This window comes from Apus apus, chromosome 15 (assembly GCF_020740795.1).
Source record: "Apus apus isolate bApuApu2 chromosome 15, bApuApu2.pri.cur, whole genome shotgun sequence".
Taxonomy (NCBI): Eukaryota; Metazoa; Chordata; class Aves; order Apodiformes; family Apodidae; genus Apus; species Apus apus.
The window spans coordinates 14323176-14594553 of record NC_067296.1 but is presented as its reverse complement, the minus strand read 5'-3'; the positions used below and the strand labels follow the sequence as shown (position 1 = coordinate 14594553).

General features: G+C 53.9%; 17 protein-coding genes and 1 long non-coding RNA gene across 35 annotated transcripts in view; 8 read left to right on the top strand and 10 right to left on the bottom strand.

Moving 5' to 3' along the window:
• Positions 1 to 4262, bottom strand: part of SDCBP2 (syndecan binding protein 2) — a 5810-nt gene extending 1548 nt beyond the window's left edge. Inside the window, exons 1-5 of one of the 6 annotated variants that reach the window (XM_051632899.1) lie at positions 2293 to 3195; positions 992 to 1071; positions 781 to 856; positions 460 to 563; positions 114 to 275 (exon numbers count right to left, since the gene is read on the bottom strand). In XM_051632899.1, the coding sequence (XP_051488859.1) occupies positions 114 to 275; positions 460 to 563; positions 781 to 856; positions 992 to 1045 (396 nt within the window). In that variant the 5' untranslated portion in view covers positions 1046 to 1071; positions 2293 to 3195. Of the gene's footprint in view, positions 1 to 113; positions 276 to 459; positions 564 to 780; positions 857 to 991 lie in introns of all 6 variants that reach the window. The other 5 variants (XM_051632897.1, XM_051632901.1, XM_051632898.1 and 2 more) reach the window with 5 other exon arrangements.
• Positions 4263 to 4531: 269 nt separating this feature from the next.
• On the bottom strand, positions 4532 to 12290 carry FKBP1A (FKBP prolyl isomerase 1A). Of its 2 annotated transcripts, none has more exons than XM_051632904.1 (5): positions 12163 to 12290; positions 12007 to 12054; positions 6221 to 6333; positions 5290 to 5442; positions 4532 to 4749 (listed from the first exon to the last, which is right to left on the bottom strand). In XM_051632904.1, exons 1-4 carry the CDS (start codon positions 12197 to 12199, stop codon positions 5314 to 5316), a joined length of 327 nt encoding a protein of 108 aa, XP_051488864.1. In that variant the 5' UTR covers positions 12200 to 12290; the 3' UTR covers positions 4532 to 4749; positions 5290 to 5313. The 2 variants fall into 2 exon arrangements, with proteins under 2 accessions (XP_051488864.1, XP_051488863.1); XM_051632903.1 differs by having other exon boundaries at positions 4532 to 4752; positions 12163 to 12270.
• A 13582-nt stretch (positions 12291 to 25872) lies between these two features.
• NSFL1C (NSFL1 cofactor) lies at positions 25873 to 32366 on the bottom strand. Its single transcript, XM_051632749.1, has 9 exons — positions 32243 to 32366; positions 31388 to 31485; positions 30418 to 30492; positions 29547 to 29712; positions 29137 to 29229; positions 28424 to 28533; positions 27854 to 27991; positions 27281 to 27445; positions 25873 to 26247 (listed from the first exon to the last, which is right to left on the bottom strand). The coding sequence occupies exons 1-9, from the start codon at positions 32342 to 32344 to the stop codon at positions 26085 to 26087; spliced, it is 1110 nt and encodes a 369-aa protein (XP_051488709.1). The 5' UTR covers positions 32345 to 32366; the 3' UTR covers positions 25873 to 26084.
• Positions 32367 to 32810: 444 nt separating this feature from the next.
• LOC127390783 (tyrosine-protein phosphatase non-receptor type substrate 1-like) lies at positions 32811 to 35220 on the bottom strand. The gene is made up of 5 exons (XM_051632746.1): positions 34828 to 35220; positions 34125 to 34478; positions 33587 to 33901; positions 33120 to 33470; positions 32811 to 33033 (listed from the first exon to the last, which is right to left on the bottom strand). The coding sequence occupies exons 1-5, from the start codon at positions 34904 to 34906 to the stop codon at positions 32930 to 32932; spliced, it is 1203 nt and encodes a 400-aa protein (XP_051488706.1). The 5' UTR covers positions 34907 to 35220; the 3' UTR covers positions 32811 to 32929.
• Positions 35221 to 51129: 15909 nt separating this feature from the next.
• Positions 51130 to 62096, top strand: LOC127390782 (tyrosine-protein phosphatase non-receptor type substrate 1-like). The gene is made up of 8 exons (XM_051632745.1): positions 51130 to 51394; positions 57401 to 57754; positions 57978 to 58292; positions 58409 to 58759; positions 58929 to 59030; positions 59447 to 59468; positions 59852 to 59891; positions 60583 to 62096. Exons 1-8 carry the CDS (start codon positions 51325 to 51327, stop codon positions 60835 to 60837), a joined length of 1509 nt encoding a protein of 502 aa, XP_051488705.1. The 5' UTR covers positions 51130 to 51324; the 3' UTR covers positions 60838 to 62096.
• A 925-nt stretch (positions 62097 to 63021) lies between these two features.
• PDYN (prodynorphin) lies at positions 63022 to 66583 on the bottom strand. Of its 2 annotated transcripts, none has more exons than XM_051632776.1 (3): positions 66470 to 66583; positions 63926 to 64064; positions 63022 to 63633 (listed from the first exon to the last, which is right to left on the bottom strand). In XM_051632776.1, exons 2-3 carry the CDS (start codon positions 64043 to 64045, stop codon positions 63067 to 63069), a joined length of 687 nt encoding a protein of 228 aa, XP_051488736.1. In that variant the 5' UTR covers positions 64046 to 64064; positions 66470 to 66583; the 3' UTR covers positions 63022 to 63066. The 2 variants fall into 2 exon arrangements, with proteins under 2 accessions (XP_051488736.1, XP_051488737.1); XM_051632777.1 differs by having other exon boundaries at positions 66441 to 66525.
• A 2453-nt stretch (positions 66584 to 69036) lies between these two features.
• STK35 (serine/threonine kinase 35) lies at positions 69037 to 88150 on the top strand. Its single transcript, XM_051633418.1, is given in 5 exon segments — positions 69037 to 69224; positions 70759 to 71021; positions 71024 to 71527; positions 77147 to 77894; positions 83694 to 88150. Coding segments are annotated over 4 exon segments (1668 nt in total). The 3' UTR covers positions 77860 to 77894; positions 83694 to 88150.
• An 8513-nt stretch (positions 88151 to 96663) lies between these two features.
• On the top strand, positions 96664 to 97899 carry FNDC11 (fibronectin type III domain containing 11; the record flags this gene model as incomplete). The annotated part of the gene is made up of 1 exon (XM_051633417.1): positions 96664 to 97899. A coding segment is annotated over one exon (933 nt), but the record flags the coding sequence as incomplete, so codon positions are not given.
• Positions 97900 to 98573: 674 nt separating this feature from the next.
• HELZ2 (helicase with zinc finger 2) lies at positions 98574 to 126661 on the bottom strand. 3 transcript variants are annotated; one of them, XM_051632727.1, is made up of 20 exons: positions 126608 to 126661; positions 119185 to 120317; positions 118898 to 119081; positions 117940 to 118047; positions 116781 to 117304; positions 115807 to 116439; positions 113559 to 114342; positions 113050 to 113125; positions 108206 to 111716; positions 107314 to 107399; positions 106833 to 106967; positions 106259 to 106423; positions 105886 to 106027; positions 105317 to 105433; positions 104896 to 105088; positions 104295 to 104429; positions 103848 to 104066; positions 103198 to 103354; positions 102599 to 102766; positions 98574 to 101947 (listed from the first exon to the last, which is right to left on the bottom strand). In XM_051632727.1, exons 2-20 carry the CDS (start codon positions 120177 to 120179, stop codon positions 101823 to 101825), a joined length of 8457 nt encoding a protein of 2818 aa, XP_051488687.1. In that variant the 5' UTR covers positions 120180 to 120317; positions 126608 to 126661; the 3' UTR covers positions 98574 to 101822. The 3 variants fall into 3 exon arrangements, with proteins under 3 accessions (XP_051488687.1, XP_051488690.1, XP_051488689.1); XM_051632730.1 differs by lacking the exon at positions 126608 to 126661 and adding an exon at positions 125789 to 125843; XM_051632729.1 differs by lacking the exon at positions 126608 to 126661 and adding an exon at positions 125409 to 125498.
• A 3674-nt stretch (positions 126662 to 130335) lies between these two features.
• On the bottom strand, positions 130336 to 143827 carry GMEB2 (glucocorticoid modulatory element binding protein 2). 3 transcript variants are annotated; one of them, XM_051632742.1, is made up of 10 exons: positions 143637 to 143827; positions 141725 to 141898; positions 139381 to 139478; positions 138545 to 138672; positions 137134 to 137237; positions 135261 to 135418; positions 133721 to 133792; positions 133064 to 133201; positions 132405 to 132527; positions 130336 to 132255 (listed from the first exon to the last, which is right to left on the bottom strand). In XM_051632742.1, exons 2-10 carry the CDS (start codon positions 141853 to 141855, stop codon positions 131621 to 131623), a joined length of 1587 nt encoding a protein of 528 aa, XP_051488702.1. In that variant the 5' UTR covers positions 141856 to 141898; positions 143637 to 143827; the 3' UTR covers positions 130336 to 131620. The 3 variants fall into 3 exon arrangements, with proteins under 3 accessions (XP_051488702.1, XP_051488701.1, XP_051488703.1); XM_051632741.1 differs by lacking the exon at positions 143637 to 143827 and having other exon boundaries at positions 141725 to 142054; XM_051632743.1 differs by lacking the exons at positions 141725 to 141898; positions 143637 to 143827 and having other exon boundaries at positions 138545 to 138667; positions 139381 to 139466.
• Positions 143828 to 149900: 6073 nt separating this feature from the next.
• On the bottom strand, positions 149901 to 161729 carry STMN3 (stathmin 3). Its single transcript, XM_051632775.1, has 5 exons — positions 161505 to 161729; positions 154075 to 154170; positions 153452 to 153627; positions 152619 to 152810; positions 149901 to 152127 (listed from the first exon to the last, which is right to left on the bottom strand). Exons 1-5 carry the CDS (start codon positions 161521 to 161523, stop codon positions 152068 to 152070), a joined length of 543 nt encoding a protein of 180 aa, XP_051488735.1. The 5' UTR covers positions 161524 to 161729; the 3' UTR covers positions 149901 to 152067.
• A 1703-nt stretch (positions 161730 to 163432) lies between these two features.
• Positions 163433 to 164119, bottom strand: LOC127390794 (uncharacterized). Its single transcript, XR_007890951.1, has 2 exons — positions 163934 to 164119; positions 163433 to 163758 (listed from the first exon to the last, which is right to left on the bottom strand). It is a non-coding gene; the product is annotated as an uncharacterized LOC127390794 (long non-coding RNA).
• An 807-nt stretch (positions 164120 to 164926) lies between these two features.
• On the top strand, positions 164927 to 208152 carry RTEL1 (regulator of telomere elongation helicase 1). 2 transcript variants are annotated; one of them, XM_051632731.1, is made up of 35 exons: positions 164927 to 165038; positions 165666 to 165864; positions 166234 to 166327; positions 166808 to 166889; positions 167428 to 167488; positions 167724 to 167799; positions 168493 to 168577; positions 169838 to 169903; positions 171700 to 171853; positions 172407 to 172445; positions 172674 to 172752; positions 173409 to 173506; positions 174463 to 174518; positions 177095 to 177169; positions 177555 to 177636; positions 180914 to 181046; positions 181201 to 181314; positions 182896 to 182936; positions 184047 to 184132; positions 184872 to 184949; positions 185685 to 185762; positions 186455 to 186598; positions 187292 to 187407; positions 188175 to 188298; positions 189366 to 189516; positions 191190 to 191344; positions 193630 to 193725; positions 195253 to 195463; positions 196607 to 196744; positions 197274 to 197390; positions 199169 to 199411; positions 200968 to 201138; positions 201777 to 201956; positions 202393 to 202496; positions 207271 to 208152. In XM_051632731.1, the coding sequence occupies exons 1-35, from the start codon at positions 164937 to 164939 to the stop codon at positions 207343 to 207345; spliced, it is 3903 nt and encodes a 1300-aa protein (XP_051488691.1). In that variant the 5' UTR covers positions 164927 to 164936; the 3' UTR covers positions 207346 to 208152. The 2 variants fall into 2 exon arrangements, with proteins under 2 accessions (XP_051488691.1, XP_051488692.1); XM_051632732.1 differs by lacking the exon at positions 202393 to 202496.
• A 5280-nt stretch (positions 208153 to 213432) lies between these two features.
• TNFRSF6B (TNF receptor superfamily member 6b) lies at positions 213433 to 220628 on the top strand. 5 transcript variants are annotated; one of them, XM_051632754.1, is made up of 5 exons: positions 213433 to 213497; positions 214918 to 214976; positions 215527 to 215911; positions 217977 to 218174; positions 219587 to 220628. In XM_051632754.1, the coding sequence occupies exons 2-5, from the start codon at positions 214953 to 214955 to the stop codon at positions 219862 to 219864; spliced, it is 885 nt and encodes a 294-aa protein (XP_051488714.1). In that variant the 5' UTR covers positions 213433 to 213497; positions 214918 to 214952; the 3' UTR covers positions 219865 to 220628. The 5 variants fall into 5 exon arrangements, with proteins under 5 accessions (XP_051488714.1, XP_051488715.1, XP_051488713.1 ...); XM_051632755.1 differs by having other exon boundaries at positions 213454 to 213493; XM_051632753.1 differs by lacking the exon at positions 213433 to 213497 and adding an exon at positions 213719 to 213785.
• Positions 220629 to 231888: 11260 nt separating this feature from the next.
• ARFRP1 (ADP ribosylation factor related protein 1) lies at positions 231889 to 243625 on the bottom strand. The gene is made up of 8 exons (XM_051632771.1): positions 243554 to 243625; positions 242457 to 242556; positions 242002 to 242089; positions 241424 to 241506; positions 240862 to 240943; positions 240327 to 240397; positions 234307 to 234407; positions 231889 to 232782 (listed from the first exon to the last, which is right to left on the bottom strand). The coding sequence occupies exons 2-8, from the start codon at positions 242547 to 242549 to the stop codon at positions 232695 to 232697; spliced, it is 606 nt and encodes a 201-aa protein (XP_051488731.1). The 5' UTR covers positions 242550 to 242556; positions 243554 to 243625; the 3' UTR covers positions 231889 to 232694.
• A 186-nt stretch (positions 243626 to 243811) lies between these two features.
• ZGPAT (zinc finger CCCH-type and G-patch domain containing) lies at positions 243812 to 251346 on the top strand. Its single transcript, XM_051632744.1, has 7 exons — positions 243812 to 243846; positions 244075 to 244866; positions 245531 to 245664; positions 246366 to 246524; positions 247472 to 247603; positions 248385 to 248802; positions 249244 to 251346. The coding sequence occupies exons 2-7, from the start codon at positions 244244 to 244246 to the stop codon at positions 249380 to 249382; spliced, it is 1605 nt and encodes a 534-aa protein (XP_051488704.1). The 5' UTR covers positions 243812 to 243846; positions 244075 to 244243; the 3' UTR covers positions 249383 to 251346.
• A 4504-nt stretch (positions 251347 to 255850) lies between these two features.
• On the top strand, positions 255851 to 257998 carry LIME1 (Lck interacting transmembrane adaptor 1). The gene is made up of 5 exons (XM_051632751.1): positions 255851 to 255966; positions 256481 to 256532; positions 256631 to 256718; positions 256874 to 257283; positions 257612 to 257998. The coding sequence occupies exons 1-5, from the start codon at positions 255851 to 255853 to the stop codon at positions 257996 to 257998; spliced, it is 1053 nt and encodes a 350-aa protein (XP_051488711.1).
• Positions 257999 to 261986: 3988 nt separating this feature from the next.
• SLC2A4RG (SLC2A4 regulator) lies at positions 261987 to 266482 on the top strand. Of its 2 annotated transcripts, none has more exons than XM_051632748.1 (8): positions 261987 to 262034; positions 262785 to 262915; positions 263181 to 263290; positions 263367 to 263611; positions 263937 to 264037; positions 264150 to 264408; positions 264526 to 264596; positions 265307 to 266482. In XM_051632748.1, the coding sequence occupies exons 1-8, from the start codon at positions 262029 to 262031 to the stop codon at positions 265416 to 265418; spliced, it is 1035 nt and encodes a 344-aa protein (XP_051488708.1). In that variant the 5' UTR covers positions 261987 to 262028; the 3' UTR covers positions 265419 to 266482. The 2 variants fall into 2 exon arrangements, with proteins under 2 accessions (XP_051488708.1, XP_051488707.1); XM_051632747.1 differs by lacking the exon at positions 261987 to 262034 and adding an exon at positions 262373 to 262501.
• The last annotated feature ends 4896 nt before the right edge of the window (positions 266483 to 271378 follow it).

Genomic DNA, 271378 nt, shown 5'->3' with positions numbered 1-271378 from the left:
CACAGTGACCCCCGCTGTGCCACACCACACCACACCACACCACACCATGCCACGCCACACCACACCACACCACACCATGCCACTCAAGGCTCCACGCCAGCCCAGCCCCTCACCTGGTCGACGTTCTTGAGCTGCAGCCCCGTCTTGCCCCGCTCGTCCTTGCAGAGGTGGATCTCCCGCACGCCCGGCTTGATCTCTGCCCGCCGCAGCCCCGCGTTGCTCCCAGTCAGAGGGGCCACCAGCTGTCCCGGGGAGGGCCCGGCAGGGGTCAGGGCCTGTGGTGGAACTGGGGAGTCAGAGGGTCTGACAGGGACATGGAGCCCTGTGCACATCAGCCCTCAGGGGGATGCTGCCCCCCATGCCAGGCGGGATGTAGCCCTGCAGGGACCCCCCCCGAGTGGTGCTGTGGTCTGGGGACACCACACAGGGCAGGTGAGAGCCACCAGCTCAGACACCTACTGTGCTGCCTTCCGCGAGCAGGTTCTTCTGGATCTCTTCACTGGAGAGAGTGAGCCCCATATAGTTCTCCAGCTCGGCCAAGTTGGGGTACAGCACGGGGGGCTCTGGGGGACACACCAAGACCAGCCTCAGCTTATGGGGCCTCCAACCCACAGGAGTCCCCCAGGACCACGGGCAAGGAACATGACAGGGGATGGGCCAGGGGAGGGAAACCCCAAATCCCATCCCCTACCCATGCACCGAGCTGTGGGCAGTCTCAGCTGAGCATGCCCCCCCGCCAGCAGCCCCTCCAGAGGCAGAGCCAGTGACACCCCCCATTACCAGTGCCACGGGCAAGCTTTGGCTTCTCACTGGCCACCGTCGTGGCGGGTGTCCTCACCCCAGCAGCTGCCTGTGCCTGCCAAGAGATGGGGTGTGCTCAAGGCTGTGTCCCCCAGGCCCAGGGACCCTCCAAGGGCAAGACCCCACAGGGACCCATCGTGGTCTGCTCAACTCCCCCCCCTCCCCATAAAGCTGCCGCACTGACACTGACCTGCAAGATCTGGTGGCCCTTCATGTCCTCCAAGGAGGGGTAGAGCGTTGCCATTGCTGCTGCTGCTGCTGTGGCCGTGCCTGGGGACGGGGACAGGGAGGTTAAGAGATAGGACACCTCTCCCAGAACATCCTGCCTGATCCGCGTGCCTGTCTCTGTGTGCTGGAGATGGATTGTCACCTGAGGTCTCTGGGATGACTCAGGGCTGTGTCACCTGGGCCACTATCTCTGCCACTTCACAGCAGCTGGGACATGGACAGCTGCGTGCTGGGCACATGCACCCCAGGGATTGCTTGGCTGGTGGCAGGTCCCACTCCCCACATCCAACTGCCCAGCAGGGCCCTTCCAGAATCACCCAGACACAGAAGCAGGATGTCCCATGGGAACAGCCCCTCTGACTGCTCCGTGCAGTCCCCTGAGCCCCCATCCATCCCCTCTGCCATTCTGTGAGCCCCACACTGTGCCACAGCAAGGCTGTGCCCCCGAGCCCTGCCCCATGGCATTGCCTTACCCAAAATGCAGTATCCAAACCTCAGGGTGTAGGGGTCAAATCCAGACCCAGCTCCAAGCCCCACAGGAACTGGGCAGGATCCCACAGGCAGCCCGGACACAGCAGCATACCCCTGCCAGCAGCAGTCCTGGATGGGTGAGACCCCCAGAGCCCAGCCCTGGCACCCCCAGACTCACCTGCCAACAGCTCCCAGCTCTCTGTGCCACCCTCTGCCTGGCCCCTGGCTTTTATAGCCATGCCCAGCCCAGGGAGGGGCCAGGCAGACTCAGCTGACAGCCACCCCCACCAGGCAGGGCACAGGTGAGGAAGAGGAAGCGGAAGCCAAAGATGCACTGGATCGTGTGGGGCTGGGGGTGGGAACAGGGACAGGGACTGGGATAGCTTTCTCCAGGTCCAAGCATCCTGGGGGAGAAGGATGTGGCTGTGTCCCTCACTAGCCACCATGGTGGCCAACCCTCCCCCTGTATCACCACTCCTGCTGCCACCAGCACTTGGCTCGGTGCCCCAGTCTGGGGACCAGGGGCAGTGGGGTGTCCCCTGTGAGCAGCCCTGCATGGGGGGCCAGCCCCCCCCATTGACACCTGGCTGCCCAGGGGGCAGACACCTGTCTCGTGTGGGGCTGACGTGTCCCTGAACCCTGTCACCGCTGTCCCCGGGACGCACGCCGGGCGTGACAGCCCCGTGGGAGTCCCGCGCCACCGGCACAAAACCTGAGCGAGCCTGAGTCAGGGCACGGGACAGGCACGAGCATCACAGTCTCACCCTGGGATCCCAGGCTTCCAGCACCCACCAGGGACATCCCGCTCCTGATGCCAAGGGCCACCGTGTCCCCCGGAGCAGGGTCCTGTGGGCAACCAGGCAGGCCAGAGGCGCTGGCACCAGCCCAGCCCCGCCTCAGAGCAGCAGCCGGGCACGTCCCGCTCCCTTCGCCTCCGCTGCTCATGCCAGGCTGGGAGGAAGCATTTTATTTAGTGTTCTATTTATTTATGTTATTTTTAGCCCAGTGGTGCCCGGCTGCCTCAGCCAGCCCAGGATGGAGCAGCTCAACCGCCAATAAACACAGCCGGGAGGAGCAGGGAGATGTCCTACAGCAGCCAGAGGATGGTTCCCAGGGGTCTGTGCCTGCCCTGAGTCCCTCATCCCCCCTGAACTGGAGCTGGAAGGATCCACAGTCCAAAAGCACTAGTGGGTGCCATGGGAGCCACCATGGAGGGCTGCAAGCCAAGGGCAGGGAGGCAACTGGGCTCACCCCAGCCCTGGCTTAGCTCCAGCCAGGAGCCACAGCTCTGCATGGTACTGGTTAATAATTAAAGCAAAAAGCTTTGCAGGAAGAGAAACCCAAGCTTGCCTCCAGTTTCCATCTAGAAGAGGTTGCAGCAGAGAGCAGAGTGTGATGCTGCTGCCCCAGAAGCTCCTTTTTCTGTTTAATTGAGTAGCAATTAAGGGTAGTGCTAACCTCTGCACAGCCTGGCCCCGATCCTGTGCAACCACTGCTGTTCCCCAGTGCAGCCTGGGAGGCAGAGCCACTCCTGCCCCACAGCTGCTCTTCCCCAGCCTCTCCTGGCCCCTGTCAAACACAAACTTTGCTCCCAACAAACTACTCAGGAGTTGGGACTCACCGCGTTATCGACCGTGGCAAACCCAGCAAAGGCTGTTGGGTGGAGGGGCTGGTGCCCAGATCACTAAGAGGGTCCATGGTGGTCTGGCTTGCAAATAGTGGCTGCTGGACATGCTGTGTCACAGGTTGCCATGGCCTGCCTCCAAAGAGGACTGAAATCAATACACAGAGAAGTATCAATGTCCCTCTGGAGCTGGAGGGACCCTGGGAGCAGCATCCATCTGCTCTGTGTGCTCCCAGCCCAGGCCAAGTCACAGCCTGAGAGGCTGCAAAGGCAACTCTTAATAGTTATGGTAAGACAGTTAATTCTGTAAATTCCAGCAGGGCACCATCACCTTCCCACAGCACCCAGTGAGCCCCAGGCGTCCGTCTGTGCTCCCAGGACCAAGCACCCAAGCCTCGAGCACCAAAGCAAGCCAGCACAGCCAGAGGCCACTCCTTCCTGCTGCTCCAGCACCCCATGATCCCTGTGAGCCCAGCACAGCTTCCCAGCACCCACAGCACCCCGTGATCCCAGCACAGCACCCCGTGACCCCAGCGACAGACAGGCGAGGGAAAAACCTCCAAGACACAGGGTTGAGAAAAGCCAGCATAAAGCACTTTTATTGCAATAATAAAACTTGATACCTTTATGCGGTGGAGGAGGAAGTGAAGGGCAGTTTCTCTTACCAAATCACTAGCAGGGGGAGGGGGCAGAGGACAGCAGCGGGGAAGCAATGCAGCCTGTGAGACCAGCCAAGCAGTGATGACCAGCATCAGGTGTCAGGAGAGAGCGGTCAGGTGTGCCCAGACCAGGCAAGACACGGGCCTGATGGTTCCTTTCCAGAGAGGGGGAGAGAGGGGACAGGGGCACTTCCTTTGAGCTGACCCCAACAGCCTCACCACCTCCCCTGTAGGCAGCACCTTCCATTGTCTGCTGTTTTCCTTTAAAGAAGCTACTGAACGTTCAGGGTGTGGTGGAACTCTGATGGAAAGCCATCTCCATAAATCCAAGAACGCTGTGGCAGGGAGGGAGGGAAGGTCCACCGTGAGCTAGCAGGGTGAAGCAGGGGCAGAGCAGCCCCTCTTCCCAGGAGCAAACCCACGGTGCTGGCAGTGATGCTGAGCCCTTCCCGGGGGACAGGGCAAGGCTGCCCTGCTCCCTCACCACCCCAGTTCCAGGCAGGGTTCCTACACACAATCCTAGCACTACTTTGCTCTCCGCATCCATCCAGCCTCGACAGCCTCACTCTGCTATGGCTTTTACAGCAGCAGCAATTTCTGGTTTGAAAAAACACCATTAGAGATCTGCACCAAAATGAGTAACTACCAGGTTTCCTTTTGTTCAAACGACCCCTAGCTAAGGTCAGCCCATCCACGAGCTACCGGTAAAACGTAATCTACACCTGGAACAAAAAATAAGATCAAGAACTTGACCCAAAAAGAGTTGAGGTTTATGGCGTATAGTTTAAAAAGACATAAAAACACGATACAAGGAGGAAGAGTCAGACGCAAAGCTTAGTGACCAAAGGCATTCAATCAAGGTGTAAGGTTATACAATGAGTGTAGTGGACTATCGGGAAAAGCTCCGTACAAAGTCATGTGCACTCTTCTTGAAGCTGAGATTCTGGGTTCCTCCATGTGCCAAACCTGCTGGGAGAGAGGAGAGGCAAAGTGACAAAGCTGCCCACCCACTGCCTGCCCAGGGGCCCCGCAGAGAAGGGAGTGTGCTCACCAGTGCTGCTCACCACACACCACCTGAGCGCTCAAAGGTGAAGTTAAGCCCCAGTTATGGAGGGGGAGCACAGCCCCATCCTGCCTGCACTGCTGGACCCCCAAGCACAGCCTCATCCTTCCTGCACTGCCAGACCCACACACAGGCAGCAAGAGGCATGAGGGGAAGTGAGCAGCCGTGTCTCACAACACAGCAACACCAGGAACCCAAGGCACATTCAGCTGGCACTACAACAGCTCTACGGCATGAACCCGCTCTGCCAGGCTAGGAACTACTCATCCCACCACAGTGACCCCCAGATCACCACCCTCCTGAGAGCAACTGCTACCCACAGGAAGAAACCTGCCCCCTCCTCCTCATAACCCCCCACTGCTACCACCACATCCCACCTCCCTACACTAGTCCCAGCCTTCAGTCTCCCCCAGGACTCCCCACCAGCAGCTGCCCCTTCTTACCCAAGGACAGGGTGCTGGGGTAGGTCATTCCAATTTCATGAGCTCCACGTCAAAAATTAGAGTGGCATTTGGTGGGATGATCCCTGGGTGGCCAGTAGAGCCATAGGCATAATCTGGAGAGATGGTCATCTTTGCCCGCTGACCAACGCTCATCTGGGGGCAGGAAAAGAACAGAGGGATGTCAGGAAGGGGCACAAACACCAGGTGAACGACAGCAAGAGGGTAAAAGGGTTGTCAGGCCTTGGCACAGGCTGCCCAGGGAAGTGGTGGAGTCCCCATTCCTGGAGGGATTTAAAAGTTATGTGGATGTGATGCTTGGGGACGTGGTTCAGTGGCGGCCTTGGCAGTGCTGAGTTTATGGTTGGATTTCATTTTAAAGGTCTTTTCCAACCAAAACAATTCTATGACTCTATGAAACAGGGCTTGTGATGTCCATCCTTGTTTCCAGGACAGCCAGGAGTGCCAGGCCATTCCCCCCAGCCACCAGCAGGCTGGTGCCACGTCCCCAGCAGCACAGAGAGCTGGTGGCAGGCAGGCAGGCAGGAGCTGAGCCCGTGCCCACCAGCCCTCCCTCTGCGTGGGCTCCACAGCCCAGGAGCCGTCTCTGCTGGGAGCAGGAGGCCCAAGAGCTCCCACCGCCTGCGTTCAGAGCTGACTCAGTGCAGAAATGTCACCACTGAGTCACCGACGTGCTGTAGGTGTTCCTAGGACCCGGCCCTGCTCCATTCCTGCCATCTGGCAGGTGGCAATGCAGAAGGTGATACTCACACCCACACCTCCCAGCGCCGAGGGGGCGGAGGGGTGGAAAACACAGGGGAATTAGAAGAAATAAATAATAAAGCAGAGAAAGAGCTGCACGCAGTGATTTCTGCCCACGCTGCAGCTCCCTGGGCGCTGCAGAGCCCTGCCAGGGAGATGGAGAACCAGGCACCTGAGCAACTCCTTCCTCCCAGCCACGGATCACCTCCTGCTTGCCCATGACGAACTTGAACGGCTTGTTCCTGTCGCGGGAGGAATCAAACTTCTTCCCATCCTCCAGCATACCTGGGGAGAGAGACAGGGAGATGATGGTGACACAGGGACAGAGCCACTCATGTTGGTGTGAACCAGGCTGTGACCTGGCAGCCCAGGCAGGTGACAGTCACCCCTGGGAGGGCTCACATGGCCCTGAGTCAAAGATGTTTTTCAGCTCAGCCTCTTTTCCCATGGGGAAACACCTGCACAGGGAGGGGAAAACCCCCACCAGCACCCCTGGAGGCATCATCCAGCCCAGCAGGAGCAGCCCTGGGGCAGGGCAGGACTGCTCTTGGCTGCTTTGACCCACAGAGCACTCCTCTGGGCTGGAACTGAGGAGAGATGAGGGGAGCAGATGGAGGAGGGATGAAACACCCCCTTTCCTCACCTCACAGCATCACTACCAGCCGTTCTGCAGGCAGCAGGATCAAACCTGTTGCTTCCCAACCCACCAGAAAACACATCTGGTCATGGGTAAGCTTCCATACTTCCATGGGTAAGTGTCCCATCTCAGCTGCTGCCAGTCTCCAGCCTTCCCCGTGCCCAGCTGCATCCTGCTGGTCTTCAGCCAAATCATTCCTGTCCCCCGGAATGACAACAGGGCAGAGGGTAGCACCAAGCACCGGACACATGTACCCAGGGCAGCCCTCGCTCCCCTGGCACACGCTGCATGGTGAGGGCTGAGCAAGGCTGATATCCCCAGGGCTAAATATAACTCCCCAACATGAACTAAAGAGGAATTTCCTCCCCTCCCTTGCTCCCTGCCTGACCTTCTTGGGGAATCTCAGAGCTGGAGCTGCCTTATAGGAGCAGCAACTCCACCGGCTGGTGGAGTTGCTGCTCCTATGAGGGAGCTCCAGCTCCACATTAACACAGCCAGTGCCCTGGAGAGTAAGAGCAATACTAAGTTCTCCTCCAAACAATTCTCAGTTCTTCACTTCCCAAAACTGCCCAAAAACCTGTTTTCCTGGTTGGAAACTTGCTCTGTGGTCTTGAAAAATTAACCTGATCCAGCAACACATGGGGCACAGTGGTTTCCCTTCACCCACAGGGGCAAGAGAAAATCCATCTGTGCAAAAGACGGGACAAGGGTAGCCAGAGTGATGGGAGATGCTGAAAGGGAAGAAGGGAATGGGAGAAAATGCATCATCTTTGAAGGGATAATGAGCAGCAAAGCCTCTGGGCTGCAGGAATATGCTGATGGCAGGGGCCAGCAGCCCACCTTTCTCTCAAGGAGTTGAATTAAGCTTTTAATTTCACAGAAAGCAAAAATCCCCTTTCCAGGGCTTTTCGAGCATCAGCTCAGCCAGTCACGCCGCAGCCCTGGACTTTGGAACAGTAAATCAGGACTTGTCTCATTTCCTCCTTCCAGGATAAATCTGTCCCTGAACCTGCTTCCAGCCCCGTCTGGCACCGCTCCCTGCTGCCGTCCCCTGGCCCTCCTCCCGCCTGGCAGGGACGCTGGCAGCAGGGGCACGGGACAGGCCACGCTGGCTGGCACCGGCAGCGCCGCTTGGCTGTGACACGGGCTGACCCGAGCTCAGCTCCGAGCCCGCGGGCATCGCACTGAGCTGGGGTGGCTGCAGAAGGGCAGAGGGGACATTTCGTGCCTGCCGCCCTCCTCCCTGGGCACCCGCAGAGGAAAAACCCCCAGGGCCACACAGCACAACCCCCCCTGCTTGTCATGGCAAACAGGGACCTGCCGGGCCCTGCAGCAGAGCAGCCCGGGCAGGGGGATGGAAAGGCACCCTCATGCTGCTGACCTCCTGCAGCAGCAGCTGGCACTGCCTGACCCCACCGAGCTCACCTGGCCAAATCCAGCCTTGGGAAGCATTTTGGAGCTGGCAGCACCCTGGCTGCAGGAAAGAGGGATTAACGGCCCGAGCTGGTTGCAGCAGCCGTGGGGGATGGATTGCTCAGGCTGCCCCCAGCCCAGGAAGGTGCAGGTTGCACATGGGAGCCCATCCCTGCCACATTCCACCCCCATGCCAGTGGGGAAAACAAAGGGGCGCTGATGCTTTGGAGACAACATCCTCATCTCTGGCACTTCTTCTGCCCACAAGGCTCTTGGGAGATTTCTCCAGCCCTGGACAAGTACGAGCAACCATTTCCTCATCCCTACCACCCCTGAGGAAGGAGATAATGAGATCTTAAAGCTATTACAGAGGCAAAGCATCCTCTGGCAGAAGCAGTTTCCCCACCAGAGCCCCGGGAACAGCAGCCAGCCCCCGGCACATCCCAGCTTGCCCTGGGCAGAACTCCTCGCTCCTTGCCAGACGGAGGGCAGAGCCCACAGAGGTAGGTTATGGAGACCCACCCACACCAGCTTCATCCCTTGTGAAAGATTTTACATCCCCTGGGGGTCTTGGCTTGAGTTACATGGACACCAAGGGGTCTCAGAGGAACAGGAGGGAGGAGAGGCATGGATCCATACAGCCTGAGCTGCAGCAGTCTCAGGATGGAGCGAGGGGCTCTGGAGAGCAGCCCCAGCTCGGGTGGAGCTGGCAGCCTGGCCCTGCCAGGTCTCTGCCACACTTGGCAGGCAGCAGCCGGGAGACGCCGGCTGCAACGTGCGACTTGGCTCCAGGCCCCCTGGGCGGGCAGAGGCGGCGCAGAGCGGTGCTGGAGCACGCAGAGGCAGCCCTGGAGAGAAACCTGCAGGTTCGGGTTTTGCCAGTGGGATGGGGAGCCCCACCCGTGCCCCCTCCATCCCTGATCCTTGGCCCAGGGGCTCCTGCACAGAGCCAGCTTCCCAAGGAGAGGCTGGAACAGTAGGGCTGGCACCTGTGCTCCAGCCAGAGGAAGGGGCAGGATGGGAAACCCTTTCCAAAAAGTCTGGGATACCAAGGTAGTGACCAGGGCATGCTCTGACCTCCTGGATCAGGACAGGGCTGCCCAGCTGAGGTGAAATCCTGCCTCCACCAGACACTTTCTACCCTGGGGCCAGAGCTGCCTGGATCAATGCTTCCTGTCACCCATCCCACCTGCAGCGGGACACAGGAGCCGGGCAGCCAGTGGGAAGAGCCAGGGCTGCATCCAGCCTGCACAGGGATGCACGGCTGCTGGAGAGGGACAGCAGACCCCCCTGTGCTACCCTACCAATTTTCTTGAGCATCCCTCCCAGTATTTCCATCCCTCTGCTCTGAGCCCACCAAGCTTTGCTGCTCTGGAAAGACCATGTTGGACTGGCTCCCATCCTGGTGCTCCCCAGCACAGCCACAGGCCTTCTTTTCCCCTCCAAAAGCACAGTGGGGTGGCTGTGGTCTCCCCATGCACTTGGACAGCAGCTTCCCCCTTCTACCAGCTCTTTTCACTCCCAGACAGCTCCTAGGGACCAGAATACCCAGCACTGGGGGAGCCCCACCCATGCCAGTGCAGCATCCCACTCTGTCCCACCTCCCACCCCTGCAGCCAGACCCAGGGGGGGCTGAGAGCTGCTGGCCCCCAACCCCCTCCCCATCAACTCCCTCCTACGCAGCCCCCATGCCAGTTGCTGTGAGCAGTCCTGAACACATCAGGGAACTTTCATCCTTGATTTAACTTCCTTAGCAACCCTCTACAGCAGATTTCACATCAAAGGCTGTTCGGGAGCCCCCGCCGACAGCAGGCACGACTTCCCCCAAAGAGTGGGGACCTGGGACTGAGGGAAGGGGACAGGGTCCAATTCCCAAAGCCCTCCCCACACACCTTCACCTCCACAACCCCAGTGCATGCAAATGATGTCTCCTGAGCTGTCTGTCCATCCCTCACCCCTGGGATGAAAGGGCTGCTCTCAGCCGGGCCTGGCCCCACAGAGCAGGGGCTTGGGTCCTGGCAGATGCAGGATAGCCGGCTCCCCATGCTCCCCCATCCTTGGATCACCAGCTTGTTTGTGAGGTTTTTTTTTCCCAAACCAAGTCACTGCACACCCATGAGCCAGCAGAGCAGGAGCTGCATCGCCACGGGCCCATCTCGGAGCACCAAGGGGCTGGATCTCCCCAGCGAGGGAGCAAAGGGCAGGTGGGGACGGAGCCCTGGAGCACGGCACACGGCAGGCTGAGCGAGCAGGGCCAGGGAATCAAAGGTTCCTAACGTTTTCCCAGAGCCAGGCCCCGCGCTGGCCTCTCGCCGGGCAGGCTGCCGGGCGCTGCCTTCAGCAACGAGAAGGGCGTCAGGGCCTGAAGGTGTTTGATTTCTGCTGCCTGCTGAGGCAGGGGGGTGCGGGGTAGAAGCTGCCTGCAGAGGCAATTGGGGGGTAGGGACAAAAGACAAAAGGATACAATAATAACAGGAAAAAAAACAACAAAGCAACCACCACACAACAAAACAACAAACAAACACAAAAATAATAAAGGAAATTAAGAGAACCGCCCCCACGCACAGTGGATTGCTGCTGGGGAGGGTCTGTCAGGAGCAAGTCACCAGGCAGCCCTTTGCCTGAAGCGTGGGGACAGGAGCCTGTGACCCACCAGCAGCTCTGCCAGGGCAGGGATCGGAGCTGGGAATAGCGGCAGAGCAGTGGGAGCCAGGAGGGCTGGCAGGCAGCAGGGCTTGGCCCATCGGGAGCCACTTGACCGCCTGCCAACCTCCCTTTGTTCTTCCACCGGTGGAGGAAACAGGGTGGCCGGGGGAGACCGAGCTGCTTCCTCTCCCTCCTGATGGGAGGAACTGGAAGGATGGGAGACAAGAGGAGAAGCAGATGGGCTGGATGCCCGAGAAGCTCTCCTGCCTGCCTGGGCCCTGATCTGCAGAAATGGGCACCCCCAGTCCCCCACTGTGGGCAAGAGGAGGGTGGAGAGTGCTGGGGTGGGAAATGGAACCATTTTTTAGCAGAAACAGCCACAAATGGGTCGATCTCTTATACCCCAGAGCACAGCAGCCAACTCGATGAGCTGGTCCGGTTTAAAGGGCAGCCAAGCGGGGAAGGAAACCCCCAGGGTAACGCCCAAAGCACTTTTTGGGGGCGCCAAGGTTGGTTTCTTTCCCCCTCGAGCTTGCTGGAGGACTCCGTGCAGAGTATGATCCTCCCTGGCTCTCAGGGCAGCCCCTCATCACAGCCCAAAGACCACCTGGTGTTACCCACACCGGGATCTCCCCACGGGACCCCTTAAAACACCACGGGGTGGGCACCCCCGGTGTCACCCGAAGGTCTGGGGCTGCGGGGATGGTGCCATGGAAGGGGCTGCACCCCTGTAAGGGGGGACCCTGCTCCAAAGCAGCAAACCCAAAAGCTCCCGAAGGGGGAAATCACTGGTGTCCCACGGGAGCCCCCAGCGTGGGGAGACGGGGTCTTGACCCACAGGCCTTTCCTGCCCCGGGACCCCCCGGAGACCTGCCTGGCGCTGCAAGGGGTGCCGGGGGGCACCCCCTTTGTCCATTTCCCGGTGCACCCCAAAAGAGAGGGCTGGATGTGAGTGGGAACGTCCCTCCCCCCCTAGATGGAGCAGCGGGACACACGGCTCCCACGGGGACCACCAGGGCCTCCCCACGGCCCCCGGGCAGAGCCAGGACCCCCCTCCTTACCCGGGCACAGCCAGACCCCCTCCCGCTGCGCCGCCTCCCACACGAGAAAGCCCCCTGCAGCCCCGCCGGGGCGGGCCGGGACCCCTCCCGCGGGCGGGACCCCGCGGGCTGCGGGGCGGGCGCGGAGCAGCCCCCGCCGGCGCCGCGCGGTGCCCGGGCCGCAGCGACCCCGGGGCGGCGGGGCAGCCCCGCCGCACTCACCCGTGTAATGCACCACGCAGGTCTGGCCGCGCTTGGGGAACGTCCGCCCTGTGGGGAAGACACGCACCGTCAGCGCACCGGGACCCGCACCGGGACGGGACCGGCTCAGCCGGCAGGCAGCACGGAGGTGAGGAGGGCGCGCGGGCAGCGGCTTACCGTCGCCGGGGGCGATGGTCTCCACATGCACGCCCATGCCGGTGCCGATGCCGGTGCCGCTCACGCACCCGCCGCGCCCGCAGCCCGAGGGAGGAGGAGCCACGTGTGCGCAGCCTCGGCCGCCGCCATCGCGCCCGCCCGCCCGGCCCGCCCCGCCCGGCCCGCCCCGCCGCCATCTTCCCGCGCCCCCCGCCCCGCCGCCATCTTGGCTCCGCGCTCTGCTGCGGGAGCGCGGCGGGCGGGCCCTGCCCCGCGCCCCCGGGCCTGGCCTCCCCGCACCGCCCCCGGGCCTGGCCTCCCCGCACCGCACCCGGGCCGGCCCCAGCGCTCGGGGCCGAGCGGGTTTGCGCCGTTTCTCCGCCATTTCTAGGCCCGGGGAGCGCAGGGTTCGGCGGCAGCGAGCCCGCCCGGGATGGGAGCCTGTGGAGGCCGCGGCCCGGGGAGCCCTGAGGGGCCAGAGCACGGCGGGCACACACCCCGGCTCCGGACAAGGTTGTTTTAATTGCTTCTACAGTTCCCAAGGCTTGGCTCTGTCGAAATTGAGAGCGTGGGGCCCGTGCAGTGACAGTCGCCAGAGAAGATGCTGTTCTACAGTAGTAGCGATAGGACGAGCAGGAATGGTTTCAACCTGAGAGGGGAGATTTAGATTAGATATTGGGGAGAAATTCTTTGCTGTGAGGGTGGTGAGACCCTGGCCCAGGCTGCCCAGGGAAGCTGTGGCTGCCCCATCCCTGGCAGTGTTGAAGGGCAGGTTGGATGGGGCTTGGAGCAGCCTGGGCTGCTGGGAGGTGTCCCTGCCCTTGCAGGGGGGCCAGAACTAGATGAGCTTTAACGTCCTTTCCCACCCAGACCAGCCTGTGGTTCTATGATGTATAGATCTATATTAACACTGCTCCTCGCGCTGCTGATGGAGGTCAGAGCACTGGCCCCGTGTTACTGGGACAGGCTCAACAAAAGAAACGGGTTTGAACAATCCCACATTCAAAAGGACTTTATTCTGGGAACAACAGCAACTACTTTCTTTTTTGGTATATATATATAAAAAAGAAGTTTAAATCGCTCCAGGCGCAGGATTTTTTGCCTCAAAGTGTCCTATTTCCTTACTTCAAGGAGATAGATGAACTTGAGTGTCCACAGGGGAACAGAGGAGTTCCAAGGACAGCCAAGAGACTTAATAAAAAGCCAGTATTCTCAGCAAGTGCATTAAAATGGGTCACAAGAGGAGGAGACACTTAAAATAACAGATAATGGGATGAAGCAAGTTTTAATTGCTTCTATTCCTTGATTGCATCTTTTAAATACTGAAATACCAAGGGGATATTTTTTTCTTGCTTGATGCCGTAGTGTTATTTTTTATGTTAAAGCCTCAACACATAGATAGTGCCACTGGTCCCTGACTTCCCAGGAACACACCCATCAGCAGGGCAGATGTGTGAGGCCCAAAGTTGAGATGAAAAAATAACTGGAGGAAAAGGGGCACACTCTCATCCCTACTGTTAAAACGCTGTCTTGGTGAGGAGCTGGGCCTGCAATAAACAAGGATCTGCAAGGGGCAAACACTGCTCAGTGTCTGCCCACGCTAGAGCCCCTGCCACGCTGGCATGCTTGCACAAGTCAGGCACCGTGCCTCTTGCCCCAGGTAGGGTGTTTTGGTATTTTAACTCCCTGACATAACCTGCTCATCTTAGCAGCAAGCAGGGCCACCGCAACAACCAGTCTTTCCACAGGGGTGAGGAGCTCAGCCAGGTTTGACCACCCCTCAGTGCTCAGGGTCCAGCTGGTTGAGACCCAGGAAAGGTTCGAGAAAGCACAAAGGCTTGAAAACAAGTGAATTTTGCCCAAACTGCTCCCCGCCCTCGATCATCTGCTGGTAGAACTTGCAAAATATAAAATACCAAGAGGGCAAATAGTGACTATTCAGATTTAATACTGTGAAAAATAAACGAGACATCATTTGCTACACAGAAGCACCACGCCTGGGAACTTGACAACTGGTGGGCACCATGCAGCTCCCTGAAGCTCCTGATTGCCCCTTCACAGCCCAGGCTGCAGGTTGGGAGCTCTGGATCAAGCCCAGTCCTCTGTCCCGAGGAGCACGTGCTTTTGAAGACAACCCAAGCCTTCTTCAGGACTTGAAACTCTGGGGGATCAGAGCGTTTCCTCACTGCTCAAAGGCACTTGCTTGTTCAGGTATCCACAGGCAGCACGGCTGACAGCAGGGGTAGCAGAGGGCAGTGCCTCCCAGCACCTGACCATGGGCTCACTCAGGTGATCCCCAGCAACATCCTTCACACTCTGGAAATTAAAGCAACAACAACAACAACAAAGGAAAAGAAAAAAAATGGGGGGAGAGGGCAGAAGGAGCTCCTTTGTGCATCTGAGAAATTGTTCTGAGTTGGAGCTGCCAGTGCCCCAGCACACCCAACCTCCCCCATCGATCACAGAAGTGGCACCACAAAACTTCAGGTTTCACATTAATTCTGCACACAACTGGGAAGTAATTTGCTGAGATCCTGCCCATGTGCACCAGACCAGAGAGCTGCAAGGTCAACCCACGGTCAGAGACAGAGCTAGCCCTAAAAATAACCAGCCTCACTCTCTGCCTGTGCAGCAGGCTGAGCACAGCTCAGCGTTACCAGCCACAGGATGGCTCATTTCTCCTCTCCTCCTCCCTCTGCTCCCTCAGTGTTGCCCAGAGGGATGTGGGGGCACCAGGCAGCTCTCACAGGATGCTGCAGGAGACCTAGCCACAGGCTACGATGTAAAAGCAACTCAGCTCTTCTTGACATTCATTTGACACTTCTGCCATAACCTCCCAACCTGGATAAAACCAGGACAAGCTGCCAGAACCACCCAACTGCCAGACCCCAGGCAGTGCAGCCCATTCCCACAGCCTTTTGCACTAAGGAGCTCCCAGTTTCCCAGAAGTGACTCACCTAGCAAGGCCCAGACAGACAGAGCTGGCTTCCACCACCCTGCTGCCAGGTGTCATTGCTTCTGCACGTGCTTTAAAACACTGCTGGCTTGAACTTCACCCTTGTTCAAAGAAATTCTAAACCCTTTCCTGTGAAAGGGCAGCCTAAGCACAAAGACAGGCACTATCTCGGCAGTATTTTTCCTAAAAACTGGTAAAGAAAGTTTCCTCTCAAAAAACAATCCCTGTGTTCTTCATGGACACTTTCCCACAAGGTTAAGTGACACCTCCACACCCCAATGTGGCTCCAGGGCTGGCAGGGGCCCTTCCTCCCTGGCACTGCAGTCTCTCCCAGAAGGAGAGTGTGGATCTGCCTTGCCCAGATCTGTCAGGACCTGCCAACAACCTGGGGAGGCCAAGCCCTGGAGAAAGCAGCTCTGGTGAGGTGGCAGGGCAGGACCCCTTCCCCACGCTGTACCTGCCAGCTGGGCGAGGGAGGGGGTCAGGATGCAAAACAGGCCTTTGGGACATGGGAACAGGAAACAACAGGAAGCGACGACTTTCCCTGACAGCAGCACATCCTGACAGCCCAGCAAATCCGTGTCCTTCCCCATGAAGTCACCCGCTTCAGCCCTGGCTTTATTCTTGGCTCTACCTGCTGCCTGTTCAAAGCAACACGAGCACTCATCAAATCCGGTGTGAAGGCAGCAGCTTCCAGAACATCCCCAAAACCCTTTGGGAAATGCACCCCTAGGGAGGATTGTAGCTCAAGGACAGGGAGCTGGAGTGGACATGGGCAGTGCCTCCCCTGGACAACATTTCTGTGTCCAGTGTGGACAGCCTGCCTAGCAGGTATGAACTTCACCCTTGTTCAAAAAAATTCTCAGCCCTTCCCTGTGAAAGGGCAGCCTCAGCACAAAGACACGTGCAGTCTCAGCAGCATTTCTCCTAAAAAAACTTTTTCCGGCTGCTTCAGGGGGCTGGAACTTACCCCCTTGCCTCCATCTCCATTCTCATCTCCTTCCTCTTCTCTTCATCATTGGGCTGGAACCAGAAGATGATGATGGGAATGAGCAGGAGGCCTGGTGGGACTAGGGCCATAAGAAGCTGCAGGGTGAGGACAACAGAGGGGTTGTCCGTGCAGTCTCCAGCATGGTAACCTGCAGAAATGAAGAGAAGGTTTTCCTCGTCCCAGCCCCACTGCAGAAAGGCAAACAGGCACCACTGTTGGTCTCCTCTAGACTCTGGTACTGGAACCCCAGTTTAGGGGAATTCCCACTCCTTTCTGCTCCTTTTGCTCCCACTAATTTTGATACCTCCATGACTCATTCCAGCACCTCCTATCAACACTCTAGGCAACAGCAGTGGAAGATGGCTGTGCTGGGCTGACAGAATAGGGAGACAGTGTTTGGAGCTCACTGTAAGCTCAGTGTTAATATCCCCATGGCAAGGCCACCTCCAAACTTATTGAAGAAGACGTAAAAAGAGTAGAAGACAGCCTCTAGGCTGAGGAAGCTGGGGTTCCTCAGCATGAAGTCGTCCACCATATCCAGCAGCACAGATCTGGGGACAGATGGTCCCACAGGCACATCAGTGACACCTGTGCCATCTGAGCTCAGCTGCAGCTGCTTCCCCAGCAGCAGAGAGAGGCAGAAACCCCTTGCAGAACCCCATGCTGGAGACCCTGTTGTGCCTGTCCTCTGCCTTAGGCAAACGGGGCAGAGTGTCTTCCAGAGAGGGTGTGGCAGCTGCTTTGGGAAGCAGCAGCAGAACAGCACCTTGTGCAGTGATCAGCGCCTGCTGCCGAACCCAAACCGGGCTGAACCCTGCTGCTGGGGGACCATGGAGCCCCCCATGTCACTTCCCAGTCCCACCCCCACAGGTTCCTCTGCAGCCCAAAAGCTGCAGAATTGAGCAAAGCCAGCAATGGAGAAGTTCTCATCACCATATAGAGGCAGCCCAGCCGAATCCCCAGCATTGCAATGCACCCTGCAGGTGCTGTGTGTGCCACCCTGCATTCCTCACTGCTCCCCAGATGAAGCTCTCCCAGACTCTGCTCCAGGAGAGGCTGGAGCTGGGACTCCCCAGATGACCATGTCCCTGTTCCTTGCTGTAAAGGATGATGTGTAAGAGAGTCAGGCAACATGTTCCTTACAGTCATGCAAGGAGGCAGCTGTAGGTGAACAGGTACCACAGGAATTTCAGGGAGGCAGGGGTGACATCCCAGAGGGTGGTCCACTTCCTGCAGTAGCAGAGCACCCTGCACAGAGCCTGTCATCCTGGGGAGGAAGCTCAGATGCAACCCTCAGATAAGGTGGTCACACTTCTCATTGCACAGGCCGAACTACTGCCTCTTCCAAACCGCAGCCCAGCTACTGCAAGATCAAGATCTGTGAGAGGAAGCAGCTTCGCTCAAGGGAGGGTCCATCGTCAGCTGGATGACCACGAACATTGAGAGAAAAGTACTCAGTTGCCCAGCATCTCTTATTCTCCTAACTACTTCAAGTCCTTGCCCTGCAGCAGAACCTTGGGGGCATCTGTAACCCTCTGTGTGCAAGATCTGCCTGTGGTTAGACCTTGGTGAAGAGCTTCTGGCACAGAGGACTACCAAACTCTACATTCCACCACACATGCCTCTCAGAACAAAATTCCATGACCCAGAAACCTGAGACCCCAGGGAAAGAGCAAGTGTACGAGGTTGCAGTACATGTCTCCTCTCCCATTGCAATGACACATGGAGCCCAGTGCAAGTTCTGTTATCTTTAGTGCCCTTGTGATAAGGTTTTGTAGTTTTCTGTAGGCCCCAACCACATTAAACTCCCAGGGAGGTGTCCCAGCTGCCTCCTTGCACTCGCGCTCCAGGAATTTGAGCCCAGCAAAGACTCCAGCCTGGACACTCACCATGGGATCAGCTTGCCATATTTTCTCCTCAGTTTTTTGCTGATCAGGAAACCAATAGTGGTTCAAGTTCTTTAATATTAAGAAGTACAAATTGCATCAGGCTTAAAGAGACTGTAATGGAGTCAGTCCCAGGAAAGAAAGACAGCACAGGCCAGAGCCCAAGGGATTCCGAGAGGTCAACAGGGAAAGCACAAGGAGTTTCAGCACATGGGGAGAGGGCTGATGCCAAAGCCTGTGTTTTGTTTGGATGTTGTTAACTTTAGTAAACACTGCACCAAGCCTCAAGTATCTGGTGAGTTCCCAGGGGCAACCTAAAGCACTGACTTCCTCCCAGCCCCAGACTGACTTGCTGTCTTGCACCGGCCACCTCTGCCCACAGGAGACCTGGATGCGCTGCAGAGCATGGGGGGACCCCACAGCTGGGCTGGGCTTCCCTGACCACAGCACAGCTCCAAGTGCAGCAGGGGGGGTGCTGTCCTGCACCCCAAAAATGCACTGGTCCCACTTTGCTTTCTGCCTTGTGCAGCACACAGCAAGACTCAGGCCCCTTGTACTTCAGATTGCAGACCAGCCTCGTCCCACAGGGATGGCTGAAGCATTAAGCTCTCACCACCACTGAGGAGCACTTACTCACACAACATCTTGTTTCCCCAGCAGTTCTGTTTCTAAAATTACAAAGGCATTTCTCTGCTGCAGGGTTCTGTGGCAGCTTTTGTTCCCTTTATGCTCCCAGCAGGTAGGAAGGACAGCGCTCTGCACGTCTCTCTGCCCGTTGCACTTGAAAGTCAGCAACAGCAGCAGAGCGCGGAGCCTGGCTTGAACAACGTGTTCTCCAGCCTGAGTCATCAGCGCCTGGAACACCCCCACAGCCCGGCTGCTGGGCCTGCAGGCTGTGGGATGTGGAGATGCAGCTCCACGTGTGGGAGAGCAGCACCCTTGGACACTCATCTTACCTCCCTGCTGACCACTCTCCTCGGTGGGAGAGCTCCCTCTCGGGCAGCTCAGTGTCTTCATCACCACCTGGAAGCACGACCGATGCCACGGCCCTGTCCTTCAGCGGCGTGTGGTGGGGATGCAGCAGCTTCCACACCCAGGGTGAGGAAGAAGTTGCCTCAGATGTCAAAGAATGCACCACAGGCACAGATCAGAGCTAGATGGAGAGTTGACAAGGGAAGATACAACATCTGTGGGGAGCTGGTGGAGGGGAAAGGAGCAGCCCTGAGGGAGGAGCAGGGCCAGATCCTGCCCATGGATGCAGGAAAGCTGCCAGGGGTCAGTGCAGCAGGCACTCAGGGCAGTAGCTCTCAGGCAAGTGGAGAAATCTGGTGCTGGCTCCAGCACTTCCTCCCCATCCCAGAGCTGCTGCCACACTGAGATCTTAGGCATGCAGAGAAGTCCATAGCTTGAGCTCCAGACCACCCTGGGACTCTTCATTCCACACCAGCAACCACCAGCAATGGGCAGACAGAACCCAGAGCAGACAACCAGAGCGGCTGGAGCAGCCAGGGAGAGGGCAGCAGGAACAGGCAGGTTCTTGCCCCAGGTCATTCCCTGACTGAGCCCCTCTCTCCCAAGGCAGTTCAGGAGACCATGAGCCCAGCTCTGGCTGCTTATTGGAGACTGTGGGAACCCCCTGCCCGTGTGCTCTGCCTCCTCCTTAATGGGTGCAAGGTGTTGGCACTGCCTGAGCCCAGGACATCACTGAGAGTAGGAGGTGTGGGATACATTTTCCTTTCTCTATTAAGCAAAATCTGCCATTATCAAACTCTTTCAGTCTGGGAGCTCTGGAGAGATCTCCCATGGCAATGCAGACCCCAGAAACGCGCCCGCAGTGCCCAGCAGTCGCAGTATCACAAACCAAAAATCACTCCTCCATGCAGAGCAGCAGGAGCCCAGCTGCTCAGTGCTGCCTGTGTGGGAGCAAATGAGCTCCCCAGGCAGTGGTGCTGACAGCACAAACCTGTCACTGTTTGGAGCACTTGGCAGAGCAAAAGCAGAGGGAGAAGTGGGTGTCAGAGGACAGAAGACACAGAGGGAAGGGCTGGCCAGGGAAGGGAGCAGCACACTGCTGCTCTGCCCCCTTCAGCTGCTTGGCATGGCCCATCTCATCAGCTCTCCACAAATGGGCTCCTCCAGCTAGATCCAACTCAGCCTCCAAGACTGAGCTGATAGGCAGCAGCCAGTACTGAAGAACCAAACCCTCTCCGTGTTCTCCTGCCAGTTACCAAGACCCCCTGGGAGCATTAAGTCGGTGTCAGTGTCCTGTAGCACCACCCATACCCAAGGGGAACACAAGCACCCATCCTGCAAGGTTCATCTCAATGCTGCTGGAAAAATGCGTCATCTTCAGCTCAGCCTTGTCCAGTGGGGGTTAATAAAAAAAAAAAAAAAAGCTGAATTTCACAGGCTGAGTCAGAACTTGGTTAATAAGCCCCAGCACAACTGAGTCAGCGGCATCTCTCTTCACTGCTGTTTCACTGACATCCCAGATAACAAATATCACTCGTGCTGGACCACAGCCAGTGCAGTGGGAGCCAAGTCCCTGTCTCCCACCAGCATATCGAAGCATACGTCTCTATAAGAAAGCTAAATACATCTCTCCCCACCCAAGGAGAAAGGGGAAGCTCGAAAGGAAATATAAAAATCTGATTATTTTTTTTTTTCCCCAGGCCATTTTGTACCCACTCACCACACACAATTACATTTGGACAGAGACAAGGTACCTTGGGAAATTGTACTCAGCACTTAATCCTCTGGCTCTGTGGCACTTATTTACTCCCCAGGTGCAAATAGCTGCATTTTCTGCTCACAGAGTAGAAAGCCAACAGATGACCAGCAGTTACCTCCCAGGGTAGCTGTGTAGCTCTCCCTCCCTGGCTATTTCAGTGCACAATGATCTTCAACACAGGAAAGCTTAATTCCTGCCCTGCTCAGATCCTCCCAAAGCCTTTTGTGGTTGTGCTCAGTGCCTCACAGAAGATGGCATCTGGACAGGATGGCAAGGTGAGGAGCTCTCAGCCCACCTGTTTGTGCCAGCAGGGTTCAGCTTTGTGCTGGAAAGGCAGATTTTGGAGAAAAGCACCGATCTCACTGTTCATCACTGCCATACACTGGGCTACTTGCTGCAAGCAATGAGCCTTCTAATAATGCTGTGTGCCAAGGCCTGAAATCTAACTAGACCAGCTCACAATGTCTCCTCCATCACTGCACTGATCTTTTGCTGTCAGCTGCTTAGAAATAGGTTTTGAAAGAACAGGGAAAGGACTCAGCAACCCTGCAGCTACACTCATTTTTCTGTTGCACAAATACTCAGCAAAAGCTCAGAGAAGCCAGAAACAAGGTCAGGTTGGAGCTTACTCACTGCAAAGGGAAGGTCCTTTCCCCAGAACCCCCTTCTCCACAGCAGGAGCAGGAGTTCTCACCTCTCAAGGCAGCCCAGCCCAGGAATGCAGGATGCAAGCAGCTCCAAACCAAGCCATGCTGGCTGAACAGCTTTTGGTACTATGACCTAGACACGGGCTGTGCAGGCAAGGGGGGACAAAAAAGAAATTCAATCTAAAGCCAGCAAATTATTTGGCACAGAAACAAGTGGCAGCATTTGGGTACATTCCTCTAGCAAATCCTCCAAGGGTTCACCCGTCCTTGACTGCTGGAGACACAGCCAGTGGCTCTTGTGTTCCCCTCAACACAGCTGCCTTCTCTTGGTGGGAGTCCTGACTCAAAACAGCCTCCAGGGTGGACGAGACAGGAGAGGAAGGGCTGTGGCTACTGAAGGCCTCAATAAAGAGTTAATTTAATGAGGAGTCATGATATGTACCTGAATACATAAGGACATCTGGCATCTATTCAGGAACTTGCAGCGCTGGGACAGGCAGACTCAGGGCAGACAAGACAGAAAACAGCAAATAAGCATTTAGGAATGTAGTAAATAAGTCAGAAAATGGCAAATGAGTAAATCGAGAGGTGCTTGACATAGGAGCTATTTAACTGCCAAAGATGTGGGCCTGCTGCACAATTAGGATTGTGCTGCTCTCTGTACAAGTGTGCAACTGGGAAACGAGGGACTCGTCTGGAAAAACTGCTGCCGACAGGTAACTCGGCAGGATTTCCCTCGCGCTCCTGCCGAGCTCGCAGGATCCGGGCAGCCCCTCAGCGGGCCGGCAGCCGCGACGAGCAGCTCCCTCGGTTCAGCCCGAGCGTTTCCTTCCTCGTCCCCTCGGTGTGGCCGCAGCCCGCAGTGACATCCAGGAGCAGCCTGCAGGGACACACGCCCCGCCAGCCCAGAGCCACTGGCCGCCGTGCCCTGGTGCCGCACGTCTGGGACTTGCAGGAGCCTTGCACAGCTGCAGGCTCAGCAGACATCAATATTTTTAGGCTTTTTTTCCTTCCTCAAGTCAAGTGAAGCTGCCTAAACCAACCAAGAAGCTGGCAGGGAGATGGCAACTCGTTAACAAGGGCTGTGGGTGGGGAGACCCAGCTCTGCACGACCCATCAAGGGGGGTGTGCAATGGGCACTTTCTTTTCCCTTGAGATAGGCAGATCACTGACTGCAGCAAACATGGACCAGTAAACATCCCGTGGCAGAATCGCCACAACTGAGGGGAGGCAAAGTTCCCAGGAAATGGTGCAAGATGCTATCAGGGAACACAGGAGCTAAATCTTAGCAACAAGGATGTGTGAAAAGGAAGGAGAGGAAACAACGAACTGTGTGTGAAGGAAAAAAATTCCAAGGAAGTCCTACAATGATCCAGCTGAGGAAGGAAAGACTGTTAAAATGCAGCACTTGGAAAAAAAAAACCAGCACTTGGATACAGTGAAAGCCATGACCCCTAGATTGGACAGCATAGTCATAAACGTGAGCTGTATCTTACCATGCAGAAATTGGGAAGAAGGGAGTTTTCCCGAGAGAGGGGGAGCACTGCCTTAGCACCAGGGTGTGGAAGACCAGGAAGACAGGCAAGAGTCCCTTGTGGAGGGAATGATCAGGGGAAAAGGGAACATTTGAAAGTGAAACACTTATCTGGGCAAAGGAGAAAAAGACACTTTTTGTGAGCATAAAGTTTTAGAAAAGCATGACTCTGTTAGAACAAAGAAATTGAATGAAAAGGAAAGAGATTTTACTAGAGAGAAAGTCAAACAAACTCACAAACCATCACAAACTCCAGGAGTGTCAGAAATGAGCATTTACCTCCCTGCAGGGGCACGTCATACACCCCAGAGCTGCACCACTGACTAGGAAGGTGATTGTCTTTACAAAATCAGGGTCTCTCCTTCCACCACCTCCTTTTTTTCCTGCTCCATTTTTTTTTATCTTTTCCCTGTTGATTAGCCTGGCTGTCATTTTTATAGCTTGTTTTCTAGTGAAACGTTCCCCCAGCTTCCAGAAGGGGAAGATCGCATATACGTTGCTCCCAGGTTGTTTTTTGTCGACTTTGGAAGGAGACACGTCTACCTTGGGTACTGACATGGCTTCTGTGCTCTGCTCAGGCACGGCGCAGGGAGCCCAGCGGCAGGGCAGAGCTGACCTGCTGCCCCGGGGATGGGCACTGCCCGTTACTCACAAAAACAAAAGACAAGAAGAGGATGAGAGGAAGGAGGAGCCGGCAGCGGCGGCCGGAGGGACTCACAGACACGCAGAAGCGCCAGGTACCGAGTTTCTCAGCTGCAGCATTCGGGGTGGATCCGAGCGGCCTCTCTGCAGCACCGCCACCCTCCGGCTCCGGGGGAAACCGCTCTTCCTGGCGGAGAAGGGACCCTGAGCCCAGGACCCCGCTGAATCGAGCACCCTTCTGCCCCACTGGCGAAGAGAGCGGAGGCGAAACCTGGATGTGAAACTTCCCATGCGTGGGCACAATCTGTGCGACAAAATCCTTGGGGCTGGTCACTAGAGGAGTTGCTGTGGAGCTGCCAACCCTCATCTGATTTGGGGGAACGAGCTGATCCAGCCAAAGACCATGGGCACCAGCCAGTCACCACCTCCGTCCTCTGATGCCAACAGCCAACCAAGGCAGAAGCAGAAGACAAATAATTTGCACTCTTTCTGCTAGATTAACTTTTCTTTAGGCTCTAGGGGTTCATCCTGGCCAGCACTCTGGGAGATGTTTTCCCAGATCCCCAAAATGGCACCTGTGGAGAAGATCAGGATGTAAGAACTCCTCCAGTGAACAATTAGAAACAAGTGACTTCCCACAAGCCAGTTGTGACTGTATTTAGCTCTGAGGGAAATTCCCTTTCTGAATTCCCTCTGCACTGGTTCACACAGGTGACTAAGGGGTCATCATATCCAACACCAAGTGATGCAGCAGGTGAACCCCAAGTTCACCTGTCAAAAAGGATTGTTAAAAATGCTGCTGAGATCTTTAATCTCATTCAGCTGAGGACAGCTCAGCACTGGGAAACCTGCTCAGAGTGCAACCCAGGTGGTGAGGGCAGGCACCACAGGCACATCACCAAAGCATCAGATGGGAGCCGCTGCTAGAAAGGGTCAAACGCTGCTTTCCTGTTTTGAGGGCTTTTAATGGCAATTTTCACAATAATTTACAAATTGGCTGTTATGCACATTATATATCCACTTAGAAATTAAAAATGGTGAATTACTTCAGCTGCTCTCAGTTGAGATACTGTAAAAACGCCCTTGCTGAGGTCTGGGATCTCCTCCCGCAAGTTGGTGGTGACAGAGGCAGCCAGACGAGTTCCTTGTGCTGAACCTGTCCAACCTGCTGGCCCTCCCCTGCCTGCACATCCCTAGTTTTCCTCTGCTGGCACCAAGGTGAGGACCTGGAAGCTCCAGAGCACTGAAAGGGGTGAATTTACGGCGCAGCAGCCACAGGGCTCCAGCGTGAGCAAGGCAGGAAGCAGAGGGCACGCTCCAGTCCCTGGCACCACAGTGATCCCACCAGGGATATCCAGCAGGAATACTGCTGGTGCAGCTCCCAGTTAGCCCACATCTGGCCCAGGGTGCAGCACAGCTCCAAGTCCTGCTCCAAAGTCCAGGCTGGTGGAAAGCCCCATGGCACAACAAAGCCAGCAACTCATACACTTGATGCTACACCAGCACTACTAATCCCTCATGTCCAGGCATAAGGAATCCACCCACAGGATTCTGTTCAAAGGGAAGAAAGATGTGAAGCCCTGAGCCCAAAACACAAACAGCAGAACAGACCAGAGCTGGAGAATTCCAGGTGTTCAGCTCTGTTAGTCCTTAGCAGAGGAGAGGAACTAAAGCAAAGGATACTACAGCCTCAAGGTTTTCCACCTGGGCTGTTTCCATCTTCTCAAGAATTCACCTCTTAAAACTTGCTTTCCAGCAACATAAACTCTGCTTGCCTTTTACTTTCAGCCTTCTTGCAAAAAAAAAAAACAACTCAGCTGCAGGGTTGCTCAGGGAAAGGCAACACAGCAAATTCAAGCTGCAGTCAGGCAGGACTGCTGGAGGAAGAGCAGGCAGAGCAGGGATGCTGCACTGACAGCCCCAAGAGTTCTGCTGGGGGAAGGAAAGCCAGGACTTTCTCCCCAGAAAAGCCCAGGAAGAGGGTTAAATCCTGCACGTGGACACACAGGTTGGAGTTTCCCCTGCACTGAACAACAGCTTTTTTTACAGCAAGGTTTTTACAGCAGTGTAACTGTTATCCTCACAATCACATCACCCATTCTTCTATATTTATATTTAATGTGTGAAAATCAAGGGAGTACTTTGCAGTGGTCCCTGGAGGAGAAGGAAGAGTATAAAGATTGTGAGGAGCACTCTGTTGGCGCAGATGGAATCTGCTCCCTGGGAGCTCCCTTCCCCTGACCCTCCTCTCCTCTGAAGAGCACAGTAACACAACCCACAGTGGCAGCTGAACTCCTGTGGGAGAACTGGTGGCACAACGGGCTGCAGCTCCTTTCAAAACTGATTTGTTTCATTTATTTATTTTAAAGTCCACTGATCATCACAAAAAAAAAAAACAAAGAAAACCAGCCCCCCCCCAAAAAAAAAAAAAACAAAACAACAAACCCAGGGGAAATGCAACTAAGGAGAAAAAAAAGTCCAACCAAGACCTAAGACCCCAGAGCTACGAGTGGATGTGAGCCTGTGCTGCCCGGCATGTGGCCAGAGCTGGGTCCTTCATGTCAACCGCTGCACGATGACTGCATTGAGCAGGTTGGCTTCTTTCAGGGTCTGGTTCTCATCAGTCAGCTCTTTATTGGGGAAGGTGGTCATCAGGACAAAGCTGGTGGCAGCCATCACTGGCCGGGCATCTACTATGAAGAGTCGGATGTCGCGGATCCTGTCCCAGGGGATCAAACACACAAGGGTGAGCCTGTTACTGAGCGGCCTGTCAAAGCCTGTGGCTACAGCCCAAACTGACCCTTTCCAGAGCACACACCCCTGCAGTTGCTGCACTTGCTTTTCAGATAAGAGAGGCCACAGGCAGACAGTTCTGGTGTAACCCACTCCTCCCTTAGGCCCCTGTTTAGTGAAACAGCACAAGCTGCTTCACAGGCTCAACACTTTCAGCCAGATGTTCTTTCACGCTGCCCAGCTGGAGCATCTCTGCTGGCAGGTGGCTACTTGGAATGGAAGGTCCTGAACCCCTCAAGATGACAGTAACAAATTGCTTGACACGGCTCTGAGTGACTGAGCTCACCACACACAGATAACCCAGATGATCCCAAATCGCCAGAGCAGCTACAAAAGCAACTGAATTTGTTTCTTGCACCCAATCATCAAAGGTTTTCCTAACTTTTAGCATCATGTTTGATTTTCTTATGGAGAAAATGTTTTATATTCTTATGGAGCAAATGTTTATACTCTTATGGAGCATAAACTAATGGCCATGCTGAGATCAAGCAGGTGAGAAGGACTTCAGGAGGGAAGTCTAATGAAGCAGCAGGTCATATAAGTCAGCTTTGCTCATCCAGGGGAGCTGAACTGCTCTAAGCGTATCTCCTTGGTGCTCCAGCCAGCCCAGGAGAAAAGTCTGAACTGAGTGTCAGAATCCCTGACCCAAGTTTCTAATTATCTGACAGTTTCTAAAGCCCTCAGAAGAGATTTGTTCTGCTGGTAACACCAAAGCTCCCAGGTGCAGCATCACTGGCTATAACCCATCACTATTTGGAAAGCAAATCCTGTCCTTCTGAAAGTTAATGGCTGCCCTCAAACTCCGTAATAATTGCATTCCTCTTCACCCATACAGGAGGATCCCCAGAGCTCCCTTCAGCAGCCCAGCCAGGACTTTAACACCTGCTCTGCCTGTGCATAGTCTGCAGCATCAGTCAGGCCTCCCAGCCAGTGACCTGTGTTTCCTGCAGCCCCTGTACCTGTGGTTGTGGTTGAACTTCTGGACCAGCCTTCCCCCGTCGGCCAGCCGGATCTGGATGTTGGTGACAGGCTCCGACTCATCGATAGCGATGGCAGAACTGGCCTTGGCTTCGTTCTCTGCCTGCTGGGCTGGAGAGCTGGTGCCCATCACCTGGGGGGCAGTGCTGAGAGCAGGGAGACACGAGGGGAGCAGTCACAAACCAAAGGAGTGGCCTGGCCACAGGGCGCAGGCATTGAGCGTGTCACCTGCTGAGCCCCATTGCCGGGGCTTCTCCTCAAGGAACGCTCCAGGGAGCATTTAGGAGTCAGCAGGGACTTCTCCAGAACTTCACCTCTACCATCTCCCTTTGGAGTACCACACCCCCAGGAACAGGGGCGACGTAGCTTGGAAACACTGCTTCTCTGGGACATACCAGAGTGGTTCCAAACTAGGGACCCACCTCCTGAGGAACACCCCCCATCCTTCAGTGCCTTTTCTTCAGAAAGATCAATCCAAAGGTTCAACCCAGCAGAACTCCCAAGTGTCTCTCTCACATCACACACACAGCAAACCAGCACTGCTGTCTTCTCACCTGCCCAGCTTCTGTCCTTCTCCAGTAAAAGCTTTGAAGACACTTTTAGGTTTCACATACTCCTCGTCCCGGTGATCCTCCATATCCAGGTTCACCTGCCCGCCCCGCGCCAACCTGCGCAGCTCTGCTGGGACCTCCCTGCAAAGACAGGCTCCTAAGGCAGCTGAAGAAGCAAGTCAGGAAAAAGACACAGAAAAAGTGCCAGCCCCAAACCTCTGGAATATCAGGAATCACAGTAAGCCTTTGCCTAATTAACAGGGCAGACACAGGCCTCCCTGCTGCCTGGCCCACATTAAAGGCTGCTTTTCCCTGCACTGACATGATGCATCTCAAATTCTTGGCCCAAATATAAATGTTTGTTCAGTTCAAACTCTCAAGGCCCCACACAAACCAAAGCCACTTCCCATGTATCTGAAGTAAATGTTGGACTCTGCCCTCCCATAGTTTACACACTAAGCATTTAGCTCAGAAAAAGCTCAGGTGAAATGTGCCATTGATTCAGCATCCTGGATTCCACACATGCTTGTGGTTCAGAAACCAGCTCTTCTTTTCTCCCCTCTTGCTACATACCCCCTGCGGATATCCTCAAGGAACTGGGCATTGGATGGGTCCTGGTAGCTCCTCAGTTCTCCACTGTCCAGACTGAATCCACTCTTCCAGAGCTTCAGCACAACATGCACCTGCAGATGCCCCAGACAACAATCTCTGAAGCATCTCAGTAAGAACAGTAACAGGACACACAGTGAGAAGTTCCTGACTGGCAGAGAAGATTTCAAGGTGCAGGAAATATTCCAGCCAGGTTCCTCTGGGCTGAAGGAAAAACCCAAAACACTGCCTTCCTAAAAGGTGTCATCACAGACCCCTTTCTGATAAATATAATTGAAGAGCCAAGCATGTACCAGGCCAGGAGCCTAAACCCAGCTCCCCCCACGGCCCAGATGTGAGTTTGCTCACAAACCAAACACAAGAGAATCTCGATTGATGCTGTGAGCTCCACATCTCCCCCGTGGGTACAGAAGAGTTCACCACCCAACGTTCTCTGCCCACTATTTTTCACAATCTGCACTTCTAAGGAACACTCTGATTATTAATTAGAATTTCTGCTTAGCCAAGACACAAATATTTACTATTTCCTGATCAGAAACCCCACGAGAAGCAGGACTGGCCATTCTTTTATCCTCCTGAATTCCTATCCAGCTTTACAAGTCTCTGGGCTCACCAGCTGTGTAGCTACAGCAGAGAAATCCCTGGGGTGCCACCGGGGGCACAGAACAGATACTCACATCCTGGGCTGAGTTCTGTCTCCTCTCTCCAGCCACATAAGCAGACTCCTCCTCCGGAGTAGCCCCGAGGCGATACCCTCCCCCTGCGAAGGGCTGCAAAAGAGGCCAAGAGCTTGGAGAGGGACACAAACCCAGGACAGTTTCTTCCCTCTCCCCAGCACCGTTATGGACAAGCAAGGGGGGACTCTGTGGCAGCAGCAACACTACTGTCCTGCAGGACAGCAACCAGCTTGAACAAGTTAATAAAGAAAGCAGAAAAAAGCAGCTTTTCCTGCCACTGTGACACATGGACTGGAGCTGCACCAAGAGGTGAGTCCAGACTCAACTGGCCTGGTCATTCCAGGACATCACAGCATCAAAGAGCTATCAGGGTGGGAGAACAGAAGGAAGAAGAATTCCTCACTCCTCACTTTAGGCTTGCTCGTCTCGCCTCCGCTCTTGGCCGTCCGGTCCACGGCCACCGCGCCGTGCTCCTTGGCTCCTTTGAACAGATCCTCCACCAGCTCGTTGGGACTCTTCTTCCTTGGAGGACCAACAATCTGCTGCCCACTCCTCTCCGAGCCACCAGCATAGAACCTGGCAGAGAGCACAGGGCACCTGGGTCAGACTAAGGAGAGCACACGACAAAGCCTGGGTCAGACTGGGGAGGGGACATGGGACCCGGGTCAGACTGGGCTGCTGCCTCTCCAGGAGACGTGGGTGACAGGACCCAGTGGTTTCATCTCAGGATTCAGTTAATTTTTGTACAGCCTGGATCTACAGATATTAGCGACTACCAGTGAGTCTCCTGCTGCAGCCACTGAGAAGCTCCTGAACTGCAGAGATTTTGGTTTTATGTCAGTTACTGTAAAACTGCCCACTGATCAATAGCAATGAAGTGATTAACAACTCTCTCAGAGCAGAGAGAAGCAGTCCAGCCTGACCAGGCTGTTTCAGATGGTCCTACCAGCTGTGTTACCAACCTCAACAAGACCAGCAAGTTCACTGACCTGTCAGATGGAAGATGGGTCTAACTGGGGTTCTGAGGGAGGCCACACATTCATGCCCCACCAAAGCTCACACACACAGGGCAGATCTGACCTGGGAGCAGTGGATGCAGGGACAGGGAAGTGCAGTTAAGCACTTCTGGAAGACTGGGTTTATTGGCTTCCAGCTGGCTTGTGACACACACAGAGCAAGCCCACATCCACTTCAATCTGCTTTTTAAAACGCCCTGTGCCCACGTGGAAGCCACCCCAAAAGGGCAGGGATACACACACAGGTTGTAGGTCTGGAACTTACCGCTGTCCCTCCTCCTCTTCATCATCCTCCTCCTGTGCATGAACGAGGTCTCTGAAGGATGTTACTCTGTGGTCACTGGAGGAGGCAAGAGGGCAGCAGGTCATCCTCCTGATACCTCCCAGCCACACCAGGAACAGCCCCTGAGCACAGCTGGGCTGGCCCTGTTGGGCTCCAAGGCCCTGATTCATTCCTCTCTGAGCTGAGAGGTCAGCAGCACCTGCAGAACAGGGAGCAGGAGCCCTGGAGGGGCTCGGGCAGCAGCTGCAGCCACTACTGAGTCCTCCACCATCTCCCTGCTCCTGGGCTGGCTTTTGTTGCCTCTTTCAAAAAGCTGCCACTTCCCAACCTGCACAAGCCCAGGTTTCTCCTCCAGGACAGTGCAGCCCTCATGTCCTCCCCCTCTGGTTTCTTGCTGAGGCTGCAGCTGTGACCCAAACCAAAACGGATCTTCTGCAACATGGACTTTTTTCAGCACAGCCTGAACTGGGAGCATTTTCCCTTCAAAACAGTCAGAAACTCCTTCTCTTTAAAACTGAACAGTATTTCCCTACTGCACAGGGCCTGGGTAAGGTGAAATTAACTTATTTTTGTAAAATGCTCCACTTGATCAGATATCACACAAAGTTAGAAAATACTTTCTAGTGGACAAACAACCCACTCAAAGAAACGTGTCACCAGCTGATGGTCCTTCCAACCTCAAGGGACAAATCGAGTTTCTCCTGAGCAATGAGGCAAGTTGTCCTAACTGATCTCTGGATTAGTTGGGCAACATCTGTGCTTGTGATGTGTAAACACTGAGGTTTTCACCATTTCTAGGGAGCCACACGAGGCGAGGCAGAGCTATTTCTCCTGAAAATTAACACACATCAGTGCTTCAGCTGGAGCTTGTGTTCCCACATCAACAGTTCTCACTGACAGGTTTACAAGCTGCTGGTGACCAGACAGGCCTGAGCTGCAGCTCCCTCCTCACCTGGCTGCAGTGCCTCTGGAGACAGAGCTGGGTGTTGGCTGGGGCAGAGTCAGGATGTCCTCGTCACCCCCGTCCTCGTAGAAGCTGGCAAGTGCAATCTGGAAAGGAAAGCCCATCAGGATGAGACCAAACATTCCCACACAATGGAAAACCACACCCAAACAACACTGAAGCGTCTGTCACGTTGGACTTCTAGAGCACATCGACACGAAAAAAAATTCCACAGAATTTCCCCCTTTGGAGGCCCTGGCAAAGGGGAGGCTTTGCCAGCTCCCACCGTGCTGGCAGGACACCGGCCAGGACACTGAACCCAGAACGACCTCCCCAGAACAACCCCCCCCACCGGAGGCCCTTGTCCTGCGAGATTTCCGCAGGGGTTGTGTTAAAATGACTCTTCTGAAACAGCTGCTTTTGCCACACCCCGAAGGAGCCTCCGAGGTAACGAGACACGGGCAGGCCGCGGGGGGGGCGGGAGAGGGCCGCGGGCTGGCCGATCATGCCGGGGGTGCTGGGACTGCTGCTGACAGCAGCAGCACCCGCGCCCTCGCGAGCGTTCAAGGCAAACCTGCCTACCCCGGCCCGGTGCGGACCCGCCCGCTCCTCGCCCCGTGCTAGAAATCAGCCCGACGAGACAGTCGGGACGGGCTCCGGCCCCGCCAGCCCCGGCGCCGCCGCCCCGCGCAGCCCGGCGAACGGCCCGAGGACTCGGGAGCGGCCGCCGGGCGAGGCCGGAGCTGCAGCGGCCCGAGCTGCCGGCCCCGCGCTGCTCCAGCCCCGGCACCGCGGCGGCCGCCGGGCCCCCCCGCCACCCCCCGGCGGCGAGAAGGGCGGAGGAGCGCGGGGCGCCGGGGCTACCTGGAGGTCCCAGCCGGCCGACTCCAGGAAGAATCGCGCCCGCTCCTCCTCGACGCCCGTCACGGCCACGAACTCCCTCAGCGCCTCCTCCCTGTCCGCCATCTTGCCGCGGTGCAGCGCCCAAACCCCGCCGGGCGCCCGCGGCACCGCGCCCCGCCCGGGGTGCAGCGCCACACGCTGCCGGCCGGAAACAACGCGGAGCGGCACCCCCGGCCTGGCCTGTGCACAGCGACGCCTGGCGGCGCGGGGGAGGAACGCGCCGAGCCCCGCGGCGGGGGGCGGGCCCCGCGTGTGCGGAGCCCCGGGTGTGCGGAGCCTCGGGTGTGCGGAGCCCCGGGTGTGCGGAGCCTCGGGTGTGCGGAGCCCCGCGTGTGCGGAGCCCCGGGTGTGCGGAGCCTCGGGTGTGCGGAGCCCCGGGTGTGCGGAGCCTCGGGTGTGCGGAGCCAGCCCCAGGTGCGCAGGGCCGGCCCCAGGATGCTCCCTCCCGCCCATGCCCGGGTGCCGGTGGGTGTTGGGGCTGCAGGCAGGGCCGGGCAGCCGGAACAGACGGGGCGGAGCAGCCCAGCGCTCTCTCTGCATCCCGGCCCCTTTATTTCTATGTCCACGCGACAAAACTGGCAGCCACGACCCAAGGAACTGGGGACGGACACGGAGCCGGGCGGGGCAGCGCTCCCGGCATTTCCCTCCTCACGCCCTCGCGCGCTTGAAGAGGAAGATTAGAAGGGCACCGAGGAGCACCTTCTCCAGCAGGAGGCCAAGCCACAGGCCGGGGCTGGACAGGAGGTTCACACCTGCGGTGGCAAAAGAGGATGTGAGCAGCCGGGTCCCAAAGACAGGCAGCCCGCAAGGCCGCGGGGACCCAGCAGCTCTCACCCACCGTTTTCCCCCTGGGACAGGCCGTTTAGTTCTCCCTGGGCTGGGGCAGTGATCTGCAGGGTGGCCATCCTGCTGACGGGCTCCTGGCCATCGTGCACCACTCGGCAGGTGAACACCGACCCGTTCTTCTCCTCCATGGCTTGCACCTTCACCAGGCTCTGCAGCTCAAACAGCCCCTGGCGTGTCTCTGTCACTTGCGGGGTGTTCTCCACCTTCATCTCCGTCCCATTCTCCAGCCAGGTGACGGCCACCTCCCGTGGGTAAAACCCCCTCACGTGGCACGAGAAGTTCACGGTCTTGTTCAACTCCACGGGGCTCCGTGGGTCAGTGACCACTTGGATTCCAGGAGAAACTGGGAAGAGAGGCAGTGCCTGGAGCCTGGTGTCCCCTGCTGCCTGCAGGGGCCCTGCCCCACACCCCCAGCCCCACGGGAGCTGGGCACCCCACGGCTGCCCCCCCAGCCCTCACCTCGCAGGGCTTTGCTGAGCTGGTACGTCTCCCTCAGCGGGGCCTCCAGCGTGCGGTGCTGCACCTCACAGACCAGCTGCGAGCGGACGTCGTCCTTCTGCAGCGTCACTGTCACCGTGCTGGACACGTTGTAGGAGGATGTTGTCTGCCCAGGGGTGACCTGGGGCTGCTGAGCAGAGATCGGGGCCTTGTCCTTGAGCCATTTCACGCCAATGTCTTTGGGGAAGAACCCTCCAGCCATGCAGGTGACAGACACCGATTGCCCCGGCCCCGCTCTGTGCCTGGGCCCGGACACGACCGGGCGGGTGGGTTCGGCTGTGGGGAGAAGTGTGGGGCTGTCAGACCAGGCTCTGCCACCCCTGCCCGGCCCTGGGGCTGCAGGGAGCGGGGTCTCCTTTGGGGATAGGGATGTGCTTGGGGATGACCCATGCGACCCTCACCTGGGGCCAGCACCTGAGCCCCCCAGGCTGGGACGGGCCAGGGGCTGCACCCGGCTGGGCTGGTTCCCACTGGCAGCGGCTCTGGGAGCCCCACTCACCAAGTATGGACACCTCGGTGCCGTTTCCCCGCCGGAACACCTCATCCATAGTGCGTGTTTTGCGGAACTTGACGCAGTAATAGGTGCCTGCATCCTTGGGGTGAACATCCCTGATGTGGATGCTGAAATCCGTGTTGGACTCAGGTTCTGCCCTTGTCAGGTGGGGTGGGGGGGGGCTATTCTGGTCATAAATGGTCTCGTTCTTGTCGCCCCAGCCCTTCAGCCACTTCATGAGACCAGCGGGACCCGTTCCCGCCGTGGTGCAGGTCAGGGTGATGGTCTCCCCTGCTTTTGCCGACACCTTGTCCTGGGGTTGTTGCAGCTGGAAGGTGGGACTCCTCTGGGCACCCACAGCTGGACACAGTGACAGGGGGATTAGGGGCTGATGAGGGGTCCCGGAACCAGGGCACAGCACAGGGCATCACCAGACCCCAAGCCCAGCACAGGGGACAGAGAAACATCCCCATCCCTCCCCTCCAGCCAGTGCAGCTGACACTGCTGGACACTGCAGGATGAGGAGGACCCAGGGCCACCAACATGTGGTAGAGTAAACCAAACTCTTTGGCTGGAGCTAAAAGCAAGCTGGAAGGAGGGCAGTGAGAGCCGGGCTCCACAGCACAGGGAGGGCTGGCCCTGCCAGCCCATGGGGCAGCATGCCATGGGGGAGGCAAAGGCGCTGGGGCTGTGAGTGGCCCCCACTCACCCAGGGATCTCCAGAGCAGAAGCAGCATCAGACTGGCAAGAGGCAGTGCCTGTGTCACCAGAGCCATGATAATTCCCATGTCTTGCTTCCCAATGCCTTGGTGTGGCTCAGCTCAGCTCAGCTCAGCAGGTGCTGGGCTCTCTCTTGGCCAAGGGGAAGGAAGAGGTTCACCAGTTCAGCCCAGTTCCTCCACGGCCCCTTTGCACAAATCCCATCTGCTTCCTGCACCCTTCTCACCATATTAAGTGACAAGGCTGATCCTTGTCAGCAATGTCAGTCCTGCTCCTCCCACAGATGTGTGCCAGAGCCACCGGCACTGGGTGGCTAGAGAATGGGTCCCAATCCAGTTTGCTCCTCCAGGCACGGCCAGGCCAAGGCACCCCAGGGTGTCAGGTGGACACCCAGCCCTTGCCAGCAGGATCAGAGCACAGTCTGGCATCTTTGAGGGGCCCATGGGGCAGAGAATTGTAAAATAATTTATTCGTTTTGTTTGGAAAAGACCTTTAAGATCATCCAGTCCAACCATTAACCCAGCACTGCCAAGGCCACCACTAACTCATGTCCCTCGGCACCACATCTACATGGCTTTGAAATCCTTCCAGGGGCGGTGACTCCACCCCTGCCCTGGGCAGGGAGCTGCCCCCGAGCCCCCGCAGCCGAGGCGGGGGGCAGCGCCGCTCCCCTGCCCGTGCCCAGCGCAGCCTCTCGCCGTCGGGGCGGACCCGGAGGCTCTTGGCCCTCGGCCGATGCCCTCGAGAGTGAAGCCCGGCGGAGCTCCCCTGGCCAGGCACGAAAAGCGTTAACGGGCCAGGCACCAAAAGCGTTAACAGCCCGCGCCCGCTCGCCTCCATTTCCTGTTCAGCTTCTCCTTTTCCTTCTCCCGGAGCCCAAAATTTGTGTAGTCCCGATGGCTTGGCGAGCAGCTGCGGCGGCTCAGCTCCTGCTCGGGCAGCTCAGCTTCGTCTCGCTGCGGCTCTCGGGTGAGTCCGGAGCGGGGCGGAGGGGGGGCAGCCCCCCGCTAGTACCCCCGCCAGCTCCCCCGCTCCCCTGCCCGGTTGCTGCCCGGGGGGGCGGCGGGGAGAGGCCCGGCCGCCGCAGCAGATCGGTATCGCGAGCTGGAGGGCAAAGTTAAACATCGGACGTGGCGGGGGGGGGAGGCTTTCCTCCAACGACTACCTTTTTTGGGGGTGCGCGGGGCAGCCGGGAGCAAGGCGGGAGGGATGCGCAGCGCCAAGCCCCGGGGAGTGAGCACCGAGTCCCGGGCGTGCAAAGCCCCGAGCCCCGGGATGCAGAGCCCCGAGCCCCGATGTGTGCCGAGCCCTAGGGGTGCAAGGCCCGGCCCCGAGGGGTCCAACCCCTGCTGATCCGGTGCTGAAGGTAGTAGGGGGCTTTGGGCGGGGGGGGGTCTGGGGGCTGTGCTGGCCCCGGGGTTGCACGTCCCTGCTCTGAGCCTCTCCTGGCTGGCAGGGCACAGCCCCGGGCTGTGGACCCCCATTCCTGGCAGACTTCCAGTAACCCTGGCTCCTGTTGAGCAGAGCTGGGATGTTAATGTTTTAACAGCAATCAGGAGTTTTTCCTGCCAGGAATTCCCCTTGGCTGGCTCTGTACCTCTCTGGACTCCCAAACACCAACAGTGCCTCCAGATAATGACATGACATGGGACACAAGTTTGTCCCTTGTTCAATTTTAACCTCGGTTCCGCGGCTCCCAGTGCCTGTGGTTTGTCTCTGCCATTTCCAGGGATATTTCTCAGCTGAGCTGCTGCAAACTCTGAGCGAGCTGAGGCCTGTGCAGCTCAGGAGGGGTGGAGTGAGCCCTCACCTGGCTCTGTGGCTCAGCCCCAAACCCTCCTGTCACTGTGTCCAGGTGTGGGTGCCCAGACGAGTCCCGCCTTCCAGCTGTGGCAACCCCAGGACAAGGTGTCGGTGGTAGTGGGTGGCACGCTCACCCTGACCTGCACCACGTCTGGAGTGGGTCCCGCTGGTCCCACGAAGTGGCTGAAGGGCTGGGGCAGCGAGAATGAGACTATTTATGACCAGAATAGCCCCCCCCCACCCCGTGTGACAAGGATAGAGCCTTGGTCCAACACGGATTTCAGCATCCACATTGGGAACGTTCACCTTGAGGACGCCGGCACCTATTACTGCATCAAGTTCCGCAAAGTGCTGGGCCGTGGGGATGAGGTGTTCCAACAGGGAAAGGGCACCGAGGTGTCCCTGCATGGTGAGCACAGCCCAGTGGGATGCTGCTCCACAGGACCCCATCCCACGGCCCCCACCCTGCCCGCAGTGGGGTCCCCTGCCCCACGCCCACCGCCCTCACCCTGCTCTGCCTTCTATCTCCGCAGACGTAGCCCTGGTTCCCAGCACGGTGGCTGTAGTTGTGGTGCTCTGCCTCCTCCTCCTCCTCAGCCTCTTCATCGCCTTTTACATGTACAGGAGGAAGCACCAAGGTCAGGCAGAGAACCAGAGCCTGGACAGGTCAGCAGCCACGGGCAGCTTCTTACCCATCCCTCTGCGGTGCTGTGCAGGGACCCCCAGCACCCCTAGGTTTGTACCCACCACCTCATCCTTCTACACCCAGAGATGAGGAAACTGCCTTCTCCAACTACCTTATCCTGGTTTCTTTTCCTTCTGGAGCAGTAATTTTCCCCAGAAAATCTCCTTTGCCCACAGAGTCATCACTGTGCTGTGCGGCTTCACTCTCCTTTTCAAAGGAGCACATGGGGGGGAGCACCCAGCACTGGGGAGTTCCTGCAGACCCTCCCCACAGTGTCTGAGTCTGGTCTAGATACACAGACAGCACCTCATCACTCTCTTTTGCCTCCAGAGTGGGCATCATGTGTGGCCGTGTGCTTCAGATCCCAGCTAAAATTCGGGAGGGAAATTGAGGAAAGCAGTGCTGGGTGGGGAGGGGACCTGGCTTCCTCTAGCTCTAATGGCCACCCTTCCTCCCCCGGCAGCAAAGTCCTGGATGCAGAGACCTCACAACTGCCCAGCCAGGTAAGAGAGAGACATGAATACAGGGAAGAGCACCTGGCACTGATATCCCAAGGTTCCAGGGCCTGGGAGGGCACTGGGTGAGCAGCAGCATCCACCGTTTGTGTGCTCTCCTGCAGCAAAGCAGCAAGGAGGCCCAGGAGATCCACTACGCTGAGCTGCAGCCCCTGCCCAAGGCCCCGCAGCGCAGCAAGAGACCCGTCAGAGCCTGCCCCGAGTACACCAGTGTCCGGGTGGCTGCCAAGTGACACGTGGCACCGCAGCCCGCCAGGCTGAAGAGCCCGTTTCAGGGGAGGAAGCAGGGACATTTCTTCAGGGCACAATAAAGAAGAAGTGGATCTGTTTGTGTGGCACAGCCCGGTGCAAGCTCAGCACGCCGTGCTCGGAGCTGGCCCAGCTCCCCTAATCCGTTCCTGTGTGGCAGCGGTGCCAGGTGAGGCTCAGGGCCAGACCCTCTGCTGGGGCTCAGCAGCAGCTCTTCTGGGACCCAGTAACCATCTCGAGCACAGGATCAGGCCATGGGGCTGAGCACCTCTGCCTTATGGAAGCCATGGGGTGCCGATGGCTCCAGGAGGACTCCAAGCACACCTGTCTCCATCAGCACAAGCCACCACCTGCTCTTTCCTGGCTCAGCAGGTCCGTGATCTGTGTTCTCAAGGCCATTCTCATTAAAGCCAGCAAACAGCTGTCCAGCCCTGCTGTGTTCAGAGCCAGAGCAATAGTGCTGGTCCTGTGGGTCCTGCGAGACATGTGGTCCCTGCAGGCCTGTCCTAGATCACCCTGTCCCAGCTTGCCCTTCTGTGCACATCTGCTCTGTGCACATCTTCTACTCCATGCACATCTGCTCCACACGTATCTGGTGCTCCATGCACATCTGCTCCATACGCGTCTCACGCCCCATGCACTTCTGCTCCATGCACATCCCCTGCTCCATGCACATTTTTCCATGTACATTTTTCCATGCACATCTTTTCCATGCACATCTGCTCTGTACACTTCTCCTGCTCCATGCCCATGTGCTCAGTGCCCTCCCCCGAGGGCCGGTGACCGAGGATGGAGATGGTGGTGGTGGCAGGAGCCCACCAGGCTCCCCTGCAGCATTGCCTGCACCCCGGTGTGACAAGCACACACGCACCCCCCGTGGCAGGTGCTCCCCACCCCCCGTGTGCCACCACGTGCAAACAGCCCAGCACGTGCAGGGCTGAGGGCAAAACATGCTTTTTAGGGAGAGGAACCCGCAGTTTCAGCCGTCGCTCCCGTCTGTAACCTTGAAAGCTGCTGCAGTCACTGGGTTCCAACTTTATCAACTCTTTACTGTGAAATCAAAAAAGAGAAGTGAAATAAGGTGGGGGGAAACAGCAGCGTGTGTGCCCCCAGGGGAGCCTTCGGCTGCTGTCAGAGATCCCCGCGGGGAGAAACTGATGATGGGGGGAGAGAATCTGCTACTGACGCTCATTTGCATGGCTGCGTGAGCATCCCCTGACTTTGGGGGGGGGAGCAGGTTTGGGTCGTTCCTTTCTCAGGGCCATCTCGGGGGCTGTTTGCCAGGGCTGGGCTCTATCACCACCACCCCCAGTCCTCCGCACCAGCCCCAGCAGCAGTGAGGGGCCCTGGCGTGGGGGTGCTGGGGCAAAGACACCCCCCCCCAACCCGCAGCGCTGGGTCCCGGGAGGAGCCACAGCCACCCTGGGCTGCTCCAAGCAGGACACAGGGTTGCGCAGCCTCTGCGCAGGGAGGGCGCTGAAGCTCGTGGAAAGCTCATGTCAGGATTGTGAGCTGGAGTATGTAAAGTATGTGGGTGAGACCGAAACCGGGGATAGACCTCGCAGACAAGGGGAAATGAAATTCACGGGGATTTAGGGTTTTTTAAGCACGGAGCTGAGTCAGGAGCAGGGGGGAAATCCAGTTCGATAAGAGCATATGCAAAGCGTGAGAGCAGAGCAGCGCGGAGTGCTCGGCACCTAGGAAAGGGCCCAGGTCTGCAGCTTACTGCCCGGGGCAGGGATTTGGTGGTTATTATAGGAAAATCCTTTAAGCCACCAGTCCCAGGGTGTGCCGGCAGTGAAAGCACAAAGAAGCGCCCGAGCACGGACACAAGGTAGGAGCGTGCCAGGGAGCACCTTGTTGGGGCGGGGGGGGGGCAATGCCTCATTTCGGGGGCAGCGCTGGGCTCTGCTGAGCTCGGGGATTTACTGCCGGTCCGTGGTGGTTTCCTGGTGCTGCCGGTGTCCTGCCCTGCTGGGTGCCGGAGCAGGAAAGGCAGGTGCTTGTGCTGGGCTGGGAGCTGCAACGGCTGGGGTGGGCATGGGCTGGGACCCAGCAGGGTCCTGCCCACAGCCAGAGATGAGCAAAGGAAGTGGGGGCTGGATGGGAGGTGGGGAGAAGCTCCGTGTCCCAACTGGGGTTTGGGTTGTGTCCCAGTGCTGGACCCCGTGCCCAGACACCCCGGGATGAGGGGTGCAGTGGGGTGGGTGAGGTCATGGTGGTGTGTCCTGGCAAAGAGGCCAGAAGCTCCTGGTGGAGGGTGGGGGGCTTTAGAATCACGGAGTCATGGAATCGTTTTGGTTGGAAAAGACCTTTAAGTCCAAGTGTTTAACCCAGCACTACCAAGTCTACCAGAAAAGTTTGGCTGGGCTTCTCCTCCTTGTGGTGTGAGCCTGGTGCTGGGACCTTGTGGGATGGCAAAGCTGTGCCATGCCATGCTGTGCCAGGCTGGGCAGCCAGTGTGGGACAGGCTGAGCTGAGAACCAAGGAGAGGCACAAGCTCTCAATGGAAAACTCCAGCAGTTGGTCTGGAGAGTGTGCCTGACAGAGGATGGGGGTGGTGAGCAATGGTTGAATTAATGCCAAGGAAGAGCATGGTCTCAGCTGGCACATGGGCCTGGCTGAACTGGGGGAGATGTGGGCATCTCCCTGGTGTCCTGAGGAACAAGAGGGGGCTGGCAGCACTTGTGGGAGAGTGAGACAAAGCTGAGCTTGTATGGGAGCCAGGGCTGAGCAAGAAGAAAAGGGGAGAGATGGGGATAAACTCCTCATGCTCTGCCCTGGGATGATCCTGCAGAGCTGCACACCCCCCAGAGATGGCAGAGCCTCTTGCAGGGGTGGTGCCCAGGGACCATTGTGACTCCTGGGAGCCAGCATGGCTCCAGCTTGTTTCCTCCAGTGGCTGACAGGGCAGCATCACCAGCCAAGGCCCTGATTAGTGGCTGTCTTTGTCCAAGATCCTCTTGCACTTCTGCTCTGTCCCCATTCCTGTTCCCTTCCTGTCCTTGCCACTGTGAGACTGCGATGACATCCCCAGGGATGAGTATCTGATGGCACAGGGACTCTGCAGGGCCCCCATGATGCCACAGGCACCTGGTGCTGCCACTGGAGAACCCCTGATACCTTCTGGACCCCCTGATGCCATGGGCACCCCACGATGCCATGAATACCAGGTGATGCCATGGAGATGCTGTGCTGGGACACAGGGAGCAGCACAAGGAGATGGAGGGGACTGGAAAGGGCAAGAAGGTCTCAGAGACACTTTGTCCCCAGTAAATGCCACATGGGCTTCACCTGTGCCTGACTGCCCTGGGCTGTGCTCCTACAGGGAGAGGCAACAGCCCTGGGATGCTTTGATTCCAAACCTGCCCTCCCTCCTCTTCTCAGCTCCCCCTTTCTCAGGCTTTTCCTTGGAAAGCAAGGAAGGAGCTGAAGTAAAACGGTGAGATGCTTTACGTTGCTCCTGATTTATTCCCTGTCTTACTTATTGAATCTTATTCCCTGTTTTCATGGTTATTGTGGATTTTTATTAAAGGGGATAAACAAGTCTGAGGATTTGGGGTTGTCATAGGAACTGGTTTGGTGATGCAGCCTCATCCTGCCCCTGGGCTCCTGATGTGCTGAGGACTCTCACCAGCACAGCAGAGATTTCTCCAGCCCCAGTGAAAGCCACATCCCAGGACAGGCACCCCCCGGGACACCCTGCGGGACACCCAAGTGTTCAGGGGAGAGATTGGCTCCTGGGCACTGCCCCATGGCTGCAAGGAGGTGAAATGGGACCGAGGGCTTTAAGCTGAGGAGAGGTGGAGGAGTGGGAAAGATTCTGGTTGTCTCTGTGGATTCTCTGGTGTCTAATAGGAGGTTGTGCTACTGCAGCTATTGCTACTGAGAACCTCTTCGCCCACCCTGGTCTGATTTTCATTAAATTCCTGGAGCTGAGTGGGCTGTGGGACAGATTGGGAGCTGCTCTCCAGCCATTCCCCATCTCTATAGAGGTAGAGGGGGGAGGCAGTGACAGTGAAAGTGTCAAATGTGTCAAAACTGGTGATGAAAGGAAATCCCTCACACCCAATACTGTGCTGGGCCGTGTGATCCTTCGCTTCAGGGTGTCCTGGAGGCCAGGACTCTGGCAGTGGTTACAGAGGGATTTCCAGGACTGTGGGATGAACAGGAACATCCAGTGCTTAAGAAAGACTCACTTTGTGCTTTTGGTGTTAGATGGGACATTGCTCAGGGACAATCATGCTCCAGAGCTGGCACAGGGAGGGTAGATCCAGCTGCCACACTTCGTCCTGCTGGTGCCCAAGAGGGGGTCTCAGGGTGGGCAGGAGGGGTGTCCTGCTTAGCCTGGGCATGCCCAGGGCTCCTCATGTTGGATCAGCTGATGGTGGCAGGTTAGGGTGGTCCTGGTCCTCCAACACCCGCACATGTGTCATGCCCCAGGTGAGCTGCGCGTGTTCCCAAGGATGCTCCGGCTGGTTTGGTCTGGGGAAAAGAGCTACTGCTCGGGATGGGGAAGCCCTCTGGGCACCTCCCCTTCCCACGGGTGGCACAGGGCATCCCCGGCCACCAGCGAGGGCAGGACACTCTGGGGGTCCCTGCTCCTTCCAGCACGGAGCGACCTTAAAGCTCGGTCATGCTTGGCGGCAGCCCTGGCACTGGCCCCTGCGCCGGGCACAAGTGTCCCTCTGAGGAGAAATGCAGGGAAAGGAAAAAATATTTAGAGAGGCAGGAGCAGCAGGAAAACAGGCGCTGCGGGAGGGAGCGAGGAGCGGGCTGAAAGCGCCCTCTCTGCGAGCTTTTGTTCGCCCTGGACGTGTGCCCGGCGGTGCTGCCAGCACCAGGGGCTGTGCCGGCGCCGGCGGCTCCCAGCGCTGGTGCGGCCAGGGCAGCCCCCTGCTCCGGCACCCAGGGCAGCCCCCTGCTCCGGCACCCAGCGCTGTGCCTCGGCCCGTGCGGGACGCCCCGCAGGGAGCTCCATCTCCCCGCCCGTCGCTGCCGACGCGAGGTGGGACCCACAAGGCGCTGGCTGAAATAACGGCCCTGACAGACCCATTTCTTCTGCGAGGTTTAGGCTTAATTTGATCATGATATCAGTAACTATGGCAACGTGTAAAAATAACGTATCCCCAAGCCCAGCAAATTCTCCGTAAACAGCTCCGGTCTCCGGGAGCGGAGCGAGGCCCCGGCCGGGCGGGCAGGAGCCCCCGCCCCGCGCGCTGCCCGGGCCCGGCTGCTGCTCGGGTTGGGATTCACACCGTGACTAATTAGCTGCGTTAACTGCTTACGCCTTGGGATGTTGATTTCGTTTGCTTAATCCTTCGGGCTGGGCAGAGCTCGCAGCGGCTAATTGGGTGGATATCGTTAATGCTGGCGGTCAGGAGCTGCGGGTAAAAGGCTGGAGGATCCCTCCTGCGTGTCCCAGAGCAAATGCTTTGCCGCTGGGTCACCGGGTTCCCTCCCGGCTCCCGAGACCCGGCACGGGGCTGGCAGCTGCCTGGGGCCGTGCTCAGCTCAGACCCTGCTGTGCCACCGGGCCAGCAGCTCCATTCGCACCTACACCTTGTCCCAGTTGCTCCTGCACATGCACACACACGTGTATGTGCACACAAAAACAAATTTGTGCACACGCAGAAGACATTTCCCACGTGCATGATGTCCCCTGAACTGGTGCTGACGAGTGTCTCAGCTCAGACCTCTCTGGCCACCACTGTGAGCAGATAATCCCAGGCAATGTTTCCTAAGCCCCTCAGACATCCCACAGTCCCTCTCAATCCCTGATCCCACTCCATGGCTCTAGCAGGCTGAGCTCCAGGGCAGGACAGCTGCATTCACAGCTCTGATTTGCAGCTCCTTATCAGGGCCAAGCCAGACCCTTGGGACAAATGCAGTCACCAGGAGCATGGTGGATCTTTCCCAGCCAGAATTAATCCTCCTGCTTTTTGTTGCACTTCAGCTTCAAAAGAAACCAAACAACCAACCAAAACAACCAAACAAAAATCCCCATCTCAATACAAACCCTTTGCAGAAACATCTTCCTCCAGCTCCCAGCAGCAGGACCAGCACAGCTCCAGTCCCACAGAGCTGGGAGTGCTGGGGCAGCCCCATAGATGTGCCTGGTGTCAAGAGGGCGAAAAGCAAACAGCCCCAAGCCCTGGCACGTGGGGACAGTGTGGAAACAGCCACCATGGGGACAGCCTGATGTCAGGGCTGGGGACAGCACTGGCGGGGCTGGTCAGGACAGCAGCACCTCCTGCAGGGCTGGGTCGGGCCGTTCTGGGGGTGCATCCCCCCTGCATCCCAGCCTCGGCTGCGCAATCGCTGCTTCCTCCGCGGTGCATCAGATACAGCCTGTCACAAACCACCTCGGTACAGCCCTCGCTGCCAGCCAGGCCTTTAGCTCTCGGCCCCCTCGTTAACAACACTCATTAAAGGGTGACAGGGGTTGTACCAGCTCTCCTGCAGCCCCCACTGCCCAGCTCAGCCCTTCACTGGGGCACCTCCCTTATAGCTTAATATGATCAATCAATCAATGATAGCTTAATGTGATCAATCTCCACATGTTAGCATTTTCATTTTCATCTGCAGCTGCCACAGGACTTTAGCAGGCAGCCCAGCCCGCAGCGAGTTCCAGCAGCCGTGCCTGGGAGCGTGCGGCGCGTTATCTGCTGTTGCAGCGTTGGATGCGCTTTCATGATAACAATTTGCAATCAACAAAGAACTTTGAGAGGATGCAGAGAGAAAGAAAAAAAAAAAAAAAAAAAAGATGAAAAGCAAGATGATATTGCTCCTCTCTCAGCCAGGCTCCTCACCCTGCCACAGCACAGCCAAGGGGAGACCAAGGTCTTCTCGAGCATCACCCCATGGGGCTGCAGGACCCACTGTCCCCATGTGCATCCCCACAGCCTGCACCCCTCCACCTTCCTGCAGCATTCCAAGAGCCCTCAGCCACCAGGCTGTCCCATATAGTCCCCAGCCACCCCTCAGCATGGGCATGGCACTGGCAGCCCCCCAGTTAAGAGTGGGAACAGATGGAGGACAGGCTACATCTGACACGGGGAACCACCAGCAGGTCTGGCAGGAACCTGTCCTGCTGGGGAGAGCCACCACTGCAGGGGCTTGCTAGCTCAAAGTAGCTTTGTCTGGTGTCAGCAGGAAAAGGCCTCCCGTTAGCCCCCAGTACATAAACTTGGCCGTGGGATGGGGGGGTTACACCTGTGTGCTGTGGGGGTCTGGCTGCTGGCACCGCCACCACATCCCTGTGGGTCAGACTGGTGTGGAGCATCCTGCTCTGGAGTGGGGACAGTGGCTTTGGCTCCAACAGCTCCCAACAGCCCATCAATGATTAACACCTGGGTCCAAAGTGTTCCCTCCGTGATTGGAGCATCCCGGCTACCCCTGCCTGCCACTTACCCCCCCCCAGCACCGCTGCTCCGGGGACTGAGCATCCCTTCCACGCCCCAGGTGGGAGCTGCCTGGATCCCTGGTCCCTGTCCCTGTGCTGGGCACGGACCCAGGAGGCTGCAGGGTGGGATCACGTGAGCTTTTATCACTCCTTGTCCCCCCGGCCAGCGGAAAAACCCTCCTCCAGAGGCGGGAGCAGGATCCTGCCTGCGAACAAAGGTCGCCCTGCCCCTGCCTGGTCCATCCCCCTGCGCCGAGGGTTTTTCCCAGCCCGTCAGCAGTTTCAGCCGAACCCCTCGCCCTTTGCCCATCGCTTCCAGGCCAGGCACAGGATATCAACCACCTTTCCTGCTCTGACACAGCCAGGAGGAATTCCCCCAGTCGGAAGCGTGCAGGGCTGCATTAAGGACGCCTGGCCGAGTTCCCCCGTTCGCAGCAGCTGGTGCCGAGCAGGAGCAGCCCGGGAGCTCTGCACGGTCCCCCTGCAGCCCCTGCACTTCTGTTCTCACTCAGGGGATGGTGGTGGGTGCTCCCAGACCGGCCGGGCCCTGCAGAAGCCCAGGGCAATGCTGAGTGAATGCTTTGGGGGGAACTGGGAGCATCGTCCCATCCCAACAGAGCCCAGCTTGGGGCAGGCAGTGCTGGCATCCCTGCCTCCTTCTCCCTGAAACTCGTTTTATGAACTTGGAAGGGGCCAGCTGATGTTGCCAGTGCCACTCAAGTGCTACTAACATTAAGGGGATGTGATTAGGAGCCCAGCCTCCTGAGGAGGTTGCAGGGACAGGTGGCAGGTCCGCCTGGCATGTGAAGGTGACCCCCTTGGAAAATTCCCATCTCCTGGAGTGCCTGCTCCCCACTGCCCCCCAGCACCATCTGCACCTGAGAGCTCAGTCAAGGACCTGAGATGTCTCAGCTCAGCCGTAAATCACACAATAAAACTTGACCAAAGCAGTTACACACACTTCCTGGGAGCCCCCCCAAAGGTAAGGGCCAAAGCCCATGCACAGCTCCCAGCCCACCTCTGCCAATCGAAGCCTTCATGAAGCACCTGCAGCTCATTAACACTCTCCCCCACTCAGGACCTCTCTTATATAAGGGGGTGGGCTGGGTTCCCCCAGCTGCAAGGTGCTCTTGGCAGTGGGTGCTGCAGCAGGAACAGACAGTGAGCAGACAGGTACGATGCACACCCCTGTTCACAGGGCTGGGGGGGGGGGGTCCTACTGCCTTTGCCCTTTCCCCGGATCATGGTCCATCTCAGCCAGCCCTTTGTGCTGCTCCTGGCAAATGGGCTGCAGGTCACTGCTTTCCTTCTGCCTGTTAACATATTGCTTGTTACAAGTTAACATCAGCTAAACTAATTTAAGCTCCTTCTGTACTGGATGTCTTGGATTAAATTGGCATGGTACCTAATGAAGCTGAAGCTCCATTTGTTGTGCTGGAAGCCCTAAATATCACCAGTGTAATTGGTGCTACCTACTTTAGAAGGCATTTGTGTGTTTTTCTCCCAGCTAAAAGCCCTGTGAGGGGGCTCACCCCTAAGCCTGAGGGTTGGTGGGGAGAGGCAGGGGGGCTGTAGGTTGTGTCCACCGGGCTTGTAGGCCGGTGAAGTCTTGAAATTGGCTTTGAAGCTGGAGGATGGAGGGGTTGAGTGTGCACAGCCCTGTGCATGTGTTGCTCTTGGGTGCAGGGAGGCTGGGCTGGTTTGTGAGCACTGGAGAAGGGCTGGGTGCTCTGATGTGGTCTCACACCTTGTCTTCTTGTGGTGAGCTATGGAAGCAGCAGTTCTGAGACTGCTGGGGCTGCGTTGTGTTTGGGGCTGGGCCAGGATAGGGGGATAGGACCTGGCAGCTCTGGGCTTCCCTGGGGCAGCGAGTCCCTGCAAAGTAGAGCCTCTGTGGGGCTGTGTGATGTGTTAATTGAGTTGATTGTAGAGGGCTCCCATGGGTGCTGGGCCTTCGCTGGTGCTTGGGTATGGTTCTGCACCCATGGCCCCAAAACAGCACTGCTGGATGCTGGGTTTGGGGTGTTTTCTAGGCTGGTGTCCAAAGTGTTGATGTTTTTTCTATCTTTGTCTCTAAGCTTTCCCAGCTGGTTTGGGTTTTGAGACTGAACTCAGCCCAAGAGCCCTCTGGGACAGCTACTGTGTCCTGATGTGATGTGGCCGTAGGTGACCTTCCCACCATACTGTGCTTGTCTGGAGTTGGGATCCCGAGAGGAAGAGTTCAGGGCAGGGAAAGAACCACAGTCACCTCCTTGGTTAATGAAATGTGGCTCATTCACAAGCCCAGGTTTGGCACCACAGGGCAGGAACTGAAACACCTCCCAAGTCACCTGTGAATCCCCTTCCTGCAGAACAGCCACTGCTGTCCCCGTGGTGCTGGGAGGGGATCAGACAGGCTGTTAATTAGGGGATAAAAGAGCAGTCTGGGCAAAACCTGTGCTGCCAGGCTTTCAGCTGGGATTACCCTGGTGAGGCTGTAATTGCCTCTGCCCCCTTGGATGCCGCTGGGCTCAGACAAGAAGGTCTCTTTGGACACATCCTAGAGATGGGGTGCTGGTGCCCCAAGTGCCAGTGATCCCTGTGCAGGGACAGTTCCCCACCTCCTCCTGGAGAGGAAGCTACTCTGTCCCCACAGAGCTGCTCAGATGAAAATGGGGAAATACAAAACATATTGGGCCCCTGGTCTATGCTGGGAGCAGCAGCAGCTCTGACTGGTGCCTTCTTTCCTGGGAAGGGAACTGGAGCCCTGTCTGGCCCAGCTTTCCCCAGCACCTGGACCTCGGGGGTGAGTGAGCTCAGCCCAGATTGGCCAGAGCACGTGTCCTTCCCAAAAGGTTGCTGGCAGCATGACGCAAGTTCCTCCCTGTGCCTCAAAGCTGTGCAAAATCGACCTATTCTTGAAAAGCTCTCCCAAAACACTCCCCCACTCCCCTGTGCTGGCTGCTGCTGGGGAGACCCAGCTCCAAAATCACCCCTGGGGGAGCAGTGGTTTTTGAGCTGGAGCATGAAAGATGCTGTGAGGGCAGCCTGGCTGCCCACAGGGAGCCTGGCAGCACTGCCTGTCCTGCCAAGCATGGAGCAGCCTCCTGCTCACCGTGGCTCTTTGGGGCAGGAGGAAGCTCCTAATGATGGCATTGTGCCTCCCCAAACCAGGATGGATCTCTTCTCCCCCAGGCTTGCTGCCAGCCTGTGGGGCAGGGGCTCCCCAGCCCCCCCCCACCCCCCTCTCAGGGTAGTTTCTCCAAACCCCCTGTGTTGGAGCAGGTCCCGGCAATGCCAAGTGGAAGGGCCGTGGGCAGGAGGGGAGGCAGCTGAGCCTGCCCATATGCTTCCTAATGGGGAGCAATCGCAGCTCTTCCCGGGAAGCTCACGCTGCACCATCTGCTCCACCGCGGCACCTTCTCTTGCTGAGCTTTTTTAAGCTCTAACTTTCCTTCCCGAGTGCTCTGCGGTGGCTGCGTGTGTACGGGCTGTCTCTGCTCTGTAATCGCCTCCAAACAGGTTGTCTGAACCTTCAATGCTGAGCAGGAGAACAGCCCAGACAGGCTGAAGCCAGTTGGGCCTCCAGGAGCTGTGCTTCCATTTTAAAATAACCAGGAAAGCTGCAGCAGGATGGCTGCAGTGCATCCCCAGCCCCTTCCCTCTGGCTGGGCACCCGCTTGCCCTGAGGGTCCCCAGTCCCAGGCGTGGGCTGGGTGGGATGTGCTGCCCACCGTGGTGTGGCTGCAGGGTTTCCACAAACCACCGCCAAGCCCAGGTCCCAGCCCTGTGCAAAGGGATTATTTATTTCCCTGCCAAGCTGCATGTGCAACAAGCCAAAGGCCAAACCCAAGGGCTCCTCTGGGTCCCTGCTGCTCGCTCAGGCCCTCGCCAGCTGTGTGAGGGGGGAAAAACCAAGGGCTGTGCTGGCCATCAATTATTTTACGCACCCCCAGCTGCTCGGGAGGGTGTCCCAGAGGGAGATGCAGTGCCTGGGGAGGCTGATCCTGGCTCTCAGCAGCAAACTGAGCTAAATTAAGGCTGGATGCAACAACATGGGCGTAGCTGGGGCCGAGGGGGAGGCTGGCGGGGACGGGAAGGCGCGCAGGCTGACGCGGTGCACGGATTGATGGTGCCAAGTCACTTTAGATATCTTTGCTGTTTGTTTGCGTGAGGCTCTAAATAAAGCAGACAGCCCCAGCAGCTGCCTGGGGAGGGAGGGGGGAACTGGCACGGGTGTGTGTGTGTGTCCCCAGCCCTGGCACAGTGTGGCACCCAGTGCTGCCCTCGGGCCCGGCCTGCTGTGGGAGAGCAGTGAGGTGTGACTTGGGATGCTGCAGTGTGGGTGGGTGCTACTTGGGTGTGCTGGGAGCCCCAGTCTGCAGAGCATCTGCCACCTGAGTGGGTAGAGGGGAAAGTGGGGTGGTCTTGGGACCTGCTGGAGTTCCAGCAGGGAGGTGCCAGCAGCACAGCTGGCTGCAGGTCACTGTCCCCATATGGGGCACCAGGGAACAAGCTGGTCCCTGTCCTGGCCTTGCTGAAGTGTTCACGGGTGGTGGGAGAAACTGCTGCTGGTGCAGACAGTGAAGGATGTGTCCTTGTGCTTCCCCTGGGAAGGACTTTGTGCTGGGGAGAAGCAGGGCGGCGCAGAGACACAAGTCCCAGGGATGGTCACGTCCAGACACCCTCCTCCTCCTCCACACCCTCCCTCAGCCCCCTCCCAGCTGGCTCAGGCTCTTGTCTCTCTCTGCCACATCACTGGGGATGTCCCCGTGCCCCCAGGGCATGTCTCCAGCACCCTTGCCAAGAGGGGTGCAGGTACCTCCTCTCCCTCACCATCCACCCTCCACCAGTTTGTGCTGCACCCGAGTCCCCTCCTTGCTCTGACCCCCACGGGCTGAGCTGCCCTGTCCATGTATCACTTCCAAAATGCCACTTTTGCCTCTGCCATGGGCTGTCCCAGCTCAGCTGCTGGCCTTGCCATGGTCCCTTGGATCCCACCAAATATCCAGGAGCCCCCCAGGGCCGTGTGCCCTCCCCAGCACCCCAGTTCCAGGGCTGCTGGGCTGCGTGCTGTGGCTGTGCTGGTCCCGGAGCAGGAAGCCTGTGGCAAACTGGGGAACCCTCCTCGCAACCCCGGGGCCACTGAACAGTCCTTCCTCTACCCCAACTGCTTCCTCTGCTCCGGCCCCGCGTCCTGCCTGCCCGGGGGTCCCGGCAGCGGCGGGGGGGTGTCCCCCAGCCCACCTTAAGGCAGCAGCGCACCGGGGGGGGGTGACTTAACAAAAGCAACTTTTTTCTTTTTGCTGCGGCGGTGCCGGCTTTGCCCCCGGTGCCGGGGAAACGGCCTGAAACCGGAGCCGCGGGGGATGGGGGGTGTCGGGGCCGGCCCCCCTCCCGCCCCGGTGCCACGGCAACGGCGGCGCGCGGGGGGGGGGGGGGGGGCGGGCGGCAGGCGCGGCTCCGCTCGCACCGGGGCGCGCGCCCGCCCGGGGCCCGGCCAGGTCGGTGCCCACGGGGGTTGGGGAGGCGGAGGGGGCTACGGGGGGGACCCCCGCGTGTCCGTGTGCGTGTTCTCCGCCTGCAGCCCGAGGGGAGGAGGGGGGGGAGGGGGGGCGCGGGCGGGAGCCCAACCCTCCCTCCTTCCTCATTTTGGGGCTGAGAAGAGCAATTTCCTTCTCCAGCTGCAATTCTGCTTTTTTTCCTTCTTCTTCTTTAAGAAAAGAAAAAAAAAAAAATAAAAAAGAAGCGCAGCCCGGAGCCGCCTCCGCAGCCCCCCCGGTCATCTCTGCAGCCCCCCCGGATCTCTCTGCAGTCACCCCAATCTCGGCTCCCCAGAAGCAGCCGAGGATGGAGCCTCTTCCCCGCGGCCCCGGCCCTGCCTGCCCGCTGACCTGCCTGCTGCTGCTCTCCCTGCCAGGTAAGCCGCGGTTCCCCCCCCTGCCCTCGGTTCTTTCCCCCCATCCTCCTGCCAGGGGTTGGCTTCTGATTTGGGGTTTTCCCTTTCCCCCCGCACCCCGGCCTCCCCTCTCCCCGCACACCTCCCGACAGCGACATGACGCTGCCTCGCGGCGCGCACGGTTGCTTTGACCTTTTTATGGGATGACCTAGCGCGGCGGTGGCAGAGGGGAGCGGGGCTGCTCCTCCGGGAGCCAACTTCAGGGCAGACATTCTCCTTTCCAGCGAGACGAGGGAATGAGGCAGGGACGTGAACGGGCATGTTGTTTCCACCCATTTGCTAGCACCCCCCCTGCCAGCTATGCGAGAGGCAAATCTCTGCGAGAGGCAAATCTCTGCAAGAAGCTGGAATTCCCACTCGGGGCCTGCCTGGAGATGGGGAGGATGGTGGAGCAGCGGGCAAGGGGAGGCTCTGCCGAGGGCTGCCCAGCTCCTTTGATGGGAACTTGTTTTTCTTGCTATCACCCCCCCACACTTTACCCCGATGCCGTGCCGTTCTCGTGGCTCTACTGTTGATCCCCAAAGCAGTGGGATTGCACCACCCCACCTTGCACCACCCAGCCCTGCTGTGAGCACTGGCCCTGGGGCACCTCAGGCTCCTGCTGCTGGGTCCCCCAGCCCTCCCTGAGGCTTGAGACTCCGTCAGCCTTAGAAAACCTTGGAGGTGCCCATGAGAAGGGGTGATCAGGGGGCGTGCTGCTCCCAGGCTGTTTTTCTTCCCTCACTAGCAGTGGGAAGTTTCTTGCCCCACCAGGAACGAAGCCCTGTGGTGGCTGCTGCTTTCAAGGATGTTTCCTTTCTAGGACATTTCATTTCTTCATCTTGGTGAATATTACTAAGGAATCGTTCTCCTTCCTGCCTGGCCCTGCCTGCGCCTCCAGGGAGGGACGGGGCTTTTTGTGCAAACCTCCTGGGGCAGTAGCCATGCACGTTCTGGAGCATCTCACTGCTGAGCTTTTTGCCGGGTCTGTCCAGCTTTTACACCTTCCTGCTGGATCCCACCAGGCTCCCCTGCAGGCAAAACACTGCCCTGCAAGGAGGAACACCCTGTTTTCCCAGGCCCATTGGGAAACTTTACTGTTAAAGCTTTACTTGGGCAGAGAGTTGAGCACAAACTTGAGCAGAAAGCAAATGCTTTCAGCACAACACTCCTTGCTTTGAGTTGTCTGATCACAACTGAGAAGTGTTGGCCCCAAGCTGAAAACTCCCAGTTGCTGGAAGCCAAGAAGGCTTTGGCGGTGAGCGCAGCTTCTCAGGGAACCCCTGTGATTTCCTGCCATGAGAGAATGGCTCCAGCAAAGCTCTTAAGCTTAATTGAACGTGGCCTTGGAGTAAGAACCCCATTTTCCAAGCCAGCCATAGGGAAAGAACCATCCTGGGGCAACAAGCCCAAGGTTGTGAGGTGGTTTGTGTCCCTTATTTCCTTGTGTCACCCTTTTTTTTAATTATTATTTCTTTTTCCCATGTGTTGGAGACCTTGTGGTGAACCTTCTTGGGCCACAGCTCAAACTGAGCCTGAGCTCCAGAAGAGAAGAGCTGATCCAGTCTCCTGCTGCAGGAGGGTGGCTACTCTGACAGTGCTTCTGCAGAAGCAAAGGGGAAAAGGGAAGGTCCTGCAGGAGATCTCCCTGTAAGGCAGAGAGGAGCGAGATGCTGGGAAGCTGAGTTGCAAAGCCCTGTTGCAAAATCTGTGCCTTTCAGAACCCTTTGTGAGGATGTTTCTCACAGAAGGTTTCAGCTGTGCTTTCTGGAGCCTCCTCTAAAGAGGAAACTTATTTGGTTCTGGGGCTCTGGCTTTCAAGCTGAATTTGGGCTCATGCTGTAGGAGGGAAGCTCACAAATGGTGGCTGTGCATGATCCAAGGCTTCCTCTGGTGTCACGTGTGTAAAATACAGCCTTTACTATAACTGTCCCTGAGCTGCTCTGGGATCTGCATAGTGCTGAACAGGGTCTCTCTGCTTGTCTTCCTTGAACTGCAGATTCCAGATCCTTTTTTTAGGCAGCACCTGTTAGTTTCCCCCACTGCAGGTGAAATTCCAGCAGGATTATTTTGAGGCTTCTCTTGCCTGTTCCTTCAGTGAGTGACCGAGGGGCTCTGGATGCCGGTGACCAGCTGCATGTTGCTTCTGGAGCACCCAGCCCTCCTCTCACCATCCCAGAGCTCCTTAACTGGCTCCTTCAGAAAAAAAACCAACACAAACATCTATTTTTACCAGGAAGCATCCAAGCAGCCTCTCCTGAATTAAACCCTGGCCTCTTGCAATCTGTTCGGTATCAAGTACTTCAAAAGGTGGAATACAGGAAAAAAATGTGTCACCAAGATGGAAAACTTGCACCACAGCAGGATTATTTTGTTCTCAAATTAAACTGAATAACAGGAGGGAGGCTCAGCCAGGCCACACGGTGCCTGTGCTTGTGCCTCTTCTCCAGGCTGGAAGTGCTCTGGGTCTGCATTGAGAGGGTGCTCCCACCCATGTGGGAACTGTCAGGTGGTGATTTTCAGGGCTCTGAAACCCTTTGCTAATTCCCAAGTGTAGGCTAGGGCAGATGATCAGGTCAAAGCACCTACAATGCCCTTGGTCTTGGTGGTGAAAGGAGTGTGCCACTCTAGGTGGCTAAGAAACCAGTGTCGTGTGGTGGCACTGGGGATGTTGTTGGCAAGTACCCGCTGTGGGGGTGTCTCGGCTGGTCTCCTGACCCCACCGCTCCTGAGGGCGAGCACCCAGAAAGAGGAAGGAGAGACCTCAGTTGCAGGGTACAAGGAGAAGCTGCATTCAGGGGGAAGGGAGGAAAGGAGCTTCAGTGGAAACTTTGCATTTTCTAACTTGCATATTCTGGGGTTTTCTATCAACTTCCCCTTTGTGTTTTCCCATGGTGGGGGCTGGGGCCTTGCCCTGCACTGCTGGGGTTGGAAGGTGTTTTGGTGGTTGGGGTTGATTCTGGCACAAGGCTGCTGGGTGCAGGGGAGGCAGGGGAAGAAGTCAAGGGGTCTGAGTGAGGCTCATGCTCCTCAGCTGGATGGTGTGGCTGGGTCTCATTAAGGTGGTGTGGTTGACATGGTTAAGGTTGATGTGGTTAAGGTTAACGTGGCTGAAGCTCATGGGTAACAGAGCTCCTGCTGACCCTAAACAGGGTGATCTGAAGAGCCAAGACAGGGATAAAGTAGCATAGTGGCTCCCAAAAGCACACAGAAAAATACCCCAAAGCCACATTTTAGTCCTATCTGAGAGGCTGCTTAGTGCAGTGCGGTGTTTTCTGTAGTGCCTGAGACTGAGAGCTGCCCGTGAGGCCTCCTGGAATGTGGCACGGGAGGCAGGACGAAGCCTTTTGTTCCCTGGCTGCTCTCAGGACTGCTCTGGGAACAGCAAAGGCCTGTCACTGGACCACGTTGTGTGCCCTGCCTGCAAATCCCTCAGTGCAGGGAGCAGGCAGGGTGCTCGCACGCCGCTGCCCGGTGAGGAGGTGGTGTGGGCTTGGCCATGGGAGATGTATCCCATCCACAGCACCAGGGTTCTCAGGAGGCAGCTCCACTGCCTAGGAAGGTAAATCCCTGAGAGCCAGCGGAGGCGGGAGCCTTGTGCCGAGGCTGGGGTGAGCTGCAGCCCAGCCCTGCTCAGTTTAACCACCTGCTGCTCTCATGGATGCTGCTCCCAGACCCCATTGCTGCAAAAAGAGACGTGTTTCGGGGCTGAGCGATGCTCGTCCTGACCATGTTCTGGTGCTGGGGCAGCTCTAGGACTCCAAAAGCGGGTGCTTCTCCCCCTCTGTCTGCTCCAGCATGTCATGTGCCTGGTGGGGAGAGGGACAGATGGAGAGAAGGAGGATGAAGAGGAAGCACTTGGCTCGCTGCAGGCTGGGCTGTGCTGTGCAGGGTGCCACTGGCCTCTCTGGTCCCAGCAGCTCCCCCTGGTGCAGGGTACACTGGAGGGGACACAGGGATTGCCACCCCACAGAAGCCACTTTTACCTGTGACTGCAGAGGGGAGCAGTGAGCAATGGATTTATCTGGGCACAGAGCCCCTGCAGTGGGGAGGGGGCCTGGCTACTAGCCCCCCACAATCCCCCCTTGCTGCACTGCAAGGGCACCACTATTGAGTGCTGGGGCAATGTGGGTTTCATTTGCCAAACTTGGTGGAGTGAGCCATTAGCCACCTGGCCACCCTGGGAATGCCAAGGGGCTGGGGGGTTTGCATAGTTGGGGGTGCCAGTTCCTGTGCCCTACCTGTGTCACATGCCTGTGCAGGGGCTCAGCATGAGGCAGGTGATGAGAAGTGGATGGTGCTTCTGCGCTTTCTAACTTCCTCCCTGCATTTCTCAACTGCTTCTTGCGAAAGGTCCGGGGGCAGCAGCTGATGCAGGAGCTCAGATGATGCCACAGCAGCCTAGGCTGGCAGGTGTGCCTGGTGTCACCACCCTGTGCTGCACTTGGGGTGCACAAAACACCTGCTGAGGGCAGGAGCTCAGCTCTGGGGCTGTTCTCCCTGGTTTGGGGGTCACCTGAGAAACACAGGGCCACCTCACAGATGCCCCAGTTGCTGCTGCTCGGGTGCAAGCCCAAGGCTCAGCCAGAGTATAACACAAACCAGGTTTCTGTCCTTCCATGCTTGTCTTATGGGACAAACTTGTCCTGGTGTCAAGTGCTGTGTTAGCCTTGACATGGTGGTGGAGGGAAGTGCCAAGGGCTGAAGGACTGGGCTGCAAGCATCAGCCTGTGCTGGGGATGCAGTGGACTAATGTCCTGGGCAAAAAGCCTTTAACTTGGGGAGTCTGGAGAAACTGCTGCTGGGAGCGCTGGTTGTGGAGGTGGAGGAATTGCTCAGGCAGTGAGAACATCTGTGGGTATGTCAACTACTGCTGGAAGTCAGAAGGGATTAAGAGTGGCCAAAAATCCTCCCCAGGCTCTGTGGGAGCCAGCCGTGACCTGGAGGGGTCAGAACAACTTGTCCTGCAGTGGGTCCTGCTGGGAGCATCCAGCCTGGGGGCTGGCTGTGGGGGTACCAAGGGTGAGGTGTGGGGTGCAGCTGTAGCCCTCCAGACCACCTGGTGTAGCTCCCACCACCTGGGATGCAGGTCCACAGGTTCCCAACACTGCTCAGCCACAGCAGTAGTTACCTGCTCGAACAGGATGGTCTCTGCGGGGCCATGACACCAGTTCTGCATGCCACGTGCCAGCTCTGGGACCGCAGCGATGCCTGGTCCCTGTCATCAGCAGGTGGATTTAAGGGGTTCTCCCACATTACTTAAAACTGCTCCTTTGAGCAGTGACCTGTAGGGAAAGCTCCTTCAATCCAATTGCAGTAACTATACCGGCATGGCAAGCGTTGCCAGAATTCACTCTTGCCTCCCTGCCTGGCTGTGCACGTAGGAAGGTATGTTGGCACCCATGGGTGCGCAGGTCGGTGTCACTTGAGAAGGTGCGGAGGTGCAAGGCAGTCGGCTGGATTAGGGAACCTCGCTGCTGAGATGCTTGGAAGGGGACGGTTCTCCCCTGTCGGTGGCAGCAGGAATGGCGTCTGCCTGAGCGGCCGCAGCTCCCGGCTGTGTGCTGCTGGCACCGCTCCGGCCTTGGCTTCAGTGCTGAAAAAGGACAGATTCAGTGCAGAGGGCTGCGGTATCATCACATCCGTGTCTGCGAGGGGAACTTGCTTTTGCAGCGCCTTCTGTTGAGTGCCCTTGTTTCCTCCTGTCCGCTGGCAGCCGGGGTTAGCTCCGTGTTCTGACCCTGCAGAGCACGACACGCGGTCGCTCATCCAGCAAAGCTCCGGCCGGCTCCGCTGCCGGGCCCCGCGGGCAGCGCTCGGTGCCGTAACCGCAGCCCTCCCCGGGGCTCCCTGGCACCCGCGCAGCCCCGCGGCCCCTGCTTGGTGCTAACCAGAGCTGTGTGCTCAGCCAGGCCCGCGGCTGGGGAGGGAAGGGGGGCCCGGCCACGGATGAGGTGCCAGGTGAGAGTCGGTCTGTTTACTCCCCAGGTGTGGGTGCCCAGAGGAGTCCCACCTTCCAGCTGCAACAACCCCAGGACAAGGTGTCGGCGAAAGCAGGGGAGACCATCACCCTGACCTGCACCACGGCGGGAACGGGTCCCGCTGGTCCCCTGAAGTGGCTGAAGGGCTGGGGCAACGAGAACGAGACCATTTATGACCAGAATAGCCCCCCCACACCCCACCTGACAAGGGCAGAACCTGAGTCCAACACGGATTTCAGCATCCACATCAGGGATGTTCACCCCAAGGATGCAGGCACCTATTACTGCGTCAAGTTCCGCAAAACACGCACTATGGATGAGGTGTTCCGGCGGGGAAACGGCACCGAGGTGTCCATACTTGGTGAGTGGGGCTCCCAGAGCAGCTGCCAGTGGGAACCAGCCCAGCCGGGTGCAGCCCCTGGCCCGTCCCAGCCTGGGGGGCTCAGGTGCTGGCCCCAGGTGAGGGTCGCATGGGTCATCCCCAAGCACATCCCTATCCCCAAAGGAGACCCCGCTCCCTGCAGCCCCAGGGCCGGGCAGGGGTGGCAGAGCCTGGTCTGACAGCCCCACACTTCTCCCCACAGCCGAACCCACCCGCCCGGTCGTGTCCGGGCCCAGGCACAGAGCGGGGCCGGGGCAATCGGTGTCTGTCACCTGCATGGCTGGAGGGTTCTTCCCCAAAGACATCGGCGTGAAATGGCTCAAGGACAAGGCCCCGATCTCTGCTCAGCAGCCCCAGGTCACCCCTGGGCAGACAACATCCTCCTACAACGTGTCCAGCACGGTGACAGTGACGCTGCAGAAGGACGACGTCCGCTCGCAGCTGGTCTGTGAGGTGCAGCACCGCACGCTGGAGGCCCCGCTGAGGGAGACGTACCAGCTCAGCAAAGCCCTGCGAGGTGAGGGCTGGGGGGGCAGCCGTGGGGTGCCCAGCTCCCGTGGGGCTGGGGGTGTGGGGCAGGGCCCCTGCAGGCAGCAAGGGACACCAGGCTCCAGGCACTGCCTCTCTTCCCAGTTTCTCCTGGAATCCAAGTGGTCACTGACCCACGGAGCCCCGTGGAGTTGAACAAGACCGTGAACTTCTCGTGCCACGTGAGGGGGTTTTACCCACGGGAGGTGGCCGTCACCTGGCTGGAGAATGGGACGGAGATGAAGGTGGAGAACACCCCGCAAGTGACAGAGACACGCCAAGGGCTGTTTGAGCTGCAGAGCCTGGTGAAGGTGCAAGCCATGGAGGAGAAGAACGGGTCGGTGTTCACCTGCCGAGTGGTGCACGATGGCCAGGAGCCCGTCAGCAGGATGGCCACCCTGCAGATCACTGCCCCAGCCCAGGGAGAACTAAACGGCCTGTCCCAGGGGGAAAACGGTGGGTGAGAGCTGCTGGGATACAGGATGTTCAGGGCTGGAGAGTGTGATGCCAGCAGGTACTGAGCTGTGGTCAGGCATCACCAGAACAGCCCTAGCTATAAGGCTGCAGGGGCTTGGTAGGTCTGGGTGTTTCCAGGCCTCTGGTGATTCTTTCATTCGTGTTTCAGGAAGTTTGTTCATCATCTACGTCGTGGTGGGAGTGATCTGCACTGTGCTGGCACTGCTGGTGGCTGCAATTCTTTACCTCATCCGGGCAAAGCAGAGCAAGGGTAAGGAAACTAGGAAAGCAACTGCTCCCAACCCTGTGTTTCTTTCTGTCTTGAGCATTAAGATGCTGAGTTCACGTCTGTGCTGCTGCAGCTCCTGCCCCAAGGTGGGGATGGAGCAGAGCTGACTGGGCTCTCTGTAGGCTGCAGGAAAAGCTCTGCCTGGTTGCCACTGTGTGCTGATGCCTGCCAGGAGCAGAGTCTAACATGTTTGTTATTCCTTGTACCTAAAATATCTGGCACCCCTCTGCCAGGAACAGTACTGGGGTGAAACTGCAGCCACTTGTCTCTGGGAGAAGACATGTGTCAGCTCTTGTAGCAGTCTCTGCACACAAGCTCGGGTGTCCGGGGAAGTATGTGTGGGGATTTACCTTGTTTCCTGAACTATTTATTTCCTAAACCTATTTTTCTTCTGGCAGGTAAAAGCTCACCATCTGCGAGGTAAGTGCTGATCTCCTCTAGTCACTGAGAAATCTGCGGGCACTCTGAGCTGGACACGTCCAGCCTTTGAACGGGGTCCCTTGGGATGGGATTGGAGCTGGATCCCCGAGAACTTGTGCAAGGGAAGGGGGGAGCGCAGGTGCTGACCATCTCCCTGCTGATCCTGTCCCCAAACGTGGCTTTTGGTGAGGCTGAACCAGCGGGTGGGAGCTGGGCCTCCAGCCTGCAGGGATGTAGCTGCACAAATGCTCATGGGTGAGGGACTCATTCTGCTCGGGGCTGCAGCAAGGACCTTGTTTTGCAGCTGAACACCCCCATCATCTCTGTCGCTAGGGAAGACGCAACAAGGCACTTGATCTGACTTGTTTTTTTCCCTCTTTCAGGTTACACGAGCCAGAGAAAAGTAGCGAGGCCACTACCCAGGTGTGTTGCTCAGCCCCGAGGTACCCTGGGACACCTCGGTGTCTCCAGGAGAGCATGGTGGTTTCCCTGTGAAACATCTTGGTGTCTCCACTGGAGGGTGGTGGTTCCCTTGTGAAACATCTCAGTGTCTCCACACTGTGGCTGGAGAGGGAAGAGAAGCTATTCCAGGAATGGGGGTAGCCACTTCCCAACATCTTTTCTGCCTTGGCCCCCTCTTCTCCTCCCAGGAAGGTCTGGGCTTCTGCTGCCTGCAGAGCCAGTTGTGCAACAGCCAGCCAGGCTATTTGTGGAGTTATTTTGCATTTGGTGACGCGGTTACGAGCACAGTCGTGATCAGCAGCAATCTGTCCATCCCACCCAGCCTCTGCCAGCTCCCGTGTGGGCATTGCTGGGCATCCCTGCCCATCCCAACCAGGATGGGGTGGCTGCAGTGGTGGTTATTGAACCACGGTGGTAGTTTTGAAGCCTGTTGGTGGCAGCAGTGGCTGGCGATTTGAGGGCATAGCATGGAGTAAAACCTTGCTTGTGGGGTCATCCCAGCCGGCTGCTGGCACCGTTCCCCTGGTACAGGCAGAGCCTGAGCTGCAGCAGGACTGGCTTCAGCATCAGGCCTTGGGGTGGGCACGGAGGGGTTGGGGAGGGGTCCTTGGTCATCCTTCCAGAGGAGCAACTTGTGGTGTCTCTTGTGTAGGAATCTGACCCCAACAACCTGACCTACGCGGACCTGAACTTCGAGAGGGAGCGGAAGACGATCCGGCGGATGGTGGAGCTGAGCCAGCAGTCAGAATATGCCTGCATCCAGAGCAGCCCCCCGCCCGCCGGCGACGACAACCTCACCTACGCCGACCTGGACATGGTGCACCTCAGCAAGGCGCCCAGGCGGCCTGCCCCCGCCCCCGAGGAGGCCAGCTCTGAGTATGCCAGTGTCCAGATCCCGAGGAAGTGAGCAGGATCCCCTGCCCGATGGGGAGCAGCCCTGCTCCACCCCAGGAGGAATCTTCTTGGAAGCACAGAGTGATGTGAAGATGTGCTGTGGTACCCACGGGTGGAAATGGAGCCTGCGGTGCTGTGGGGGGTCAGCTCCCCTCTGCAGAGACCTAGTTTTTCGGAGGCAGCTTGGCTGTGGGGCCGCTGGCTCCATCCCTTCAGGATCCCTGTTCAACCTTGCTGTGCCAGATTTGCCCGCAAGTGGGTTCAGCAGAGCAGTGGCTCCTTGGGAAGCTCCAGCAGGCAGAGAGGACAGGGACAGTGCCTCCATGCCAGCTCCGCTGGGGATGCTGCTGCCCGGCCAGGCTCACACAGCTTCCCACAGCCACCCTGACCCCACTGGGACTAGCTGGAGCCTCCACACTGCCTTCTGGGGCTCTCTGCTGCCAGCGCCTGGAAAACAAACTGGCTTTAACAGAAGGACCCAAGTGTCCTCCTTTCTCTTCCCAAGTGTCCCTTCCGCGGGACCTCCGTCTCGCACCAAGGCCAATGAGGCTGGGAAGGCCGGTGAGCCGAGCCCCCCAACCCTGGGCTTTCTCATCCTGCCACCCAAGGAGGCTCTGGGTACAGCTCCCAGGTACTGAGCATCTTCCTCCTCCTCTGCACAGCCTTGCCCCACGCTGGGACCCACCAGCACTGCCCCAGGCTTGTACGCAGGGTGCAGCTCTGCGGGTGCCCCTGCCAGCCCCAGCTCCCCCTCTCCCTTCCCAGAGCTCCCTGCAGGTACCGTGTAACATGTTTTGACTGTTTGACATGTAACTGCTAATTTTTACAGCTAAAAAACCCCCAATGTTTTGTGTTGTACGTGGGTGTACTGCTGTGTACTTAACACTAGAATAAGATGTGCAGATTTAAGACCGAGGCCTCAGTGAAGACCCCCTCATCCCTCCAGATTTTAAAAGACTCACATGATCCCCCCCAGCCCTGCTGGGGGGGCAGGGGTGTGTCAAGCACGCTCCCCCCATCCCACCTGTGGGGACAAGTGTCTTCCGTGTGTCCCCTCCTTGGGCAAAACACCCTGTGCTGGCTCCCACAGCTCCCAGTGGCCTTGCAGCAGTGGGGCTGGCCCTCCCCTCTTGGCTGTTGGTGGGGGTCAGGGGGGCCCTGGTGATACTTTGAGAGCGATGTGACTGCTTGTACAGACTTTTTGTTTTGTTTTTCTTTTTGCTTGCAAGATATTTTTATAATAAAAGTGAAAAGTCCTGTGCTGCTCCTGCACATCAGCATGTCCCTGTGCTTAGGGTGGTCACTGCATCACCTGCACCTGGGAGGGGGGGTGCCTGGTGGGGTGGAGGTCAGCATGTTGTGTGGAGGGGGGGGGGGCTCATCCTGCACGGCCCTGCGATGTGCTGAGGAGGACGGCAACAGCAGGAGGTTGAGGCTGGGGTCTGGCTGCAGCCTGTAAGCAGAGTGTGCCAGTGCTCTGCAGTGGCCCCCTTTCCTACCCTGGAGCCAGTAGGGTCTCACATTCCCCCTGGCACCCACAGCACAGAGAGGGTACCACCAGCACCCATAGTCCCCCTAGCCCCTGGCTTGGGGTGTGTGTGCCCCTCATGCCAAGGTTTGATCTGTCCCCCAGAGCTCTGGACAAAGCCGACACTCAGCACCCGGCGCGGCTCCGGCTTCGCTGGCTTCTGCCGTTTATTGGCTGCGAGGGGAGCGGGGGTGGGGGGCTGACCCAGCCTCTGTGTGTCGCTCTTGGAAGAGGATCCCTGGGGGGAGTGAGTGGGTGCTGGGATGAGGAGGACCCGGCTTGGGGAGGAGGGGTTGTGTCTGCCTCAGTGACATGGTGCCAGCCCTGCCCAGCCACCTTTCCCATGGCTGTGCTGGCTGCTCATGCCATCTCCCAGCGCAGAGGGCCTCATCCTGCCCGGCTTATTCTTCCCGGTGCTCCGAGGCCATCTGCTGTGATGGTTCCCAGACCCTGCTGTGCTTCTGCAGCCGTGGGATGGGGGAGGATGCTTGTCCCCCCCCCTCCAGACCTGCAGCCACACAGCCAGCAGCCAGAGGGGTGGCACTGTCCCCTTGATATATGGGGTCCCTAAGGGATGGGCAGGTGAACCAGAGAGAGACAACTGGGGATGGGGACCCGTGGTCCCGCGGGAGGACAAGGCAGGGATGATGCCGGCCGCTCTGGGCTGGGCAGAGGATGGGGCCAGGGGTGTGGGGACTGTGGTGTCCCCTGGCTCTATACGTCCGAGACCTCCCCTGAGTAGGCGCTGGGGTCCTCGTCCGCCCGCGCCGCCACCTTGAACTGCCGCCGCAGGAAGCCCCCGTAGCGCTTCTGATTGTCCCACTTGAGCTTGGGCCGGATCCGGCGCATGAAGCCCCCGTAACGCTTGTGCAGCTCTGCCAGCTCCTGCCCCTCGGCCCCAGCACCCGTGGGCTCCTTGGTCCCCTCGCCAGCCGGCCCCGGGTAGTCCTCGGGAGCCGCCCGCTCGCCCGGCTTGCGGCCGAAGCCCCCAAACTTCTTGCTGAGGCCGCCCTTGCTGTGGGCGTTCTCACGCAGCAGGGAGAGCAGCTTCCCCTTCATCATCTTCTTCATGAAGCCTCCGTAGCGCTTGGCCAGCACCGGCGGCAGCTCCCCAGGACCCAGCTCTGGCTGCAGCTCTGACTCCTCCTCCTCCACCTCCCGAGGGGACATGTCTGTCCCTTCGGCCAGGGCCACCAGCGGGGCCAGGAGGGCTAGTGCCTTCCTACAGGTCTCCCACTCGGGGCCGGGTGGCGAGGAGCCCAGGCATTCCCGCAGGCACATCTGCAAGACAGCAGTCCCAGAGCATCAGCTGGCATCACCCCACTGCTCGGGGGGGACCCTCAGCTTCCTCCCACCACCCCCCAGGGGTGCCCCCTCCCCAAGCCCAGGAGTCTATGCCTGCCATGCTGCTGAGCTCAGCAAGGAGCTGATGCTTGCACCTTCCCAGCGCCTGGGGTCCCCTTGACCGCCACCCTGGCAGCACCCAGCTCTGTTGACCATGCACCTTCACCCGCAACATGCTCGCTGCTGTGACCTCCACCCTGGCTAATGGCTCCGTGGGGCTGGCACTCACCAGTGGCCAGACGCCGGCGTCGGTCTGGGCTGAGCAGAGAGAGCACTGGGTCACACAGTCAGAGGATGCTGCCACAGCCAGGGACAGGACAAGGCCCAGCGCCAGCACCCGCAGCGCCATCTCACCCTGCAGCCGCTGCCTGGGGACGGGACAACACAGACCCTGGCACCTTCCCCGCATCAGCCCCAGGGAGCCCATCACCAGCACCCTTGGCATGGGGCAACCACCACCTGCACAGTGGCTCCTAGGGACACACATGGGGACCCGTGCTTACATGACTCACCTCTGGGTGCTCCTGGGTCCCAGGCTGTGACTGGTGGGGATACTGTGGAACGGGATCCCTTACCCTTGCTGCAGCCTGGTCCTTGGCACAAGCCCTGAGACATGGCCAGGCCCCCAGTGCCACTGAGGTCCCCAGAACCACAGAGGGACCACTATCCCATCCCCATCTCCTCCACCGCTCCCTCTGTACCACTGGAAATAAAAGCCCCTTTTATTCCTTTAGTGCCAAGTTTCTCTGCAATATCGCGACGCCGCGTTTGCGCGGCACGGAGGGGATGAATCACCGGCTCTCCCCCTTGGCCTTGGGGAAGAAAAGCACCATGATCAGAGCGGCTGGCAGAAAGGGGACAGGGGGATGCCATCACTGATGCCATCACCAGGTATGGACTCACTCAGGTACTGTACCCTGCGCCGGGGCAGCTTTGGTTCCCCTCCCTCCCACCCACTGCTTCTGCTGGGCTGCTGCAGCTGGAGGGAGGGAGGAAAAGCTGGATTTTGGGCTCAAGCCGACCTGCAAACCACCAGTGCTGGCCTCCAGCCTGCTGGGAGTTGTGCCAGGGAGGGCAAGGATGAGGCCAGGGAGGGCTGAACACCCTATGCCATGGCTGGGAGAGGGGCTGTGCCAGGAGCACCACTCCAGAACCCCCCGGGCAAGGCTGGAGGAGCCAGTGCCAGCCTTGGTTGCAGTGCCACAGGACCACGGTGCCACCAGGACCACGATGGCCCCAGGAGCAAGAACTGACCCCAAAGGGGTGCACCAGAAGCAAGCACCCACCTGCCTCCTTCGCTGCTTCTATCCAGGGTGGAAAGGCATGACCCAGAGGGATCTGTTACACATTAATGACGCGTATTAGAGACTATTGTATTCTCCAGCAGTATCTGCTAATGTACTGTAATTGGTACTGATGAAGAAATGTTAATGCCACAGTATTAATTCATGCTAGATTAAAATTTAATTTGAATTATCTGCACCATCGTGTGTCAAGCAGTCTGCATTCCTCGGCTGCGCCGCAGCACCGGCTCTGTGCAGCCCCCAGCCTGGCCCTGGCAGAGCGGGGGGCACCAGGGCAGGCAGACATCCAGGATGGGCACAGTGGGACCCCAGCCAGCCCTGCCCCCCCCGACCCAGCGACCATCCCTTATTGTCCCCCCCGCCACCGAGACGGCACCGATGAGCAAGGACTCACCAGCCGCGCAGGTGGGAGCAGCAGGGGGGGCTGGCAACACTGGGCCAGGAAAAGTGAAGAAAAACAAAGGGCTTTGGACAAAAGTGAACAGAAGCAGCACATAAAGGAAGAAGAAAAGTAGAGTTAGAGCTCGATGCCTGTTACCTGGAGGAGCCCCGAGGCTCCAGAGTCATCCCTCCAACAGAAATGCCTTGACAGGACCGTGGCAGCATCTGGCGATGCCAGCGGTGGGTCCCAGCTGCTGCAGCCATCCTCACGTCCTACCTGTGCCAGGTGTCTCCCAGGTCCCCTCCTGTCCTGTCCCATTTCCACCGGAGTTTTTGGTGCCCAGACTTTGCTCGTGTGTGGAAAAGCCTGAGTTGTGTCCATGCATCCCAGGCTGACTACAGACTCAGTGACCAAAGGAGGGAATGGGCACCGGGACTGTGTGTGCTGGGGGCACAGAGACTGATACCCCCTTATGATTAACCCATGATTATTTCTAGTGAGGAACATGAGCAGCTCTCCAGGCTGAGCAGGTCTCTGTTTCCACCCAGGTCTAACTCAGACAGTTTCAGACCCTGTAGAGATTTCTAGAGCAGAAGAGGGATCACGTCCCCATCCATTCCTTTCCTTACCTTTAAAAATGTCCTGGAAACCCCTTCAGGACATGGCTTCTCAAAAAAGCCAATCGCTTTTGGAACAGAATCACAGCAAACCACATCAGTGTGGCCACCGCTGCTGCTCAACCCAAGTAGGGGGAGACAGAAACCTCACCCTATTCTTCCCCTCCATGCCCTTTGTTCCTCTGAGCCCCAGGTGTCCCTGCTGCCAGGTTGGCAGATGTGGCACCGGCATCAAAACAAACCCCAGACAGCGGTTCATGAGCTACAAAATGACTCGGGGGACAAGAGGAGCACCCGAGGCCAGGCAGGAGCCCCTCAAAACAATGCAACAAGCCCAGGTGTGAGCCATGCTCGGCACCCTGGCTCGGGGGGGATATTTTGAAACGTAGTCACTTGGGTGAGCAGGATCCACACCCCAGCCATGCCACCCCACTGCCCTACCTGCTTCTGCTCCCCGTCCCGCCAAGCACCTGCTTCGTTGAGTCAGGATGGGTGGTGGGTGTCCCTCTGCGGGCGTCAGGCTGAGCTGGTCATCGGTGGCGATGGCAGGGCCACGCTGGCTGGTGGCCCCGTGGCAATGCCCACTTGCCCCCCGGACTCACCGTCCTCCAGCTCCCAGCCCGCTTTTATGGCCACAGAGTCTCCTCCTGCGGCGGGGCCCGGCTGCGCTCGGCTCCGCGGAGCCAATCGGGGCGCGGGAAGATGTGAATAATCAGCCTCGCAGCATCCTCGCCACCTCCCGAGCTGGATCTCCCACCGTGCCGGGGCCTCCCTGCAGCCCCCTGGCTGCCCCTGGGATGGGGTGCGTGTCCCACCACGGCATTGCCACTGGCTGGATCCCCTGGGGACCCACACTGGGGCCAGGCTTGGTCTGCAGGGCTGAAACATGTGTCCCAAACACAGAAGGTGGCGGGGGGGCAGGATGGGGTTTGGTCCATCTCCCCCTCAGCTGCGTGCTGGAGGAGTTTGGTTGCCAGGGAAGTCAATTCCCCCTGGGCACCAAAATCAAATCCTAGCCAAGAAAGAAAGGGGGGGTGCGGGGAGGTGAAGCCCTGCCCTCCCCACCGCACTCCCCAGGCTGAGGAGAGGCTCCATCCTTGCGGCAATGCCAGAATGCCAGGGAGAGGACTGAGTCCATCTGAAGTCACCAGGAAGGGTGAGAAGGTCTTCACACCCTGGGAAAGGCTGGTGCCCCACAACCCACCCAACTCATCTGCGTTCGGGCAGCAAAGCCCCCAGGAAAACCCTGGGAGTTGTAGTGAAATCCCCCCTCTCTGTACCACCGAGGCTTCACCCCCCCATCCCTGTCCCCCCTCCTCCTGAGGACAAACCGAAGGAGATGACCCAAAGGAGCAGGGAGTATAGGGGAACAGAGATTCCCACACACCTCCCTGCTCAGCCCTGATTCCTGTTCACACATTTCCAAGCCTGATTTGGGGGTGAAGAAGGGCAGCACCCCCAAGCCCACTGTGTCAGGACGGAGGTGGGGGTCCGGGGCACAGCCCCCCCGGGGCCGGGCCGTCCCATCCCATCCTTGCAGCCGCGGCGGGTGTGAGCACAGCCCCGGCGCTGCCGGCAGCGCAGCCCGTCCCTCTCGCCTTGCAGACGCAGCTATTTTTATCGGCGCTCGAGAGGGACGTTTCCCAGCAACCCGCCTGCCTCCCCGGCTCCAGCACCAGCTGCCGGACCCCCTGGCCCCCGGCTGTGGGGCAGGCTTAAGCCGGCGTGACTGGTCCTGTGGGCACCGCAGACACGGCAGGGAGGAGCGTTTCTTGCACCAAAGCCATTATTTCTTTCAAATAGCCCTTCCAAGCCCATGAAGCCCACCTCTAAAGCCTGGCGCTCCAGTTCAACCTGCCATTCCACAGGCAAATGGCTCCGTCTGGGAGCTGTGTGTCCAGGTGAGAGCAACACATCACCCCAAAGGTCAGTGCCTGCCCAGGGCCAAGGAGGGGACCCGACCCCAAAAGCACCCCAAAAGCAGACCCCAGTGGGCCAGGGTACGGCTGCTTCCCTGTGCAGGGTAATTGCATCCGAGGGAGATGCACTTCTGGAGGAGCAAATCCCACAGGCACGGGGAGAAAAGTCGTTTGTAACGAGGTCCCTTCCTCAGGGCCTTCCTTTGCTCCGGGAGGGAGCGTGAGCCACTCCTGTCCCCAGAACAGTCACTGTCCTATTTTCTACATGTGCCCAGATCCACTGAGCTGGGCGAGAGGGTCCTCCCCAGGGTTGGTCACAGTCCAGGTAGGTGTGGGGGGTGGCAGGGTCCCCCTGGGAGAGGACTTGGGAGCAAGCTCACCCACCAGCAAGTTTAATTAATATTCATCTGTAGCTTCCTAATGGGAAAGTGTCTGTGAGTCACCCTGACATTTCCCTGGGACAATGGTAATTAAGCACCTGGGGAAGAGAAAAGTGCAGTAATAGAAAAGTTTTCCTTAACTACATGAGTGAAAAGCGGGTTCAACGAGGAGGGGGACGAGCATGAGCACCCGGAATGGCACGTGGGAGGTAATGGCTGCGAACGTCACCCAGCACTGCCGCTCCACCCGACACCCCCAGCCAGGCTGGGCCCCCCAAGGTGCCCAGCTCCCCATCCCGGGAAAGGGTAAAGCATCCCCAGGAGCAGGATGAGCTCTGCCACTGGGGAGGGGGGGTGAGACTGGGAGCATCCCATGGGAAGGCAGTCCCTCCAGTGTGGCTCCTCCAGCACCGTCAGCTTTATCCTAATTCAACGGGATGGGGCTTTTCCAGAAATGGCTCCATTTTCACTCCTTTCTGGCCCAAAAGCAATGCCAGGCTGCCCCAGGCAGAGTGGGAGGTGACCACTTTGCAGGCAGAGGTGGCCACAGGGGAACAAGGGCTGCTGCAGGGTGAGGGACACACCAGCTGGATTTCATGGGCCACGAGAGGCCCCAACAGCTCTGCAGGGGGAACTGCCAGGGGGGGCTAAGCCTGGGGGTCTGCTCCCAGCCTCCTGTGGGAGCCAAGAGCGAGCTCAGGTGGCTGCAGCAGCGTGATCCAGAGGCAGATGTGGGGCATGGGAAGGTCACCGCTGCGGGGGACGCAGCAGCTGGCAGAAGAGCGGCGTGGGACCGGCTGCAGCCCCTGCCTGCGTCACGCCGCGGCAGCTCGAGGCCACCGCACACGTGCTGGCGCACGGCGACCTCCCGGCGTGGGCAGGAGGCACAAGTGGCCACTCGACCCGGGCACAGAAGTGGAGCCCACGTAAACACAGCGAGTCACGGCGCTGCCATCGTCCCCTGGCCGGGCAGAGCTCGGCCCCTCAGTGCCAGGCGGGAGGTGAAGTGGCTCCATTGAAAACCAAATCGATTTCAAACCCCTCGCGGGAGCTTGGAGCCGTCGCCGCCCCTGCACGCCGGGCCATGGGTGCTGCTGACTCCGGGGGTCTTTGTCCCCCTCCCGGGGAGAGGCAGCATGACGCAGCTGCTGCGGGCTGTGAGTGCAGCAACACGTGCCTCAAGAGATGAGTCAAGAAACCAGCAATTTTATTGAGGTCCTCCGTGAAGGGGCTCTGCAGGTGCCCTCCTTGACTCTCTGCAGGGTGGGCAAGGTCCTCTGAGCCACTGGGGTCACTGGCTGCCCATCCCCAGCAGCCCAGGATTAGAAACCGCCCCCCCCCACTACCCGGGGTGATTGGAGTGTCGTGACATCCCTGGCTGGGGGGGCAAGGAGCAGTTTGGGAATGGTGCATAGGACAGGGACCCCCAGTGCTGGGGTATGGCCACCCCACCTGCATGCTGAAACCGAGTGGCCGAAGGAGCCTCGCAAGGAGCCAGGACCGGAGTCACGGGGTGGTGGCCATCCCGGGAGATGCAGCTATCCCGGGAGGACACACTGCAGCCCCGGGAGCTCCCACCCGGCCCCCGCCGCCACACAGGGTCCTGCTGCGCGGCACTGCCCCACGCATTTCCCGTCCCACGGGCACCCAGCACCTGTCCCCAGGGCAGTGGAGCCATGGCTCCGGGATCTCGGCGACTTTCCCGGGAACATTCCAGCTGGAAACCCCCTGGTAAGCCCCGGGAATGACTGTCCCGGACGGGGTGAGTGCAGCGCCCGGGAAGGGTCCCCAAATGCTGCCGGGGCTCTCAAACCGCCCCTGAGCTCCGCGCCCGCCCTCCCCGGTGCAGCCGCACAGCCCCGGTGCACCGATCCCCCCCGCACGGCTACCGTCAGCGCACCGGGGTCCTTGTCCCGCTGCCGCCGGTGATCACCCCCCGCGCTGGGCATCACCGTCAGTCGGTGCGCTGACACCCCTCCCATTGCCCCGACCCCCCATCCCGGAGCGTCACCCCCTCCCGGTGCACCGAGCAGGGCTGCACAGCTCCCGTGGCACACCCAAACCCCTTCCCGGTGCACCGGCCGCCCCCGGGGCGACGGTGGGAGTGAGTGCGAACGTGTGTGTGTGCGTGTGTGTGTGCGGGGGGTGTCACCCCCGCCGTTACATAAGGGCTTGCGTCAGGGCGCGCGGCCCCGCGCTGATCCCGCCCCTCCCGTTCAGCCGCCGCCGCCCGGCCCGGCTCCTCCCGCCGCGCCCCAGGTGAGCCCCGCACTGCGCTGCTTCCCCGCGCCGTGCCCGGCGGGGCGGGGCAGCGGAGGCCAGGCCGGGCCCACCTCCCCGATGCCCGGCCCGTTTACACCGGGGCGGCGCCTGCCGGGGCGGCGGGGGGAAGGCGGGGAGGACCGGCCGCCGCGCTGAGCCCCCGCCGCGCTGAGACGCCCTGGCGGCGCGGTGCCCCAGCTCCCGGGACGCGGGGCGGGGAGGCCGGCCCGCCGGCACCGAGGCTCTCCCCGCCGCTGGGGGCGGGGGGGGAAGCGGGAGCCGCCGCGGGCACCGGCCTCCGCGCCCCGCTCTTCCCCCGCCCCCCGCCGCGGCGGTTCGCCCCGCGCCGCCGCGATTGGCCGAGCGCTTAAAGGGGCCGGCAGCGCGCGCTTTTCCGCCCTCCGCCGCGGCGGCGCGTGCCCCCTCGCCCGCGCGGCGCTCCCCGGCGCGGCGCTCCCCGGGGCGGGCGGGGGGGGCGGCCCGGCCAGCCCGCGGGGCCCCGGCGGCGGCGCCATGCAAGCGGCGGACGGCGGCCGCCGCGGGACACAACAAAGGGCGACGCGGCGGCGGCGGGCGGCGCGGCGGGGGCCCATGGCGGTGGCGGGGCCCGGCCCGGGTGGCGGCGGCGGCGGAGGAGGAGGAGGAGGAGGTGTTGGCGGCGGCGGCGGGGCTCCACGGTACAGCCTGCTGGCCGAGATCGGCCGCGGGGCCTACGGCGTGGTGTACGAAGCGGTGTCGGGCCGCAGCGGCGCCCGGTTAGCGGTGAAAAGGATCCGGTGTGACGCCCCGGAGAACGTGGAGCTGGCGCTGGCGGAGTTCTGGGCCCTGACCAGCCTCCGGCGGCAGCACCCCAACGTGGTGCGCTTCGAGGAGTGCGTCCTGCAGCGGCACGGCCTGGGCCAGCGCATGAGCCACGGCAACAAGCGCAGCCAGCTCTACCTTCGCCTCGTCGAGACCTCCCTCAAAGGTACCCTCCCTCCCCGGGCGCCTCGGCACTGAACCCCCCAGCACCCTTGCGGGCACCCCAGCGTCGTCCTGCGTGGATGCTTCGCACACCCCGTGTCACCCCCGCCACGGGTTATCCCTCCCCGAGCACCCTGGGTCCGTCCCCAGGCCCTCCTGGCCACCCCCAGTCACCCCGCACTCGGGTTATCCGCTCCTCAGGCCACCCCCGGGGCCTCCTGCCCACCCCTGGCCATTACCGTGTCACCCCATCCCTCCACGCTGCCACCTCCTCACTATCATCAATGCCCCCACCACGGGTAACTCTGGGCTACCCCATGCAGGACACCCTGGCATCACCCCCTTTTCCCTGGGGCACCCTGAACCCCCAGCTCCTTCCCAACCCCTCACCCTGGGCAGCCCCCTGTACACCCCAGCATCACCCCATTGCTCAAATCCCTCGGCATCATCTGCCCTCAGAGGAGCACTCAAAGCTCCCACCCTCACCCCTTGTAACCTCCTTCTCTCCACTTTAACTCACTTTTTTGCCAGTATAGCCACTCCCCAGGTCCCCCTGCTGCACCCCATGTTCCCTGTGTCACCCCTGCCAGCCCTGGGGGGTCTCTCTGTACAGCAGCAGTACCTGCCTCAGGCATCACCCTCCTCAGTCCTGTCCCTGCAGGGACCCTCTAGAGTCCCTCAGGTGCCCCCAGCAGCCCTCTTTGCTGCTACACACCCCCAGCACCCTCTGGGACACCTGCCCAGCACCCCCTGGCCTGGCCCCTGCCCCAGGCTGTGCCACTGGGCTGTGCCCATCTGTCCCCTCTCCTCTTGCCCCTTCCCCTGTGTGCTTTTCACAGGGACACTCTTCCCTCAGCCCCCACCCTGTGCCTTGGCACTCAGTATCCAGCCTGTGGGGTCCCTCCCTGTGCTCTGCACCTCTGCAGCACCCCAGCTCAGTGTCCCCTACTCCTGGGGGACCCCCATGTCACTTCCAGACTCAGACCCTCTCTGCCCCACGCACAGTCCTATCACCTCTGAGCACCCAGAGGCTGCAGCCCCTCATGCTGTCCTGAGTCCTTGAGCTCTTGGAACTTTGGGACCATTCTTTGTGCTGTCCTGTCCCCTCCCAAGTTCTGGCTCCATGGGTACAGCCCTGCAAGTGTCAGTGCCTGGAGCCAGGGCTGACACCCCCCCCATTCCCTTGGGGTCCCTCAGCAGCATCATGGGGCTGTCAGGGGTCACCTTCTGCCACAGCTGATGACTGTGATGGTGACATCTCCAAAATGCTCCCTCCCTGCTCCCTTGGCTCCCTGTCAGACCCAGCTCTGCCAACATGCAGTGAAGATGTGGAAAAATACTGGAGCCCTGTATCCTCGATTCCCCTGTGTCCCCCAGGCTGCTGCAGCCAGAGCCAGCTCACCCCAACCCTCCCCTCCCCAAAGTTGTGTGCTAGCGTTCCCGTACACTCCTGGGGGAGCTCAGCCTCCCAGTGCAGCCTCCAAACCCTGTGCCGGGCTTCATGCAAGGCTGCTGAGACCCATCCTCTGGGCAGACCTCTGGCTCTTGAACTGCCCTGCTCGGCCTGTCCCCTCTGTACTCCTGGTGGGACGTGCCCAGACCTGCTTGCCTCTCTCCCGTGCAGCCCTGATCCCACTCTCCCTTCACACTCCAAGTACAGCCACTCCCCAAGAAGGGCAGTGCCCTGATTTCTGGATAGCCTGGTGCTTCCTTTACATGCTCTCGTGGGTATGACTCCTGGGAGAGGAGCCAGGTCTTCTCTTTGGGTGTGTGTCCAGTTGTAGCAAGTCAAGCTCTTCCTCGCAGTTTTGGGGTTCCTGCCCCCCTTTGCCATGCCCCAAGGTGGCACAGCTCAGGGAAAGCTCTTGGTTAGCTATGGGTGTTCCCCCAACTTCCCTGCTGTAGGAAGAGCCGTGCCTGCCCCGCTCCTGCAGCAGCCCCCGAGAGGTGAGCAGAGCTGGGCTCTCCGTGCCAAGCAGCAGTGTGACTCCCCAGACCCGAGCACGTTGCTCTCCCCACCACCTGCCTCCTGGCTGCCCTCCAGGCTGTGCTGGGGCAGGGGCTGCGCTCGCTGCCTTCCCGAGCTTTTGGCTCTTGATAGGGCACCAGGAAATATTCCCTACAGCGGATATAGGGCTGGGTCAGCCCCCAGCTCTGCTTGCCTTCCATCCCGGCTGCCGGCAGGTGGTGCGGAGCGGGGGTCGGGGTGGTCGGCACGTCTGGGCGGTGCCGGTGCCGTGCCCTGCCGGTGCCGGTGCCGTGCCGTGCCGTGCCCTGCCGGTGCCGTGCCGCACCGCACGCCCGCAGCGCGGCTATTTACAGGCCCGCACAGATGCTGTGTCCGCGCCAGGCTCGGGGCTCAGCAGGGGGGGATTAACCGGAGACTTCCTGAGCCGGGAGCACAAGTGTCAGGATGCCAGGCAACGCTGGGGCTCGGCTGCGCTGTGGAGCCCAAAGTTTCCATCGTTTTAACGAGATGTGGAATAATAAATGGAAGGGTAGAGTGTGGAAAGGAAGCTGGAAGGCCAGCTCTGAGCCTGGAGGAGGGGCACGTACTCAAGCTATGTGCCCTGGTACACATGCACCTTAATCATAGATACAGAATGGAAAGGACCTTAAAGATCATCAGGTTCCAACCTCCTTGCTATGAGCAGGGACACCTCCCAGCAGCCCAGGCTGCTCCAAGCCCCATCCAACCTGCCCTTCAACACTGCCAGGGATGGGGCAGCCACAGCCTCCCTGAGCAACCTGTTCTGGTGCCTTCCTGCCCTCATGGTGAAGAATTTATTCCTGATGTCTAACCTGAATTTCCCCTCTTTCTTCTTAAAACCATCACCCCGTGTCCTATCACTGCCCTCTCTGGTGAAAAGCCCCTCTCCAGCTTTCCTGTAGCACCTTCAGGTACTGGAAAGTGCTATAAGGTCTCCCAGAATCTCCTCTTTTCCAGGTTGAGCAGCCCAAATTCTCTTAAACCTGTCTTAATAGCAGAGCTGCTCCAGCCCTTTGATCATCCTCATGGCCCTTCTCTGGACCCTCTCCAACAGCTCCATGTCTTGCCTGTGCTGAGGGCTCCAGAGCTGAACGCAGTACTCCAGGTGTGGCCTCACCGCCTTCAGGGCTTTTGCACGTGCCCCTCTTGTTCCTAACCTTAGTGGCAGAGCTGCCTTACTAAGTGAACACGTATAAGGTGTTGGCACTTGTGGGACCACCAACTTGCCACCAGTGCTCAGCCTCACTCCTGGGCTGCCCTGGCATTGTCCACCCGTGTTTCCATTGGTCCAAGCACCCTAGCGCAGCCTCTTTGCACAGAGGCAGTCAAAGGTTGCAGTGGGGAGGGAGATGCTGCTTCTGCTCTCATAAGATTTTTACTTATTTCCTCTGTGATGCCAAGCAAATTAGCAAGCTGTTAATGAGTTCCCCGGATGGGTGGTGGGAGGGCTGCCCTGTGCCATCCCCATGCAGGGATGCTTGCTTCATGATGGAGATCAGGTCCTGCTTGACCTAGCATCTCATCTGTAGGAAGGGGCTTGCCAGCTTCTTTATGTTTAAAGCTGTTTGTTTTGAAGGCAGGAAGATGATTTCAGGACTAAAATACTTTCAGATTATAGAAAGAAAATGAGGAAATAATTCCTCTTGGCTTGAGTGTCTCCTAGCAGTGCTCCACCCAAAGTGAAGTGCATGGGGCTCTCAGCTACTGCAGGGTCAGCAGCATCCTCCCTGCTCGCTCTGAGGTTCAGGGGCCAAGTTTTAAAGTTGTGGTGTTTTTTTTTTTTTGCTGAAAACAAACCTTGACTTGTCAGAGCCAGCAGGTCCTGGCTGCTGGTGAGCGGGTGTTTGAGTGGCTTCCCTGCAGGAAGGGGGTGCGGGCAGTGCTGCCGTGTGAATGGTCCTGGTTGTGTGTGATGGGCAGTGGGGCTCTGCAGTGCTCCCCATTCCTGACTGGGAAGAGGCAAACCTGTTTTGCCACGTTTGGGCTGTGTGGATGCTGAGGGGGGCAGGAAAGCAAAGCCCAGAGCCGTGCTGTGATGTTGCTGGGGTGTAGCAAACCCGAGGGGGTGGCAGTGGTGTGAGCTGGGCTGTTCAGGCTGTGCAAAGGTCTCTGCTCCCTGGATGAGCAGCTTCTGCTTCAGTTTCCATGCTGTCGTGCTCATCTCACCAAAGGATGACTTGTACCAGAGAAGCTGCTGCTTCTGGTCAGCATTGGGGTTTCCAGAGCCAAGCCATCCTGTGCTGCTCCCTTGGGCTCACAGGCTGAATGCTTTGGGGGTCTCATTTGGCCCTTTCAGGTGCACCCAATGCCCTGTATCACCAGCCTGTTTGTGGTCCCTCCCATCCCCCAGACCTAACCTTCATCTGCTGAGGGCAGGGAGGTGCAGCCAAATCCTGCTGTTGTGCAGGCTTTCATTTCCATGGCAGTAGCTATGGCTACAGACTGTTTGTACAAATAACCAATATTCCCACCCACACTGATCACTGACCAGAGCAGCCCTGGTGGTTCCTTGGCTTTACCTGCTGCTGGAAGTTTGTTGTCCCAGATGCTCTCTAGGGCTTTGCTAAAACAAAACCCAACTTTGTCACATGGGTGGAGCTACCAAACTGCTTTCAAAACACTGGGCTTCGTCTGGGTGACTTGTTAACTGTGGCAGGGGTGAGTGGTGTCCTCCAGCTTCTCCCTTATGGTGCTTGAGGGGGAAAAAAAAAAATAGTTCTTAGAGTAAAATGATGGCTTGGTTGTGTGTGCAGGCTCTGCCTGTCACCTGGGTGCTCTGTGAAGGTGATGTGGGGTCTGGTGGAGGGGTTTGCATCAGCAAATGGGGCAGGGTCTGTTGCTGTTGCTTCCTGGGGCATCCTGGCATCGTGTCGCAATGCCCCAGGGAGCACCAGCAGCAGACCCGGCCCCATTAGCCAATCTAATACTTTAGCCTCCAATTTCTTCTTTTTAAAGGCTTGTGGGCACTTAAAGGCAGTTGTACAGAGTGGCAGAGCTTCCCTAACACAAACACAATGCATAAAACCACAATTTTGAGTCCAGGAAGAGCCAGGCATTGATGCTGGTGTGACTGCATTGGGCAGGGCTCTGCTGGCACCACGTTCAGGGCTGTGATTTACTCCTCACTTGCAGTTACACTAGTGAAGTGCAAGGTACAAGCCTTTGCCTCCTGTAGTAGGGCTCAGGTGGGAGAGCTGATATTAACATAGAACTGATTTATTTTTTATTCACATAGACTTGCTGCTAATTGTGCTTTTCGTCTCTACTTCTTTGGCTTTCAGAGCCTGGGGAGAATTGCCCAGTGGTAGCACAGGAAAATAATCCTCAGCTTCCCTGCAGGCAGCCAAGAAGAAAAGTGCTTGGTCTCACTTGCTTTGCTGGGAACAGGTCCCTGAGCTGGCTCCCAGGTGATGGGCTCCGATGAACATGGTGCTGGTGTGTGACATTCAACAGGATCGAGGCCACAGCATGGCCAGCATCCCTGCTCTGGTGGCCTGCCATAGGTCCCAATCATGTCCCTAAAGCCTTTGCTATGCACATAAACCAGACCCATTCCTTGCCCCTGCTGGGTTAGTGTGGACATTTTGTAATGTGTCTGAAAAGCTCACTCTTGCTTTTGTCCCTCTTGGTTAGGTGAGAGGATCCTGGGCTACGCGGAGGAGCCGTGCTACCTCTGGTTCGTCATGGAGTTCTGTGAAGGAGGAGACCTCAACCAGTACATCCTGTCACGAAGACCTGACCCAGCAACGAACAAGAGCTTCATGCTGCAGCTGACCAGTGCCATCGCCTTCCTGCACAAGAACCACATTGTCCACCGGGACCTGAAACCAGACAACATCCTGATCACTGAGAAGTCCGGCACCCCTGTGCTCAAGGTGGCTGACTTCGGGCTGAGCAAGGTCTGTGCTGGCCTGACTGCTCGGGGCAAGGAGGGTGGCAAGGAGAACAAAAATGTGAATGTGAACAAGTACTGGCTGTCCTCGGCTTGTGGCTCTGATTTCTACATGGCACCCGAAGTGTGGGAGGGCCACTACACTGCCAAGGCTGACATCTTTGCCCTCGGCATCATCATCTGGGCCATGATAGAGAGGATCACGTTCATCGATGCTGAGACCAAGAGGGAGCTGCTGGGGACCTACATCAAGCAAGGGACTGAGATTGTGCCCGTTGGGGAAGCGCTGCTAGAAAACCCAAAGATGGAGCTGCACATCCCTCAGAAACGCAGGACTTCCATGTCTGAGGGGATCAAGCAGCTCTTGAAAGACATGTTGGCTGCTAACCCGCAGGATCGACCTGATGCCTTTGAGCTTGAAACCAGGATGGACCAGGTTACTTGTGCTGCTTAAATTCAGGGCAGGGCACTTCTGTGCTTTGCAGCTGGGTAAGTGATCTGCAGTTTTTCTCTTACTCTGTCTGCTGTACCAGCCCAATAATGCACTTTGTAGTGATACAAAAGAGTCTTTTATGTTCCTGTAGCTATTTCTATAGTGACTCATCAGAGCACTGCTTCAGAGCGTTTTTTCACCTATTCTACTGCAAAAATGAAGTAGAAGTGAGAAACAGAATTAGCAGCTGTATATCCTGCTGTTGTCCAAAGGCCCCAGCAGAGCTGGCAGGACTGGGCAAGAGCTCTGCTTCTTGGAGGCTCTAGCTAGTGGCAGAGAGAGGCTGGTGCACAACAGAGACCTGTGAGCACCTTTTGACATGAGCTTTGGGTACATCTGTGTCTCCCAAGGGCAGGGAAGGAGCTGCCACTTCTGCCCCTGCTCTGTGGTGTGATGTCTGAGAGCCCTTTGCTGTCTGGCACAGTCCCCTTCCCCTCCCAGCCTTGTTCAGGACACTGTGGAGCTCAGTGACCCTGCACCAAGAGGAGTGGCAGGTCCATCTTGGCACAGACAAAGCTGTTTCCTTTGCTTTCACCTACAAGGCACGTGGGTCTGTGCTGTGGCTCTGTCTTGTTTCGTTTCCTTGCTAAAGGCAGGACTTCCCTTCATGGTGACCTCCAGTTGCCCACACCCGGTGGGATGCTTTGTCCTCCAGCATCTGGGTCTGTGGACCTGTGTCTGCTAGGAAGGGAGCTTGCAAAACACTTGTGCTCAGACTGAGCTCAGCTCCCGTCAAGCCAAGTCCCCTCCCTCCTCCCCTCCTAAATAGTCTCAAGCTCAGAGGTCCTTGTCCTGAGGCCTGGGTGGTCAGACATAGTCTGGAAGGACCCCAGGGACATGAGGTGGCTGGCAGTGTCACTAACTGGTGACTCTGAAGGACTGGGAGGTGTTGCCTGCCATGGCAGAGCTGTCTGTAAACAGGAGCTGTTACTAGGGATTCTTCTGGCCAAACACTTCAATGAAACTGAAACTTTTCAGATTACAAGGGGTGAGGCCAATATCTTCCCAGGCAGAGTCCTTTCTCCAGGTCCTGCAGACCTGTTTGATCATTGCTGGTCACAGGAGCCCTCTGAAAGCCTGCCTGTGTCAGGTGCTGGCATCACAACTTGGGATCCCAGCCCTTCCCAACCCCTGAAACCACAGCAATCCCGCTGGATCAGAGCAGGCTGCAGAAGGATGAGAACGAAGAGGGATGAAATGGCTGCCCCAGCCAGGGCTTGGCCCTCAGCCTTGCAGCTGGTGGCTTGTGAGCCTGGTCCATTCCTGAGAGCAACCCACCAGCAGTAGGGTGCTGGGGAAGGGGATGCTTTTTGGCAGGTTTTGCTAAAAAACCCACAAGCCTACCACCTCATTGCAGCCCAGCTGAGGGCTTCTGAGCTTATGTAAAGTGATGTGCTGCCTGTCCCTTCCATGTGTGTGCCCAGGTAAGCTCTGTGCTGTTCACAGAGGAAGAGGAATACAGAAATAGAAAGTCCTTTGGGGTAGGTCTAGTTCTGTCACTGCTGGTTTGTCTAAACTGATCCACAGACCCGTCCCCTCCGCACCCTGGCACGAAATATTTAGCACCCTTAAGATCTCCCGCACAAATAATCGACCCTGCCTGGGGCTGGGGCTGGGTGCTGGTCCCAGTGCAAGTGTGGGCTGGGGATTAGGGTGGGGGGGAGGGAAGAGTGAATCTGCAGAAATGTGAGCCCTTAAGATGGGTGTGATGGAGCCCTGGGGCAGGAGCAGGACACCCCAGCTGGTGCCCCGGGGTGAGGCGTGGGGCTCTTCCCGGGTTTGGGAGCAGCTCTGCTGCCTGGGCCAGGGTCGGGCTGTGCTGCCATCTGTGCTGACACGATGCTGCTGAGTTATGCAACCGGCCCCTGGCCTCCGGGGAGCATTCACCCTGCGCAGATCTGCAGGGATAACAAACACCGAGGGGACAGTCCTACCCCAGGGCTGTTTGCATAGAACCCAGCTGCCTTCTGCACCCCTCAGCCCCCTCCCCTTTCCTCTCCATCCGCGGCGGTGAGTCTGCACCGATCGCTCCGTCCTGACACAGTGAGATGGATGCACTTGCATAACAAGCTGGCATACACAGTGTGCCAGCTTAAAGCCCAGCTCTGGCCATATGTTCACTGCAAATCCAGAGCTGTTGTGCCTTCCTCTGGCTTCTTTTGGGGGGCAGCAGGAGGTCTGGTGGGTTTTCCTATCGGGTTTTTCCAATGCGTCGTGTGTTTGTGCATTCAAACCAGCCTCCCCCGGGCTGTTATTAAATGCAAATCTTCAATCGGAAACCCTCCTGAGGAGCTTAAAATGGGATTTAGAGCAGGGCCTGAATTCTGCTCTCAGGTAATTTAAGTTGACCGAGAAACTCAAGTAACCTTCTCCAACTTAATTGTGGCACTGGTGTGTAGTGCTGCTGGGTCATGCAGTGAGTTCTTCCCTGGATCAGCTTCAGACCCTGCTCAGCCTCAGTTTATGTCATAAACTGGAAAACTAACTCTCCCTCACCCAGGCCATGAGATTTTTGCTTTTTCTTTTGCATGCTGCTGACTTCTTCTGATCTTGCTTCGTGTCCCAGCTTTGCCTTCAGTTCTGCTGCGGATGCTGCACAGACCTGGGGGGCAGCAGGCTTCCTGCTCTGCTGCCTGGCCAAAATGCAGGTACTAGATGTCAGTTCTCATCCAGGAAACTTGTTTCTGGTTCGGTTTCTGCTGGACACCAGAGTGTCTGGGGTGGAGAGGAGCCTGTTTATCTCCTTGCTGCTGGTGGCCCTGAGGTGGTAAGTGCAGCAGAACTGGGCAGCATTTCCCTGCGTCTTCTCTTTCTTATTTAAACTGCTTCCCTGTCTTCTGTGGGATTTGATCTGAAGCCTGGGATTGCCGTTTCCAAAAGCATGCCTTCTGGGCAAAGAGGACAAAAGCCTTTCCAATACAAGGAGGGAGTGGCTGGGTGGTGCTGGGTACCTGCTAATGGACTCTTGATTGCAATGTGATGGCCCAGCACCCTGGCTGCACCCACTCTGAGGAGTATTTCATCCATCCTTGTTGAAGGTTGAGGCCCCTCTCCTCCTTCTTGAGTGGCTCTTGGTGCTCACTGAAGTGGCACTAGTGGCCTTAGCCACAGAAACAAGGGGAGCAAGTGGCAGTATCACCCAACTAGCTTTAATTCCTACAGGACATCAAACTGCAATGGTTGTGCTCAGTGTAGAAGGCAGCTTGTTCTGGTAGATCATATTCCCTGATATTTTCACTGTGGATTAAAGAGTAGGTCTAGTTTTGGGATGGATGCTGAAGGTGAAGGGCAGGACTCTGTGCATGTGATGTGGTGCAGACTGTAGCAGGAGGGTGTCTGACAGCTGAGGCCAGCCTGGGTCACTCCAGCACTCCTCCTCTGTCACTGGTTTTGATCATTCCAGTTTCAGCTGGAAGTAACTGCACTTGCATTGTTCTCCCCTGCATTTTCAAACTGCAAGGGGAGCTGATGCTGAACAAGCTCATCTGCCTGACATGTCTGTGCCCTGTGAGAGCTCCTGGTGCTGTGCCCTGGTGCTGTGCCCAGCTGCTCCTGAACACCACTGAGATACTGCTGCCCTGTGGAATTTCAGACCTGGAGGGCAGGACTGGATGCACATCAGCAGTGTCTCTATGAGCTGTTGGTAAGCAGAGCTGGATCGAGTTAAGTCTTGCCTGTTAGTGTCACTCAACAAGAATTTTGCCAAGCAGTAAAAGTGCTGTGACCCTGCTGGCCAGGAACAGATAGGTAAGCAAGTCAAGGAGAAGTCAAGGATAGTGTTTTCATCTCTGAACTAATGTTGGGTTTGACTTCAGGCTGCTTTCAGTATGTTTTGTGAATTTTGGCCTGGCCAAAACAAGCCATGGGACAGTAGAAGCAAGGTTAGTTCCTCTTCTTGGCCTTAGCAGCAGGTGCCACCTTGCAGGGTCACCCTGTGGAGAAGTGCCATCTTTCTGGGAAGCAGCAGAGCCCTGAGGATGAAGTGGATTATGTCACCTCTGGCCAGATGTGCTAGTGTTTTTGTTTGCTCACTGTCACCCTGCTCTCCCTCCTGGGGGAGGCGGCTGTGGTTGGATTTAAGGACGCTCCCAAGGGAGCCTGTCACAAATACACATACAGAGCACGAGGAAGGACTTAAGGGAGATAAAGCAGGTTCTCAGCCCCTTCCCTTGTACCCCATGTTCCGAGGCGGGGGCAGATAATGTGATTAAGAGGAGAAGGTGCTGGGTTATCTCTCCCTCCCCTGTGCCCAGTCCCCCAGTACCACGCAGACCCCATTGCCACCCCCATCTCCGCCGTGACCCATGCATTAGTGTCATCTTCCTTAGGTGCTGGCTGAGCGCTCCATGGGCTGCTGCTTCATATCCTGCTGATGCGAATGAACATTTGAGCTGATTAAAACTATAAGTGGCATCAGTGGAAGGATTAAAAGCTCTTGAACAAGGCCCTGAAACAATGTGCGTCAGTGGAGTGAGCTCTCCTGTCTCCGAGCTGTGAGCTGCTCAGGCAACAACCGCCTTCCCTGAAAACGCTTCTGCTCCAGGGAAGCATGAATAAAACCACTGCCCTACTTGCTAATGAAGCTGCACCACAAGAGAAATCTTCCAGAAGATTCCTTGCCTGATTGTCCCTGACCTGATGTCCGGGTGCCTCTCGTGATCCTGCCTTCTCTAACAGAAAGGCTTTTTTTTTTCTCTGGTTGCAGCCTGCAAAGGTGGCATCTCCACGTTAACCCCTCCTGAAAAGCAGTGTGCTCATGGCCCTGGCTTCTGCTCTGAGCAGCAAAAACAGCTTCTTCCTTTAGAAATGTGTTCCTCAGGTGTGGATTTCTTTAATGAGATTTCCTAGGGCTAAGGGATTTGAGTAATTTGCTGGGCAGTGGCAGATTTTCTGTAGCAGGTCCCTCCTGCTTCTCCATTGGTGTTGCTCGGTGTCTGTGCAGAGCCCCTTGCTCATTCCTGGTGGGAGAGGACCTGGCTGTACCCGTCTCTGGGGATCTGCCCCCACTGAAGGGGCTAAATCTTCTTGTCTGGAGGTTGTGACATCCCGAATGATCTATTTCCCACGCAGAAGTGACATGGTGTGCACGTGTGCTGTTCCTCTGCTGGGTCCAGCCCTGATGTCCACAGGGAATGTGCTGCGTTGCAAATGAACTGTTTGGAAAATGCTGGTGGTTTATGTGCAGAGCTGAGCGTTCCTGCTCCCTGAGCTGGGAGGGGAGGAGGATGTGGGGCCAGGGCTATGGAGAGAGTTGGGGCAGGGGCCCTGGTGGGTCCTGCATGTTGGGGCCTTGACAGCAAAGATCTTGCCCCAAAATCCCTGGCACTGAGCGTCCTCATGGTAAGAGCAGGATTCAGTACAGTCGTGCTGCAAACCCACCCTGCCCTGCTCTCCCTCTCAGCACGATGTGTTTCAGCTGCCTCTGGAGGAGCCCGAGCAGCTGCTGACACACGGGGCGAGCGGTGTGTCCCGGTGTCACTGCCTGTTCCACCTTTCCCAGACACATCACGTGGAGCCTCAAGGCCGGGAGGGCCTTGGCTGTGGGCAGGCATTGTTTGGGGCTGTGTAGCGAGAAGGTGTGTGCTCAGTTCAAGTTCTCCCAGCCCTTCAAGTGGTGCTTTAATGCAGGGAATGAAAGGAGAGCTGTGGGGAGCTGGAGATCCTGCTGGCTTTACCTACTTGCAGGCTGGGCTTGGTGGCAGCAGGAGGGCTGGCAGGACATTGTCACTATGTAGTAACTAGGACAAAACTCCTGACATACCTGACTTCTCTTTCTCCTCTCTTGTTTTTTGCAGGTTTATTTACCAGGGACCCATAATCTCCATTATTTATGTGCAACGAGGGAAGTCAAAGATAAGGGAAGATGATGATACAGAAGATCCCTGGTCTGCAGGATCTCTGGCAATGTGAAATCTTTGGGTGTTACTTTGTTTTGCTGGGAAGAGGTGTTCTGGGGATGTGTGTGGGGGCGGGGGGGAGCTGCAGGGCCTGTTGAGAGCACAAGCTGGCGGCTCTCTTGCTCACAAGACTTTCAGACAAGATCCAGAGGGCAAAGCTGCCCCTGCCCAGCCCTCCCTGTGTCTCTGCTGCCAGTGACTCAGTAGATGTTCCTAGAGAAAATCTGGTTCCATCAGGAGGTGGGAATCAGCAGCCCAGCAGCAGGTTGTGCTGCCAGGCATCAGCTCTGAGTCCGTCTGGGCACAAATTTGAATTTAAAGCTGCTGCTTTCTCCTCGGGGAAATGGGAGCAACAGGATTGCTGGGTTTGCACTGGGAGTGCACTGTTCTGGGAAAAGTGAGTCTCCTGGACCAGGCGTTGCAAGCAGCTCAATAATTTCATAGCCAGGCAGTTTCTGAGTAGGTGGATCCTGCCCAGGCTGTGAGCAGTTGATGTTCGGAGTAGCATGAACAAGCTGGAAAGCCATTTGTCCAGGCAGCTCTGGTGCTGCCACAGGCAGCCCTTCACTGTCCCCAAGCTGGATCTCACTGGTGAGGTTTGTTCTGGTCCTTCTCTACTGTAGGTTGTCTGGTGGACATTCCCTGTGCAAGTGCAACAGAAAGCAGTTCACTGCTCTGATCCATTGAATGCCAAACTTCAGTTCTTAGTAAAAATATTTGGGAGAGGAAGAGGTTTGGCCTAAATGTCTCCCTGGTTGGATTCTAGCCTCCCACTAAACACTTTTCCCTGCCAGATAACTGTTTCCAGGAAGTGAAAGGCAATGCTGCTGTTTAGGTTTGGTTACAGTAGGGTACAGCTCAGGTAGGGAGATTGGAACCTCAGGCTGAGCAGTTATTACTCTGTTTCCTTGCCTGTATTTAAAGCAACACTAATATTCTGGGGCTGACCCCATGTTGATGGTCTTCAGACTTTGCTCACTGTAAATGCAATTGTAAAGCAGCACCTCTTCACTGCCCTGCAGGTTCTGAACCATCTCAAACATTTCTCACCAGGCTAAGTCACCCAGCAGCAGTTTGGGGTTGGGCTGGACTGACCCAGCATCACCCATGAGCTGCCTGGGTGCTCAGTCCTTACTGGGGCCAGCCAGGACCACGGGCAGAAGAGGGTCACTCCAACCCTTTCCCCTGGCTGATCCATCACTGGAAGGTTCCTGAACTGGCAGCACCTCCTTGTATCTACTTTGCTGACCTCATGGGATGGAAATGCAGGAAATTCAGGTGTGCTAAGGCACAGCTCCAGCAAGGAAAAGGGGGTAGGAGTTCTTTTTTCTCTTCCATCTATTCCAGGACAGATCAGGCTGTTGCTGCAGGAAGGCCAGGTCCCTCTTAGGAGGACAATGCCAGGAAGCTCCAGACCATGTGTCTGTGACTTGGGAAGTTTTGGACAGCCCAAATTCAGCGCCAAGCCCCTGTTCCCACGCTGCTTCTCTTTTGTTCCTAGGGAGGGTTCTGTGGGCTGTGGCCAGCCATAGCCTGACCAGAACTGCACAGGCTCCCTCCAGGTTGGTTCCCAGGGCTGGTTTGCAGGTGCTGTGCTCAGCCCTGGCCACAGAGCCCTCCTGGGGGTTTTGAGCAGTTTTGGCTGCTCTCGTTTCCCTCTAACTTGCAGTGGCTGTGCTGAGGAGTTGCAGGTGTGTTTCTCCCCCAGCTCCCAGGGAGGGTTTGCAAGGGAGACAAGAGCTGAACCCAGTAGTTGATCAGTACAGTGTTAGTGCCCTGGTCACAGGGCCATCCTTCCTCCACCTGACACAGCCTTTGCTCCTGACTGTTATAACTAACCCTGGCTTGAATGGTGCAGTAAGAGGGCTTTACCCTCCCAGCCCTGCTCACTTGGCTTTCCAGGCAGGAAAGGCCCCAGGGGTTCCATCCCGGTTGAAGGGAGCTTCCTAGCAGGTTTCCATGTGTGGAAACCAAGCCTGAACTGGAGGACATGGAAGGTGGTGACTGGGTTGCTCACCAGGATCATTGGTAGCACTCTGCTCCTTTCTGGGGACAGGAGCAAACCTGGCAGGCAGGCTCCAGGCAAGCCCTGGGAGGGTCAGCCCTCTTGGTCCACCACTGTTTCATGTCATCTCCGAACCACACGTCTCCACCTCAGCTTTTGCATTCCAGATGTGTTTTTAAAGCAGCTTGATGTTAGTGAGCTAGACCGTAGTGCCTTACTTAGGATTTAGCAAACACTTCCAAGGATGAGTGCTAGGGCTGCCAGCCTTTGGCCAACATGGACGTTTCCCGCATTAGTTTGTCCTTTTAAGAGCATTTCTCCCTGATGATTTTGCTGCTGTTTGTGCTCCCTAGACTCTGTGGGAACCTGCCTTGTGTTTACAGCTCCCAGCATCTCTCCTCCCAGTTCTGTGGCCCAGACTATCTAGAACAAGATGGGAACAGCTCAAACCTGCATGTGCTGTGGGATGGAGGATGTTTAGGCTTCTCTTCCCAGGTGGGTCTATTGGGCATCTTCTGCCCAGCTCCTGCAGGCTCAACTTCTCCCTCTGCTGTAAATGTTTTTGGCATCAGGATGCGCGTCTGGGAAAACTCAAGCTTAAGAAAGCAGCACCAGGCCTGCAGCTCGCTGCCCAGCCAGGGCCAGGCTGTCTCCATCTCATCCTGGCCACAGTGAAGCTGAGCATCCAGGTGCTGGGTGGGCCTGGTCAGTAAGGGGGGGGAAACCAAGTACCCTCTCACAAACCCCTGCTGCCCCCTGGGCTTGCAGGGCTCCAGCCAGTGCCTGCGCCGAGAGGGGAGAGATTGTATGAAATTGTTTACTTCTGATTATGCTGTTTACAAGAGGGATGTGGGGTGGGTGGGGGGAACAAGCCAAGCCTCAGGAGGATTGGGAAACGTGTTATCTGCACCAGCCTGCAGCAAGGCCAATATTGCTGCCATCAGGCAGGTGTCACGGGGACTTCCTGGCCAGCTTTGGTCCAGGGGCAGCAGAGGTGGCTCTGGCCTGGAGGGGTTAATTAGCTTCCCCTTGTCCCCGTGCTGCTGTTTGAGGTTCAGCAGTGCTAGTGACAGATAAAAGAGTTACCCCTGTGGTCTTCCTTTACTCCTCAGGACCCAGCTCCTTGACATATCAGAGGCTCCCAGAGCCTTTCTGGAGCAATAAGACTTCACACAGGCATTAACCATCGCTGTGGAAATCCTCCGTCGTGTGCGTCGTGCGTCTCCTCCGTGTGCAGGATGAGTCTGGGTTTAAGCCTCCCAAGCATCATGGGGCAGCTGCTGGGCTCCCTGTGCTTTCTGCAGGTCACAAGAGCAGGGGAACATGTTGCTGCTTTCCTTTGTGTCCCCAGCCTCACACTACAGCTGCCAGGGGGACTCGTGGTGCCATTTGGGTGATTCTGCTGCAGGAGGAGCAGGCGCTGCTCAGCCCTGCACAGAGCTGGCTGGGTGCTTCACCTGGCTCCTTGCAGCCCCCCCATCCCTCCTGTCAGGCTCTACAGGTCCCAGAGGCAGCATCTGGGAAGTGGAGCCCCCGGCTCCCTTGGCAGTGGGATGTGGCCGGTGCTGGTGCTGCCCTGGAGCCGTTGCTGGTGGTGGGGAGAGCTGTGCCAGCTGCTCTTCTGCTGCTCAGCTGGTACCTGGGCACGTCCCAGCGTGTGGCTCTTCATGTCCAAGAGCATTTCACACTTCAGAGCAGGGTGTGGGTGCACAGGGAGCTGCTCTCTTGCAGCTGCAATGTGACAAATCCTGTTTCTCTGCAGTCTGCCCAAGTGCTCTTTACTCCAGAGGTGATGTCCAGGCTGTAGGAAGAGCTTGCAGAGGCCAAAAGGGTGAGTGCTTGGTGTCCCCATCCCAGTGCCTGTCCCCATCCCAGAACTTCAGCTCACTTACCCAGCAAATCCCAGCAGCTTTGCAGAGCCACTTCCCTATAACCCCAGGGAGATACTGGAGCCTCAGCAGTGCTGGGCAACTTGCAGGACTAGAACACCCTGTCCCAGCCCTGCTCCAGGCTCCTCTGCTCCCTGCAGCCCCCATACTGAGCTAGCAAGAGCAGAAGGCTTAAACCCAGACTCCAAACTAAAGATAATTAGTAAAGGAACCTGTATTTTTCTTTTTTCTCCTTTTTTTTTTTTTTTGCACAGAAGCTGGTAATCTAGGACCTATGTGTGAACAACTTTATATAAATATTTTTTGTACTTGGTTTACTTGGGTTGGTATGAGACGTATTTAAGTTCTTTGAACACTGTGGATGCCCTGATGTGTATGAGTGGCAGAGGCTTTGTAAGTTAAGAGACGTTTGTGTGAATAAAGCTATGTGATGGGGTTGAAAAGCCACACACACAATGAAACCCAGGTTTGGTGTGTTTGTCCTCAGCTGTGCTGCCAGCAGTGGAGGTGGAGGAGAGTCCCCAAGCAGCAGTGGGTGCACTGAGGCCCTGAAGTGGCACTGGCTCCATCCCGGGGGGCAGGTCTGACCCTGGGGGCTCAGGGCACTAAACCAAGGCATGGTGGCCAGTGCCAACCAGAACATGGCTCCCTGGCAGGCAGCACCTGCAGCCATTTATCCTCACCCTGGATTAGGATTAGCCCCATTCCTGCCTTAGACACCCAAGTAGGCCATGGTGATTAAGCCTGGATGGGCAAGCTCAGGCTCTGCCCACGCGCTGCCTGCAGAAACCCCTCCTCATCCTGCTCCTTCCCCAGCAACCCTGTGGTTCAGGAGCCAGAGAGGGCCTGCAGAATTGCTGCTGTAGGAGCCACAAATACTTTCTCCCTTTGCACAGATCCTTGCCCTGATTCCCAGCTGCACAGACCAAGGATGAGCTGGTCCCAGCAGCCCTGAGTCCCCAGCAGCCTGTCCCACAGCTGCCACCCGTGGTGGGACAGGCACAGCCAGGCTGAGCTGCATCCTGCAGCTGGAAGTTTTTCCTGCTTCTCAGGCAATGGCAGCCAGCAGTTTCCCAGGTGCTGAGCACCTTGGGGCCACCCTGAGCTGGTGAGGGACACAGGGTGTCCCAGCAGCCAGGGCTGTGTGCTGGTGCTCGCCAGCCCTTGTGTAACAGCCCTGTGACCTCGTGTGACCCCCGGGCAGTGGCAGTGCCCACACTGGGACGTGCTGGGTGGCTCGTCCTCCTCTCCCACTGCTCCTCCAGCGGCCCCAGCACCACGGGCTGCGTGGCTGCAGGCCCCCCCATGTGGTCATCAGCATTGTGCTCCCTAATCGCTGCCGACAGGGACCTAAAATGGCCGTTTTCAGCCCCGTGGGGACGTGGCAGGAGCGATGCCAAGGGGCTGGAACTGCCCTGCTCACCCTGTGAGCAAGGGGGGAGCCTGAGCTGTGGTTCCCCTGGCCCCACAGCTTCCAGCTGGATTGTCTCAGGGCTTAGGAGCATGGACTCCATGGCACCTGCTGCAAAGGCAACTCTGGCTGTTGAAACACCCCCCACACACCTCCCCGGCCCTGGTTCTGCCCAGTGCATCCTGCCTGCAGGCAGGAAGGGGCTGGTCACACTGACAGAGGGTGTGTCCCTGGTGACAAGTCCAGCTGCCAAGAGCAGGGGTGGCTCTGCCACTTGGTTCAGGTCCAGACTGCTGGTATCCTGCTGAAGGAGGAGGTGACATAGCAGAGGAAAGGTTTGTCAGGAGATGCTCCCTTTGACCTGCAGAGATGCTGTGGAATCCTGCTGCCCTGGACATGGCTCACTGACCCCCACCATATGCAAACTCCCCAGCACAAATTCTGCTGCACCTCCAGGGAGGCTCCTTTGGCTCTCATCACTTCCTTTTAAGCTCCACCAGCGACGAGGATCATTTTACCAACCTCTAGATTCGTGACATCCTGCTGGTCTGTGACTGGACAGGTAACGTGCTCCATGTGCTCCCCACAGGCCCCAGCTTGGCTCCTGCAGACGTGATGGAGATGAACTCCAGCTGGAGCTTGGGGTGGGAGCCCAGGTAACCTTGCACTTGTGCCACCACACTGCAGGGGAGAAGCTGGTGAGGGCAGGTGACCACACAGCACAGCTGAAAAGCTTTTAACATCCTTACCAGAGAGAGGCTGGTGTGTCAGTCACCAGGAGGAACATTTCAGGCTGGATTTGTTCTCTGGAGACCTGCAATTTCATATGCAAAGAGGGCTGCTAAGCGCTGCAAAGACTTCAATTACTTGATAGCTGACAAAAGTCCCAGCACCAGCCATTCCCTGCCCTGCTGCTCCTTGGGGACCTGGAGAGGACACGTGCTGGGGGAGAGCAGCACATGGCAAAGGCCGTGGGCAGGCAGGGAGCAGGCAGCAGGGTGGGATAGGCAAGGAGACCTGTGGCAGCCCCCATGGCCACGAGGCCAGACACGGCCTCCCATGCCAGCTGGGCAAGCACCAACCTCAGCCCTGAGGAACAAGGAGCTGCTGCCACCAGCTTTGCTTCCTCTCCCAGCTCCAGCACATGAGGAACATTGTCAAGAGCCTCCTCTCCACAGAGGCCCTGGCAGAGCATTACACACCCAGAGCACTAAGTCATTCCATGCACAACATAAAGCCATATATATATGTTTTTTTTAAGACCTCTCGAGCTCCTCAAGCAGCAGCCACTTAAGCAGCCCTTGCTGGACCACAAAGAGACCCCAGCTGGTTGCATGAGAGCGAGACCCGTTGTGTGGGAACAGGACACTCAGCTGCCTCCTCTCGGCGCTGATGAGCAGCTCCGCTTTTCCCCGTGTCGGGCTCCAGCCAAGCAGGGGATGAGCAGCGCTGAGCCCACACACCCTGCTCGCTGGGAGGTGACTCAGCCGAGGCTCGTGGTGCGGGTGGAGGTGGTGACGAACCAGCAGGGGGGCTCTGCTCTCCCCCTGCCCGCTCTGCTGCAAGGCAGGAGGGTGACCCCTCCTCATCCTCTGTCCCCCCCGTTCAGCTGCAGGGCAGTCCTGGGGTTGCTGGGCACAGGGACAGCCCAGCCCCGCTGTGGGTAATGGATGGGATCCACCTGTCACTTAGGGACTACCTTGTCTCCCATTGCACACAGGACCCTGGCAGCTCTCCAGGGCCAGCTCGGACAGGAGCAGCACTGCCCCAAGTCTGGGTGGGATGGCCCCATGCCTGGGGGAGCAGCGTCACCCCAAAACACCTCCCAGTTCCAACCAAGGCTTCAGAGAACAACGATGGCCAAGTCAGAAAGCAAAATACACTTTTTTTTTTTTTTTTTTTTCCTCTGCCATCTGTCTCAAAGGCACATTGTGGAGCTGTGCAGGGCACAGGGCACATTGTGCCCACCCCGTGCACACCCTCCCTGCCTCTCCCCACCGCAGGGGCTGCACGTGGCAGAGGCAGCAGCTTCACCCAGAGCCACTTCAGGCCAGTCTCAAGTCCACGAACAAAAGCCACTTCTCTCCAGCTCGTTTCCTGGCACAGTTAATGGCCTGGGCTCCTCTGGGGACCCAGCATTTGCAAAGATGAGCTGGGAGGCAGCAGCAAGGGAGGGAATTAAGTCCTTATTTCCTCTGCCAGAGATAAGATCTTTAAACAAGCTTTTCAGCCAGGATCTTCAAATTTTTTTTTATTATTATTTTAATTTTATTTTTTTTTTTCAGGTTTTGCAAGGGAATCTTGTTCTCCAGAATTGCATCTGCCTCCGAGCCCGCTCCGAGCTGCCAGAGCCTGCGCTTCCCGCGGGACCCGCCTGCGAGCGCCGCGAGGGATGAGCTGCCCCGGGCGTGACCCCGGCCTGGCCCTCCTGCCCCCCGCGGGGCTTCAGCAGCGCCAGAGACACCTCCCTGCTCCTGCCGCGCTTTGCAGCCCCCCGGGAACAACCGGCACCAGGGCTGGATGAGGCCCCCGAGGTGAGAATCCCTGTGAGCAAAGCCTCCAAACCCACAAGCTTCTCACCTTGCTGTAGGCAGCCACCCCGAGCTCCAGCGGGTCCCGGCTGTGGGGCTCCCACCCCAGCTGCCATTACTGGGTGTAATGAGCTGGAGATAATTGCTGCCTCGGGGACACAATTAACTCTTTCCTGACCTGGTCCAGCTGGGGCTTTTGCATCCCAAGAGGGTAGTTTTCCCCCTCCCAGGTCCTTCAGAAAACTTACATCCCTCTTCCTTCTCAAAGTGAGCCTCCTGAATCACAGCCTGATGAGCAGAGCAAGTTCCCTGGTGTGTAGCGATGATTTAGACTCGGGATATATCTGGAATGGATAAATTATTTCAGGTGTGTGAGGCACCAGTGGTGCTGGGGAGCAAGCACTGAGCAAATTGGTCACACCCTTGGGATAGTGGGAGCTGGGGCAGCTCAGTGCAGCCCTGCTCCGAAAGTCCTGGTCCTGTGGGGCCAGGCAAACACAAGGTATGGGAACCATCCAGGGATGCAGGGACACAGTCAGGAACCCTGGAGGAGCTGGTGATGTTGGGAGCAGCAACAGCCATGGTGACATGAGCTCTAGCAGGAAGATTTGTGGTGAATAGCCTCTCTCCCCAGGACAGGGATCATCTCAAACCCAAAGAGCTGCTCCACACCTGACAGCCACCTTCACCCACCTGGTCCCATCTGGAGGCAGCAGAGGAAGAGCCAGACACAAAGTCCATCCTCCTCCACTGTCTCTGTGGTGGTTTCCTCTGCAGTGAAATTACTGTTTCAGAAATGCAGCAGACATGAAATATGAAGACAGAAATTGGCAGCGACTTTTAATTTGGGTTCTGCCAATTTCTCACTTCCAGCGATTGATTTTCCATAAAGATGAATCCCTGCTCCCAGCTCTCTCTGACAGGCACTATCTGGGTGTTTTACTTGCCCTGAGAGTGGAAATATATGTTTTATTAAGTGTCAGAACTTACTAATGAGAAGAGGGAGGAAAATCAATTGTTTGCTTATATCTTGATCTCAAAGACAGGACTAACAAGTTCTTTATTTTGATGCTGTGAGCAGGAGGACAGGGCAGAAAGACAAACGTGGCAGATAATGGCTGTCAGCTCTGCTACAGAGACAGCTCAGCTGATGAGAGGGGGGGGGAAAAGAGGGTACATGGTGTTTGAATGCTTATGTTTTTATTAATTCAAAGAAATTCATAGAGTGCTATAAAATTCCATAGTTGAATTGATCCCTGTTGCAAAGCAACTGAGAACAGTAGCATTTCAGCTGCAGATTATGAGCAGGTTAATGCTCATATTCCTAAAACCAAGACAGCAGCTTGACCAGCTGTTCAGGATAGGGCAGGCAAAGGGATTCCATTGTTCCATGGTAAATTTGGGATGCAGGTTAGCTTTCATGACAATGGGGAGCACAAGCAGGCTCAGCGCAGAAGTCTCTGCACAGCTCCAGCAATAAACCCAAGCTGTGCTCATGGAAAGTGCTTGGGTTACATCCTAACCCTGCCAAAACGAGCAGCAAAGCTTGCTAAGCTCAGGACTTCACCTTTGCTGCATGAGCAGCTCAGCTACTGTTCTCAGCTCAGCTGTCCAATAATTTCACCTTCTATCTCCACCTTTTCCAGGTCAGCTCTGGGGTACAGGAGCACTCTGAAGAGCCCAGACCTCTGCAGCTTGAAGGCAGACATGCTCTCCACTGAGAGGTATTAAATATAAAGATGCCATCACATCTTCAGAAATCTTGGGCTGGGAGAGTGCCAAGGGGAATGGATACGAAGTGCAAGACTTGCTTGAAACTCCTCCCTGGGCATCTGGCACAGGCCATGGCCAGAACAGGAGGTGAGGGCTGCTGAATCTCCATAGGAACCTTTGAATGTCTGCAAGCCCCCCAGACCACCAGGGCCAAGGGAAAAGGACAGGTAATGGAACTGGGATCCATGACATGACTGTGAACACCCATTTCCTGCAGAAACTGGGCATTATTAGCAAATGGTCTGCAAGCCCTCCCTGCCAAGCAAGGCTATCAGCCTGCTTTCACTCATATTTGTTATCTTCCTTGTCTGCTAGAGAATCACACCTGACAATTGTATAATCTCTTGGCAGCTGTGAAATGGAACTGTAAGCTCTGGCTGCCTTGAGAAGATGCATTGATTTCTTAAAATGACAGATCACCTCCTCCCTTCATCTTTAAGCAGCAGCTCAGGGCAGGTGCTGTGGATCTTGCCTGTCATTCAATTAGGAGAGCTCAGCAGAGAGGCAGCAGCTCAGGGTAGAAGGCAGCGCTGAGGCTGAGCCTGACCCAAAGATTTGATTGCAGGGAGCACAAAGGCCCCTTCAGTCCCAGGACGGTTTGTTTGCTGACGGACACGCTGGTCGTGGCGCTCGCCCAGGGAAGCAGAGATTTGGAAATTGTCTTTTGGATGCCCCAGGGATCACAAACCCCTCAGGGCAGGGTCCTTTCCTGGGCTGAGTGCTGCCTTCTGTGCTGCTGGGTGGAGCCCTCAGCCCCTCTGTGAGGTCAGGACAGCTGCTCTGCCCTGTGCCAGCCTGGTGTCACCAAACCCAAGGTACCACCTTTCCCCAGGGACTGGAGGGCAAAAGGGAGCAGCTGAGTAGCAGATTACTGAGATTTAGGGAAAGAGAGGTACAAATGGTCGTGGGCCCTGCAGTCCCATGGACAAGTGGGGCACATCCCCACAACCCCAAAACTGCAGAAAGCATCACGGCAAAGAGTGGGGGCTTGGGGTAGAGGGCGGGGGAGTGCAGGGGGTGCAGGGGGCTCAGCCTCGCTGGGTGCTGGGAACTGAGTGCAGGAGGAGGGAAGGGTGCCCACATCTGCCCAGGATGCTGGAGCCTTGTCCCCGGGGCTGGGCAGTTGGGGGGGGCAGGCAGGGACCCCCCAGCATCATGAGAGCACAATGGTCGCCATGGCAACCGTGTGGCAGTGAGGGGGCTGCTGGTCCCAGCACCCCGGGGCTGGACACGGGGGGTTGGGGCTGGACACGTTGGGTCGGGGTCAGACAAGGTGGGTTGGGGTCAGACAAGGTGGGTTGGGGTCAGACACGGAAGGTCGGGGTCGGACACGGAGGGTCTCCCCAGGCCTGGCCCCTGCCAGAGGGTCCAGGGCTTGTCGCCCAGCCCGGGGCTGAGGGGCTGCGTTTGAGCCGTGGAAAAGGTGCTGGGGTGACTGCGGCTCCCCCAGGTGCCCCTTTCCACCCCAAAAGCCCTGTCCTGGGGGAGCCCGGGGGCCAGGCAGCCCCCAGCCCAAGTTCCTGCAGCCTCCCAGGCTGCAAACACTGCAGCACTACTGGGAAAACAGGAGTGTCTGGTAAGAAAATAAAAAGGGATATAAAAAGAGAGAAAAGAAGCACAAGCACAGCTCTGTCTGTGGGCAAACAGCAGCTCTGGGGAGCCAAGCGGCGCTGGAAGCAGGGTGAGGTAGTGGTGCATGTGCTGTCCCTGCTGCATCCATAGGGGGATGCCAGGAGCTGGCACTGCTTCCGTCCAGATAGGTTTGGTTTTTTTAAGAAAACAGTGAAAAGGAAATACAGCTTGTTTCTTTCAGTTGACAGCTCTCTTGGAAAAAAAAACAACCTTGCTGCGAACGAGTGGATTAGTATGAATTGTAGTGCAGCTGGGGGCCAGACAGCCCCAAGGTTTACAAGTGCCTGACATTCCTATCAGGAAGTGTTTATCAGTGTTATCAGTTCTGTTACATATTTAGGGAAAATGAGGCTAAGAAAAAGCTTTGCCAAGTAGGTATCACCATCCAGCTTCTACAAGACTTGTAAGAATTAAAATAGCTCAGTTACTAGAATAACTTAAATAATTATAACCAGAAAATGACTTAGTAGGAGGAAAGCTGCCCAGTGCTGGAGTGGATCATCACAGTCTCACTGGGGTCACAAAATCTTCCTTTCAGAATTCTGTATTTCTTTTTCAAATGGAGTGTGTTCAGCTTGGGAAAGCCACGTTCTCCACATCAGTCTGGGTTCTCATCACAACATCACCAGCAACAGGGACACAGGCATTTATTTAGCTAATTTTTGGTTATGATACATGAGTAAGTTGTGTATCTAGCCATGGTTATGATACACAAGCTGTGTGGGCCACAGACACTTCAGCTGCAGCACAACAGAGAAACACCTTCTGACTTGGCTCGGCAGGCCCTGCCAAGCAGGGCTTGGCCACTAAACAAAGCATCCAAGACTAAGACAGACAAAGGACCACTAGCAAAACACCTTCTTAACAGCCAACTGTTACCTGTTCACAGGTGCTTTATGTGGGTTTCGTCCTCTTGTATGATTTATAGACTGACAGCTTCTAGAAGAAAGCAAGTAGATAATCATGGATCCAGGTGATGTAAACTAAAAGAAAAAGAAAGCAATGCACGACCAAAAACATGGTCAGGCTGTGGCTGCCAGCCCACTGGTGAAGGCAGAGGTGCAAGGACAAACACCAGCATTCCTTGTGAAAGCTGCTGGGAGGGTCTGCCTGCTGCTTACCTGCTCGCCTGGGGGGCAGAGGGTTAATTTGAATCACCAAGGTGACTGTGTAGCTGGAGGAACCAGCTCAGAAGATGGGTCTCAAACCTCAACAGCCTGGCAGATTACAAAGAGAGAAAAACAGACAACTTCAGAGATGTAGAAGAATGAAAATAAATTGCTTGCAGGAGAACAAAGGCATCTAATTAGAGTGAAACCGAACATAATAAGATAGGGAGAAATTTTGGCAGGATATATTAGAAAATAGTTCCTAACAGTGAATGTATTAAGCAGAGGTAGAACCCCTCAAGGGGGGGCAGCAGGAGACCAGTTGGTTGAAATAAATCTAGAAAAGACTATACAGAACATTAGAAACCATACAAGTATAAATGAAAATTCCTCTGGAACTACACTGAGTCTAACAGTTATTTCCCATCTACAGATTTATAACCTAAGCTGTAGTTAGAAGAGTCACAGCCAAGATCATCCTCCCTCCCAGCTGCTTTTCTTTTGGTTCTTAATGATGTTGTTATTGCTGCTTTCTTACACAGCAACTGAGCTTTGGAATCATGGCTGGGATTTTGAATGAATTTGAAACCAGCTCAGAGGCTACTGCATGCAGTCAAGAGCAACAAGACAATGCCAGCTGGGAGAAGTATTTGGAAAGGAAAAACCTCGTTGTGCAAACCCTGCACACTGACCTGAGCCTCCACCACCTCCAGGACCAGCAGAACAAGGCTGAGCTGCTGAAGAAATGTTACTTTTACCTGGAGGTTGAGCCCACACACGTGAGCGTGATACAAGAGAACGACTTGATATTTCACACTGACATCTTCCAACTAATAGACCCCTGCCGCTTCCAGAAGGTGCGGGAGGTGGGGAAAAAACAGACTGAAATCCTGCTGTTGCTTTCAGCTGAGCTGCTGGAACAGCTGGAACGAGGTCGGGAGGAGCTGATCTGTTACATAGAGACCTGCGACATGGGAACTTTCCTCTCCCAGTGGGACTTGATAAGGCAGAGAATGTTTAAGCTCTCACAGTATATGAAAACTCTCCTTTCCTTGAAAGTGCCAGAAAATCTCTACGTCAAGCACCATTTGGTGTCACACGCAGATCTTGGAGGCCTTGGACTCCCCAACATCAGCCTCACTCTCCGTACAAAGAAGCCACTGATTTTTGATCGAAAAGAATCATTTGCATGCAAGGACCGTGCCAAGCTCAAGTGGTGCACTGAAAACCCAGAGTCACACCTTGAAAAATATGAGCTGCACTTCCAGCTACTGACTGGGAGTCAGACAGAGATGGGATACCGTGGGTGTCACGTTGTCTCCTCTGACACCTGCATGGTGCAGAACCTGCAGCCTGGCAGAACATACAAATTCACGATTAGAAGACCAGTCACTCACACATTTGTCTTGGAAGAATGGCACGACAGCATTATATTGAAGACAAAAACCTGATGCTGTTGAAGACTCTTGTGCACCAGGAGGATGAGGTGACACCCAACAACATTTTTCTCATGTTATCTATTTGAAAAAGATTAATGAGAAAAATTAAACCTTAAGCGTGCACAAAACTGAACGTGGTCTGTTTTCAACCACAGCTGTACAAGCACCTTCCCCAAATCTTTCCAGCTTAACAGTGACCCATTCCAAATTTTTCACACAAAACAACATCCATAGGCTGAATTTGGGACTCAACGCTTCACTTCCTGCTGCCAGACCTGTCAGATGGGAGCAGCTGGAAGCAGGCAGCCTTGCAGGACACCTCAGATGCAAAGCACAGGAGACAGAGGCATCTCCATCATCCAGTGCTTTCCAGCCACTGAAAGGTGCCCAGTGCCAGCTTCTTGCAGGGACGTTTTCGTTTGCTTACCCCAGGTTAGTTAGTTTGTTTGTTTTCTCCCACATCCTTCCTCCGAAACACTGGAACTGATTCCTAAGCTCTTCAAATCACTCACCTTACATCCCTCTCTGGTTCCTCTCACCCTCTACGCCCTGTGCCTTGTAGGTACCTCAGTATCATTTCATGTTCATCCCTCTACGGTGCATGAAAAGATCTCTCTGATTAAAAAAAAATAATCCAACAACAAAAAACCCCAACAACCCCCCCAGAACCTCCACAACAAACAGGGAAGGGTGATATATCCACATGACCAATATGTAGGAAAGAATCTTTTCTGCCATGTACTGCAGTTCATCACCATCATTGACTGGTTTGGGTTGGAAGGGACCTTAAAGCCCATCCAGTTCCATCCCCCCTGCATGGGCAGGGACACCTCCCACCAGCCCAGGTTGCCCCAAGCCCCATCCAACCTGCCCTTCAACACTGCCAGGGATGGGGCCTTAACACTCATTTCCTTTTTTACCATCTGGCTGAGCCCACATGCAGCTGTCCCCACACAGTCTGTCCAGTCAAACCACCACATACACCAACCTTCCAGTAATAAAATTTATTACTTAAATAAATTCAAATCATTCTTACAATTATGGCTTAAATATAAAAAAAAGAGGAATGTTGAGGTTCATTCATAGAAATGGTAGAAGCAGGTAAAAATATTTGTATCCAAAACATCATTTGAGGTTTGCTGCAAGTCACAGACATACAAAAGATAAAAACCTGCCACATCGAGGGTTCCTTCATTTATACTTCATGAGACTTAACATTTCATTCCTATTTAAAAAACAATCAAACAATTTATTGCAGAAAATTGATTGTCCTACACAAACCTGTCCAAATCCTCAGAAAACAGCCCAGTGGGCTTCTCCTGTGCCAGCAGAGCCAAGGAGAGGTCTCCTAGCTCTGGACTGCTGGAATTTCCCTGCTGGACACAGGGCGACGGCTGCAGCCGCACAGACCATCACAGACCAACACCTGGCAGGTTCCCAAGGCTCATCCTGGGCTCCAGCTCCAGCTGGTGCTGAGGGAATCAAGTTATCCTGTTGGATGAACCAGCATGTGTGTCCTGCAACAATGTCCTGTTGTCTGTGAGCTGCAGGAACCGTAGAGCCTGTGCTGGGACAGACACCCCGTGCTGCGGGAATCACCAAAGCTTTGGTGGGTTTCGTTTCTTGTAAGTATTTTAAGAACATGTGCTTAAACATAAACATTCTTTCAAAAGTAAATTCAGATGCAAACAGACGACTTTGAACTTTTCCCCCTACATTAACCTCTATGATTCTCTCTATCCGTGAGCATAAGGACAAGAACATGATATCCAGCTGTCACTAACAGTCTATTAAAAATATGACTAATTGCACTTCCTGCTATCCCTGACTTTGGCAGCTTTGTCACCAACTCTGCAGGTACCTGCTCACAGCCCAGGCAGCCCCAGAGTCCAGCCTGGCTATTTCTGCTCTTTGGGTGCTCTAGGGTAGTGGTTTCTTAACACCAGTTACAAAATACACCTTCAGAGGGAAACAAAAATAAAATGTACATTTTCTTGTAACACAGAAGTGACCAAGCAAAGCGTTTCTGTCCAGGCTTTACCCTCCAAAGAGCAGCAGTAAACATTTTTTCCCCACTGAGAGCAAAGAGATGCTTTGTGAGGTTTCTCTCTTGGTCTAGACAAAAATGTGGCCAAACCCCACACAAGAACACTGGACTCAGCCACTACATGTGGGGTGAGTCTCATTTGTAATGAAATGTCATGAAATGTCATGAAATAACCAGAAAAAAAAACCCAAAACAATCAGAGGAGAGTCTCTCCACTTGCATTAGATGGTGAAAATAAGACCTGCTGGTTCTAAAGGGACCAAGGTGACTTTGTTAGAATGATGCTGGCACTACACTAAAGGATTTATCCCAACAATTCCTGCATCTTTTGCAATTCTCCACATCATCTTGGAGATACACCATTGCATTTCAGCAGTCTGCAAAACAATTCCCAGAGGAGCTTAGTTTGGAATTGCAATATTATTTGCAAAATCAGGCTGGTGTGGAATCTTTTCAGCTCCCAGCTGGGGTGACTTCAAAGAAGAACAATGAACTTTACATCTCACCAGCTCTTATCAAGCATCTTTAGCACCAGCAGGAGGTCCTTCCTATGGACTTCTGTCCCTTATGGAATCACGAGCCATATGCTCATTGTTACACTTCAGTAGGACAAGCCTGGGTGGGCTCTAGCATAGGGATCAAACCCACCCAGTGCAGAAGTGCAGGAAGGTAGTTTAAAATAAGGAAGAGAATGACAATATTTCTCCCTAGGTTCTTGAATCAAGTCTAAGAGAGTCGTAAGGAGGAACACAGCGTTAAATAAGGACTTCTCCAGACAAAACACTTTCTTATTGCACATTCCTCCAAGCTGGGAAAGCCACGCTGCATTTTCCACTGCAAACATGGGACAAAACTCCCTGCCACAGGGCTGTGAGGTCACGGGGACCCTCACACCAAGGAGGGCTCGTGTCCCAGCACAGTATCTGCTTGGTGCAAAACCACCCTGATTGCATCTTGGCTCCATCCCACGTGAACATGTAGAGACAGCCAAGTATATGCTCCAGGGGGGGATCTGAGGCAGGCACTTCCTACATTCAGAATTGAAATGAGCTAAAAGACACCCCTTCCTCAAAAATACCACGCTTCAAAAAGCAGCTCCATGATTCAGCAGAGAGCACCACTTCACCCTGTGCATCTGCACCAGCCACGCAGCACAGGGCAGAGGCAGCTCCCTCCAGAGAATCTCCCAGTTCACAGCAGTTTGGCTACTTAAAATTAAAAAGGATAGATCATACACACACACACGCTCTGGTACATGGATCAAACTGCCATCCCCGCTCTTAAAGACTCAGGCCGTAAGGCCATGAAATGAATTCATAGAGTTAAAAGTTAATAAATTAGAAGCAGCTTTAAAAAAACAAAATATGGGGTAGGAAAGGAGGTGGCTCTTCCAGGAGATTTCAAATAAAACTCTGAACAGTTTAAAATATGCTTAAAAATTCCAACATTTCCTGGGCAGAGGGGTCCTCACTTTTCACTAACTTATACTGGTGAGGACAATCTCTTTTGTACAAAGACTAAGTAAATCTATTTACACAATCAACTTGGCCTTGGATCTGTGCTATTTATATGCTCAGAGAACAGCGTTTTGGCCAGACAAAGAGCAGCACGTGGCTCTCTCTTTGCTTTCCTCCTTCACTTTAAAAAACACACAACAACAACAACAACAACAACTTAAAACAAAGCAAGTGGATTTTCTGCTTCGAGAAACGAAAAGCCTTAAAAATTCCTTGGCCTTGGTTTAAAAATGAGTGGCAGTCCTCTGAAGCTTTGGTCCTCTGTGGCACACAGCAACTCTGCTGCCCACAGTCCTTGCAGTTGTTCCACCCTTGATGAATGAACCGAGTATTTGGTCCCCAAAGCGCAGCTGCACTGGCAGGTAGGATGGGAGGGGTGGCTCTGCTGAGCATCTTACCATTAAAAAAACCCTGTCATCCTCAAGAAAGTCACGCACCCATCCATCCATTTCCAATGCTTTTTGGTTTGCTAGAGCTGGAAGTCCCTGTCCAAGGTTGCGCTGACGAAGAATCCCCAAGACGCCGGGGCCCGCGCTGCAGGGGAAGAGCCCGAGTCCCCCCTGCTGCGTTTGGCTCCATGGGTCATGACACCAGGGACAGATTGTGTCCTTCCCAAGGCACACAGAATGCAGTTCAGGGAGAGAGGGATGGCCTCCTGGAGGTAGGACCTACCCTCACCGCCGGAGGCTTGGAGTCTTCCTGATACAAATCCCCTGGGCTGTGGTGTAGCAGCGGTGCTGTAGGTAGTGCTGGAGCAGCCTCCTCCACAAGGGGTTGCACTCCAGCAGGTACCGGTTCCCTGTGGGCACAGGGATGATGGGGCAGTGGGTTAGTGGCCAGAAGGTCGGACAATACCATCACAGAAGCTTTTGTCTAACATTTCTAGCCTAAGGGGGTGGGATAACTTAGAATCATTGAATCATTTTGGTTGGAAAAGACCTTCAAAACCACCAAGGCCAAGTGTTAACCCAGCACTGCCAAGGTCACCACTAAACCATGTCCCTGAGTACGATATCCACATGGCTTCTAAATACCCTCAGGGATGGTGACTTGAACCAAACGTGCAGGGACATTTCCTTCAGCCAGATCTCTGTGAAATCCCAGCTCCCTTTTCAGTGCTGCCATCTGTGCGAGCAGCTCCCCCACACATCACAGCCTGTGTGGTGAGGAGGAAAACAAGCACCAAACTCTGCTAGGAGGGAGCTCTAGTGTGCAAGTGACAGAAACAACATGGTCTGAGCCAGAGGGGGGGGGGGAAACTAATGATAAATGCTGCCCCTGACCCGTGCACGCCCTCTGCTTTGCCCAGGTTGCCCAGTTTCACACCCACAGAGAGCCTAAACGGCAGAAGAGTAAATGAAGGCCATGGGTTGTCCTAGTTTGGACTCCCACCTCTTTATCCAAGCATCCTGTGCCCCTGCAGGCCTGTGCACACTCCCAGGAGACCCACCTATAATGCAGAGTCCTTCCTGAGCTCGCGTGATGCCGACATTGACCTGGTTTGGGTCGGTAACAAACCCCAGGTACTTCTTCTGCCAGCTCTTCGTGGGCTTCCGATCAATCTCCGACCGGGGACAGGAGCGTACAGTGGACAGGATCACATATCTCCACTCACTTCCTAGAAAACGGAATTGAACCATATTAGGTTTTTTAGGAGGAAGTGTCTGGCCTCCCTCCACCCCACAAGACACTCGTTTCCCTACAGCAAGACCCACAAAACTGCAGCCACCATTGGCTTTTCTCCAGCTTCAGAGGCCATCGGACCCCTGGTCGTTGCTCTGTGAAGAGCAGCTCTTTAACCCCCTTCAGGCAGCTGACACCTTCCCATCTGCTCTGCTCTCACCCTGCCTGGGCACCCCAGAGGTTTCCAAAGTATTTATTGCATAAAATCACAAACCACCCAGAAATCTGGCCCAGGGATGCTTCCTCCAGGGCTGAAATGACCCTGGAGTAGAATTTGCTGGAAGACCGTTGCTGTGAGAAGTTCCTTCAGTGCTCGGGAAGGCAGGAGAGAACAGACCCAGCCCTTCCCTCTCCTGCCAGCCTCACCTTGACTCTTCATGATGGTGCAGACGGTCACCCCGCGGATGCCCTCTTTCATGAGGCCCTTGCTGATCTCGGACACTTGGGCGTTATAGGGGCTGAGGACGGCGATTTTCTCCGGCCGGATGGTGCCATCTAGTGTCAGCTGCTTCGCTATCCTCACCTGGGGAGCGCGGGGTGCTGCTCAGCTGGGAGCTGGTGGCCAGAGGGAACCAGCCCTCCCCACCAATGGGGGAGACCACCCTGTCCCCAGGACAGCGATGGTGTCCAGCTGGGCTGCTCCCCTTGCTCAGGGTCCTTGAGAGAAGAGATCAACCCACCCCCCCCTTGCACCAACCTCCTCTCAGGCAGCTGCAGAGAGCAAGGTCTCCCCTCAGCCTCATTTTCTCCAGACTAAACACCCCCAGTTCCCTCAGCTGCTCCTCCCTTGTGCTCCAGCCCCTTCCCCAGCTCTGTTGCCCTTGTCTGGACACACTCCAGCCCCTGAGAGTCCTTCTTGTAGTGAGGGGCCCCAAACTGACCCCAAGATTTGAGGTGTGGCCTCAAGGGTGCCATCTCTACCCTAGATCCCATCATCCCTCCCGGATCCCCAGAGCCCCCCTGCACAACATCCTGACACTTCTGCATCTCCAGCCGTTCCCCAGGAGCCTCCTCACCGCCTGTGCCGCTTCTTCTGGGTTAGCTTTGGAGTTCTCGTTTCCTTCCTCAGTGGAAATCACCAGGGACTGCTCCTTCCCCTCCACGTGCCCGAAGATGACAGGGCAGCACCCGTTATCTTTGTGGTGGAACACGCTGGCCTCGCGGCGGAGCTCGGGACACGTTTTCAGCCGTGCATTATAAAACTCCTGGGAGGGGAACGCGCAGATCCCTTTGTGCTGGCAGAGAAAAAGGGGAGAACCTGAGGTGAAGGAAACCCAAGGAAGTTCTCAGCCCGCAGCAGCAGGCTCCACCTGCAACGCCCCGTGCCACAGCTGGCAGCGGGCGAGCGCGTTACTCTGTGGCTCTAGGGAGGGAAAGCACTAACGGAGGATCTTTGTTTCCTGGTGGCTTGGGACAAACCCTGGTAGCAGCATTTTCTGTGACCACCCACGGGAGGGCCTCACCATGCGGTACTGAGTGTCCAGCATCAACGCCTGGTGCCGGTAGCGCTCAAAAAGAGACGTCTCCATGCCAAGGCTCTTGCAGAAGTCATTGTTGACCACAGGCCGCAGCTGTTTGTGATCCCCAAGCAAAACAACCTGGAACAAAGGGTGGACACCTCAACTAATGAGGGTGGAGGCACTGGTGAAGACAATCAGCTGCATGAAAAGCTATTTGCAGATGACCAACATTTGATGCTCCTTATTGATGTTATGGTTACAGCAGCCTCAGTCAAGGACCACGTTTGGCATCATATAAAGATCCTGACCCAGATAATGTGGAACCTTGTTCCCATCTGACAGGGAGAAAGACACTATGTAGTAAGTCTACTGAGAACTGCTCTGTGCTTCTTGTCACATTAATATTTTGTACTTGGGTATAAAGTTACACCTCAAAGGAAAAAAACTGCCAAAAGACAGAGACTTTGATCACAGACACTTCCAAGAACAACCTTCAAACCTGATAAAACTTGGAAGAGCAGCATGGTGAGGAGTAGAAGAGACATGCAGAGGTCTGAGAGCCCCGAGCAGCCATCCTAGAGAGGCATCTTTGGAAAGGACTTACCTTCTCAGCATGTTGGTGGCTGACCAGAGGGATGAGGGTCTCTGGTTCTGTGGACATGGCACACTCATCGATGATTATCTGCTTGACATTGAGCTGCTCCAGGGCACCGGCAGATGCAGAAGAGCACGTGCACAGGATGACATCGTGCTTTGACAGCTCATACTGACGAGCAGATGACAAAAAGGATTTGTACCTGGTGGTCGGTGCAGAAGACACCGGGTTATGCATAAGGGAAACATCTCCAGGCTCCTCATGCAGGAGCCAGGCAGAGGTTGTACTTTCCCAAAACATTTATAGCTCCATCTCCCTCCCCCGGATGAGCTGGTGTTCCCAGGAGAGGGAACTGCTCCTCTGGGCAGTGCTCCAGAGGTGGCACATGGCCAAAAGCAGCCAGCTCTCACCAGGGTCTTGTTCTACTCACTTCTTTACTTCATCTTCTGTGATCTGCAGTCCTCTCTTCATCCGAGAATCAAAGTCACAGATCTTCTTCGAGAATGGGTTGGGTGGCTTCCGGATGCGGTAATGCAGGATTATTTCCCTGAATAAAGAGCCAACATATCAATATTTTCCCCCAACACAGACCCAAGTGACCTCTGCAGGGAGGCAGACCATGTCTTCTCTGTGTGAAGAAACCCCACCAGCTAAAGAAGTCCCAGCCAGACTGTTCCACCTTTACAATTCACCCTCAAGGACACAAAATACAGCCCCTTTTCTTTAGTAGTCGCAAGCAGGAATGAAGGAAGAGACTTTTAGAGCTGCTCAAAAGAGAGCTGAAAACATCTGGGATGCTTTCAACACCTGGGTTTCCTGACGAGGTGTGGCATCAGACTGTAACACCTCCACTTGAAAAAATTAATTACAAAGCAGGTTAACAGTGCTGCTCCACAGCGGTGGATGGAAACTGCATTTGCCCTGGCTTGTTCAGCCTCACCCATGCAGAGGACATCACTCCCCAGCTCTCCTGGAGCCCAGGGGGCCTCGCGGTCCTACCTGAGCTCCTGGTTTGGTTTGGCATCCCGCAGGGATTTGCGGGAGAGGTTCCGGCTGCTGCCCGGGTACGGGAATTCCATGGTCTCTATGGCCTCCCCATAGACCCTCAGCGGTTTCAGGTTCCTCATCTTCAGCAGCATCCCTGGGGAAGGAGAACAGTTCTGCTCAGGAAGCAGCAGGCCCTGGTGGTGCTGAGGACACTCGCAGCTGCCTCTTCTCTGCACCCCTCACTCATCAATCCCACCTTCATTGGTCCAGTGGGGGATATTCTGTAAGGACCAGGTTTTCACCTCTCCTGTCTCCCACCCTCCCGCTCACAGCCATGTGTTCTCCCTCCTACAAGCCACCTCAGGGGCTGAAAACTCATAGTTACCAGCAACAACATCAACAGACTTGTGGGATGGGCCACAGTACAAGATGCACTTCCTCTTGTCCTCTTTGTCTTCAGACTTCAAAGGTGGTGTTTGCCCCTCATTCCTCTCATTCAGCTCATGGAACCAGTAGACAATGTGAGTTCCAACAACAGTTTTTCCTGTGCCTAGAAAAACAAGGAGGTTACTGAGAACACTTGAACCACAACACCCACGTTCTAGATCAGCTTCCAGACAATCAGCCATGAAACAAAACCAAGAACCAAGGGAACTGCCTAGAACAGCTGTGGGTGATGCCAGCCTATGCTACCTTCTCCTGTCTTCCCCAGGGTCCTATGGAAAAGCTGACCCGGACAGTGGTGGAGTCACCACCCCTGGAGGTATTTAAAAGATGTGCAGATGTGATGCTTAGGGATCTCCTTGGTTAGTGGTGGCCTTGGTAGCATTAGGTGAACAGTTAGACTTGATCTTAAGGGTCTTTTTCAAGGCAAATGATTCTGTGAAATGAACAGATTAGCTCTGACCTGCCTTTCACAACGAAGTAGACACGTGTTCATGCCTTCCCCCCAGCCTTACCTGGTGGCCCTTGGATGAGTGTGAAGGGTTTCCTCAGAGCATTTAGAATCGCCTGGTTCTGACTCTGGTTAAGTTTCCTGAGGCTGCCAAGGAGATCAAAGGATTTTTGCTGCAGGATTTTGGACATTGTCACTGCTATGGAAAGAGCCAAGAAAACCAGTTTAAAGGAGGTTTTAAAGAAGGTTACTGAAGGCAGCACACCAGCCATTCAACAGGAGGGTGCAGAAGGTACAAGCAATCGTGCCTCATTTACAAGACCACCTCTAGGCAATCCTTGTCCTGTGCCAAGATGTTCTGCCCATGAGCCTTCTCTGAGAGTCCTGGGGATGGAAACAGCACCCACGCCACCCTCCAGCAAGGAGTCCCTATGACCTTCACTGTGCCAACCTAGCAGCTCCTCTCCCCTGCGTGGCAGGAGAACCTCCTGGTCTGGCAGTGTAAGACCTGCCATGAGGTAAGAAAGGTGAACATTTGCACCTACCTCTTTTAGGAGGTTCATGGCCAAGGGCAATGCTTTTAGCAAGGTCAGAAGCATAGCTGAGCTTCCAAATTGCCTTCTCCTTCCGTCTGACAGACAGAGAGAAATAAGAATTAATGGAATGTAGCATAAAATAGCAAAAATTGTAATACAGCCTCATACAACTGTCTTATTTACCCGCTCTCTGCTTTGGTGGTGCATTAAATCCTTCCATAAAGAACTTTCACCAAAACTGCTCCTATTCTGCTCTTTTGCATCTGGGACTATTTTTCAACTGTCTGAAGAGCTGAGCTTGCAAAGATGTTGAGAGCAAGGAGCACAACTTCTGTCCCAACTCTAACCCCTTTTTATTTGATTAGCTTCCCATTTTTTCCCAAAATTCACATTACAAAAGAAAGCACATTCTGCCCTGGAAAAGCTATAGCAGTACCAGTCCATGCTGTGTCCAAAGGACAAACTAGACATCAGCTCTGCTTTAGTGACAGCAGATCTTGCTTCACAGCAACAACAAAGGGGAATGATTGGGAAATCAGGGAGTGCTTCTGCCAAGCAAACCCAGATCCAGAGCTTCCCCAGCCTTTCCTGACACACGGTGCAGCAATCCAGTAATGGAAGAAACAGATGCCTGGGGGAATTTCAGCATGACACCTTTGCCTGTCTCCCTGTTCTCAAGGTCAACCAGAAGAGCAAGAGGCCATCTGGAGAACACAGCTGAGAAATGCTGCCACCCCCACCAAACACCAGTTGCCCCACAGCACGACCAGTCGCAGCTGGGCAAAGATTTCTCAGGGGATCAGCAGCAAGCAGAGCAGTCCAGGTCAGCAAGGGAGCCCCATGGGAAGCCATGGCTCTGCATGGACAGGTTAACCACAGCATGACCACTAAGGACACTTACATGTCTGGCAGCATCTTGGGTATGAGCTCCACTGTGAAGCTGGCAGAGGCCTGCGAGATCTCCACAGGGATGTTCTCCATAGACATGTAGTGGATGTAGAAGTTTATAGTACACTGAGCAGTCCTGTCTGACTTCTCATTGTCGTCAGACTCTTCAGTGACACCATGAGCCACCCAGGTGTAGGTATCTGGATCAACCATCAGCTTGTCTTCTGACCCGCCCTTGTTAAAAAAAGTCAGGTTCTGGAGGCCCTGGATAAGGCACTCCTCCTCGCTTTGAAGGCTCTCAAGCTTCAGCCCACCTAAGCGAATGCACAAGTAACAGTGGTTGAAGTCCATTTCAATGGAGCACTCCTCCAAAAATTTTTTGTCTACGACAAAACTCCCTTGCAGCTGTCCTTTCCTTGTCCTTTGCTTTGCCCAGGTTATTTTGACTTTCTGGAGGACAATGGAGTCATTTTCAGCCACGGCACATGAAGCAGACTCCATGGCACTCATGGGCATCCAGATCTTGCTGTACTCCATCGTGTGCTTGTACTTGTCTTTGGATGGCAGGGTGGCATAGGCGGAGAAGCAGTCAATGGGCTTCTCTGTGTGCTGCAGGCAGATGTCAAACCCAGGTGTAACACACCACAGCTGCACAGAGGGCACCAGGAAACCCCGGTAGATATCAGTGGTGAGCTGGAACTGCAGCGCGTCGCCGGCGCTCAGCTCCAGGAAGAGTTCCACGTAGTGCGAGCACTGGCTCTGCCTCACCCAGCCCGTGTGCCTCTGGTATCGGTCCTTGCTCATCCCAAGGAGGGTGGCTGCAGTCTCCAGATCCTCACGCTTGATGGCTGCCAGCACATCCTGCCAGGTCTGGCTGCCAACCAGGGTGATGCTGTGGTCGCGGACTGGTCCTTCCTGCAGGCTGTGCTCCTTTATTGTCTCCACAGAGTACATCCTCCTCTTCCACGTCAGCCTCATGCAGTTGCGCTGCTGGATGAAGATGGGCTGCTCTATCAGCTGGAGAGACCTGTAGTTAATTATCTGGGGATCTGGAAGGCTCTCTTTGTTCAGTGGAAACAGGGCTTTAAAGTACTTATTCGTCCCTTCAATATCCACTACGAAGGCAATCTTCTGCAGGACCTGGCCCTTCAGCTGGGTGGCCATCTGCAGGCTGCGGGCTTTCTTCTCGTATGTCACTGCCTTGGAATTCTTCCTGTTGAATTCATGACAGAGAAACTCAATGTCATCCACGGAATAGACCACGGGCTTCTTGCGGAGCACGGAATGAAGGTGCCGCTGAACCACCACGTCCATGTAGCGGCGGATGGGAGAGGAAGCCCAGGTGTACGAGTCGACGTGCAGGGAGTAGTGACCTGCTTTGGACTGGACAGTGGAGTTGGAGCAGCTGAAATAGGAGCGGCTGAGCAGCCTCCTGAACTCCAGGGCCACGGGAGCCAGCTTCGGGTGGATGTCATCAGTGACAATAAGGTCTAGCATCTTGGGGAAGTCACGGACCCTAATGGCTGACAGCAGGTGCTCCCAGATGGGGGCCAGGAGGCTGAACTCCACATTGTCAGAGGGGTTTTGGCCAGGACGCACCTCTCCCAGGTGGTGTGTGAGATGGATGGAAAAAGGAACAAGGTGGCTGTACTTGTTTTTCATGGCTGTTAACTGCTGAAGGCTCGGCTCACACTGACACCGCAGAGGAGTGACAGTTCTGGTGTCCTCCTTGTTGGTGAGGAACGCTGCCACGAAACTGTTGAACATGATCATTAACTCTTCTATCATCTGATGGGATTCCCTGTTACCTGGGGAGCTCCCCTCATCCAGCTGGTCATAGAAACAGTCCTCCTGCAGCCGACGCTTCCGATGGATCCTGGAGAAGTGATAAGCCACAGCCACACAGTCCTCCAGGGTGTTGAAACGAAGGGTCCCTGCTGCTCCCCTGTAGCGGTCCTTGATGTAGAGCTCCGCCTCTTCGTAGGACAGCTGCCTGTCTGAGCAGATCACAGAGATGGTGAAGATGCCCTTTAAAATCTCACCAGTCTTCTTTTCTACGGTGACAAACAAGGAGATGACCCGACGCTCTTTCTGTGGCAGGAGGCTGCAGACATCCTGGCTAATGTGGGGTGGGAACATGCACACGGGCTCCTGGTTGGGAGCATAGTAGGTGACACCTCGCTTCTTCGCTTCCAGGTCCAAGGCGCTGCCTTTGGGAATGATGCCAGCCACGTCTGCAATGTGGATCCCAATCTCGTAGTGCTGCCCAAGATCCCTGACGCTGACAGCGTCGTCCAAATCCCTGGCACCTTGGGGGTCGACAGTGAAGGTGGGGTAACCCCGACAGTCCCTCAGATTCTCCTTGGTGACATTTATTTTACTGCTGGAGGTGTATTTGGCTGACTCCCTGGTGACAGCAGCTGGGTATTTATTCTCCAAACCATACTCCAAGTCCAGGATCTTTAGGCCTTCTTCCAAAGTCAACGCCGCATGTAGAACCTCTGTTATTACACCCAAAGGGTAGTAAAACCCTTCCCTCCAGGAGATGACCTGGACACAGAAGAGCTGCCTTCTCCTTTTCTCGTGGCTGATCTTCTCACAGCTGACAACCCTGTACTTCCCATTGACCAGCTTGCGGATGGGAATGACGTTGGGCTTCTCTTTCAGCCCTGGGACAAATATTTTGGTGACAGTGGGATCAATGGGTATCATCACCCGGGGATCAAACTCATCCATCATGCAGATGAAGGTCCGTTCTTTCTCGGCGCGTTTCAATATGCCCACCACCTTCCCCTGAGGGCGGTGGCTGCTGTCAGCTGTGCTGCCCTGCAGGAGCTCCACCAGCACCTCGTCCCCAGTGAAGGCCATTCCACAGTGAACCCTGCCCTTGATCTGAATGTTCATCCCAGGAGAGTCGTTGAGGGTGAAGGCAGAAGCTCTGTCAAACCCTTCTTTGATCAGCTCGCACCTCTTGTACATTTTGGGGTGCATGAGCAGATATTCCTGCATCATCTGAGAAGAGAAGCTGACATATTCCTGCCTGCCTTCCCACAGGTTTGCAGCCTCAGACTTCACATTCAGCAGCCCTTCTTCTGACACCGTCACCAGCACATTCTTGCTCTCATCTAAGAGCTCCTGGAGGATGGGATCATCAGGATTCATGCTCTCGGCCTCTGAGCTCCAGGAATCCGTGTCACTGTCCTCCTCGTCCCCCTCTGGGCTCCTCCTACTCCAGCTCTCCTTGTCACATGCAGCCTGTTTGATCTGGGCCATCGTCAGGCTCTCTGGGAAGACACTCCCCTTCTCGATGCACTGCTGGATGAAGCGCTTCCAGACCTTGCTGCACTGGCCATGGGAGCACAAGGCCACAGCATCCCCCACCGCCACCACCAGCGACTGGGCCCGGGTCATGATGGTGTTGAGCACTCTGGCTTCGTTGAAGAACTCGAGGTGGTGGGAGGCCGAGACGCGCAGGCTCTCGCTGGTGTGGACCGTGCTGATGATGATGACCCGGAACTCCCGCCCTGCACCGAGGGGACAAGGGAGAAGTCACTCACGGGAACCCAACCCAGGGGAAGGCCCTGCCTGGTGCTCTGCCCATCTACACCATGTCACGAGGCCACGGGCTGATGTAACCTCTCTTGGCTGAGTCACAAAAGTTGCCTGATGCAAATAAAGGAGGATGGGGGAATTGCAAGGACTTCCAGGCATGATGGGCAGACACCAGGAGGCCACCACCACCCACGCACCAGGGAGTGAAGGGCAGCACGGAGACAGGAGAAAGGCAGGGCCCCAGAGCAGTGAGGCACCCATGGAGCAGCCCTGTGTGCTCCGTGCCACCGGCAGCCCCCGCCAGCCACTCCTTGCAAACACAAGTAGAGTTTTCTGCGAATCCCAAGTTCACCAGGGAACTGAGGCTCTCACTGGAACAAGAGCCGTGACCGTTCACAAGAATCCCTCTCCCTGCAGGACTCCGCTGATTGCAGGACAAACAACAAACAGCAAGAGGCACCCTGGTGATCTCAGAGCTGGGAAGAGACTACAAAGCAGGGGTGTGGAGATCAGAAACACACCCCAGGAGTCAGTTGTTCTCACCACCAGGAGTCCCAGCTGCACAATAAAAAAACAGTAATAAATAAAACTACAGCTGAGTCATAATCGAAGTCCTTGAGGACAAAGCCAGCCCTGTCCCTTCCTTGTCACCCAGAGCAGCAAACTCCTCCTCTAGTGAGCTGCTCTGCAATTTTCTGCAGTGACCGATTGCCACAATCGGTCTGGTTTCAATTCCCTTCTCTCAGCAGCCTCCTCCCCACTGGTACGTGGGGCTTTCACATGATTCACACATGCTCAAGGCCCCGGGATCCCACTCACAGGGTTTTCACCCTCCTACAGAGCAACATCCCTACATTTGAAATGAGCTGACAATTGGGTGCAGGTTTAGTTCAGCATGAAATCCTGTTCACCGAGGAAAGGACAAAAAACAAAGAATTACCAAGCAGGAAGGGATGGAAATCAGCCAAAGGATTTCCAGGCTCTCCCTCCATCCTCATCAGCATGGGGCTGTGGCTGCAGCAGTGGTGGAGCCACGGGGAGCTCTGCCCAACAGCTCCACATGCTGCTTCCCACAGATGCATTTTGCTCTGAGACCAGCAAGGTGTTTTGCACTTCAGCAAGGAGGACAACGTTGAGATGCCAGGAGGAGCTCATGGTTCAGCATCTCTTCCCCCTGCTCATCATACAGCAGCTGTAGCTGCCATAGACTTTCCTGCCCACCAACATGACTGCAAAAGCTCTCCCCAGCACAGAGAAAACCTTGACATTCCCCAGGCATGACTAACTATTGCATGAGGCACAAACCTGGCAAGTTCTCATAGTTTTCTACCACCACATCTTGTAACTGCTTCTTTCTCAGCTCTTGTCTTATTGCAGAAACCTGGTAAGAAAGAAAGAGGCCCAACTGAATGGAGTTTCAGCTCAGAAAGTCCCCCCACCCAACAGCAAGGTCCTTTACCCTTCTCAGCTGCAGGTTCCCCAGGAAAGTTACTCAACAGCAGCCTCAGATCCTGGCTGGCTTAGCTTGTGCTCCCAGTCTGCCTTGTAGTTAACCTGCCTCGAGGATGCCCAATGAAATCTTAATCTGAACCATCCCACCATGAGGCATCTCTGCTCCAGCCACCCATGACACAAACAGAGGCACCTTGAAAAGGCACTGGTGCCAGGCAGAGCCCCAAATTTCCTGTCTTTGCTGGCACAAGAGACAGGTTTGTCATAAACAGAGTCTAGCGTTTATTAGGGAGTGTCTGGAGAGCAGCCAGCAGAGCATGCAGAGCCCCTTCAAGTGGAGAATGCCTGGTTCTTCTACATACCTGCATCCCATGGGAGACCACACAGATCCTCTTCACATCTCGGACACCCCACTCATCTGGCCACCTCTGGTGGATCTCCTTCACTTTCTCAGTCACTTGAATTATCTCAGAGGCATTGTGCCAAGAAATCATGGACATATCTCTTTCAGCCACACCACACACATGGCAGAACATGAGTGGGTAGATTTCAGGATGGGGTGGGATGTTCCCACTGGCCTGGATTGCGTTGCCATTGCCAATGTAGAAGTGCTTGGAGACAAACTCAATGATGCCTGCAGTGGAACGGTAATTCTCATTGAAGATGATCCTACTCTTGGTGGCCACTTCATGCCTCTCCTTCTGGTAAAACTGAAAGAGTCTGTTTAACAGGGTGTGATCAGCCGATTGTCCACCCCCGACACAGAAGAGCTTTGGGGTTATCTGCATGTGGTCCCCAGCAAGGACAATCCGGGTCTCTAAAGTGGCGTAAGAGAGTGGGACCAAAGCTTCACACTCCAGCATCTGGGCAGCCTCATCGATCATGATGTGGGTGAAGTAGCCTGAGGGAACCTTCAGGTTCTTGGATAACATGGAGGTGGTGATGATGATGCGGTGCCTGTCGATCTCCTCCCGCATGGGGTGCCGGAAGGAGCGCTGGTCCGGAGAGAGGCAGCAGTACATCTGGGTGATGGGGTCCGTCATGCTGATGGGACGGTCCGTGGATATAATCCTCAAGGGAACAGCCCATGGGTGCCCATTGATCACGTAGTTATGGAAATACTCCCGGATGTAGATGTCAGCAGCACTGGGGGTGGAGGGAAACAAGAGAGGAAACCATCAAGGACTTGTAAGCGCTGTTCCCAAATGCTGTGACCACCATCCCAATGCACAAATTGTTGTTTACCAACAGGCATCCAGCTTCTCCCCCAGCTTTGCCTGACAACATGCCTGTCACAGGGGACGTCCACACGCTCGAGAAGAAGCCAGTGTTCACACAGCCCCCCACTCCAGCCCTACTTTGATAGTAGGGTTTATAAGAGTCGATTCTCAAGACCAGGGCATCTCTTAGCGCTCATACGGAGAAATGCAACGTGCCCAACAGAATCTGTGGCCCTGCTGCTCGAGGGGCTGAGTCACCCCAACCTCTCCTCCCACAGGCAACCACCTCCAGCCTGGCTGGGGGATAGAGGAGCTGCAGAAGCAGCTTTGGTGCAAGCAGACAACCTGAACCAGGCTAAGATTAGCAGTCACCCATCTATTATACATTAAAAACGAAGGCAGTAACAGCCTGCAGGAGGGGATGTGGACACTCTTTTCAGCTTAAGTGCTCTAATTTTAACAATCTTGGCCTGGTTTCTCTGAAGGCAGATCCAGCAGCAGTCAGGCCAGATCTGCATTTCCTCTTCCCCAAACTCTCCCTGGAAAAGTAAAAAATTTGGCATGTGCACAGAGCACAATAGTCTTCAGGGGCAAGCAGAGCACAGTATTATCCCAGCAGGGTCAGGCCATGACTTTCTACTTCTTCCAGTACACAGTGAAGGCCAGAAAGAACGACCTGTCTCTCCAACCCCATCCCCCTTTTATAATGAGACAGGAATACGCTGCCTCTTCCACAAAGACTTCCAGTCACACCAGGCTTCTTCCTAGCAGGAAATACTGGAGCAGCTTAAAAGACATTAAATAAAAAGGAGTTTATTTAAACAAGTGAAGCAGCTCTGCTCTGGAGACAGGCTGAGAGAGTTAGGGGTGTTCAGCCTGGAGACGAGAAGGCTCCAGGGAGACCTTAGAGCACCTTCAAGTGCCTGAAGGGGCTCCAGGAAAGCTGAGGAGGGGCTTGGGACAAGGGCAGGGATGGATGGCACGAGGGGGAAGGGTTTTAACCAAAAGAGGGGAGATTGAGATTAGATATTAGGAAGAAATTATTTCCTGTGAGGGTGAGGAGACCCTGGCCCAGGTTGCCCAGGGAAGCTGTGGCTGCCCCATCCCTGGCAGTGTTGAAGGGCAGGTTGGATGGGGCTTGGAGCAGCCTGGGCTGGTGGGAGGTGTCCCTGCCCATGTGGGAGGTGAGACTGGATGGGCTTTAAGGTCCCTTCCAACCTGAACCATTTGGTGATTCTATGACAAGGAGCATAAAGGCATACAAAGAGAAAGGCAGCTCAGCGCCACCTCATACACCCTGGCTCCTGCTCATCCCACCAGGCAAGCGATGGGCCAGCCCAAGGGCTCACCCTGTGACTCTTGTTGCCCCTTCCCCTTGCCCCCTGCTAACCTGTTAGTGTGAGTGCAGATCAGAACCCGTGCTTTGGGCTGCCTGAGGACCTCTATGGTGGCCATGGCCAAGGTGAATGTCTTTCCTGTGCCGAAAGGCCCGTAGATGAGAAGAGGTGGGACCTGCCGGCTGGTAGTTGCCTGGCCTGTGATGAAGGAGATGGCTAGTTTCTGCTTGCTATTCCCTTTCTCTGGTGACCCATGAGAGTAGGGGATAGAGCAACTGGCAACATCTGGTAGGACCAGCTTCTCATCCAACAGGCGGTCCACAGCCTGGTGCCACTGCCGGAACAGCAGTTGGTCGATTTGGAACTGGATCTCCACCTTGTGGAAGGTGTTTGGCTTGAAGTTCAGCTCCGAGCAGCATCTCTTTGGTATCTGTAACCAGATGGTCTTCTCCGTGGTGGCTTTATGCTCCACAGTAACCTCGTAAACTCGATTGTCTTCAGGTGGGTCAAGTGCCAGGAAGGCAGTGGGCACAGACCTGCTCAGCAGATACCCCTCGTCTGTGTCCGGCGAGAGGTTGTAAGGGGTAGGCACTTCAGCAAAGAGCTCGCCAGAGACGGAACACTTCATCCCCATGGAGAGGCTTTGCAGCATGGGGGTCAGGGAGATGAGGACCCGCAGGTTGAGTCTGAAAGGAGGAAACACCCAAATGAAGAGCAGGGAACTGGCCCATCACCAGCAACTGCCTTCCCCGCTGCAGAGCTGGGATTGTCACCCACACCCAGAGCACACTGAGGCAAGAGCCATGCTTCTTGCTGACCCATGGCCTCAGGACAAGACCCAGCCCATCCCCTCCTGTCACTGCCCAGCAAGCCAGTTTTCTCAGCAGGTTTCCAATAGTCTGGGAAGGTGCCCCAGGACCCAACACTGAAGAGATGGAATTCAGTAGCAGCATGGCCCCAAGTGTTAGTAAGAGGCCCATGGTCCACAGTGAGAAGGAACCCCTCTGGATCCACACTTGGCACTTACTTGGCAACCAGAGCCTGTTCAGCTTCTTCCTCACGGAAGAGGAAGCTGTGCATCCTCTCACGGTAGTTGAGACGGGTGATGGGAACAGGCACCCCGCGCTCCTGCTGGTAGTCCAGTGCGAGGGCAGGAGGCTTGTACTTGGCCAGCAGATCCACATCTTCACTGGTCCTCGGCACACTGGGAACGATGAACCGGTTCCCTCTATCCCATCGGACGAAGTTGACGGGGCGGATGCTCTCCCTGCTGCCGGGGACGTGCCGGGGGGTCTCCCGCCGACCCACCTTCACCTTGATCTTCTGCCTGAGGACGGGGCGGCTGCCGAAGTCGAAGACCACCCACTGCTCGAAGACCCCCAAGGCACAGCACTCCATGCAGACCTCCACCAGCGTGGTGGGCGGAGAGGAAGGCAGGGTGGCCACCTGCTCCCCACGGAGGTAGTGGAGGTCCCTGGAACGTCCCTTCCCCAACAGGTAGAAGGTGACTCCAGGCTGCCGCTTCAGTAGCGCCACATGCTGTAAGGGCATCTGCCAGTCAAGGAAAAGACAAGGACCTGGTGAGGGCAGCCCAGGGGAAGAGCCCAGTGCCTGATGAGCTGCCCCCAGCAGTGTTTGCTACCAAAAGCTGCTGCAGGGCCCCAGTGCTGTGCCAGACCTACACCACACTTGAAATTCTGCTTTAAAGGAGCTTATTCCTCGTGCAAACTCACAGCAGTTATTTTAAGGCCTTAAAGAACCTCAGGTTTCAGTGTCACAGCAATGGAGCCAGTGTGCTGCGAGGAGGAAATCTCCTGCCCTGGAGAGGACAAGTAGATGCAGGCTCTTGCCCCCGACACCTGTGAAATCCTGGGCAGGAAAGCACCCAAATCTTGTTATCTGTGATGACACGTGGGAGGTGCCAAAAGCCACCAGGTCTGCCCCAGCCCCACCGCACCAGACGAGACAGGATACACGGTGGCTGCACCCCCCACAGACAGCACCACCTGAGCTGTTCCCAAATACCCACCACACGTCCTCATTTGGACATCCCGAAATCCCTGCCCTTCTGCCCCTTGCAGAAATAATAATTAAAAAAACAACAACAAACAAACAAGGCAAAAAACCCAAAGGACGAGGACTGTGCCAGCAGCTCACAGGCTCCCATGACACAGGGCTGGGCTCACCTGGGAGAAGATCCTGAACTTCCACTGGTACTTCATCCCCCTGTCCTCCGATTGCACGTCCAGGGGCTGCTCACACACGACTCGGACACCCTCGACGTGCTCAGCCATCTGCAGGGAGGTGGAGAGGAGCAGGACTGCAGGCACCGCCCCAGGACACAGCGCAGAGATGTTCACCCTTTGCCCTTGTGCCACGGCCTCCCGAGAGGGACCCTCAGCAAATCCTCAGGCTCAGACCTCACCCACCACTGCTCAGTGTCCCTGGGAAAGACCAGGACCCACCCACGGCACAGCAGCACAGGCGGGTGCCCCGAACAGGCTCTGGGGTTGCTGCCTCAAAAGAATCATAGACTCACAGACTGGTTTGGCTGCAAAGGGACCTTCAAGATCATCCAGTTCCAACTCCCCCTCCATGGGCAGGGACACCTCCCACCAGACCAGGTTGCTCCAAGGCCCATCCAACCTGACACTTCCAGGGACAGGGCAGCCACAGCAACCTGTTCCAGTGTCTCACCACCCTCACAGGATAGAATTTCTTCCTAATATCTAATCTCAATCTCCCCTCTTTCAGTTAAAACCCTTCCCCCTCGTGCCATCCATCCCTGCCCTTGTCCCAAGTCCCTCCCCAGCTTTCCTGGAGCCCCTTCATGCACTTGAAGGTGCTCTAAGGTCTCCCTGGAGCCTTCTCTTCTCCAGGCTGAACATCCCAACTCTCTCAGCCTGTCTCCAGAGAAGAACTGCTCCAGCCCTCAGATCATCTTTGTGGTCTCCTCCAGACTTGCTCCACCAGCATATCTATCCATATCTTTCTTGTGCTGGGGGCCCCAGGAATGGTGACAGTGCTCCAGGTGAAAAAATGGGGGATGCATCCCTTTCTGCATCACTGTGAGAATGGGGAGCAACAGGCTCTGTTCTGAAGGTCCCACACGAGGTTTCTCCCACCCTGCTGCCCACCACTCACAATCAACACTTCGTTGGAGCACGTCTGGTACTCAGCAATGAGCCGATCCTGATAGGACAAGAGTCCTTCCTTCAGCGCTTGCTTCCTTTTCCTTGCAGCCACCTTCACCCTCTGGATCCACTCCTGCAGCTCCTCAGGCGAGTGAGCCTGGGTGCAGCTCTTCCCCATTTCACACACCTCCGCTCTGTCGGGAGAAAAGTGTCACAGGTACCACCCAGGCCGGGCGGCACGGGGGTCCCCAGGGAGCTGCCTGCCACCCCTGCCCTCTTCTAGGGGTGGCTCCTCACCTGCTGCAGAGCGAGAACCTGGTCGTGCCGAGCGGCGGGGCACGGTGGACCCACTGGACGGAGGTATCGACCGAGAGCATCTGCATGTGCTCCACAGAGGAGCAGTGGCTCTCGAAGCTCTCCTGCGAGCTGAAGGTCACCAGGCAGAGCCGGCAGTAGAAGTGCACGGGCGCCGGTGTCTCGCCGTTGGCACTGCAGGTGCCCGGGGCCGGCGGCAGGAGGTCGGAGCGGAGCAGGCCCTGCTGCCTCTCGGCCTTCCAGACAGCCATCTCCACCTCGCTGTGCGCGTAGCGGCAGCGCTGGGCGCCGTGCTTGCAGGGCTGGCCCCGCGACACGAAGCGGCAGTAGCTGAGGGTGGGGATGAGATCGGGGCAGGGCCGGATGGCCGTGTACTGCCGCTGCCGCCGGTTGTCCGACACCACGTGCACCAGGAGAGGGTCCCAGGTCCGGTGGGACTCGCAGAGCTGCCCCTTCCCGCCCGCCAAGATGCGCTGGGGGCAGCCCAAGAAGCAATGCTTGCAGATCTCCTGGAACTGTCCCCCGAACTCGCTGGCAATCTCACCGGCAGCGCTGGCTGGGGGGTTGGGGACGGTGGGTTGACCCCCCAGCTGCGCCTGCAGCACCGCTGCCTTCAGCTGCCCCCGCTCCACCTGCTGCTCCCGCTCGAAATTCCAGACCATGGCCTCCTCCGGGCTCCAGGCGAAGGTGCACTGGCTCTTGTGCTTCCTGCAGCCCAGCCCCACCCTGTAGTAGCGGCAGACGGTGTAGCGGGCTGGGTGGAGGAAGCCTGGTCGCCGCGACACCTTCCTCCAAGCTGAGCTCCTGTGCCCACGGCAGCGAGCCAGGAGGATCTCGTACATGCACTTGTGCTCCACCTCCCGCAGCAGGTAGGTGATCTCATTCTCCTTCACGCTGCACTTGGAGCAGACCAGGCGCAGCTCCAGCTGCTGCTGGAGGCTGCCCAGTGGCACAGCTGGGCCGTTGGCCGTCGGCATCCTCAGCGCTGGCTTGAGTGGAGGGAAATTAACGGCGGGAAGTTCCTACAAGGCGATGCCGGGAGGAGGAGGTGCCATGGAGTGGCCGTGTCCTAGCTCGCTACGTACCTGCCAGCCATTGGTGTGAGTCCACAAAGCCTGACAAAGAAATGAGGAACAAGCCACTTAGCAGGAAACACCAGGCAGTTCCTGGATGAGCACATGCTGAAGCACAGCCTGGCCCCGCTCACCAGGAACCTCACCCACCACTCAAACCCCCACAGACCCTCATCCTCAGCACCCAAGCACATGGAGTCTGCTCACCCAGCTCCGTTCACCCTCCAGCCCCTCTCCCAGGGGACCACGTCCCACAGGGATCAGGCTGCCAAGCAGCGAGGGCTCCAGGCAGGGCTGAGCTCAGTCCCAGCATGTGGCACCCTGCAAACGGTTGGCATCAACCAGGAGAGCTGGCGGTGGCACAGGCTGCCCCAGAGGACATGGCACAGTCCCCACAGCCACCACTGACCTTCTCCTGAACCACAGCTGGACAATCTGACTTCCTTTTCCCACTGCTGGTGCTTCCCCCGCTTCAGCTTGTTCTTGTCAACTTTCTTTTTCCTGCTCTTCCCCAGGTCCAGCTGGGCAGCCCCACACCAAGCAGGAGAAAGCCAGCTCTGACCCTCCAAGCCCATCTCTTGACAGGGCATGCAGTATTAATTGGAATGAATTAACACAGCAAACACCCTCAGAAACCGCCCTCTTTGGTCCTCGGATGCAGCACCCAAGGCCGGGAGAGGGAAGTACTGGAACAGGGACCTGCCAGCATTTCCTCCGGCCCACAGCTTGGTAAACATCCAGCTGGGAGAGCAGAGCTGAGGGTGAGGAAGGTGACTCACTGCTCCTGCCTTCCCTGGCCACCGGCTCCTGGCTCCGGCATTTGCCAGCAGTTTCCTGGGTAACCAGAGGCCAGGAGCATCCCTGGGAATGATGCTGCAGGGATGGGTGGCCACGGACAGGGTTTGATGCCAAGTGAAGCCACCAGCCTCATGCTGAGCATCCGCCTTGGGCTCCAGACCCACAGCCACGAGGGACCAGCTCTCCAGAGGAGCAAGGGAAGAGCTGGTATTTATGGCTTTGCCTGGCAGACAAAGGAGCAGGGGGGCAAACTTTGCCGTTGCTTCTGCAGACACACGTTTCACTTTTAATTGAGGGTCCTTTGGCCATGCTGCGATGAACAGGGTGCTTGGTGCTGGAGCTGCTGCTCCAGCTGGGGCTGCTGGCAGCAAACATGGAGCCAGGACTGCAGGGATCCAGCAGCTGGAGCATTGTCTGTCCTCCCAGCGCTCCCTTAGTGAGCTCCTCACGTCCCATCCCAGTGCCACAGCCCCCACCTGCTGCCCCACAAGGAAGAAACCACTCAGTCCCACTTCTCCACCACACATCAGGTTGGACACGTGCTCGGTGGGTAAACACCAGCCCTGTTATCTGTCAAGGTCTGGCATTGAGCCTGGCACCGGGCAGAGCTGCTGCTTCCTGTTCAGGTGAGCTGTGGGACTCAGCAGGGGCCCAGGGCAGCACCGGCTCATCCTCCACCACAATTTGGGTCACTGTGCCATGCCAGCAGCTCCATCCTCAGCTAAATCACCCCGACTCATCTCCACATCTTCATTTCCAAACCTGTGCTTGCTGCCCTCCCCTGCAGACTGGCAGCCCTGACTCAAAGCATGAGCAGGATGGGCAGCACGACCCTGCCTGGCTTCTTAGCTAGAAACTGTCCCAACCCACAGCACCTGCTGGGACCACAGTGGTCCTGCCCAGGCAGCATCACCCATGTCCTGAAGGTATCCAGGCCCAAAGCAGAGCTGCTGGGTGTGAATGCAGCACAAATGCTAAGGAACAGCATCCCTGACCCAGAGCAGGGCTGGGGCCAGAGGAGAGCTGGGTTGCTCCCACCCTCTGTAACAAGGTCACAGCAAGAAAACATTTTCTGCAGCCCACCCAGCTGCTGCACAGGGCTCAAAAGCTTTCTCTTTGCTCTGGTTCTACTGTGCAAAAGAAAAAAAAATGGACCTGCAGAAGAGGTTTTGGTGCTACCTGACTGCTGACTGATGCAGGGAAAATGCTTCGCACTGAAATTAAATAACTTGAGAAACAACAAAAGTACAGGAGAGCACCAATAACAATAAAAACGCGGGGGGGGAGTGGGATGCTGCGTGTCCTACCCAAGGGCACCAAGGGATGCTCTGCAGATCCCCAGCAAGACAATGAAGGCAACGCAGAGCTGGCCTGAGGCTGCAGACCCTGTGCCAGGGGGGTTGCTCCTGCTGAGCCCCCCCTCAGTGATTAACTCCTGCAAAACCCCCAGCTGCTGGGCTCCAAGGCAGCAGTTTGGAGACACTTGCTCTGCCCCAAGCATGGCTCCACCAACCCCATGCCAGCTGCAGGAGGGGACACCCTGCAGCTTTTGGGTGGGCAAATATCCCTCCTGTGCCAGCCTGATAAGACCACCCTTGTCCAAAGCACAATGCCAAGAGGGAGCATTCCCACTTGGCTTTATTTGTGAGATCTGGGATGAACTGGAGCTAAAGCAGACCCTAGGGCAGAGGCTGAGCTTGCCATGGTCACTCCACACAGGGTCCAGCAAGGCTGGAGAACATCCAGAGAGGGACCAGGATCATGCTCGGCCTCCAAGAGCCATTCTGCTCCTTTGAAGGCAAGGGGTGAGCAGCAGACTCCCAGCCAAACCAGGGCTTAACATCTGCAGCTTTGGTTTCCCTCCACCAGCAGCTTCGCCTTCCTTCCTCTGCAAGTTTCCTCTTTAGGAGAAGCCCTCCTGGGAGAGGCACTCACATCCAGGATCTGGGCAGTGCTGCCGCTGGTGAAAACTCCAAAATACCCCAGCAATGCACACAAGAGAGGATGAAACCTGATCACTGGCGCTTGGCTCTGCTGCAGCAGGAGCTGAGCTGCTGGGGTGTCCACAGCTGTAGAGCCCAGAGGACACACAGTCCTGCAGCAGCAACAACACTGACCTGCTCCATTAAATGCTTTAAAAACTCCCCATATAGACCACATAGGGCAGCTGGGTTGCTACTGGTATTCATGCCTAGACAGGGCATCCCAGTTTGAAAAGGCTAGGAGGGGATATTCTGCCTTTAAAGGATCAACTCCTTTGTTGTTTGTTTTTTTTATGAAAGCATTGGATTTTGAGCAAGCTGCCAGAACATGCTCTGGGCCTGGAGGCTGGAAGGAAGAGGAAGAGGAAGTGCAAACCCCTCTTAAAGTCTCCGCGCAGCACTGGCACTAAAGCCAAATTAAGTTTTTTCTCTCTACAACCATCTTCTACCAGGAAAGAAAGGAAAAAAGGAAAAAGCTATGGGAGCTTTTGCAGTCTAAGCCTGGGCAGTGGAGAGATGTAGGGAATGAGGAAGCTCAGGGAGGTGCAGCTGTTCTGCCGATAATAAAACTCTAATGTCAACAGGGCAAAATCCAAGGGCCCTGAGGAAGGTGGGAGCTGATCGACAGCACTATTTACCAGCCAGCCACAGACCACAATGTGCAAATTCTGTACATTTTAAGAAAAACAACCTCCTGAAAAGCCCAGCCTGGCATTTAAAGCCACTTGCATCCTGCTGAAGGGTGAAACAAGGCAGCGGGGTGGACAGAGAGGCCAGGTCTTCACACACCCAGCTCCACACCTGCCCGTGGCACCATCCACAAGGATCTGCCTGTCTCCCAATGGCATGTACCCTCCCCAGCCACCAACATGGACACAGGACCTCACTGCCCAGCACTGGTCCAGCCTGGCTGCAAACTGAAGCAAACTGAACCAAACCACACAACTGTCTCACTAACAGCATTTCCTTCATGCTCGGGAAGATGCTTTGGGTCAGAGCTGGGCCACACTACATCTGAGCATTGTGTGTCCCCCCCCCCGGCAGGCGCCTCACAGGGCCAGGCTGACGCCAGAGATAATCACATTTCCCTGGAAATGGCAAGTTGAAGCACGGCCACAGCAGAGAAATGCTCCTGGCACCTCCACGGCAGAATCCTGTGCTCCACACCCCTCTGCCATCCTGGCCCGCTGGGAGGAAGGCAGCCTTTTTGCCAGGTCTTACCTGGGTTAATTATTGACAGGAGATTGGGCAACACACGCTGCAAAGGGAAGAGCCAAGTGCCCCTCAATCAGGGCAAGCGACGTGGGTCAGAGTGCTGGGACAGCCCCCCATGGGGATGGGGACAGGCCAGTGGCACACCCTGGGACTGTGCACCTCGGGGACCACGGCCCTGCACCCCGGTTATTGGCCCTGGCTGAGCACTGGACCCGGGCGCTGGAGGAGTTTCCAAGCAGCGTACAAGTTTCCAAGTACCAGACCCCGGCGCTGGACTTGGGCATCCAGGGAGTTTCCCCTCTCAGCTTCAAGTGCACAGAGCAGCGACACGAGAGCAGCGCAGCATTCCTGACCACCCCACAAGCAAACGGTGTTGCTGGAAGGGTTTGGCTCGGGTGGAAGAGGAGCTGCACCCGGTGCTGCTGCGCGGGTGCTGCCCGGTGCCACCATCGCCTGCAGCTTTCCTCCCGTTGTACCGAAGCCGCGACCCCTCTGGCATTTCCCTCCTGAGCAAAACCAGCCTCAGAGATTCCCACCCCCTCTCCTCAGCCGTTTTCAACGAGACAGTTTCACTCCAGGTCCCGCCCGGAGAGCTGGCACGGTCCTGCCAGCCTGGCCGCTGCCAAGTGACAGCCCTGACACCGCTGCCCGAGTCGGTGGGCAGGCACCAACCTCCCCCCCGCCCCGCTTTGTGCGCAGCCCCCCGAAACCTGCACCCCCAGCCACTGCGTTTGCTTTATCCAACTATAAGAAGCTCCCGGAGAGATCCCAGACCCCGTCCCAGAAGCTCGGAAGTGGCAGCGGGAGGGGAATGCTGCCGGGGATCCCTCGCCGGAGCCGGCACCGTGCACCTCGGCTAGCCTGGGTGCCCCCTGCCCTCCAGCCCGAGGCTTTGCACCCTAAAACCTGAACCGTGACCCTGCTCCCCCCTCCTCTCCCGAAGGAGCTCCAGCAGGGGCAGGGATGCCGCGAGCCGGGAAGGGATGAGCACCCAGCGCCGTCCCGGATCACCCCTCGCCGTGCAGCACCCCAAAACACCCTGCAGGACTACCAGAACCACCCTGAGCCCTACAGCACCCCAAAGCACCCCAGGGTGCTCCGCAGCCCCCCAAGCCCCCCCCGGCCCTGCCGCTCTCACCGCTGCCGCGGCCGGGGAGGTTGGGAGATCGATTCGGGGACTCGTCGCTGCCGCCGGTTGCGTTTCTGGGGCCTCCCCGCATTCAAACCGGGGCTGGATTTCGCGGAAATTACATCACGGCGGCCCCGCCCCGGCCCTCCCCGCCCGCCGGCACCGGGGGGGAGCGGGCACCGGCACCGGGGGGCAGCGGAGGGGGCTGGCACCGGGTAGAGACCAGGGGGCGAGGAGAGGGGCAGCTCCCACCCGGCCCCGGGGGTACCAGCCTCCCGTCCCGGTCCCGACTCCCCCTCGCCCATCGGGGTCGCGTTTCCCTCGGTCCCGCCCGCCCCCGCTCCCCCCCAGCCCCAGGGGATGCTCCGGGGCCTCCGGCCGCTGCTCACCCGCGGAGGGTCGGGGCTCTCCCGCCCCGCAGCGCCAGGTACCGGCCGGTTCCGGGGAATAACGAAGCGAATACGAAGCGAGACGGCGGCAGCACCGATGCCCAGCCCCGGAGCCCGACGGCCTCCGCTTAAAAAGGGCTTCCGGGAGGGGCAAAGCGCTCGTTTTTTTTTTTCTGTTCATCAGCACTTTCAGTTTCCATTCCTTTTTCCTGCCTGATGAGGTGCACACAGCTACAGAAAATTCAACCTCGAGCCAAAAAAAAAAACCGCCAACAAAACAAAACAAGAAACCCAACACAAATCCTCCCCCAACTCCAAGGCAAGCAGAGACTCATAGGGCTCGGTGCAGGGCAGCAGCACCCACACCTTCGGTGGCCAGAGACCTCACTCTGCTTTCCAGGCACATGCCACCACACCAGCACCATCGCCTGACAGTTATCACCCGGGATGTGGGGGCTCCTCATCCCCCCCTGTTTGCCAAGCCAAACCCACAGCAGTCCTAGTGCAGCACAAGGCAGCATCCTTCCTCTGTGGGGTAAATTAAGGGTGGTACACACAGGAAACTGCTCGAGTTGCAGCCTGAGATCTTCCCCAAAACACACACTCCAACAAAAAGCCCAGGAGGTTCCTCTAAACAGCCCCCCTCCCGCCATCCCCCAGACCACACCACAGCACGGGGGCTGCAGCAGAGCATCATCCCACCAGTGCAGACATGAGGCTTCAGAGCACACTGACCTGCAGAGCCAACCCCAGCCTTCCCACCTAATGACATTTCCTTCTTGCCAGCCCTTGGGAAGCAACCAGGCAAAACTACCATACCTCCAACAACGAGCCACCGGGCACCAGAAGCAAAGTTTCCCTGCTGACATCAATGTCGTTCCACCCCTTCACCAGCACGTCGTGCCTGGGGACACTGCTCACGGCCCCGACACGCAGCCCGTGCCAGCAGCGGAAGGAAAAGCTCACCCTCAAAACAAGCAGGAGGAGGAACTGCCGAGTAGCTGACAGCCAGCCCGTGGGACATCCAGCAGAGAAATGAGAGACTTGGACTGGTTTCTGGCATGTTTGTCAACACTGAATGAAGGAGAAAGAGGAACAATGGTTTCTTCCTTCTAGCTTCACACAGCCACATCCATGGGGTGCCTCAGTGGGAGGCCCCACGCTACTCCCATCCTGCAGCAGCTGAGAGCTCTGAGGGAAACGGGTTTTCCCCCCAGGGAGGAGTCCAGGGCAGTGGCTAGCCACAGGAACCAGCCATCCCTGGGCAGCAAAATCCCAGTCCCAGTGTGTGCCCTAAAGCCCTGGTCAGTGCCACATGTGGCCGTGCTGGCTGCCTGCACCCTGCCCTGCTCAGCGTTTCCTCAGCAAGGAGCAAGTGGGCAGCTTGGCCTCACAGCAGGATTCCAGGGATCCCCACATCCAGCTTTCCTGCCCAGGATGGAGCCTCCCAGCCTTTTACTCACAACTGGCATGAGAACAGTTATGGGTCAGGACAGGTTGGGGACCCCATCCCTGTGCAGGAAAGGAGCAGCCCCTTCCCTTGGGAAGATGCAGCCCCAGAGCCGAGTGAGGCCAAAGAGCTCGGGAAGGCACCAGCTCTGGTCCCCAGCCCTGGCATGGAGTGAGCACAGCATGTGCAACAGTGATGGAGCTTGTCCTGGTTTGTGTTGCCTGTGGGTAGAAATCATCCTCCCCACAGCACTGACTCCAAACCACAGCAAATGGCTCTGTAATTGCCCAGGCATCATCAGGCAGCAGTAAAAAATGGAAAGAAAATACCCCTAAACAACTTTTCCACCCCCCTAAGATGCCAGAGCCAGGACAGACATTCCCAGCACAGACATTCCTGGGACACCCAGGCTTGTTGGCAGTGAGGCTTCACTCTGGTTTTACAGGTGGGGTATTTTCCCTAGAGCTGTAGCTCCAGCAGCAAACAGCTTTCACTGTCTCATAGAAAGCCTCTGGCCCTGCTTGGCATGACATATAAAGGTGACAGAAACAGATGAGAAAGCGCTGGGGAGGAGCTGGGCTCTGCTGTTCCTTAATCCCCGGCGCAGGGAGGAGCGAGGCTCTGCCCGGGCAGCCGCAGCCGGAGCAGGGAGGGGGCGAAGCTGCGTCACCTCCTCAACAAGCGTCAGGGTGGGGAAGCCGAAACCCGGGATCTGCCGGCTTGAGATAAACAAACACCCAGCCGGAAAGCCATGAGTTTCGGTTTCTATTCCTGCAGGGGTTTCCCCACGAAGTCATCGCTGCGGCTCCGGGGCAGTCCCGTCCCCGTCCCCGTCCCCGTCCCGCCAGCCCTGGTCACACTCCCTGAGGACAAGCTGCCAGCCGGGAAACCCTCCAGGGAAGATGCGAGAGCATCTCCTGCCCTGGTCACACCCCTAAAAACCAGCCCGGAGAAGAACCCAGCGACTGAGGAGCTGGTGTGGTTTCAGGCAGCCTCCCGCTCCCTCGCAGCCCGCGGGCAGCACTGCAGGCAGCACTGCAGGCAGCACTGCAGGCAGCTGCCAGGCAGGACCGGGGCACTGCCCCTTGGATGTTTGGGCAGCGGGAGCCTCTGCTGATCTTCCCCAAATGCTGCAGGCTGCTCCCGCAGCTGCCTGGAGGAGAAAATATAAGCGGCCGTGCCTCCATCATCCCACAGCCCGGAGAAAACCAGGGACTTCTCTCCAGGGATACTGGGCTGCACCGCCAGCACCTCCCTGCACGGCCTCCCCAGCAGCTGCTGCAAAGGGAGGGGAGGATTTCACCAGCCAAAATCTGTCCGCGGAGCTTTTATTGCTGGCAGAGCTCTTTACAATCCCTAGGAAGTGCTGCCTTGCCAGGCAAAGTACACCCACACTGGGAATGCCTTGCTGGTGAAGACATCTATAGTACCCAGGGCAGGTAGAGGGATGTGGAGCCAGAGAAGAGCTGCTGCCAGCTCTGCCCCAACACTTGCTTCCTGCTGCTGTGTCCCCAGCACTGCTCCACCAGCGTGGAGATGCCACAAACCCTGTCCCATGCTCTGATGCCACTTCAGACACTCTTCAAGATGAGCCAGGAGGCCCCTCTAGCTACCCCCTCCAACCTGACCATCCCCTCTCAACCCTCTGCCTCTAGATAACCTGGATGGGTTTGTCCAAAGCAGAGATGCTGATGCAGGGTGCTCAGCCTGCAGCTCCCCAGGGCTGCCAACACTTCCCAGCCCCTGGCTCTGCCCAGGGACAGTGTCCCCATGGCCACAGAGGTACCTTCACTCACCGTGGCATGTGGGAGCAGAGGGCTTTGGGCTAGAAACACAGCCCCGGGGCCGGCTCAGCAGGACTGCTCACACTGGAGAGGCAAAAAAAGGTTCAGAGGGATCACAGCCCTTTGCACTTCCTCGGGCTGTCCCGAGCACAGAGATAGCAAAGCAATGACTGCCCTATCAGCAAACAGCCCGGGAGGGAAAAGCCTCTGATCAGGCAGGACTCCTCCTCCTCAGCTGTGGACCCGGGTTCAGGCTCAGCCAAAATAAAACAAAATTGAACACCCTAAGAGGAATAAATCATTTTTCCTCCTGACTGTGCTGTTAGCAGCTCGAGCAGCTGGTGGTTATCAGCACTGGGTGCAGCTGGGTCCAACCCCTGGACCAGACTTTGGAGCCATGTTTTGGACTTTGCCAGCCCTGTGCACACTCTGCACAGGCCAGGGACACCCCTGGCCCTGCACGGCACCCCAGAAAGTGCTGGGCTCAGCCTCATAACTGCTGGGGTGCTTTTCTAAATTAGAATTGGTACTTTGCAGGTAAGATTTTACATGCAGCACAGCAGGATACCTGGAGCTGACTTTGCTGCTGGTACTGGAAATGGAGAAGTCATGGAGTGCCAGGTGCAAAGCTGCTGAAAACCCCTGAAATCCCCCATTGCTGAAGCTACAGCAGCTCCTGCCATCCAGAGAGGACACAGGAACCTTCACCCAACTGCAGGAGTACAGAGAGGAGCCCCCTTGGAATCTCCTCCACAAGCACCACAGACACCACAGGCAGGGGATGCCAGAAATTTAAAAGCATCACCTGCAACAAAAAGAAAATAAATCCTTTTCTAACATGAACATGTTTGGGATAAAGCTGCTCCCACTCACTGAGGTAGCACCAAAATCACTCAGACTCACGTGTCTGGCAGGGTCCAGTGCCGAGAGGTTTCTTTTCCTGCTTCCACCCTCTCCTAATGCAAACCACTGTTCTTGTCCTCCTGTAACAAACCCTCTGGGTTTTTCCTTGGTTAACTCTTCCCAGTATTTTACCAGACCAGCACCCCCAAACACAGCCAGATTCAGACAGACAAAACATCCCCTTGTGTCCCCTGGGGTTGATAAACCCCCAAGCACAGGGATGATCCTGACCCAGATACTCCTTAGCCACCCAGGATTCAGTCAGAGCATCACAGCATTTCCCCCCATCCCCAAGGGCCTCGAGCATCTTTGCATGTGCACAGGCAACACACATACTGTGTTCACACTGAAATTTTCTATCTGAATTTAAATCATTTTATTTATATTTAAATAAAAGTGAAAAGCATGTTCCTGCCCCAACCCAGCTCTGCTTTGCTCCCCTGGCTGTAGCCACTAGACACAGAAAGACAAGAAGCCAGCAGTGCTCTTCCAAAAAAAAAAAAAAAACCAACACAATTTATTATCTCATTAGTGACCTGTTGCCACTGCTGCTGCCAGGTCAGGTCTGTGGAAACCCCAACACTTCAAGCACCCGACTCCCTCCAGCCGGAGATGGGGTGAATGTGGCTGCAGCTGCATGGGGCAGCTGGAAGACTCACAGAGAGTCCAAGGGTCAAGGGAGTCCCAGGGAGGGTCGAGCACCCTGATCCAGAGCAGCTGCTCAGACCCCACAGGGAGGGAACAGCAGCACCCGGAGAGATGCTGGGACTGGAGACCAGCCTGACCCTGCTCTGGGGTCCCCGCTGGGCAGTGAGCACAGGCTCCTCAGAGCCCTGCAGTTCAGCTCAGGATCCTTCACAGCCAAAGGGCTTGGCTTAAAAAAAAGTCACTGTTTGTGTAGAAAAATCCCAAAAAATGGATTTCTTTTTTTCTTTTTTTTCTTTTTTTCTTTTTTTTTTTTTTGAGAAAACTAGAAAGAGACCCTAAATCCTCAGAAGTTACAGCTCTTCCCAGCCCTCTGGGCTTCTCTCTCCCCACTCCTTCCCTCCAGCAGACCCAAGCAACCCTCCATGACCACTCTTCACAGGATCTGCTGCTTGTTCCACTCCCCAAAGCCACAGCCACACGCAGAAGCCATCCCTGGGGCTTGTGCCTCTTCCTGCTCTCCATGGCCGCACACATCCCACGGACACCCTGCTCCCAGGGTCCCCGCTCCCTGCCCAGATCCCCATGGGAACAGGGAGCATGACACCCATCAGTCTGTGCCAGATCCCTGGGCAGCCAGTTGGGTGCCAGATCGGTGCTTCACCAGCTTTTCCTTTGGCTGCCACCACCTTCCTGCCCTGCTCCTCCAACAGGCCTGCAGCTGAGGCAGAGCTCAAGCTCCAATGGAATCACTCTTCCTAGAGAACCAGGGAGGGAAGCTTTATAAAAAAATAAGCTTTTTTCTTTCTTTTTTTTTTTCTTTTTTTTTTTCTCCTCTCGTCTCCACCAAACAGGGCGGAGCATTTTTTCGCCTTTCCCTTCTCCAGGCGCCTTCTTCCTCCCTCTCCTTCCCTCTGACCTGAACCTCCTCGCCCCCGCCACGAGTCTCGTTAACCCGCGCCCCTCGTCAGGCGGCTCCTCGTCCCGCGGAGCAGAGGCAGATCCCCCCGGAGCGGCACGGCCAGCGTCCCTCCAGGCTCCTGCCCCCCTTCACTTCTGCTCCACCTCATCAGCCACTGCCGTCACCTCGATGGTGGCATGTTCATCCCCGGTGACACCGGAGGGGACGGTCACGACCGTGCTCCCACCGCCGGGAGCCATTTGTGTCACGTTCTGGATGGTCGTGCCAAGTCCCGGCAGCGTGAGCAGCTGGAAGGGACTCACCACCTTCACCACGGTGCTGCCGTCCTGCACCGCGGCCGCGCTCAGCACCGTCAGGTTGGAAGCGTCCGGGTGGATCTCCACCGTCCCGGGAAAGGTGGAACCAGCAGAGGCCAGTACCGTGTATCCTCCCAGCAGGGGGGAGGCCGGGGAAGCGGTGGCAGGGGGCTGGGACTGGCCCTTCCCCAGCACCGAGGGCGGCAGAGCTGACACCACTTTGCCAAGAGGGAGGTTGGCGAGTTGAGAGACAGGCACCCCGGGGGTGACGGCGAGCTGCGCTGGCTGCGACAGGACTTGGGAGGTGATGGCAGCTGGTCCCGAGGTGGCCCTGGTCAGCCTGGGACGTTTTAAAGGCGTGGGGACGGAGACGGGCGTGAGGGTCATCAGGACGTTGTTGAGATGCTGGGATTTGTGCTTCAGCTCCTTGGCTCGCTTGCGGTGCTCGTCACACTGCTGCTCCAGAGCTGGAGAGAGGAGAGCGGGCTCAGCCCAGGCCTGGGGGGAGCTTCCCAGGACCACGGCAGCGCCTGGAGCTGGGTTAACATCCCCAGTTTGACACAAACCCCAATTTCATTGCAGAGTGGTGAGAGCACCAGCGTGTCCCAGGACATACCTGCCAAATCCCGCGCGTACTGCTCCCTCGAGCGATCCATCTGGCACTTGTGGCTGGCCAGGACCTTCTTGACCAGATCCAACATCCCGAAGTTCTGGACTACGTTGTTGAGTAAAACAGCATCTTAAAAACAAGACACAGACCTTTGAGGGAAGCAAAATTCCTTGGGCAAACTATTTATGACTTGGTAAAAAGCCACACGGCAGCAAACACACTCAGCTGAGACAGCCAAAATCTGCAGGAGGGAAATGTGAGAGGCTGGGGAAGAGGAGAAGACCAGAGAAGTCATGAGAAAGTGCAGGAGGTCACTAGTGCATAAACAGTCCCCTTCGGCTTAGCAGGGCTGATAAGAAATCTGCTGGCACAGGAGCTGGTTGCTGCATCATTGTTCCAATGGCCTAAATTCCACCTCAGTTCTCCAGCCAAGCATTTGTCCAGACCCAGAGCCAGCAGATAGGAAGCCCCAGGCACAGGGAACTGGGGAATTGAGGCCACCTGAAGTGTCCCCGAGCACAGCCAAGAGCCTGCCTGGGGAACAGCCAGGAATGGGATTTGCTTATGATGAACTGTGTCCCTACAGTGTCATCCAGGTACCCGTAAGGAGAAGAAAAACCCCAAGCCCCCCTCCCGAGCCACCTCTGACCACGGCCAGGCCGTACCCCCGAGCTGCAGCGGGGGGTCCTGCGCTCGCTGCTGCAAGCCCTTCATGGTGTCCACTAGCTCCTGGTGGAACTCGTGGATGACTTCTTCCAGGAGACCAGTGTCCTTCAGGCCTCGCCAGAAAGCGAAGGTGTCATCTGGAGAGAGAGAAAGCAAGGGAGAAGCTCAGAGGCCTGGAGGGGGTTGTAATGGTGATCCCAGGCTCCACTCCTGGCCCCTACAAGGGTGAAGTTTGGGCTGCAGGTGCAGGGCGCTGGGACAGAGCGTGTTCCCAAAGGAGGGGCAGCTGGAGGAGGACATGCTTTCCCCACCCTGTCATACACAAACAGGACACTCACGCTACAGAAAGGCCCATTGCTCTGAGCACCCAAGAGGAGCAAGAATGACTGTATGACCCTTCAGGTATTTTTTTTTTAGAGCCACACCAAGCACTTGACCTTCACTTTGACACCTCAAGGCTTAGAAACAGTTTCACCCAGTGATGCTGCCGCAGTCAGACTGCACACAGGCAGGGTAAATAATCCCAGTGGAGGCTCAAGCAGGGTTGCTCTGGCCAGAAGGGTCCTGCTCCTCATCTCTGGTATTCCCCTCTTTCCCTACATCCCCACCATCCCCTGCCCTGGAGGCATGGAGCCCAGCAGGACCCCGAGCGGTACCTCCGATGCTGGTGCTCCAGTCGCTGGAATCCTCACACGTTTCTATGGTAATTGTGGCTGGGGATCCGTTCACTGCAACCAATAGCAAAAAAGAAAAGGGGGGGAAAAAAATCCCAAGTCCTGATTTTTCTCTGTATTATTTTTTCACAGGCTGTTTCTGAGGGAAACACTCCCCTGCAGCATTTCTGAGACTTCTCCTTTTTACTGCCCAGGACCACTGGTGTCTGTAGGGAGCTCCTGGAGCTGCACGCAGAGAGGCCTGAGCCACCGCCGTGCCAGCAGCACTGATTATTCCACACTGGAGTGCAACCCCCCTGGGATTACTGCTGCAACCCTTGCACGCCAGAGCAGATGCCCAAGAGCAGCATTTCCCACCCTGTTCCCCCTGTGGGCACACTAGTCCTGCTTAGGGCAAAAGTCAAACAGATTTAGAGTCTGATTTTTTTTTAGGCAATCTTTTCTTGTCCAGCTTCCAGGCTGCAGGATGGGGATGTCTGGAGAGTTTCTACAGCCTGGAAGGGGAAAGCACTGCAGGGATGCAGGGGGGTTTGCTCCCTCCCTCCAGCTCTGCCAAACCTCAGTGGTTTTGTTACCAGAGCCAGGGGAACCGGTGTCACCCGAGCCGTGCAGGAGCAGGATGAATGGGAATCTGGCCAGTGACCTGCAGAGCATTGGGAATGCTCAGCCATTAAACCCAGTCACTCTGCTCCTTTACCCTGGCAGCATGGGAAGTGTCTCCCCGTTAATGAGCTGGTGTCCAAGGGCTCAGGACAGGCTGGACCATGTGTTGGCATCACCACTGCCCTGAGGGGGCACCAGGGGACTTGCCTGGTCCTTGCTCTGCTTAACTCTCAGAAGCAGGAGGAGTTAGGAAATCAGAAAGTTTTCCAATAGGTCAAATCAAGCTTAGGGCTACAGCTGCATCACTGAAATCCAGTTTATGAACCTACACACATGAATGCAGGGAAATACATCAGTTGTATCCCCTAGTTCTCTTTATCTTTCATCAGACAAACCCAATAATAATTCAGGGAGCCTTAAATGAAAATGCCTAAATTATTCTGGAAGAAGCCAGGTCAGAGCTGGGGGAGGAAGGTCTCCTCCCCTGGCCCCCCAGGCAGCCAAAGCTGAGCTGGTCCCTGCCTCCCAGGACAAGCACCATGGACACAGGGCCCAGCCAGAAGCCAGGACAGAATGGAATTTCATGGAGCAAGGTTTTCTTACAGATTAATTGCAGTCCTCTGCTTCAGCAACACAGTTTTGGGAAAGGCAGGAGGCCAGACTCTTGGGGTCATGCAGGGTTAGAGAGCAACGAGGTGAGATATTGCACCTCTGCCCAAAGGCTCTAACAACACTTCTGCCCACCTGCTATGGGGGGTCCTGCAACAAAGCAGGGAGAGAAGGCAGAGGGTAAAACAACCCACAGAGCCAAAAAGAGAAGCAACCATCAGGGGAGGTTGGGCACGTGGCTTTTGTTGTGCTGTAACCCTTGGAAGCCCCTGCTGAGGGTGTGGGGGGCAGCTGGCTGGGCTGGACGTACCATCGGCGGAGGCGGGAGTGAGGGGGATGTACTCTGCTGATGTCTGGCTGCTCAGGGACACCCTGGCTCCTGTCAGGTCGATTTTGGTGCTCCGGCAGGTGTTGGAACAGACCTTTGTGTGCTGGTAGAAATCCAGCTCTCCTGAGTCCATGATCTTCCTGAAAGACAGGGAGCAAGCACAGGGACAGGCAGGTCAGCGGGAGCACAGCTCCAGATGCAGCTCCTGGCAGCCTCCACCCCTGAACTTCTCAAAGTCCCAGAAGAAAAGCAAAAGCCAGGAAAGCAGGCAAGGCAACTGTCTGCATTTCCCTTGACAAGTCCCCCTGTGTCCTGACCTTAGAGGCAGCATTAACTAAATATTAACTGAACTAGCAACTACAGCCTGCTCTGTCCTGGCCACACACACAAACCCAACAACCTCCAGGGCTGGTGAAGCCCTTCAGGAGGCTGGGATGGACAGGAAAAAGTCCATTGTGTTGTACCTGTGGTAAAGGGCTGGACCAGATTTGGTTTCTGTCCACTTCCTGGCCACCTCCTGCAGGAGGCAGGAGAGGGAGCAGCATTTCAGCCCTCTAGAGAAGGTTCCTCTCCAAGTCTAACCCAGAGAGGATGCATTTCCTTAGTCCAAGTCCTTTCCTCAGCCACTGGAGCACTTGGCTTGGACTCAGCAGCTCAAGAGGCACCTCAGCTCTTCCTAAGGATATATCCCTGCAAAACTAACAGACCTGGAGAAGCACGGGGGCAAGCCACACTGCTCTCAGCAGATCTGCTGGCTTGAAGCCTTCAGGGCATTTAAAGCCCAGACATTGCCATTCGCACCACCTTCCCACCATCCACATCTGCAGCTTCCAGCAGAAGGAAGAAATCTCAGCCCAGGGTGAGTAGCAGAAAGTCTCTTCCTCCCCTTTTTGCCTCTACACCTCAAAAAGAGATGGGGCACAACCCTATTTATAAACCAAATCAAGGTCTCTCAGCTGAAGCAGAGGAAGTTGCAGTGTTGGCCTATGTCATCTTCCCAGTTTAAGGCCATTGTCTCCGAAGCACCCCCAGGCTTTGCTGGCCAACAATAACCTGAGCTTCCCAAGATTTGTTCCCATGAGCTGCTGGGCTTGCTTTCACACACTCCTCAAGGCTTTTTTTCCCCCTGAAAGACCCACCTTGCCAAAGCATAAGCCTATTATACAAAATCTATTTGAGCAAAAGCTGCTTAGAAGGAATATGGGAGATGCCTGCATTGAAGCAGAAAAGCAGAAGAACCCTGGCAAAGGCAAAGCCACCCTGTGAAAAGGGTACAAACCCCCTGACAAGTCCTGAGGAAAGAGGTGACACTTTTTTTTCCTGCCTACAGGCAGCGACGGACTTTTATTAAATCACAGTCTCAGGCTGGTGCTCAAGAAGACCATAGAGGAATTAAATTACTGTAGCTCAGACTAGAGAAGAGAAACACTTGCATAAATAAGCTTTAAATAAGTCCTTGGCAAAAAAAGAAGAGTGATGTCAAGCAGAGATGTTGCAATGGGAGTGTTAGTTGGTGACCATTTGGTAGGTCACACTGAGGACCTGCAGGGACCACAGCCCAACCACCACTGGCTATTAAAACATTCAGTGACTTTATGCCAGGTGGGAACTCGGTGTTGTTCAAGTCCTAAAAAGAGCAGGGAAGCATTTGTAGCCCCAAATTATCCCCCAGGCACAAGGATAAAGCCATTGGACAGGCCACGTCTGGGGCCAGGCTGTTATTAAGACAAACTTTCAGTGGTATATTTGCCCCTCAGCAGTGAAACAACTGTGCTGAAGGGTCTGTCCCATCCCATCCCCCCCCATCATCCCCCAGGAAGGAGGAGGATCTGCAGATCCAAACGAGGAGACCAACCGGAGCATGATCCCGTTCATCCGGATCGCCCGCTTCCAGTCCTTCAGGGTCGACTTGCCCGCCAAGTGGACAAACTCCTTGGGACTAATGAGGTGATCATCAAACTGCAAGAGGCAGACGTGCAACATCAGTGTGACAAGTCATGACACGAGGAGAGCGTGTCCTGCCCGGGTGACACGTCCTCACAGCCTCAATGTGCCCATTAACCAATGCCACCAAACCAGGTGGCTAACACACACTTCCTCTCAGAGAACACTGACTCAGTTAAAAAAAAAAAAGAAAGCCAAGTGTTGCTTTCGTGGTTGGTCACCAGCTGCTGGAAGCCCAGGGTTTGGGGTCTGTGCAGCATGGAGGAGTTTGCTAAACCAGCCCAGGATGCCTGGGAAAACACCCAGAGTTTCCTCAAAGTGCCACGAACAGCACGGAGCTGCTCAGGTGAGTGGGGCTGCCCCGGTGACATCTGGGTCCAGGGACAGGCTGCACCCCGTGCCAGCGAGGGAAGAAGTTGTTTGGTCTTTGAGCTCCTGCCATGAGCCCAACCATCACTCCCAGCGAGAGGCAGCACGTCCGCTCCTGCAGGGAGGTGACACTGACCAGCACCCAGCTCTTCCCCCTTCTCTCGTTGCCCTACGCACCCAGCTTGTGCCTCAACCCATGAGCTGACCTAGAAACAGCCTGCAGAATCCAGCAGTTCTCCAAGGAGCTGCTTTACAGCCCACCTCAGAGAGGATTTCCCACGTCCAGTCTCCCTCTTTCTGACGTCCACATTGACCAACACAGAGCTCGCTCAACATTGCTGCACGAGGAACTGCTTCTCTGAACCACTGCGTGGGCTTTGGTGCAAGTAGAGGACTGATTTTAGGCAGCAGCTTGATCTGCAGCACTACCTGTCCTCTGCCTCAGGGGTGGCAAGGACCATATCCCCTACGAAGGGCAAGGACCATGTTTGGGAAAGCACCTTGCAGCAGAGTCCAGAGGAGGCTCCCTCAGCAGGGCATCGTTTGGCCCCTGCACAAATTCCAGCCATGGCTTACATCACCCACCATATGTCCCTGAATCCATGCAGATTTTAACCACCAGTTATCCAGGAGACAGAAGAAGCTCTTCAGTAGGTTCCCCACCAACAAACTTCTCAACAAATTCTCAGTTTTCAAGTGGAGCAGGCACTGGAAGTGCCCAAATTTCTCAAACTCACCATCAATTCAGTTAAATTGAGGCAGCATCTCTCCAGCCAGCATTGCTCAGCCTGGCTGAGAAGACCAAAATAGCAAGAAAATTTCCTCCCCTCCCACCATGATGTGGTTCCAATGCAAAGCAGCTTTCCAAAGGCCATGCAAGCCAGGACAAACCAGGTGAACTTGTAACGTGGGCATGGGAAGGCACAAGTTATGTCAGGACCCTTTACTCTCACCTGCACACACTTGACGTTGATCCCAGGGCACACAAACTTCCTCCAGATGAGGTTGGCTTTGCTGTCCCCACAGGTGATGGGGTAGACAATCTCTGCCTCCAAACTGTCCTCATCTTCAGCCATCTTCACTTCTCACAGGGAACACAGGAAGGGACAGATCAAAAAGAAACATGAGTCGCAGCCCCCGATTTGCCCCCCCCAGGCACATCCAGAGTGATGAAGCAGTTTTGAAGCTCAGGATTTCAAAAGAATAAAAATGTAGATGGTGCACAATGGGGTGTGTGGGGTTTGTGGCCACCACTCACTTGCACTGGGCTACTAAAGCATCCAAACCACCCAAATTCCTCAGGCTAAACAGCCCAGGCAGATTTATCCCCGAGTGTGTGAAATCCAAGAAGTCAGTGGCCAGGGCTGAAAACATTCCATTCTCAATAAAAATGAATGACGTTGTTTTAATGATTATCCACCCACCTTTGGGTTTAGAGGGCAGGTGGGTTTCAGGCAGCTCCAGCCCAGCTGGTCACAGCCTTTGCTCAGCAAACTCACTTGTACTCGTCACCACAGGCAGCGAGTTTGCTGTGAAAGTGACATCCCCACGGCCAGCGGGAAGGGCAGGAGCCAGCGCTGGCCAGACACAGGGTCTCATCCTGCACCAGGAGAGGGCAGCAGCAGCACGGGCAGCAGCGGCAGCTCCCTCGGGTCACCCAGGCCCTCCCGGTACCCCCGGGATTGCATCCCCAGACCCTCTTGGCCAGCACCAGCACGGGGCTGTGCCACACCCGGCTGGAGGAGCAGGCAGGGCTCACCCAAGGGGCTGTGGCACGGGCTGAACCTACCTAGAACCGCTTCCTTCAGCTGCGTGGAGGCTGTGAAGGCAGCAGCAGCTGCAGCGGCTGCATTTTCGGTCTCCAGTGTGTCCTCGTTTATGTCACCACTGGGAAGGGCGGGAGAGGCAGAGTTAAGCCACGTGGAGGTGCCACCCCCACACCCGGAGCCCCATGGAGATGCTGCTTCCAAAGTGGCTCTGACTGCATCTCCCCAGGGGGGCTAGAAGCAGGCTCTGGTTCCGAGGGGCTCAGCTCCACGTGTCTGCAGGAAGAGCCCTGCAGCTCCCGCCCTGCCTCGCCCCCCTGGCAATCCCAGCCCCTGGAGCTGCCCCCGGCTGCCATGGAGGGATCCTGTCAGCACCAACCCTCGCTCAGAAGTCACTGCCAGCCCCTGGCAGCTGTGCCTGAGAAGGTTTCCCTGGGAAAAAAACATGTGTAAAACATGCTGCTGCTGTCTGGGCAATGGACTGGCTGAGTCCCCAGTGCCTGGGATGCTCCCAGGAGCAGGGCCACTGGGAGCAGTGGAGTCTGACAAACCTGAACAGTGGCTCTGTGAGCAGAGTTAACAAGATGTGAGCTATGAGCCCTCCTGATCCAGTCCCTGAGCCTCTTACAACTCAATATACCCACGACCTTAACCAACAGGTGGCCAAGCGACTGCTTTTCAGCCATGTTGAATTACTGCAGCAAGCTTGTCCTGCAGGGGCAGGGGGAGAAACCAGTTAACTTTTCACACTTCAGCATATAAACTTCCAAAGGAAGACTGTGAGCAGAAAATAAACCTGGAACCTACTATGTTTTGGTACCATGGGTGAATTAAAATGGGCCTGGTGACTCACTGGTAACCACACTTGCGACCCGCGGTGCCACAGGACGAGTAAATTCAAGAGCAACTGGTTTTTCCATCGTGGCCTCCTAACCTGCAGCTGCAGGGTGGAACTGCAGCTTCCAAGCATCCCTCCCCTTGCCAGGGCAGGCACCAACCGAGCAGCACCCAGAGAAGGGAACTGGTGTGGGTGGTGGCTCCACCTCACCAGATGAGTAACTGGGAGATGCTGCTTCAGAGAAGGGAGAGCTGAAGGCAGTGCCAGCCGGGGAAGGAGAGACCCCACGGGATGTCACCCAGCCTCTGCAGCAACCAACAAGCCAGGCCCCTGGGAGGGAGGGGTGATGGATAACTCAACAGGAGTTGAGCAGGTAACTCTGAGCTAACGCATCCACAGGCATACATTACAGGAGTGGCAGTTTAACAAGAGAAAAAGGGAACAATTTAGCCTGTTGGGTTTTTTCCTCATCAGTTTGGTTCTTTCATTTCTCCAGCTGCACTTAGAGAAAAGCCAACAAAGCCACTTCAGCAGGACACAGCAGCCCTGCCTCTGCCTGCCACAAGAGTCAAAACCTCCACCCACTTCTGCAGTTCACCACCCTGTCAGAAAGGCAGCACCTGAGACTCAGCTCCCTGCAGGACTCCATGGCATCTGCACAGCCCCAAAAATGACTGAAAGGCACAACTGGGTTTGGAGAAATAACCCAGCCCACACCCCATCCTCCAGAGAAAAACCGACCCACCAACTTCCATAGCTGGTATGAAAAATTCCAGCCATTAAAGTCTGTGTCTGCCCTGGAGATGTAACCGGGGGGGGGAGGGAAGAGAAAACCACAACAAAGGTGAGTTCCTCCCCCCACCCCATCCCAGAGGGACAGACTGAGGCAGATGGAGGAGAAAACTCAAACACCTCCCCAGCCTCAGGGGTGCAGCCCACCCAGCTGGTCCTGCCCTCGCCATGAGGAAGCCAGGGGAGGATGGGCTTGTGGGTTGTGTCTCCTTCCTCCTCTGCTCCTGCCTTGCCTGGAAACTTGAGGGAGAAAGAAGTGGGGGACACAGAGCAGAAATGTCATCACCCCATCAGAGCACCAAGGATGGATCCAACCATGGATGAAAGCGAAAAGCCTCCTGCTGATTGCAACTATTTTCCCATTTTCCTCTGCCTTTTCCAGTCAATCTTAAAAACACATGAACTAACTAAGCTCTTAACTACTGGATGTGTGTGTGTGTGTATATATATATATATATATATATATATGTTAAAAGTAGAACCACACCCAAAGGTGGACTAGAAGAAGGCTTCAACCCCCAAACTGAGGTTGGTTTGAAGTGCCATGTCAGACAAGTTGGAAGCTCAACCCCCCTGCGAGTGGTGACTGAGGCAAAGCCAAGGAGCAACCAGGGCCTGCCCCTGTGGGGAAAAGTGACACAGGAAGTGACAAAATACACCCAACCCAACTGGCTCCAACCACGGGTGGGAGGTTTGCCAGCACTTCACCTTGGTGCACACCAGACCTCATCTCTTACCTGTGCTGGGACAGGTTGGTGGTGACCAGCACTGTCTTCACCTCCTCCACGCCACCCCCATCCATGGCGCTGTCGGGTGTTGTCACCACCACCACCTCCTCCATGTGGACACTGACGTCTGGAGTGGCCATGGCGAGGTGGGAGCAGGCAGGAGAGCCCTGGGCCACCAGCTGCCTGGGGAGAAACGAGGGGAAGCCCTGTGTCAGAAAGGCCTCCCTGAGAAAATCCATCTTGGGGGGTGCAGGGAATCTACGCTCTGGTGGAGAAAGGGATGAGCAAATTCCCAACCACCCCATTGCAAGAGGATGGATAAAAGGAAAGGCTCATCCCAACATGGGCTCTGCAGGCTGGGTGAGGGTGATGGGCATGGGAAGAGGTGGGCAGGGGCTAGACAGGGGTGGCGAGGGGCAGAGAGGGAGCAAAACAGCAACCCTGGCATTCTCCAGCAGCTCCGTGAGGACGCTCCGTTTGATGGTGTTTCCAAAGGGATCTCAAACCCTTCAGAAGGATCCCAGGCTGCTGGGGGAGCTCATCGCTGCCTCCTCCATGGCAGCAACAAGGACTCCCCCCTCCTCCAAAGTCACACACACACAGAAATCAAATTACAAAAAGCACTTCAAGTCTGCAGAAACAAAGTGACATCTGAAAACTGTTTCCAAGTGTGTGGTTCCAATAAATCAGCAATAGATTTAAACACGCCCCAGCGCCCGGCCCTGCACAGGCCACGTTCAGATGCAAGAAAAAACCTGGGGGAAAACCCCAAAACCTGGATAACTAAAGGCACAGGGGGCTGGGAATGCACCTCTGTCCCCAGCTGCTCCAGCCCCCATGTGAATGGGACAACATGCCCTAGTTTGGGGATGCTCTGGACATTCTAACTGAGCAGGAAGGGTTGAGCTCCCCAAAGGTGTGAGAGGGGGGAAAAACTGGGCTGAAACAAGTAACCAGCAGGAGTGGGGTGCAGTGGGTGCCTGGGGGGGAGGGGGGGCCGGCAGGGAGCACCCCATCTCCAGCAGGGCTCAGTGCATCCATGCACGTCCCTCCTGGTGCACCTCGGGTGGCAGCTTCGGTGGCTGCAGGGAAAGCACGGGGCGACGGGGAAGGGGGAAATAAGTAAAAGGACACCAAAAAAAGTCACATCGCAGCCCTGGGGGAGGAGGGGGAGGCTTTTGGGGGGCAGCGTCAAAGGAGGGCACAGAGTTGGGGGGCGACACTGCTGGGGGACAGGGCTGCACGGGGCAGCAAGCAAGGGGGGTGCACGGGGAGGGGGCTTCACCAGGGGCGCGGGCGGGGTGGGGGCTGCACGGGGCGTTGAACAGGGTGGGGGCAGGGACGGTGCGGGGGAAGGCCAAGGGGGTGCGCAAAGGGGGTGCACGGAGCAGCGACCTCACGGGGAGGGGGTGCACGGGGGGGCCGGGCTGCAGAGATCCGGGGGGGCTGCACGGGGGGGGGGGGGGGTGTGCACGGGGGGCTGCGAAGGGGGGGAGGAGGGGGCTGCACAGAGGGGGTGCGGGGAGGGAGGGGGTGCACGGGGGGTGCCGCCCGCAGAGCTGGGGGGGGGTCCCGGCGCTCGGCGCGGCTCCGCGCGGCCGGGCGGGGGGTGCCCCCTCCTTCTCCTCCCCCCCGCCCCCCCCCCCCCCATCCTGCGCGCTCCCGGCAGCGGGCGCGGGGCCGGCGGGGCGGGGGGGTGCGGGGGGGCAGGGGGTGCGTGGGCGCGCTCACGCCGGCAGCGCCGGGAGCGCGGGAGGGAGGGAGGGAGGGAGGGAGGGGGGGGGGAGGAGGGGAGGGGGCGGCCGGGCGCTGCCGCCGTCTCCTGCCGCTGCCGTAACGTCCTGACGCTCCGCAGGGACCCGCCGGGCGGACGGCGCGTGCGGAGGCCCCGCCGCGGGCGCGGGGCGGCCCCGGCGCTTACCTCACCCGGGGGGGCGGCTGCCCCGGCTGCGGCGGCTGCGGCGGCTCCGGCGGGGCGGTGGGTGCGGGGAGGGAAGGGCGGCGGGGCCGGGGGCGCGGGGGGCGCGGGGCTCGGCGGGCACCCGCGCAGGCGCAGGGCCGGGCCCGGCTCCCGGGACTTATTTCGCCAGGGCGCCGCGGCCCAGGCGCTGCGATCGGTGCCGGCCCCGCGCACTGCGCCTGCGCGGCCCGGGCACGGCGCGCGCACCGGCCCCCGCGCGCCCCCGCCTCCGGGGGGACCCCCGGGCTGCACCCCCGGCCCCGCACCCCCGGCCCCGCGTCCTGCGGGCCCCGCCGTGCCCCCCGTCTGTCCTCCCGCCTCCCCGCCCCTGCGTGCTCCCCCCCCGTGCCCTCTCGTTCCCCCCGCGGCTCCACGCGTGTCCCCCCCCCCCCGGTCCGTGCCCCGCATCCCCAGCCCCCCCATCCCGGGCCCCGCGGGCTGACCGTCGGTGCCGCATGTCCCCGGCTCCAGGCCCTGCCTGCCCCCCCCCCCCCGTGTCCTCCGCTCGCCCCCCCGCGGCCACGCGTGCCCCCCCTCCAAGCCCAGCCGGCCCCCCCACGTGCTCCCGGGGCTCCTGCACCCCCCAGCCCAGGGCACCGCTGCCCCAGGCGCGTGTGTGCACCTTGGTGTGCGTGAGCCCCCGGCCCCCGAGGCTGGGCGTGCGCTGGGGGTGCGGGGGGGATCTCTCCCCTCCCTCCCCACGGGTGCACGTTCATGGCTGGGAAGCTGTTCCCGCCGTCTGGGGGTGCAGAGCTGTGCTGCTGCACCTGTGCGATGGGTGCTGGGGAGCTTTCAGCGCTTCCCTTTGCCCCTGGGGTGCAGCCTGTACCCCCGCAGCATTTTGGGGTGTCCTGCTGACAGCTCCAGGGCTTTGTGGCCAGTGCAGGCACACGCTGCCCTTCACCCCGAGCCTGCTGGGGCTGGAGGCCGGGAGGCTGCAGAGGAGGCATCAAGGTGTCAGCAGTGACCTTCCAGTCCCCGTGCTGCGCCTGGCCCCGAGGGAGAGCTGCAGGAGGTTGCTCTCCAGTCCGGGTTTCACCCCTTTTCAGCACACAGAGCCACCCCCCAGAGCTCCAGTGCTGCCTCTGCCATCCCAAAGGCCTAACAAAAACTGAAGAGATAAGTCCTCAGGAGACTTTTGAATTCCTTATCAGCAGTGAATTGTAAAAGGGGAGATAAAAGAGTGTGGTTTGTCCCAGCGTTTTGGGTTCAGTGGCAGTTTTTCATGCAGCCCAGGAACACTCTTTGCAGGTTTGCCGGGTCAGGGTGGACACCCCTGTCCCACCAGCTGTGTCTGCAGGCATCCCCCAGCTTTGCAAGCTTCAGTCCTGGGCAAAGGCTGCTTGGTGACAAAGCTGCCACCATCCCAGGCAGAAGGGGGGCTCTGCACAGCTCCCAGGGGTGCAGCACACTCAGGGGCACTGCAGGGTGCTGCTGGGGATTTCCTGTCCCTCGCAGAGCCCAGGAGCCTCCCTGAGCTGCTGCACCCAAGATGCTGCTAAATTCCACACCGTGGCTCTGCTTTCCAGGGTTTCCTTTGCCCACCTCCAGCTCTTGCAGGTTTTGCTGCAATTTCTGCCATTTCTGGGCTGTGCCAAGGCCTGCAGGGATTTTTTGGGGGGAGGGCTTTTTGCAACATCCTACCACGTGGCACCTCTTCTGGAAGTGGGTGGTTAACACGTTCTCAAGAAGGAAGAGACAAAGCAGAGGTTCTAGAAGCTGTGAAACCCTTCTCAAAACCCTCTAGATGAGGTTTAGCTCCAACACTTCACTGCTCTGTGGCAAGTGGCTTCTTCTGCCTTGCATCCAGGGGGGCAGCTGCCCTGCTGCATGGTTAGTCTGGTTAGTTCTATTTATTTACATGAATTTCTAAGAAATTTGTTTAATAGTGGTTTATTTAGTGCTTCTCTGTTCCAAGGCTCTTTTCTTTTTCCATCCTCCCCATCCAGACCAGCCCTCCCTGACAACCAGCTCCCAGCTCTATTTCCCTCACATCCCTTCTTGTTTTCCAGGCTAATACTCACTAAAGTGACATTTCACAAGGAATTCTATATATTTTCCTTCTCCAAGATAACCAGCAGTAACCAGCAATGTTCACTCATCTGTTAGAAACTGGGAAGCCCTTTTCCAGGGAACCTGCCTGGGCTCCTCCCCAGCACCCACAGCCAGGAGGAATTCACCTTGTCTGCTCACTGCTCCTTAACCTCTGGCTCCTCACAGCCTTCATGCCCAGGAGGCTGCTGAGGAAGGACAGGTGGTTGTTTTTTTCAAATTTATTTTTTCACAGCAGTTTTGCAAATTCATCTGCAAAATCTGTTTCTTTTTTGCCTGCCCAGGTGTGCTTTTGCATTCACCCCACCAGAGGGAAGTGTTCCTGTCCCTTCCCCTCCCTCAGACACGGCTCCAGCACTTTGTAGGGATCCTTTCTTAGGATTTTTTTCTTTCTTTCTTGGCCTGGTTTTCATCTTGGAAGAAGCATTTTGGTGGTTGCTTCAATCAGGTCCAAGATCTGTCTGGTGTCTTTCCTCTGCTGTTTTCTCCTTCAGATCCCAACAGGACGAAGGATCTGACTCTTATTAACCAGTTAGAGGGTGACCACACTTGTTCTCTCTAACCCATGCTGAACCTGGTGGCCCCGAGGTGCTGTGCAGATGCTCACTTTGCTGCCTTCACCTTTTTGGAGAGCCTGGGTTGGTGGTCTAAGCAAACCTGGGAGGAGCAGCGAGCGACCTGCGTCTGTCTCTAGGTCCTTATCTCTAACAGGAGGGTCACACTGCAAAAACAGAATTCCTGCTTGTGGGAGCAGCAGTGTCCAGCCCCTCGGGAGGAGCAGCAGGGACAGTCCTGGCTCTGTCCTGCCTGGCAACCAAAATTTCCCACCCTCTGCCTTCCCTGTGGTTCAGCTCCTCTTACCCCGAGGTGGGGGATCCTTTTCACAGCCTGGGAAGCAGCCAGACACCTTCCCTGGGGGTGCCCCCCTGGCTTACAAACCTCCCCGGTTTCAGTTGCAGCTTTTTTTGGGTCGCTTTTGTGTATCTGGCCCCAGGGATGGGATTGGGAACGTTGGCTATGCCAGGTCTCCTGGTTTAGGGTCCCACTCACCTTGGGAACCACAGCCCTGCTCCCCCCACTGTCCTCCAGGCCAAGAGAAGCCCGGATCACTTCTCAGGAAAAGCACTGGATGTCTTTTAAAACAAAGGCAGCTCACGTGTTTGCCAGAACTGCCTTTATTGTGTTTGTCATTTTCTTCTGGGTTTTGAATCCTCTGCACAGTGTGTGTGCCCTCCCTCACCTGCCCCAGGGAAGGCAGCAGTACCTTCAGGCAAGCAGTTCATTGTTTTTTCCCTCTGAGAAAGGCAATAAACTGTGGGTCTCCACATCTACAGTGGGTGCAAAGCACCCCTTTAGCATGCAGATGCTGAAAGTCTACTCTGTTCAACCTTTTGGTCAGTTTTCCATTTAATGCTTTTTATTGGTATTCTCACGATACAAAGCGAAGCCTCAGAACTAAAACAATCCATTCATGGAGCAAGACACACACAGATGGTTTCATACCAAGTTTATTTTGTTGGGGTTTTTTTTTCCTTTTTTTTCTTTTTTTTTTTTCTCCATAATCACTTCTTTTGCACAACAACAACCTCAAGTTGACGGTGAAATGCACGCGATAGACCGAGGGGAACCAGACAAGGCTCTGCAGGGATGGACAGTCCTCCCAGGACACGGTGCCAGCTCCTCACCCAGCACGAGTGAAAGGGGCCCAGGCTGCAGCTGGAGGAGTGAATCCTGCCCAGGTGCTGAGCCCTGGGCTCACAGCTCAGCCCCACAACCACGCAGTCACCTTCCAAACCTCCTCCTGCAGCCCTGGGCTGGATCCTCCCTCCTGGGATGGACAGCTGAGTATCACAGCTCAGCACTTGGGTACTTCACTTCAGGGACATGGAGGGGTTGGCTTGCCCATGGTCCCTGGGAGGGAGGGGTTGTCCATGTTCCCTTGTCACAGGAAGGGGGGAAACTGAGGCACAGGGGGTGTCAGGGCTGGGATGCCCAACTGCTGCCCACGCTCAAGTCCCACCTTCCTGCACCCTGGGGACCACCAGGCACCCAAACACAGGTGTCAGCCCCTGCCCCTCTGACTGCAAAGGGGCAATTTATTGGTCTTCCTCTGTCACCTCAGCCCCGGCCTGAGGGTGCAAGGTCTCTAGCTCCACACCCAGCCCTTCCCGACAGGTTTCAAGTCCTCACAAAGGGATCATTCCCCACGGGTGCATTTCCGAGGGGGACAGCAATGGGGTGGGGGGGATTCAGCAAGCCCCTGGGGACCAGCTGGGCTGAGCCAGGGCTGGACGGTCCCACCAGGCCAAGCAAAAGCCAAGCTGAAGTTTACATCTTCAAGGGAGCAGCAATACCCACCTACCCCCGAGGTAGGGTGCATGCAATCGGGAACTGCCGCTGTCCCCGCAAGGTCAGCTCAAGGGTAACCCCATGTCTGGGTTAAAAGACTTATTTTAATGACTCAAAAATGAGAAGACAAGGCGCAGGCTCAGTGCACAAGCAGCCTGAGGGGCCAGTGTCCTTGAAAGCACCGAATTCCAGGCGGAGCCAAGCACTGTTGCAAGGGACAAGGTGAGCACAGAGCTGTGCTGTGGGATACCCGGCCAGTTGTCCCAGCCCTGGGGCAGCTCCTTGCCCAGCTGGGACCTCAGTTACCTCCAGCACCTCCTGCTCAGCTGGGCTTTCCAGGAGAGGCCTCTGAAAGCTGCCTGCAGGCACGGAATAAACTCCCACTGTCTGCTCCCTCCTCCTGCCCCATGGGTGCTCTCCCTCCCGGGCACAGATGCTTGGGCTCTCATTATGGTGCTGCAAAACCAGGGCCACAAACTGTAGGTACAGGATGTGATCCATCAACACCTACAGCAATCAGTGAAGGACCTCAAGCCTTGGGGTGAGGAAGGTGGCCCCAGGAATTAGGGGGTTGCATGCCACGTCCACAACCGTGACACATGGGAGCATCCAGGAATGAGGCTGGGATGGTACGGCTGTTAATGAGGATACTTAACTACTCTCACTGGAGGCATGGAACGTGCTGCTGCACACAAGCATTAGCAACCCTGGGAGATCAACCAGCCATGATCCTGGCCAGTGCTGGTTGTGCCCAGCACCGTGTGAGCTGCTGGCACCGGCAGCACCGTCCCCACGCGTGTCGGGGGGACATGGGAGCTGGGGCCAAAGCAATCCCACCTTTCCCTGCTAGTGTCCAGTGGCACCAGACAAAGGTCAAGCTCCCAGCATCCCAACCCTGCTCATCTGCACCAGGCAAACGTGGCTCTGCCACACCAGGAGCACCAGCCCCATGGACGGGGCTGTTCCCTTGGTACAAGGTGTCCTGGCAGCAGTGACAGAGCTGGTCCCTGACGTCACTGATGCCAAATTCCCTGCATGTCCCTGCTCCTCTAGCACCAGAGCTTACCCTGCAGGAGCAGCACCTCCAGCCTCAGCCACTGTCCCTCACAGCACTCACCCAATGCAGGGGAGACGGTGAGTTTCCCACACTGCCTCAGCACCCTGTGCCAGGCTGCTCTCCTGTGCATTTCCCATGGGATTTTTTGCCAGACAAAGCTATTGCAAGGAGAATTCCCCACTGGAGATCGTGGCTGGTCTCCAGGGATGGGGAGGAGAGTGGGTGCAGGGCAGCACAAAGGACCAAGGTGGGAGATCTGGGCAGGAACCAAGTCCAGAGGCTCGGTAGCTGTTTGGGGAGGATGGCTCCAACCAGCACAGCCCAACACTGACTGCTCCTCCTCCAGCACCTGCCAAACCTCACAGCTCCTCTGGCTTCCCCCAGGGCTGCAGGGAAGAGCTAGGACCCCTCACAGCAGGAGGTCTGGGGTAGCACAAAACCACAGGTACCAGGGTTGAACATCCCCTCTGCCAGCCCCGCTCTCCCTGCCCTGCCCGCAGGACCCTGCTGCCTCCAGCTGCACAATCCATGATTTCCCAGCTGATCTCTAGTCCCACATCCCACCCCCAGCCCCTGCCTTCACCTGGCCCCTGCCTGCAACTCCTTCCAAGCCCCAAGGAGGGAGTGAAAATGGTCATTTCTCTTGGTTTAAACTCCTGCTCATGAGCACAACATTTCTGATAGTCATCATCATAATCATCATAATCAAGTACTAAAAACAGTATTTACAACAAGCTCCAGGTCAGAATTACACACCAAGCAAACACTCAGCACCACAGAGAGTAGGATGGGGTTAAGATCTTGCAGGTACCTTCTCAGATCCCACCAACGTGGGACACAGACATTTGACAGTTTCAACCATTTCTTACACACAAATATTTCATTTAAATTACTTTTAAATTATTTTTTTTTTTGTTCTTTTTAAACTTTTTAAAATTCCTTGTCACTAGATGGATGAGGTGATGCTGGCGGTGATGCCACGCTCTACACAATGCTTACCTAAGACAGCTGCTACTATAAACTGATCATTAGCTACTGTTAAGAAATTCAACCCTCAGTTTCCTTCCTCTTTTGCCCTAAATCTTTATTTTTTCCTTTGTCACTGGGCAGCACTGGGGCTTTCTAGCAGTTCTGTCCTCCCTCTGGCCTGAGATGAGGGTTTGGGAGCACAGTAGCCCTTCCTCTTAGGAGCAGAGTGTCCCCTAACATCAGACTGTGGTGATCAAGGGAACCCTCCTGAATCCAGCTGGGAATTCTGGGGACATGAGCAAAGAGCCCCAGGATTTGACCTCCAGCAGCTGCTACTCTTTGGCTTTCTGTGGAATTTCTGCTACCACCAGCTGCTCACCCAGCCCCTAATCAGTCCTTAACTAATGAAGGCCCAAAAAACTTCAGTTTCAGACAAGACTCAGTGATGTTTTCTTTTCAGAAGGGAGGAGAGGCAAGAGGGTGGTTATTCCCCGTGCAAAACCCTCCTCTGCTCTTGCTCCTCATTGCTGGCAATGCTGGGCTGTCCCTGTGTCTCACTGCCACCTGCCTGTGCCCACCTCTCCCCCCCCGGGTGCTTTGCTTCTTCCCCAAGGATCCTGCAAAGCCCCCAGCAGGAATCCTTCCTCCCACCCACCCCTGGGAGGCACAGCCTGAGGAGGACACCAGTTACTGCCAATTAAGGTTCTTGGTGCCTTGGAAGCCCCATTGGCTGGTTCTGGGGTCTGAGAGGGCAGTGGGGCCAGCGGGGCTGTGGTGAGGTGGGAGGAAGAGATGCCCTGGGGTAAACACCCCCTGCTGCATCCCCAAAACAAAATACCAACCCCATCAGCCCGGGGAGGAGAATTCTCATTACCTTCTGTCTTGAAGGAAGCAGCTCCCAGCGTCCCCTCTGCAGGGCTGAGTCCTCTGCCCCTGTCCCACTGCTGAGGGTGGCCATCCCTGCTCTTCAGAAGCAACAACTCCTCTTAGTTTTTCAAGGCAAAGGCAAGGGGAGCAGGTCTGGGGCTGTCAGCAGGAGGGTGGCAGCCCCTCGCAGGGCACCGTGGCTGCTGGGACCTTGGCTGCCTCCATCAGCTCTAGAGGGCTGGGAAGTCCGTGAGCTTTGGCAGCCACCCGGTTGGATCAGCCATCGCCACCACGCTCACGTGTGCTCTGCTCATCTCTACCTCCTTCAAGGGCCAATTCTTTCTTAAAAATGCTCCTTGAAAAGCTAAAGACAGACAAGGAACAAGCATGGGGACATCTCTGCACCCTTCCTATGGAAGTGCTTCCCTCTTAGCTCCCTGTCGCCCAAAGCAGCCAAGTCTGGAGGTACGAGGGGTCTGGCCTATGGGCCAGAGCTCTGGGCTCATCTGGTGGTCTCTGGTCTCGGTGTCTGCCCTGAGGTGGCACAGCAGAGCCACATCTGTCTTTGGAAAGAGGGAAGGATGGTGATTCCCTTCACAAAAAGGCCATTTCACCACCACGTGTTCCTACTCCACACCCAGACACTATCACTGACTTCCATCATTCTGAAACTGAGTTTTGGCTCAGAGCAGCCACGGGAGCAGAGGAGTAAAAGCCCTGGATAAGAAATCCATATCCTTGTGACACTGCTGGTTGAATTTATTAATATCTTAATTGTTATTTTCTTTTTTTTACATCAGTTTAAGAAATATTTTTGCTTAAAAAAGGACAAAACCCTCCAAAGAAGCTGTTTGATCGACTGACTGATTCTCTATTTCATGTGAACTAGTTGCTATTCTGCTTTGGGGTCCCTACGACCTGTGAATCCCCACAAGTACTGACGATTAAGGATGCAGAAGCGTGTGTAGCTGGGGGACAAACACCAGGGGGGGATGGAGAACCGAACGCTGCAGCGAGACAAACAAAAGAAAACGTGTTGGTTGGCTGATGGGTTGGTTTGTTAACAGGAATCAGGTGCTAGATGTGTAGAAAAGCCCTTTATCCAGAGATCTCCTCCCGCTGTTCCTTGTTCCTGCGAACTTCAGCTGCGTGCAGTTCCTGCAAGGACGGGAGAGGGGACAGCGGGCTCACCCCTGCTGCTCCAGCAACCGCTCGTTTCCTTCTCTCTCACAAGCAGGATTTGCACCAAGGAAAACAAGAGACCAATTTCCCACCGGACCCAGCCCGAGGACAGGGTGACAAGGAGGGAAGCAGCTCCTCCGTGGGATGGGGGGGATGCCAACCTACAGTGATCGCCTTCAGGGCTCCTCTCTGCAAAGCCCTCAGGCCGTGGGCACGGGGTGGGCCCGATCCTTTGCCTTTGACCTTCCACTGCTCAAAACCAGCCAGATGGCATTTTCTCTACCGGCCTCGAAGGACACATTCCCCCTCCTCGCGGCGCTCCGGAGCAGCGCAGAGCTGCTCCACACCCCGCTTCCCACCAGTAACAAAACACCCCCTCCCCATCGCTCCGGGATGTCCCCGCAGGGGTCAGACCCCCCCGGCATTCCCCCCCTCCAGGAGCACCCAGCCCTCTCCCAGGCACTCGCCTTCTCGCGCAGCCGCTCCCTCAAGGCAGCCAGGTGTGCTTCACGGATCTCCCTGCTCAGCTCCATCTTGTAGTTGAGCTTCTCCTCGGCCAGGCGGCTGAAGTTGTTGTTCTCCTCCAGCGCCTTGTGCAGCACCTCCCGCTCGTGTTCCCGCTTCTCCGCCAGCTGCTTCAGCACCTGAGCCTCCTGGGTCTGCCGGGGGAAGGGGGAGGCAACCAAAGAGGCTCTTAAAATCCACAGCTGGTTTGGCTTGGAAGGGACTTCAAAGCTCATCAGGTTCCAACCCCCCTGCATGGGCAGGGACACCTCCCACCAGAACAGGTTGCTCAAAACACTGCAAAAAGAACTCTGAGACTAATTACTCTGTAAAACGAGCTTCCAGGGCTGAAATGAAACTGAAATACATTTAAAGAATCACAGAATGTTCAGGGTTGGAAGGGACCTCGAAACATCATCTAGTCCAACCCCCCTGCCAGAGCAGGATCCCCTAGGGCAGGTCACACAGGAATGTGTTCAGGCAGGTTTTGAAAGTCTCCAGAGAAGGAGATCCCACACCTTCTCTGAGCAGCCTGTCCCAGGCTCCATCACCCTTGCAGTGAAAAAGGTTTTCCTCATGCTTATGTGGAATATCCCATGCTCCAGTTTGTACCCTTTGCCCCTCGTCCTATCACTGGACACCACTGAGATGAGCCTGGCTCTGTTGTAAACATCCATGAGGTTGCCCCTCAGTCTCCTCTTCTCCAGACTAAAGACACCCAGCTCCCTTTTTTAGGGTTTGCTGCCATCAGTACCCGCCACAGAAAAGCCACAGCTTCTACAGGACATCTCGTTACCTTCCTCCTCTCCTCTGCAGCCTCCAGCCTCCTCTGCAGCTCCTCCAGGGACAGGTCCTTCTTCTTGGGGGGGGAGGAAAGGATCGGGCTCTCAGGAGATAAATCTGAAGGGGACTTCAGGATCACTTCGAAGCTCTGGCCTGATGCCCTCTTATCCAGCTGCTTCACCTCCATATCTTCGTAGGGGGGAGGAAGAAACAACAGAGGCTCTGTGGACCTGGGACACTCAGGAGAGCATTCCCCTGAGGGCACCAAGCTCTTCACGTAGGAATTGGGGTGTTCTCATGTCCTGACCTGATTTTATTCTAGGTCTAAAGTTTCCCAATTAGTGACTAGCCTCATCACCCCCACGTCCATGCAATGAGTTTAAATCACAGCACAGTTACAGCCAGGCAGTGCTGCTGGTGACATCTCTTGTGTCACCCTGGTGGGAAGCAGACAGCCCCTGCCAGCAGGTTCTTTCTGGGAAAATGTGGATTGTGTTAATAAAATAAAGGTGAAAGGAGATGACACAGAGAGACCCAGACTGAGATTGCTGCCCCAGGGTGGGACAGCCGGGTGCCCTGATGAGCAGGAGCATCATGCGGACACTGTCGTGGCTCCCAGGGGAGCAGGGGACGTACCTCCATACTGGTAGATGGTGTTAGGATGGGGCTGGGTGTGGAAACAGGAGCAGATGAGGGAGAGCAGAGACAGCTCCTTCATTTTCTCCTTGTAGGCTGAAAAACATGAAACAGAGATAAGAAGAGAGTCTAATGGCAACAGCAACTCTCTTTCCTGGAGAAGGGAAGCAAGCAGACACAAGGAAACCCACCTGCAGCTTTTCCAGGCTGCCGTAGCTTGTCAAAAGTTCCCCAAAAAGCATCTGCTCTAGAGCAGACTGAACCAGTTGCCAGTGGGGCAAATCTGGGCAGGCCCACAGGAGGGATTTACCACACCCAGAGGTAAACGTTTCTGTAGAGGATTTTCCCTCCAAAGGAGCTGAAACGCTGCAGCCCGCGTGGTTACCCACGTCGGGACAGTGGCCCGGAGCTTCCTCCACTCCACCTGCAAGCTCAGAGGTAAAGTGATTCCCACCGACACCGGGAAACATTGCTCATCCTCCGGCATGTTCCCGGCGTTTCACAGTTCCTCGTTCCTGACAGCAGGGGTGCTGCTAACGGGGAAAGTGCTGGAACCCGACTTCCCGCGCTACCTCTTTCCCTGAGCATATCAGTGGATTCTGTCACCACCTTGGCCCACGCAGGCATGTCCTGCCAAACCTGTCCAGAGCAAAACCCTCCAGTGGCCAGGGAAAGGTAAATCCTCAGAAATTTGCATCTGGATATTGGATATGGCATTAGAAGCAGAACCATCTCTTAAATTAATATCCTGTGTACAACGTGCCCTCAGGAACACCTTTCAGATCTTCTTCTCTGCTTTCCTACAGCTACTCAGTTGACAAAACAGTGATTTCATACACCTGCTTCATGCTTGCACTTATTTTTCCTTCTAGGTACAGAACTTCATCCTAATGAACACCCTTCTTTTGCAAACCGAGAGCGTCTCAAGCTCAGATCTCTGCTACTGAGCATGGGGTTAGTTTGCTCCACGTTCTGATTTTAACACCCCGCCCAGTTCTGATGTTAAATGTAAAACAGGTAGGATCCGTTTACATCAGCAGTGCCAGGCACAGTGCAGGACATCTTGGATTTTGTTCTTAATGGGAGCAGTCTTTGCAAAGCCTCTGGGAGCGCTGCGTGGCTCTGGGATCCATGGCAGGCAGCAGGAAGCTAATGCAGCTCCTAATGTGCTGTGCAGAAGCCCAGAGGAGGGTCCTCTGGACTAAATGAGAGACATTTATCCTTCAACATCAACAAAGCACACACCCGGGTCATTGCTCCACCATTATGTCTGGTCCTGCGTGAAACCAAGACATTAAGCAGATGTGCCCTGCCCCACTTGTTTAACTGTCTCCCAGAGCTTGTTACAGAGCTCAGCGCTTTGTGCGACGTTACTTGAACTTCTGCTCTGCCCAGCACTGCTTTCACACTCCTCTGTGTAGTCAAGTGTCGGCTGCACTCCTGCCTTTCAGGAGGTTTTGTTGCAGTGATTTCGCAGCTGCCTCCATCCAGTTGGGATCTTCCCTGTCCCACTTTCCCTTCTATAGAGCAAACTGGCCGCCCCTCTCCAGCAATTAAAATGAAAAGCAGCGAGAGGACAAAAGGACAGCGCTTCTCTGAGCTGCGCCGGAGCTTTCCTGAGCTCTGGAAGCGCCGTGTGCTCTTCTCCCGGCGCTGCTGCCGGGGGGTGGGGATGGACTGGGAACGCAGCGGGGCCGGCGGCACCGGACCGAGCCCCCCGGCCGGTACCGGGGAGGGCGCGCTCGGCTCCGGGCCCGCAGGAGCTGCGGGTTCCTCGGCACCGGACCCCTCCGTTCCTCAGCAGCCGGGACCCCTCCGTTCCTCGGCACCGGCCCCGCCGCGCAGCCCCGCCGAGCTGTCCGTTCAGCACCGCCCGCCCCGGGATCTGTCCGTTCAGCACCACGGCACGGGAACCCCCCCAGCAGCGCCAGGCCCGGGGGCTTCGCCGCGACCGGAGGAAGGGGCGGGCGCCTGAAGGGTTCCCCCCCCCCCCACGCCCCGATCGAAGCCTCGAGAAATAAAGGGTCCCCGAGGCACATCCCTGCCCCTCCCCGCTCTGCGCCTCAGCCAGCGCTTACACCGCGGGACAGAACATCGAGGTGACGCCCTTGTCCTCCCGCACCTTCCATCGGACACCTGCAGTGATAAATGGGCGGTAGGTGTGCCCAGATCACTGCTAATAGCCTAAAATAAAAAGGCTTCCTGTGAGGAGGGGCAGATTCCCTGATCCAGTAAATACAAGAAAGAAACGGAACCTCCTGGTCGCTCTTTAGGAGAGTGAGACAATGAAGAGCAAACCCAAGATCTCCTGAAGCAGGACTGCCTCAGTCACGGCTGCATCAGAGAGGGAATGCCTAAATCTCAGGGATAAAAGATCAGGATCACAAAGCTCAGCACCTCGATTTCCTTCAGGAGTGTCTGCACTCAATAGGTACAAGGTTTCCAGGACATACTTATGCCAGTGGAAAAAACCCTTGACCATAAGACAGCTGGCTGGCCAGAACATGACATGCCCGACAAGCCTCTTCCCGGAAAGACTGTACAGCTTCCAGTGCACAAATTCACCTATTTTAAGAACAATTAGGCAGGAAATGCTTTTTTAAAAAAAACTTTTTTTTAAGCATCTGTTTGCATTTTTTACTCCTGCTAAATCGATAAAACTCAATTCAGCTTAGACAAACCCAGCCTTGTAGATGTGTATAACCAGGCTGGTTCTGTTCCAAAGGGGCTTTAAACTAAGGCATCCCTCGGGTGCAAGGAGAGATTTTTCTCCTGATGGGAGGAGGATCAGGACAGGGTGCTCAGTCAGGGTTTATTTTAGGCAGGCTCTGCACTAGAAGGATCAGCAGCAAGTTCACTTCACAGGCTCTGATTTGGTCCTCATTATGTCACAACAACTCACCACCTTCACGTTAGAATTGAGGTGAAACATTGAAAAAGGCTGAGTTGTGTGAATTAAGAAGGGAATAAAACGTAAAAGGAATATAAAATATATCACAGTCCGACCCTGTAAAGTGCAATAAACCTGAATTGTGTTGGCTTCAGAGGCCCGGGGTGGTGATTAAGTTACAATCCCATCTAAAGGCACAGTCATTTCCTCAAGATTTCTGACCAGTTCTGCCCTGTAAGCAGCACAGGCTGGTCCTGCTCTGTTCATATTCCACTGCACACCCCGAGCAACAATTAATCTTTACTACAATTTTTCACCTAGTTTCTCTCTGCACTGTGCACGGGAAAAATTACTTTCTCCTCACTGCACGGAGGGGAAAAGAGGTGAGCTGGGTGCTCACCAAGCCGCCAGGGGGGTCGGGGTGCTCTCAGCTCGCCTTCGCTCCAGGGACTCATTTCCCGTGCTCCCTCTAGTGCTGCACGGCACATCCTGCATTTCCAGATCCCTGTTGCTTTGCAGGGGCTCTGTAGACCTGTGTGAGGTGTTTATCTCCCCGGAGAGACCATCCAGCTGCTCCCCGCGTGGCTGCGGTGCAGGAGAGGGAGGAGCGGCTGGGAAGGGCCACGGGACATGAGCAACGGGAACCATCTTCCTGCTCGGGAAGTGCCTGGACCACCAGGCTCACCAGCTATTACTCATTAAAATGTTCTGTTCTCTGCTTCCCACCCAGATAAAATTAACCTGCGGACTGTTTGAGCAGCCCCTCTTTTTGCTCCGTGTTCAGTGACATCCAGCAAAGCAGAGGCTGTTCAGGCCCTGCAGTGATACAGTCACTCCTAAAGAGCCAGAGGCACAGCAAGACTAATTTATCTGAATTCAGGCAACTGAAATGGATGAGAGTGGATGTGCTATGTCTGGCAGCAAGGTCAAGGGAACGTAATCCTAAGAAAATAATTTGGTTTGCAAAGATAACTTCAGAGAAATAGAAGTTGCTTCCATAAATAATATAATATCATGAAAAAAAATGAGAACAGTCCAATTATAGATGCAGCCAAAGCACAAACAGAAGGTAGAGAGAGAGGGAATGAGTCCTTCAGCACAAGGACTGCAATGCCACACACCCAACACAAGCAGCCATGTCCTTGATAAGCCTCGAGGCTGCAGCAGACTCCAGATACTCTCACCTGCTTTGAATCCTACCATAAAAATAACAGCCAGACTTTCACATCAGTCTAACTCACTTCCATCTTCTTGCTCCCCAGCTTCCAAAAACGGGTCAGCAGAAGACACAACCACAAAACACTGGTGGGTTTTGGTTTTTTCCACTGCTGCCATACACCATCCTGGCTGCTCAGCAGGAGACTGGAGGCCCAGCAGCTTCTGTGGGCTCATGTGGAATCACCCATAGGAACAGGCAAATGTGAGGGTCACTCTGCCTTTTGCGGGACATCTGCTAAACTATCACCCAGGAATGGTTTCCCATCACCCGGATCCTTTCTTTTGCAGCTCTTGAATGCCACAGCAACCCGTGTTCTGCACGTCCAAGGGATCAGCAAATTGTTCAGGCTGTAACCCTGGAACATGTGGCTGCCCTTGGGACAAGAACCAGGGAAATTTCCTCTTTGACAGCAAAGCAAGAGAGAAGGGTCAAACTGGTCAGCAGAGCCCCACAGCCTGGGCTGGGAGGGTGGCTGATTGTCAGGAAGGAGGGGAGCAAGGCCTGGGGAGCTTGAGAAAACAGAGGAAGGATCCAAATGGAGGCAACTGTCCCAGAGTAGGGGGAGTTGGGAGAAACATGGGTCCAGACCACCAGGTTTGGGTCAGACAAGGAGCTACAGAGGAGCTGGAGATAGGATAAGGCAGTCATTCCTGAGGCAGTTGAAGAGCCATCTGGTTTCTTTGGATCTTGGTTTCCCTTGCATTGCCTGAGCATCTTTGTACGCCATCCAGAGAAGGGATGAAGGGGAGAACCCAGACCTACAAAAAGTCACACAACTCCCACGTTGCAGTGCAGGAGGGGGAAAACCTGAGATCTGTCTTGCCGCATTTACCATGAACGACAGACCAGTGTCTCCTGCTGGCTCCACCTTCTCAGACACGCTGGAGAGCAGCCCATGAATGAGGCTGTCACCTTCCCGCATCATTTCATGTTCTCGTGTCTCTTTAATTCAGCCCCGATGCCTCCCGGCGGCGGGGGCGGCTGCGGAGCCGGCGCAGACCCCGCGGAGCGCAGCAGCGCGGGGCCGGGTGCGGCTGCTGCGGGAGAACGGGCTGCCCAGGGGGTGGTGGAGGCACCGTCCCTGGAAGTGTCCCAGGAAAGGCTGGATGTGGCACTTAGTGCCGTGGTCTAGCTGATGTGGTGGTGTTGGTCATCAGCTGGACTTGATGATCTTGAAGGTCTTTTCCAGCCTTGGGAATTCTGTGATTCCGTGAGGAGCCAGAGCCCCGCCCGGCCGCGGGGCCAGCGCCGCACCCGGCCCGCACTGACCTTGTGCTGCCTCTGCTCCCGCACCCAAACCGACCCCAGCGCCAGCAGAGCTGCCAGGGAGACAGGAGAGAGGACTGCCGGGCTGGGGGAAGCAAAGCCCGTTTGTTTTCATCCCAGGGACTGGTTTGTTTGCTTAAACAAACCCAGGAAAATCTCCCCCAGGGGGACGAGCCCCCGGGCAGCAGCTGCAGTTACAGCTGCTCTCCCTGCAGCACGGATTTGTTTTTGCTGCAGATAAAGAAGAAAACAATGAAGAAAGCAAACAAGACTCTTTCCTTCGTTGAAGGATTTGCCTGCCTTCCCCCTGCCGCCGCAGCTACCCTCCTGCCCTGCTGAGGTGATGATGAGGAGCTGCTGCAGCGGGGCGAGGTTCAGTGCCCCCCCCCCGGCAAACATCTCCCTGTTCTCTCCCCTCCTGTCACACCGCGGTTTTTCCACGGCTTCCGACTCCTTGAACTTATTTCTCTACTCGGTCTGAGCCGCAGGGAAGTGCAGGTTCTCTGAAACACATGATCCCGAGTCCCCCGTGCCAGCAGAGCTGCATCTTTGGGAAGAGGAAACGTACCACGGGAGGGGCGGGGGTTGGGAGGTGGGAAACTGGAAGGCTGGGAAAGGCAGGGGTCACCTGCCACCTCGTCCATCTGAAGTTCGGGGCAACCTTGGCTGAGAGGGCTGGTGAGCCGGAGCTCACCCACCCCCCCCCGCCGCCAGCGAGGTCCAATCCGGTTCTGCAGGAGCGGAAGGCAGATGGGTGGGACCTGCCGCACGCTCGCCGAGCCAGGGATGCTCCCAGAAATACACACACAATAGCCAGGGATGTTTCTATCAGAGGCACATTTTTACAAGGCTGCTTTTCCATCTTTCATCACGTGCAAAGTCCACTCAGGATCAGCTGCATCCCTCTCCCCGCCCCACATCTCTGTCCTTTCCCCTGCATCCGCTGCTCTTTGGAAAGGAGAAAGGAGCAGCAAATGCGCAGCAGGACACACAGCAACGGCCAGTGGAGGAAGCAAAAAGTGTCCCTGCTCATCTTCTGGCTGGTTCCCTGCCTGGGGTGGCACAAAGCACTGCCTGCTCCTCCTTTTTGTCCGCTGGTTCTTCTCAGCCCGAACATCCTGCAGGATTTCAGCTCCCCCGCCCAAAGCCCCGTTCCCACTGCCCATTGCACCATCCCAGGCTTTTATTCTCCTTCCCCCACGCTCCCACATTCAGCCATTTGAATCCCTGCTCCCCGGTTAGAAAGGACCAGACACATCTTTGGGAAGAGGCTGCCACCCTGCAGCCCAAGCCCAGCCCGGGCTCCCGCCCCGCGGCTCCCGGGAATGCTGCAGGAGGGAGGAAGGGCTTCCCTTGCAGCATTTGATTTCACCTAACGCCAGCAGAGAACCGCTCCCCTGGAGCATCTTCTACGGAAGAAATACGAGCTGTGGGGGAAATCTAAGGATGGGGAGCCCTGGAAATACACAGACACCCACCGCGGATATTCTGGTGGGTTCGGGGGGATTTTCTGGGGCGTTACTGTCAGCCCCTTCTCCGTGTCTTTCTTCCCATTACCCATGTGTGCAATTCCCGATCTTCAGAAAACAAAATGTAATCGCTGGTTTCTCCACAAGCAGCGACACAGCGTGCAAATCATTCTGGGGAGGCGGGGGGGGCAAATAATAAGATGCTGTCTCACTTCTCAAAAACGAGAATGAATCGTCAGAAAGCAGCGTCTCCTTATGCCCCAATGTCACGGCAGCGATATTTTAAATCGGCAAGTTTATCAGATGTGTATTCATATTGAAATAAAAAGCCCACCTGCTGCCTCGCATCAGAGGGGCGTGCGGCCGGGGCAGGCAGGGGAACAATGCTGCCGTGCCCGCTGCCTCCTCAGCCGGGAACCCCCCCGAAACGCGCAGAAAAATGTAAAACAATAATAATAACAATCCTCAGAATAACGGTGGGAAAAAAAAAAAAAACACATAAAAAAACCAAACCAACAAAACAAAGCCCTGACGGTTCAATAACAACATGTCCACATAGACAGATGGATGGAGGTGCCAGTCCTACCTGAGACGGTGCTGGCCATGCTGCTGCGGGCGGTGCTGCAGGGGCTGCGGTGCTGCAGTGCTGCGGGAGCAGGACTGACTCAGCTGGAGGGGGCTGCGGCCATCCGCGGGGGGGCTGGGGAGCCCGGAGAAAGGGGTGGGGGCAAGGAAAAGAAGGGTCACTAGTTCAGAATATGAATTAGCCTATCAGGCCGCCTTCCCTGGGTGGTTTTGGCGGAGGGTCCCTCCCAGAAACACAGAGACGCGGCGGGGGGAGGGGGGGGGGGCGCAGGGGACACACCCAACCGGGCTCCCGCAAAAGAGGGTTTGTTTTTTTCTTTTCCTCCCTTTCTTGTCTGCTCTAGGTGGGCTCAACTGCTTTTTCCTTTGCTGAAAGCAGCTATAAGCAAATTCATAGATTTTTAATGTATCTTTTTCCCTAACCAGCCGTTCCGAGGCGGTGCCCCCGCCCGCCCCCCCGGGGCTGGGGCCGGGGCTGAGCTGTAAAACCCAAGCCCTGCAGCAGCTTTGGGGCTGAAAGCGAAGGGGTCCCAAGTGGGTTTGGCAGTTTTAAGCGTGGTTTGGTTTTTTTCACCAAATACTGGGGCACAAAAGGGGCTGCAGGTGGGGGCGGGGGGGAAACTGCTGTAAAAGTGGAGCAGGAGGAGCAGGAGGAGCCGTTGGTGCGACTTCCCTGGGTTCCTGCCCTCCTCAGGCACCAGGATGTCTTGTCTTTTCCTTTTCTGTCTGTTGTGTTGGTTTTTTTTCCTTGCATTTCCGTTTGTGACTGTTGCTGGGGGCCAACACCTCCCTGCTCTTGGGGCATCACACACACACCAGGGCCCACCGAGCCCTCCCCAGTCCCTGCTGCCACCTGCACCCACCCGGCTACGGCTGCCCAAACCCACCCGGGGGCTGGTGCTTGTGATTCCCAGGTGATCCCATCCAATCCCACCCCTCCCGCCCTCTCGTCCCAGACGTTACCCCACTGCCAGCACCCCAAACTGCCAGCACTGCAGACAGACAATCCCCGGAGCTGCAGGGAACCAGAGGTTGTGCGGGAGCTGCCGGCTCAGCCGGGGCAGAAGCCACAAGCAGAGCCTAAAAATTCAGTTTAAAAGACAAACAGTTTCCTTTTTTTCCCCCTATTTTCCCCCCCCCAACTCTCCAAGTGTCCTATTCCCTCCACACTGTATTATAGAAAATAACTTTATTTTTGAACAATAAAAACACTGCCCACGATTTCCCCCTGTGTGTTTGGAACAGGAGCTGGTTTATTTCCATGAGCTGCTCTCTGTTCTGTCCAAGGCTTGTCCTGTAGTTGCAGCTGCCTCTGCTTTCTCCTAAGGCTGCATCTCTGCAGCTTCCTGGGTTATCCTGAAGCCAGCTGGTTGGACTGAATGTCTTGAACTCATGAGGCTGTGGACTCTACTCTGGCCATTCCCTCTGGCCTCCACAAGATCTGACCCCTCCTGCCTCACTTTCTCCATCTGTGCTCACTCCCCTTCCTAAGGACAGCCTGATTGTGATTAAAATTAGAGCTTCAAAGAGGAAAAGGGTTGTACCTCCCAACAGTAAAGAGATGGAAAGGCTCTGGATTATCTGGATTCAAAGGAATCAAATAATGTGATGGTCGAACAAAAGTTTTTGACTGTTGCTATGGGAACCATCACATCTTCTTGAAAAGACAATGAATGGCAACTTAATCCTCTCCTATCTGAAAGGGGGAAAATAACCTTTGTGCAAATGGCAGATGTTTCACAGCTGGTCATTACTGCTCTTCAACCCTTTTGGTCCCATTCCTCAAGATCCTTGCTCGGCTGAGAAGAGGAGCAGAAGTGCTGCCTGCTCACTTGGTGCTCCTGCGCCGCACCAGCCTCATGCTTGCCAGGTTCCCTGCAGTCCAGGGCAGCCACTCACACCCCACTTCCCCCCAGAGTTCAAGGATCATCTTTTCCAAGGTGTTTTTTTTTGTTCTTCTTCTTTCCCTGGAAGGCACCACTCCAGACAAAGGGTAACTCATGCAGCTCTTCACCACCCGCTGATGTGCTGGTTCCTGCTGCCTGGGGCACACTTGGTGCTGTCGTGGGAGCAGGGACTGGACTGCACTTCCCCTGGGCCACTCACATTTTTTAAATTTCTTCTCCTTCTTCCTTCCTCTCCAAACTCGTGCCGTGTTAGAGCTCATCCCAGGTGTAAGCCCAGCACCTGCCTTTGCCCCGCGCCCCATCACCACCATCCTGCAGCTCCAGCAACCTGCCCAGTTCTTTCACAGCCTGAAACAAGAGATGGATTTTTTTTCTCTTTCCCCTTCCACACTCCGGTTTTCCCTGCTCCTCCCGCCGCGGGGCAGCGCCGGGGGAGGCGGGGAGAGCGGAGCAGAGGAGCAGCTCCCCTCTCCCCCAGGGCGACTCTGCTTCCACCCACATCGCCTAAATCGCTTAACGTTACCTGGCCTTGCACGCTGTTGATACGGCGCTTCAGCACGGGTAAGAGGTATTGTCAGGAAACAGCGACACAGGCTGCCTGAGCGGGTGGGGGATTCTGAACCTTTACTGGGGGGCTCCAGGAGAGCCGGGGAGGGGCTTTTCACCCGAGAGGGCAGTGACAGGACAAGGGGTGATGGGTTTAAAGTGGAAGAGGGGAAGATTTAGGCCAGACATCAGGAAGAAACTCTCCCCCACGAGGGCAGGAAGGTGCTGGAACGGGCTGCCCGGGGAGGCTGTGGCTGCCTGGCGGTGCTGCCGTGTGGCCCTCACTGACCGCGCCCCCAGCCTGCACGTCCCGAGTGCCAGCGAGGCCCTGCAGCTCCCTTCGCTCAGCCTCTCGTTCTGCATGAGGAAACGGAAAGCTGCTTCTGCCAACCTGCAGGGGCCAGCGGGAGCATTCAAGAATTCCTCTCCTCAGCGCCGGGGGCCGCCGGGCCCAAACCCCACCGGATTCGGTCCCGCCTGCCCGGGACCCCTGGGGCCGCCACAGCAGCTCCCAGCAGCCGGCACCGGCACCCGCGGCCACCCCAGGCCCCCCAGGCCCCCCAGGCCGCCCCAGGCCCCGCCGCCCCGGCCAGGCCCGGCCGCAGCCGCTTCCTCGCCCCGTTGCCGGGCAACGCCGCAGCTCTCGCGAGAGCTTGCCGCCGGAAGTGACGCGCCGTGCGTCGGGCGGCACGTGACACAGGCGCGGGGATTCCGAACGGCGGAGCGGGCGGTAGGAGCGGCGGGGCCGGGGGGGCCGGGGGGGCCCGGGGGCCGGGAGCGGCGCCTGGGGCCGGCGGGGCGGGCACTGGGTGTCCGTGAGCCTCCCGCCGTGCGGGTCCCGCCCGGAAGTGTCCCGGGCTTTTGGCATTTCGTCGTGCGAATGAACCCGCCCCGGTTGCGGTTCGCCCGTGCAGGCCCCTCCCGGGAGGCGGCGCGGTGAGCCCCGGGCTGCCCTTCCTTGCAGGTGCGGGGCGGGAGCCATGCCCAGGGTAACGCTGAGCGGCGTCACGGTGGATTTTCCCTTCCAGCCCTACCAGTGCCAGGAGGTCTACATGACCAAGGTGCTGGAGTGTCTGCAGAAGGTGAGTTTGGCCTCATTTGCTGCCTCTTGTTCCCCGGTAATAAGGGACTTCTCGAAAAAGAAGTCGTCCCGTGTCACGTTAACTTTTTGTTTTCCATATCCCACCTTTTCTAAATCTCCCCTGACCTCGTTTTACTTGTACTTTTATTTTAATACGTAGTTATTAAGGCCTCCGGAGTGTGCAGGTGGCAGGCAGTGGAGATGGAGGTGGGATGTTTCTGACTAATTTGGGTAAAGGAGGAAAAGCTGAGCCAGTGGGGGTTGTGTTCCTGCGGTCTGCCCCGGGCTTTGGTTCTTGTTAGTTCTTGGGGTGTTAGTGTAACTTTTTGTCCTCTCTGTGAGAGGAAGATAAAGTTCATCTCACTGGATGAATGTGAAATAAGACGAAGTTTTTTACAGTAGTTCTCTTTGCTCTGGAGTTGGTTAACAGATCTCCATGGTCCCTGTTCTTCTGAGAGATCAAAGGGCCCTGCAGCTGGTGTGTCCAGGGTGTTTCTGCCCGGAGGCAGAGCTGGCCTGGCCGGGGCTGCTTCTGCACGGGGGGCAGCACAGCACAAAGTCCTGGCCAGCCAGATCTCTACATGACTCATTTCACCCCCTTTTTTATGTTCTTTCTCCCCCATTCAAGAAGGTAAATGGCATTTTGGAGAGCCCCACGGGCACGGGGAAGACCCTGTGCCTGCTGTGTGCCACGCTGGCCTGGAGGGAGCACTTCAAAGACTCCCTCTCGGCCCGGAAGATCGCCCAGCGGCTGGGGGGGGTGGAGCTCTTCCCCGAGAGGCCCCTCTCCTCCTGGGGCAGCGCGGCCACGGGTGCTGACATCCCAGGTAAGGACTGCGGGGTTTGTGCTCGGGACTGGTGAGAAACACTTGCTGTTAATTGTCTTTTGTGGTAAGGGTGTCATTCCAAAGTCGGGGAGCCCTTGCTCAGCGACTGAAGCACAACTTCACACCTCTTTGTGGGTTTGTAAAGGTTTTTTACATATTTTTGGTTGTTTTTTTTGTGATTTTTTTTTAGAACACCAGAAACTAACTTAGCTCACTTTGTGTGTGTGAATCCCGAGGTGACAGAATTCCTTGCTGTCTCTACAAGACAAGCTGTTACCATAGTACCAGCTGGGGAAGGAGGCTAAAAATATCTCTAGTAGTTCTTTCTGTGCTAATGTTTTTTTTCTGCTTTTTTCTCCCATTTGCCAGGTTACTACACTGATGTTCCTAAAATAATCTATGCCTCCAGGACTCACTCACAGCTCACACAGGTCATTAACGAGCTGAAGAACACGGTGTACAGGTGAGTGTGGCTTAGGGTGATGTTCCTATTCAAAGAAAAGTTGGAGAAACCCCCCTGGTTTAGTTGTCTGAATTTGTCTGGATACATGTATGAAAAAAAAGACATCCAGTGAAACGTAGTTCTCTTGGTGTGCATGTGTAGAGCCTGGGTTTCCTTGTTGTTGGATTGTTTGGTTTTATTGGGTGGGTTGTTGCTTTTTTTTCCAGACTTTACAGTTTCTCTTATGGCTTTTGGTTGTTGACTTTCCTGAATTTGGCCTGGTTTTGGTTCTTTACTTCACACATTTACTTCTCAGGCTTGTTGGGAAGCCTTCACAAAGTTGAATTCCTTCTCTTACTGTTCCTGATTCTGACCCTTCTTCTGGGCTCACCTGTTTCTCCTGTACCCTTCACTTCTGACAGGTGATACCCCATCTAAGCCTGAGCTCTGTTCTTTCCCGCCTTGTTTGTAACCTCAGTTCTGGGTGTTCTGTCTGGGCAGGCCCAAGATCTGTGTGTTGGGTTCCAGAGAGCAGCTCTGCATCAACCCTGAAGTGAAGAGACAGGAGAGCAACCACATGCAGGTGAGAACAGAGCCTGGGCAGGGAGGCACTTTGGTTTGTGTGCTGTGTAAGTCCTGACTCTGACACTGCTCCGTTGCTGGAGGCTGCAGCAGAACTTACAGTTCCCAGTTCTAGGAGTGCAAAATGTAACTCTGTGTCTCTGGTGACATTTCCCACCCCGAGGGGATGTCATTGTGCACAACGTGAGGGAGTTAAAAGTTTGCAGTTCACTTTCTGATCTCCTACTCATGTGCTTTTCCAGGGCAACAATGATTTCCAAGTCACTGGTTGATTTACCTGTAGTTTTTACAAGTAATATCAAAGATTAGTGTTTTGAAAAACATTAGTCCTGAGCACGAGGGGTCTGTGCTGGGGAAAATGGAGCCTGACTTTTCAGGTGGACAGAGGGACACATGATTTTAAAACTGAAGAGCTGTGGTTAGTATTGATGGACTAGCTGGTGTCACAGCAAATGAATGACTCTTCAGCCCATCATGAGCTTTCCTGTGCCTGACAAGCTGCACTGCTCTTGGCTGAAGTGTCTGACTGTGTTTGACAGATCTACATGTGCCGGATGAAGGTGATGGCTCGTGCTTGTCACTTCTATAACAATGTGGAAGGTGAGTGTGGCTGTGGAAGCAAAGCCCTGTGCTTGGGAGAGGGAGGGGTTTGCTAGGCAGGGAGGGAATTTTGGGAAGTTGGCAGAACCTGCCCATGCCTGTGTGGTTGGCTCTGCATTAATGTGCTTCCAGGATGGAATGTCAGTGAGTGGATGACTCTGGTGACTGGGGTAACAATAAATCTCTGTGACACTTTTCCCTGAGCTTGTGGTTGTAACGTTGTGATTTCTCACAGAAAAGAGTACAGAGAAAGACCTGATGGAATCAATCATGGATATTGAGGACTTGGTTAAAAATGGAAACAAGCACAGGTAGGTGTTCCCCTCTTACCTTCCTCCCCCTTATTTATGAAAACAGTTTATCTGTTCGTTACTGTGAGTACCTTGGTATGAACTTGACTTATATGGAAGTAGCAGAACAATGATGAGAGCAAAGTGGAGTGGCTGAACCTGTTGCAGACACAGCTTCCAGCAAAATCCTCTGTGCACCAAAGGTGTAACCCCTGTTCCTGCAGCCTCCATCGTGCAGCCCTTGGTTTCAGTCCCTATTTGTGCAGAGACTGAGTCAGAGCCAGGCTCACTTGATTCCTCTTGAGCAGAGGCTGCCAGGGCCATCTTCTCTGTTCAGGGCTGTTGCAGTTTGGTTTCAGATCTAAGAGGATGAGGTGCTGATTCGTTGAGATAAATTAATCTACAGCATCATTTACCTCTCACCTGGCAGGGTGAGATGGTGACAGTGATGGGTGCCACTCCTCCTCCTCCTCTGGTTTCTTTCTTCTTTGTTTTGTTGAGCTGCACACCTGGGCAGTATCTTCTGCACTTTATTTTGCTTCTCTTCTCTGACTAGAACTAACCCAATGGCCCTGAAATCAAACATGCCAATTTCAACTCCTTAAGAAGCTGATTAGAAACTCGTGTGAAACAGGACTGTTGGATGCACTCTTTATATTTCTGCAGGTGTTACTTTATAGTTTGTGCTTGTTTGTTTGTTTTTTTTTTAAACAGAGCTTGTCCTTATTATCTCTCTCGAAGCCTGAAGCAGCAAGCAGACATTATTTTTATGCCTTACAACTACTTACTGGACTCAAAGGTAATGTTTATCTTTGGTTTTAAATGCATTTGGTTTTTTATTTATCTTCTATTGGCTTTTAATGGAGAAACTGTGAAGAACTGATGCGTGGGGAGGAACGTGTTGTGTGGTGCACCTCAAAGCAAAAGCCTGTTCCAAGTCAGGAGCATAGAGGATGCTATTTTGTGGTGTTGGATTTTTTATCTCTGTAAAGTTCTTTCCCACAGTTAAGAACTACTTCGTAGTTTATTTTGTTTGCAGTCCTGCTATTTTTCTAGCATTAACTTTGCAGAGTGTGATGTCCTGGTTTGGTGATACTCACCTGCTGCATGCAGATCTCCAGTCACCGTGCAGGCTTTGTGTGTGTGTTCTGAGATGTTTTTGTTCCTCTCTTGGAAACAATTGCTGGCTTTGAAAATTAAAACTGGCTGAAGTGAATTCTGATGAACTTGTGCATCCTGCTGTGGTACAACTCTTTTTTTTTCTTTCTTTTTTATTTTTTTTCTTTTTTTTCTTCTTTTCTTCTCTTTTCTCTTTTCTTCTCTTTTCTCTTTTCTTCTCTTTTCTCTTTTCTTCTCTTTTCTCTTTTCTTCTCTTTTCTCTTTTCTTCTCTTTTCTCTTTTCTTCTCTTTTCTCTTTTCTTCTCTTTTCTCTTTTCTTCTCTTTTCTCTTTTCTTCTCTTTTCTCTTTTCTTCTCTTTTCTCTTTTCTTCTCTTTTCTCTTTTCTTCTCTTCTTTTCTCTTTTCTTCTCTTCTTTTCTCTTTTCTTCTCTTCTTTTCTCTTTTCTTCTCTTCTTTTCTCTTTTCTTCTCTTCTTTTCTCTTTTCTTCTCTTCTTTTCTCTTTTCTTCTCTTCTTTTCTCTTTTCTTCTCTTCTTTTCTCTTTTCTTCTCTTTTCTCTTTTCTTCTCTTTTCTCTTTTCTTCTCTTTTCTCTTTTCTTCTCTTCTTTTCTCTTTTCTTCTCTTCTTTTCTCTTTTCTTCTCTTCTTTTCTCTTTTCTTCTCTTCTTTTCTCTTTTCTTCTCTTCTTTTCTCTTTTCTTCATTACCTTGCCAGTTGTAACCTCCATGAACTGTTACGTGATGCATTTTATCCCCTTAATTTCCAGAGAGAAAAATGAACCCGTGGTTTACATATTAGGTAGCCACAGTGATTACTGGCTGTTCTCTCCAAATTAAAAAAAAAAAGTAATAAAAATAAATACCCAAATCTTAGTCATGAGCCAATTTCCCTGGGTTTCTCTGAGCTTTTTGTCCATTCCCACGTTCTCCTCTTTGTCTTCAGAGCCGCCGAGCCCACAACTTGGACCTGAAGGGGACTGTGGTCATACTTGATGAAGCTCACAATGTGGTGAGTTGTTTCTGGTTTGTTGTCATTTTCCAAATGTCATCCAAAGAGAACAACAGCCCAGTGCCCTGTTACAAACAACTGGAGGAGTCTGTGCTCAGCTATTGCAGTTGTTAACCTTTGTGATCATGACTTTTGCTTGTTTCTGTGCCCGTTCAAAGCTTTGTGGTTTAATGATCAGTCCTTTGGCACTGCTGTGGTTTTCCACAAGGTGAGAAAGTCTTCCTGAAGGGTGGACCTCCACGTGTATGAGGGTGCTCATTTTCTTTGGTTGGAGCGTTCTCTCTCAGGGTGGAAGAGCTCTTGAAAGATCCATTCTTGAAGCTCAGCTGCACCAGCTGCCCAAGGGCAGTAGATGGCAAGTGTGACACTTGAGATATTTGCAAGTTTTCACTTGTGGAGGAAAAAAAAATGAAATAAAAAATCTGCTTTGTGACATCTTCCTCTCAGTTGGCTTGAAACTGCAGCCCTTGGCCTCAATAATCAAATGCAAAGGAGCAGTTGGAATCTGTCCCTTTATTCTGCCACATGAGCAGCCTCCCAGTGGGATTTCTGCTAAGCAGCTGCCTAGTTTATTTTCTGATTCCACATTCTTTCGGTAAACAGGCGCTGGGCTTGACAGGAGAGACTTGTGTCCAGCATGTGCTCCTTTCTTCAGAACATCTTAGTTTTCTGTTGAAAAATAGGTGGAAATCTGGTCATAGCTGTATGAATTCTGTTTTTTTTTTCCCTAAAAATATTAGTTGATGCCTGCATCCAGAGTTAGCCAGAAGAGCTATTCCAGAGCTCCTCATTTTGCAATAGTGTTCTCATGGTACTGTCTGTTCCAGGCTAGTGCATGGAAGGTCCCTGATTACTCTGCAATTAATTTGACTTATTTCTGATTAGATGGTGCACACATGCAGCTAGCTCATTATTTCTTCACAGCATGTTTCTTCTCAGCTGCAGCAGTCAGATTTTTGTGTAGGTTAGTCCTTACTGTTTCTCTTCGTTCCTCAGGGAAAAGGATTCATTTAGTAAGTGAAACATTCGAGGCAAAACAATGTGGCTTATTTTTCAAAGTCATAAAGAGCTTTGTCAAAGCTGATCAGTTTGAGTGTTCAAACAGATTTTGTTGTTTTTTTTTAATAGAAATTGTTTTCTTCCTTCCCTGTAATGAGACTTCTTCTGGCCTACCTTTTACCCCAAATTTTGCATATGAATAATATCCATTTTACTGCTTTTTGTTTTTTTCATGGCCTCCTTTCCCTTTTTTCTCCATGCCCCATCTCTGAATTAAAGATCATGAGGGGCAAGAGCCATGTCTTCATATCAGCAAATACAGGGAGATGAGTATTTCCCACGAGTGTGGGAGGGACTGGGAAGTAGCTCTTCTGAAGGACAAACTGGTTGTTTAACTAAAACCTTTTCTATATGGACCCTTTGCCATCAGCCAGCAAAGCTGTTTGGCAGCTGAGCAGGAGAAACAAGAGGGTGTCAAGAAAAACCATGAAAGACATGAAGAACACAGAGTAGGTGACACCTCGTAAACGAAAGGGATCTTCATGATGGTAGTGATTTGCTGCTAGGTGGGAATGGCAGTGTTGGAGGTGTGGAAGGGACAAAATCAGTTCCATGTTCCAGGAAAAAGGCTGCCTGGTAATAGCTAAAGTCTTCGGGTGTTTGTAAAGTGTCCTCTGGTCTGAGCTGGAGATAGAAATGAAATCACACCTTGTCATCTGGACTGCAGCCTCTGTGAAGCTGCCTGAGCAAGTGACAGGCTGAGCTGGGCTCTACTGCTGCTGTGGCTTGTGTTCCAGGAGAAGCTGTGTGAGGAGTCAGCCTCCTTCGACCTCAGCCCCTACGATCTGGCCTCGGCGCTGGACGCCCTCAACCTCTTGCTGGAAGAGCAAGCCAAGGTGGTGCAGCAGAATGAAGTCAATGCTGAGTTCAATATGGAGTTGGTCAGTTCAGGTGTGTTGGCAGCCACAAACCACCAGTTCACTGAGGTTCTAGGAGGCCACTACCAAGAACTGGAAAATAGCTTTTCCTGACAGTTGCTGGAAAATTTTTTTAGACATTAGGGAGAAATTCTGGGCTGTGAGGGGGGTTGAGACCCTGGCCCAGGTTGCCCAGAGAAGCTGTGGTTGCCCCATCCCTGGAAGTTTTCTAGGGCAGGTTGGATGGGACTTGGAGCAACCTGGTCTAGTTGGAGGTGTCCCTGCCCATGCTGGGGGGTTGGAACTAGATGATCTCTAAGATCCCTTCCAACCCAAACTATTCTGTGATTCTAAAATTTATTCTCATTAGTGGATACATTATTGTTAATTAGTAATCTGTGCCAGACAAATATGAGAAGATTTGGCCAAACCATGAGGGATCATGAAAGAGAACAGTGAGTGGAATACAGAGGGTGTCTTTCCATACACACAGTTCTAGCCCTATATGCATAATTTCTGAAGGGCCATGAAGTAGGGATGGAACAAACATGAAACATCCTCTTTGAAATCTCTCCTTTCTTTGACAGGATTGAACATGGAACTTGAAGATCTAGCAAAGATAAAGAGTAAGGTTATTTCTTTGTTTTGTTGAAAATTGTTGTTGAAACAGTTGCAAAAGGTCAACAAGTGTAACTTGGGTTCATGTAGTGTTTCTGTAGATGTTACTCATAACTCAGAAACACATGGAAGATGAAGTTGTCTCTTCAGAGAATTTTGTGGAATGTTTAGTTACAGTTATTTTTTCCAAAGAAGAAGAGAGATTTTGAACTTTTTTCCCCTTTTGCTTCTTAAAGAAATTCTTCTTCAGCTGGAAAGTGCTATTGATGCAGTGGAGCTGCCACCGAATGGTAGTGGAGTCACCAAAGAGGGAAGGTAACTTGCTTCTCATTAGTGTCTTGACGTGTTGGGGACACAGCAAATTCATTGTGTGGGTGAAGCTGGATCAGCTCTTGAGATTGGTACCACTGTTCCAGTTTCTGGGAATGGTATTTATTCAAAGTTTTGGATTTCCTTCTCTGTAGTAGTCATTAATTCTAATGGAACTCCTGAGAGGAGGGTCCTGTGCTGTTTGTGTGTCTGTTGGGTGCTCTGACTTGGAGAAGCTGCTCACTGTGCTACTTCAGTTTTGACATCATGATTTACACAGAGGTTCAAGTGCAGCAGTGATCTGGCTTGAGGTACCTCAGAGCTCTGTCAGTCTGTTTCTAAAGTAATGGACATTGAATGTTGTAAAAAACCCCATGAAAACCACATGCGGCTCTTTCTAAAGGAAGGTGCATTATAGGCTGTGAAGAAATCATGGAAAATGGGAAGGATGTGGTCAGGAGCTTTCTGTCATCTCAGGAGTCTGTTGTCTTTACAACCAAATGCTTCTTTTTATTCCCTTGAATTTCTCTTTCTCATGGAACAAGAACATGTTTTACTACTACATGGTGAAATGGTTGTTGTTACAAAAGAGTAACAGTAATTGTGTCCATGTGACTATTTGCAGTGTTTACCCATTTGTGCTTTTTCTTTGTAAATTGCAGCTACATCTTTGATCTGTTTGCAGAGGCCCAAATAACATTCCAGACCAAATCCTCACTCCTGGAGTCATTAGAGCAGATTTTACAGTTTCTTGCAGGCCGTAAGTGTACATTTGTTGGTTGTTTCACTCAGACTTTTCTCTGTGATGTAACTGGAACTTTTGTTTAGGGAGAGGAGAAAGGCTTCTTTGTTTAGATTTCAGTCATAAAGCTTTTTAAAAGCTAAAATCTGACCCTAAGGATCTGTCTTTTTATTAAGATTTGCTGTGAGGTCCTCTGGAAAACATATTTTGTCTGTTCACACAAGGGAACTAGTTTTAAGAACCATTTTGTGTCAAAACCTGAGTTGTACCAACATGTGTCTGTACAAACATGTGCTCACAGAGGATTTGTGCACGTAACATCATTTTTCTCCAAAACCAGGAGAATTGTGGGGTGGAGCTTGTTGAGGTTTGCTGATGTCACTTGGAGTGTCTTGCGTTCTTTCCTCATGGAAGTTATAAAATAGGAATTTTGGGAATCACACATGGGGTTTTTTCTCTTGATTTCACAAACCTCTGCTCTACTGTCTGTCAGCATCTTGTTCTTAATTTGCCTGTGTAGTCCATATTTTCATGTACCCCTCTAGAGTCACTATTTTGAGCACACTAGAAGCTTGGAGGTAAAGGGCAATTTATAGCTATAGCAACAGTTCTGTCTCTGCATACTCAGTTTTCTTTTGAGAGTAGTATTAGTTGTGTGAGCTTTTGAAAAATGAAACAGTTAAACCATACTTGTCTTTTATTTTAATTAGCTCCTTTCCAGTTTTTAATGTGGAGGAGCCTTAAGAAGTTTGTAATTGCCTCAGAGGACAGCTTCCCAGTGCTCCAGAGACCTGGAACTTGCTTTGGAATGCCCCTTTGTGTGTCTCCTTGAATCCTGAATAGTGATAAAAACCTTGAAATAATCGGTTTGCTTCAGATGACATTTTCCAGTCGTTGTATTCAGAGTGTTGTGCTGGTCAGATAAAGTATAGACTGTTTGTTTTGTGAAAGTAACCATGTGGAATTCTCTCTAGGTACTGGGATATTTGTCAATACATCTGGATTGCATAAGCTCTCAGATATTATCCAGGTAAATAATACTGCTTCGATGTATGTCTGAAGGACAGAAGAGCTGGTTAGACATTAGATCCATTTTCTTTTTGACTGTGTGTGCCATGAGGGAAGTCGGGGGGTTTTTGAGGAGAAAGCTGCTGCCTGATGGGATGGTCTGCTTGAATTTTTACCCAGGTTGTTCTTCTAGAGTTTTGATGTTCATTTTTGGTGATACTTCCATTTAAAGTGGTCTGTGTTTAGTCTCCACCAGGTGGAGCTGGGTTATTGAGCTGTTTACTTCCTAGCTGCAGTGTTTGGGAATGAGACCTTGTCATGAAGTAACAGGACAAGCTAAGGAAGAAAAGCAAGCGAAATATAACATTTTTTTAATGTAATTATGAAATTAAGTGATCTGTAAAATAAAAATCTTTAGTGCCACAGGATCTGAATGTGACACTTATGGGTACCTTGTGTTGCTGTCTCTCCTCTCCCCATTGTGCACTTGCAAAATACTCATTATGAAAAAATGAGAAGGTACAGTGGGACAGTGGCCTGAAACTCAATTTCTAGCTTCCCTCTGCAGTTGACCAAAGCTCTCTAATATTCCTGAGTGTTACTGAGAAAGAGAGTAATGTTTGGAGAGCTTAAAGTCCAAACAAAAAAGTGTCTTGGCCATAGTGCTACGTGTTGGAAAAATCCGCTGATGCTTGGGATGAAGTTCACTACATTCTCAGAATGTGGTGATTTCAGAGCATTGTCTTGGCCCAAGTTACTGGGCATCTGGTTGAATTGACCTTTTCCTCATGACAGTGGAACAGAACCTTTATTTCCCAAATACTTGTGGCTTTTTTTGATCAAAAATATCATTCCCCCCATCTTTAGTGAGTGGGTAGAAATAACCATGATGTTTTAATGTGCATTAATCATTTTTCTGTCTTGGTTTAATGATAATTTTTTTCTAAGTTAAATATAATAATTCAGCCCCTGATGCAATAAATTCCATGACGTTACAGTCTAGCATGAGTGGTAGAGTTCAGCCTCTTTCTGGTGCTCTGGTTTTGTTCTACCCCCTGTAGCCTGTAATAGAGCAGCTGCCAGGCTTTTCCAGAAACCTTTAATGTTGGGGATCTTTCTTCTGAAAAGTGAGCTGCTTACAAGTGTGATCTGTATTTACAGGAAGCACAGAAGTGTAAAACAAGGTGTTCTGAGTGGTGCTGGTAGGTGTGCACAACTGGGGTGCAGGGAACTGGGGGTGTGTTCAGTGCCACGCGTGGGGTTGTGTTTTTACAGCAGTGGTTCAAGACAGTCTCTGTGTGTGTCTGGCAGCAGCAGTAATGTGAGTCCCCTGAGACCCACAGGATTTGTACAGTACTTTGTCACTGTTCTGCTCTGGGGAAGGTGAGGTGTCCTTCAGTTAGTTTCCCAGGGCTTAAAGCTGAAGGAAGGCTCCAAAGTGGCTGGCAGGTCTCCTGCCCCAGTGAGCAGAGCTCCCCGGTGCTGGGGGGGGGTTGTGCCTCCAGCCTGTGGGCAGCTGGAAGGTGATTTGATCGGGAAGAGCAGTCTCTGCTGCAAGCCATGATTCCTTGGCTGCTGCTTAGGACACACTCATGGACAGTCACTAAATCACCTCTCACGTGGTAGTTTGTCATCTTCAGACACTTAAGCAGGACTAGGTCACTGAGTCTGTTTGTTAAACTCTGTGCTTTCTCTCTGGATAGCCTTGTCTGCAAGGTATTAATAGAAACAAGCTGGTTATAAATTATAATAATTTTTTCTTCCTTTTAGAAGAATACTAATGAAAAAACTTTTTTTCTTCCCCCCATCTTTGGCTATTTTTCAGAAGTTAATATTTCCAGGAATTGTGCTTTTATTTTTTTTTTGACTGGTGGATAACATCCATCTTGTTGCAACCGGCTGATATTCTTATGAGCTTGGATAAGTCCTTTAAAATGTCTGAAGAAATTTTGTTTGGGACTATCAAGAGAAGTTATAAATACTGGGGAAGCACAGCTGTTTCCACTGAAGTGGCACTGCAGTGCTGTGTTTTTAAGAGAGCAGCACCCTCAGCCATCAGGCATTACATGCAGGAAAGGGGAAGAAGCAGAACTGTGCAGAACAGAGTTGGTAGATGCTTTTCATTTAAAATATGGATAACTAAGTGTGATTACATGCTTGATTTTTTTTCTAACCAGAGAGTATTAGGGTAGGGTGTCATGTCTGAGACCTTAAACCCATGCAATACAAAAAGATCTTCTACACTCAGTTGTGACTGTTTGATCTTGTGAACATGTTGTGTGCTTCTTTTGATCCCCAGCCAGAAGTCATAAGCAGGGTGAGTGACACTGTCATTAGTATGGGTCACTGCCATTAGCTTGGGTATGTTTAGATACTGGCTTGCAGGTTTTGGAGCAATGAGAAAGCCACATGGGTAGCTGGAATTGCCTGTGAACGTGTTTGTTCAAGATTCTTTGTGTTTATTTAATAACAGGAGCAAGAAGATAAAGTTATCACATCAGTAACTTCTGTGGAAATACTTCTCAGTGCAAAGATAGATTAGGGATTTTGCTGGAAACAGTTGTTAAATCTTTCCATTTATTTACATCCATTATCCAGACAGTTTTCAACATGGATCCTCCAGAAGGCACGACAGGTTTCCTGCCACATCAGTCGGTATCTAAGCATTACAAGGTATGGGATGCATTGGCTTCTACATTTTTCCCTCCCACCTTTTAATGCCTGCATTTCATGTGTCCAAGACTCAGAAGGTGTGGATGGCATAGCAAGTGATGGTGGTTACAGGGAGGCTGTGTAAGTTCTTCCAGAAAAAAGAAACCACCAAAGGAACTGTGGTCCTTATAACTTATTTAGAGTTTGGGACTTAATGGGCTGTGATGCCACAACAAATTATAGAACAGTTGTTGTTTTTTTTTAAGAGAAAAGGGAACTTTAATAAGTTTAAGACTTGCTATTATTTTTCAGTATTACCCTTAATATGGGGTAGCTTTTTGAGGGATCAAGTGCCAATTCATTTCTGTAGCCATCTCTAGAAATGTTGCTCGTTCCTTTCCTTCAGGTACATATTCATCTGGATAACAATAATCAGAAGAAGAAACAAAGGACAGACCTCTGGAGTTCATCATCTACAAAAAGACAAGGTACAGAACTTGGTCTTGGGGAGACTCCTGTAAAAGCTGGATTGAAAAGTATTACAGTGAAAAGATAATTTCCATTATGGAACAGTTGCTTGTACTGGTGTAGAGAAAATCTTCAGACTTTCCCCCTCCAGACAAGGATGGGGAACTCTCCCTCAGGACTGATGTGGAGGTTTATGACACTTCTGTTTTCCTCATAACAGCTGTATTTCTATGCATAACTGTTGTTAAACACAAAGTGAGTGTTGCTAAGGATAAAATGACAAGGAGAGTCATGTGTAGGTATAGTACTGAAAATGTGTGCCAAAGGCATTATAAAGGAAATTCCATAAAAGTTCTTAATCTCTGAAATTATTCATGGCAGAGGAGCTGTAATTGTTTGGCTCATTCTGGAGCTCTGGAGAAGGTTCATGGGATGTGCCAGAGACAATGCTTGAGGATGTGAATTCTTAGCCAGAAAACAACAGGTACAGCCTCAGGGTGTTGTTACGTTCTCTGGGATATGACTTTTTTTTTTGAGCAACTTCCTAAGTTCTTCAGGGCATGTTGACTCTTCTTGATAGTTTCAGCCTCAGGTATACTTGTCAGCCCTTCTTGTTCAACCCAGATTCCTCCCTCTTCTTATTTCCCTTATCCCACCTATTTTGTCTTTATGCTCTGCAGAAGCTGGTATCTGGAACTGCCTCAACATATCCATGCTTCAAAGCAGCATGCCTAGAAGAAAAGGCACTTGGCTTCTGAATCAAAGGCTTATCCCAAGGCTCCTATAGAGCACCACTGAGCTTGGCTTTCTTGAACTTTGTTCTGATATCTTTATTTTTTTACAGTTAGGTGGAAAACAAAACATTTTCTGATGAGAGGAGACAGATGTGGATCCCTTCACCTAAGCCTTCTTAATAGGATACTCTCCTAGGATCTTGCCTCATAACTACATATCTACTTAGTTATTCAATTAAATTCTCTAGACAATATAAGTATTTGTTTCATAGAAGTACTGAAGGACAAAAATAACATTTTTCAAATGAATGAGTTTCCACAAATTCAGTGGGTTTGCACTTAGTGCCCCCTTAAGCGTTTCCATGAAGTTCTGTTCTGTTCCTGGACAGAGGCTGTTTCCTCATCTGCAAAACCTCTTCTCAAGACATTGCTCAATTGGAGTTTGGAGTTACAGGAATAATTCTTAAGTAGATTTTATTAAACCTGTGTGCAGGAAAAGGCTAATATAAACACTTCAGATTCATTGCATAATTGGGAGGATCTATACACAAAACTACTACAGAGCAGTCACAGAATTCCTCTGTAATTTAGGCATATTCATACACTTGCTTTTCAAATAAAACCAGCATTTGCAGGTACCTGTGCAGCAGAGTAGCAATTTCTTGGGACTTGCACATGTGCAAACCTGGCAGAGGCCAGACAAGGCTGATTAGGTCTCCAGTTTCCTCTAGCAGTGCAGCAGGTTGGGTAGAAATAATGCAAACCTTTTAATAACAGCTGTTTTCAAAGGATTTTGTGGAAGTTACCCACTCGAGTAGTTCTCTACAAGCTGTGATCAGTGAGGAGAAGTGGTGTGGCTCTGGAATGCTGCTGGGATCACTGCCCTGCTCCTTGTTCTCTGCAGGGATTCCACTTAGGAGTACAGCCTGGAACTGGTATAGTTTTACCTGAAGATAAAATGCTCTTACTCTTGGTTTGCTCCAAATCAACACGCTGTAAGCTACTGGCAAACCATTTCTCCATGGATTAGCTTTCCTTGGACCAGGAAGGGAAAAAGCTGCAGAAACCTACTTTGTGTAATGTCCAACAGTTCCTGCTGGTGAATGGGACCTTTGAAAGGGGTATAATCTGGTGAGGCTTAAAAATATAATTGCAGAACTCCGGGCTACAAATGTCTCACAATTCCAGCTTTTCCAAGAACTGGGCACCTGGTGCCTGGCAGTCATGCTGCAGGGCTGGAGGTGGATTTCAAATGAAGCATTGGTGGGGCAGCATGAGTGGTTGGTGTTCTGCTCCTCTGGGCCAGTCCCTGCCAGCCCAATTTCTTTCCTGCTGGAATTTCTTAAGCTCCTGGTGCAAGTGACTTGGCTCTTGTCCATAGATCCTTCAGGGCTTGTCCATATACATGTCCCACTGTCATTTGCAGCAATTCTCAGTGGGAATTCAAGAGATAGAGTATTTGGTGAATTTTGGAATGTGAATCTCCTAGAATCCAGACACTATCCATCTGGATTTGCCCAAATGAGATGAAAAGATAAAGCTTTATCTTAAAATAAATGTTATCTTTGTCATTTTAAGCAGTAAGTGACTCACTGGGCACATACCACTGGGGATTTCCTGATGCTGTCAGGCTCCTTTTGGGAGCTTGAAGGAAGCACGTCTGTTTAAAAGATGTGCACATGATGACATGTGGATGCTGGATTTGTTTTTTTTAACTGAAACTTAGAAGCAAAAAAAATAATTAAACAGAAACAAAAGCTAAAGTTTAATTTTGGCTGCTCTTGTTCTGGATGTAGATAATTGTTTCCTTCCCTTGTTTCTTTGCCTGTCTCTGGAAAGCTGGTGCTAAAGAAGACCAGCAGTGGCACAATTATAAGCTGACCACTGGAAGAAATCACTAGTGTGATATTGGCATTTTTCTCTTTATCCTTTCTGCTGATAACCTGTGGTGTGCCAGATTGTCAGTGTCAGCCACTGAACATTCACATCCCACAGAAGATTTGAGCAGAAGCTGAAGGGTTTGGCACTTGACTGAGGGAAAATTGAAAGTAGGCGAAGTGTTTGTAACCACTGGAAATTCCTGCTGGAGAAGCATTTTTCTCTTTTCAAGCAAGAGCAGGGGTGGAGATACTTTTTCTTGTTTTGTAACTTCAGCCATTTATCCTTCATCCCAGTATTCTGCACTTATCCTACCATGCGTCCCCTTCCAGTCGTCTTTGGCAGCAGGAGGTGAATCAGTGGATGTGGGACTGAGTATTTTGAGCTGCTCAATCTGCCTGTTAATTGCCAACCAAAAATCTGATGCTCTGTCTTGTCTCTAACCATCTTTTGATTAAAAGTATAACCTACTGAAGGTGCAAGCAGTCACCTTTCCAACTATATTTTGAACTGACATAGTAGGGAAATCTCTGAAGGACCGAAGCAGAATATGCACACACCTGGAATTTTACCCTCAGATGCTGACTGTTTCACTTCCAGAGGTTCAGATGCTACATGCTAATGATGTTTTAATTTTTCTACTGGCAGACTGGCTTCTTAGTGTTTTTCTCTTTATTTGACACAGGAAAGACCTTGAGTTACTGGTGCTTCAGCCCTGGGCACAGCATGCATGAGCTCGTTCGACAGGGAGTCAGGACCATTATCCTCACTAGTGGGACCCTCTCCCCCCTCTCATCCTTTACAATGGAAATGCAGATGTAAGTGCCCAGATGTGTGATCAGTGCCATTATGAAATGACACAATCTGCTTGTGTGATTTTAGGTTTTACTTCAGGATTTTGAAATGTTCTGGACTGTAGCCAGTAGGGAATCACGGGAGTGTGACCAGGTTCTTGCTCTTGTGTTTCTTTAGCCCTTTTCCTGTTTGCTTGGAGAATCCTCATGTTATTGAGAAACACCAGCTTTGGGTTGGGATCATTCCCAAGGGACCTGATGGAACTGTGCTCACTTCTACCTTTGAAAGAAGGTAATGAACTTCCCAGTGGAATTCTGTTTTAAAGTCTTGGTTTCTGACATTTTGGGTTGTGCCCACAGCAGGGTGCTGGTGAAAGAGGTGCTCTCTCAAGTTCTTTTCTTGGATGAACACTGTGCTGAATAATAATGCCCTCTAATCAGTACTGTTGAACATTTAGAACTGGAGGGCTGGGCCCTGGCTGGTAAGACTCCTGCCCTGCTGCCTTCAAATCATGCTCAGGTGCCACCTCCCAGTCCCTTAGGGAGCAGCCCACCCTTGCTGACTTGGACCCCCACACACCCTAAATTTCTTTGCTGAAGGCTGAATATGACTAGTCTTTGCAACAGCTATTTCTATATTTAAAGCTTGTCACCATGACCAGCCTCTCCCTTGCCTCTGCATTGCCTTCTTAAGGAAAATATATCCAAATATTTGTCAAGAGTTGCAGTATTTGAAGTGAGGATCAGGTCCTGTGTGTGACACACATGCTCTTCTGTTTAACTTTCTTCCTGTAGCTCACACATTTTTATGTGTTGGCATATTCTTAAATCTATTTCTGCCAGAAATTAATCTATAAAGTTGAAACAGAGATTTCTGTAATTTAGCCTCCTGCAGGCCTGACTTGCTCTTTTTCAGCTATACAGAAAAATAAAATAATAGATTTCCAAGAGCTTTTATGGGGAAAAAGAAGAGGGGGAGGGGGAAATGCCCAGATATTCCACTGAACTGGAAAGGGACTCAGCAATTGTAATTGATTTTTACAGAGAAGTAGTAGTCTGGAAAGCCCTTAGACTGTAGTTTTCATTTTCAGAAGCTTACCTGCTGTTTCAGTGTATTTTGTTGAAGATACTGGCTTGAGGAGGGGTGGGGATCCACCCCCAAGGCCTAGAGCACCTGCTTTTTGCATGAAGGGAATTCACAGTGTTTGCTGTGTTGTCACAAGGGCTGTGTGGGGATACCAGTAATTATAGGTCTTATAAAAATAAATGTGTTGGTTCTTTTTTTTCCCTGCATATGTAAGTTTCTTGGGAAACAGCCTGCGAAAGTACAGGGTACTAAGAATAATGTAAAGGCATGAGAGAACAGGTGACTTCCAGGGCTGGAAGAAACAGATCAATGCTGCTCATTGCAGAGCAGTTCTTTTTCAGTCAAAGCAAAAGTGATTTACTTGGGTTTGTGCAACGAATAAATAACAACCATAGTAACCAAATTCACCCTTTCTGCCTGTGCAGCCTCACCACACCTGGTTTATCAATAGCTGTAAGGTTAGTCATGCTTGGCAGCACCTGCAGACTTTTCTGGCACAACTTGCACCCTCATGTTGTTAGCATGAAACTCCTCTGGCTTCCAAGTCCCTCTTGTTGCATTCTGATAGAGTATCTTCAGTGCTGATGGCAAGAAGATGGAATAGTGATAGTGAGGTGTAGTCAAGATATTAACACTCTTGTTTCCTTGGTGTGGGTGATTGCCAGAGGAAGGAGGGCAATAGGAATAAGGAGCTGCTACTTCAGATGAGTCTCAGAGGAGCTCAGTATGGATGAAAAGCATAGAAAAGGAAACACAGTTATGGTACTTGATTTTTCTTCTTTGCAGGTTTTCAGAGGATTATTTATCTTCTCTGGGGAAAACAGTTGGTAAGTGAAGTGTGTGGATTTCAGAAATGACTTGTTGCACAGGATTTCTAGAAATCTGGAAGGAGAAATACTAAAAAGACATAATAAGGCAGGGAAAGGTAAAGGGATGCACTGCATGTCTAAATGCTGTCTGGTTCCATGTGCTTCCTTTTGCTCAGGCAGCTGGCTCCTGGAGTTGCACACAAACTCCTTGGATTAATATTTCCAAGCTAAGAGTTTATTGTTGTTGTCAAGTGTTTGTGTTTGGGTAAAAAATGTGGTTCCTAACCATGCTCAGAAAATGAAACAAACTAGAAAATCAGTGCACAGAGATGAAGCAGCCAAGCATCATTTGCAGAGCAGCTGAGAATCACAGGAAGTCAATGCCATTTCTTGTGGTATTTTTCAAGGCCCTGCATCAAGCCTGCCTTAAGTCAGCATTTATTGTTTTGGCAATGTTGGACAGATAAAATGGAACTACACAATTTTAACACATGAAGACAATAAAAGAAGAGCATTTGTGTAGTTTGGCTGAGTTAAGATTGAAAGGAGCCTGTTAAATCTAGAAATGTTTGAAGGAAGTAGGGGTGGGTGCTCTGAGGTGTTCAGCTTGGGCTAAAAGGTGAAATTAAGAAAATGCTTTCACAAAATACTGGATTCATGTTTCCTCAGTAAAACATGCTATTTGACTAGAAAACCCTCAAAAGCAAAATTGTGGTGCCTCAGCTGTTGCCTTGAATGTTTAGACTGCAATGGACAGAGTGGAGAAAATAATCTAAAAATCAATCCTGCTGTCACAAGGGGAAAGAGGCAGATGATGTGTCTCTTCCATCTATAGTGTTTGGTGTAGCTCCTCATGTTTTGGGTTTTTTTCTGTTACCACTACGCTTTAGAAAGCTAGTTGGACATTTGTATTAATGTTTATACCTTAATGACAATATACATTATTGAAATGATTTAAAAAAATAAATAAATGCAAACTTCCACCCAATACATGAACACTGACATCAAGCAAGCAGAAAAGACTTTTGGAAGCAAGCCATGCTGTTAGTTGATTTTGCTTTTAGAGTCTGGCTGCTCCATCCCTGGATGAAGATGCCCTCAGCTGGACACTTTCCTGTCTCCTTGCAGGTAACCTGGTGCGAGTTGTGCCACATGGCCTCTTGGTCTTCTTCCCATCCTATCCTGTGATGGATAAGAGCCTGGAATACTGGAGGGTATGTTCATTGCTCTGCCTTCATTGGGTGGTTCGGTTACACACCAGTTTGTAGTTATGCTGTTGAACCATGCTCATTAAAAATTCAACCATGCTCATTAAAAACATTGATAAGGAAGTTATCTAGGAAGTAGAAACCCAGGTCGGGCTTCTTTTGATCACAATACCCTGAAATGTGGTGGTGTAGAAACCAAAACCAAAGTAATCTTAATATGTTACCTGGTCTCTTAGTGCATTTAATTTTACCAGACTTCAACCTCCAAATTATGGTTGGTCCAAGTGTTTCAACCCTTAGGGGAAAAGAAAAATTCCAATATGAGCTTCTAGCTTTTATTTTTAATTTGTAACTTTTGTGACTGTAACTTTTGTAGCTGTTGCTCATGTTTTGTGTGTCCCTGGTGAAACTTGGTAGAACAGTTCTGTTTTAAATGCTCCTGCTCCTTACAAGTGAATGGTGGGACAGAAGTGTCCTGCTGGGAGGTGAGTGTTGGGAACTTGCAAGTTGGAAGGAGAAAGAATTGGTACTCGTGTCTGAGTGGTGTCTGAGTTGCACCAACTGCAAGGAATCGCTGCTGCTGGGGGTGGTGGTGGTGGGATTGTGTGTTTCTGCTTCTACCTCTTCCTGTGTTTGGCAAGAGAGGAGCAGACTGTGTTGGGGAGGTCCATGGTGACCACTCAAAGGTGTGTGCTGATCTTCACTGGCCAGTGCTGATCTGTTCATTGTTCATTGTCTGTAACAGGAGCACGACTTTGCCAAGAGAATAGAGGAAGTGAAGCCGATGTTTGTGGAGCCCAGGAACAAAGGAAGCTTTGCAGAGGTTGATTGTTTGCATTACATACCTCTGACATTTTAAGAAACTGTTTTGGTGTTTAAATACCTTCACTAAGATGTGTTTGGGTGTGAAACAGCACCCAAATTTTATCCTAAGATGTAATGAAAATGCTCTGAATGCTTATTTGAAGTACAGTTCTGGGCATCCTTTACTTCTCTGGCTGGATGTGCAGGGTACATTCCTAGTTTGAAATCCCCTCATGTAATGGCAGCCAACACACGTGGCCTGAGGGCTGGAGGTGGCAGAAAGCTGCCACTTCAGTAGGCAGCATCTTCTGATGTTCTGTGGGACAGTTCCTCCCAGCTTGTCATATTTTGGCTGTTAAGGAACTGTGCAGTGTCATCTTGTTTATTTATAACTGCTCTGTTTGCTTCTTAGAGTAAATAACACCCTTGAGTTGCTTCCCTGGTTTGCCCATTTTACTCAAGGGTCTGCAGAAGCACAGGACAGTCCATGTTTTGCTTTCTCACGAGAAGTATCTGCTATTAATCCTTTATGCTTACCTTGAGGTGTCCTGGATTTCCCAGGAATATAAGGGGGTTGCTAAGGAAATGGCCTCTCACATTTCCTGTTAGTAGCAGTAAAGAACATTATACTAAGCCAGCTTAATTTCACTTGGACACCAAGATCTAAAGTGTGATTTAGCTGGTGAAGTTTTGTCTGTGCATGTGCAAAGGGTGATACCATTCATGCTCTTGCTTAAACTAGTTTATCTTGTAGGTGATGGGAGCCTACTATGATAAAGTTGTCTGTCCTGCATCCAATGGAGCTGCTTTTCTGGCTGTGTGCCGGGGGAAGGTACTAAAACTGAGCCTTGGTTTCCTCTGAGATCAGATTTGTATAGTTGATGGGGGGAAAACATTTTGGATCTCAGTGTGTTTCTGTTATGAGACTGCAATTGTGTGTGGGGAAGAGCCCCCAAGAAAACTGGGATGCCCTGGGGCCTTGTAGAAATTGTCAAGTTCACATGTGCCTCATTCCTGCTTGGATTAAAGGGATCAATCTTTGAGGTCTTGTGAAGGGGATGAGCATCATCTTTCCATTTCCTGGTGGCTGCTCACCAAAAACCTATCCCATCAGATGGGAGCAACAGGTTTGGAGGAGAACTAAAAGAAACATTTCTAATTAAACGTGTTAAAACAACACTGCTGAAAACCAAAAATATTGTTCAGCTTTAAAGAATTTACATTGACTTCAGGTCCTCTGGACACAGCTGATGGCCTTTCATTTACATTTTCCTGTGCTGATAAATTGATTTGTGATACTGGTGGAAATATCTGCAAAATGGTAAATTACATTTAAGGCCTTTTTTCTGCTGCTTCTTTTACCTACTGAGGGAAGATTCAGCTTCTTTTGAACTATTCCTAACATGTTCATAAACTACACTTGGCTGGGGGTTTAATTTAATGGAGAAAAATGCCAATAACTGCTGAATTGTTTGGAAAAGTCACTTCAAATCCTGTTGATGATGGAAGACCCTGTCTCTTCAGGCCAGTGAAGGCTTGGACTTTGCTGACAACAATGGACGAGGAGTCATCATTACTGGGCTTCCGTTTCCTCCTCGCATGGAGCCCAGGGTCGTTCTAAAGATGCAGTTCCTGGATGAAATGAGAAGAAGTGGTGCAGGTGCTCAGGTAAAGCTGAGCAACTTTTCACTGCTGCCTGGTTGCACATTCCTGTCATCTTTTCTCCTCCTTCTCTCTGAATGGTTTGAGTTGGAAGGCACCATAAAAGATCGTTTAGATCCAACCCCCCTGCGTGGGCAGGGACACCTCCCACTAGTCCAGGTTGCCAAGAGCCCCATCCAGCCTGGCCTGGAACACTTCCAGGGATGGGGCAAAGTTATCTTTGTGAGGGAATCATTTCATCCAGAGAGAGGGTGGACAGCATTGCTTGTGCTTGGCTGGTTTGAGGATTTTTGTTTTGATGGTTTGAGGGGATGAGTACTGTTGGGTTTGGTTTCTTGGCTTTGGCTTGGCTTTGTGCTTGGGGTTTTTTCCTGTTGCTTCAGGCAATGAACAGCATTATAAGTTTAGCTTTTTGTCCTGCAGGAGAGCAGCTGCTCTTAAATAATGTGGTGGCTCTGTTGTACATACCAGGCTGTCAGTGCATCACACACTAAGTAGTAACTGGATGTTACTGCTTGAGTGTTCTGGGCACCAGAATCAGGTGTGATATCCGAGTCACGCTGTACTTGGTTTTCCAAGACACTGAGATGTGTTAGTAGAGCTTGTTGGATACATTTTTCTTCAGAAGGAGTGGCTGTACAGCAGGAAGGATGCATTTTACCTGGTGAATAATGTTAACTCTTTCACTCCCTGTTGCAGTATTTATCTGGGAGGGAGTGGTACAGCCAGCAAGCTTCCCGGGCAGTAAACCAGGCCATTGGCAGGGTCATCCGGCACCGCCAGGACTACGGGGCCATCTTCCTCTGTGACCACAGGTGACACCTTCCCTCTGGAACATAAACATTCACCAACACCTTTATGTGCTATTTGGTATAAAAATGTGCAGAAGTTACTGTTTGGAGAAAGCTACAGTTCACAATTGGGTAATTTTGTGTAACAGGTCATATAAAAATAGCACTGCTTCCAGACAGCGACTGGGTCCTTGTCTTCTGCTGCCAGAATATGTTGTCTTGGAGCTGGTGAAGAGGATTAATGGTGTTGATGGAAAATAAGCCAATTTGTTGAATTTATGTTTGTACTTCTACTGGAAATGATGCAAATAATAACTTACATTTTTTCATTGTCTCCATCTCTTATTTGAGGAGTCACTGCAGGTTTTTTGAGAGGAGGAGGATGAGATGAGGAGAGGTGGTGATGTTTCAGCAATGTAATAGTGGATCCATTCTATACTACATTAATATCCATTGATATTAATACAACCTGTATATAATGAGCACCAAGAGTTGGATTGGTAGCCTGCAGTGTGAGGCTTGATGGGGAACAGTGAGCATGTCACAGTTCAGCATTACCGGAGACAATTTTTATGGATTCAGGATGGGAACTGGCTGCTTGTGGGATACATGGTGTGAACAAAGCCCTGTTCTCCTGGGTGAAAACATCAGCCCATTCTATTCCTTGCACCGTTTCTGTTTTCTGTTGCCTTGCTGCTTCTACCTTGTCCTTTTGGACCCTGATCTAGGGATTATTTAACTCATGTGGGTCAGCCTGGCAAGTAATTCTCTCCTTTTCCAACCCTTGGTAGGTTCACAACTGGTGATGTGAGGGGCAAGCTGCCCTCCTGGGTCCGTCCCTACGTCAACGTCTATGACAATTTCGGACACGCAGTCAGAAGCGTCTCCCTCTTCTTCCGTGTTGCTCAGGAAATTGTAAGTGTCTTGAAAATTTGTTGGCTTGGTTTTGTTTTGTTTTTATTGAGTGTTGGAAACTGGGAATACTATGGCAGGTGAGAGACATGTTGGAGTCAGCTGTTGCTTCTAAACACTGGAAGCTTTACAGGAAAGGGGATGTGGCTCATCTCTCTCCAAGAGTGAGCTGGGACAGGATGTGTTGTCACGTTGTGCAACTCATGATGTTGGATCACAAAAATAACTTCCTTTTCTAGTCCCTCCCGAGTAAACATACCTTCCATTGCATGGTATGCAAATACTGGAACTGATGTTAGCACCAAGCAGCTCTCCACCTCACCCTCAGGGTGACAGTATGTGTGGAAGAGTCAGACCCTGACTTTCAAATCTAAGCTGACTGATATAAAGAGGAAGTCAAGTCCAGCTGTTGTTGTCACAGTTCATCACTGGGTCATCTTTACCAATCCAGCTTCTCTCTTAGGATTGCAAAGCTTTTTTTCTCAGTAGTAGTTCTCTGATTTAAAAAAGTAATACTGTGAAAAGACTTGCTAATTGACTGGAGACAGTCATAGCTTGGCTGGAAGCCAGAAGGGGGAATTGTGCCCAAAATGGAGGTTAACATTAAAATAAACACTCAAATTTTCACATACAGCTTTGGATTGCTTCCTGGAAGATGCTTGAGTCAAATACTAGTTATTCAGAATAATAAGTTACAGATGGGTAATACTGAATGGCTTGATCTCTTCTGATCATAAATGGGAGTTTCATGGTAAATAAGAACCACAGCCCAGTGTGCTTTGTCAGGGGCAGCTGTGGTGCAGGGACAGTGTTGGGAAGAAGTTGTTCTTCAGGCAGGTCATGACCCTTTTTCTCTTACACAGGTTACTGAGTTTTAAGCCTTACTAGACTTTATCTTTGGCACCTCCTGGTGATTTGGTCCTTTTTTGAAAAGCGTGTGATTCCAGAATGCATGACAATCTTGCTGTCAAGGTGATGTCTTTGGGTTGTTGCTGAGATGTTTGGTGGCAAAAGAAGTGGAGTGGTGGAGTATCTTTTGCCTGTTCTAAAACTTTGTAAACTGTTTGTAGATGCCCCCACCCCTGCCACAGTGCCCTCCTGCCTCTGCTGGTTCCCTCAGTGAAAATACAGCACCATCAACTTCAGCTGAGCAGATCCTCTCTCTGAAAAAAGCCAAAAATTTGGATGACCATGTTCCTAGTTTGAAGAGGAAAAGAAAAGGTAGGTTTGAGTCCTCACAGATACACTGTTCTTTTGCTGCAAGCAGAACCAAACAAGGAAAAGTAAGAGACTAGAAACAGGAATGGGAGAGAAAGCAAGGAGAGCTCAAAGACTGATGTGAAAGTCTGATTAAAAGGGACATTGGTCAGCATTAGAAAATGGGGGAACCAGCTGCAACTACTGGGCAAAGAGGCAAATGGGGCCTGAAAATGTGTCCTGCAGAACAGGAGGGGTGTGGTGGAATATCATAGATAATATATAAGAACTGGAAGTCTGTTTCTGACTAGCACTGACTTTCGTTTGTCCTTCTTCCATGCTATTGTATAAATGACTCAGAAATCTGAGTAAGGAAACAGAGGGCATTGACCCTGGGGGTAAAAACCCCCAGTATTTTAACATTTCTGGTTAGCTAATGCCAAAGAAGAAATTGTATCTCACATCAGATATTCTTTCAGAATGTTCTACTCTGGGTGGCTTGCTGTTCTGGAGCAGAACAATGAAGTTGTGTTTAAAACTGGTTCCAAACCAATTGTGACTGAGTGTGAGGGTGATTTGTTGTTATGTCTAAGCCAGTGTGGCTGCAGGTTGTCCTTGAAAGGGTTTTCTTTGTCCTCTGCATTTTTTCCCCTCAATTTCCAGCCATGTGCTTGTGCTCCATCCCTTGATGTGAATTTACCTGTTGTGCAGCTGCAGAGCAAGCAGATGAGCTTGCTGAACCAATTCACCTTTTAGCCACGTGGCTGGTAGATCCATCTCAAAGGATGGGCTGGAATGTGTGGCTGGAAGTAAAGGGAGGAAGCTGCCTCTTTTGAGAGGCCTTTTCAGTTGCATCAGCTGTAGCATCAAACTGCACCTGTGCTCATACTTCTGGCTAAAGAGTTTCTTATACAGGCTTTTAATTAATAATTTTCTAAATTATTAATTATTTAGAAGTGTGTAAGTATAAATCAATTTTTATAATATTAAATATTATATCAATTATTAATAATTTTACATGCAATATACCTCCACTCTTCTCAAATTAATGGCTTTTCTTAGTAACTGCTGAAGTAATTTCACAAAACAGTGGAAATATAGTTTGAGGAGAATGACTTTCAGAAGTAGCAAACAGATGCTGACTTAACACTGCCTACAGCTCCAGATTCTTCTGTTTAAAACCAAATACACCCAGATCCTGATAGCAAGAATATGTATTCTTGGGACCTGAGGGTGTCTGTGTCTTGCAGGTGTTGATACTGTGAGAACTGTAGGCTTTAAAAACACTTGTTCCATTTAATAAGTCCTATTTCATGCCGGAATCTCTTAAAAGCAGGAACTCAGTTTTGGGGAAATCCATGAAGTTGAAGTAGTTAAACACAGACAACTGCAGTAAGATTTTTTTTTTTCCATTGGTCCTAAGCCTTTTTGAGGTTAAATATGACCATCACTTAAAGTAAAGCTTGAGAAGCCCAGCAGGTTGTGGCGACAAATGCTTGAGCAATGTTGGGAGTCATTGACCAAAGTGAACTTCTTACTAAGTCACATAATGCAGTTTTGCAAGAGGTAGAAAGTTAAACAAACCAGCACATCTTTGTGGATTGCTACATGGGATTTTGAGGGAATAGTAAGTCGAATAAAATGCAGGAGATAATATGGAATGTTAATTTGTCATCTCTGCTGTGCTTTGGTGCCAGTAAATGGAGATGGAGGATCCAGCCTGTGCACCGAGTATGAACAAGAGCTCCTCTCCCCTGGAAGACACTGTGCTGGGCTCCTGGATGCTCTGGAGCGCAGTGAGAAGAGCAATGAAGATGCAGAGGAGGAAAGTGACTGGTCAGGAGAGGAGAAGGTAATGGCAATGGCCTGGGAGAACACTGGCTTGTGAGTACTATGCTCCAAAGCAAAATGAGTTTGTCATGGATTTCAGAGTACCAGTTCAACCCTCATTCAGGAAGAACTCGCTGTAATTGGCACCAGTAATCACAAGTTCTCACAATTAAGCTTAATCAAAGGGTTTTCTTGCCACGTTCAGCAAGATAACAGCAGGGACCTACGTGTGCTGTGCTCCAGAGCTGCTGACCACGTAGATTCCTGGAAGTTAACCATGCTCTGGAGGGCACATTGCTCTAACAAAGAGCTTGGCAGACACATGGTTCCTCCTGGGCGTGATCTGCGTCAGCACTTGGTGTGTGACCAGAGACTGAATTCAAAAAAGGGTGGGGAAGAGGTGATGAATTAGAGGCTACACTTTCAGATGAAAGTCTCTCATTTGCCTCAGAGAACGAATCTCCCAGAGTTGGGAAACATTTTGTCTGAATTGAAATTCCACAACAAAGCTTCTCTGCTGTTCATTTTCTTTCCTCTTGGGTTGTTATTTTGCATATGTCAGTGACCAGGCTGTGCTCTTGCTTTCCCAAAATCCCTGGTTGCAGATGTGGGTGCAGCAGGTCCCTGGCTAGCAGCAGCAGGAATGTTTTACTGCTGACTTGCAGACTGTTTGGCTGATGTGTGTAGCCTCCAGGAGTGCCTATTGCAAAATCCCAGGGTAATTTTCTTGGGGATAAAACGCCTCAGAGAAAGTGTGTGAGTGTAAGGAGTATCTGGGGAATATCTCAGGAGGTCTAAGGGGGGTGGATGGAGACAAGTGCAAAACAGGGAATGTGCAGACCTGGAGAAAGGAACAAGCCCTGCCCATCTTTACTTGCATGCAGCCAATTGAGAAACTGACTCTGTCACCCATGGGCCACCATGACACAGACACCAGAACTGATTCTTTGGAAAGCCTGATGCATCCCCATGCATTTGCTAAGCCAGCTGCAGGAACTGGTTAGCAGAGCTGCACAGCCTTTGGCAAAGCTCAGCATTTCCTCAAATCAGATCAGTCCATGGTCCCAACAGCTGGGCAGTGAGTCAGCTCAGCTCCTGTCTGCTGGCTCTGTTCATCTTCACCACCCATCTGCAGAGCACTGGGGGCATCCTGGTCTGCACCCAAATTGACCTCTGGCACCAGAGAAGTGGGGAGTCTGTTCCTGAGATGTGCAGTGGCTCTGAGGGAGCTGTCTTGCACTTGGAGCCCAGTACTGAGCTGATTTCCCTAAGCACTGGCTTTGGACAGTGGTGGGGTTGGTGTGTTCCAGCTTTCTTCACCAGCCACTGTAGTACCTGGGTAACTGCTTTTTTTTTTTTCTTCTTTAATCAAGGTTATACTGTTCCCTAAATAATGGAAATGTAGCTGCTGTCATTCTGAAACAATTTGCTTGGTGTGAAAAAGAAGAAAAGAAGCCATTTAAAAAATTATTTAACAGTTTCTCTTACTCACTTTGCTTTGGGAGATGTACTTTATGGAAACTTGTCTTTCAGGAGCCTTATTTCTTCTGTTCAAGGTGGCACCTTTTACATAGTCCAGTGTTACAATGTTTTTGATTGTTCTTCTGACTTATTGCATGTATCATAAATGTTAGACTTGCTGCCAGTGTTCCAGTTCTTCATTTCATTACATGACTTTAAAATAAAATATAGTTAAATATGCACTTAAATATGCACAGGACTGTCTGGAATTCAGGATCCTTGGAGTATTATGAGTGCACTGAAGGGTGATACTCAGAAATACAAACAACTGACTCTACAAACTGTCAAATCTGAGGTTACTGGCTTGGGGTTGTATTTATTTTTAGTGGTGGTGGTGTAGTTGTAGTGAGTTTAATGTGACTGTGAAGCTGTGTGATCTGAACAGACATGTTTAGAAGTCACAATGGAATGTGGGGGTACTGTGACCTTTCACTGGTTCCTCTTAGGTGAACCCCCTTATTCTTTAAATACACTGATAGTCATCTACTCACTCTGAAATCCCTTATTGGGCAAGAACAAATAAATAAATCACTTACCTGTAGAAACCAGCAAGATGGGGCTGTGCCACAGTGTCTTCTGGTTCTTAGGTGATTGTTTTTAATGTGGTTGATGTTGGTTTGATCTAATACTGGAGACTCTGCTGTTGCTGTCACTTAGGTTGACTTGTTTCACTTTCTGGAATGGTGTCTCAAACTGGGTTAACAATTACCACTGGAAATGGGTACATTAAATGGGCAGTAACTTTGAGAAGCGTTTTTTGGACCTGTCATCTTTTAATCTTCACAGGCACAACGTTTGTCAACACTCTCCCTTCAGTATGAGAAGAGGTTAACAGATGAGCAGAAAGGAGGAAGGAAGAAAATAAAGCTCATCAGCAATACAGTATGTGTTCCTATGTCTGTGCCATCCCTCTGCTCTGCACATCAGCTCTCATTTGAATTGGAAATCTCCTGGCAGACAGATGACTGATGCCAGAGCAATTATGTTTTTTCTCCAAATTGTAAATATGCATTAATGCACATATGAAATCTATTTCTGTCATGCTCTTCCTCCAATCTTGACATCACAGACCCCATCAAGCACAGGTCCAAGCAGGGTTAGTAGGTGAAAAGAATTATTTTCTGGCATTGACTATCTTGCCAACATCTCCCATTGACCAAGTGGGTGGTTTCATTATTTTGGATTAGAATAGAGTAGTTCAGTTGGAAGGGACCTACAACAGTCATCTAGTCCAACTGCTGGTAGAGCCTTCAAGTGGTACAACTTACCAGTTTAATTTGGGTAAGTGGTCACATCCTAACCCACCTATGGTGGGGTGTTGCTCTGTGCTTTGTCTGCAGTTGGGCATTGTTGTTTTGCCCTGTCTCCAAACTCAGCTAATTCATTATGCAGCTTAAGAGGCACGACAAATTCACGAGAATCCCCTGGGTGCTGATGTGTGCCAGTAGTTGTCCAGGGTAGTGTCCCAGCTGGGTGCTGGCTGTCAGACTCTTAGGCATCCAGCAAACAAAACTGGCCTAAGTAGTCACTGATTCTGGAGCACTAGTATCCAAGATGTGAGGAAGGGAGCAGTTCCCTTGCAGAGGCTGTGTTTGGAGTTTGTTGCCATCTGAATGTCAGGATGAGTCAGCCACCCCTCAAGGTAAGGAGTAAATGTCATTTCTCTCATTAAGCCTTCTCTTAAGAATTGTGCAATGAGACTTGGCTGCCTCCTCTAGGACTATTCCTCTGAAGCAGGCAGCTGTGTCAGCAGAGAAGGGGCTCCTCTGGGAGGGAATGGAGGCTCCCAGGTGACAGAGGGGTTCATGTCTTAGAAATAGGCACAATAATCAGCTGGAGCAGTTAGCAATATGCTGTGCCTCTGGGAGGGGCTTCCTTGATACTGGGTTTTGTCATGAAGACATGTGACAAGGGTCCAACAGCTTGTGCTCCACATGTGTGCACTTTAATGCCTGGTCACTGTCACAAAGGTTGTTCTGGACCTTTGTCAACTCCCTGCTGCTTGCGATTGTAGCAGAATGTTTCCCAGCAGGGGAGAGCAGTCTGGCTTTCTCTAGCTTCAAGAAATGTCTTGGAGGAACCCAAATACTTGAACACCTTCCATTCTTTGTGTCTCCTGCTTCAGAGATTGACTTTTTTCAGTTAATGGGACATTTCCAGGAGGCAGGCTCATTAGATTTGTGTTTATTTCATGGCAGTGAAGCTGTTTGAGTGTTTTTTGAGGGGGAAATAACACATTGATGTCATGGGGGTGATTACCAGAATTAAAAGAGACAGTAACCTGTTAGTTGAAAGCATTTGTTGTTTTATGTTTTGGCAAAATTGTGAATATATTGCTTCCATCTGGATTCAGGTGAGAGGAGTTCCTCAAGTCCAACTATTTACTGGAAAATCTTCCTTCCTTCACAGCAAGCTGATAAGAAACCAGACCCAGCAGAGCCCAAGAAGGCCCGAGCGACTCTCTACATCGCAACGGTGAAGGAGACCCTGAGCCAGCAGAACTATGAGCTCTTCTCTAAGGCCCTTCAGCACTACAAGACAACAGATGACTTCCCTGCCATGTTATCTCAGATGAGCTCCCTCTTTACAGAGGATGAAAACAAGCATGTCTTGTTACGAGGTGTGACAGCTTCCCTAGCGTATTTGTGTCATGTGAATTTTGTCTTTTGAGCAGAGGTGGTTTAGACTGGGGGTGCAGCTCTGTCAGGATGAGGATCCTTAACATTCATCACTTGATATCCCCAGATCACGCAGGAAATCTTCTCCATCTAATTATCATAGATTAGTTTGAGTCTTGACAGGCCTGAATAAAAATCACATTCCATCAAAGCTTTTGTTATTTTTAAACTTTGCATGAAAGTAGTACAGCTTGTTCCCTGTGATTTGGGAGGTGAGAGCAAGAGTCTGGTTGTGGAAGTTGGGTAGATGCGTTTGGAAGGGTTCAGTGTTGAAGCAGTAGACAGAATATCTAGGGAAATTTTCTACTTAAATAATTGTGAGTATAAAGCAAGTGACCTGGGCAAGTGGGGCCAGTTGGCTGGGGCAGCTGGTGTCTCCTTGGCTTTTAACAGCTGCATTAACAGGAACTGGACAAAGTGTCTTCTCCCTGAATTTTCCTTTCCCTTTCAACATAAGAGATTTTTCTGGGACTTCCTTCATCTACTAAAAATTTAAAAAAGCAGTTATACATCCTGGAAATTGCTTAAGGTTATTTTCAAAGTTAAGGGATGGGAAGCTAAACCTGAGCACTTGGTACTAACAGTGGCCACAATCTGCTTCCCAAGTCACTGATCTTATTATATAAATACAAAAATACTGGATTGCCAAATTAAGGCTTAAGTCTAGTTTTCCAATGTGACAGGCACCTGAAACCTAAAGTTCATCTGACATTTAGGCTTTTGGTTGGCAAGCACTTCATGGTAAGTAAGGGATAACATCCTATCATTTATCCAACATACCAGCCCAGCAGATACGACCTTTGCCACAAGTAGTGGTTTCACCAAGAGGTAAAACATTTTTACAGTGAAAAAAGTTATGGTTGTTACCTACTGCTAATGATGTTGCTGGAAATTTGCATGATATTGACCTTTGTGGAACTTGCAAGTGTCTTTATTATATAAATGTCAGATAATGCTGTTTAGATCCTAAGTTACTTACCATACTGCCTGACCTAGTCCTGCTGCTGTAGGTTTCTGTGGCCTGTATTGCTGGTGGTGGGACTGTCTTTTTTTTAATTTCTCTTCCTCCCACTCTCTCATGACAGGATTTTACCAGTTTGTTCGACCTCAGCATAAAAAGCAGTTTGATGAAGCCTGTTGCAGTCTGACTGGAGTGGGTTGTGGCTACAAACCTGAGCACAGCCTCCTGCGGGAGGAGAGAGAGACGCTGGCCAAGGAAGGAGGTGAGGAGCTTGTGTCAGGCATCTTTGTGTCATTTGATGGGTATTGCCCAATTGTGGGGCAAGCTGTGTCTTAATATGTAGCAAGGCAAAGGTGGAAAGCAATTTAGTTTGGTCAGTATTGAGCTAAACCTCCACTCTGTGTGATCCTCTTGCCTGCCTCCCCCTGAGCACGCACAGGTGCCCGAGCCCTGGTTACTGCCCTGTGAGTAATGATGCCCCATTGCAAAAGGGGATTTTACAGACTATTTAAAATAGGAATCTAATCTGTGGGTTTAAAAACTTTGTAATCTTTGCTGCCCACGTAGTGCCACCAGAATTATCAACAGAGCTTGTGAAGTCTTTTGAGTCCCTGGAACAATAAAGGCCTAAAAAAAGCAAAGTGTGAGCTCATCCCCCCTTACCAGGGAAGTTCACCTGTATGTGTTTATATCAGGTGTTTGCAGCACTGAGTGGCATACTTGGGAAGTTCACCATTCTGTGTTAATTTTTCTCCCAAGTTGACTGACAACAGACTGGTTTGATTCAACAGAACTAAAACAGAGTCAGCAGAAAACTGCCTTCTCCAAGGACTCGTGTGCTCAGCTGAACCCTGGGCTGCACCTGAACCGTGGAGGGTGTCACTTGACAGCAGGACTGAAGAGAGCAGGTACCCACAGTCCCAGTAATATAGGTTGTGTGTTATTTCATCACTGACTAAACTCCTCTGGTGGGAGCTTTTGTGTTCCTCTAGTAGTGTGGCTCACTCTGTAGGTAAGAGTGGTGGTAATTCAGAATCTTCAGCAAGGATTGTACCCAACAGAACAGAAAAGCCAAGAAATTAAATTGAGGTGGATGTGGAAGAAACCAATGAAAGTCAGAAGTTTGCAAACATCAGTGAGGGAAGGGGTGAGTTGAGCACAGGACTGTTGGGCTTCCTGTGAAAGAGACATTTAAGGAGTGTCATTTTAGATGAGGCCAATATGGATCCAGGTATGAAGGACAAAAGCAGTTGTTATTGGTCATGTGTTCACTCCTCACATAGACAGTCTGGCCTTCCTGCAGGATCAGACTGGCAAACGTAATCTCTCAGCTGCACTAATCTCTGCACCCCTCTAATCTCCTTCTGGCCAGTATTTATCTTTGAAGTCAAAGGCTCAGTTATGATTTCATTACAGATCTTCCTGAGAATAGCTGGGAATTTCTTTATTTCTTACAAGGAAATGAGTAGGAAAGTTGGGCAGCTTAGAAGCCCTTCTTTTAAGGGTAAAGAATAGTCAAAGGCCAATCCTTTCTTTAAAAAAAACTAAGTAAATAAAAAGCAGACATTTCCTGGAAGGCTTTAAAAGCTTTTCATGTATGAAGCTATGTTGTTTTTTTAAGGTTTGTTTTCCTGTTTTGGTTGGTATTTTAAGAACATCTGAAAAAAACAATCTTTGGTAGTTATATTGTCCTGAGGCCCATTGGATTCATCTTCACAGAAACTTGTTTCCACTGAAAGTAATTCAGAAAATAATGGCAAGAAATGTATGTGTTTCTGCTGCTCCCCCATTAAGGAGGGCATGGTCCTGTGAAAGTGTCAAGCAGCTGTATGATCTGCAATAAAAGATATGATTATAAAATTCATACCCATGGTTTTCCCCTTTCAGGAAATGGAACTAAGCCCATGTTTTAAAACTTAATTACCTTCTTTACCTTCTTTAAAAGATCTGAGATCTAAATACCAAAAGATGTGGGTGGTTAATTTAAATGTATTTCTTATCATGTACTTCCTCCATATTTACATGCCTGTAATATGCAAACCAGACAGTTATCCTCTAATCTATCAGAAATCAAAGACTCAACATTTTGAAGAGACTTGAACTTGCAGTTCAGCAGGATGTTCAGAGCTGCTTCTACCTCCTCTTGTACTCCTGCATTGCTCCTGTGCTAGTTTGTGTGTTATTGCACATTAGTTACTCATTTCTGGCATGGTTTTCCTGTTGGGAAACACACTCATCCTTTTTCTCCTTTATTAATAAAAGGGTTTGAAATCTGTTCTTTAAAATTGCTCTCAGCAGTTTACTTGCCTGGCCAGCATGGTTGGTTCAGCCACCTGTGTAAAATGCTTCTGCTCCTTCAGTGTAGCACAAAACCTGATTTATTGCCACCCTCCATGTGCAGTGTCTTCTGTGTCACCTTTTTCTCATTCCTGAGTGACCATCTGACTAATTTTTCCATTTAAAAGATCAAAAAAAAAAACCCCTAAAGGGGGGGTAGCATCTCCAGAAGATGCTACAAGTGAAACCCAGAGTGAATTTGCTGGGTTGCAGTTTCCAGGAGCAGGTCCTAGCTCTGCCCCAGGGAGGTGTGTGCTGTGCCTGCTGTGTCCAGGAACCCCCTCCTGAAAGGAGCAACCTGTTTGTCCTGTCCTCCCCAAGCCCTGCTCACAGTGTTTGTGTCTCTCAGGGCAGAATGCCAGTCGAGCTCCAAGGAAGGACACTGAAAAAGCCTCCAGCTGTAGGAGGGATCACCACCAGGTCCTCAGGGCTGCCTACCTGCAGGACGTGAGAAGGGCTTTGGACAAGAGCACCTACAGCCGTTTCTATGAAGCACTGCTGAGGTACAAGAGGACAGATGACTATGATGCCATGATACCAGTGATAGCAGCCCTCACCACTGAGAGGCCAGAGGACTTTCATCTTCTACAAAGTAAGAGATATTTTTTGCTTTAAGTGCTTTAAGGAGATATTTTTTGTTTTAAATGCTTGTATATGATTGAAAAGAAGATGTAGGTGCTGTGAGCACATGGGAGCAATAACTTGTCATTAGTTTGCAAATTCTCCACTTCTAGGAAAAACTTTGAGCATTGGTAAACTTCACCCCTCCCATCTTTTGATTTAGCAAACCAGACAGATGGAGCAGCAGGAATGACTGTGTAAAGTGAGTGGCATCCAGAGAACAAAAACTGTGAAGGGTATAAAATGTTCTGTTCAGTTAGAAATTCTCCATTAAAAGCATTAGATAAGACCTGAGCAATTCCAGCCCTGACCTTCAATCCAGATAACTCCAGTCAAGTGATTTCATTACTTTCCTCCTCAGTTACCACAAAGGATTGCTCTTTAGCAAGAACAGTGCTGACTATTGAACTGCCTCCAGTTTGGCTCCATGACCATGGGACACTATTCCAGTGCTAAGCTTGTAGAGCACTTGCCAGGTTCTGGGATAAGCAGTCACAGTTTTCATTCCCTCTTCTGCTCCAGGTCTTTACCTGGGAGTGGTTTCTGAACTGTGTCAGGATTCAGTATGCTTAACATTCATAATAATCTTCTAGGCATCTCAAGCTAATATTTATTTTCTCAAAAGTGGTTTGTTTTGGTGTTTTTCCTTTCATGGTTTTAATGGTAAAGGGATTTAGGAAGCTACAAGAACTTGGGCTTCATTCAAGAGTAGGATTATCTGCTGGTCTTGATTGCCTTGATGGAAACATCTCATGCTATGTTACACCTCAGTTCCACCTTCTCCCATGTCTCTGGTGGGAGCTGCTCTGCAGGAAATTATGCATACAGTGGATGCTGGGAATTGCTGATGGACTTCTATTTGTGGTCTTCAGGAAGTAACAATAAGCATTCCAATGACCTTGAAGAGATGTCATAGTCTCCACATTTTTGGAAAATAACTTTTTTCTGATGCATTAACTAGTCAGATTAATCTTGATACAGTGAAGATTGGGAGGGAAATGAACTCTGTGGCACAGTGAGTCATAATCTGCCCCTGAGGATTCTTTCTAACAGGCAGAGTCAGTATCTTTACTAAGCAAATGTTTTGACCTCAGAGGACTCGGTGGTAGAATTGTCTGTGCTTGGCAGAAAATCATAATTGGATTTTTTTTAGAATTTCTCTGTGTGTATGTTGTGAATCCTTGTCAACCAAACAGTAACAAGAAACTTCCTTATTGAGAAAGTCTTTCCAGATCTGGTGGATGTACCTGATTCCTCTAGATCAGTTGTCAGGTGAGGGGCTGGTTCAGGTGGTTGTGCTGAGCTGTAGGGAACAGAGGGGTTTTGAGGTCAGTTGAGATGATGTTTCAATACTAAATACTGATTTGCCTTATGGCAAGGAAAAACCTATTATAAAACCAACAAAAACATCGTGTTCCACCACCCTGAAGATACTCCGTGGAGTACAGCTAATACTGTTCAGCCTCCAAAGAATTTCTCTCCTCCAGAGCTTTTCCTGGGCACTTCACTGTCTTTTCTTTTGGGCAGGGTTTTACATCTTTGTGCGTCCTCACCACAAGCAGCAGTTCAGAGAGATGTGCAAAGATCTGACTGGGATGGTCTGTGGAGAGGGAGAGAAGCAATGGCAACAGCTGGGCAAAGGTGAAGGGATCCCTTTGGAGAGCTGGTGCCCTAAAGAAGAAGACAGCCACGTGCAAGGTTGGGAATGACCATTTCTCTGAAGTTTCTCTGGGGCCTCTGCACTGGGTGTGTAAAGGAAGATCAAAGCAATTGGCTGTGCCCAAATTGTATTTACAAAAAGAAGCCAAAGCAGGTGTGAGGTAGAAGGCAGTGTGGGATGGGGAAGTGCAAGGAAACAAGACCAATTATTATTTGCAGTGCCTTCTTCTTCATACTGGGAGGTGTTTTATGGGTGAGGGCAGAATTTTTGCATCTAAGTAGGGTGGGAGCAGGAGTGGATCAGGATTAACTCTGTCTAGAGAGATTTTCCATAGAACTATTTAAATATAAAAGGTCCCTTTCAGTAATAATGCATGTGGAAGTATCAGCAGCTTCTGTTACCAAGCAGTATGGCATAAAAAAAAAAAAATTAAAATTGTGTTTTTCTTCTTATACAGTGAGAAATTCCTGCCAGTTGTGTTTGGCAGAGTCTGTGCATCATGCTCTGCATTAGACCTGGAGGCATTCAAGAGTTGTATAGATGTAGTACTTGGGGATATGGTTTAGTTAGGGACTTGTCAGTGTTAGGTTGACAGTTGGACTCAATGATCCTGAAGGTCTTTTCCCACCAAGGTAATTCTGTGATTCTGTGGTTTGTGTGTTTTTTTTATAACTAGGTACAGCCACTTCTAGGGGTGAGGCACCAGAGACAGTTCAGAGGAAGATTTCCTCCTTCTGCTTTAACCAGCAACTCGAACTGCCAAAGGCTGAAGGATCAAAGGCAACCAGTCAGACGAGGGCAGCCACGGACCCTGGAGCTGTGCCCATCTTCCCCCTCGAGATGGAGCCAGAGTGTGGTACGTATAGGTGAGAGTTTGGATGCAGTTCTCTGATACCCAGGAATAAGGATAAGCTCTAGAATTCAGAATTGTGCTGCTGATCTATCAAATGATGAGTGGTTCTTGCCTGTATTTGCTTAGGTGCAGTATTGTTTGTACTTTATTGTCTTTATCTCAATGATGTAATAGTTTCCTGAGACCTTAAGGGTTTTTCTAAAAAGCTTCCTTGTGAAGCAGGGTTGTAGCCTCAGCTCCTCACTGGGGCTCTGCAGCACCCAGGGACTGAGGTCATGTGAAAGACCTAATGCAGCAAGGCCAGGTGCTGCTTGGCCATTGCTTTCTGGACTGCACTGGAAGGGTGTAGGTATGAGAATTTCACAGCTGATTACTGGAATTTAGTCATTTCCTCCCTCTCTTTCTCTCCCCCCTCTGTCCCCACCCCTCTCTGTTCTAGGAAGATTCCTGTGCTCTAACTGCAGCTCGGAGGATGATGTGCCTTTTAAATGTCCTTTCTGTGACTTCACTTGCTGCAAAACCTGCTGGGAGCAGTTCTTACAGGTTATCTTGTTTACTGGTTTCAGTGTTTCCTGAAACTGCTGGTCAACTTTGTTCTTTTCAGGAGAGCCACGTGGACAGCCCTTGAAGCAGAATTCCTCTCTTTCCAGAGGGAACACCTAAATCCTGTTGGAATCCCACTTGTTTTGTTCCTTTTCATGTTCTGCAGTGTGGCTGGAGGCAGATCTCTGCCTCAAGCTGACTTTTTTGCATCTTTGCAGCTCCCTCTGAGCTTTCTTCAACTGTTTTCCTGTCTGGAGCTGTGCAGGCAACAAGCTGTGGAGCCAACTTGCAAAAACCTATATTTTGAATTTTTGTTTCTTGCTTAGCTTCATAGTTTTCCCCAGATTTGTGCTCAATTATCTCCTGTGCTATCCTGTCCTTTGGTTTTCCTGGCTGAGTAAGTTGGTGGTTGGAATTCTTTAGGTAAGAGGGTGTAAATCCCACAGGGTGTGTGCTTGATAGCATCTTACCCAAGGGTTGGGTTGGTGGCCAGGTGTTAATCTTTTGATTAATCTTTAAGGTGCCTTCCAACCCAAACCATTCTATGATTAATGATCTGTGACCCTGGAGGTCTAATCCAAGAGCTGAGTGGTCTCTAAGGGAGCTCAGGTACCTACCTGAAAACAGCACAGAAAGAAAAGACATTTTTTCACCCTGTGAATCTATAAGCAAGTACAAAATAATAATTCCAATAAGACCATAATAATAAGACCTTCCAGAGGAAGGTCTTTTTTTCTGGGGAAGAGGAGAATTAATTATGTCACTTAAGTGTAGAAAATAAACAATATGGTACTGGTCAAATAAAAGATAATGACCAAGACAGACTTGGTCCAAGAGTAATACATAACAGTGTCCAGATGGATGCTGTCAGCCCTACATCTCCCAGAGGGAATTCAGAATAGCTGTTCAGCTCAGTTTCATCCTCAGACTGCAATTCCTTATTTCTTTACAAATGTTAACATCCAGAAGTGTTGGATTATAGAGGAATATGTAAGAAAGGTGAAAGGAAGGCACCTCCTTTGCTGCAGGCTGGGCTGCCAACCCCTTCCCCTGGTGTGGGAACTGCTGCTGTGAATGGTCCTTCTGTGCCAAAGGACAATGGGGTGTTTATAATCTCTGCTACTTCAGACCTGAGTTGGTTAAGGAACAGAATGAGCTTCCTGGGCTTCCTTGGTTAGGCAGACATTTATTGTCCCACAGGGAGGTTGTTTCCTCAGCCTATACATTTTAAGCTTAGAAATGTGTGGGGAAAAAAATCTCTCCTTTTGCCAGGAAGCTGGATTTTGTAACTGTTGTTTCATCAGCTTAAGGATCCACAAACCCAGAGCTCTTGTATATTAACCACAGAACAGGGCAGAACAGTTGCTTCTCCTCTTGAAATTGCTAATCCTGAGGTCTGTTTTTTTCTTAGCCTCCACACATGTCAGTGTGTTTTTGTAGCTCACAGATAAATCACAGAACAGGCTCAGCCCTGTTTTTATTTGAATCACTCCTTTTTCTGCCTGCATCTCTCTCAGACCAGGATTCCAGCAGTTGGGTCTTCTGGGTTGGGCTGTATTTCAGATTCAGGTGCTTGGATGCATCCAGAGGAGGGTGACAAAGCTGGTGAAAGGGTTGGAAGGAATGTTCTGAGGACTCTGAGTTTGTCCAGTTTTCAGAAGTGATGAGGTTGCCCCTCAGCCTTCTGCTTTTTCCGTGGAGGGGAGGTGGGGAGGGAGGTGCTGAGCTCTTTCCCCTGGGATCCAGTGGCAGGATGCATGGAGCAGTTCAGAGCTGTGTCAGGGGAGGTTTAGACTGGATACTGGGAAACATTTCTTTACTGAGGGGGTGGTCAAACACCAGAACAGGCTTCCTGGAGAGGTGCTTGATGCCCCAGTGCCCTTAATCACGTGCTTTAACTTTTGACCAGCCCTGGCAGTTTGACCAGGTGACTGCTGTAGGTTCCTTCCAGCTGGAAGCATTCCTGTTCTATTCAGGCATCCAATACAAAGCCACATTTGGGAAGTGAGTCATTCCCCCGGGTTATTCGTTATTCATGACTTCCGGATTTGCCACCTCCCTGAATAATCTTGCCAGTCACAGCGAAACTGCATCCCACGTTGTACCAGGTGATGGCAGGAGAAGGAAAATCTTTTTCTTACCTGGGTGAATCAGGGCTGTGCTTTGTGGCAGGGTAACTGCAGCCCTGCCAGGTGAGCACAGCCTTGCCATCTGTGAGGAGCAGGAAAAGCAGCTGTAGTTTGAGGCAAAGAATCAGAGCGGAGGAGCAGACATGAAGGGTCCATCCAGCCCTGTGTTCGAGCTCAGAGTGGCCAGAAGAAGATGGCTTGGAAAGGCAGAAGAACGTGGCAAGCATGAGGGATGATTCTCACAGGTCATCTCTCTGCCCCAGAATTCTTTGCAGCACAAGAACTGACTCAGAGGTCACTTCTGTACACTGAGAAACCTCGGATGCATTTCCATCAGGTTGTCCAGTTCCCTCTGGCACAAGTGAACTTGTCATCCATGTCCTCCAGGAAGCACTTCCACAGCTTAGCCAGAGGTGATTTGAAGAACCATCTCATTGTTTTACTGTCATTTTGAACCTGCTTCTTTCTAGTCTAGGTTCATGCCCCTCTTGTTGAAAAAGGACAGAAAAAAAAAATCTTCCAGTTGTCCGAGAATTAATCATGGATGCCCTGTCCTCCAGAATAGTCCTTCAGAAGACATGTGGAATCTTTCTACATGCACCAACAGTGTCATTCATTTCTCATCTCCATAGACAACGTACAGCAAAGTCCTTATTTCTAAGAATATTTTTTTTCTTGGTCTGGGGGATGGAAGAAACATCACCTAACAGCTGAGACCTTTTGCTCAACTGTTCCACACCTCTCGAGGCTCAGCATGACATTCTGTTGAGAACATGAAACCACATGTTCTGGTCACCTTTCTTCTGACACACCTTGTAGAGATGAATGGTTCTCAGAGTTCAGTACCCTTGGTTGGCTTATGATGGGACTCAAGTGTGAGTTGGTTAATGAGAAGTCAAATACCTTGTAGTTTGGGGTATTGCTTGAGGGCTGATGGGGAGAGAGAGACTTTTCCAGTGACAAGGCAAAGCTGTTCTTCCTCCACCATCAGCATGACTAGCAGAGAACAGCTTGGTTGAGAGCAGGGGGTTGCAAACAGGAAGATAGTTATTCTGTGTTTCCCTGAAACTAATCCCAGGGGAAGCATCTACCAACTCCATCTGCATTTCTGCTTGGCTGCATAGTTGACTCTGCGGCCAGGGCTGGAAACAGGTGCCTTTGCCAGGAGGAAATGAGCAACCCTGTGGCTTGTTCCTGGGCTCTGACCTCTCGGATGGCATTGGGCTTTGTCACCACTGACTCGACTGGATTTGAAAACCTGCTTTTTTCTTTTCCTAACAAGTTACTCACTGTGTTTTTCCATCTCCAGAGCCCTTGGTGCTGTTGTCCTACAAGGAAGTGACTAAGAGCCTGTTATTCAAGGGCTCTGACTTGGGTTTTGCCACTTGTGAGGCCTTTTCCAATATTTTTACTGAAGCTTCATGGTGGGAGGAGGCGGTGAATAATTTTGGGAAGTTTTAGAAGCTTTTGGAGGAGCAGACAGAATTCCCTGCAGCTGGAGGGATGATGAGAGGGATGAGAGAGGGATTAGAGCTGTTGCCTCTTGGGCGCTTTTCAGCGTGTGGGGAGGCCTTGGGGAGGCTGTGCCAGCAGCACACGCTGCTGTTTTGCTTTTAATCTTCTCTGCAAAAGTTTATTGCTGCTTTTCAGTGCTTCAGTGCAGCGTTTGTTCAAGCTCTTCTGCAGAGACTCCAGAAGCACTGGGTTACTCTCACTTGAACTGCCTAACGTGGGCAAAGATTTCACAATGATGATATATTATGCTGAAATTTTTAGAGCTCTTTGACAAATCCCTGTCTGCTGGGAGCAGAGTTTTCCTCTCCCTTCCATTCATGGTAATTCAGTGAGTCATTTATGATATTTCAATTAATGTTTCTGGAATCAAAATACTGGTGCCTGAACTGGCTTTGCAGTCTGCATCTCGTGTTACAGCAGTTGATCCTGCCCTGCAGGAGGCCTGCACAGAGCCTCTGATGGGGGAACCGTCAGTTCAGCCAGAAGATTAATGCTGTTGCACTTTTGAAACAAGCAGAGAATTTGAGTTTTAACAAGATTTGGGTTCATTTGCAGGTCAAAGGGCTGAAGACCAGACTGTATTTCTTGACTGATCACAATTTTTGAAGTGAGCCCTGGGTACAGAAATGGTTGCCCCACATGCCCAGTGCTCTGCTGCTCACAGGGAAAGGTGTGGGGTGGTATGAAAAAATAAATGTACTTCTTGCCTCTGCAGAACTCTTGGTCGTGGCCACATGTGTCACCCCTGGTGTGGCCAGGAGATCACTTCTTTCTCATCTGGGCAAGAGGAAGCAGGTGTTCAGGGCACTCCTCAGCCATCCTACAGGATCTTTCTGATTCCAGTTCCCTCTGTTCTGCACAGCAGCTCTCACAGCCCCACTGTTTCCTTGTTCCTGAGTTGTCTTCCAGATGTGTCAGAGCTGTAATTAATCTGAGACAGCTGCTCTAAGTTTTGTTACCAGCAGTGAAGTAATTGGGCACAGGTAACACTGCATTGAAAAAAAAAAAAATAGCATGTACACTCACCTGGGATCTGCCAAATGCCTGGTGGGGTTTACAGCTCTTGTCAGACAACTGCAGACTTGACAGAAATGTCACCTATGACCTGGTTTGTTCATTTGTTTCTCTAGGTGGTGAAAGAGTGCCCAGGATGTCACAGTGAAGTGAAGAGGCAGCGATTAATCCAAGTGTTCTTCTGGCTGTGACCCCCTGCTGGAAGGGCAGGTGCCTGGTGTGAGCAGAGGGAAGGGCTGGGGCTGCCAGCTGGGATGAGAGCAGGATGAGGAGCCTTGATCCTTGGCACGGGATTCCCAACATGGATCATTTCTTGACAAGTCTGAATGGTTTCTCTGGCCACTGCCAGGAGACAAAGCAGAATGTTGTCCTCTGTTGGAACTGAGAAGGTTAATGCCTTATTTCTGTTAGCCTGTGCATTCTGCTGGGGCCAGTCTTGGGCTGGAATTGTACATCCTGGAGGTGGCAGGCATTCCTGGGCCCCTCAGGTAATACCAAACCTTGGAAAAACCCTCGGAGCAGGCACTGCAGGAGGGCTGAGCTGGTGATCTGAGGCCAGATGACCCATCCCTACCACACTGGTGTTCCTGGAAGAAGGGATTCTACACTCCCTGTCTGGTGTTGGGCAGCGGCTGCTGCCTGCAAGAGCAGATGATTCTGAAGGATGACTTAAAAAGCAAATTCCAGTGGTTGGAGAGTGAGCAGAAACCCTCCCTTGTCTGCTCTGCATCCCAGGGCCTGATTCCTTCTGTTGTGCTGGGATCTTTGGGAACCAGGCTGCTTAGGAGGCTTCGTTTTCTGCTCAGTACTGATACTGCCATGGTACCTGTGTTACCTGCTGCTTACTTTCCAAGATGAAGAAAGAATTAATTGCTTTAAAACTTTTAAATAGATCAAGTTAGATGGCTCAAAAAGAATAATCCCTTAGCACATCCACTCTCTGTGAGCAGTGGGTGTAAGTGGTTAACCTGAAAAACTATATCCATTTTAAATCTTCAGTAGCTGCTGTAACTTAAACTGTAAATAAATCCAGTTTTGTCTTAATTGGGTTTTGTTTGATTTGCTGGTTTTTTGCCAGATATAAAACCATTGGGTATTGAGTCCCAGTGGCCCTGGTAGGAGTGAATGGAGAGGCTTGTGCTGTGGGGTGTTGGACTCTTGAATGTCTTTGTTTGACAAAAGTGAGCAGGGGGTTGTATTCTCACTTGACTGGTTTTGGGGTTCCTGTGATGACAGACACTTCAGATAATACATGCTTTTAGAATTTTCTGGGAGAATATATTCTTTAACAATTTTAGGGGTGTTTATTCCTTAGACCAGAGGTGGATTTTGTAGCAATGGAATTGTTTTTAAATTTTATGTTAGTAATTGATACCTGAATTGCAAAGTGAGCTGCATTTTGACAAAAACTTCCAAGGTTCTTGTTTTCTGAATTTTTTTTTAATTCTAGAATTCAAAACCATTGTCACTTCAGGTCTCACAGCTGCTGGGGGGATTTGACCTCGTTGAAAAATTCTTTGGTTTTAGATTAGAATCCACTTAAAGAAGAAACAGCCCATTGGGGTGTGTGAGCCTGACCCTCTCCTGCATTCAAATTCTGGGTGACCTGTGTGCCTGCAAGTTGGGGTTCTCTGCAGTCAGACTGTGAAGAACAAGGAAAGGGGTGTTCTTATTTGGCAGAGAAACAGGAACTTTCTGTACTTCCTTAATAATTAGAAATAATGAAATGTAGGAATGAAGGTAATTTTGGGCTAGCATATACTGGCATGTTTGAGTCTGTGAATTAATTTTATCTTCTGTCTACCCAGTGCTCTGCTGAGAGTGGTTTAGGCTGTGAAAGCAGGAATTAGTCATGGAGAGGAATCCCTGAGTAAGTGAAATGTGAGGACAATGACAGAACAATGTGTGTAGGTCCTGTAAAAATGAGCAGAAGCAGCTTTGGAGTGATGGTGACAAGAGGCAGGAGTGTTGAACTCTGAGTTCCGTAGTGTCTGTGTTGTGTGTGATGATGGAAAAGCTCAGTTTTGCTGCACTGAGATCATGCCAGAAGCCTGGAAGGACAGTCCTGTTCCCCCACACAAAGAACTCGGCACCTAAAATGGGCTTGGTTTTACTTGTTGGTCGAGGGTTCTTTGAGGTTGCATCTTCACACGTCGAGCCCTGAGTGGTCTTGTTCCTGACAAGTGTGGCACCAACTGCTGCTTTGCAGATGTTGAAGAGAAATGGACATGAGCAGGACATGGACATGGACATGCTGCTCCCAGGGGCTGAGTCTGGTGCTGGTGGGTTGTCCTTGGTAGCTTTAGGGCAACCTAAATTCTCCACATGGGACAAAGCTTGGGGCTGCTTCCCAGCAGGTCCCTGCTGCTTCTTCCGGAGGCTCCTTTGGAATTCCCAGTGTGTTCTCCTGGCCTGGGAAGCAGTGGGAGGGGAAGGCTGGGAGCAGTGAGGAGTAAAATCTTACTTGGTGGGAAGACAATTCAGTGCCTTGTCTGCTCTGGGAAGGCCTCTCCCTGGGAGACCTGCAGCTCGCTGCTGGTGCCACTGGAGGGAAACCACAGCACAGGACATGAGCTTGGAGGCCAGCGAGGCAGGGAGAGGAGGGCTTGGAGGTGGAAATCCTGCTGTGGGCTGTGAGATGCTGTCAGATCCAGCCAGGCTGAAGGAGGTACCTCAGAAGTTAGGAGTGATTTGCTGGGTCAAATATTACTGCACCATTTCCCACACATACACTAGAACAGTTTTCTAGCTGAGCTTTTTGCTTCTTCTGGAGTTGCTCTGGTTCTGGAGATGGTTCCTGCCTGGGAATACTCTGTTAGTGAGAGAGGGCAGAGGAATGATGTTAAAAAATATCCCTGTGCAACTCCCATTACCTGTTAAGGGAGCATTTATGCTGGAGCTTCCCAGACATCCTGCCCTGGCTGGTGTGCCCTGCCCTGGTGTCCCCTGCCCTGTGCTCACACCTCTGCCCCTTCCCGGAGCTGAGCCACGTGCTCACCACACGTTCCATGCAGCAGGTTGCTCAAGGGTCACTTCTCCCGAAGGACTGAGCACACGTTTCCATTCCCCATTTTCCAAAGAACAGTACAGAGGCCTCCGTGTCACTGTGTCTTTCCTGACCTCAGTGTGGGCCTCCAAAATGTGTTTAGAGTCCTGCTTCCTCCCACCCTGCCCCAGCAGTGAAGCTGCTTCCAATGAAGCCTTGAAGGAAAGGGTCTCTAGGAGCCAGCTGTCAGGATGTGCTGCAGATGGCCAGCTAGTTGGATTTACAAGAAGACAGAGCACGTAATTTGTCAAGACCAGAAAGTGAAAACAAGAATTATTTCAGGAAAAAAAAATAAATTAAAATCTCAATTGTTTTAAGCGTTTAGAGGAATTGATCCACGGGGAGTGCTCAGGGAGAGGAAGACCTCTCATGGGCACTCCCTGCTGATTTTGGGAAGCAAATGACACATGAGTTACATTAAGGAAGTAGATATTAGTCTCCCTTTATTGCCCCTGCCTTGCAGTGTTATGACTGTACCTGAAATGTTGTCTCCAGTTTTAGTGGTGTCACTGAAAAACTTTTCCTGCTGTCCTTCCCAAACAAAGCTGGAAGAACTTGGGAGACAGACCAAAAATAACAAAGCAACTGTTCCATCAGGAAAGAGATGAGCAGTGGCTTTGCTTGAAGAAGTGGCCACTGAGAGTGAGGAATTTCTTTGCATTTCAGATTTTTTTTCTCTGAATGTGAGTGAGAAACCTGGTTTTCCGAGAGCAGTTCTGAGCAGCAGTGGAAGCCTTCAAAACCCAAAAGCTTTAGAAAGCATGAGATGATGCCCTGCCTGGGGAAGTGAGATCAGAGCCATGAGAACATGATGCTGAATTCCTTTTCTAAGCTACCTCTGCAGGTCAGAGGCAGTAGTGAGTCAAATAGTCGTTTCCCAGCACTTGGGCAGTGACCTCCCAAACCCATCCTGACTAAAAGAACAGACAAAAGTTGTTTGAAGGTCCTTGTTCTACCAGACACTTATTTCCATAGAAGAGGTTGCCTGGAGAAACTCTTTCTGTCCCACTGACCTTGTATTTCGCTTTAGGAATATTAATCTGATCATTTTTTTGTCATGGTTATATTAATTGAAGGTAAGTATTACCTGATGGGGTGGGGAGGAGCTGCATGTGTGGAGTCTCCTGATGGGTTTTGTCCTTCCCAGCTGTTATCATGGCAGGTGCCATCCAGGATATACCACTGGAGTTGGCTTCATACATCTCACGGGTTCCTCCACCCACTGACAGCACAGGGAGGGCTGGAAATGTGGTTTGGGGTTTTCTTTCAACTGAAGCAGAGCATTGAGGGAGAGGAAAAGCTGCTCCTATTCAGTTTGAATAATCCCTTAGCAAACACTGCAGTGTGACTGCTCATCTGAAGTTTGCAGAAGGCTGGGTGACCTAGTTTCTGTTGCAGCTTCTTGAAAAAGTTGAGATACGTCAGTAAGAAGGCTGATGCCAGGCTGGAGAACCCTGTGAAAGCCAGAGATCAGGCTTCTTCCTGCCAGGAAAGGCAGCAGGCTGCCCCTTTTGTGCCCAGGCTGCCCTGGGACACACTGAACCTCAGGCTAAAGGGCTCTGGCTTTAATTCACACTAGGGGTGAGTTTCACCCCAAAGAAATACCCTCAAGAGGATTTGCCCCAGTCCCAGGGGAGTGCAGGGAGATCAGCTGATAGATTCAGTCACTGAGGTGATGCACAGGGGGAGCAAAGCTCCAGTAATTCGTGGCTCAGGGATTGTGTCAAAATGTGTTCCCAATCACCAGGGTTACTCTGGGAGGTGCTGTGACTGAGGAACACCACCAGCAGAATTAAAACCTGTCCTGGAATGGCCTGTGAAGCTCAGCCCATCACCTGCTGGTGCAGAGGGCAACGTGCTGTGTGTGTGGGCTGGGCTGGACTCTTCATAAATGCCTGCTCAGAGTCTCAGCTGGAATGAAGTGCTGCCTCCTCCTCTGGGGTTGCTGCAGGAGCAGGGCAGGCTGGTAAGGACAAGCTCTTCATTTCCCTTCTCCAAGCACAAGCATCCCTGTGCCTGCTCCAGATAACAGCCCCCACTCCTTGGGACATCCTCCTGATAGTGTCTGCATATAACCAGGGTGCTGAGGGTGAGAGATGAGGCTGCAAGGAGCCCAGTCCTTGCAAAGGAGAAGGATTAATCCTCTCCAGGATCAGAGTCCAGCCCCACAGCTTGGTCAGGTGAGCAACAACTCAAACTCACTGGGGTGTTGGGCCTCCCAAGCACAGAATTGGGGACAGAACTTTCCAAACTCATTTTTTCTTGAAATTCTATGAAATGTTTGATACTCAGACCTGCTCAGGGCCTGAGCTGCCCCATGGAGCAGAGGATGCAAATAGGAATGGGAGAGGCTTAGACAAATGCAAATTGTGGCAGCTGCCGGAAAAGCTGATTTAGAGGATGTTGAGCTGGCTTGTAAAGTCTGCCTGTATTCCTTGTGGACATGGAATTCCTTTCTTGTAGCTCCAATAGTGGTGGGAAAATTGTTCAGAGCCCCAGTGAGGGGCAGGGGAGGGCTGAGCAGGCGGCAGAGCCTGACCTGGGAGCAGCAAGGTTAGAAACAGCCATTCCATAGGAAATGACTTGTGGGAGGATGTTTTGGACCCTCTGGTGTGTCCCCATGGTGATGGTTGTGCTGATTGAGTGTGTTTGTGGAATGGCTGCTCTTTACAGCCTGGGTTGCTGTGGGCTTTGGTTCTGGGCAAGCAAGGCTTTGCTGGCTGATGGTTCTGATCCAATTTCCTCTTGAGGAATGGTTTGGGTGGTGGGGCTGTACTGGTATCAAAACCCAGTGGTCTTTCCCAGTTTCCAGCCTGCTGCTCAGCATGGCGAGCTGGGGAGCACAGAGCCCTGCCTGAGGCAAGGGGGCCTGGGGGTCCTGGGACCTGTGGATTGTGCTGGGGTGGGAGAGACACCAGGAGCCATTGGGTCTGTGTGCTGAGCAGCAGCCCAGTGTGCAGATGGCACCACTTGCTCCTGCCCTTCTCCCAGCTGGAGATGGCAAAAGGTGACATGAATGGCTGTGGGGCAAGCCTGAGTGCTCTGGGCATCAGGATGTGCTGTGTCTGTAGGTGTGTTTTCTCTTCTGGAAAAGTAAACTGGAAAGTTTAAAAACAAGAACAAAGCCAAAGTCTTCTCTTAGTCAGCAGTTGGGAATGGGTTGCTGCTTCCCCCTTCCTCCCTGCCGTGTGGCGCTATTCCTGCCAGGAGAGACCGTGTCTGGGAGGAAACACAAAGGCAGGTACAGAGGACGCTGAGCTCGGCGTGGAGCTCCTCTGCTGCTGCACCAAAGAGTAGGTAAATACCTTCTTGCCACGTGAAGCACTTTTTAGAGCTGCCCTTGGCTTTTCTTGCCTTTGGAGGGAATCCGGGGAGTCGGCCCGGGAGGACAAAGTGCACGAGGCTGGTGCGCTGAGCGGGCGCGCTGGGGCCGCGCTGCAGGTGGCTCCGCGGGGCCGGGCACCCCTCGGGCTCCCCACGTCCCACTGAAACCCTTTGGGGTCCGGGAGCTACAGCAAAGTGTCACCCAGTGGGACACTGGAGTTCCGACCTCCTCAGCTGCTGGATGTCGTTATCCCACAACAGGTAACTCTGGTTTACTGGGAGGGTTGAAGTTAGGAGGTGTCATCCTCAGCGCTGCCGGGAGGAGACAAACTCTGAGCCAGATCCGAGACTGCGCTGCTGAACCTCCCCAGACGGGGCTGCTTTAGCAGGGTTAGTGCCCCCCCGGTGTGAGAGAGGAGACAGGAGGGGGTCTCACCCCGCAGCCCCCGGGCAGAGCAGGGGGGGCTGCTCTCGCAAGAACTGACAAACTGTGCCCCCAACAGCGGGTACAAGTGCTGTTACTGGGAAGTTATGTAGCATTTACGGCCAGGGGACAGAGCGCGCGAGGGGGAATTTCCCTGCCTTTCCCCAGACAAATAAAAATCCTCCCCGCCTCACTGTCAAACTCGCGCCTGTGCAAATCCCACCTGCCTCCCCGCAGGTAAATCTGGTTTCTAGCCCCGACAGCTCCATTTCTTCTCTGCCAAAGCAGAACCAGGAGCGACAGCAGCGCCGGGGCAGCAGCGAGCGCCGGCCGCGGGGATGCTCGGGCAGCTTAGCGGGTGCCGGGGGCCAGGGAAGGGATGGGGGGGCTTGCGCAAGAGGGGTCTTTCCCGAAGGCTTTGAGCCGTACAGATGCTGCCCGGGTGAGGGGACGGGCGGGGCGGGTGCGGTGAGGGCCGGGGGTGCGGGGCGGGAGGGCTCCCGGGGAGGGGATGGGATGGGGGGAGGGATGGGATAGGGGGCAGGGCAGCCGGTCCTGGGATGGGAGGGGGCCTGGGCTGCTGTCCCCCCACCTCTCCTTCCCCTGGTGCCTCTGCCCTGGGTTCCGCCTGCTCCGGGGCTGGGGGTGAACTTTCCTCCTCCGAGCGCTTACGCATGTCGGGACGTCAGGAGCAGGGGCAGCAGCTCATCCCTTCCACCGCGGTATAAGACTGACCCCGGGCTGGGGAGAACCGGCATCTGCCTGCGAGGAAGAGCTTTCTGAAAAGCAGAGGAGAAAACTCAGCCTTTGCTAAAACCGCTCCTAACCGGCGCTCCCTCCTCCTCCGCTTTGACGCCGGGAGGCTGGATCGGCTCCGGGTCGGCTCTGCTGCTGCCGAGAGGAGCCCCAGCCCCACCGCTGTCCCCGCAGCCAGCGCCGGCCTCTGAGGATCCCTCTCTGTCTCCCCAGGTTTCTGATCTCGGTGCTCGGGAGCCCTCGGTGCTATGCTGCCCTGCCACCCATCCCAGGTAAGGAACCATCTGCTCCGGAGCTCGGGCACACGTGCTTCCAGAAGGACAGGGAGGATAAACGAGACCCTGAGACTCTCTGGACCTATACTGGGTATCTGGGTTTCCAAAAAAGGTTGAGAGTTCCTACAGAGCACCCTTTTATTTGCTTGGGAAAACTTCTCTTCTGCTCCTCGATCTGCAACGGTTTTAACCCTCAAGTGTTGGGAAACCAAGCGGTGTAAAAAGAGGAGGAGAAGGTGCTGGAGCTGCTCTTGGTACTGACAAGAGGGCGACGGGGTTGTGAAGGTGTCACAGAAGGGGTGTGAGGAGCACCGTTTGGGAAGGATTGCTTTTTCCCTTGGGATGGCAAATGGGGGAGGATGGGGAGGTTTGTGAGGGGCAACGCTGGTCCCATCACCTCTGCCCTGGGGCTGGGGGGTGCGTGAGGAGGGGCAAGAATTTCTTCTATCTACAACGGCAACTAATTCTGTGACACGGCAGCAGCGTCGGCTGCTCCTGCCTCTGCCAGAGGACGAGCTAAGGGCTCTCTGCACTCTCTTTGCTACAGTGGGTGTTTGCCCCCCTCCTCTTTTTCCTGGCTGAGCTCAGCTCTGGCACCAGCTCCCAACCCACCTACCAATGGAAAGATGCTGTGACAAGGGAGACCCTGACCTGCCAGCAGTGCCCGCCGGGGACCTTCGTGGCCCAGCACTGCAGCAGGGACAGGCAGACAGTGTGTGAGCCCTGCCCGGAGCTGCACTACACCCACTACTGGAACTACCTGGAGAAGTGCCGCTACTGCAACGTCATCTGCGAGGAGCAGCAGGTGGAGGTGCAGCACTGCAACTCCACACACAACCGCGTCTGCCAGTGCCGGGAGGGCTACTACTCCGAGATGGAGTTCTGCATCAGGCATTCCGAGTGCCCGCCGGGCTCTGGCGTAGAGAAACTGGGTGAGTACCCAGCTGGGTGGCTGGGGCAGCGGGGTGAGGGTGGGTGAGGCTCCTGTCCCATCCCCAAACCTCCCCTGCAGCTAAAAGTCAAAGAGAGATACAATAGCTGATGATTGCCCGTAGCCTGACCTACTCCCTTGTTGCTCACCAGCTCAGTGCCACCTTTGCTGGCTTTGCATGTTCTCCTCCAAGGAGTGATTTGGGTGGTTTTTTTCCCCTGCTTTTGCTTTGAAAGCCTTTGAAATCGCCTGGCACCAGGCTTAGGTGGGACACAGCAATCCTGGTTACCTGCTTCACCTGCAGCAGCAGCAGAGCCGGGCTGGGATTCCCCCATCCCCGGGGCAGGAGCCCGTCCTGCCAGGACCCTCGGCAGGTGGGAAGGTCCGAGCGGCTCCTGCTGCTCTGCCAGTTCCCTTCTGGGGAACTGCCGGGAGGGAGCGGGGGATGCTAATTATCTGCCCTGAAAAGGGCTGCTGGTGCAAGGGCAGGATTGGTGAACGCATGTAGCTCTGGGGCCGGGTTTTGCGGGTTTGACTGAGCAGTTTGGAGAGGCTCTATTTAAAAGATGAAATGGGTACATGGTCAGGTGCCCAAACCACAAAAATCACCAGTTTCGATTCACATCTGGGCGAGATTCACAAGTCCCAGACTCCACCCCCCAGTGACATGTAAGTCACGAGAGTTTTTAGGGGATTCATTTTTTTCATTGTTTCCTCATCACAAATCTGCTGAGTCCCTTGGCTGCCCTCTTGGTGCGTGCCTATACTTTCTAAAAATACATGTTCCCTACCCATGGGTTTCCTCCTTCCTCCCCCCCTGAGTGCCCAGAGCTGGTGATCACAGCAAACTCAGCGTTGTCTTGCTTTGTGCTTTGAAATTCAGAGGCCTTTGGAGCCCCTTCTGGGCACAGCACAAAAGAGCTCCAGGCTCCTAGGCTGGAGGTGAAATACTCGTTGCCTTCAGCTGATTCTCATGATGGAGGTCTGGGCTTTAATTTTTCCATAGGAGGTGACTGCTTCCAAAGCCTGGAATGCAGCACTGGTGACTCAGGTCTCCAGGCAATGCGGGGAAACCCTTTGAAATTAAACATTGAATTTGGCTGGAGGGCTGAAGAGCTGGGGCATTTGAGGAGAAGACAATTTGTTGTTACTATTATTATTTATTTACAAATTGCTTCTTGTGTGAGGACTGGTGGGACCCTAGCCCAGATACCTGAGCCTCCAGCATGGACCAGCTTGGGTGGGCAGAGTCCTGGGGCTGTGAGCACTGATGTCCAGACAGGGATGATGTGGGCACAGGGAGGGGGGGTCATGAAGCAGTGGCCACAGGACTGGGGTGACCTCGCTAGGTTTCTGGTTGGATGGGGGCTTTGGTCCTTGTGTGGTTCCTCTGGGGATCTTGGAGGGCTTCTTGGGGATTTCACATTTGTGAATCCCTGCTCAGCCATTGGGGTCCTTCTGGTAGAGCCAAAGCAGTGGCCTGGAGTGGGTCACAACAAGGTGGAACCTTTTTTCCGTGAGGAGGAGATGAAGAGGGTGTGAGGTTTGCTGCCATCAGGGCCTGTCCCTCTTCTCCCAGGACACGTGCAAGGTGCCCTGGTGCAATCTCTCTCTCGTGGCTCCGTTCCTGGGAAGCAGCAGCGGGTCTGGCCCAGAGCCAGGGTGGGAAACTGCAGGAGCCAGCAGAGCTTTCACCTTCTCTGTGACTTTTACTTTCACTTGGCCAGAAGCCTCCTGACTCTGTTGTGAATCATGGCACTCGGCTCAGCCATTGTCCCTTGTGGTGTGTCCTACCCAGGAGGTGGCCCCGTTCAGCAGCTTACAGATCTCCTCCTGTGTCTGGTGACAACCTGGCAGCACGTGCCAGGCTCTTTGCCTGGGGAGACGCCCCGGGGAAAGTGTTGCTGTTCCTCCTACCAGTGGCTGCACGCTGCAGGGGAGCTGATCCTTTTCAAAACATCACCCTCGTGCTCATGTGGTGTCTGGCAACCCTTGCTCTGCTGGCACCATCCCCAGCTCCTGGCTCTTCACCCCAGGCTGATGGTGGCCTTGCCCCCTATGTACAGGTACCCCCTTCGAGGACACCCAGTGCCGCGCCTGCCCCCGTGGCTTCTTCTCCTCCACCAGCTCCAGCACCAGGCAGTGCCAGCCCCACCAGGACTGTGAGCAGCAGGGGAAGGTGACCAATGTGCCAGGCAACCAGTACCACGACACCCTCTGCACCTCCTGCAAAGTGGGGAAAAGCAACAGCACGCAGGGACCAGGTGAGCTGGGGAGGGGGTGATGCTGGAACCACGGTGCTGCCAAGGTGAGAGTGAACTTCCCAGGGACTTGTTCTTCCTTAGATGCAAAGTGAGGTGAAATAGTTCGTAGGAGAATGAAGTGATCTGTAATTACTAGTAACTGTGGATCAAATAGAGCCTGTCTGCCCCCTTCTCCTCAGCTCCTGGTGTCTCCCACAGCCTCTTCACCTGCTGCTTTTCCAGGCAAGGTCTGGTTATGGCCACAGCCGTGTCTCGTGCAGGCTGAGAGGAGCAGAGTCCAAGGTGCTACCGAGCTGAGCGTAGGGTGGACTTTGACCTGTTAGATGAGACAGCAGAGTCGTGGTGTCACCCTTGTCACCCTGACGGTGCAAACACAGCGTAGAGCCCCGGTGGGGGCGGGAGGTTGGGCTGGAGCACCAGGACCCCAGGATCAGCTGGTCCTGACTTTCTCGGTGGGGAATCAGGGAGAGTGATGGGCTGGCTCCAGGGGTGCTTTGTAACACTCACCCAAGCAAGCGAGGGAATGAAAAAGGGACTGAAGTGGTTTTCAGGGACTGAGGTGGCTCCCGAGGGGCTGAGGTCACTCGAGGTGAGGGCGGCTGTGCTGAACCACCCGCTCTGCCCTGAGCATCCAGGGAGGCAAAGTCATGAGGCTGATCTTGAACTTCCAAAATAATCACTGATGGAGCCACAGAACAGCCCAGACTGGCAGGGATGTAGAAAGTTCCTCTGGTCCAGCTTTTCATGGGAAAGTGAGTGTGAATGAGAGTCAAGAAGGACTTTTAACTCCAGCTCATGGTGATTCCAGCTGGGAGGCACATGGCACCTGCCCGCCCTCCCTGCTGCTGGGACAGGAGCCATTCAACATCAACCGGAGCCTGCAGGAGAGGCAGAACCTGGGCAAGGGTTTTGCTACCACCAGTGAAACTGTTCCCAGTTCACAATAGCACCAACCTGGGCCAGTTTCTTCTTGACTAACTGTCTGGCCTCAGTCTCATGAAAACGAATTCATCTTTCATCCCTCACCCTGGACGTGCTCCAGTGGTGCCTTCACCAGCTGGGACCAGGGCTGTCCAAAAACCCCAACCTGGGCTGCACCTGGGGCTGGTCCTGTCCCAAGATGTAAAAATCCATGTGGGGAAATAAAAACTTTCAGGGAAAACGGCACATGTAAGTAACACTACGGACACATCAGCTTTTGCTGGAGCTCCCCTGCTCCCCAGCAGGGAGGAGCTGGCAAAGGTGTATTTCCCCTTTTTTCAGACCTACAGGAGCTTTTAGACGTTGTTTTCTAACTGCCCCAATAGGGGCTAGGACCTGCAGCCTGGGGGAGGATTGGTGGGGCTGTGACCTGCTCTCTTGGTATCCTGTGGTCACCTCTCTCTAACCCCCAGGTGGTTTTCTCCCCCCAGCAGCAGAAGACGAGGACTGTGAGCAGGCCATGATAGACTTTGTGGCTTATCAGAACATCCCCCTCAGGAAGCTGAAGCGTCTGCAGCAAATCCTGGAGCGCTCCTCGAGGAAGCAGGCGCCAGGGACCAGGGCAGTCATCCAGGAGAAGTTCAGGGCTTTCCTCACCCACCTCAAAGAGGGGCACAACGAGGTCACCAAGGAGCTGCTGGAGGCGCTGAGGGCTGCCAAGCTGCACTCCATCGAGGAGAAGGTCCGGGAGCGCTTCCTCCTGCGCTGAGAACAGGGACTGTGCTCAGGGACATGGGTCAGTGGTGGCCTTGGCAGGGCTGGGTGAGCAGTTGGATGGATGATCTTAGAGGTCTTTTCCAACCCATATTATCTGATGAATCTAAGAACTTTTTGGATCTTTTTTTGTTTTGTTCTAGTTCGATTGTTTGTTTGTTTGGGCTTGTTTGATGGGTTTTTTTCCCTTCCGTGGCTTTGTTAATTTATTGACCTTTCCAAAGCTGACTTGAAATGCAGCACAGAGGTGGGTGGTGTCACCCTGTGCTCTGGTGGGTCCCTGGGGTGGGGTGTGAGAGCAGCAGCATCCCAGCCGTGGGGACAGATCCCAGCAGCTCCCGGGGAGCTGGTGGCTGCTTTCCCAGTCAATCAGTTCCCAGAGGAGAAACGTGTGGCCAGGGACATTTTCTCTGGGGAAGAACCCAGCCCCCCCTTTTTAGACACCTGTCTGGCTTGGGTTTGAACTGTGTGGTTCTAGTTTTATTGGGTTCTTTAGTTATTGAGCAGAATTTCCCACAGAGGATCCACGTGCATTTGTTTGTCAGGCTTTTGTTCTGAGAGAGGAGTTCCCTGCTGGGTGTGAGTGGGTGCAGGAGGCCCTGACACCACAGGTACAACTGGCTTTACATTTATTTCTAACTACCTGTTTTTATACTGTCTGTGAAAGATGTTTTCTAAAGAAAGAAAACAAAGAAGTTATTTTATTATATGATCCCTTGTCACCAGTGTCCTTTCCTAGTCTCATTTGGAGGAGAGAGGTGGTGTTGCAAGTCCCAGAACAATTTCTTCTGACTCTGCTTACCCTTGCCTGCTTTTTGCATGTGTTTCCCCCCATGATCACCCAACATCAGCCATCACCCCCCAACCTGGCCTCCACCAGCTACGGCAAGGCTGAGGGACAGGGATTGCCCACCCCTGCAGCCAGGGCTGGACTTGATGAGTTGGCCGGACTTCATGACCTGAAAGTTCTTTTCCAATCCAAACAATTAAATGATTCTAAGCTCACATCTCTTGGGTCAACCCAGCTGTGTCACTCTGAGCCCCAGGTCTGTCCCCAGATGTGACAGTGGGTGGCTGAGTCAGCCAAAGCTGCTGCCTCGGGGCACTCCTGCTGCCTGCAGCCAGGCTGGGCTTTTATTTTTAAGCCTTGCAGATCTCACTTAAGGAAGTCAACAAAAGTCACCCTCTGTGGCTTTTTCCAGCCTCCAGCAATCATGGCCCAGAGCCTACATCTTCTGCCTTGGATGAGTCTGGCTTTTTTATAGCTCTTTTCTTAGCTGACTGGTCGCCAGGACTAGTTTGTGGTTTGAAAGAGGAATATTTTCCCCCCAGCAAAGGAGCTGCTAAAGGCTCTGAGACACAAACACGTGCTGAGTGGAAGTGCCCCTGCACTTCCCTGTGTGATGAAGGCTGACATCACTGAGAGCAAGAGGGGATTTCAGGCCCCCCTTGCTGCCCACAGACCTCCCAGGCTCTTCCTGCTGCAGTGAAGAGCTGCTCTTCCCCGCTGGGCAGGACGGACAGGGCTGATCCTTGGACAGAGCTGAGCTTTTCCCTGCTCTGGAGTCCCTGGATCTCTGCTCACATCTGCCTGGGGATCCCAGACTTGCACCTGGACACCCCAGACTTGCAGTTGGCCCCAATTTTGGGCTCTGGGGATGAAGGAGCTCAGTGAGCTTGATGTTGCTCTGGGTCAGTTCAGGCGAGGACAGAGAAGGAAGGGCCTGGGAAGCAGCAGTGGGGGCTCCTCTCCTCACTCACCCCCGCGTTGAGCCAGGACGGATCCTGGCAATTCCCATGCAGTTGTTTCAAGCCTGGCCTTGGAATCCCACACAGGAGGGTGCAGAAGGGTCCGTAACTCCCCTTTGTCCCGGTTATCTCCACCTCTAACCCCTGCTGAGCTGCTTTCATCCTGGGGCTGCAGCTCCTCAGGCGTGACCCCTCCAAGCCCCTGGCAGTGGTGAAGCCCCGATGGGGCAGGGCAAGAGCAGGACACGAGGAGCTTTCCACGGCAGCACCGTGAGAACCCGGGCGCTGCTGCAGCCCGGGGCTGCCCCCGGGGCCAGGGCTGGAGCTGCCGGAGCCTCTGGCTGTGGCTTCTCCAGGGATTCCCGTCCTGCTGCGTTGCAGTGAGTCCTGGCGCAGCCCTGAGGGGCTGGTGTCTGAAGGAGAAGAGGAATGGAGGCCTGGGAGGGCAGGAACTGCCTCCTGGGTTGTGTCCACACCAGTCTGGCTTCTTGAAAGATGCATTTGCTGTGGAAGTTGGGGGAGGAGAGAGGCACAATGATAACATTATTGGCAAGAAGCTGGTATCTCGGTTGCTGGTTATCTTGGATGCTGGTTTAGTTGGGGGGGGGGGGTGTTCCAGATAAAGAGGTGCCTTTTCTGGGTATTTTTTGTGATAGAAGGCCTCAGTCCTGAGATGGATGTGCCCATGGGGCTGAGCTTGGGGGTCTCAGGACACCTGGTGGTGTCCTTGGGACTCATTGCCCTTCTCACCAACATGGCAAAGTGTGGGGTGTGGGCTGGGGGTCTCCCCCAGCTGTGCAGGGTCCTGGAGCAGCCAGCTCCAGTCCCCAGGTCCCTGGCTGAGCTGTGGCTGCTCAGGCTGGGGGCTCCTTGGCACCCACCCTGCAGGTGGTGCAGGGGTGAGGAGAACTGCCCAGCTGCTTCCCCTCCTTCTCCCCTGGACAGCATCCCTTTGCTCCCAGCACTGAGCATGGGTTGACCATGTCAGACCCTCCCTCAGGAGGGGAGATGATGGGTGTCTGTCACCCCTGTGCTGTGCTGGGTTGCAGTGAGGGGGGGGGGTCACAGACCCCATCCTCTGAAGTGGGAGAGGATGGTTGAACGGCCGGGGCTCCCCCAGCCCGTGTTGGATGAGCTGGGCTCTGCTGGGCCCTCTCTCCCAGCAGGGTCTGGTGGAGGGGGCAATGCTCCCCAGCGTGGTGCCACCAGCCTGGCTCTCCCTGCCAGGGTGTCTCTCAGGCCTCGTGGTCCTGCCCTGCTGGGGTGGCTTTGACCAGGCAACAGCTCCAGGTGCATCTGGATGTTACAGGCCAGGGTGGGCAGGTTGGAGCAGCCCTTTGGGAGCTTCCTAGGAAGGAAACTCTTTGGGCAGTGGTGCTACTTGGAGGGGATTTATTGGCAGTGTTAGACCTCACCCCAGGGCTCCCTCCTTGGTCTTCCTCACCCCAGGGTCCATCCCTGGTCTCCTTCCAACCCAGGTCCCCTCTGGCCGAGTTAGTGGGAAATTTTGCACAGCAAAGTTTCCGGGTTTGTAGTTAATGTGACAGCAGGGGAGACTTCTGGTAAATATTGACCACTATAACAGCAACCAAACAGCCCAGCCTGAGTCCTGCTTGGCTTCCAGGAAGCAGCCTTTGCTGGGAAACCTGCAGGAGCAGCAGGAGATGCCAGCCCCAGCCTCCCTGCTTCACCCCCACCGCTTCGCCCCAGCCCAGAGCAGGTGCTCACAGACCAACTGCAGCTCAACTGTAAGTTTAATTAGCTGGAAAGATGAAATAACCTAAGAAAATAAAAACCCCTTTTGGTTGTCACTTAAGTTTCCAAAACTTGGAGAGGGAAGAGGGGCTGTGGGGAGCATGAGCTTCTTCCTGATAATGTAAATCACTTCCCATACGAGCGGTGGCTGAAGGGAAGCCCTGGGTGACCTGTCGATGTGGCTGTTGCTCCCTCCCGGGATGACTCAGAGCTTGAATGCACAGAAGACGGTTTTCCCGGGTGCCCTGAGCCCGGCACGGCAGCGCCCGAGCCCGCGCTGCTCCCCGCGCCGCGCTTCCCTCGCCCCGCGCTGCTCGGCAGCTGCAGCCGGGGGGGGTGGCAGGAACGCGAACCCCCAGCGCTGCCGGGCTGGAAGCGCCGAGGCAGGGCCACGAGCTGCGCTGACTCGGGCGCCCGTGGCCGCCGCCAGGTGCGGTGAGTGCGGTGAGTGCGGTGAGTGCGGTGAGTGCGGTGACTCAGGGACCGCGCGGCGGGAGCCGCCGGGACACGCTCCCCTGGAACGCCCCGGGAGCGGGGCGGGGGGTTTGAAACGGGGCTCGGTAGATGATTAATGCTGGTCTGAGGAGTCAGCGGGAGTTTTTTTGCGGTGAGGTCACGGGTGCTGGCACGCACCTCGGCGGCAGGGATTGCCAAGGAAACCCGGGAGGGAATTTTTCGAGGTGTGCGGGGGGGGACGTGGCCGGCCCAGACTCGTAATCCTGCCTGGCCAGACTCCAGCCTCGCCCCGGGCTTACAACCTGGCCACAGGACAGGTCAATACACCCTCCTGTCTGCAGATTTCCCCCCGTGATGTCGCTGGAAGCGGCTCCGGGCTCTGCCCTCCCTCCCGCGGCCCTGGGCAGCTGCTGCGGGGCTGAGCCCTCCGGACTCCGGGAAAGAGAACCCGGCTTGTTTGATCTCACCCATCACTCTCCCAAAGCGGCAGCGCTGGTGCCACTGCCAGCCCAGACCCCAACCTGCCACGAGGCAGCCCTGGTTTTCACACCCGCTGTTACTTTCCTGTCCCCCTTGGCTGCAGGTTTTCCTACACAGCAGCTTCTGTCTGAGCTTCCCGTGGCTTTCAGGGGGTGAAGTCCAGAGGAGCTGAAGCTGCACCCCTGTTTGTACAGAAAATGTTCCTGAGGTGCCCTGACCACCCCGTGTCCCACCACGCAGGGCTCCTCTCACAGCACCCACTGTCCCCCAGCTTGGGCAGCAGGTCTGGGACCAGGGGCTGCTTTTCTCCCTGAAGTTCTCTCTCCTCATTCCTCTGCCCCCATTTCCTTCCCTCCTCAATTTTGTGCAGCCTGGTCTGGTGGGAGGTGTCCCTGGTGAGAGCAGGGAGGTTGGAACCTGATGATCTTTAAGGTCCCTTCTGATCTTCACTGTTCTGTGATTCTGTTTATCATTTCTCTTCCCTTCTGTTCAAGCAGCTTCCTGAGAGTGGGATGTCTCAAAGAGCAAAGGAGATGGTGTGACCCATTCCCAGCCTGGGCCAGCTGGACACAGAGGACCAAGAGGGGAGGACCAGGCAGCTGGTTCAGCACAGCAGGTGAGGAGATGGGTGGACCAAGAGCTCTTGGGCTGAGCATGGCTCATACCCAGTGCTCTGCACCTGGCCAGAGGTGAGTGAAACTGCTTCCTAGGCATTTTTCCTCAGATTTCTTTCAATGAAATGAGACTTTTTGCTGAAGTGTTGCCTAAGAGTCTCCACCCCAGAGCTCTTTCCCTCGCAGCCTGTGCTGGTTCCCAAAGGTTCCTTCTTTCCCCCTTGTGAAGCAGGATGAGCTTTTGAGGTTTAAAAGGTGTTTGGGCGTCTTTGCAGTGAGTGTGTTCCCAAAAAATGCAAACTATTGCTGCCTGCAGTTGTGCAAGAAGAGAGCAGGTGCCAGGCCCCTTCAGCCACCACCTCCCTACACAGATGCCGTTTTTCAGGAGGGTTTGGGACCCAGCAGCCTTGTCCAGACAGGGCTTTAGCACTGAGCCAGTAGTTAGAAAGGGAGCTGAAGAAATACTAGCAGGAAGTCTTCGTTTTTAACCCTGGTTTCCCGTGGCAGTTGGCACAACAGGGTAGCTCTCATTTCCAGTGTTTGCTTCCAAGCAAGCACTGGGAGGACAGTTGTCCTCCACAAAAAAACTTCCTTGTTCCCCAAATGGCTTCAAAGGTCACTTCAGAATTTGTCCCCCAAACTGAGTCTCATCTGAAGCACCTCTCTTTGGCCATCGCTCCCCTGAGTGAGTTTGCTCCCAATGTACTTGTGCCTGTACCTCTCAAGCCTGGGCACTGCCTCCTCTTCCTTTCAATCAAAATAGAACATACAAGGAAACCTTCTGATGGCGTTCAGCTTACATCAGGTTTCTGGGAAGCAGAGTCAGGAAGCTCGGAATGGCTACAACTAGAACATCCTTGCCCAATGTCCTGGTTGGTAGGAACAGCAAGGACTTCATGGGTTATTATTCTCTGGGTCAACATAAAATAGGAACCTTCCCAAAACAACTGTTTGCTTACCCTTGGACAACAGCAGCATTTTCCAGTGTTTAGGGAGAGATGAGAGCAGCCTGTTAATGGCTGAGCAGGGCTGGAAACCAGAGGCCTGGTTCTGCCACACGTGTATGGGGAGGGATCAAGGTGCTGGTTCCTCTGCATGTTGTCCCTGATCACACTCCCCCCTGGCAAAGCTCCAGGCACCCCAGGCCTTTGGGCTTTCCTGGCTGCTCTGGCCATAGTGGAGCTCCAGCTGTGCTGTGACTTTGCTGTAACATGGGAAAGGAGCTGGGAGACCTGCTCATGTTCCTATGGAAGTGCAGGGAATGATGAGTTCCCAGCCCTGAGCTCAGCAGGATGTGCTCTGGGTGTTGCTGCCAAGTCCCAGGCACGTGGACTTCAGGATTTTTTTTGCCTATGAAGCATGGGGGAGTAGATAAAGGTTTGGAGAGTCCAGATGGGGCTTCAGGGAGATGCTCCAATGTGCTTGTTCAGCCCCAGCCAGACCCCCCCCACAGGCTCCCTGATGCTGGTTCAGGTTCTGTCTCTGCTTTCCCTGTGACACCAGAGCTCAGCAGGTGATTTATCAGAGTTCTCTTGGTCTTTCTGGAAGTTAAAACAAGGACTCTTTATTTGGGAATCTCAGGAGATAGGGAGGGTACATTCCCCACTTCATGACTCGGAACCTGGAAGGATAAACCAGGTCTGACAAGATCAAGCCCAAGTTCTTCTCTCAGTTTCGTGTTGTGCCCCGAAGTGATCTCACGCAGGAACAACCAGCCCGTGACTCAGCACCTCTTGTCACAGGGTCCTTGCCCCTGGATATCACACGGGACATCTACCAGGTCTGTCTCAGATTGTCCTGTGATCCTGCCCCTCCTGGTACTGGGATGAGCTGTCAGCATTTCCCCCACACTGAGGATGTGGGTGGACTTGGGAGAGCTTCATCCTTGCAGAGGACAGGGGACCTAAGAGGTCCTCTCCAACCATGACAATTCTGTGGTCAGGTGCTTCCCATGCCTGGGTCCCTCTCCCTGCCACAGGTTGCTGGCAGCCTCCATTCCCACTGCTCCTGCTAAAGGTGAGGTGCTCCCCCCCGTGTGGGCACCATGCACAACCCAAGTATTTAATGTAGAAACAAGCTTGCTTTGTGGCAGAGGAAGAAAATCTTTCAACAGGGCAGGAAAACCCTTGGGATCTCAGAGGTCATCCTGATCCCTGATAGAAAAGCCCCATCTGGGGCTTCAGCCACCACCAGGGACACTCAGCAAAGCCTCAGAGTGGGGCAGAGGGGCTGCCCATGTACTCACCTGGCTGAGAACATGGTGCAGATTGTAATGCCAGTTTCTGGGAACAACTAACTCCTTTTTCCTCTTTATGCCTGTCTCATGGAACCCATTCAACGTTTTAAATTAATTTTTGCTGTTGCTGTGGGAGTGTGACTCAAAAGAAATGGCTGAAGGAAATCCAGAGAGGAGGTGGTATCAGGTTGTTTGACTTCTGAGAACTAGCAGAGGATTTCCTGGCTATCAACTGAACTGGAACACAACAGAAACTGCTCTGTAGGTTTCTGTTTCAGGAAAGCACTCAAAGATGCACTTAATTTTCAAGTGAATTTAGTTTGTCCTCAGAGTGGTGCTTCTGGTATCCACTGCACCCAGAGGTCTGAAGGCTGCACTGGATCAGGGGTTTGACTTAGGGCCTCCAAATGTTGGGCGCAACATCTGTTCAGCTGAAGGATGCACACTTCAAATGATGAAGTTTTACTAAATTTTCCTGTGGCTGTTCTAGATGAAAGAAGTGTCATTAATAAGGGCAGTTGTGGCTGGTAAAAAGGCAGCAACATCTATGGCCGTGCCCCACTGGTACTCGGGGCTTAGTAGCCCAAGATTCCTGCATATTCATCCAGCAGGGATTTTGTTTCAAGGATGCTTCATCTTATGAGCTCTTCAGCAAATACACCTGCTACTTCATCTGCACAACTGCTCTACCTGGCACTTGGCAATTGAACTGTGGGGAGGGTGAGATTGCTGCAGACACATCCTCAAAAAATGACGTGGCTTTCAACAGAGGGAACAACTCGTTCCAGACTGGCAGCTTTAAGGAAGGACAGAGCAACCCAGAAGGAATGAGGAGATTCCTGCCTCCAGAAAGTGATTTTGTGTTTAAAAATACATGCCAGGCAGAATTCCACAACTGATTAATTCACTGCAAATGTTCCTCCTCTTCTTGTTTCCACTTGATGAGCACCTAGTTTATAGACATTTAGGTCATTTTTTCCCCAGTGATGCTGCACACGGTGCTGTCCAATTTTTTCCACTCCAGTCCTCAGCCACTTTCCTGCAGGAGGCTGTGACTTTCAGTACCCTGACTGCTTTTAGTACCAAGTTTCTCCTTTTTTTTTTTTTTCCATCAGAAAATTCAACCAGCAGCCCTGAGGTAACGAGTGTCACGGGGGGAACTTGTGGCCAGAGCCGGGTGGTGCAGCCGGAGCTGTGAGAGCAGGCACTGCTGGCAGCTGGGACTGCATCCTGGTGAAGTGGGTTTGGATCTAAAGAAGCCCAAGTGTGTGTAGAGCAACTACTGGAAAGCCCCTGAGAGCTGTCATGGAAGCTGGTTTTACCAGAAGAGCAGCAAAACAACCCTTGAAGGGAGTTCAGAAGCACAAGAAACCAAAGTGAAGGGCAAAGCTGAAGAAAATGCCTGAGGAGCAGCAAACAACAGCGTGTGCTGCACAGCAGGAATGCTTCATGTGGGATTTCCCACTTGTATAAAATTCCAGTGTGAAAAAGCACCTGCTCTAGTTTCTTTGGCAACCTTTGGCCTGGGGAGTTTGGGAAAGGTTCTTCCTACCTCTCCACTGCCACTTATCTCTCTGGAGATAAGATTTGAGCCAAATTTTAATAGAAAACTGTGCCAGAAGGGATTGAGAGGGCATCCAGCCCCTAATCTGTGGAGAGTCAATTCAGCTCGTTTTTCTTGATTGTCCAAATTGCTTTTGGGAAACCCATAAACAAACAAACACTTGAGACCCTGGAAACAGGCCCAGGACTGAAGGTAAACTCAATCTGTGGTGTTTCCTTTGTACAAGCTGAGGAGCAGGAGCAGAGCTGCAGGCATGGGCAGAACTCACCTTCCTCCCAGTGTGCACACTGCTGGCTGTGCCAGTTACCAGCTACATTAATCAGAATTGTTTTTAATTTAAAGGGATAACGGTCAAGACCAGTGGCAATGCCCTTTGTCTTTCCTAGCAGGTCCCTCTAGAAGTTCTCTCACTTGCCAGAAGAGAAATCCAAGGCTTGTTTCAAAAGGTAACAAAATGCCCACATCAATTCAGAAATTGAATCCAGGTGTTCAGCTGAGAACTGCTGGAACCCCACGTTTTCCAAACCCACAAGGATACCTCATTGTTTGTTATTGATGAGCACACTTCTGGAAATCATGACTAAACCAACAGTCTCCTGCCCAGCTAAACCTGCACCACTGAGGTGAACCTTCCAGCCATGCAGTGCTCTTCAGACTGTTACCTGTGATGTGAACAGGCAGCTCATCACCTCACACGACCCGACGGACGTGCCGGACGTGTTTGCGTGCAAAGGATGTTCCAGGCTGTGTCAGCAGTGCAGAAGCAGCTCTTGCAAGGCAGAGGAGACTAAAAATAATTCTACTAGGAATAAAACAACCCTGGAGCACCATAAGAGACATTTGGGACACTTCTCTGCTCCAGGCAGCATTCAGTTTAGCAGAGCAGGAGGGATGCCAGGGGCACCGAGCCCATCACGCCTTCGCTTTGCACCCAACCAGGCCGTGCTGGCCAGAGCCTCAAACAAGATGTTGGATGAAGCATGAAGCTGTGTCTGATCTGTCCTGGCGCTTCCTCTGGTTCTGTGGGACAGGATGTCAGGGCGAGTGGGATAAGATCTGATATCAGCATCACTGAGAAGCCACCATCAGGCCCTGGCAGCAAGGCTGGCACGTCACCATGGCTGTGCACCCAGATGGGATGAGGGAGCATCAGCAGCAAGTGCTGTAACCTGGCTACTCTGTGTCCTCCCACAGTTCCAAATGAAGGTAAATTGCCACCACATGGACAGCATTGCAATCCATCAAGTGCCCTAAAGCATTAGAAGTGGGTTTGGGGCTTTCTTTGAGAGGAGTGCTCTTGCCTCCCTCTGCTACCAGCTCACAAAGGTTTGCATAGCAGCGAAATTCCAGATGGGTGAGAGAAAGTTCCTCCTCTGCCAATGCTCAAATAAGGAAAGAACAACTAAGGATTATTAACCACAGCTTTATCCCAGGGTAAAGGAGAGTAATTGTTAAGTGTGGATGACGAATCTGTCTTGCCCGGGGAAGATAAAGCAGCTCTTCAGAGGAATGAATTGCTGTGAACTGGCCTGGGCAAAACAGGGCTCCTCACAGGTGTCAAAAATCTGAAAACATGGAGAGGTTTGACCTACTCAGAAACGTCCTCACTTTGGCTGGAGGGGCAGGGGGGGCTGTGGCCTGCTAACCTGCTTGGCCCCCCCAGCGCCAGGGAAGCTTTCAGCAGGGTGAGGTAAGTGCCCTTTATCTGCAGTTGTGGAAAAACCTGATGACAAAACTCTTTTCCAGAACAACGTGGGGAGCCAAGGAGCTGCCTCCGTGTGCCCACCAGATCACTGCTCTGGCAGGTAACTCTGAATCCCCTCAAACTTTTCGCTGCCAGTTTCAGAGAAGTCCTCCCTGGTGCTCTGTGGACACAGCAGGCTCATACACACCACAGCTGCTGCATCTTTCTGGGTGACTCTCCCACCCTTGAGAAGATGGAATTCTGAAGTCAAAATGTTTGCTTTAATTAAAGGCCTCCTGCTGCTGTGTGCCACAAAGCAGCCTTTGTGTCTAGAAACTTGTGAGAACAGCTATGGCCTCGAGCTCCAAACTGTTTTTTCCTCCCTAGTCTCCTAGCAAATAGAAAGAGATCTGAGGAGAGTATGTGGAAAGCTTGGAAAACCCCTCATGTCCCATTAAACAGATATTTTAAGTTACTTGACTAAAGTGTTTTGTCTCTCAACAAGGCACCTTTGTCCACCAGTTACTGTTTTGTATTTGCAGTTTGTTAGCACAAACCCTGCCAACTGAAACAAGAGCCAGGCCCACAAAGGCTCCCTGAGAACACCCAGGCTGCCACAGCTGGCCAGGCAGAGCCTGCCCCTGTCACCAGTGGCCACTGGGCCTCCAGCTCTGCTGCACACCTGAAACCCTCAGCCCTACATCACATGCAGCACTTGGAGAAAGTGCCACTTGGTACAGCAGGTGAGTGATCCTCCAGGGCTCCTCTGCATCCAGAGTGAAAGCAGAGCTGGGTCATTAGGTCTAAAGGAGCTGAACAAAATCCCTGGTGTCTGAATTGGATCTCCTGCTGGGGTGTGGCACTGACACTGGCACCATGCAAATCCAAACTCAGCACCTCTTCTAGCACCAGCAAGTGATTGAAAGGGATGTGATCTCTTCCCTGACAGCCCTCTCCTCTCCTAGCAGAGCTGAGAAGTAAAACTCTGCTTCCCAACATGCAATGATTTCCACTGATTTAGTGCCTGATGACATGGCCCAGCTGCCCTCACACTTTGATACATTGAAGGAATGAATGATGTTATTAAAAAACAATCTGCTAGGACTCACATGCAGAAAATGTAGCAGAAAGTTCTTTCCCAGCTGCCAAATAACATCTTGTTGAACACATCCTGCTGTCCAAATTGCTGAAAGAACTTGAATCATGTACCCAGCGACCAGCACAAAATGGTCACCAGTGCCAGGAGTAACTACAACACGTGAAGAACATCCCCTGCCAAACCACTGTGAACTAGATGTGAAAAGAGAGAAATTTGGGGCAATGTCAGAGATATGTCAGCAGAATTACTAGCTGGGTGGGCTCCCTAAGAAGCGGGAACTATTTGACTTTGAGAGCTGCCTTCCTGTTCTTTCTTGCATTTCAAAAAAACTAGAGGACCAAGTACCACCATTTCTGAACATCAACTGCCTTAGGAAGAGGAGTTCAAAGAAGTAGGAAGCTTTATTGCATGCTGACTTCTCCCTGCCTGGAGGTTCAGCATTCAGCCTAGAAAGGTCACAGAGGGGGCCTGGGTTCCTTGTGGTTACAGAAGATGCCAATTACTCTTAGGATTAAAGAGGATGCACAGCAGAGACTAGCAGGCAGAGCAGGGCAGTGCTGCTGGAGCTCAGGGCCTAGTCAAACTACCCCTTTCCAACAGTGTGCCACCCAGCAGCTGCTGCCTTTGCCACAGGTACAAGTTACAAACCAATATCCCAACTGAAAAATCGAGTTATAATCAACACTGTCTCTCCCCATTATATAAACAGCAGCATAACAGGGCCAGTAACACCACCTACAGTGACCATGGGGCTGGAGCAGCAAAGTGTCTTCTCATTTAGAAGGGACAGCCACTGCCCAGGCTCTCCCTCCCTTTTCATCCTCACCTGCACAGTTCCTGCAGCAGTTCCTCCAGGAGCTCCTTCATGGCACTGGCCTCTGGCCTGACTAGCAAATGAAGAATCACAAAGTAACACAGCAGGAAAGGCCATCCCTGGCCTCTGCAGCAGAGTGCAGATTGCCACTGCAGCCAGGCGCTCAGGCCAACTTAATACTTAGTGTAAGAGACTCCCACCCCCCATCCATTTGGAATCCTTTGCTCCAGGTTTTTAGACACAGAAAGAGAATGTTTGTCTCCAAACTTAGGAAAGAATCAGGTGTAATAGGAATCCAGTGGACCACCTTCTTTAAAAAGAACACAAAGCTGTGTGGAAACAGACTGTCCGTTCCTTGGCTGAGCTGGAATTCCTTACGTGATGTCCTTCTTCCGCGGGGGCCGGTGGATATTCCTCACCACACACTTCACCATCCATTCAATCCCCTCGTTCACTCCTTTGCTAAGGGAAGAAGAAAAGCAGACAAGTTTTAACAAGGAGACGAAACCACTAACAACCAAGAACAAAAACACAGCCCACGCAGCCCCTAAACTGAGCCCTTACAAGCACAAGTGAAGGGCTCTGCCCTGCAGTTACTTGTTGGCCTCTCTGTGCTCACCTCTTACACACACACACAGACAAGGGGGATCAATTTTTTTTTACTTCAGCACATAAACTCCAGCCTTCATTCTTCTGGTGTCCCTACAAGCCTATCACCCAAATTTAGTCATCAACTCTGTGGAAACCTTGCGATGAAAAAGCATCAAACCACCTGATAGTCAGCTGGTTTGAGGTTCTTTTTCCACAAGCCTCAGGCTAGCTGTATCAGATCTTCCAAGTCCTGGCTCCAACCATCTGCAGTGGTCTGTGCTGGGGCTCCTGAGCACATCACCACATCCCTGCTCTGCCCAGCCAGCACTTCCACAATTTATTTTCTTTCTAGTGCAAACTCAAACTGAAATTTTGCAAGGAAATTCCACAGATCGAAAATAGAATTGTTTGTAGGAAACCCACAGCTACTGAAAAGGCTGCATTTCATAAGACTATTAACTAATCCTTCTCTTCCAGTCAGTGCCCAACCATTGTTCCTGTGGTCATTCATGAGCTCGATGACATTTGATTCTTAGCAATGCAGACAACTGAGATTTTTCTCATGGTTTGAGAAGCCTTTTTTATCCTTTGCAGCAGCTTGTATAACAATCCAGTTTTCTTGCTAGATGAAAAAAAGAGAATCTCAGAGCCCTGGATCCAGTACAGGCAGAAGATCAGACAGGAGCATTTTAAGCCATCTGGAACAGTCCTTCTGACTTATGCCAAGTGACACTTTCCACCCAGAGAACAGAAAGTGTAACCAAAGTACTGCAGGACTCAAAGTGCACTTGCAGTGCTAAGATACCAAAAATCTAGTGGGTTGGTCAAGGTCACAGCCTGCAGCTGTGGGGGCCTGAAGGAGAATCTCAGTCTCTCAAATTCTGGTCTGTTCTAGTTGCTGTATCTTAAGCCACAGGTGCCCCAAGAACACTCCTGCAGATTGTCACATTATCTCTGTTAGCAAGCCCAGCTGCACGCCAGGAAAATGGGAAGGCAAGAGAACAATGACAGCACCAGTGATGGGACTCCACTCTTCTCTGGCAGTTCAGAAACAGCTAAATCCTCCACTGACTTCTTACATAAAAGGCAGGAGCTGCAGCTGGCCAGAGACTGCAGAGATTACTGTGTCTGGAGATGGGGTGATAAGAGGACAAGAACCTACAGCTCCAAATGCTTCCAAGTCCTTTTGCTCTCAGCCACCAGCACATTTCCATGTTTCATAGGTGGGATTTACAAACTAAGTTACTGACCTGGTGCAGGTCCAGGGTTCACCAGCAGCTACCTGTCAGTGCTGGGAAACAAGCTCAGCTCCCTTTAGGTGATATTAGATCCTAAATCCTCTGCCTGGGTGACACCCTGCAGCTGGTCAGGCCACCAAACCACCCTCACACTTACCCAGTAAGAGCAGAGCAGGCTTGTGTCAGGCAGTCTCTCTTCCCAATTTTGTTAATGCAGTCACTAAAGGCTGTCTTGATGTCAGGTATTGACAGACAAGTCTGCAAGGGAAACCAAAGAAGTTTGCTTTCTGTGCTCCAAGAGGTGGTGACCTTCTTCCAGAATGAATCCCACCACATCCACAGTCCTGCACCAGTTGGGATGGCACAAATTCATTTCTTCACACTCCAAAAACAAAGTGGACATATTCTTTTTTCACCACAGAAGCAGCTGTTTCAGCCAGCAGACACACATTGCCACACCTCCCTGACCCTCGGGGTGTGCACTTCCAAGCACAGAGCCATGAAAATGAGCAAAACCAGCACAGCCTTGGGATACTCCTTCCCCCCTGCCCCAACCATCACTCCAGTTCTGTCTGCCAGACCATAGGAGCTCATCTACTCCCAAACCCTGTTGAAATGGTGTACCTGCCAGGATCCCAGAATCCCAGACTCTGCCCATGGCCTGGACCATGTCTCCCTGCACACACATTCTCAGAAAATGGCCTGGATGCGGTTTATCCCAGGTTCTCAGAATATCCCTTGCCACCAAAGCTATGGCTGCTCTGCTCTTGTTTGCACTTTACAGGCAGGAGAAAATGCTGCCAGCACTGAAGGCAGCCCAGAGCCTAATGTCACTTTGTCCCTGCTCACCACCGGGTCTTGCACTTCGCTCAGGTTGCTAGGAAGTGGTTTCAAAACACACAAAAGCACAAACATCCAAATAAACCAGTGAATTGCTTTCCTGACATAAACCATAGTGTTACCACCAAAACTTTGTTCCTAGAGTTACCAAGACAAGAGAAGCAAACCCTGCTGAAGTCTAGACTCACATCCTCCTCCCTGAACACACGAATCCAGTACAGGAAAAATGATCAGCCTTTAAATCCTCATCTCATCTCAGTGCTCACTTTTTCCTCAGGAGCCTTGGACAAGCCATTTAAGCACTCCAGCTGGCCACAAGCCCAGCTGTGTTCCTCTCTTCACAAAGACATTTTGGACAGGTATGTACCCAAATTGGACCCTTATGAGTCCTGAGGATTAGCCCAAGTGGATGTGCACCCTGAAAGAACAGGCTACCTGCAAACAGGAATTCAGTCTTCTACAATCCTGGGCCTTAACTTAGCAGAAAGGTGGGAATTCATGAGACCAGCCATCCATTCTGCCAAATACTGGTTCTGGAGAAATGAAATACAGGAAACTACAGTGGGGATGACCGTGTGACATATAAGCAGGTTTCAGCGCTTATAAATAAAAAGAGATCTTGAGAAAAGGCTTGAGAGGGGTTTAATGACACCCAATTCACCCAGTGCCCTTGAATCCAGGGCTGTGATTTTCCACTGTGAAGGGCCTAACATCCATCAGTTGTGCAACCATTCATGACTGTGCCTTCTCACCACCTGAGTCACATTTCAAACTTGTAGTTGCAATGAATGAGCTGGAAACTGTATGCAGAAATGTGACTTACTTTACTGCACCAAAGCCCTAACAACCTACTTCAGGATCTCTACCCAGTGGGAAGCCTGCAGCAGATGTCACCCACAGGAGAAGTAGTTAAATACAGTTAAAAAATTCCAATACTAACTTTAGAGGGAGTCAGACTAGACTTGGAAGTTGGGATTCATATCAGAAGTCATACCAGTCATTCTCTACAAGTTTGTAGAGGATGGTGCTTCAGTTTTGGTGTGAAGTTCCCTGCCAAAGCAGAGAGGCAGGTCCAACTGCCCCTGGTTTCAGCCAAAGCTCCAGAAAAGCCAATTACCCAAGAGCTGGGGAGGAAGAAGAGCTGCAGGTCAGTACTTTGAGCTATTTTTCATGTTGTTACTGTCAGTAAATGAGACTTGACAGCAAGGAGGTTGAATCCCAAGGCAACTGAAACCCAGTGAACCTTTCTTGAAATACAGCTAAATGTCACAGGGTCATGATGTCTCTTTTCTGAGTGATAATATATCTTAAAATGAGGTGTTTAAGGCAGGAAATAACAGTGTAGAGCACAGCCATGCTGTGCTTTGTTCTACGTGCACCAGCCTGTGCAAGCCCTGGGGCAATGCACTCCCCCAACCCACCAGCACATCTGCACACATCCAGTGGCACAGACCCACCCTCCTTCCCCTTGCCCATCTTTGACAAGTCCACCTTTCCCAGTGCAGCTTCCAACTGCTGTAGTCATGCTTTCCCCACTACAGTCACTTCCCTTTCTGACTCTCTGGTACAATCATGGCCTGCCCTATGTTCCACAAAGCTGCCCAGCCACTGCTCCATGGAAACCTGCATCAGTCTGGGGAGACTTTGCCCCAGTGGAGTTTCCAGCAGGATGTTGCTGCATCACAGCACTACCCCCGTGCTGAGGAATGGCTTTCTGCTCTTGGGGTGAAGGACAGGAACACAGCAAAGGGGACAGCACCAGCAGAGAAGCCTTGTTCTAGTGTCCAGGGGGAAGCCATGATCTGGCAATCTGGTCTCCCAGCAGAGGATGAGGCACATTCCCCATCACCCCTGCAAGGAGCTTCTGAGCTTCTCATGCTCGGCACAAAATGTCAGCTGTGGCTTCTGAGTTCCCCTCTTTTCCATCTCCCCATCTCCATTACCACATATTTGTTTACAGATGTGTTTGTTTTCTCAATGGAAACCACATAAACCAAGAGCAAACTAGGGAAGCTGAATTTGTTATCACATAAACAGTGTCCCTGTTACAATAATAAGATCCACAGATGACCTTTCTGGAGTGATGTTATCTACCACACTCTTCAGAGGAAACTCACACAACTCGACAAATCCTATTTCTAGCTGAACTTCCCCAAAAGAATGCTCTCCAAACCAGCTCCTCAAGGCCTAGTCTAGGCAGGACTGACCCACATGCACAACCAAATGCCTTTTATGAAGAGTTCAGAACAGCACTGCCAAACTCAGAGTGGGGAATGGCCCACCTGGGAACAAAGGAAGCAGCAAAGTTCCATTTCTGGAGTCACCTGCAGAAAAGCTTGAGTGGTTGTTTTAGAAAGAATTGGATTGTGGAGTCTTTATCTGATTGCCAAATCCACTGCAGAAAAGTCACTGCAGCTGCTTAGCCTCCCATCAGGATAAAACCTGAAGGACAGGCTCTTCAGCCACCTGAGGGCCATTGAGCAGCACAAGGGAACTCAAAAATATATAAGCAAAGGTGAAGAGCCTCTCTGGACTATCTGACAGCCCCACTAGAACTGTTCAATAGCCTGGGTAAAACTATTTCATAACCTAGCTACAACTAATCTAATAGCCAAATTAAAACTACTTAATAAAAACCCTAACCAACCAATTTAATAAAAAGTCTAACTTATGTTCTGCACTATGTTTTTTTACAAGCTTATTTTAAATTTAAACTCAACCTTCTTTAAAGTAAAACTAAGAAGGGCAGCTGTGGTCATTCTGCAGTTGGAAATCAGAAGGGCTGTCATGCAGAGAGCCTGTTTTCTAACAGCTGTGTGGAAAACACAACACTGAGAGTCTTCAAATCCATGCTGCTGCTCCCCATGACTCCCCTCAGGACAGGAGGAGGCTTTTCAACCCCCTGGAGACTTGAAAACTTATCGTAAGATTAGGAAGGAAAGTCTTCCTGACAAAGACATCAGAAAATAAGTGGTTATTTTCATGGACTATTTTTTTAGCTCAGTTCTTCTAGTATTTTTAATAGTGTTCCAAACTGATCCAGATGGCCTTCAAAGGTCCCTTCCACCCCAAACTATTCTGTGACTCTGCCCCCAGGTTTCAACATTTCAGTGTGCAGCTCAGAAACACCTTTTATGAGCCTTCCAGCAGCTGCAGTCACATCCAACCAGCAAACAGCACTTCCTGCTTTGCAGTTTCTTCTGCATGAAACAGCAGGGAAACAAACCTGCCCAATTCCTCCAGAAGTGACATCCTGGCTCGAAAGGGAGTCCACAAGAGTTCTTCTACATTAGACACAAATCTCCAACAAAGTTCCTTTAAAAAATAAAACAAACTCCCTCCCACATCACATTTGACCCTGTCTTCTAATTCATTATAAAATCAGTCTGTTTTGAAGACCCTGCTGAACACAGAGGCTGCTACAAAACTAAAATATTCTCCTGGTACAAAACAAAACAATTTAAAGATCTGAATCATTCTAATGTGCTGACAACACAGGATTATCTTACAGTCTGTGACTCTGCTTCAGCTCCTGATAAGACCAAACTCCCCTCGTGCTTGGCAGTGCTGAGGGGATGCAATTTACCCAAGAGCAGTGGTGCTTATTCACAGTGGAATTCTTTCCTCCAAGGAATTTAGCATGAAGGTCAAACAGTTCCTAGACTTCATGCAATGTCAGGCCTTGAGTCAGAACTGTTGCTAGCTCACTGTGAGGAATGTAAACTTTAAAGGAAAATAACCATATATAAGTGATATATTTCACCACAAGTCTTTAAAGACATAATTAATCAGAATTAATTAACTGCCATCCAAAAATAGCAGCAAGGTTAAGGTATCAGTTATCCTCCCTTATGCACATTAAGCACAGAGGGGTGGGAATTCCCCACTGCAGTTACATGTCTGGAGATCCAGAGCAGAAAAATCTCTACCACGATCAATCTTCCAGAGGTTTCCAACTCCACTAGAATTCCAGCCCTCTGGAAGGGACCAGGAGTCACTCATGGCTTTTCTCTTGCAACTCTGCTCCAAACACCTCACCTAGTCCTGTGAAGAAGCCCAGTGGTTCAATCACTTGTCTTCAGTCTGGGGAGGGTGACAGAGGAGCTGGAGTTTGCAGTAACCCACAGCACAATCCACAGACACAGCCCCAAGGAAAACTGGAGCAGCTTTCCAGGTCACTGCAGAGTCTGTTCCTCAGCAGCTGAAGGCAAGAGTGCAGCCTGCTCCCTGCTGCAAAGCTGAGGTCTTGCATGGAAACACCAGAGCTCACATGATGGTTTCCACACAGAAAAACCAGTCAATTTCCCCCCACACCCGAGATCACAGCCAAGTCAGGACCAGAGGTCAGGAATCCTGTCTCAGGCTCACCCTGTCTCTAAGTGGAACTCCATGTCTTTTATTTCTGTGACTAGATAATCTTACGATCCTCCAAAACACTCGTGTTGTACCCCTGAAGTGAAACCAAATCCTCTCCTAAGGCCACAGTGGTTTCTATGGAAGTGCCAAGTATTTCCCGAAAGCAAAATCACCGGGACAGGTGTAAAGTCCAGGGCAGGGGTCGGGATATTTGCAGTCTGTCAGACTGACAACAGCCACTAGGGGTGGCAAACTCTACTGAAAGTCTCTGGCTCCATCTAGAGATTAACCACTCAAACTGCAGAGCTGGAATTCCAGACACAAGGCATGGGAAGCAGGAAACCAAGAGGACTTCAGGCACTTTTTCCACAGCGGGGGAGATACGGAGTGCCCCGAACAGTCCCACCGTGGTGCCCACTGGCTGATCAAACACAAACAAGAGTTTGGCAATTCTGGATACACTGGAAAGATTTTAAAGGACACTGTCATGGAAAAGCATTCCTTGGCATTCCCTGCTGTCATTGATGGAATGCTCTAGGACAAACAGAGGGTTTCATTGAGCAGATCTTATCTGGCTGTGGGGAAGGGATGATATTGCTTCACTCACATTTCTCATGCAGTTCCTGGGCAACATCACAGCAGCATAAACAAAGTGCACTGAACATTTTTATTTTTTTTTCTGAATAAACAGGAAAAAACAGTATCAAGATACCAAGTCATGGTACAAGACAGACCCACCATAGCTACAGTCTGTTCTGTTTACATGAACAGCTCAAAACAGCTGAGATGGATGTGCCTGTAGGGAGCTCACTTATGCCACTTGAAAAGGTTGGAGGAGAAAGGAAAGAATTAAAGCTCAACTCAAAGCAATTATTTCCAGCAGCAGGATCAGCCCAGGAATGGGAAATACATTTAACACAAATGCAGAGCTCACCTTTCCATTTTCTGCTCACTTAAGAAGTAAATCTGCAATAATCTTACCTCCACATCCTGCTTGTTGGCCAGCACCAGAATGGGAACCCCCTCCAGAGCTTCACTGGTAATCATCTTCTCTATAAAGCACAGAAACAAAAGCAGAGGTTCAGCCAGTTCTGGAAGACAAAGCTGTGCCAATGCCTGGCACAGACCATCTGGACACAAGGAGGAAGCAAGAGGTTCCTTCTTGCATCACAGTTTCATTGGATACCACTTCTCAGGTCTATTTTCTCCACAGAATTCTTTTCCAGGTCAAACCCCCAAAATTATTTTAACCAACAAGCATGTTACTGAGAATTAACAAAGTGATAAAGGTAGAATTACAATTCCAGAACCATTAGCATGAGCACAAAAATAAATCCAAGGCTCTTTCAGGCAGTGGGAGCGAGTTCTGTGCTACAGCCCAGACAGGCTTCAACAAACAAGGGTGTAAGGACTGCAGATGTGTCAGCAGCAGGTGACACAGGGACTGGGAACAGACCTGACAGGGATGAGGACTGTGCCACAGGACATCAGGGGATCCCCACACAAACCTACTCACCAAAAGCTCTTTTAGATTCTGAGAGCCTCTCCTCATCCGTGGAGTCAATCACATAGATCACGCCGTGGGATTCAGCATAATACTGAAAGGGAAGACAGACACTGGTCTATCCACTAGGAACACTTGTTCCTCTTCCTGATTTATTTTGTTTAAATTTGGTAAAGTTTGGATGCAGAAGGAAGTGATCAACCAGTTGGAGGCAGCTGTTTCCACAGTGTATGTCTGAGAGAAGAGCAGTGGCACCCAGAAGGGCTGAATACTGCAAGTAAAAAGCTGCTCTGTGCCCCAAAATGCTCATCTCTGCTGCCACAGCCCTCAGACAGGGGTTGGTAATTGCTGTCTATAACAATAATGCAAATATTAAGCATTATTTTCACTAACCTTGCATTATATAATTGAATCTCTGTATTCAACATCTGGATTTAACATCTGTTGATGCTAAATACTGGGGTTACCAATTAGCCTGTGTGATTACTAAATGACTGTACTGATAAATGCTAAAGGAGACAAAAACATTTCACCAAAAGACAAAAAAAAAAAAAACAAACAAAACATCTCCAACCTTGTCCCACAGGGACTGCAGCTCCTCCTGTCCTCCAAGATCCCAGAACATCAGCCGAGTTTTGCCAACATCAATAGTACCAACTAGAGGGAAGGAAGGAAAAAACAACCCAATGAAAATTCAAGGTGTTCTCTGGAGCACCAACACCTGCACATCCCCCAGGAACTGTGGGGTAGAACAGCCTTCTGGAAGTAAAAACAATCACATCCAGCAGCTACTTTCAAGCCCAGAATCTGACCTCCCCAAGGAGTGAGCAGTGCTGTCAGACCCAGCCCTGTCAGGGCAAATCATTTCAGAATCAGGCCCACAAAGGAACCTGAGTAAAATCTGGAACTGAAATGGGAGACTTGGTTTGTTAAGACTTGAGGGCTTTTTCCTCAAAAACTCAGTAAGTCTATTTTATTCTCTTACAAAAAGACAAGGTGAGCTGGGAGACAAGAGCTCTGCTGCCACGGACTATTTTGCCCTTGTCAGGTCTTCAATATTAATAATATTAACAAATATTAATGATATAATAAGGACCAGCTGTTGTCTAATTGTGCAGGAAAGCTGAAAAAGTCCCCAGCAGGTTTACTTACTGTTTAAGCCTACAGTGGTTGTGATTTTGGACAAACTCATCCCTTTGTAGTTCTTGTTAAATCGGGTTTTAGTTTGTTCAAGGAAGGTCTGAAAAGGAAGAAGTCAAAGTATTTATTCTCAAATATTTTCCTGGGTCATCCTGAGCCAAACCTGCCTCTTCATTTCTGCTCCAATAGACACTTGCCCTACCTAAACTTGGAACAAACCACTCTTCTTGTTCCCTATTTTAGCTAGGAAAGAAGGGATCAAAGGGGATTGTGAGATTACCAAGGCCTCAGCTACAGCCCTGAAACCTTGTGCTGAACTCAAGGAAGAGGGACAAGTTGATTCTTTGGCTGTGATATCACTGGAACAACTCACAAAACTGCCAAAGGAAGATCGACCTGTTGGAAGCTTTAAGGGGTGTTCAGAACTCTGTGTGCCCTCCACACAGCAGGTAGTTACCAGCACTTACAGTTTTCCCAGCATTGTCCAACCCGAGGATCAGGATGCAGTACTCATCCCTCTGGAACATGTATTTGTAGAGCCCGGACAGCAGAGTGTACATCCTGCTCCTGCCACAAACACCAGGGCATCATCAGCAAACAGGTCCCCTCCACAGGCCTCCCATTCCACAAGGCGAGTTGTTCCCCAACACCAAACAACTCAATAAATGATCTGATTTTTTTTTTTTTTTATCAGCCCCCCTGGTATTTAGGCAATCCCAGGACAGGTCACGGATCCAGGAGAGATCAGGCAAAGAGCTCAAGATCCAGTTATGAAATGCCCAAAAGTGAGGGGTGCTCTTCCAAAGAGCTTCTGGACACCCTGCCCAGGATCCACAGAAAACTCAACCCTCACTTGAGAACGACCCTGTCTGCTTTGGGGCCTGAAGCAGAGCTGCTGGGGTGCACAGAAGACCCACAGAAAACGAAGTCACCTTCATACAAATGCACAGGTGAGGTATTTTGAGGAAGGATGTAGAGGAGACTCCCTCCCTCCTTGTTCCTGACCCCATAACATGGGATCTTTAATGGCCAAACTGTGTGCAGTGCATCTTAAAGGTGCATGAACCCCCTTTTAAGACTTGTTTAGCAACACTCCTCTCTTACGGTATTCACCACACAAATATTTCCTCATCTAACAACGCCACCAAGACCAGACCCGTCAGCTACCGAGCCAAAAGCACCAGGCTGAGCCCGCTCCGCGCCGCCACCTGCGGAACCCCGCACCTGCTCCGTGCTGGAACTCGGCACAAACCACAGGTTTGCCAAGGTGCCAGAAGCGTTGCTGCCAAGAGCTGCAGCTGACTCACAGAGCAGGGCAACAACTCTCCCGGTCAGATGCAAAGACAACCTCAAGGCCCGGACCCTCCCCTGGCACAGCCTGACAGGGCGGGGGGGGAAGGAAAACCGCCTCCCTGCGCCATTTCCCCCTCCCGGCCCGGAGCCAGGCCCGGGACGCGGGGCCGCAGGCAGCTCGCGGGCCCGCCCCAAGCCCAGCCGTGTCCCGCAGCCCCCGCCGCGGCTCCTGCCGCCCCCCGCAGGCACGGGACGGAGCCGCGGCCCTCACCGGTCCCGCAGACACCCCGCGTCACCCCGCGCTCCGCAGCTCCCCGGCGGCAGCGGCCCGCGGCGCCATCCCCCGCGCGGCGCTCTGGGAAATGTAGTCCAGGTGCGCTGCGGGGCCGGGAGAGGAGGGCGGGGCGGACTACAGCTCCCAGAAGGCTTAGCGCCGCGGGCTGCCGGGGACCCGAAAGCGCAGGCGCAGTAGCAGGGAAGGGGGGGTGTGGCGTGAGGCGTTGGCTAGAGAAGCCGGAAGTGGCCGCGCTGGGGAGCGGAAGTCGGCGGGGTGTGATGGCGGCGGTGGGTCGGGGCAGGGGGAGCTGAGGGGTGAGTGGGGCGGCAGGTCCGGGGGTTGATGCCGGCCCCGGGGCGGAGCGGGCGCGCTGAGTGAGCTCAGGCTGCGGGGACAGCGGTGCCGGGCGGGGGCCCGGGAGGCTGGAGCGGGCGCCGTGGCGGGGGGAGCTGGGCAGGGCAGGGCAGGGCCCGGCCCGGCCTCTCTCATCGCCTTTCGCTGCCTTCTCGCTGCAGGAGCATCGCCTGGCTGCTTCTGAGGGAAGAAGAGGGACGGCAGGATAGATGGTCCCTCCTGCGGACAAGGACTTGCTACCCGTAAAGGTGCACGACTTCAGTAAACTCTTCGAATATGTTCTGAGTTCCCGGGAAGGCCGCAGTTAAACAGCCCTTCGTTGTGCTGGTGATGGATGAGGAGAGTCTGGAGGAGGCCATCCGGGCCTACACCGCCCAGCTGCAGCAGGTGGAGCTGGCGCTGGGGGCGGGCCTGGACCCCTCCCAGCACTCGGACTTGATTCAGTTGCAGGAGGATTTAAAGCAGCTGATAGAGCTGACCGAGTCCAGCCTGGTGGCTGTGAAGAAGAGCAAACTGCTGGCTACTTTAGATACAGATGCCCCCTCCTCGGAGCAGGACACCAAGCCCAGCAGCTCTGCCCACGATGAGGAGTATGCTGCCTTTAGGGAGGCCATTGCTGAGCTTGGAGCTGAGGAGGAGCCTTTAGCTGAGAACGATGAGGCACCATCCAAGGGAGATGGAGAAACTGGTGACAAAGATGAATCAAAGCACAGTGAAGAGGAGGAGTCTGACAAAGAGGAGGAGGAGGAGGAACTGAGTGGGATGAAGGTTAAAGCCCCCTACTACAGTTCTTGGGGGACCCTGGAGTACCACAATGCCATGATTGTGGGGACAGAGGAGTTGGAAGATGGCAGCCCAGGGGTCCGGGTGCTGTACCTCTACCCCACCCACAAGGCCCTGAAGCCCTGTCCCTTCTTCTTGGATGACAAGTGCAGATTTAAGGAGAACTGTCGGTAAACACAGGAAAAAGGGGGAGGGGGGACTGGTGTCCTTTCTGTAGCCACTGACCTCATCCTCCAGAGGGATAAACCTCTGGAAGCACCCTGTGTGGCCTTTTTGCCCAGTGGAATCTTGCCTTTATGTTTTAGAACGTTCTGGTGAGCAGGGGCATCAGCTTGGCTGGTTCCCTCAGCTCATGCTGAAAACTGGAGTGGAAAATCCCCTGGGAAGCCTGCAGAGGTTCTCCACAATCCATTGGGTGGCTCCATGACTAACCAAAGAACACTGAGGCTGTGTGATGGCTCACATTCCAGTGGCATGGAGAGGTTATCCAGGAGTTCCCTGGATAAGGCCTGAGCAGCCTGACCTTGTGCTTGGAGCAGGGGGTTGGCCCAGCCTGGAGATCCTGCTTCTCCCAGAGGAGCTGTGAACTTTTGTGCTGGAGGTGTCACCAGCAGGGAGAGCTTCATGCTGTGGGGTGTGTCCTGTGTCACCTGGCCTAACAAACGTGTTTAAGGTGAAAAATTAATAACTGGTCTAATTGAATTAGTGCAACTTCCCTCATGAGGGATCCATCCTGCGACGGCTCCTCTGCGCGTCCTGCAGGGAGAGAAGGGGTTTTTATTTAAGGCTGCTCAGGTGAGGTAGAGATAATTCCACTTCCTCTTTCCCTGGCAGGTTTTCCCATGGCCAGGTGGTCTCCATAGAGGAACTTCAGCCCTTCCAGGAGCCCGACCTGGGGGCTCTGGGGGTGGGTTCATCCTGCCTGGCCAAGCACAGCGACGGGATCTGGTACACGGCCCGGATCGTGGGTGAGTCTGGGGACAGCTCTGCCAGGCTCCCTGGGCAGCAGGTCCTGGGGGAATCTGCAACCTGGCTGTTTTGGTGAATGATTGAAAGATGTTAATGATGGAGAAATGTTAATGATGTGGCTGGGATAAACGGGCTGAGCTGTGTCAGGCTTGGGAGGGGAACAGGCTGGGAAGGGGGAGTGTGAGGCTAAAAGCAGACACAGGAGCAGGAGTGCAGAGAGGAGGAGGCCCTGTGACCTGCATGGGAAGGGAAGAGGCAGGATGGCAGGGATTTGTTAGGTTAGAATTGCAATGATGTGCTCTTGTGGAAACAAAACCCAGGGGAGCCAGCCCTGGCCATCAGCTGTGGGACAGGCTGACCCTGTCCTGGGGGGGCTCAGGCTCTTCCCATCTCTCTTTGGCTGCCATGTCAGAGGGGAACAAATCCAGCTTCTCTGTAGTTCCATTTCTGCAGCCCACCCTTCTTCAGGGTTGGGAATAAACTTCTAAGTATGAGCACAGGTGCTGTGGAAACAGCTTTTCACCACAGGGGCTGCTTCTCTCTCCCAGACAAATCTCCAGCACAAACTGAAACCAGGATTTTTTCAAAGCACGTGTCCCTTGGGCCTCCCCCTTCTCCCGTCTCCTAACTCCACTTCAGGAAGCCCTTTGCCAGCTGCAAAGACTCCCTGGAACTCTTGTCCTTGTTTTTCCTCCTGCAGACATAGACAGTGGTTACTACACAGTGAAGTTTGATTCCCTGCTCCTCAAGGAAGCAGTTGTGGAAGGGGACAGTGTCATCCCCCCCCTGCGCAGGGAGGAGGGGGCTGAGTCTGATCAGTCTGATGAGGACAGTGTGGATGACTCTGGTTATGCCAAAGGTAAGAGAGTGGGATTGGTGTGAGCCAGGGAATGGTGTGAGCCAGGTCTGCCTCCTCTGGGATCTGCTGAGTTGCTCTCCTGGAGCTCTCACTGGAAGTGTCTCCCCTCTGGTGAACCTCATCTCTTAATGAGTTGCTGAAAAACAGAGTGTTAATGAGCTGTTATGTTCCACCTGCAAACCAGGGTATTTGTTTTATGCAAATTACTGGGCTAACGAAGGTTGGAGGTTTCCATGGGAACTTCCAACACATGGGAGAAGTGCATGTGATATTTCAGAGCTGAGTGCCAAGCTCGGAGTGTGTTCCTCGTGGGGCTGAGTTGAGCTCATACGTGGATCTGGAGATTTCCTCATCTCTGGGGGGGTCCATGTAGCTCCATCACACAGGAGTGTGAGACCTTCCAGTGCCTCCCTGAGGTCACCAGAACAGCTGTGCCCTGGTCTCCCACTGAAAGGGACGTGGGGAGAGTCCAAGTGACTTCTTTGAGGTGTCACAGGAGGCAGCACTGTCCCCATGCTGGTGCCCCAGTCACATCACAGGGATAAAGTTGTGTCCCCGGGCTGTTTACGTTGAGGTGGTTGGATCCTAATAACACAAAACTGGCGTTGGGGCCTGGAGGAGCCTCATGCCAGAGAGATGAGCTGGAGGCACAGAGTGTTCCATGCCACTGTGCCAGCTTGTACTGGGAGGGTGTTGGTCAGTCTGCATCACCATCCTGGAAGGAAGGAGAGGGAGCATAAAGACTTCTGGGGGATTCTGCTTGAAACTGCCGGATGGTTTGTGCTCCAAAGCAGGTGAGATGGAAGTGCCTCCCTGTGCAGCTGAACGGTGGAGAAGTCCTTGTGCTGCCTCCCCAGGGGTGTTCAGGCTGCCTGGGCTGCCCCCGAGGAGGGTTTTCCCTGGGGGTTTGTTCCTGCCTCACACTGGTTCTTCTCTTTGTGCCCCAGTGATCGATTCGGGAGGCGCGGGGAGCGGGGAGTGGGCTCCTGCCTGCAGCTCCTCCTTCGGGGGCTGGGAAGCCCACACCCGCGGCATCGGCTCCAAGCTGCTCATGCAGATGGGATACGAGTTTGGGAAAGGTAAGAGAAAGAGGGATCTTGGTGCTGTGGGAGCCTGGCTGCCCCAGTGCATCCTAAAGCTGGTTAAGAAAGGCAAGATCATGGATGAAGCTCCAAGTGTTCTGGGCTGAAGGGCCTGTTTGAGGCTGGGGCTGTGTGAGGAATCCCAGCTCTGGCAGGAGGCAGGAAGGGGTAACTTGTTTGCTGGGAGTACAGACCTGTGTGTGCTCCAGCCCCTCCATGGTAATAGCAAAAAAATGGGAGGCATCTGGAGCCATGATCAGGTCCACGATTAAAGCCGTGGGAACCATGGTAGGAGATGTTCAAAGGACCAGAGGAACTGATCTTTGGAGCTTCTGAAGTCTGGTTCCAGCATCTCCTGGCTCTGGATGCAGACTTCAAAGCCTGCTGAACTCGCTGCTCCCCACACAAATTGTGAGGAGCCTTGGGGGCTGTGGGAGGCCAGTCTGCTCCTTTCTTCTGTCTCTGCTGTTCCCACAGACACCAAACCAGTTCTGGGAAGCAGCTGGGGCTGCAGGCCTGGTTCCACAGAAACCAGCCTGACCGTGGCCTCGAGGGGGGGATTTATCTGTGTCCTCTGCTGGAGGAAACTCCTGGTGTAGCATCAGCCTCTGTTGTGCCACGGCCGGTGCTGCTGCCCTGGGATGGTGGCCACAGCACTGGGTACCTCAAAGCCTGCTGGGTTGTCCCAGGGTTGTGACTGTCAGCGGGAGCTTGTGGTGGGAGGCGAGTCCAGCGGGGCTGTCACCACCTGCAGGGACCTCTGGGTGTCTCTCCTCAGGGCTAGGGAAGAATTCTGAGGGCCGAGTGGAGCCGGTGCAGGCCGTGGTACTTCCTCGAGGGAAGTCCCTCGACCAGTGTGTGGAGGTGCTGCAGAAGAAGAGGCTGGGGAAGCTGGACCCAGGGAAGCCAGGGAAGTGCAGAGGGAAGGGAAGCGGCTCCGGGCAGCGCCCCGGGGGCAGCCACCGCCCCCGGCACAACGTGTTTGACTTCCTGAACGAGAAACTGCGAGGGAAGAGCTCTGGGGAGAAGGCTGGAGGGATGGCCCTGCCCCAGAGGAGCAGCAAGGAGATCTACCGTGCCAGCAAGAGCACCAAGAAGGCCCTGAGTGTCCGTCTCTTCCAGACCATGGAGAAGATCGAGCAGACGCAGAGGAATATCAGGGGGATCCAGCAGGCCCTGGCACGCAACGTCGGGCGGTAGGAAAACATTCCCTGTGGGACTGCAGGAGGAACTGAGGGTTCTTGGGAAGGGGTGGCCTTGAAATGAGGTGTGGGAAGATCATGTGAAATATCTGCACGAGACCTAAGGGGAAGTGGAGGAGAGAGACTTTAGTGTGTGCTCCAGATCAGCTGGGACACTGGCAGATGTGTCCAGGGTCCTTTGGCTGGAACTCAGGCTGTGGTGAAGAGAGGAGCTCTCTGAGGGGAGGTGCTGGGGTCCTTTCTATCTCTGCAGCTTTGCTGTAGAGCACCACGGGAGGACACTTTCTAGCCCAGGTACTGCTGAGCATCAGGTTCTTCTGGCTTTCAGCAGGGCATTTGCACTAATGCCACAGAAAAGGGTGAATCCTCCTGGGGTGGGGGCAAGGCTTTGATCTTCTGCAGGATGGCACTGCCATGTTTGCTCTCTGCTTTCAGGCACAGCGTTGCTGCAGCTCAGCTGAAGGAGAAGCTGGCCAGTGCCCACCAACAGCTGGGGCAGCTGCAGGCCCAGGAGGCCTCTCTGCAGCGGGAGCAGAAGAAAGCAGAAACGCACAAGAAGATGACCGAATTCTAGTCTCTGAGAAGGACATTTGAGTGCAGTGATTGTCCTTCCAGCCAGCCCTGGTGCTCGTGGCCTCAGAGCCAGGGTGAGCCATCCTGCTCCTCTGGGCTTTGGGCTGCCCAGCCTGAAAACTGGGCTGAGAAGCAGTAGCAGCTTCTAAAATTCGGCACTTGGGGCAGAAGTGCTCGCCCACCAGCCCTGAAAGGCTTCACTGAGCCTGACCTGTGTGAGGACCAGCTACAAGAAACACAATTCTCTGCTCTCTTGCACACTCCTTCCCTTGGCTGTCGCTGTGGCAGCACCTCCATCCAGGCTGTGGCTGCTCAGGTGGTGATACTGGTGGCAAGGAAGCAGCTGAGGAGGGGCTCAGGCAGCCCCACATCCTGCCAGCAGCTGTGGCTTGTGCTTGCAGCCAACTGAGGAGCTGAAGGGGAGGCAGGGTCCCCAGCATCTCCAGCAACACAGAGCAGCCTCATACTGGGCCAGAGCAACCCAGGCCTCAGCTGCTCCTTGCCTCATGGTGTGTGCCTTGGGGTTGTCTGAGAGCTCTGGTTTCCGGGGAGCAGGTTCCTGTGGCCCTTGTGTCATGGATAGATGGAAAAGTGGCAGCTTGGAGGTGGGTGCTGGGGATCTTGGGCATCAGATTTCACCCCTTTTGACTAAAGGAGTGTCCCTGGGACATGCCAGAGCCCTACTCCCTGGCCTGGCACAGGAAGCTGGTGGCTCCTCAATTGAGTGCCAGAGCTGGGGGGATAAGGCAGCAGAGTAATAGATCTCAAACCTCCTGCCAACTCCACAGGGAATCTCCTGAGTTTTGCCATCATTACTGAAGTTTCTCTGCCCGAGGTGGCTCACTCAACACAGCTCCTTTTATTTAAAAACCCCAGGACCCAGATCCAGGCCCAGGTTGTGCTCCAGAGGAGCACAGAGCTCAGGAGGAGCTTCAGGCTCTGCTGCCAGCAGGCCCAGCCAGCCCAGGGCCCTTCCCTGCAGCATGGGCAGTTCCTGGGCAGGAGGGATGTCTTCTCCCCTGGGTGGTGTTCTGTGTTGGCAGCAGCCAGTCCTTGCCCCAGAGGAGACAGTTGTTTCATCAGTGTTTCTGGTGGGACTTGCGCATTTTTTACCAAAAAAAAAAAAAAAAAAGGTTGGTGATCTCATGCCAGTGTGGTAAGGACACATTTTCTTTTAAGAAATTAGATTCCTTTTATTGTGTGAGTCATTTTCATAATGAAAAGTTTTGCTCCTTTAGTACCACCTTTCTTATCTGTTCGTAAGAAAACTTCCAAAGCTTCAGCCCGGGCAGGGTCAGGCTGCCAAACTAACCAGAAAGTCTAAGGCTGCAGGAGATACCATCAGAGCTGTTCAAGTCATGTGGGACCTGGCATGGCTGCAGACACACCCCAGAAACAGAGCAGCAGCAGAGATGAACAAGATAAACATCTTCAGGAGACATGGTGGTGACGGGTGACTTTCCTCCTGGAAAGCACTTGGATGCTCTGGGGTGGGCACAGTGTTGGGAAGGTGGTGAGGGCTGCCCTGAGCACTTTGCATCCATCACTTCCTGACAAACTTGGCTGCACTGTCTTCATTGTTCTGAATGTGTGTTCTCCACTTACTGGGGCTTCACTGGAGGGTTTGACAATGGTCACTCAGTGCTCTTCCCTCACAAGTGGCTTCTTGTTTCCCTCACTTGAGTGGTGACAAGGATGAATGTGCCCGACTTGCGGGTGCTCGCTGCCCGTGGCTGGGGAGCTGAGCTGGGCAGACAAATTCCCTGGATTTGTTTTGTGCTCTCACACTATTTCACATCATCCTCTCTTGAAGAATGGGGTGTATCACCCTGTGTCTTGGCGAAGTCCTATTTTGCCTTTCCCTTGCGGGTTTCCAGCTCTCACTTGCCAGGCTCCTGTTCCGATGGCTCCACCCAAGACAGTTCACGTCCCCGGTGAATAAAGGTGGTTTTAATTTTTCCCCTCTGTGCTTGTGAGGCGTCGTTCATTTGCAAGGTAATGATGATCTGTGGCCACCATTCTTTCCCTGCAATTCCCTTGGGGCAAGGGAGCTGGCACCCAAACCAGCAGGGCGGGAAGGGAGCGGGGCTGGGGGTGCTGGGTGCTGCTGCAGCCCCGCTGGGAGGGACCCAGCCCGTCACTGGGTGAAGGAGCCACCCCTGCGGGGCAGGAAACGGGCTGCGGTGGGTGCTGCTGGTGTCTGCCCAGAGCTGGCTGCTCCACGAGGGGCTGAGGAGGAGCGGCAGAGCTCGGAGTGAGATGTTTGAAACGTCTGGAAGCCCCTGATGAGGAAGAACTTCGTGGGATCGAGAGAAGAGCAGTTCTGGCTGGCAAGGAAGGGAGTGTGACCAGACCCTGCTCCTCGCTCATCAGCTCTTCAGGTTCTGCAAAGTAAGTGGTTGCTTTCTTGCCTGGCAAGGGAGGGATCTGCAGCTGAACCGGGGGCTGAAAAACACCTCAGACCCCCTGGTCTGGATGGGAAGTGCAGCGTTGCCCGAGATGCTGCTGCAGCCGCGGGGCTGGACAGGCAGGATTCCCTGCGTGGGGAAGCAGCAGCTGGGTTAAACTTGCAGGGGGCTGCAGGTGCTGCCAGCTTCCTGCCCCTTGGTGCTCTGCAAACATCTGGGCTGCGAAAGGGAGAAGAGGTGCTGGAGCTTGGCAGCGCTGTGGGCAACCTATGAGGCTGAGTGGAACCAGTGCCGTCGTGGTGAGGGAATTGCTGAGGTCAGAGGTGGGGGGGAAAGTGGTTTTTTTCACCAGAAAAATGTCCAGTTGCTCTGTGGAGAGGGGGACTAGAGTTTTTGCTTGTGTGTGGAACAGCTCTGGGGGAAGTGCTGAGCTCCTGGCTGCAGGTGAGCGTGGCCACTGAAACGGTGTCTGTGTAATCCTGAAACGAGGTAAAGCTGCTGACTTTGTGACGAGGAAACCGCTGTGGCAGGCAGGGACTGTGGAGCAAACACATCTCCTCTGTACCCCCACCCTGCACTTCGGGTTCTGGCTTCCCCCAGCTGCAGCACCTGGGTCTCTGCAGAACATCTCTGGCTGTTTCTTGGCTTCTGCAGAGAGCAGCGTCACTGCCCAGCAGGAGCATCTCCAGCCACCCTGGGAGGGCAGGAAGGGAAAAAATGCTGAACTGGTGTCACGCTGGATCAGAGCCTCATGGGGTGAGCAGGCAGGTCTCTTCCTCAGGTTTTACAATTATATTTTCTCAAAAGCCACTCCAGCACAGGAGAGGTGACCAGCACTGTAATTAGAAGTGTGCATCCAAGTTTTGTGCCACTTGGGCCTGGCATGTAGGGATGTAGCTGTTCCTTTCCAAACAAAATGCCCCCAGAGGAGCCTGGCCCTGAAACCTCTCCTTCCTGCTGCAGAAACATGAGCGAAGTGGGTGAGACCTTGTGCCTGCTCCATGCCTTGAAATCCACTAGTTGCATCCCATGGTCTTAGGGCAGACTCAGTGCTGTTGACTGGCTGTTACAAGGCTTTCACTTTTCATCATTGAAAAGAAAAAATAGATCTACTTCTCCTTCTTGGGACTTTTTTTCAGTTCAACTCCCCAGGGTAGCTGAGCTGTGTCTGCTGCAGCCGAGTTTGCAATCACTGATGGAAGGAAATCAGCTCATAATGTTTGTCCTACTTTCTTGCAGATATGCTTTTGGTAGTGTCATAGACTTTGTTCTTGTCACCCTGCGTGTGGTTTTAGCTGGGTAGATGAATAAGAGGCAGCAGCGCTGAATTTTACAGTGAACTTAATCTTGTTTTCCTGAAGCCCAGCTGAGAAACTTGTGCCTTTTGTAGGAGATACAAAAAAAACTCTCCCACATCCTGGAGTAACAAACCAACTGCGTTGATGGTGCCTGTGCTGAGGTGTCAGGAAAGGGAGTCATTCCCTCCTGGAGGGCTGTGGGTCTGTGTCGCACGTACATGATGGCAGCTGCTGCAGCTGCTCTTGGCTTGAAGGCCATCTTGGCTGGTAGGACCAGTGGTTTTGAAACGGTGTCTGCTGAGTCTCCTGCCCTGGAGAATGGCCCCAGGACTGGGAGATCCACAACTTTATTGGCAGGAAATTCAGGAGTGCCTTTCAGAAGGTCTGTTTTAAGACTTTGCCTTGCAAACCTGCTCAGTCCTACCTGAGCGACTTCAGCCAGACACTGGGGTTTCCCTCTCAAATTTGTACTTTTGGGAGAACCAACCTGTTGTCCCAAGAAGCAGTTTCTCCCAGTGATGGCTGAGCCTGACGGAGCATGCACGGGACATCTCTATAGGTCAGGAATCCAGGAGCAACCACTGGCTTGTACAACTGAAAGTAGGAGAATTTCTCTACAACAGCTTCAGCTTAGGAAGCCTCTCTCTTCATTCCTCAATCTTAAAAATTCAGGGATGGAAGATCCCCCCGCTGTGGGATCAACTGCCCTGTGTGTGCCTGCCTCAGTGTGCTGAAAAGCTCCCACTTTGATTCCAACGTATCTCCAGCTCCCACCATCCCACCTCCACAGGATTCTACCTGCTGAACCTTGGAGCCTGCCCGGGTCTGCCCTGCTTGGGGCCCTGCTGAGCCTGCCCCTCCGGCCGCGCTCATGAGCCAAACGCGTTCAGCGAGGACTGGCTAAAGCCACTGCCCGTGCTGCAGGTAATCTGTGTAATTAATGTGTGCTCAGACAGAAAAGCATTATTGTCTAATTAAAACATCGTTGGAGAGGGAAGAGCCTTCCCTTCCCAGCTCTGATCTGAGCCAGTCTGTCCAGCCCGGTTAGTGCCTAAAACCTCCCTGTCTCCGTTCCCTGTTGAAATACTTGCTCTCCAGGGGTTAAGGCTTCAGTCAGGGAAGTTCCCAAAGGCGTGGGAAGTTCTCAGATAAAAGGGTGCTTCCAGTGGGCAGAGACTTGCTGGTTATTGGGGTGAAGCTGTGCTGAAGATGCTGCTGGGTGACACGGGGGGCAAGGGAGGGGGAGTGAGGTGGGTGCCTGGGTGGGCACAGACCTGCCTGCTCCCCCTGGGGCTGGTCGGACACCCGAGGCTCAGGCAGGACAGGGGGGCTTCCCACCAGAGCTTGCCTGACCTTTCTCCTCTGGATTAAGATACAACAGGGTGAGTAAGAGGCACAGGTGCCTCATGGGCTCTGTCCCCAGCCACGTCCTGCTCGGCTGTGCCAGCCCTGTCCTGCCTGGGGGCTCTGCCACCAGCTCCATCTGCATCATTTACTGTGGCTGCTCTGAGACTTGCTGGGAACTGCCTCAGTTTCCCTTCTCCAGGGGCAAGGCCAGACTTTTTGGGGAGCAGAAGCTGGGCTTGGGCAGAGCTGGGAGCAGCAGCTGCTGTTGTGGCACTGGTGCAGGTGAAGTGTCAGGTTTTGCTTTGGGCTTTGCAGCCGGGCAGGGACAGACACAGTGGGATGGGGTGTCACCGAGATCCCCCCAGGAAAGGCAGGGTATCCTGAAAGTGGTTGAAAGCTGGGAATTTTCTGCTCTCGGTCACAGCACAGAGCAGCCGCAGACCCGTGGTGGGGGTGGAGATGTGGGGTCCTATGGTGGGGCTGCTGCTTGGATGTGATCCTGCGGCTCCTGGCCCCAGTGTGGATGGTGCTGGGACACTGCAGGGACTGACCTGGGCTCCCACGAGAGCAGAAACGTTGCAGTGGGGTTTGCAGGGCTGGGAACAGACCCGGGGAGCTCGCTCTGCACGGCGCTGCAAATGGGGGACACACCAGTGACACCAGCAGCAGCCTCACTCCCACCAGGGATTTTCTCCCCAGTGACTCTGCAGGTCCCACGGAAGGGGTGGATGGGGATGAAATCTGTGGGGCTCAGAGAGACAGAGGGTGAGACCCACTGCAGGAGGGGGGTGTCCTGGTGCAAGGAGGGAGATGTGGCTGCCAAGTTGAAGTTCACCCCGTTTCCGGGAAGTTGAGTCATCTTGGTCCCATCCCATCTGGGCCACCCCACGACCTGTGCTGAGGAGTGGGGACACCCCCCCCTCACAACCTAGGGCAATGTCTCTGTGAGCCCAGAAAGAACCCAGACACTTTGGGGCTGTCTCCAGAGGGTTTTCAGGGCCCATAGGCATCTTCTTTTCAACATCTTTGTGGCCACTTGGGTACTTCAAACCTTTCAGGGTTTGTTGGTTTAGGCTTTGTTTTCAAATGGATCCAAAATGTCAAGTTTTCCCTGGGGGTGGCAGAGCACCCCCTGCAGTGTCTGCACCAGGCTGGGCAGAGCCATGGAGGTGACACGGTGACCCCAAGGAGGGCAGTAGCTGGCCAGAATATGGGATCCCCCCCCTGCACATCCCCCTCCACAGCATCCCAAGAGACCCCTTGCTCAGGGGGCTGCACCACAAGGGTCCCAGCAAGCCCTGGGGGATGCTGAGCACCGGCTGGTGTCACGGTGAGCCCAGCAGGGCCCTGCTGCACCTGACTCGTGTTTTCTCTCCCCAGAGCTCAGCCCCGTGGTGGTGTTGGAAGCGTCTCCCCATGGCTGCAGCGGGTGGCGAGGGGCTGGCACAGACCCCACTGCTGCGGGTGGGCACTGCCCTGGCCCTGCTCGGCCTCCTGGTCTACCTGGGCGCCCTGTGTGCTGCCTGCAGACGGTACCCACTGCCCCTCTGCCCTCCCTCCTCCTGCTGGGGACCCCTCGGTGCCACTGGGTGGCTGCACGTGGAGACCCTGTGCTGAGCTGGGACTTGCTGGGATCTGCTGCTTTGCTCGCCCCAAGCCCCTGGCTGCAGCCCCCGTGCAGCCCTGCCCGGCCCAACCCTGCACCCCCGCACCTCGCCCACCCTCACTCTCCCCTTGCACCCAAAGGAGCTGGTCCCAGCTGGGGATGGGGGAAGTGCCATCACTGGAGCAGCCTAGAGATGGCAGGGGTGATGCTGAGGATGCCTAAGAGGGCTCAGCAGGGTGCAGGATGCAACCAAGCCCTCCCCAGCCAGCAAGGGGCCCTCCTGTGTCTGGCGAAGGAGCAGGGTTATGGGTCTGGGGGTGCTGCTGCTTGGCGAGGGGCACACAGCGATGCCCACCCTGGCCAGGTCAGGGTCCTGGGGCACCCTCTCCTCGACCCTGCTTTGGCCACCTGCCTGGGGCTTATCCTGCTTCTCCCCGCAGCAAGAGCAGGAAGAAGAAGGTCCCTCCAGACGGGGTGAAGCTGGTGGACGAGGTAAGCACGTTGTGGGGGTGCAGGACCAGCCCCGGAGGAGCTCTGGGCGCCCCAGCTCCCGGCAGGACCCTGACGTGCCTCCCGTTTCCCCCCCTCAGTCCCTGCTCCGACAGACGCAGCTGCGCTCGCTCAGCAAATCCGACACGAAGCTGCACGAGCTGTACCGGGTGAAGGCCAGGGACGACAGTGAGTGCCCATCCAGCCGGGGCCCGGTGGTCCTGGGCGGGTCCCCGCCGTCCCCGCACCCCAGCGGCGCGCGCCCCGGTGCCGCGGGAGCGGCGCGGTGCCCGGAATGGTGCCCGCTGCCCCCCAACACCCCCATCCCTTCTCCATTCCCGCAGCCCAGCGACCGGCCAGCCTGGATTTCCCCTGCCCCGCGGCCCCCGCTGCCGCCCCCGCCGCCAGCTCCGGTACCAGCGTCCTCCTGCACCGGGAGCTGCCCCGCATCCCCGTCCCCGAGCCCCCGGCCCCCGAGCAGACCTACTCCAACCTGCTCTTCCCGCCGCTGCGGAAACCGGTGCCCGACAGTGTCTACGAGTGCCTGGCGGTGGGGGGGGAGGATGCCCCGCTGCCCCCCACCCCCGCTGTCACCCAGCTGTCCCCTCCACGTGCGGGGCACGGAGCGGCCGATTACGCCTGTGTCCGCAAGGTGAAGAAGACGGTGCCGGCGGAGGCGCAGGACGGGGCGGCGGCGGGAGCTCCCGCAGCCCCGCCGTGCTGGGACGGGGCGGGCTATGCCCCCCGCGCCAAGGTACAGCTCTGGGGGGGGTGGCAGGGACAGATGGGGCACTGCGGCGGGGTCCGTAAGGCCCGTGTTTGGAGCAGGGTGTAAATTAGGCTGCTCCATATTTTCTAGTGGAATTGGTGGGAAGAGGGGAGGGCAGGATGGAGCCAAGCCCCCGAGGGCAGGTAATGCCCAGCGTGCTGCTCTCTGTGCCCTCCCTGAGCCATACAAAAGGGATCCCCAGTGGGTAATCCACTGCTGGGATCCCGCTGGGGGCAGCCAGAGGTGGGTCACGTGCATGGGGATACCCCACGGTGGGCAGGGATTGCCCCCCAATCCCACCTTCCTTTTGCAGCTGGAAGACATGTACTCCACAGTGTGCAAGGCCACCAAGAAGAAAAGCCAGGTCCCCACGAGGGAGGTGGGTGCTGGGTGGCCACCCAGCTGCCGAGAGGAGGGTGCCCCAGCCAGCTGCTGGTCCCCAGAAGCCCAAGCCCCCCCAGACCCCTGCTACGAGTCCATCAGTGACAGAGCCTGGACTGCTCAGTGCCGCGGCCCCGACCCGGACTACGAGGCTGTGGGCATGAGCTGGAAGAAGGTGGAGAGGCGGGAGAAGCCCGGGAAGCCCAGAGCCCCCGAGAACCTCTATGAAAGCGTTGGTGACATTTGGGCAGGGGGGTCCCATCGAGCCTCCACCAGGACGGTGGCCAATGGCCTGGAGGTTTACATCACCAACCTATAGCATCCCCCAGGATGGGGGGTCCTTGCCCCAGGGGTGTCCCACCCCAGCCAGGGGTTCCCCTAGGTCTGGCTTTCCAGGGGCTTTAGCCCCCCCCGCCCCACCCCAGGATGGGCACACACAAGCCCAGTGCCTGCCAGGGCAGCTGTGTCCCTGCAAGCCCTTTCTTTATGTATTTTATTTTACTTTTTTCTAAAGTGTCCTTGTCCCGTTCCAACCCAGCCTGCAGCAGCAGCAGATTGATGTTGGGATGTCCCGGGGGCTCATCCCAATATCAGGATGATCAGGGAGTCTGCAGTGTGGCCTGAGCTGGGTGCCACATGGGAGCCCGGGGGGACAGAACTGATCCTGCCACCAAGCTGGGAACGAGTTTGGGACTGGTAGTGTTTTGGGGTGGGTGGTGGCAGGGCTATGGGGCAGCCCTGTGGTCCTGGGCTGCAGGATTCAGCCCCTCAGCAGTGGGTTGATCCATGAGCAAGGGTCTCTGTCCTCCTCCTTCTGCCTGGGGGAGAGCAGGGCCCTGGGAAGCCCTGAGGCATCTTCACTTCCAGCACTAAATGTCCCTGGGTATGGGGACCAGGGTCCAGGACATGTGTAAGGGTGCAGCCACCTCCCAAACACCATTAAAAGGCTGAGAGTGGTTTATCCTTGTCAGGGGTAAACACTCCCAAACCGGATCTGAAGCCCTGGGTCTGGTGGTGCTGGTGCTAGGACAGCAGATTCAGGCATGGTGTGTAACTGTGAGCAGGTGCACCCACCTGCACGGTGGTTTGGCACTTCTGAGATGAGGATGTGCAGCCACCAAGAAATGCTGGCATGGGGTGGGCATCCCAGAGCAGAGCCTTGCTCTGGAGCTTTGCACGGGGTCAGGGTTGAAGCTGGGGAGTGTTTGCTCGGTGCTCACTGCCCACTCACCTCCATGTTGCTCCTGGGGTTGCTGCAGCCTCAAGATAAGCCAGAAACACTAATGAGAGCTGGACATGGACCTGGAAGCCCTTGAATTCCAGGGCTCAGACTTTTCTTCCTTTCCTCCCCACTGGGAATTTGCCATCCCTATCCCAAGGGATGTGCCTGGGGGTGAGCTCCAGCGCTGGGAGGTGGGTGCTGTGCTCACGGTGGCCTTGCTGTTTCACCAGCTCCTCTGGACGCAGCACAGCTGCTCTCTGCGGGTCCGGCTGGAGACCACCCGTCCCCACCACACGCTGGCCTGCTGCTGCCGGCAGCGCGCCGCGGGGCGGGCAGGAAGCCACGCACCCTCCTTCGGCAGCTTCGCCCCTCCGGGGCAGCCGGCGAGGAGGTGAAAAGCAAAAAACAAGGTGCTCGGCGGAACCCGCCGCAGGCTGAGGAGCGTTAGGGCCGGGAGGCAGCGCGGGCGCTCGTGCCGCTTCCTCAGCCCCGCGCCCGGTGCCGAAACCGCAGCCGCCCCAGACGGAGCAGCAGCTGCTCCCACCCCTGCTGATAAGGGCTCGAGAGATCTCGGCGCGGGGCGGCTGGTGCTGATGCTGCCGATGCTGCCTCGCTCTTCCTGCTGCCAGCCCCGCCGCGCCGGCGGCCGGGCTCCCCCCACGCTGCCCCGGCCACATCCTCCCCTCTGCTCCCTTTTTTCCATCACCCCACGCTGCAGCTCGCAGGGGCTGGGGTTCCTTTCCGCACCACCTGAATCCCCTGGGAGCTGTGTTTGGGCTGCACCAGCCCCACGCAGCAGCATCGTGTCCTCGTAGGACCAGAGATGCTTCCGTCCTGGGACCCGGAGCTGCCCGTGGGGGTCAGGACACGGGTACCCCTGTGCTGTTTCCCGAGGGAAAGGCCACCGTGGCACGGGCTGGCACGGAGCTGCCCCTGCTCTCTCTGAGCTGGGGGTGGCCAAAACATCTCCCAAACCTTCCTTACCAGCAGAAGGAGAATCCCCGTGTACGGGGCTGCCTGTACTTCCTGCACTGCCCGCAGGACTCCGGAGAGCTGGACTTGCCTTGAAATAAGAGAACAACTGCCCAGTCCTCGAGGAGGTTGAAAACGTGCCCCAGGCCGTCGTCTGGAGGCTCAAAAACTGGATGGCTGATGAAAGATCCATCCCAAAACATCACCTGGAGTCTTGTGGTCTGGCTGAGAAGGTTGGGGCTGGTGCCAGAGCAAGGGGAGGGGATAGGGCTGGGAGCACCCACCCTGGCACATCCCTGTTGGGATGCTGGAGCCCCGTGGGAACGGCCTGGGGCCAGGCTCCCTTGTCACGCCGGGGGGCCGGTGCTGCCGGGGGACGGCGGTGCTGCACGGTGCCGTTCCCACAAGGGGGAGCGAGCAGGAGCCCGGCACACGCTGCACGGGGCTTCATGCCGTAGGGTGCTGGGTGGTACATTTTGCATGCTGCTGTACACTGTGCCCCATAGAGCCCTGCCCCCCCCCCCCCCCCCCTCCCATGGCCCTGTGCCCCTCTGCCCCTGAGCCCCGCTGCTCCTGTGCCCCCAAAAAGGCAGCTCAGGAGCACCCAGCAAGGCCTCGGCTCCCTCTGCAGCATCCCTTGGCAGAGGGACCACCTCGCACCCCGGCACAGCGCAGGAGCTGCACCCGGGTACCACGGGGACGTCGGGCTGACAGGGATGTCACCCTGCAGAGCCACCCTGCCCAGGAAGGGGGGCGGGCTGGTGGCACTGGAGCTCTTGTGCAAGGGGCGGGCGATGCTCGGGGAGTTGCACAACATGGAGGGAGCTGGAGCCGCCAGCTCAGCGCTCCTGCCGCCGTTAACCATTAAACCAGAGCGGGGGGCGGCTGGCGGAGACACCAGCGGGTCCCCCAGGGCTGCTTGTCACAGCTTGTCACAGGAGAGGGGTTGTACCCGCTCCCGGTGCTGCAGGGCTGGGTCCCTAACTCCCCCCAGGGCTGCGCTAACGAGGGCCGTGGGGCTGGAGCCCACCAGGCCGGGGCAGAGCGGTGGGGTGGGGACGAAGGCTGCTCTGCCCACGCTCTTCCTCCTCTGCTCCCCGCCAGCACCGGGTCCCCGGCAGCCCTGGCTCGGCCGGGGCGGGTTTCCATCCCTGTGCATGTCCCAGTTGCTGGGGGCACACCGCTCTGGGTGACAGCCCGGTTTTGGCCGGGCACGTGGGGGTTTGCCCGGTTTGCCGGTTGGTTTTTTTTTCATGCTCACAAAAGCACCTGGCCCCGGGCAGGTGACCCCTCCAGTCACCCCCGGGACACCTGCCTCTCTGCCGCGCTGGGGACATCGAACCCCCCCTGAGGCAGGAGATCCCCGAGACTCCAGCCCCAGCCACCCCCATGGCCCTGAGCTGCTGGGGACACCCGTGTGGGTCACCCCGGGCTGCCGGGGGAGACTGGGGGGACGGAGAAGGGGGGTCACCAGCCAGGACAGCCACACGGACTCTGTCCTGGCCCTGAGCTGCGGGCCGATAAATCAAACAGCAGCAGGGCTGGGTGGGGGCAGGAGTGTGGCAAAGGGGGGGCGGGGGGAGCCAGCCCGGGCTTCCCAAGCAGCCCCTGCACCCCGCACCCGGCAGCATTTTCCCGTGGTGGGCAGGACTGACCCGACCATGCGGGATCGGGACGCCCCTTCCCGTCGGGAGCTGCTCTCTCACCCCAAAAATCCAGACACTCGCCCCGCTATAACTTTTGGGGATCCTATAACTTTAGGGGGAGCTCTGTAACTTCCAATGGGTCTAAAAAATTTTTTTTTGGGGGGACTCCTATCACTTTTGGAAAGTATAACTTTACGAGGAGCCATGCGGCTCCTGGAGAACCCCTCTGGCTTCTCAAAAGCCCAGTAACTTGGGGGGCGGGTAACTTTTGGGGGAATCCGACAAGTTCTAACGCTTTTAAGTTTCGACCTTGTAACTCTGAAGGAGCCGGAGGAGTTTTGGGGAGGTCCCGCGAGCTGCACTTTTAGGGAGGACCATTAATTTTGCCCTGTAATAACAAAACCAGAACTTTCGGGAGGCATTCCGCCACTTTCGGGGAGCCCTTGACTTTGGCGGGAAGAGCGGGGGGAAACGTCACGGGCCCCGCCCGTCACTGCCGGCGTCCTGAAATGAAGGTGGGCGGCTGGGAGGGGCGGGGGGAGGCGAGGGGGGGGGTCCCGGTTTGGGGGGGTCCGGGGGTCGGCGGGAGGGCGGGGCGGATGAAGATGGCCGCGGCCGGCGGGGGCGTGTCGCGACAGGGGGGCGGTGGAGCCGGGGGGGGCGTGTCCGTGCGCTTTAACTGGCAGCGCGCAGGAACCAATAGGAAGCGGCGAAAGCGGCGGCGGCCTCGCCACTGACCAATGGCGATGGCGCGGGGGGGCGTGGCCTGGCCGGCGCCGACACCGGGCCGAGCGCGGCGGATCGCGGCCCCCCCCGGCCCCCCCCTCCGCCCGCCCCGCCGGGCCCGGCCGCGGCCGCCGCCCCGCACATGGAGCCCCCGCGCCCGCCCACCGTCCTGTTGGCCGCCGCCCGTCGCCGCCGCCGCGAGATTCCTCCTCCTCCTCCTTCTTCACAAACCGGTGGCGGCGGCACCGCCCCGAAGGTACCGGCGCCGGGCTTAGGGGAGGGGGGGGGCGGTGGCGGCGGCGGCGGCAACCGGGGAGGGAAACGGGGCGGGGGGGGCGGAGGGCGGTGACAGCTGACAGCGGCCCGCACGAAACTTTCCCCGCCGATAAAATGGCGCCGCTCGGGGACAAACTTTGGGGGGGGGGGGTGTGGCGGGGGCGGGGGGGGTGGACGGGGGGGAACCCCCCCCCCCTCCCCCTTTGCCGCCACACTCCCCCGCCCCGGTGGGATCAGGTGCCCATCACCGGTCTCTCCCGCAGGATCTTCTCCGGGGCTGGTTGCCACGCCTGGGGGATCCGGGGAGCCGGGACCCGATGTTACGGATGCTGGACGCCGGGTTGGAGCGATGCCTGGCGCTGCGCTCGGCCGGTATCCCGGTGCCCCGGCACGGGTAAGAGCACGGGGACGCCTCGGGTCACCCCACCGGCACCGGCAGCTGCCGCTGGGAGGGTGCCGGGAGCATCCCAGCATCTGCTGCAGGGGATGGGGCACCCATCGGTGACTCAGGGCCACCTGTGTCCCCTTTTGCCCCCAAGCCACCCCTAGGGGTGGGTGCAGAGGTGACCACCGTGGGTGTCGCGGTGTGTTGGTGGGTGATGGAGGGGGCTGGAGGTCCCGTTGTCACCCTGACCCCTTCCCTGTGCTCTGGGTGGCAGGAAGCTCTCAGGCAAGGCAGGCATCGATGAGGTGATGGCAGCCACGGTGCTCACCAGCCTCTCCACCAGCCCACTGGTTCTTGGGCACCCCCCAGCCACCCCTGCCCCAGGTAAGGGCCCTGTTCCCCCCCCCAGTCCCTGGAGACGTGCCCCATGGCAGGACCTGACCTTCCTCTTCCTTGCCAGAGCTCGGCAGTGAGGTCTGGAAGGAGGTGCCCGCCATGTCCTCCAGCTGCAGCAGCAGCAGCAACACCAGTGGGGACTGGAGCTGGGACCCCCCCAGCGACCGCTCCACCCCCTCCACCCCGTCACCCCCGCTCTCCAGCCACGTCCCCAGCACCTTCCTGCCCACCCCGCTGACCGATGAGGGCCCCGACGAGCCCGACAGCACCCACTTTGTCTTTGGAGAGCCCATCCCGCGGAAGAGGAAGGTGGGATGGAGTTGAGGATGAGGCTGGAGATGATGGTGGAGATGGGGGTGAGGTTGGGAATGTTGATGATGTTGAGGATGATGATGGGGATGAGGTTGGGGAAGGGGATAGTGAAGGCTGGGATGAGGAGGATGAGGTTAGGGATGGGGTGGGGAATGAGGTTGATGGGGATGAGGATGGGATTGACAATGAGAATGATTATGGGGGAGGCATTGGGGATGACAGTGGAGCTGGTGATGAGGTTACAGAATGGAGATGGGGATGGCAATGGAGATGAAGCTGGGGACAGGGATGGGGCTGCCAGCCTGACACTTCTCTCCTGCAGAACTCCACCAAGGTGATGTTCAAGTGCTTGTGGAAGAGCTGCGGCAAAGTCCTCAGCAGCTCCTCAGGGATGCAGAAGCACATCCGAACCATGCACCTTGGGTAAGTACCTGGGCTCCCCCCTGGAGACCCCTTAGCCCCCCCCAGTGCTCCCTGCAGGGTCCTGCCGTGGTGGGAAGAGCCACCCTAGCCAGACCCTGCTCCCCCCCCGCAGCCGGAAAGCCGACCTGGAGCAGAGTGACGGCGAGGAGGACTTCTACTACACGGAGCTGGACGTGGACGTGGACTCGCTGACGGACGGGCTCTCCAGCCTGACGCCCGTCTCTCCCACCTCCTCGGTGCCACCCACCTTCCCCGGCCCCGAGGCGCAGGGCCCGGTGCCACCAGCGCTGCCCGTCCCCGACCTGGCCCCCCCCTGCAGCCCCCCGGCCCCCCCCGGCCTCTGCCACGTCCACACTGACCACGCATACCAGGTGAGCGGTGGGGGACGCACACACGCACGTGGGGACAGTGTGTCCCTGTCACCTTCCAGCCCACCCAGCCTCTGGGTGCTGGTGCTGACACGGGGGGGCCGTGTCCTCTCTTGGCAGGGCTGCCCGGTGCCCCCGCGGCCGCCGCTGTCCCCCGCCGCGCCGCCGCACAAGCCGCCCGCCGCCCCCAGGTGAGTCCTCGCCTTCCCTGCCCCTTCCCCGTGGTGGAGTCGTTCTGGTTGGAAGAGCCCTGTCAGATCCTCCAGTCCAAGCGCTCTCCCAGCACTGCCAAGGCCACCAGCTGGCCCGTGTCCCTCAGCACCATGTCGACACAGCTTGGAAATGCCCCCCGCAGGGCTGGGGGCTCCCCCACCGCCCTGGGCAGCCTAGGCCAGGCTCTGACAACCCTCTGGGGGAAGGAATTGTTCCCTGGATCCCATCTAAACCTCCCCTGGCACGACTTGAGGCCATTTCCTCTTGTTGTATCACCTGTGCTTTGGGAGAAGAGACCAGCTCCCACCTCCACCCAGTGTCCTGTCAGGCCGTCGAGGTCTCCCCTCCGCCTCCTTGGCTCCAGACTGGACACCCCCAGCTCCCTCAGCTGCTCCTCACAAGTTCTCCAGACCCTTCTCCTTCTGCTCCAGCCCCTTCCCCAGTTCCCTTGCCCTTCCCTGGACACGCTCCAGCCCCTCCATGTCCTTCTTGTCCTGAGGGGCCCAGACCTGACCCCAGGATCCGAGCTGCCCCCCCCCCAGCGCCCAGCCCAGGGGACGCTCCCTGCCCGGCTCCCGCTGCCCGCCCTAGCGCTGACACGCTAAATTTCCTCCAGCTTCCTGTCCCTGTGTGCCATGTCGTGTGTGTGTCCCCTCCCTGGGAGTGACAGGGTCCCCTCTGCCTGCAGGAGGCCGCGGGGGGAGGCCAAGAAGTGCCGCAAGGTGTACGGGATGGAGAACCGGGAGCTGTGGTGCACGGCCTGCCGCTGGAAGAAGGCCTGCCAGCGCTTCCTCGACTGACACCGCCGCCCCCACACCCCCTTTCTTGCACATTTTGCACTCGAGGTGCCTTCGTGCCCCCCCCCCCAACTCCCCCCCCCCCCCTCTTTTACCCCCCCATCGCTGCCCCAGGGCCCCCCCGGACTCAGGGAATGGCCCCCTCAAAGCTTTATGCACATCCCTCCCCCCCCCCCAAACCCCACCATGGAGCTTGTGTTCCCCCTTTTTTTTTTTTTTTCCCCTTGGAAAAATAAGCTAAACGTGCCCCACCTTGCCTTGTTGGGGGGGTGGGTGGGGGTGAGGGGGGCTGGCAGGGGGGGCTGCTCCCCCCAGCTGTGCCTGCAGCCGGCGGGGGGCTTGGGCAGGGGGTGTCTGGTCCTGCCTCCCCCCCTGCTCCCAGGGGGGGACCCCCAGTGCCCAGGGCAGAAGTGGGCGCCTGCCCTCCCTCCCCCCCCCAATTTTTACCCCCTCTCAGGGGGGTTTTTACTCTTTATATCGTTGTTTCTCTCTATTTTTAGTACCGGGGGAGCAGCAGCTCCCACTGGAGCGATGCTCCGGGAAGTGCCTGCAGGAACGCGCCCATTTGCACTAAGCCAAACTGCACAAAGAGGTGTCCTTTTTTTTTTTTATTTTATTTTGATTGTTTGGGGTTTTTTTCTTTTTTTTTTCCTTTTTTTTTTTTTTTTGCCTTCATGTGTTCTTATTTTTTAAATAACATATATGAAAATTCGTATTTTTTAAAAAATAACTCCCTCCCCAGGCCCTGAGAGCACGTTGGCCCTAGTGCTGTGATGCTCCAGCCCTAGGGAAGAGGATGGGGAGGGGGGGGGTGTTTAAGGGGATTTATTCCCTTCAAACCCTTTTTCTCTCCCCTCCCTAAACCCCTTTTTATCCTCCCCCCCAAAACAAACCCCTTTCTCCCATCTTGTCCTGTCATTCCCCTGCCTGGGCAGCAGCTCAGGATGGGGCTTGGCTGGACCACCCCTCCCCATGCCAGGATGGGTGAGATGGGGAACAGAAGATCCAGAAGAAGAAAAAAAAAAAAAAACCACAATGAATAAATATTTTGATTCTTTTTTATTTAATTATGTTGGTTCTTTACTTACTTTTAAGACAGCCTTTTCCTTTCCCTTTTCCATCCCAAACAGGCGCCCGTTTGGGATGGGAAAGGAAAAGGCAAAAGCAGCATCACACCCCTCCCAGTCTGGGGTCAAGGGGAGGGGGGATTTGGGGGAGCAGGGAGGGGATCCCCGTGGCCCTGTCTTGAGCCCCCACGATGACAGGAGGAGCGGGGGTGAGGGTCTCTCATCCCTGCAGCATCCCAGGGCTGCAGCTGGGTGGTGCCAGCGGCCCCTGGACAGCCCTGGCTTCATCCGTGCAAGATGGAGGAGGGAAGAAGAAATAAATAGATTTATTAAGAAAAAAATAAAATAAAAGATAGAACGAGGCAAAGCCGTAGCAGCAATTTCCCAATTTATTGAAACGGATTGATTTTCTTCTTTGTTTTTTTTTTTTTCTTTGTTGTTGGTTTTTTGTGGGGTTTTTTTGCAAGTATCTCTAAGCTAAATCCCATCACAAAGTAATTATCATCAAGACAGGCACACCTCGGGCATGCCCAGGCAGACGAGAAACTGGGAGATCAACTAGAAAATAAAAGGTTATATTTACCTGAACTACACTGACAGAAAATCAGTACAACACAGCCATGTCTCTCCCCACTGACTTCTGGTGGCTAAAAAAAAAAAATAATCATCTCCTCAGCCTCCCCAAAATATTAAAACACATCTTCAATACAAACACAGGTTTATAATAATTAATATAAAGTCAGTATAATATAGAATATTCCCAGCGAAAGAAAATAATAAATCAACAATCTTCCAAACACTGTCCTTTTTTTTTTTTTTGTCCTTTTTTTTTTTGTTTAGCTTTATTTGTGTAGACAGGTTTAAAGCACGTTGAAAAATAAATATATCTGAAAGCATACACACAGCACTCGTACTATGCAGAACTGGGGGGGGGGGAAAATAAAGGCAGAAATTCAAAACAAGATAGAATCCAAAAATAAAAAGGACCATTAAGTATGGCTTTCTTAGGAGTCGCACATGTCACAGAATGAGCTGAAATTAAGATTATCTCTCATCATATTGCAAAAAATTCCAGTTTTTGCATTGTTTTCATGGAGTTTCTTTCCTCAAGGGTGATGTGCAAAATGGGAAGCACGGGGTTGGGGGGTGCCTGGGGGGGCTCAGCCCTGGGGGAACCACCCGAGCCCCCCTCTCAGGCCCCCAAACCCAGACCCCAAAGCAACGTGGCTTTCGCTTTGGAAAAGCAGAGTATTTAAAGGCATGAGCTGAGAGGAGAAATCAAACAGGCCCTAACACTGGAGCGGGTTTCATTTCGCATGAGAAATATTCCTTTCGGTGTCCAAAACACTGAATTTTTGGTTAAAAACAAAAAAGGAGAAGGACAGTCACTTTGCCAACCTTCCTCCGACACGTCCCCTTCTCACCTTCCCACCAAGTCCCTCTGTAGCCACAAGGCTTTAGAGCAACCTTAAAATACACAAAACTAGGGTAATGAATGAGTTTTAAGTAACATTTTTGGGACAGCAGGTCACGCAGGACCCTCAACTGTCTGGCTAAAGAGTCTCCCCAGCTTCTGTGGGACTTGACCTATTCCTTGGGGACTTTATCCATAGGGCAAGGGCAGGAGGATGTTGTTTGCCCCCCAGTTCTGTGGGAGAGGGTGGCAAAGCAGGGCTTGAAATGCAGTTTGTCCTCCTGGCACACCTTCAGACTTAGACAAAAATAATGAGGATAATAAAGAAATGGAGGGAGGGCCATTTACAAGTGTGTCTGAAGACTTAAAAGAAAAAATCTGTCACAAGTTATTGTGAACAAGTCTATCAATTTTTCACCTATAAGGGAGTTTTGTTGGGGTTGTTGTTTGTTTTTTTTTTTAGAATAAATCTGTATATACACACACACACACACATATATATATATATTTAGAAAAAATTAAAAAAGGGAACCTCAGTGAAGTATACAAAGCCCTGAAGGGAAATACAAAGAGGAGATGCTAGAGGTTACTTGAGCTCATGTTGGATCAACAGGCAGAATTTCTGGGGTTTTGTTTCCATCTCCAAAAGCAGAAGTTTGCATAGGCAGCAGGTCCCAGGGGAGCCCGGGAGGTCCGACCACGCACCCACTGATGAAGTTTTATCAAGTTTCAGCATTAAAAAAGCCCATATTCCATGTGTTGTTTTTTTTTCCTGACCCCAAGCCTCACATGGCACCTGCTGGAGCACAGGAATTGCCAGAGAGAATTCCTGCACTTCCACACCTGCACACCCCCGTCCAAGCCCAGCACTTCCAGACATGTTAGCAGGGGTTTATTTGGTATATATGGTGTAGGTTAGTAATAAAGAAGCATGTGCTGGATTATAATGGTAATGTGGGAAAAGCTTTTACGTGGAGTTTCTGGTTTTCTCTTTTTTTTTTTTTTCTTAAAAAAAAAAAAAAGCATTTGTTCTTTGCATCCTCAGCTCAAAGAGCTTCCAAGTGGCACCAGCAAGAAACAGCTCTGAAAGCCACCTGGGTCCCTGCCTGCCCTTCGAAAACAAGGAAAGAAAAGGGGAAAAAAAAGAAAAGAGATATAAAATATTTCCAAAGTAAAGCTCAGCACCCCGTAACTCGGACTGCAGAGATGGAGCTGCCCAGGGGTGAGGAAGAGGAGGGCTGGGACCAACTCCTCCTCCTCCTCCTCAGCAGCAGGCGAGACGGAATGTCACAGGATCCGAGGGGGGCTGAACAGGTTGGGGGGTTAAAATCTCTTTTTAAATAGAATTTTACATATAAAAAGCAAAGCTACAGCTATTAAGTACTGTATGTATTTGTCTACATGTAACAGGTGAGGCTGCAAGTTCAGGACCTCAGACACCCCCGACAACCCCCCCCATATTTACAGGATAAATGACAATAAATACAGAGCCCACACTCCGAGGCAATGTCAGGGTAAGGGAACAGGACCCCCCCAGCTGCTATGACTGCTGGAAAAAAAGTATACAAAGCTCCAATTGTAAAATACTGGCTTGTTTACAACTTCTGCACGAGGGTGGGAGGGCTTTACAAGAAGCTAAAATGCAAAATTAGATTTATTTCTTTTCTACAGTTGAATAAAAATGTTTCTGCATGACCCCAGCACCCCGTCCTTTAGAGAAGGGTTTTCCACTCCCAGTAAAAGTCCCACAGAACTCCTTCAGTCCTCACGAGCAGCAGCAGATGGTGCTCATGGAGCCAAAAGGAGGATTTTGGGAAGAGCCCATCCTTCCACATCACTGCCGTGCACCCAAAGGGATGGGGCAGGAGCTGCTGGAGGCTCCCAGGATGGTGATGGTTAGCATGGCCAGGGAGGATGCACACAGAGAAGGCAGCAGAAGATTTGCAAGGAACTGAGGAGCAGAGAGAGAGGAATCCAAGACCATCAACCCAGGATGTGACTTACAGCAGGGAATGGATGAAGAACCACTGCAGGTGCCAGGACCACGACTCCCACTGTGCCACCAGACCTTGGCAACAAGTGGCTTAAGTCCTTCTAGATGATTGGCTTTCCTGGGGGTTCCTGTACAACACACTGGTTATTTCCTGTGCTGGGGGGGAGCTGCATTTTGTGTTAAGGACCCCAGACCTGCATGAACACTCCTCACCCCCCAGGGATCACCCGTCCCATCCCAGGGGGAAAAAAATAGCACCTTTAGTCATTTGGCTTTCTGGTAACAGGTTGTCTTTTGTGGCAGGTTTCAAGGTACCATCACCACAGACACTGTATAAAATTGCTCCATGGCAAGGAAAGAGTGAGGTCTTCAGCTATTTTTTTAACATTTTCTTGATTCATTCATTTTTAAAGCACCAGAAGCAAAGAGGTGAAGGGCAGAACAAGCTGCTTCTCAGGAACAAGACACTTTCAACATGCTCCGTTGCTGCTGTCATTCAGGTGTAGCTGGGAAAAGGCAACAGTGGCCAATATCAACAAGGAGAATCCAGCTACCTGGAGCAGCCCCACAGAGCCTGTTAGGAGACACTGGGAGAGAAACCTTAATTTAAAAATCAGGTTCATTTGAAAACGTACATGGAACCAGTCTAGCTGAAGGTTTCCACCATGTATTAAGCAGGTGTATCACCTGCCAGTGATGAGTGACAATTTTTAGGTTGGCAAGGAAGAACAAGGTACCCAGGTGAAATCCTGGCCCCACCAGAATCTATGGGATGGGAGCAGCAAGACTTCCACCCTCCTGGGTTCTCCTCACCTTGGCTTCTTATATTTCCTAGATCCTGCTCTTTGCTAAATGCCTCATTTTTGCTACGGTTTGCATATATTTACGGAAAAGGCAGCTGAGCAAAGGGAGAAAAGAGAAAAAACTTGCTGAGAAGAATGCCAGGTAGAGAATCACCCGTGTCCTTTATAGCAAAGGGTGCTTCTAGAAGCACCAACATGCATTTCAGCGACCGTGGAGAACCAAGGCTGGAAGACAGGACATGGGTAAGATGCCAGTAGGTCCAAGAAACGTCGTAATAAACCTTTCTTTGATGGTGATCCTTTTGGAAGCTAAGAACCTAAGGAAAGAATTTGTAAGGCTGTAATCTGCCTTGCCTTTTGATCTATTTGGCTCCATAAAAAATACTAAAAACTCTCTGAATAACTTTGCAAAAAGGCCTGCATCATCCAGGGAAGCCCTCCAACACATACCTCAGTTTGCTTTCACAACGTTAGCTTGTCATTCCACTGCTGCTGGGATTTTAGCACACAAAGTGTTAAAAAAACCAAACCAACAACCACCAAAAAAAAACCCCCACCCCCTGCTTCGGACACAAACATCTCCCCGGTGTTGGGTTTGGAGTTGGGTTTGGGGTGGGAAGGGTAGGAGGGCTCATGCTTCACCCAGCCTGCAGAAACTCCACCTCACTCGCATGCAACCAGGCTGG

What these genes read in the sequence shown, in the direction of transcription:
- RTEL1 (XM_051632731.1), top strand. Translation starts at nt 164,937, where the DNA reads ATGCCCAGGGTAACGCTGAGCGGCGTCACGGTGGATTTTCCCTTCCAG. An exon ending in AGGAGAGCAACCACATGCAG is followed by an intron (nt 166,890 to 167,427) that starts GTGAGAACAGAG and finishes TGTGTTTGACAG; the next exon opens with ATCTACATGTGCCGGATGAA. An exon ending in CGGTATCTAAGCATTACAAG is followed by an intron (nt 177,170 to 177,554) that starts GTATGGGATGCA and finishes CCTTTCCTTCAG; the next exon opens with GTACATATTCATCTGGATAA.
- LOC127390783 (XM_051632746.1), bottom strand. Translation starts at nt 34,906, where the DNA reads ATGGGAATTATCATGGCTCTGGTGACACAGGCACTGCCTCTTGCCAGT. An exon ending in GCTCAGCAAAGCCCTGCGAG is followed by an intron (nt 33,471 to 33,586) that starts GTGAGGGCTGGG and finishes CTCTCTTCCCAG; the next exon opens with TTTCTCCTGGAATCCAAGTG. An exon ending in CCTGTCCCAGGGGGAAAACG is followed by an intron (nt 33,034 to 33,119) that starts GTGGGTGAGAGC and finishes TTGCCACCGCAG; the next exon opens with GTGTGAACCTCCTGTCCAGC.
- PDYN (XM_051632776.1), bottom strand. Translation starts at nt 64,045, where the DNA reads ATGGCGCTGCGGGTGCTGGCGCTGGGCCTTGTCCTGTCCCTGGCTGTG. An exon ending in ACGCCGGCGTCTGGCCACTG is followed by an intron (nt 63,634 to 63,925) that starts GTGAGTGCCAGC and finishes GCTGTCTTGCAG; the next exon opens with ATGTGCCTGCGGGAATGCCT.
- TNFRSF6B (XM_051632754.1), top strand. Translation starts at nt 214,953, where the DNA reads ATGCTGCCCTGCCACCCATCCCAG. An exon ending in TGCCCTGCCACCCATCCCAG is followed by an intron (nt 214,977 to 215,526) that starts GTAAGGAACCAT and finishes TCTTTGCTACAG; the next exon opens with TGGGTGTTTGCCCCCCTCCT. An exon ending in CAACAGCACGCAGGGACCAG is followed by an intron (nt 218,175 to 219,586) that starts GTGAGCTGGGGA and finishes TTCTCCCCCCAG; the next exon opens with CAGCAGAAGACGAGGACTGT.
- ARFRP1 (XM_051632771.1), bottom strand. Translation starts at nt 242,549, where the DNA reads ATGTACACTCTGCTGTCCGGGCTCTACAAATACATGTTCCAGAGGGAT. An exon ending in AGAATCTAAAAGAGCTTTTG is followed by an intron (nt 240,398 to 240,861) that starts GTGAGTAGGTTT and finishes TGTGCTTTATAG; the next exon opens with AGAAGATGATTACCAGTGAA. An exon ending in GCCTGCTCTGCTCTTACTGG is followed by an intron (nt 232,783 to 234,306) that starts GTAAGTGTGAGG and finishes TTCTTCCCTTAG; the next exon opens with CAAAGGAGTGAACGAGGGGA.
- FKBP1A (XM_051632904.1), bottom strand. Translation starts at nt 12,199, where the DNA reads ATGGGCGTGCATGTGGAGACCATCGCCCCCGGCGACG. An exon ending in GACCATCGCCCCCGGCGACG is followed by an intron (nt 12,055 to 12,162) that starts GTAAGCCGCTGC and finishes TCTTCCCCACAG; the next exon opens with GGCGGACGTTCCCCAAGCGC. An exon ending in GGGAGGAAGGAGTTGCTCAG is followed by an intron (nt 5,443 to 6,220) that starts GTGCCTGGTTCT and finishes TCCTGCCCCCAG; the next exon opens with ATGAGCGTTGGTCAGCGGGC.
- SLC2A4RG (XM_051632747.1), top strand. Translation starts at nt 262,388, where the DNA reads ATGGAGCCCCCGCGCCCGCCCACCGTCCTGTTGGCCGCCGCCCGTCGC. An exon ending in CCCAGCCACCCCTGCCCCAG is followed by an intron (nt 263,291 to 263,366) that starts GTAAGGGCCCTG and finishes CTTCCTTGCCAG; the next exon opens with AGCTCGGCAGTGAGGTCTGG. An exon ending in ATCCGAACCATGCACCTTGG is followed by an intron (nt 264,038 to 264,149) that starts GTAAGTACCTGG and finishes CCCCCCCCGCAG; the next exon opens with CCGGAAAGCCGACCTGGAGC.
- STMN3 (XM_051632775.1), bottom strand. An exon ending in CTGCAGAGGAGAGGAGGAAG is followed by an intron (nt 152,811 to 153,451) that starts GTAACGAGATGT and finishes TTCCCCCGGCAG; the next exon opens with ACCCAGGAGGCTCAGGTGCT. An exon ending in GGGAGCGGCTGCGCGAGAAG is followed by an intron (nt 152,128 to 152,618) that starts GCGAGTGCCTGG and finishes CCGTCCTTGCAG; the next exon opens with GAACTGCACGCAGCTGAAGT.
- GMEB2 (XM_051632741.1), bottom strand. Translation starts at nt 142,020, where the DNA reads ATGGGGTGGTTGGGAATTTGCTCATCCCTTTCTCCACCAGAGCGTAGA. An exon ending in TCAACGTCAAGTGTGTGCAG is followed by an intron (nt 137,238 to 138,544) that starts GTGAGAGTAAAG and finishes TGCCTCTTGCAG; the next exon opens with TTTGATGATCACCTCATTAG. An exon ending in CACTCCCGCCTCCGCCGATG is followed by an intron (nt 133,793 to 135,260) that starts GTACGTCCAGCC and finishes TATTGGTTGCAG; the next exon opens with TGAACGGATCCCCAGCCACA.
- NSFL1C (XM_051632749.1), bottom strand. Translation starts at nt 32,344, where the DNA reads ATGGCGGACAGGGAGGAGGCGCTGAGGGAGTTCGTGGCCGTGACGGGC. An exon ending in TCCAGAGGCACTGCAGCCAG is followed by an intron (nt 30,493 to 31,387) that starts GTGAGGAGGGAG and finishes TGCCTCCTCCAG; the next exon opens with TGACCACAGAGTAACATCCT. An exon ending in CTTGAGGATATCCGCAGGGG is followed by an intron (nt 27,992 to 28,423) that starts GTATGTAGCAAG and finishes CTGTCTTTGCAG; the next exon opens with GGAGGTCCCAGCAGAGCTGC.
- HELZ2 (XM_051632727.1), bottom strand. Translation starts at nt 120,179, where the DNA reads ATGCCGACGGCCAACGGCCCAGCTGTGCCACTGGGCAGCCTCCAGCAG. An exon ending in TGGTCTCCCATGGGATGCAG is followed by an intron (nt 113,126 to 113,558) that starts GTATGTAGAAGA and finishes CTTTCTTACCAG; the next exon opens with GTTTCTGCAATAAGACAAGA. An exon ending in CCATGAACCTCCTAAAAGAG is followed by an intron (nt 106,968 to 107,313) that starts GTAGGTGCAAAT and finishes CTCTTTCCATAG; the next exon opens with CAGTGACAATGTCCAAAATC.
- LOC127390782 (XM_051632745.1), top strand. Translation starts at nt 51,325, where the DNA reads ATGGAGCCTCTTCCCCGCGGCCCCGGCCCTGCCTGCCCGCTGACCTGC. An exon ending in GCTGCTGCTCTCCCTGCCAG is followed by an intron (nt 51,395 to 57,400) that starts GTAAGCCGCGGT and finishes TTTACTCCCCAG; the next exon opens with GTGTGGGTGCCCAGAGGAGT. An exon ending in AAAAGCTCACCATCTGCGAG is followed by an intron (nt 59,469 to 59,851) that starts GTAAGTGCTGAT and finishes TCCCTCTTTCAG; the next exon opens with GTTACACGAGCCAGAGAAAA.
- ZGPAT (XM_051632744.1), top strand. Translation starts at nt 244,244, where the DNA reads ATGGATGAGGAGAGTCTGGAGGAGGCCATCCGGGCCTACACCGCCCAG. An exon ending in GGGATACGAGTTTGGGAAAG is followed by an intron (nt 247,604 to 248,384) that starts GTAAGAGAAAGA and finishes GTCTCTCCTCAG; the next exon opens with GGCTAGGGAAGAATTCTGAG. An exon ending in CTGGCACGCAACGTCGGGCG is followed by an intron (nt 248,803 to 249,243) that starts GTAGGAAAACAT and finishes CTCTGCTTTCAG; the next exon opens with GCACAGCGTTGCTGCAGCTC.
- LIME1 (XM_051632751.1), top strand. Translation starts at nt 255,851, where the DNA reads ATGGCTGCAGCGGGTGGCGAGGGGCTGGCACAGACCCCACTGCTGCGG. An exon ending in CTGTGTGCTGCCTGCAGACG is followed by an intron (nt 255,967 to 256,480) that starts GTACCCACTGCC and finishes TTCTCCCCGCAG; the next exon opens with CAAGAGCAGGAAGAAGAAGG. An exon ending in GGGTGAAGCTGGTGGACGAG is followed by an intron (nt 256,533 to 256,630) that starts GTAAGCACGTTG and finishes TCCCCCCCTCAG; the next exon opens with TCCCTGCTCCGACAGACGCA.